The sequence below is a fragment of the Idiotropiscis lumnitzeri genome, chromosome 3 (assembly GCF_059441095.1).
Source record: "Idiotropiscis lumnitzeri isolate Australia: NSW breed Sydney's pygmy pipehorse chromosome 3, RoL_Ilum_1.0, whole genome shotgun sequence".
In the NCBI taxonomy this organism is placed as follows: domain Eukaryota; kingdom Metazoa; phylum Chordata; class Actinopteri; order Syngnathiformes; family Syngnathidae; genus Idiotropiscis; species Idiotropiscis lumnitzeri.
Genome location: NC_142393.1, coordinates 4,541,469 through 4,810,924, shown reverse-complemented (window position 1 = coordinate 4,810,924; position 269,456 = coordinate 4,541,469). Strand labels below are relative to the sequence as shown.

Genomic DNA, 269,456 nt, shown 5'->3' with positions numbered 1-269,456 from the left:
GCACCTTAATACGCCACACCTGCCTTGGCAAAGACAGAAGTACTCTCTCATTCAAAACACTAATTCCTAATAATTCTCACAGTGCACCAACATGTGTTCAGATGAAGTTTACTGTTTGTTGAGCATGCGGCAAATGTTTCTAAAATTCAGCTGCGAGTCGATCACGCCAAGATTTCTCTGAATTGAGTTGTGGCTGTCTCTCGCGTGAGCAAGGTGAGTGGAGGCGGGGCCAGCCTGCTCTAAGAGAGGCATGTTTGCGATAAGGAGGATAAGATTTGGCGCGTTATTGATGATGGCAAGCTGCAACTAGAGGCTGGTGCTGCCGGAAGCGCTCGGGGTGAGGAAGAGGTGATCAGGCCTCTGGCAGAGAAAAATGTGCATGGTCAAAAGAGAGGAGCACTTATCTTCCGGCGGGGACGCCGGAAGACGGAGAATAATAGCCTCCTGTACAGGGGTCACCGGGATGTCTCGCTCTGACTCATTCTTAAAAACAGATTTGAAAAGTAGCTAATGGCCAGCTTCAGGACGACTATCATAATATCATAATATAATATAATAAAAATAAATTTTTAAAAAAGCTGTATAAATATAGTAATTTCACACTTTAGCACAGATTTCTTCTGATTTTATTTTGTAGGAACGAGTACAAAATTTAAAGTTGAAAGAATAACAAAGGAAAGTGCGGATATGTCAAATTCCGCTGGTTTTGGAGATTAAAAAAATAATAATAAAAATCGACAGCAAGACGCACAACACTGCCTAAATAGTTGTCAGAGTGCTATGGACTTAAAGGCAACACACACACACTGGCACAGTTTGCAAGTGTTCCAAAACTTAACCAGGATTGCTAAAAGCAGCAGAAGAAAGAGGTGACGGTGACGCAAATAATTTTATAGACAGTGGACGATTGCAAAAGTTGCTGCGTGTTGTTGCACCTGCACAGAAAGTCATTAGCGTCCTCAGACTAATTGTTGTGCTGATGTGCTTTGTCTTGTGGCTGTTGGTGGCGTTAGCTGGAGCTAATTAGCCGCCAAACCAGGCCAAGCGTGGAGTGAAATAAATAAGGTTGTTTTAGTGATGCTCTCATTTTCAGTCGCAAAGCCAATCGCCATCGAATTGTTCATCGAGTTGTTTTTCTCAAACCAGGAATATCAAAAAAGTCCAATTCTTGAAACGAAAAAAGAAAACGGGAACTTGGATCATGTTGGTGTTTGACTCGATTGACGGGAGCGAAATATATCATTATCATTCTAGGTCAAAGGTGAACTGTCATGTCCGAGAGTCTCATTTGCTTGTCATGTGACATTCTGCGGAAGACGCTCACAAAGAACTGACAGGTATTATTCTTCGCTGCGCTCGGCTCCCCGCGCACGAGAAGAACTGGGTCTTTGTTTAATTCAAAGATGGCACATTGGAGTCCTTCTCCATAATCCCAGGCGCCCCCCTGGTGAGGGTGCCAGTGGGCTAATATGGATGTGAGCTAGGGAGCACCGTGACAGGCCCACAAGCGCCATTTAATTGATGCCATTTTAATTATCGCTCTCGTTCGCCAGCACGCCGGCGTCTCTTTATCACGCTGCATACGGGATGATGAGGTAATTACTTAATCTAGACAAACCTGTGTGTTAAGCAGCACTATTAAGGCCGCCGGTCATCAATCAGCCGCGCTGGAGGTGATTACGCCACGCCGCAATCACTCTTTCAACATATGCACTCTCCTAAGTAGCGAAATTACACACACACGCACACACACGGCAGTGGAAGCCCATCAGCTGTGTGTGCCTTTAGCCTAGTCACTTTTGTTTTGATGTTATGACCCATCCAGACTGTTCTGAGAGTTTGGAACAGAAAGGGACGCGCTTTACTTTATATACTAAACTGAGAAGTGGAGCTAGAGTGTGAGCTATGACGATGAAAAAAACAAAAACAAAAAAAAAAAAACACTATCAAGCGAAGATTAATAGATGTAGCATAAGCGGGCCGAGCGGCCGGGTGGGGAGGGGCTAGCGCGGGGGGTTTCCGCTGGGGGTGCATCAGGTGAGCCAGCGTGTCCAGCTCTCACGAGTGTTCACATTTTGTCCCTCCTGCGGCGGCACAACAATAGAAATGTCTCCATGATGGAAGGAGGAGACCCCGCCGGCTGCACTGCTGCCGCTTGGATGGGTGGTCCTCGGAGGAAACGCAAAGCTAAGGTCACGAGTGTTTACCATTCGTACTCAAATTCAACTACTCGCTCGACAGTTTAGTTGTATTTCCCTTTTAAAGTCAGCATTGGCTGGACTTCTTCAGCTTTCGTGACAGTCTAAGACGAACACTTCCAGTCTGTTCCACGCTACAAAAAGTACAGCGTGATCAGTCAACGCGGACGGCTCGTCTTACCATGTGCAGTTGGAGTAAAGGGGCTATTTGTGTGGCCGTTTGGGGAGCGGTCAGTCTGTCAACTTGTCACTGGTGCAGAGTGAGAGGAAATGCTGACTTGCGTAGCTGTGGGGCCCCCTGCGAGGCTCATAAGCCCCCTCGATGCGTAGACGAGAGCAGATAATGAGCCATGACCACCATGCTGCAAAAGGACCAGGTCATCCTGCTACCACTGACTAATATATATATATATATATATATATATATATATATATATATATATATATATATATATGGCTGTCAAAATTAAAGCGATAAATTCAGATTAATCATAAAAAAATGCAAGTAAATATTTTAACTCCGTTTTATTTACTGCAAAAGTAATTTGCATACTTTGCAAAGCCAAATTCAAATATTAGCTGCATATCTTTCGAACATCAATTCCAAACAAAACACAGTGCTCAAATTTCCACTGGGCCTTGCAAACCAACACTGCTGGAGTGTGGTGCTTGTGGACAGAACTAAACGTACTGTGGGAGTTTGGAGAATTGTCCGACTCTATTTAGATGATATTCATGGATCAAAGAACGCTATTAGACAGTTTTGGATTTTAATTAAATACACTTCATTTTTGGTGATTTTACATTAATTCCAAGATATTATTTGAGTAAATAATAACTCCACAAAAAATAGTAGTTGAAAAATGAGATTAATCGCAATTAATTCCGGAATTCTTTTGCGATTAATTAGTTAAAAAAAAATGTAATCGCTTGATAGCACTAATACTGTCCGAATACTATATACTATACGAGTGGTTTCCCCGCAGGTACTCAATACCATTTCGCTTTGGAGACTGGCAGTGGCCATATTGGACATTGGTTTTGGATCCTTATGTTGGAATATTAAAAAAAAAAAAAAAATGTTGGTCCCACTTTACTTATTCATTAATGAGCAGCAACCTTTTCATACTTTTCTTCTCTGCTTCTATGCAGTCGCCCCACACATCTACTCATCCTTCCATAAGCCCGTCGCCATGGACACACGGCATCATGAAGGATGCCCCTCGTACCATTACGAGCCGCACACCATCCACAGGTGAGTGAACGCTCGCTTCATACGCACACACCTGCGCATGTCGGCGTCTGAACTTGGCAGGATGGCTGAAGACTCAACAAATTCCTCGGCTCTGAATCGCCTGCGACCCGAGTGAGGATAAGCGGCGTTGAAATTGGATGGATGGAGTGTTCCTCCATTGAAACGCACACGCTTGCCGCCTGGCAACAGCCGAGCCATTTATCACACGGGTCTCGGTTTGTGTGGGGTGAGGGGGGGGATGCTTGGGGGGGTGCTTGTGGTTGGAGTTTTTTTTACGCCTGTCCTCAGACGCGGCCACCTTGATTAATGTGATTTGAACTTGACAGTGGACCCCTCATTCATCAAGACCTTGATCTCGCTGTCCCGCCCATTGCCAGGGCCAAATTCACCTAATTACAGCAACATTGAGCACTAAATGAATTGTTGTGTCATTTGTGGCCCGGCGTGGCACTTTGTTACGAGTTGTTGGCACTTTGTTACGGTGCCCGTGGCGCCGTCAGGGGTCTCCTGCTCCTTGATTGTCTGACATGACACCACAGTGCCGGCACACTCATCACGGGGAGTTGACGCAGACACAACAAGCAGACGACTCTCGTGCAGTACGGTAAATTAGAATCGAGGTCAGATATTCGCAGGCACCCGAACATCACTCATATGCTGTTCTGCAGGAACGTAATTCATCATTATCATCTCGCACATTCACGACTTCAAAGTGCTTGAAACACTCTTTGACTATCGAAAGGCTCTCATGCACTATTGAAACATTTCTAACACACACACACACACACACACCAACGAAATGCTCTCAGTTGCACTAAGGAAACACACACTACTGAAAAGCTTTTACATACAATTGAAACGCTCTCACACGTTACCGAAAAATTGTCACACACTTGATTGAAACATTCTCACATGCTCTACTGAAACACTTGTTCATGTACGCTATGCAAATGCTCGCACACAACTTACTGAAAAACTCTCTCACTACTGAAAACAAACACACATCAGATAATTTCATGAAGATTATTCGAACACACTCACAAACTCTCCTAGATGCTCTCACACTCACTATTGAAATGCTGTTCTTACACACAACTGAAACACTCTCACAAACTACTGAAGCGCTTACACACAGAATTTAAATTCTCTTGCTGCTAATAAAACACACACACACACACACACGACTGCAGCACTAACATGCACTCCTGAAAAACTAGTCAAATTTTTTTGCACACCACTGAAAAGCTCTCACACACTGCTGAATTGCTTTCACACACACACACTTCTGACTTGTCCGCACGAGCACTCGGCTCGACCAAGAGGCTCTTACACTTTTTACTGAAACACTACAATGCACGACTGAAATGCAGATTTTGTCATTCCTAGCGCAGCGCGCAAGTTGAGGGTGCCCCCCTGGAGCTGTGCTAAGCACACTTGGGATGAGTTTATCCAACGCTAATTTCCTATGACGCTGATCCAACGGTTTCCATCTCAGGCCCGTAGGACTGCCGGGCAGCCCCGTCATCTCCGATATCTCCCTGATCCGCCTCTCTCCCGCGTCCATGGCGACCGGCGACTCCCCCTTCTGCCCCCCTCACGTTTACGTCAACCCTCACATGGAGCACTACCTGCGTCCCGTGCACGGTGGCCCGACGCTCTCAATGATCTCAGCAGCCAGAGGCATGAGCCCCACTCACTGTAAGTCTGTCCAAAGTTGAACTTTTACTTGGCTAGAGCGTTTCAGCGCCATGTGTCCTGCGGAAGGTAAGAAAAGCTCCCAGCTGAAATGACGTCTACAAATAACCTGTGGCGATTCGATCAAAAAAAGGTGATTTGCAGGCAGCCCTGAATTAGAATACGAGATTGAAAGGCAGCAGTGGTCATAAATCTTCCTCGAAATTCTGTCATTGCTAATGTTGGAAAGATTCAAAGTGAAATAAAGCTTCCAAAACCACATGAAAGCATGGTAGTTGAGGGAAAACGAATATGAAGCCGCCTGTCAGAGAGGAATGAGGGTCAGCTTCGGACCGCAGTGCTGGCGCCGCCGCGCGAGCAATACTTGACTGTGCGACGAAATGCGGCGAATTAACGGCACGTACATTTATCTCCTCCTCAGTGGCTCACGACCATTTCAAAGATGGCGGCCTGTTTGGGCTCCCTTCGCCTTCTCCGACTGGAGTGAGTCTGACCAGGGAGTATTACCAGCTGATGGCAAGCCACCCCAGCTCCTATGGCGAGCTGCTCATGCAGGGGGCAGGGTTAGCCGCAGGGGCCCACCTATCTGACTACATGTCCCCCATTGATGGTGAGTCACAAACTTCATCATCATCATCATCACAACAAACCAACAATTTGATTGGTCATCAGTCTAAAAGTGCTACTGGTATCATGAAATCTGCCTGGCAACACAAGCTAGCTGAATTCTGATTGGATAAAAACTCTCACCTAAAAATTCAACACTAGGATATAATATGACATCAATTTGAAGAATATGATCGTGATTTCCTGATTATTTTAGGCCAGTTGAGTAGGCTTTGAAGGCCTTGACCGCCCGCCAATGGGTAAACGTGATGATGCGTTACATTACGTACGATTCTGAAGGTTATGAAGTATTTTTGTCACAGCAACACAACATGCAGGGAAACAGTAGTTAAGGTGTTTTTTCTTTTTTCACCCTTAAAATCAATCTCATCGCTCTCATTTCCTCCGAATTGGAATCAATTCTCAGTAAATTGGCCTCATTAAACATGGCGCTGCGAGCCTGTCCATGGCGAATCTTATCTAAGGTAATTATGTGGAATTATCAATTAGCGACGTCTGAATCCTAATGAGGATAATCTGGGACTTTTGTTGCAGCAGCAGCGCAAAGTTAGATGATGTAGCTTCTGAAGTCTTGCCACACAAACAAACTTCATAAATTTAGCATTTCACGTGCAGGTTCTACCTCAGCCACAATATGTCTGTGGCTGATGAAAACGTGCATGAGAAAGTCTCGAAAAAAACACGCAGACGGATTTTAAATTCTCCTGACCTGTGTCTCCACAGTGTCGCGACTGACGCCCAGGTTGAGCCGGAAGAGGACGCTGTCCATCTCGCCGCTGTCCGACGCCAGCGTGGACCTCCCGACGATGATCCGCGCTTCGCCGAGCTCGTTGATAGCATACATCAACAACTCCCGGTCCGGCTCAGTTGCCGGCAGCTCGTACGGTCACCTGTCGGTCGGAGGAATTAGGTAATGAAGGTCAACTGAAAGCAAAATTTGTGTTGTCAATTATTAGAGACGAATTGATGTCATGTGCTTGGTGCAACTTTAAACTTTGGTTGAACTGCGATACAGCGAAGGAACACTTTTTGCCACTTTGAGTTTGGATGACTCTGGTGTGTTTGCAACTGCAGCCCATCCTTGACCTTCCCTCATCCCATCAGCCCAGTAGCGTACCAGCAGCTGCTGGCTTTGGGCCACACTCCACCACTCATCCAGCCAGCGGCCGCCTACCCCGGCTGCCAGACGGGCCTCGGCCTCTCCTCGCTGTCCGCTCCCGCCCACGGCACAGACTTGGTGTCCCACGTAAACGCTTTTTGCTCAATTTGATTCTTACATGATTGAGCAACGCATTTCAAAAAAACGTTTGAATACAGACAAGATTGTTTGACAGCAGTATAAACAAACGCGTTGTTCACTTCAGAACCCCTGCGGAGAATCAGTCACCAGCTGCTCAGTTGACCCCGTCATCACCAAAAGGTCAAAGGTCAAGCCCGAATCTAAGGCACCAAGTGCACTGGTGAGTGGATATCCAACACCTATGGGTCCCGCCGATGACCTCCTTGTGAAACACATTTCCGATTTAGAAAAAGTCCACATGCGCTATAAGAGCTTTGCGTCGCCCCGCACCCTCATTACACCCCTCCAACAGCCCCGCTCTCCCGGGATGGTGTAAACTGTGCCAGTGCACTTCATTTTCATGAAATATTGGCCAGTGGCTTCGCCGTCGTGTGAGTATTTTTTTTTTTCTGGTCCCGTGACAAATTTCCGCCTGCTCGTGGACGGCGAGGCAAGTTTGTGCGTGATGCATGAGCGCGGTGCCGTGCGCAGGCGTCTTGGGGCCACCACAATTGATGAAGATCGGGCGCCCGGGCCAGACACAAACACGCTGCAGTCAGCATGTTCACACGTACCATTGCACTGCGGCCGCTCGTTTCAATGAAGAGCCGGACTGACCAAAATGTTCAGGAGATTTGACAAAACTTTAGATATTGGCGGAAAGAGCAACATTTTTTTCCCCATGTACTGTTATATATTATAAATGCAGAGTTTTGCAGTAATAATACATTAACAGTAAAATATATCAAGTAAAAAAGACTTTTATACATTTTATTTAAAAATGTATTTAAGTTAAATGAAGGCTACAAAGACTTTTAAATAATAAAAAAACAGTAACCTATTTATTTGAAGTGAATTCCAGAAAAGTCCGATTTTAAAAAAAAAAAATAAAAGCAATTATGTTAAGTCAATAAAAGGTTGGCGATAAAGTAGCAAAACATGCTGTCATGTTAAGCAGTGTTGTTGGTATCTGCTCATTATAACTATGAAAGTAACTTGTAATATAACAACTACTTTTATAATTATGTAATCAATAAAGTAACTAAGTTACCTTGTAAAGCAACAAATATATAGAGAATCAGAAATCCCTTTATTGTCATTGTACTGGGATTTCTGTAGTAACTAAGTTACATTTTCAGCGCAACTGTGGCAACACTGGTCACTTTGCCATAAGGAACTAAGTACAAACAATATTGGATTAAGAACGCGAAGTTTTGACTGGTTGGTTGACAAAAAAAATACATTTTCACTCATAGAAGTCTGAATGATGCAATTCATTAAACGCGGGACTCATGACACTAATTTCACATCATGTCAACATGTTTTAAAACAACACACGGCAATGTGACTAGAGAACAGTAATGGGGACATCGTCAATCGAACAGACGTGCCAAGGAAGCGACAAAAATCCACAACGAACACGGCGCCTCCGCAAAGGCTAACTTCAAAATAAAGCTTAACAAATTATATATTGAGTCATTGATGCTAGTGCAATAATGGCCTTAACACACCTTTACTTTGAAGTTAGCCCGCGTGGTGCGGTAACGGCTACCTTGACTTCCGTTTTTGATGTTTCGGCTTACTTTATGGAAGTTTTAATTGACAATACATAGTTGCTACCAACATCAAGACAACGCCATCCCGAAATCATATTCAATTGCCAATTTACGACGCAAAAAAACAAAAAAAAAAACGCTAGTTGATTATACTGTCATTGTATGACACGACACAAGTCTCCGGCGTTAGTGGCTACTACTGGCTAGCAGCTAGCTGTTAGCATTAGCAACAAGTGCCCAGCTGTTTGTTCAGCAGCTGGTTACTTTTTTTTTTTTTCCAATATCGTGGACCTTGATTATTACAAACTCCCCATGTCTAAAAGAAGGGAATGTGCCTTAAATTGTTATTTGACATCTTTTTCATTGTGAAAAATAAACAAGCTTAGGCTTAATTTTCACCTTTGCTCAATAAATAATTTTAAGAAAACGCTCAGCTCAAAATGTCTGGCAGGATAAAGTGTTAATTTCTACAATGTACCTCATAAAATAAGAATATATTCTGCCTTACAGTATGATAAATTGCGTTGTTAAATCCTAAAAGCCATATTAGATATTAAGATTTCTTTATGGGCAAAAGCGATTTATTAAATGAATGAAGGCAAATCTGAAAAACAATCCGATCCGAACCATGACTTATGTGATCTGTTGCACCACAACACAACCGATGAGTCACACACACACACACACAAGGACGCTGTCGCAAGTAACACAATCAGCCTACATGGCCTCATGCTCGCCGTCATTCAGTGTCAATTGTTGTTCTCTTGGTCCTTAGACGAACAAAATGAGCGTAGCATCACAGAAGCATCAAGGCGTCTCATTGGAGCTTAAGGTGGACGTGGACTGTGACGAGTGCAAAGCTGCGCCGGAAGCTATGTATGAGTCCAACTGCCACTGGGAGGGCTGCAGCATTGAGTACGAATCACAAGACCAGCTTGTGCACGTAAGCGCTCCAGTCATGGCATCTGGGGCTGAAACCCAGCTGGTTGTGCTAATGAATAGCCCAACCGTTAACTTTATAAATTGTCCTAATTGCAGAGGTCACAGTGTGTGGGTAAAAAGTACAGATAATAGTGCAAAAAAAAAGCTGAAAAAAGTAGAACCGAATCTGAATCAATAGTCTGTAAAAAAATGTGTACTTAAGTATAAAAGTTTTTAAGTTTGGGAGTAAAAGTACAAATTGGTCCGAGAAATAAGTGGTGAAGTAAAGTACAGACCTAAAAAAATAATTATCGTAATAATAATCGACCTACGTTCAGTAACAAAGTACTTCTTACCACTACCTAAATGATTGAATAAAATCTCACTTTCATCTCGCACTCATTATATAATATGTAAAAAGAGACTAGTTCTGGTTTGATCAAATATACACAAAACAGGATTTTAATTGCTGTGATTGATTGCAACCGGTCCAGTGACTAGTCAAAGTCTGCTGGGATTGGCGGCAAGCAGCAGCAGGTGACCATGAGGAAGAGTCACTAGATGGTTGATGATTTTAATCTTCAAATGGGATGATAAATCTAATTTCTAAGATGATAACGATGATCTTTGTCCGAGTAATAAAGTGTCAATTGTGTGTGTGTGTGTGTGTGTGTGTCCCACAGCACATCAATAACGACCACATCCACGGGGAGAAGAAAGAGTTTGTGTGCCGCTGGGACGAGTGTTCTCGGGACCAGAAGCCTTTCAAGGCTCAGTACATGTTGGTGGTTCACATGCGCCGGCACACAGGAGAAAAACCGCACAAATGCACGGTGGGTAACAGATGGAATGCCCCCCCCCCCCAAAGGGGAGGACGGACACACGAACGCGGCGTTAGTGAGTCGTCCTGACATGTTGTTTCCGTCTCATCTGTCGGCTGCAGTTTGAGGGCTGCTCCAAGGCCTACTCTCGTCTGGAAAATCTCAAAACCCATCTACGCTCTCACACCGGGGAGAAACCTTATGTGTGCGAGCACGAGGGATGCAACAAGGCTTTTTCGAACGCCTCGGACCGAGCCAAACACCAGAACCGCACGCACTCCAATGAGGTAAAAGAAGGGGCGGCCCGTGCATTTCAGTGAAATCATAATTAGTCCGATTTGAATAAGTGGCTCACACAATAACATCATTTATCACACCACGGCTGGAGAAATAATATACAGAAACGCACTCACGCACTATTGAGTGTTGGACCACCTCGGTTCACGAGCTAGCTTCTCCTGAAAGGTCCGTTTTGAAAATGGCCTTGCAAGTATATATGCAATCAAATGCACACTTTTCCCTCCTTCAGCCATTGCGGGTTAAAAAGCAAGAATATATTTTAGATTTTTGAACGGTCGCCTTGCGTGGATTTGTTGATTCAGCGTAGCGCTGACCTCTCACAAGTGAGTACCGAATCACAAAACACGATCGTGCCTTCAATGTTCGGCCTGCGAGAAGGCCTTACTGTCACCAACTCGTGATCTGATTGGCTATCACAACTGTCTATCAACTCTGAAAGCCCGTTCACTTGTACTGTGAAGTCTGCCTGGCAACACAAGCTAGACTTATTCTGATTGAAGCCCCCCCCCATAAAAAAAAATTAAATAAAAAAAAGCATCGATTTGGGAGACTCATGCTCAACGTCCTTCTTGCTCAGCAAAAGCGCTCTAGAAGCTGCCGGACCCTCACGTCTTGTGTTTGGGCAGAATCCTTTTCATTTTCTGTCTGATTTTACCCCTGATTTCAGGACTCCCTTTGATTAAAGCAGGTGTAAAACTGCCACACGACCTGTCTCGACAGAAACCGTACGTGTGCAAGATCCCGGGCTGCACCAAGCGCTACACGGACCCCAGCTCGCTGAGGAAGCACGTCAAAACGGTTCACGGCCCAGAGGCCCACATCACCAAGAGGCAGCAGCGCAGCGACCTGCTGCCCAGGCTAGCATCAAGAGACAACAGCGAGAACCAGACAATTCATGAGAAAATTGCAGACAGCAGCTCCCCCGCAGGCGTCGACGACTACGTGCATGTCAAATCCATCAAGACGGAAAATTCTGTGGTAAGACCCTCACGCATCCTTTCCCAGAGCATGACGGGCCGGAAAGAATATGTGGCCGGTTATAATTTCCCTGGCATGAACAATTTTTGGTGAGAGCCGTGCATGCTAATTTGTCCAATCTTTTCTTCGTTCTGCCATTTCTTGCTACGTTATTCTAACCTTCTCCACAAATCTCTCCTTCCTTACGACCAGACGTCGTTACGGTGAGCTCCGTTTTGGCGTTTTACCATTTCAAGCCACCATTTGCCATTTTTATACCATCTTGTTGACGACGCTGCTCTCATATTTTACCATCAAGTGAGATTCTAATATACAGCAGCACGGTTTGCTGGCCTGCTTTAAATCTGCGCTGAGGGGAGAAGAGCCTCTTTGTGGCTTGGCCGTAATTAATATTGAAGGAACATGTAATCATTAGCTGTGTGAGACTACTACACATCCGTGGCAGCCGGCATGTCAGGCTGCAGTTGAAACCTACAGTGGAGAGCTGTCACGCAGTCTGAACATGATAAAAGCCACTGCGGGATTAATATTCACACAGTGGGAATTGGTTTTGCTGCTCTCTGCAAACAGAGTCAACCATCAAGCTGTGATCAAGACAGCTTTTTAGCACTGAATACATTATCGCCCGAGAGGCAACTGCGGGTTCACAGGGATGCTGCGATTGGGCCTCTCGGAAAAAAAAAATAAAAAAGCCAACAACCCTGATGATGTTTCGTTCGCGAGAACAAACACATCACTTGTAAGGTGACGTATCAGAGGGCCTTTTTAAGTCCATAAAAGACGTTTTACATAACAAAGCAAAGCTTGGAGCGTTTTAACGTTCCTTAACGGTGAAGCGAAGCGGTGCGAAGATTGGGTCGAAGAAAACACGGTCGCCGCTTGTGATGATTGGTCCGTTGCTCTGGCTCGGGCTCAAGCCTCCTTTCATCCTGCCCATTTCCTATTCACAGACAGACTAAGATAGGCTGTAATCTGCGAAGCGCCCCCACCTCTTCAGCCCCTTCGTAAGAAAACACTCATTATTTACAATTAAGCTGGCCGAGGATAAAAGACGAGCTGCTCTCCGTGCCACGCGTTCGACGGGCTAATTGGCCTTCGCCGTCGTCATTGAGCATGACAATGACTCATCACCACCGCACGTCATGTGACCTCCTCCGTGTTTGCAACTTGGGCAAACGGCGATTATCTCGTCTCCGTGTAGATGCAGCAGTCCAGCCCTGGCGGTCACTCACTGTGCAGCAGCAAACCATCACCGCTTGGTGGGGCCACCAACCATGATAGTGGAGTAGAAATGGAAAGGTTGAGCAGTAGAAGCGTGGGGGACTTCCACACACTGTGGAGTCTTTGGGTAATGCTGAGGCCAATGGCGGAGAAGCAGCAGCAACAGCTAGTTCCAGCATCCGGCAGCGGCTCGGCTCTCATCCACATCTGGGGCTTATCAAGAAGAAGAAGGAGAGGGACTTCTGTTCAACGGACTGCCAACCCAACACACGCTGCCACCAGAACCAACCGGCGGTGAGTGGACAGAAGTCGATGAAAGCACGCGTCCAGGAATTCACGTCGGTGTCAGCTGATGTTTTGTCTCGTTCGCAGAGTACGCGGTGGTTCTGGGTCTGCCGGGAAGTCTCTCAGAGTGCCATGATACGTGCTGAACTCCGCCTCCGCTCGTCGGGCAACTCTCCTCCTTGCTGCTCCTGTCAGTGTCCCGGGCCGATCTATGGCGTCCGACTCCTCCGGGCTGACTTCGCTACAGCCACTATCGGTTTACAGCCTACATCTCTGCCACAATTCTACCAAGTCTCCATTATCGCGGCAAGGGCAACATATCCACCGTTTAATTACAAAAGGAGTGCGAGAGGCCGCACGCTGAGCCACAAAGCCGAAATGCAGCCGCCACCTGAGCATGCGCTAGTTCAACTTTCAGGATGGACCTGTACAATGTCCCCACTTGAGATTTTGCGGAAACCAAATCAGACGGTACCACCAAAAGAACCCAAAGCGGGCGTGGGCAAACTACGGCCCGGTGGCCACATGAGGCCCGTTAAAGGTTTTAATCTGGCCCGCCGAACTTGAAAAAAATTATGTGAATAAACCTTGTTAATGTTTTATTTTCTAAATCTGTTTTTTCAAAGACATATTGTTGTAATGCCTTTGTTCACTTTCATTTCAAATGTAATGTATTTTTTTTTCTCCGACGAGGTGAGGTTACCAAAACACTCCATCCATCTGCTCCTGTCGGGCCCCTCTGTCAAATTTTAGAACCCATTGTGGCCCGCCAATCAAAAAGTTTGCCCACCCCTGCTCTAAAGCATTAGGCGGCCACCTTTCAAGGCTGCCGGGTTATGCAGAGAATGAAGTCGCAACACCCCCAGTGACAATACTTTGTATGACATGGGCCACTTTCGATGAAGACTGCAGCACTGAGGAACAGATGAACTTGATTGACAGAATGCCGAATGACGACAAGCCCTCCAGTCTGGCCAGGTGTGCTCCAGAACTCGCTTATGTTGCCCTCCGTACCGGCAGCCGCCAGGGAGGGGCAACATGACTCTTTTCGGAGTCCGAGACATTCCTGAAAGTGATGTGTGACATCAAAGTGTTTCCGGTGGCCATTAAAGTGACGTGCAGAAGCCGATGTTTCTGTTGCTGCCGCTGCAATCTGCTGTCCTCTTGTACAATTTATTCCTTTTCACGAGCCATATTTGTAAGTAGCGTGTAAACAACAGACTTTTTTTCAACAGTCATGCAAGTGCCTGGCTTATACACAAGGTGATCACAAAATGAATACAATTTGGCTTCTACAGTAAAACGCACCATAAAATTAAACAGTGGTCCGACCTGCTTATATGCAAGTATCATAAAGAAAAAAAAAGAAAATGAAAAAACACGATGGTACTTAACTTTTCCAGTGTCATCCTTAATGGAGAAGTTTTGACAAAATACACAGCCAAAAGTATTGGGACACAATTTATAATCGACCTCTCTTGCCCTTGGTTTCCGCTGTATCCTAATTCTGGATTTAGAACAAGTATCAACGGGAACAGTTTGGTTCCTTTACGGCCTATGCAGCCCCCGGTGCATAAAGCCAAGTCTATGAAGTCAAGATTGGATGAGTCTGGTGTGGAACAACTCCAGAGCCAACGCTCCATGCAGAACAAATATTGTCAGCCGTCGTTGACCCCGCAAGTGTTCTACTGGTTTCATGGACTAAAATCCATGACACGCACACGCAACACGTTTTAGAAAGGCAGCAAAAAAAACACAGAGGGTGTTCCTTCAACACGTGGCCTAGAGCAGTGGTCGGCTACCTTGACTTTCGTTTTCCACCTTTCGGCTTGGTGTAGCGCAGTTTTAATTGCATAGTTGCCATCAACATGAACACATCCCAAAATCATATTCAATCGCTAATTTAGGACGCAAACAAACCGCTAGTTAATTACGCCGTCATTGCATGAGAACACAAGTCACCGGCGTCAGTGGTGAGTACTGGCTAGCAGCTAGCATTAGCAACATGTGCTAGCTCCCCTCGGTCCCCGCTCGTTGAAAGTTATGGACGTGAACCAGTCTGCGGCGGGAAAAAAAAAAAAAGGTTTGGGACCAAAAGCCGAGAGTACAAAGACACTTGCGAAGAACTATCCTTCACTTTGCGTGCCAGCTCTGAAAATGTGCTTTGCTGAATCCACCGTTTCCGTTTTGCAACGGATATGTGTTCAATTGCTGCTCTTAGGCTTGTTTCAAATAAAATGTTTCTTCACTGTGGCCAACGGGCTTATATCAACATTTTATATTTGACTTTGTTGATGTAAAATACAGATGGAGTTGCTGAGGACAGTTTACACATTAGCGGTACAGAAAGTATAAAAGCAGTTGCGCAGTTGTGGTTGCCAATCCAGCTTGCAAATTATTAACACTTTTGATGTTAATCAGTAAGAGTCACTCGTATTGCTTTTTATCCATTAAATAAAAACAGCAACATTTCATCCAAAAAACAAAAGAAATTCAAAGTTGATTTTCAATGTCTGCCGCAGTTCCTGCATTTCTGTCTCTCCGACAGAACTGGTTTTAACACATTCACATTTGTGAAGTCAGAGCATTTTCCCCATGAGCAAGTGGCGTGGAAAAGTTAATAGGCCTAAAAAAAAAGTAAAGTTGTAGCGAAACAGTTGGTACAGTGTCCTGAAAAAGGGGCTAAAACACTTCACCAGCTCCTTGGCAGGATCTGGAATGAGGAGGTTCTGCTGATTGTCCAGAAATGACGTTAGCCATCTTCATATTCCTCACAGTTTTTTTTTTTTTTTTGCGTGTGCACATGACCTTTTTCTAAGGCAGCTTTGAAACAGCTTCCTTTGACCTCATCCTACCTTCTCAACAAGAGGCGGACAACGTGTCAATTGTGGCTGGGAAAGGGATGTAAAAGGATGCTAACTAGGAGGGGGGGGGGGGTTGCCGGGGCTGTACTTGAATATGAGCTGTGACAGGGCGACCCAGAGGACGGCGCGCTCAAACGCGCACAACAAAGCGCCCGAGCACTTGCGGGGAGGCGGCGCTCAGCGCTCGCAGCAGGAACGAATGATTGGAGTCTGTCAGGGAACTCAGCCACGGACACGTTTGATCTCGACTTCCTTCTTCTCTTAGAGATGGGAAGTGGGAGGGAAAATAGCCGCAGGCTCAAGTCCAAGCTGAGGTGGCGGCGCACTAAGATCTCACTAACGGCGCGCACGCGTTTATGGATGACAGAACTCACTTGTTAAGAACAACTCATCACGGCCCTGATATAAAAGCTTCATCAACACTTTCCCGTCTCTCGGAACGTTCAGGAAATTCTAATTATTATTGTTGTAATATTCAACCTGCTCCTGAAGGCCCGCGCCACGACTCATCCGAGCCGAATAATTCATTAGCTGACAAAAGTGTGTTTTGACTTGATGAGCTGTATTAACAGAATTTCAATGAGAATCTTTGGCAAGCACAAACTCGTGGTGGGCAGAAAGCCAGCCTGCTTCAATTTTGGAGCGTCTCGCGGGTCTCCAATGGGCCTCTTCGTGAACAACACACACGCAGACTTACTATTTCTACAAGATTTGCTTGAGTTGAAATCTCTGAATCAAGGCAACGATGATCCGGATGGTTATGATGATGAGGGGGGCGCGTGTGACCCTGGGGCACATGCTTTTTTTCCTGCCGTGCAACAATAAAGTGTAATTGCACATCCACTCCAGTAGTTGGCAGTGGCGCTCTCATTGCTCTCATTATTTATAGTTGCGTTGGAGAGTGGGTGGTGGTTGGGCGAGAAATGTTCTCTTCTTGTTGGGGGGGGCATAACATAAAATAGAGAAGCACGGCCTTACAACATCTATCAACCTTCTTCCTCTCGGCCGATTGCCTAGCATCTCTGTCCTCATCATCCTTCAACCAATATACTCGCTAGCACGATTCTAAATGTGTCCAAACCATCCAAGTCGGCTCACGTCAATTTTGTCCCCAACACATCTAACCTTGGCTGTCCATCTGATGATCTAATTTCTTATCCTATCCAACCGGGTCACTCCGACTCTTCAGTGCGACTGGATCGAATCCATAGGTCAGGTGTGGGCAAACTACGGCCCGGGGGTGACATGCGGCCCGTTAAACGTTTTAATCCGGCCCGCCAAACCTGAAAAAAATTAAATGAATAAAACTTTTTAATGTTTTATTTTCTAAATACTGTGGTGTGTCAAAGACATATTTTGTTGTAATGCTTTTGTTCACTTTCATTTCAAATGAAATGGATTTTTTTTCCTCAGACGAGGTAAGATTACCAAAACACTCCATCCATCTGCTCCTCGTCCGGCCCCTCTGTCAAATTTTAGAACCCATTGTGGGCCGCCAATCAAAAAGTTTGCCCACCCCTTCCATTGATCATGGATTAGTAAGAGTAAAAATTGATTGCGCTTCTTTCGAGTTGACAACATCTATCGGTGGTCGTATCTTCAGGCATTTTGTCAGTCGCCCCCCCGAGGGTTCTCATCTTCCATTGGCCTCACATTGGCTTGAGTGGGGCAGTTTCAGCGAAACCAGTCGAGTCACTCCGACATGACGGAGATCCTCTGACCACCTCCGGATAACGCCATCACGCGTCACCCCGCTCGCAATCACGAACCACATTCCAAACGTGTCGGGCTAACAAGGCTGGATGGCGGCACGGCGCTCCAGCCACCCGTGTCAGCGCCGATGATGGATAGTTTTCGGCACACGCGGGCGCCTCATTCATTTCGATTAGCGCAATATGGAAATGACCTCACGGGTTCAGTTCACTTGCGCAGTTGATGAGCGCATCAGAAACGAGTGGAGCGAATTGTTGATCAGACACCAAGATGTGAGGCAGATGCTCGTCGGCAGGTCGCTGTCTGATAAAAATCCGAGCGAGTGGCTAAATGACGTCTGTCAGAGATTATCTAAATCACCTTGCACTCTTTGCATGGTGGCCCCTGAGGGACACATGCATTATTGAAGAGGCTCTCATTGCAAGAGGGCCACCTCCCCATGTCAGCGCCTACTCAATATTAACGAAGGACCTCAGAATAATGTTCATCCGCAAAAACTGGGGTCAGTGCAGAGAAGTCTTTAAGGACCCGCGGGCTCCGGTTTCGCGTAACTCGTTTCACTTCTACCGTCACAACACGACAACTGAGAGGTTTTTAACAAATAGCAGCACTTCTGAACTCGGAGCGCCGCGTGACGAGCGCCGGCGCCCGGGTGTCCTGAGCTAAGACCGCATGCATATTCAGAAGGCGTCGCGATGCTAACATCTGCTTGACAAAAGCGCGCCATATGTTTGGCCGATTCTGCCGTATTAGCGGCGCATCACGGAGAGAACAAGCAAGCGGCGAGGTTTCAACTCGTAACGACAAACACCCCAAAAAAAATATATAATAAATAAATAAAAGCAGGGACTTGAACAACCTGCCGGGTGTTTAATGTGAACACAAATTAAAATGCTAACAAGCATGCACGATGTCAAGCATGGCGGGGCAGACCAAATTGTGTCCGCACCCAACACGTGAAGACGGTCGGACGCCAAAATTGCGCCGGTCCACACTTTCAGCGCTCAGGTGCGGGTCAGACTTTGGAGCGGCGTGTTTTCAGGGGATAACTTGTCTGCATTTCAGGTTGCAGCTGAGGGAGGTCAGCGCCGCCACCTTCCCCGCTTAGCACCTTCAGGGCTCTCCTCTCGGGGGCTCGGAGGATGGAGGTCCTCATTAAAACCTTCCACGGCGGTGAACTCTCATCCTTATCAGCCAGTCCACCTTCTGGAGGTTTCAAACCTGCAAAGGTGTGCTGGGAATAACGGGCGGTGTATTCTGATGAGAGCGACTGCCAAACCACACTTTTGCACAATTTAAGATGTTTGACAACTGCTAGAATGAGCACACCTGTTTCGTTTCCTTTTTTTTTTCTTTTTAATCTTTTTCAGCTCACGACCCGAACTTAATAAAATACAATTATCGCTGTAACAAGAACATATGCATTATTGATAAAGAACATAATGGGCATGAATTGATTTCCAACAAACCCTTGGCCAGGATATTGTGCGCTTGCTTGACGATCAATAAAATAGCTTACAGCATTTTACTCAATTGGCAACCCAATCAAAACCGACCTGGGTCCTAAAACTAAGACTGGACATCCTGCATCACCAAAACCCTTCAGGCAGGTCATCATAAAATGATCTAGAAGCTTGTTGATTTTTTTTTTCTTGTTTAGCTTTTAGACAAGAACATCGAGATCACAGCAGCATCAAACATTCAGCACCTGATGCAAGGCTAATGCTTCTCAAACTTGGATTCTTATTCCTCCTCAGCACTTACGGAGAGTGTGCTCTCTGCGTGGGGCATAGTTTTTCCCCCCACAATTAGGAGTAGGTGGGAACGGGGGTTGCTTCAGACCCCTTCCAGGCTTCTTGCGCGCGGACTTAACAGTCAGTCAATGCCGCGTCCTCCTCTGATGTAAGACTTCAACCGACGTTTCTCTCGGCCGCTGCAACAAAGTGAGCAGAACCATGCGAGGCGGCCCGGCTGCCACATTGCGGAATATTTATGCTCGGCACAGCTCGGCCCTGTCAGCGGCTAATCATGACAAGGATGATGGATGGTGTTTATTTTCTGATGATGGAACGCAACCCTCGCCTGATGAAAATTGGAAGAAAAAAGGACAGATCACGCCGACTCGGTTATTAAATTATCAAACCATCATTTGCATCGATGGCAGCCGAGGAATGGCTTGAGGAGGGGGGGGGGTGACAGAGGCCAGTCCACCTTGGACATCTCCCGCTGTCCTTGGCCCCCCACAATCTTTTCGAAAGTGTGACTGATGTCGATAGAGGGAGAAACTGCAAGTACGGTTTTGTAGATGGGGAGGCGTTAGCGAGGAGAGGTTGCACGGACTAGTCAACTCATCGATATTTTGACGCCACGACGACGTTCAGAGCGTGCCGCTAATCACGATTTTTTTTTTTTTTTTTTTTTGTGGAGGCAGAGCCGCTTGAAGCATCAGGTGAGCACGGCAAATTAATTGATAGAAATATTCTATTTCTTAATGCACAATAAAAAAATAAATAGATTAAAAAATTAAAAATAAAAAGGCAATCGAGGAGGATTTCGCAAACAATTTCAGCCCACGCCTTGATGTACTTGTGTCGTTTTCTGCCGTGTTTTTTATTTTGAAGGCCCGACTTTACCGCAGAGCTGGGCACTTGACCCTTTTTTGCTGGTCAGTCCCCCCCCCCGCCCTCCGGCCCCGATCTCGATACCTTTCTGACCTCGACCCACCGGCCTTATTCGTAAAAATTGTTCCGAGACTGAAAATTAAAACAGTTTCTGTCAATAAATGTAACCTACACCATTTACGAACTTGAGCTCACCAGAGTCACAGTTGGGCGACCAGCAAAAATAGCCCCTCCCCCACGATAGCGAGCAGTAAGCAAGCTCGCAAGCTATGCAAACTCTCAGAAACGCAACAATTTACAGAACAGTCCGGTGTTGTTATTTAAATTCCCAAGTGAGGACCAGAGGGATATACAGAACAGAAAAAAAAATGCTTCCTATAAATTTTGGGTTGTTTAAGTGGAAAACACCAGTTTGTGTCATGAGCTTCAAAGGGAAACAACTCAGTCAAGTCAGACAACATCGATCAGATGGTGTGAAGATAGACGTCGATTTTGGAACAAGCATCGGCGCCACTGTGATGAATAATGAAGGCAGACGTCCTCCCAGGTGGACACAGTGTGTCAAGCGGACAGGTGTCAGTGCAGCTGAGGGATGACAGCCAATGAAGTTGTCTCCATATTAAGCAGACAGTTGAGGCCTCTTAAACGGGCACGGTGCGAGAACCTGCCGGGTCTGCATCTCATCAGCTGGGCCCGGGGCGAACGGCGGGGACGAGGGGGAGGAAGTTGTTTGGGCCTCTCCGCTTCACGTCTTCCCATCCGCAAACTGGAAGTGACCCTGCGCCTCTGCCAGCCTCGCCAACGCTTCTCCCATCATGCACCGGGGCCGCACGCAGCTCCCATGAGCCTCGCCTCGCTCTCTGCCATCTGCCGTGATTTATAGAAAAGGGCCGATGATTTATGGGCCAGTCATCTCACAATGAAGTTGTTCTCTTTCATTTGCGTGACCTGACGACCTAGCCGCCACTCGCTGCCAGGTTGGGGAGCGGCACGCTAATCATGCACTATGAGGGCTTTTAAACAAGCTGGGGAGGGAGTGGCCTGCAAATAGACCCCTTAATGAAAATTAATTTTCAACAGCGAGCACGTGCTGATCAAAAACAGACAGAGGATGTATCCAACACGCAAACGGGCCTCTCACCATCAACAAAATGCATCGGCCACGCAGACGCGTTTAAAGAGGATTCGGTGCAAATGTCAACGGGATCTGGATCACAAAATCCACCACGTCCTGTATGAGCAAATTATTAAATGCGCATAAAATATATTTGAACCTCATCCTTCCATATTCGACAGCACTTGTCCTAACTTGGGCCACAGATGAGCACAAGCCAGACAGAAGTGACAGAGATCAAGAAAAGGTACACTCCTGAACTGGTCACTAGCCAGTCCCAGGTCACATCAAGACAAACAACTTTTTACATCCGTGGACAATTTTGAGTCATCCAAGGAACCTAACGCAAATTTGGGGGAATTTGGGATAATTCTGTACCTTCAGAAAACCCACACAAGCATGGGTAGAAATTTTAAGAAAGGCCAAATCAAGATTTGAGCCGCAAAACTCAGAACTGTATCTCATTCATGACGCATGAGGAGCAGCAAGGAAAAATCCAGAATGGGAATTTAAATGTCACACATACAATACTGTTTATTGCCATCAGAAATTCTACAAAAAAAAAATAATAAACAAACATATAAAACATCCATTTACAATCTTTTAAATAGCTATTTTCGTGAAAATTGGTTAAGAGCGCTTCCCAGTCAACGTATTCCAGGACCTCAGTGGTTGCACCATTGACGGGCAAAACTTGGTGGTTTGATTTATTTATTTATTTATTTAAACAAATAAAACAGGCGAGGTTATTTATACAGTGTTATTGTTAGGGAATCAATGATAAATTAATTCTCTGACATGCTTACTTTGTAAAAAACTGCATGAAAATAAAGAGATTTTAAGAAACCGATTTGGGCAAAACTGAAAGAATAATAATGCAACAAATAAAAACCTTGAAATTGTAAATTGTAAATGCACGGTGGATCAGCCCACCCTGATGTTGACTAGTAGGCCTCTTTGTGCCATATTTTATCCACCTGTGGCCTACGTTAATAAGCCCACGTGATATAGTTTGTATTCCACTTTCAACAATTTCGATATCAAACAAATATATTGACAAACCTCCACCGACATGATATTGCATTGGCTATGTAATGCACGTATGATGAAATATTGTTGTCGACTTTAAAATAATTTTTATTCAGTAACTTACGTGGGCTGGACTTGATAGTTGGACTGAATTGGGTGTAACTGTGATCACCAGCGAGGTTGAGTTCGGATGATTTGAAACGAGGTAGTTGAGTTAAAAATGTTTGCCGCCAGCCACCACCACCACAGGGGAGCAACTACTGCAGTGCATGCTGGGATTTGTAGTTTCTGTGGGAGAGTGGCTTTGATTTCTTTTCTAACTTGACTTTTTAAACATTGATACAAATAATCAGCACCAAATACAAATAAAAAACATACTTTTGCTGCTTCCTGTCGTTAGAAAATGACTACGCACTGGTAGTTGCGTTGAGGACGTTGGTGTTTACGTTATACGAACTCACCCAGTCAACTTGAATTTTTCTACAATATACAGCATCAGGAATCCTAGAATGACAACAAAAAAAGAGGACGCTGCTGAAATAGTAAACGTTTTAACAACGTGAACTTCAGCGTCACCGCTCTGTTCTAATTTAAAATCCCCCCCCCCCAGAAAAAAAGACTGTTACCATTTGGAATTCGATATATTTTGTAACACTGTGCTCAGAGCGCCATCTGCTGACGAAACGTGTCAATAGTTGTGCCTTCAAAAATGAAAAAGAAAAAAACATGTACAACAAAGACAAGATGGATATTTTATTTAAGTCTCACTTGTTTGTGTAACATAAATATTTGCAGTCATAGTCTGCGAAACATAAATATAGTCTTGTGTGACGACAGGTAGAAGCATGCATGTAGGTGCATTATAAGGAATTTCTCAGAAACATACTATAACAACCGCTCTTGACTCGCAAGTCTTCTTGCTCGAAGACGGGCTCTAGTTGTACTGTAGGAAAAGAGGTGTCTAACTAAAGGCACGCGTATGCGATGACAGTGAAAATGTAACATTCAACATTAACAGCCCTGCTTTTGACAAGGCCATGGAAAATGTGGAGGCCCGTCTGTCTCTTCAAAGGATGGGATGGGAGGATGTGCATCTCAGAGGCATACAGGAGGCACAATTGTACAAAACCATTTGCCGTGGGTAATTTCCCTCGAAACGTCTACTCCAAAATGTCATTCTAAAATATCAGTTTCAGTCTGCAAGATGAGAGTTTCAATTTCACATTTTCTTTTCAGCCAAACACAGAGATACAATCTTTGAGAGGAAGTACAGGAGGTGATCCCACTTCGGGACCACGGTGACCTTCACAAGCTGGCTCGAGGTCATTGTCACAATCAGTAACCTTTTTGCATTGCAGCTGCTGATTGTTCTTTTTTTTTTCAGCTAAACTCAAATTTCCTTTCAGAACATATTTTAAAAGCATCTAAATGTCAGCTCTAGTGCCATTTGTAGCATTGAACTTATATTTAGTGGAATACAGAAAACATTTACAGTAGTCTTAATTTAGTGGTTCAACAGTAACTGGATTGTTCTGTTAAGGACCAAGATCAAGCAGGAGGTCCAAAAGCTCAGCTAATTTTCAGCCGTGAAATACAACAACTTCATTTACGATATACACAAACACATTTTTAGGTGTGCTGGCTAATTTTCTCTGACAGAAAAGCGTGATTAAATTCCCGTATAGATTTCTCACTGGAAAACCTAGCAGGCACTCAACTATCCCAGTTATTTGCAGAAGAACGGAATGTAGCTTCTTCATAAGATTGTGTTTCACTTCATTTAAACCAAGATGTACTGTTGGGCTCAAAAGTCCGTTAAGCTTCAAATCATTGGCCAGCCAAGGGATCCTCGGCTGCAACGTGGCAAAATCAGCTCGGAGAGGACACGCCTCGCTCTCATCGTCCGGGAAGACGGTGGATGCTTTCAACAGGTCGCAGCAGTTGCGCTTCAGGATTTTGTCTCGACACATGGCCTCTCATCTTCCACTTCCATCGTGCATCATGGAAAAAAGTTCACTGTTGATTTTTGCTTTGCGATAGCAGGTCGTATAAAATGGCAGAAAGAATATCAAAATGGTGGAGACAGGGTGAACTTGTTAGAAGTTAAAAGCAGGTTAGTAGGAAGAGATGTCGGAAGAGCTGCTGCTATTGCTGGTGGAGGTTTGGGCCCTCTTGATGTACAGGTTGAGCAACTTCATCTGTCAAAGGAAACATCAGCAGACGATTAAGAGCAGGTCACTCGCTGCCATCAGTCGCCTTCTTTCATATGAGCCAAGTTGTTATGCAGTTTGCAGTGTTCAAATTTGGCCCGCAGTGTAATTATATTTGGCCCGTGAGGCTATACCATTTTACATTCTATAAGATAATAGTGGCATTCAAAATGATAATAGTAATTTTAAAAAAACTAAGCATGGTATTGCATTAATAAAACCACTTTTAATTAAAAAAAAATTCAATACGAAAAAAAAAAGAAAGAAAAAAATCTGCATTTATATCGTTTTTAAAAAATTCAATGCTGGCCCGCGGCTTTGTTCAAGTTTCATTTGACTCCCCTGGTCTAAGGTCACATCCCAACATGAGATTCAGGGCCGGCCCATGCTTTTGAGCATCCGCACACCTTCTACAAACGCATTGAGGCAGTGTTACACTGCATTCATATTACGCCATTGTCAGCATGACACATCTTTTTACCCATGTATGGCTTTTAATCTTGAATTTAAAAGTAAATGTCGGTAAACGTTTCTTTTTTTTAATTTGATTTTGTTTACAAGCTATAATATTATAAAGTGCTTCAGAGTTACCGACATGGCCAAGGTACAAATTCAACTTGTATCTGAAGGCAGACTGCAGTGTGAAAGCCTGACAGTGATGATGAATGTCGGTACCTTGCTCCCAGTGAGCTGAGACAGATAGGGCTTGAGCTCCTCGCCAATCACAGCGTAGATGCCCACGAGGCAGAAGACGCTGGCCTTCCTCACGCCGCTTTCCGTGTCGTCGTAGCCCTGCTCCAGCGAAACGCATTCAGTTGACGGAACCAACATAGCCCGGAACCTTCAGCCCGATTACGAATTTCGGCTTCACCTGCAGTAAACCCGGAATGATGTCATGCAGTAGCTGATGCAGCGGCTCCTTTGTGATGCGTTCGATGGCCCTCGTCTGCATCTTGATGGCGGCCAAGTTGATCGGATAGTCGGCCGTCTGCACGATGGGACAAAGCACCTTGATGCATTGCTCCGGTTGGATCGAGCCCGCCAGCGTGGATGCAGCCTCCTCGGCGGCACGCGCCACCTTCAACGGATGGATGCGGTTGTGAGTCCGGCTGAAATATGGCGCCATTTCTGAGAATGCGCCTGCACGCGGCGCTCACCTCCTTGTGTGAATCTTTATGGGCTTCCAGTGTCTTCATTATGGTGAGTTCGGCATAGTTCTTGAAGCGGGCTGGTTGGTTTCTCAGGATCTCCTTCAGGACTCTCAAGGCCAGCGCCCGAATCATGTGCTAAGAAAGTCCGAAAACAAACTAACTAACACGAAGGTTCAGGTGGGCTTTCTTCTGCATTATGACTTGGGGTGGTAAAGGGATGCAAACTTTGCAGTAAATCTTGCCAGAAATTACACATGTTTCATCAAGTACTGTTAAATCACAATATAATATTGTGAGTGCAAAGTGTGGATATTTTTTCCAAGCAGCTACCTGGATCCCCCCACTGATGCTACGATTTGGCGAGCATTTTAGCGGAAGGAGACGACACGCTTCTCTCTACTTCATCCGCTTCCAAGCAAACATATATAATGATAAATTTCGTTTAAGCATTGTTCTAACTTACAGTGTCAATATACTAGGGAGTGTGTATTTTTTTTTTTTTTTTTTTTTTTAAACGTGGCTGCCGTGATTGCCCATACTTGCATGCATTTTGGCTCCTGAGACAACACGTTTTACTATTTCATCCACAGGTAAGCCTGAATATATAATTAATAATTTTGTTCGGTATTGCTTTAAATCAGGGCCAGGCCGACCATCACCAAAAAAAAAAAAAAAGCCTTAATGGCAGACCTTGAATTTTGCTTTGGAGCCAACAACAGATCCTACAGAAAATAATTGGTAACTCGAGGCACTACAACATCAAATCCAGTTGCTTTAGTCAGGATTACACTAAAACCTTTAACTACATTTAAATTCATTTTCAAGAGTTAACCTCGGATTTTTATATTGCTGGTCTCATTCTATAAATCCCCGTGAAAATGTTCATACTTTAAAAGTTGCAGGAAGTTTGCCATCCAATCAGGGACTACTTACATCTTTGTCTCCCAGCATCTCCAGGAGAAGCAGCAACATGGTCTTGAAGTGCTCATCCCAAACCACCTGCACGTCCTCTCGTGCCACCTTGAGCAGCTCCAGCAGGGTAGTACGCCGCTCCTCGGCGGGGCGGTCCTCACTGCCGCGATCGCCAGCTGGGCCTTGGGACAGCTCCTTCAGCAGCTCCCCCACCAGGTGTTCGGTCACTTCTACAAGAAAAGACGGCCTTCGGTGCAATTCTGTAGGTGACCCAGCAAAGGTTACCAATATGCATTTACCTGGGACATTTCTGGGGCTCTGGATCTTGTTTTCCACGCATTCATGCTGACGTCCTGCAGGTGACAACAGGAAATGAATGAATCAAACAGAAGCAGTGAATGTGAATCTCTTCTCACTACCACACTCATATGCGACGCACCGTTTAGCCGCAGCTCCATGCCGTCATAGTTGTGCGGGTTGTAGTCTCTGAAACGCTGCAGCGTGAACGAGCGTGGCGAAGGTGTATTCAGTAATGAAGTTTTGTTGTCCAGGGCTGTTCGCCCGGCCTCCACCGCATCACCGTAAAACCTGTGGTCCGAGTGTGAGGGAGAGCCGCTTTCAACCTGTGAAAAACAAGATTGATATTGCGGCGAGTCATCAGTGCAGTAGAACGACATCACTGGTCCGCTCCACTCACCAAGGTGTCCCGTATCGCATCTCGCTTATACGGCTCCATCGGCTCTTCTTGGCTGCGGAAGCTGAAGTTCTGGATTGCCTCAGTGACGCCACGCAGGGAGCTGTAGATCTCCTCAGAGTTCAAGTTCTCACTGTCACACTCGAGCATGCTGCCGAAGGAATATTTCAATGAATGAATGTTCGTTCATAAAAAGTGATTTGCGTGAGAGGCAATAAAATCCCGATAGTAATATATCTTTGGAAAGACATACCTGGGAGAAAGCCCCCCATGTGAGTAGGCGGTGGGAGACGTCAGTGGGCTGCTGCGGCTGCTAGACTGGCGCGGAGTTGTTCGACCCGCAGAGCTACTTGGTGACGCCTGCACAACACACACGCCTCAACAAAGTTGAAATGTGCATTTGTGTGTGGGTTTAGGTGTGCGCACGGATAAGTGTTACCATGCTGATGCCACTCGTGCTCCTCAAGTGGTTGTGCAGCAGCTTTGTGGTTCCATCTTGGAAGGTTTTGGGCAACGCGCCAAGTAGCATGGTGAACTCGGGGGTGTTGAGCTCAAACAGGGCGATGAGCACCACCTGGGCCGCCTGCATGACAGCATGGATGCACACACGTTTGTCAAGAAGACTCACAGCTCAACATCTTATCGGGTCTCGGTGTTGCATAATCACACAAAAGTCAAAAGTTGGTGCTAAAAAACAGATGATGAAACTGAGCAAGGAGCCGGGTTGCAAGAATTCTGAGAATTTTCGAAGTTGGAAACTTTCCATGGGAATTTACAGGAATTTGTGGGAAGAAACAGAAATTGACCAAGAATTTACAAAATTGAACTTTGGCTCCCAATAGATAACTTAAATATATTTGGGCAAACACATTTTTTAAAAAGTAGATTCTAATTCTAACAAAGCACGGCGCTCACTTTAGGGCTTTTGAGAACACACTTCCTACATACGCTGTGTGCTTCCTCCATCACATGCACAAATCATTTCTACAAGCGAGATTAGAAGTCACCAATGTAGCTCCCAAGCACCACATGAGCAGCTCGTGTGCCTGTTCTTGAAATAGATAACCAGTGAAGGGGCATTGCGACTGGGAATGTTGCAGAAGTGATCATTTGGAAATGTAAACACTGGAAGAGATTTATAGAAATAAAATGTTATTCAACATTTAAGGTTTAACTATTTAATTATGCTTTTTAATTGTATTGCTTTGGATGGACACCTGCTTAGGACAATCTGCACCTAGCATGCAATTACCCTCTTGCCCTGCCTTACACCCTGACATCTGAATTTAAAGCTGTTTAACCGCCACTTCTTCTCTCTTCCCCGCCTTCCACTTCTGCTGGGACAAAGGGACTAAGCGGCGACGATCAAAGTGAGGCTGTTGCTGTAAGCATTCTGCATGGACTGACTGGGCAAGATCTGAGGAGAACCCCTTCTCGAGATGCAACAACCTGCAGAGCTTCATTTCATTAAATGGGCGCTCATAATATTGGAACGCGTCTTATCGTGAGATTATTGTTGCCCACTTCTCATCCAGCCTGGTTGTGATTCCTTCTTAAGGATGGTTGCTTCTATTTTCTTCCCCTGAGTGGAATTTCTCAGATGTTGACCAGGAGATGTTTTTGGTTTTGCTGAACGGAGGGGCCTCCGAGATCCTTTTATGATTAAGAGTTCATATCAATACTAGAATATGATACCTTTCCAAAAATTCCTGGCTATATTTCCCATGGAAATTCATCAGAATTCATCCTTTGCAACCCGAACTAGGAGCAGAGCTACAGTTGTAAAACATGTCATGCTACTTTCTAGATGATTCTACCTGCTTGCACCTCTCCTCCAGGTTGCCCTCTCCAGGTAGAGAGGCCACAGTGCTGGCTCGACCTGACAAATCTTCCCAGTTATGAAGGGTCTGGGAGTTTGGTGAATGGAAAAAAAATGCACATTGCGGAAACAAATCAAGATGTGAAAACAAAAAGTAAAACGTGGAACCAAACCAGAACTAAATAAACATGGAGATTGTGGAACAGAAAAATGTGGCAAATGAGAAAGATGACATTGAAAAAGGCCTACCTTCCGGACGTCAGAGCTTTTGGGTTCAGTAGTCCACGTGATGATGCGTGAGACCGCCAGGCGTGTCTCGCTGGTGTTGACAAAATCAGCCGGGTCCATCCGCCGGGCGAGTGCCTCGATGTAGCGCAAAATGGCCACCTTCACCTTCAGGTTGGGCGTCTGCGTCTGATCCACGATGAAGCGCATCAGGATGTTAAACTGCTGCTCGTATGGAAACGATTCACTGGAGACAACAGAGGCATGTCATCCCCCTGCACCCATTTATGATCCGACATTCTAAACATTCAAACCAAAGCGTCTATCCACACCAGGTGATGTCCAGCGCCTTTTGAACTTTGGCCTGGACAGAGCCCAGGAGATCAGCACCCATTTTCTTCAGCAGCTGTGTGAGTAGGATGAAAAGCCAGTCGAGCAGGTCTTCCCGGTGCAGAACAATAAAGTCCGCCAGGGTCTCCAGGAACATGCTGAAGACCTGAGAGCAACACGTTACAGGACAAGATCAGCGTTACACATCTGGGGAGCAGTGACTGACAGTGACTATGACTGTGAGAGGTCAGAAAGCACAAAAACTTACTCTCTGGTGTGTGTTGGAGTCCACACAAGTGAGGAGCCACGCAACATAAAAATGACAGTTAGTCGTCCTTCAGTTAGTTGTTAAACATAATCAGGTGATGCTGCAGTTATCGGCATGAGGACTGTATTTAAAATGCGTTACCTTGCTGTGAGGATCCGCAAACATCCTGGTGAAGATCTCACAGAGTCTCTTGAGCTCCACGCGACTGAGACACAGACACACACGGGTTTGGGTTGCATCGTGTAAAATACTAATCACAAATTAAGCCGTGACTCACTAAAGGTTGGGAAACGCTGGCATAAAGTGGCGTGTGTTGGTTTGAGGATGTGCCCAGGAAATACATTGGGTTTCACGTTACTAACCTAACCATTCTGTGGCTCCGCAGTACGTTCTGCAGACCCAGCAGGCCCTCCTTCCTCTCTGACCAGTTGGCGCTGGCGCAGTGGTTGAGAATTTCAGCCACGTCTTCCGTATGACGCAGGCCGCCATTGCGTGAGCTGTACGAGCGTTCCGAACAGGCGCTCGAGGCATCGCTGTTTGCGTCATCATCAGAAAACATACCCGGCGACTCAAAGGGCCGGCGCACTGAGCGCTGCTGAAGGAAGAAAAAGTCACAGAGTTTGATACTGACGTCTGGTATGAGCTTCGACTTCCTGCTCTCATGTCAACATGCGGTGAAATGAGACATATTGGCAGCTGTCGTATTAGACCAGACTACACACACATAATCTTCATATGACGACTGTGTGTAAAGTCAGTCAAGCAAAGATATATGAAATGATAAATATTATGATCGATGACAATGTTTCATGCTCATGCTGACACAAAACACATCAGCATCAGTACCTTACTCCTCGAGTCTCCTAAGAGCTGAAATGTACAAAGTCCAGGAGGAAGGCAATAAATGTTAGGATGTGCAACATACGAGTTCCAAGAGACAGCACATTTTTGCAAACGCTTCTCACCAGAGCATCAGCAACAGCTGCCTCCACCTCAGTGCCTGTGTTAAGGATTCTCATGGCATTGACGGAGGCTGAGATCCGAGCCTGGTGAGACAGACGGTCTGAAACAGAGAGAAAAAAAAAAAGGCCTGTCGCCAATTGCAAAGGCAGGGCGTGCCGACACACAGTTGGTAGAAATTTTTTTTTATTAAAGCTTCTATTAGGTCTGTGCAGGTATTTCCCATTTGGTGGCGTTGGAGGCTCTGCCCCTTTGAAAAGCGGAGAGAGGAGGAAACACCCATCTCTCTCTCCTTCCAACCGGCCCCACTCAAGTGAAATGTTTGTCGTCCTATGCAGATTGAGCAGGGGTGAACTGTCATGTTTTGTTGCTACTTTTTCCTTATCTGTTGGTTAATAAGGGAGGTAAGACCTTGTCTTTTTATTTAAGCGCATGTTCAGGCAAGATTTTTTATTTTCCAGGTTATTAATGTTATGTTTTTTGTTTTGGCCTTAGTTCACCATGAAAAAAAATCAGGAACAGTAAATGTGTAAAAGTAAATAAATAAATCCCTTTCAGGGTTTTGGGGCTTGCCAAATGCGACCAAATGATATTGTGTTATATTTAAAATGTCGATGAGGAGCATGGGAGGCGATCACATGGAATACATCAAGTCGCAGGATGGCAGAGTTGACATGCGCTCTGCAGTCTCCTGAGGAGCAGTCGAAAGAAGACAAGGGGATTGGAGATTATCACCATAGGTGGACCCCAATTATCTTATTCTTTTCTTTTGATTTTCTTGAACCAATTTATTGTAGTTTCATTTTGCACACACTGAAGCAGGTGATGAGATCAGAACCAGAGCATGCAGGAAATCAATCACCCTCAGAAAAACAAGAGAATGTTGGGGAAGGAGACGCAAGGAACATTAATATTTGATTCATGGATGACGTCAGTCAACCCGACGACTTGGGTCACCAATTATGAGGGCGTTGGCCCCGTACTCACCCAGGGGGGAGAAACCCCTGGAGGGGCTGGTGTCACGGCTGCTCTCGCGACTGGTTTCGCGGCTGCAGCCCTGACTCATACTGGGTCGAGGAATTCGGCTCCGTGCTGGAGTGGCGAGACACAGACAGACAAGACGGACGGACGGACAGACAGCAGCGCAGGGCAAGAGTTTAGCTGCAAGCTTCAGCTCTTAGCACGTTCAGCTATGCAGAAGCATTAGTCATGCAAGACAAGAACGAGAGGGTTAAAAGGAGAGAAAAGAACAACGATACGGTTTTCAAGTCTCCGCATGTCTATTACCCTCAACGAGAGACAATCTAAAGTCTGATGATTTGTGTGTTGGAGTTACATGTAACTTAATTCTGGATTTTGACTGCGATAATAGACTCCATTTCCAGACATTCCTTTTGGTCAGCAGTTCTTACCGGCGCTTGATCTGGTGGGGCTGGTCTCTCGGCTACAACCCTGGCTGCGGTGACCCCGCGGGCGCCGACAGTTGTTGCTCAAACTGCTGCAGGCGGCAGTGCTAGCAGTGCCCACAGGCAACCTGACCATCCTGCCGTGGGGAGAGCCGAGCATTCGGCCTGGCGAACCGGACCTGCTGCCGGCTGAAGCACAAAAAGTTCAGATAAGTGGCAAGTGAGCCTCGTGCATGTCTTATTCAAGCTTCCTTACGTTGAGACTGTGAGACGACTTTCCCTTTGCTGCGGCCCCGACCGTCAGGCACTGACGGACGCTTTGCTGTGCTCGTCCTCTGCGTTCGAACGCGGCCTACAAAAGATAAGAGAAGAATATTATTTTCTTGTCACGACAATATGCCATTTTCTTCACATATCATCGCAATGCTGGAAGCCAAGCTGCTAAACTTGATGAAACATAATCTTAACATTTCCCTCGTGGAGGACAAACATCGAACAAATTGAAGGTCCGTCGTGGATTCTGCAGCACGTGTTAACCCCAGAATGAATGAGTGCATATTAATATTGATCGCGTGCTGGAACAATATTAAAAATCCCATCTTGAAGTGTGTTTATGCACCACACATGAGTGACCAGTGGCACCTTCACTGTACTGATGGGGGCGAAAGACACTTATCACCCTCGGAACACATATACTATGTGCTTTAACACACCAAAAGCCATTTAACCGGAAAAAGAGCTTAGGAGTAAGACAAGGGTTAAAGGTCAAGACGGGAAGAGCAGTTAGGACTTAATTTTATCACCAGATCAGATCATAAACATGCGCTGCCACTCACCAAGTGACGCATAAGATCCAGGAGGCAGAGCTGAGGCGGCACTAAAGGGCAAAGTCGGAGCTTGCACTGCAGAGGAAACAGTGGGCATCCGGGTGCGGGCGGTAGCTGCCGCGTTGACGTCCACGTCGCTGCAAGAACGCTGTAAGGTGCCAGGAGAGGAGGTGCCGGTGGGGGGTCGGGAGGCTTTGGATGCTTTGGCTAAAAAAAAAGGTTATAGGGAATGGAAAAATGTGAAAGTACATTATGTGGGTTGAAAATGATGAAAAACAGTATTATTAGAGAACGTTTGTTTGAAATCACTTTTCGGATTAGTATCAATAAAATATATATTCATTAATGCAGCGTTTTTCAAACACGATGTCGGGGTACTTTAGTGTAACGTGGCAGATTGATGTCATCCAGCCATGTTACTTCCACCCATCCATTATCTGAGTCACTACGATAATGGATGGATGGAAGTAACGAGCGGGCTGAAGCCTATCCCAGCTGTCTTGGTACACCCTGAACTAATTGCCAGACAATTGCAGAATGAGTTTGGGTTTCAAGGAGGATCGTGTAAACGAATCTTTGCAAAGTGACGGTGAGTTGAACCTATGCCACTACTACAAAAACAAACACAAAGCAAAGTTTGCGAATCACAGCCAACAAAAGTCGGTCATCAGCTATCTCGATGGTTAAATAAGAAACATTTCTTAAAGGGGAAGTCAACACCTAAAAATTTTTTAGGAAACGTTTTATCACAGTTGTTCATGGACCAGGTAAGGGCCAATCACGGCTCACCTGTTTTCGGAAACTGAGCCACGATTGATCATTACTTGTGCCCTGAACAACTGTGATGTCATTTTCCGTTGACAGAAGTGACAAAATGGCAAAATCAACAACCATCTCATGCAGGGGTAATTATGTAAGATTATAATGAGGAGAGGGTCCATTTACAATACATACTTAAAGAGTTACAGTCATTACGGAGAGGCCTGATATGAAAGGGCTGCCCCTTAAGCGCAAGCTGTGCAGCACTGAGATTTGGTTGGTCTACTGTACGAAGGGGAGGGAAAATTAAATTTCCGCTTGAGGGATCATAATCAGTATAATATGAATGAAAAGCTGCATTTTCATCCACAAGCAACTTGATGACTTTTGCATGGCACCATCTCCATAACACGCAAAATGAACAAGTCAAGTTACTAAAACAAAAAAGTACGCGTTCTTACATCTGGCCACGCTTCTTCCAGTGGTGCCTCTTGTCGGCAAATTTCGACTAGAAACAGAGGAAAATGGCCATTGTGAAAAGGGATAAAAGGAAAGAGCTGCATTCGAACGTAACTTTCGAGAATCTTACTTCAGGCTCTCCTGTGAGGAGGACGAGGAATGATCAGAAGGCGGAAGTGACATCAAAGTATCACCACTTCGCAGGTGAGCCTGCAGAGCTTTTTGATAGGAAGACTCCAAGCCCTGGAACAGCTGCTCCGCCTCCCGACTGAAGTGGCTATGGAAGTTCCAGTAGCACCTGCAAGGACACCACCAATGCTCATATTGCGACTCTCATTCAGTATTGTTGAAGACAACAAGCACATTTCGACACTTACTTTCTGGCCACAGACCGCACCTCGGCATCTGCATCGTGAATGCCTTTCTTTATAGTTTCCATTAAAACAGCTACATGCCTGCCAGGGAACAAAACACATTAAGACACAACTGTGCAACATCGCTCTTTCACTCACACACACAGAGACTTGACGACAACCCGAGAGCTCCCCCGGTGTCGAGGTTTAGCTCAGGTTACCCTCAAGCGGAAGTGATAGCAGCAGCCAAGCAGAAACACAATGTGTCTTTGACACTGGCAGCACTGCCCCCTCCCCCCTCCCCCACCATGTAGCCTCCCAAGTCAGCGTCATGTTACCTTGATCGAATAATCCCCAGCCAATGTCACCACTTTCACTCAGTAGAATTGTCAGTGCTACTGTTACCTTCACAGCTGATATGACTGTAGGACGGCAACTCATGATTATTTTGAACAATTGATTATTCTACAGATTATTTTTTGGGATTATTCAAACAAAGAAAATATCAATAAATAACTTTAGAAATGTAAACATTTCGAGTCCCTTTTCAAAAACAGGACATTATTTCAAATTAACACTGCAGAAAATAGACAAATAAATGTGATTATGATTCAGGTACTGTTGGGTCCATAACATAAAAAAAAAAATTGTTTTCCAAAGTAAAAGCAAACTTTTTGCAAAAGTCTGATATTGATTAAACAAAGATAATCAATCTGCTTTGACGTAGGATTACAGAAAGCGGAATATTTACTGTTGAGACGCTGACATTCTGATCATTTAGACACTCGGCTGCATGATTGAACACGGGTTCAAATGAAAGAGTCTAAACGACCAATCGATTGTTGTCGATTATTTTGATACCCGATTAGTTGTCCATTAATTGTTGCACTTGCATTACTTTACAGCCAATCAAGCTTCTTTCTCATCATCTGCGCTCTGTATTCATCATGCATTTGTCATGTTTCCTGACCTCTCCAGAGAATTTGTGTGCCACTCCTTCAGTTGCAGGTCCAAGAACTCGTAGCATCGCCTGTTGTCCACAGAACAACAAAAAATTTCAACTGTATTGTTTGTACAACTGATTCTATTCTATCATTTGAAAATAATATGTAGGAACTTCTGAACTGACACAGACATCCTTAATCACTTGAATAGTCTTTAGTTCTCACCTTCTGACAGCCACAGATTTAGAGATGCAGTTGCTGGTGATGATAGGGATCAGACGAGGGTAGTGTGTGTGCTGAAAAACACACAAAGTCCATAAGTGCCCTAATTCTGTGAAAAATCAAAATCGGCAAGAAGCGGTGACGTACTTTTAGGATGAGGCGGATGGCAGCCATACCGGAGGTGGCCATGATTTTGGCACAATTGGGGACCAGGTTCAAGAGACTCGGCATGATGGCCTCCGCGGCATGATCAAAGCGGGTGCCGAGCACGGATGACAGGTGTCTGCAGATGACACATCCCACCAAACAACTTTGACTGAACTGAACATGTGATGCAAAGACTTGAGAGGAGGACGGTCTTACCCCAGAGTGATACAGGCCTCCCGAACCACCTGAGAACGCAGGTCTTTTGCTGACAGTCTGAACGCGGATTCTAAGAGCCGCAGCTGCTGCAGGAAGCCGTCAAACTCTGCTGCTCCGGCCAACAGGAGCGAGCGCACCTTCTTCAGCTGAGAGGACACAATCAGCAAAAATAAAGCAATGAGGCACAGTGAGTGATACCAACTCCAGAGATGACATCTTACCGCTGCAACTCGGAGCTCCCAGTCGCGCTTGTCATCGGACAGCACATCTCGAATCTTGGCCATGGCCTCCTCCACCTCTCTGTTGGAGTAGATCTGATGGAGGAACAAGGACATGCAGTGAGCTGACCATCTGGCAGACAATCACGATGATTCCTGACCAAAATGAATGTACCTGCATAGTGGGAACATCCTCAAAGGCCTGCATAAAGTCACCCTCATCCACCGCTCCAGCAGTTGACCCATCTCTCCCTGCGGACAGCAAAATGACAGTTGACATGGTGACCTTGTAGATTTTTGCCTCAGAGGCTGGATTGATGAAAAAAAAAGAGGGCTCTGACCTGGTGACTTGGCGCGGGAGACGGGGCGTCGGCATGAACCCACGGCAGTCTTCCTTCCAACCAACAATTCTGCTTTGGATGAGGAAGAAGAGCAGCCACCATCCACTGAATCGCCATCCTCAGAGTTTTTATCTGGGGCAGGTGAGAAAGGGGAAAGGTCACATGGGGAAACAATAAGGGCTTAGTGAGCTGAGAGACACAACTGCGGTGTGGGCAGGCGCGCTGCCGTGTCTGCATTTCAAATTAAAAACTGCCACACGCCAAAGGACAAGCGCATTCTTGCAGCCTCAACACAACACGCCACTGTCACAAGAATCAGTCTACTGTCACTGCTGATGACTTAAACACATTTGGAAGACACAAGACAAGCATTTTATTTTTTTTTTGCTTCTGGACATCCCCATGTGATCTTCAGCAAAGGACTCCGCCCGGCATGCTACCAATGTCACGACATTGGTCAAAGTTCACACCCAAGCACACAACTGCTGTGATTTCATTTGTTCCTGTAATTTCAGTCATGGCACAAGGATGGGGGTTTCTCCTCCCGTGGAGTGTGAAACCGCACAATACAGTAGATAATCTAAGCTTTGTCTATGTGAGTCAGGCTGTGAGGCTTCATCGCATCCTCTGTGTTGACTCTTTACTATCTATCACCCCCTCCACTCTCTAATATTAATAATGTGCCTCTGTTCGTTCCCTCCCTGAATCAAGAGGAAGAGCTCACAGGAACAGATCCGCCGGCAGACCAGTTTCCTCAGCATGCTGACAGTCAGGTGGTCCAGCCGTCCTCCGCGGTCCTCTCATCTCCGGGAGAGAACTGGAGTCAACCCGCTAGCCTCCCGCCCTCTCATATCCAAGTCAAGTATTCCTATTGTTCCTGACAAACACATATAGACCACGCATCCTCCTCTTGCCGACTTCAGCAAACACGCGCACACAGCTCCGGCATCAGGATGGAGAGAACAGGAAGTGTGGGTGGAGACAATGGGAGGTGCATGAAGGCTAGAATCACTTGTGGGTGGGGCTGAACTGAGGGGCGGCCATTGTGTGCGCGTCTCAGGGAAGGAGGGGTGAGTAAGGTGAGAAAGAGAGTGAGCGCGAGTGCGAGAGAGACAGTGAGCGTAAGCGAAGCAAAGCATCAAGCGGCTATCATCATCATACACTGCAAAATTGCTATTGTGGTGATTCCAGTAGTGTGAGAAAGTATCTCTCTCCAGAAAGAGGATAAACGCCAACGCCCTACAATTCACACACACAGCCAGCAAGGGGCGCTGTCACAAAGCTAACACCCCAGTTAGCAAGTAGCAACAAGCCACTCTCTCTTTGAACCAATACCACTGAAGGAGCTGAAAGGAGCATCATTGCCAACACATGTGACAGAAGCTGACGTAGTTTGACCAAAGATCTTGACTAAAGCTCATTTATTTATTTGCAACCTCCGTGGTCCTCGATCATCATTTGTCTGTTTATTAAAGCGCCTCCCTGAGATTTTTTTGAGGAGTCATGAGAACATCAGAAGAGTAAGAAATGAGACGTCAATGTCGTCCTTTCATGGTGATGTCATTAAAAGATGTTATGTCAATTACGTGCGTCACAAAGTCAATCATCTCCATGATTGGATTATTACAATCACCGCACATTTTATTTTGGAACATTTTATGAAATTAAATTAAACTCAAATATCAACGACACTCTTACTATCTGTCCGTCGCTTGCACGGCATATTTGTAGTCATTTGTATGTAAACATAAACAAGCATTGATATGTTGATTATGTATTATACGGAATGCAAATAAAAAGTAGAACCATCAACACTTTATGTTCTTGATGTGGCCAAATGCATTTGACAAAAATCACATGGGAATATCTTTACACCGTTCATTGCATAATAACAGTGGAATTAAGTAATTTTAGAAACAAATACTGCCCAAAATGCAACAAGAGACTCAGCAAAATGTTAAAAAATTAAAATAAATCAAGGAACGACAACAGCAAAATTATTAACTATTTAATGAAGTTCTGCTTCAGTTCCGAGCCAACTGGTACGTGCCCAATTTTATACGTCACTGTCACAGAGTTAAAAGACCATTGCAATTGATTATTAATCCTCAGTGGAACCACCTCGGCGTGCATCTAAATCATCTGAACTGCACCTTCATATGGTGGTGTGATACCAACTACTCTATTGAGCAATAAAACCAGCATGTACAGGACTTGGTTATTTAATCCTACCTGACACAGGTGACAGGACCGTGTTCCCCGACCTTTGGACCTCATCAAATTTACTAAAGATGACATTCAACCTGAAAAAAAAAAAGTTGATTTGCATGTCAATGAGCCACTAGGCGACTCTACGGCGTGAATGGTTGGCGTTTGATGTGCGTAAACGCACCGTGACTGAGGTAGGCCCTTCTTTCCAAGATCAATGCGCACTCGCTCACCAACGTGGCGGTAGATCTCAACCAGACAGCTCATAGCTCCGTCACGCACCTACCAAATCATGTTACAAATTATTATTCACAAAATAATGAGGAAAGGGACGCTGCTTTTGCTAATTTGCAATAAACGTCCCCTGTTGCAGAGAAAACAGGTATAAAAAGACATACAGATATTATACAGCAGTCGTACAGCGCAGATTTATAAAAAAATAAAATAAATATAATCTGCAATAAAATAATTTTAGCAGAGGGAAAGGAAAGGAAAAGGCGTCTTGTACCTGACTTGTGGGATCTCCCAAGAGGTTACAAATGTGAGGGACGATTTTGCTGAGTGTCAAGCTCTGCGAGCCGAACCTGAAAACAATCATATACATTTTATTCATGTGACCAGAAAAGCATTGAACTCAATGTTGAGTTGTGTAGCCAAGTAATACAACAGTTACATAATGCAATAATAAAAACAGAAGCATGAACAATTTTGCTAGAATAAAAATAAATCAATAAATAATAAATCCATTGAATTTGGTACTGATAATTCAAACGGAGCCAACTTTGTTCACAAATGACTTCTTTCATTATGATGTGAACTTACACATTTAAGGTGGAGATGAGACAAAGGCAGAGGCCTTCTCGGGTCCGGTTGTTCTTATGTTTGAAGCCTCCAATCATGCGCTCCCAAACGTACTGATAAGGCATAAACAAATGAAATCATCTTGCGATAAAAATCACAGTTGACATTGTACTATGTGCATGTAAAGGTTTTTTTCTCACCTGTGGGTTGGCGGCCTGGTCCATGATCTTAAGAAGAAGTGCTTGGTCCTGGTCACGTACTTGATCCTTGGCATCTCCCAAACGGTCAATTAAGCTGGGAAGAACTGAACAAAGAAAAACATACCACCCCCCATGATTTGTGTTTTTACTTATAAAATGTTTCAAAAGCCTGACGCTTCAATGTAAAAAAATCTCACCTGTTCCAACCTGCGTCCTGAATTTTTCCTGCATTCTGCTGACTAGCGCAGACAGAAGCTCCATCCCCAACAACACCACCTAAAACACAAATGAGCACTAAAACCTCACTGCAATGGCAAAATCACGTATACAGTAAATAATTACAGTAGTGTGATATTCATTGAGGCCATTAGCACAAGAGTTGGTTGGTTCCTGAATCATCAAGGTAAGTGATTCAAATCACACATCCTTCGAGTCCTCTGGCTGACTGCCTCTAAGTACAGAAGGTCAGTTCGTCAGATGATTTGATTTTATTGACATCACTCTGATAATCTCCCAAAAAGCAAGGGGTTATACACTGCTGTTCATAATGTAGCTGATTGCTAAGATGATGATGATTATTATTGTAATTATTCATGCATCCATCTGTTTTGTGGGTACAGTACAGTAGGGCCTGACCGATTGACAATTTTTTTGATTAACAATTAATCTGATGATAAATTTAAAAAATATATAATCCAAAACATAATTCTCCTTAATGCATTTCATGTACAAATGTGCATTTTCTCCAATCGCGGGCCGACCTGGTCCCTATTCCCCGCGAATAGTGGGAGTCAACTGTAACTATATTGTTAAAAAAAGAAAAAAACAAAACAAAACAAAACATCAAATAAAAAATAATGATTGAAAAAAAATAATGCTTTTCAGTTCCCAGAATGCATTGTGTGGCATAATCCGATTACATCATATTATTGTAATTTATTATAATTTATTATTATTATTATCAACATTAATATTATTATTGTTATTATTATCATAGTAGTAGTAGTAGTCGTGGTGGTGGTGATACAAATGCAGCATTTTTTCAGTATAGGCAAAACAACAACACATTATAGTTATATCATTATAATGTAATTGTTAACCGGCAAACAAAACTGCTTGCATGCTACATTTGGCCTGTATAGATGACATATAGCACTTTTATCCTCTTTGGCTATATTTACATAAACAGGTACTTTAGGTTAAATTCACTATTGTATATTTTTTTATACAGCTATTTCAAAAAATGTCATTGCATCTGATTTTACCGTTTAGTCTAACGTGTGTTTTGCCTTGTGTTTATTTACAGTTAGCGGAGTAAACCCACCGCATAAAATGATTCCAATTTACTACCACTAGAGGGCACAAGAGAACAGGAGATGAAGCCTACGGAGGATTGTGGGTAATATTATCAAACATGTAGTTTTATAAAGGTGGAATTCACAAAAATCTCTCGTGTTTCTTAAAAGCGCAACATCATTGCCGTATCTTTATGTCTGCAAGCAAACAAATTCAAGGTAAAAAAAAAAAACGTTACGCGTGAGTCATGCAAAACCGTGAGTGAGTTCTCTGTCCACGTTGCATGAGTTTCGTGCAGCGCGTGCGCGCAAGTATCTATCCTCGTCATGGGGTGACTGGGACGCTCAATGAACGAATAGTGAGAGCATCCCTGCTGACACCATATCAACACATTCGCACCTCCCAGATCTTAGATTTGGGTGCTGGTGCAATTTTTGGAAACCAACTCCCATTGAACAAGAATGAAAAATAAAATCGATCGAAGTCAACTCGACACCACCTCTTACAGGAGAACAACGTTACTAACAAAGATTACAATATATGTGACATGAAAGTTCTGTGTCACCTCTGACCAATACAAGACTTCCACCTTTTGCTATGAAGCCGTTTGTCTTTTAACTCAGCCTTTCCGAGGCAAATGTAAACAATCTGAAGCAGTTCCGCGTTTCCAGGCTCCTCAATTGTGGAACAAAGTCCCTGAACAGCTGAGCTGTTGCTACATAAAAAAATCCGTTCCAGAAACGTTGCTGCCGTTCATCTTGCATTTATTTTGTAAATTGAAATTTGTTTTCACTCCTCATTTATCCCTCATTTATGTTTAGGTTTATTTTGATTTCCATTTTAAGATTTTATGTGATTTTTATTTATTTTTGCCTCTGTGAAGAACGTTGGATTTGGATTGTGAAAAAATAATGTAATAAAATAAACAAGCAACGTTTGAGTTGATTGTATGAACAGGAAAGAAAGGGTGTGTTAAAGTGCTCAGTCTTGCATGCCTGGTCACACTTCTCACACGGTGTATTTTCTACGAAGAGAGAACGTTAACAGCTATCAGAACTAGATACACGCACGCGGGGTATGTTACAATTTCACGAGTATGGAGCTGGAAAGGGGACATGGCTCTGGTGGCTGTGATCTTAATTTATCACCACCATTAGCCCGAATTCAGAGCCTCTGTGTGTTCCTTGTGGTTCATCATTCTTCTCGTAAAGATTATAGATCAGTGATTCCAAGCAAGTGTGCAGTAGAAGATGATTCTGTTTACAAGGCAAAAAAGACAACCATTGAATCCAATTTTTGATAAAATATTTGTGTGGGGGCGTATGCCATGAGATTTTGCACATGTCAAATAAAAGCCATGGGAAACAAAAAATAAGGAATCTAAATATGTGTGTTGGCCATGATTGTAGATTCAAATGACAAAAAGTGTGAAAAACCGACCTTGAAGTGACTGGAGTTGACCCAGGAGCTGGCCAGCGCCTCCACTATTCTGTCCAGGGTTCCCTGGTCCTGCTCAAGCTGTGGACATTTGTCCACTTTCAGAATAAGATGCACCATCTCCTGGCCCGCCTGCAGCCTCTTGCTCAGGTCCTTGAGCATCACCTGTTCCAGCAAATACTCCGTGGTCACCACCTCCCCCTCCTCGTCCTCGGCCGTTGGAGGGGAACCCATGACCACACGCCAACTTCCAGCAAGCTCCATTTCCCACGTTCAATCCAACAAAGGCCTGATAGCTGACCAGTCTCTCCGTGGTGTTTTAAGCCAGTTACGGTTTTAAGGAGGCAGCTGGCATTGCTGGCAGAGTCCCTGTGAGCGCCATAATCCCCCACTTGACGGTCCAATTCGTTCTGCTGCGTGGTTCTGCTTTAGCAAATAAAAAAAATGGTATCAACTAGGTGAAGTTAGCAAATGGAGGTTGATAGTTTAAGTAATCTGTGCTTTCAAACAACAATGTTCTTAAAAAAAAAAAAAAAAAACATCAGCACCCGAGATCTATTCAAACCGTCTGCACACTTAAAAAAAAAAAACATCAGCACCTGAGATGTGTTAAAACAGTCCGTACTTTTGAATTTGAACCATAAAACTTTACATTGCAATAGTTTTTCATGAATCAAATAAATTATTTTCAACATTTTGTTTACATGTGTGTTGATTGTAAATGTGTTTTGTGAGTTTCTCTTTCTTCTGCTTGTTTATTTTGATTTCACTTAATTATAATACTTAAAAGTAATCTTGTTTTTATTTTTCTTTGCCTCAGTAAAACACAATGGATTTATTGTGTGGACGAACACTGCAAACAATACACAAACCTGCTTCGTTTACATGTTTGACTGCTGCTGAAAATAATTTTCGGAGTTAATTTAGTCATAATTAAACTCTTTTGCGGCGCCGTTAGATGTCTCGCGTAGTTTGTTTAGCCGCTAGCATCCCCGCTAGCACGGCAGCTAAGCACCGTAAGCAGCCTGAGATCTTAAGATGCGCAAGCTAGCGTTAGCTTCGTCCCATTTTAGACGAGTTGGCGCCGTGAGCCATTACGTCGCATAAGTATGCGCTGTGGCGTGTACATGAATTTTAAATTCATACAGCGACACTTTAGAAATTCACTTACTCACCGGATGGAGCAAAGTCAGAAGTGGCGACGCTAGTTTGGGACACCGCTTCCGTTCATTCAAATGGCAGCTAGACACATTGTCCAAATGATATCCAAAGAATAATCGAACTCTTTGCATGTCTTCTAGAACCTTATTATTCAGTAATTACAGGCGGTTAAATACAGAAAAAAGGTAATTTACCAGAAGAAAAAAAGTTTGGCCCGCATCGTGTGCCGTAGGGACGTTAACTGGGAAGGCTGCAGAAGGGCGACACCTGTTGGTAACATTTGGCCAGCAACGTAGGCCGTCCAACCTTTTCGCGGTTTGTGGCTCGCGGTGATCTGAATGAGCGGATGCTCAATGAGCGGAAGTATCCCTCGGCAGCTTTTAGTTTTCAAAATAAAAGTGATCTCTTCATACCAAAATATAGTTTAAGAAAATTGTACAATAAAACGTACATGTGGTTTTAAATGACAGCGATGAATAACTTTAAGGAATGAATAAATTAGCTTGTGTTAACGTTTTCGTTCGGCCAAAGGGAGTCTGTTAAAACAACCTTGGCCTTTTAATTAAACTTTTATTGTAGGCTGTAATGTTAAATTGTTAGATTGTAAATATTTTTTTATTTTACTCAGGATAATTCAACTGGTCTGGCAAGGTTAATTGAACATAAAAGACAATATGAACCACATAAATGTCTGTGCGCCTGTTTTTTTCCAAGATGTGTTTGTGACCATTTTGACTGCCCTTAAATGGAAGCAATTTGCCCTAAAAATCCCCAAACCCACAAACTCTAGGTTGGGAAACAACCACTCTACCACTGAGCCATCATACTAATTCCATTATATGTTGGTGCTGAGAAATATAAATCAGCAACCACAAAATGAGCATCTGGGAGGGCTGGATGCATAGAAAAAAATAATGAGGAGATTCCTGTATGGGTACTGAAAAAGAAAGGAGAATTGATTGGTGAATTATTGGATGATGTGTGCAAGCATGCACCAATCAGTGAACCGATGGTTAGATGGAAACAAATGTGACTGGGTGGGTGTGTTTTCTGTCAGATGCAGGTGCTCCTACACAAATTGAGCTTTTACATGTCACTGTCACGAGATCTCATTTTCATTCCCGCAGCCTGACATGTCCCACCTGGCCCGCAAATGGCCACAAAAATAATTCATTTTATGGTTCATGGTAAAGTGGAGCGAGCAGAGTTTGGAGCAAACTGCACGGCTGAAGATATAAAAGGTAAGAGGAAGGACAGTCGTTACAATATATTCACACCATTTCACACGGCTGACTTATTTTCTTTAAAATGTTTAAAAGGAAAGTGTCAAGAAACAATAAAAAGTTATGTATGAATCTCAAGTCTGATAAAAATCAGTGACGTGTAGAAGGACTTGAACTCCATGTGGTGGCGACAGGTCCTCAGGATAAAGAGCTTCATTGTCATTGTCGCCGAAACAAATTGAGCACTAACCAGCCCCTCCAACTAATATTAATCAGCCAGCGAATGGGCAGATTTTATATTAAAACGAGACAATGTGTTCGACTGGACTTTGGATTACTGAATCTGCTCATATTCGCCGATCATCCGTAATGACCTTTATTATGTGACAGACCTGTTCCGAGCGGCAGCAGAGGCGTCACCTCATCACATCGTGAAGCTGTACAAAGCGAACGGCAGCGTGGTGAATATTTCGCCCATGTTGGAGCCCAACAGCCAGGACTCGTACTACCGGCTGGAGGTGGTGGCATCTGACCTCCAGAGTGAGTGGCCTCTCCTGCAGTGGGACCAACATTCGTTCTGTCTTTAGCAATCGTTCCTTGTCATCATCATTTGAGATGCGTTTTTTAATTATTATTTTTTTTAATGATCTCGACAATCTGACAAGCTAGCTTCATAATGATGACTCACAAAAAGTTAGCGATATCGGACTTAAAAACAGAATTCCAGGATAACCCAACCATGCACTACAACCTTCACAGGTCAACTGAATTTGACCTTTTCTAAACTTTTGGGTGAGCATGTCAGACCTTTAAAAAATGTCGGATCTACAATTTAGAAGAGAAGAGCAAATTATGCAAAAATTACTGAAACATTGAGCATTTGGACGTGTACTTTAAAGTTTACATTTGTTCAAATTAAGTTCACCTGTAATTGTTGTAATGAGGTGAAGTGTGGCCGGGCTCGAGTCAACTTGATCTTTATCGAGTCCAAGTCAAGGTCGAGTCATGAAGTCCGAGTCCACTTCAAATCTCAAGATAGAAAAAAAACAAAAACCCTCTCTTTTTGTGAGTAGTGTTTCTTATATGTAGCTGTGCTTCTAAGTGGACAGTAAATTGTGTTTTTCCAAATGCAGGCATCGCGATAACAGCTGATGTGGACAGCATGGAGCACAGGTGAGGCTGTCGCGGAAACAAGCACGAAAAACACAGACAGTCTCACTTCCCTTGGTGTGGGTGGGGGTGTGCGTGTGTGTGTGTGTGGGGGTGTGTGTGCGTGTGTGGCCTCAGGCTGTGTCACCTGGAGACCAAAGTCCAGGAAGAGGGTGGGAAAACTCCAGAAATCATCAGTGACCTTAAGAGTCAAGTGGAGTCTTTCAAGCGAAAGCTTGAGGTTTGTAAACCCGCTCAAAATCGGCGTCGGGTCGAGTCGGCCCACGTGCATCAGAGCTGAAATTTTTGTTCCATGTCAGAGCGTCAAGCACCTGAGCTGGATAGGTCTGTTCAGGGATGAGAGCGCCCAGCAGCTTTCCAAGTTCCCGCCGAAAGCTAAAGGGCCTCAGCTGAAGTTGGAAGAGGAGCACCGGGACGTTCGCAGGAAGTTCCTCAACATGAGGTGACCGATTCGGACTGCTTTCGTTGCGGTTTCTAAATCATATTGAACAAGGTCAAGCACATGTGGAGAAAATTGTTGGCATATTACTGTTGAATAAAAGATCGGAAATATTTTGAAACTGAAAAAAAAAATCTTAATTGACTGAAACTCAATTTATACTCTCGACACTACAGAAGAAACGAGACTAAATTTTGTCATGAAACTTTGAGACAGTTCAGTAACTGCACTTTTGGTTTGAAGAAAGCATGTTCATGATTTTCTGGAGATTCGGGCTCTTCAGAATTGTCTCATGTTTTTTGATCAAATATATTTTTGGGGTGTTTTGGGAATTTTTCCTGTTGGAGCCCCCATGATCTGCATTTGAGACTTTCGTTTTTGACAGTGGGAAGAAAGCACATTTGGCTCCAGAGAGCCTCCAAAGTCTTGCGTTGCCACTCGCCATTGTACCCGTGCAAAGACTTGCTGTGCCAGGTGTAGCAAAGCAATCCGAGAAATTAACCAAGTTGCCCCCCATGTTTCACGGTAGCTCCACTTTTTTTGTTGTTGTGCACGGGGCACAAGCAAAATTGAAGCTACCCTTCGGTAGGAAAAAGGGGAAACCCACAGTTGTCACTGAAATAACTTGGAAATAATTGATTAGACTAGAATTTTCCAAAATGCATTTTGACAAGACAATCAGAAAGCCTCTTGGAATAGCTGGTTCAGAAACTTTTCTTGTACAAAAAAAAAACTTATTGGCAGGTCACATCAGCTTTGTTTACAGACACAAAAAGTGAGGCATACCAAAAACTAATAAAAATAAAACAAAAGAAGCCTGTACTGGGTATGATTATTTTCTTGGGTTACTTCAGTGCTTCTCAAATAGTGGGGTGATGCCAAGGGGGGCCTGGTGACCCTGGGTAACATGCTTTTTTTTCCCGCCATACAAGAACAAAGTGTAATTGCACCTCCACTCCACTAGTTAGCAGTGGCGCTCTTCTTACCCATTGTGCGCAGCGGGGATTAACTCTACGGTGTGGGTTTGTTTTACAATAAAAATGCTTTTATTTATAGTTGCGGTGGAGAGTGGGTGGTGGGGTGGGGGCGCAAATTCTTTTCTTCTTGCTAGGGCGGCGGGGGAGCGTAACAGAAAATAATTATAAAGCACTGGGTTATTTTGTTTCCCCAAATGCAGGTCATGGGTCCTGGATCCGACAGGATCCAGGACCCAAACACAGCTAAAAACAATCGACATAAATTACAGAAATAGTTTTGATTGTAGCTCGCTGCAGGTGATCGAAGAAGTAAGAGAACATCTGAAAACTCCCACTTTTGACAATTGGTGAGTACTAACACACGCTCTCAACATGCACTAGCTCCGCCCCACAACCATTTAATGCGCTTTTGGCAGGCAGTGGGAGGAGCCAGAGATGCTGGTGCTCCTCCAGGTGATGTTCACCGACCTGGACTTCCTAACAGTGTTCCACGTGGAGGTGGACGTCCTACAGAACTTCCTGTTTGAGGTCTACTGCCACTACAACAACATTCCCTTCCATAACTTCCATCACTGCTTCTGCGTCACGCAGATGGTACGACCGTCAATTGTTATTTAGGATCGCATCAATTCACCACGTTGAGTTTTCTTCAGGGCACTTTACAGTCGCACTCGTTGAGCAGTTCAAGAACCGCTTCTCTTATATATAAGCACTTAAGAAAAGGGACTGTACCTCACATGAGTAAGAAATTGGTGATGGAGGCAAGGGGGAAAAACTCAAAGGAAGAAACCTCAGGCCATGTGGTGTGGCCGTCTGTCTCGACCGGCTGGGTTGAGCTGAAAGACAGAGAGTAGCCAGAGACAAAAATCAGGAGAACCAGGACATGAAAATTGGAGTCTTGAAACCGCACTGTGCCGTTGCTCAGATGTACGGGCTCATTTGGCTGACAGACCTGAGGAGCAAGTTGGATCCGATGGACCTCCTGATCATGTTGACCTCCGCTCTGTGCCACGACCTCGACCACCCCGGCTACAGCAACGTCTATCAGGTTGCCTTGCTCCTCTCAGCTTCGCTTTCCTCCTTCTGTGAGATTGTTTTCGACATTTGTGTCTGAATGTGACAGATCAACGCCCAGACCGACCTGGCTCTTCGTTACAATGACATCTCTCCGTTGGAGAACCACCACTGCGCAGTCGCCTTTGGCATCCTGGCCAAGGTTTGTGCATCCTTTTTCCAGCAGCTTGCTCGATTCTATTTTGTCACATCTGTGCAGGAGGAGTCCAACATCCTCAAACATGTGACCACAGAGCAGTACAAACACATTCGAGCAGGAATGATCAGGTCAGTGTCTACCCACGTTTTGGGTGACAGCTGTTTTTAAACTCGCTATTTGACGTTATGATACGTTTCCAGGTGCATTCTGGCCACCGACATGGCGAGACACAACGAAATCCTCAACAAGTTCAAGAGCATCCAGCCCGTGTTTGACTTTAGAAACAAGGATCACAAAGAAGTGGTAAAGAACTTCTTTCTCAAAGACCATTTCTACCGCTGGCATCTAAGTTTTGTCCATATTCTCATTTACGTTATGGCGCTCTATTTTTTTCTTCTTCCGTGTGTAGCTAATGAAGATCATGGTGAAGGTGAGCGACATCTCCAACGAGGCCAGGCCAATGGCGGTGGCAGAGCCCTGGCTGGACTGTCTCCTGCAGGAGTTCTTCAACCAGGTCTGACGCACAAACAGGAAATAGCGCGATGATGCAATCTAAAAAAAAAGTATTCACGTTATTTCACAGAGCCCTGTCGCGACTAAACTAAATCCGAGGACAGCAATTCAAGCTAGATAGCAGCAAAGCACTACTTTTGTCTAAATGGAGCTCCTTTAGCCACTTCAACATAGTTCCTAGGCAACAAAGCACTATTTCTGTCTAAATGAAGCTCCTTGACTCACTTCAGCATAGTTCATTGACATCAGGATGCCGCCTATGTTTTTGTCCAAAAAAAAAGCTCTTGGCGCACAAAAGCAGCAAATAGATGAGTTTTTCAGTACTTGGCGAGTATGTGACGGAACGCTGTACGATGTCTGGCATTGAAATTTGTGTGGTGGACATGTTTGCACTTGCAGGGCGACACGGAAAAACTCAAAGGGCTTCCGGTGACTCCATTTATGGACCGCGACAAAGTGTCCAAACCGTCCTCCCAGACCAGTTTCATTCGCTTTGTCCTGCTGCCGCTCTTCACAGAACTCACAAAGCTCTTTCCGTGTCTGGAGGTACAAATATTCTTTTATCACAAGTTTGCATGACAACCTGTAACCATATTAAGTGTTTTTTTTTTTTGTTTTTTTTTAATGCATTGCCCCATAGCAACACATTGTGGAGCCAGTGAGGCGAGCCCTGGAGTACTACTCGGATCTGGAGCGAGCCACCCAGCAGGAGGCAGCGGCCAGCAAACCCTGACGAGCAAGACGTTAGAAGTTATGTTTTAGCGACGGTGTGTCCAGTAGGTCATGATTACATAATCACACAACCCAAGTGTTTGGCATATTAAAGGTCAGCTAAACATTTTATTCTTGTATTGACTGCATTTACATTTTCTAACTAAAGTGCAAATGTCTGATAAACAGTTTAAATTAATTCAGGTGTCTCCAACTAAATACACAAAATCATATAAATACACATACATTAAATACATAACTTCTCATGGCATTTCAAGACAGGATGTTTAGATCAACATTTACAAATGAGGACTTCAGTGTGACAGAAGGGAGCTGCTGACTAACGGGACATTAAAAAGTGCCTTCTGTTAACTCCTGGTAAACATTTCAGTTCCCTTTGTTTGATTCACGGCACAAATGAAATCCTGCATCTACAGTCGGCAGGGGAGGAGAGTGGGAAGCGTGCACTTTTTGAGTGTCCAGTGTACTTGCAGTGATTAGATACACTAAAGTATTCAAATAATCCGTTAAAACAATTGCAATGATCAGTTAGAGAACCAACAATTCCTCGAGCCTTAAAAGGACACATGCACAGATAAAGTGGTACCTTGACTTACCAGTTCGATTTGTGACTACCCTCGTAACTCAATTGAATTGCACAATGGTGCCTGAAGATAAGAGTTTAGCAATTTTTCCGCGCCTCGTTTGGATGTGTGTGACATGGGCTACAGTCGATTACAGTCATGCAGACAAAAATGAGGAGTTTCACAACTACTCCGACTTAGTTAGCTGCAGAAATATTAGTTAGTCTCCAAGAATGACGGATATATGCCTGTATTATATTCTCTTTTTATGTGTTGCTGCACTTTTTGAGCTCAAATATTTCTTGCTTGAAGCATTACAACACTGCAACAGAGATGTTAGCCTGTCTATGGCGTTTCCCATTCTGTTAGCATTAAGCTATTATATTTTAAGGCAAAGTTATGTGCAATTCTTTTATTTTTCTGTTTAGCTTGTCACTAAACTAAGCTTGGAGTGGCATTAAAAAGCTTGAAGCCTTTCATTTTTCGTCTGCCAAACTGCTACTTTGCAGTTGAATTGAGTTCACAGTCCCCACTTGTATTTTTGCTCACAAGTCAAAGAAAAAAAACTCAGAAGTCAGGTCACTCGTATCTCAAGGCATTTGCTAAACAGTAAATTACGCAAAGCTGGGAAAATGTGGCATTTGCTGCCGCCATTTAGTGGTGGGATATCTGAAGATCGTGTGTACCGTTAACTTTAGCAAGAAAATCAAAGTTGATAAAAAAAATAAAATAACAAAAAAACGCCGCTTATCCTGTACAAACGGAAAAAAAACACAAGCAGGCGTGCTTGTAAGTCAAGGTACGACAGACACGAGCATTCACAGTACAAGCTTATTGTCCCAAAAATGACTCACGCCACGTGGACCATGTTGAGCGACGCGGGGTGGACAGTACACGGCACGCACGTGGATGAGCCCACAAGTTGAGGTTGGCCTGTCCACAAATGGGAGGGGCTTCTCACAGAAGGTCAAGAGGCTAATTGAACATAATGGACTCGGGATCCTGGTTCATCATTTGCGCCATGTGACGAAGAACGTCCTTCTTGGTGATGATGCCGAGCAGACGCCTGGCGAAATGACAATCGAATAAATAAGCAGCCAATTTAAAAAATAAAGAAATAGCGAACATTGTGACGGCGGTTGTGACGTCGCGTCTTACCCGCTACGTGTGACCAGACACTGGCGGAGGCCCAGCTTGCGGAATATGTCCACTACCGTCTCCATGGGGGTGTGGTCAGTGACAGTGAAGGGGCTCAGGTTGAGGATGCGACGCAACTTCAAGGGCTGCGGCGTGCTGGCCGGCAGCTGCGGCGCATCCTCTGTGAAGTACACCACCGAGCTGCTCACCACGCCATCTTGTTTTTGACGGGCATTTTCTGCGGCGAGACACACGACGGGGGATTTAACATTTGTGTCCATTTTGGTTTCTTCCCAGCTTCTTGTCTGATTTTGTCATTTTGGCTTTCTGATGGCCACTTATGGCAACCCTTGAAAATGTACTTTTGTTCATATTTTTTGACCAGTTTACGGGACCTATCAATTTTTTACATACAATATTCGTAAGTCAAGTAGATTCCGAAAGGGTGTTTAATGGCTGACTGCACTCCAACAGAGAAAATTGATGATTAATGTGTTGATGATGGAGAATAATTATTTGATTTAAAGAAGTAAAGGCTCCATCTGCTAACTGTAGAAAGACTAAACTAGTGGAAAGGTGGCACTGAGAAAATATTGACAAAAGTATATGTTTGAGGTTGTTTACAAGGTCTGGTGTAAACACGCGAAAAATTGAAGGGTTCTAAAAATATAAATAGTAGAGATTGCAAACTTCCAACAAGGCCTGAAGGTTATCAACAGTGGAACAACGTCCAGCGTTACCGTGTGCCGACTACCAAAGGACAACCGAGCGGACTCACTGATGGCGAGCGTGAGGTCTCTGCGCTGCACGAAGCCAATGAGCCTCTCCGAATCTCGGGACACAACCACCGGGAAGCCGTTGTAATCTGTGTCTTTGATCAGCATCTCCACGTCCTCCACGGTGGTGGCGTCCTGCGTGAGGACGGCCAGCGGCGGGTCGTTCCGACGGGGCCGCATCACGTCGGCGGCCAGGGTGCGGTGCGTGAACTCGTCTCTGACATCCAAGTACGGGTACCCGTTGAGCTGGATGTGCGATTCGTAGATGCCTTCTTTCCCGAAGGCGTCCGCCACCCACTTGCTGGTGACGGCGGCCGCCATTAGCGGAACGATGTACTCGAGGCCACCGGTCAGTTCGAACATGATGACCACCAAAGACACAGTCATCCTGGTCACGCCGCCTGAAATAACACAATGAATACAAAAGCGTCTCGCCACCTCCCACTATTTTTTTCTGAAACGACTTTAATGACACCAACATGTATGTTTTTGAAATGCTATAGGAAGTCGTAGGAATTGGCGTAAAATCAAACAATTACGGTTCCAATAGGCAAACTCCACACGGAAAACGAGATCCTCCCTTACCCAGACAGGCGGCGGCGCCCACCATGGCGTAGAGTCCCGGAGTGACGCAATCAGCTCCAGGCCGGCACCAGTTTTTGAAGATGATCCAGTCGTGATGGTGGTACGCCATCTGCTCCACTGCGATGCCCACAATTCGCCCGGCGATGGCGCCCACCGCCATGCTGGGAATGAAGAGGCCTGACGGGATCTGGTGACATCACACGTGTCATTAAGGCAGCGTTTTCACAAGAAAGACAGAAAGAATTTGGCAACGGAGGCAAGGCAACAAAATATGTCGCTGGGTTGAGTTCAACTGACCTTCATGCCAAATGTGAAGATGGTGATGACGATCTTGAAGACCAGCGCGAGCGCCAGCTGCCACAGAGCGTTGTAAACACCGGGGCCCGCCGGGCGGTCCGGAATATCGTCCACAGGTCGACTCATGTTGGGGTTGTTGATGTAGTCGCAGAGTTGCGACGACTCTAGCGCACCGCAATCGTTGAAGAGCTCAGAGATGAGCTCGCTGGTGCTGCGCCGGGTGTACGGGTTGGGAAACGCCAGCACGGCGGTGATGGCCGTCACCGCGATGACCTCCAGAACCGGATACTTCCCCAGCTGCGTCGTCTTCCTCCGTCGGCACCAGGCGATGTTGGCGCGGATGAAGAGGGTCCCCCAAAGGCCGCCGAAGACGCCTAACAGGATGAAGGGCACCAGCTCGGCCATGTACCACGGCGTATGGTACTCCACGTAGAACAGCACCAGGCGGCTGTTGCCAAACGGGTTGATGGAGCGTAGCGTGAAAGCAGCAACTAATGCGGCAAAGAAGGAACGCCACAAAGTCTTGAGGGGGAAGTAGTAGCTGACCTGCAGGAGACAGGGAGGAAGTGGATTGGTCTTGGTAAGGGTTCGCAAACTTTATCAGTCCAGGGAGCCCTTAACTCATTTACTGCCATTGACGGATAAAGACGTCAAAGATCCTTTTATTTTATTTTTACTTGTATTAGCCGCATGGTTCAAAATCTAGATAGAAACTTAGCGGCTTATCGTCCGGAAAATACGCTAAGCGTTTTTCACAGGACAGCGACAAAATGCTCCATGACAGAACCTACCTCTTCCAGGCTGAAGAGAACCCCTCCGATGGGTGCACCAAAAGCCACCGAGACGCCGGCGGCCGCTGCAGCTGATAGCACCTGCACGCCCAACAATTCATGTCGTGAGCCGGCGAGTCCCGTCACATCACGAGAGACAAACAACAAGCAAGTACCTCTCGCCGTTTGCCTTCGTTCTTGCTGTACTTGGAGAAGAGGCTGCAGAAGAGGTTCCCGCAGCAGCATGCAACATGGACCAGAGGACCCTCCTTCCCCAAGCTGAGGCCCGACGACACGGCCAGAACAAGCGTGACCGTCTTGATGAGCAGCGTCCATTTCCCCAGGTAACCACGGATGATGAAGCCACTGAGGATGGTCTTGATCTAAAAACGCGTCAGGTCAGTTTTACCTGCACTGATCGTGAAAGCCTGATTCCCCGTTGCAAGCTCACCTCCGGGATTCCTGATCCGCAAGCGTACGGCGCAAACACTCGCACCAGAGACACAGCCAGGAAGGAGAAGGAGAGTGCCCACAGGACGTAGAGCAAGTAGTTTAACACATATGCTCCCGCCCCCTAAAAAGGTCAAACATGACGAATGTAAGTGCCGTACTGATGAGGCGATACCAGCTGAGAGTCTAAATGAACAGCGTATCCATCTGTCTGTCCTATAATGCCCGCCGCCGCCCCCCAGTGGCCGATATGTGCATACAAGAATGAGCAGTGCAATTGAAGGAGGAGGTTTTTCCATTTAATTTTGTCATTACCTTATGTTTTCATAAACTTTAATAGGATAGAGCACTAGATTTTTTGTAACTAAAAACGCATATGTAGTATGTATAGAACGTGGTCCAGGAACGAAGTGAATTTGTATCTCAAAGTACCACAGTATTTATGACATCATAGATACATATGGTGTTCTTCTGACCTCAGAATGACCTGTCATCAACTCCGCCCACTTCTGCCACTGCGGACACTTGTCGCGGTCGTCAAAAGTCGTCTCGTTGGATGTCCAGCAGCACTGCTCGTGACTGTACCAGAAGGCGGACAGACACACACCTTCCTTCAGGTCCGTCATCCAGTCCACCGCCAGGTCGATGACTCCGGCCAACGTTCCTGGATGAGAGATAAGAGCAGACCTGAGGTGAGCCAAATTAATTTTGCGCACGACCCTGAAATGCAAAACATTTGGACGACTCAGGGATCGCAGGGCCGAAGAAGTTGCCTTGTCTTTATTCGCTTGCTGGCCTCCCCAAAATTACGAGGCCCTTACTATGCCCCAATGGTATCATGAATTAATCCAATGGACCAGGAACAGAAGACTTGCTGTGACAGAGTTCACAAGATGTTCCACGTGCTCCTGACAAACCTGAGAGGAGCCCAATGAGCAGCATCACCACCCATCCTGACCAAGCATCCAGCAGGCTCTTGGTCAGCTCCCATATGGACTCTTTACTCTTGCTGGTGATCTTAAAGGCAAAAAAAAACACCAAAAAAAACGTGTGTTTATACAGTTTCAACGGAAATGAAAGGCAGTGGCGCAACAACCAAACATCTCCAGCAACCTTGCGATGGCGGTCAGTATCTCTTGACTTCTCCCGCAGCCAGTCGATGGTGTGGAAGTCTTCATAAGTGGCCACGTCAGGGAAGGGCTCCTCCAGGAAGTCCATCAAGTTGCCAGCTCCGTTCATCTCATCGGTGGGTGTAGCGCTACTCACACCTGTAGATGGCAGCACAGCATGCGACTCTTAGTGGGACAGTCGGACGAGGAGTGCCATAAGAGGTTATAAAGTTAGTAGGATTCTAGAGGCTCGTGACACACATTGGGCCCTTAAAAATAGACATTTAAAACTTGCGTAACTTGTGTGTGTGTGTGTGTTTGTGTGGGTAGGTAGGTAGGTAGGTAGGTAGGTACGTAGATAGATAGATAGATTTTATTTTACTTTTCCATCCTCATCATAAACACAATTTCATCAAGAAAATACAGCAAACACACTGTCATCTTTTTATAAGGGTCCAAAGATTTGCACCCACATCTGTACAATAGGTTTTAAAACGTGTTCCCTTCATTTATATTGTTTTATTTAACTGAGCACATATGATTTTGGCATGTCCCACTCACTGCTTCGCTAATACAGAGTGCAATCAGTGGCTAAATTATACTTAATCTATTTTTGCATGGTTTTACTGTCCACAAGTCATTTGATAAATTGGTCATTTTGGTCATGTCTTTTCTATTTTCATAATCACGGGGCATAACAGTCTGTTTAACTGACAAGCTTGATCAATAGTCTCAGCATTTCTAACAGCTTAGCGATATGAATTTTAATGGAAAATTTTGGTATAAAGACACTTTATGGCGATATTGACATTTAATTCCTCTCAAGTCTCAATGTACGACAGAACTGCGTATCAACAGATGTTTTACATACGATGCAAATTCGAGTGTACTTTTCTAACCGTCACAGTCACCACTGTCAATAATATATTTCCTTTCAATTCTACGTAAACGCAAATTAATTATTTCGTTTACAAATTGTTGTGCATGCATATTTTTTCCCTGTAGAAACTGAGAGGTAGGATACAGCACGGTACCCTAACTCGAACCGTAATTGTACTTTGGACCAGTCTTGCCTGTTTGGGCAATTTATGATTCAACGGCTAAATTGGTTCCAAAAACTGTTAAAGCAAACGTGAGGTTCTAACAATAAATGCATTCGTATTTATAATCAAGCTACCTGCAAATGCATTTTGAAAATTAGTCACACTCGTCAGCTAGCTCTTTAGCATGCTCAATCGCATTACCTTCGGCGGCCTCCATTTTAGAGTCCGTCGGTGCACTCCGGACGAGAATATTACAATTCAGTTATATTTGATTGGATGGGAATCACCGCTGCCATTTGGGGTCCATATGGAGACATAAAAACCGTCAAACCAGTAAACGCTCCAGACTTCCTTGTCCTGGAGCCATCAGCTGCGCTACTATCGCGAGATTTGTATTCAAAGATCGTCTACGTCAACTCAAAAAAAGATGAATCACGCTGCCTAAAAAAGGCAGCTTTAATAATATAGCGCATTTCATACACATCGGAAAAGAAAACACTTAAAAACATTTACTAGCACGACTATCGACATTCAGAAGCAAATACGAGAAAGAAAATTTTCTTACCAAAATTACTAAGAGAATGTGTATTGACATGTAAAAGTAGAAATGAGCTGCAGCCGTTTGATGCTCTTTTGAGGGAGTCCAGTCAGAAGATTGTTACAAGAATCACGTCCACTGGCAAGAAAGACATGGTTAAGCCACTCAAGTAAAAGGGATGTTTCATTGATTGATTTGATGTGATAACTGAAAGTCAGGTCAAAGTCTATCAGCACACCATGATTTCTGACTTGGTCTTTGGTTTCAGAACACAGTGAATTGTTTTCTTCTTGCTAAGTGGGGGGGGGGGCGTAATAGAAAATAATTGAGAAGCACTGCTGTAGACAGTGACACAACACATTAATCGAACTTCTGTTATCTGGGGATATTGATTAATATAGCTGTGTGTCATCTGCACAGACATCAGTTTTCGGATCCAAAAGTAACATATACGGAGTGAACAAAAAGGGTCCAAGGACTAACCCTTGAGGAACTCCACATGTCCTTCCAATGGTCACTCCTTTCATACCAGTAGGACCTGAACCATTTTAGAACGGGTCCATTTCATCTCACCCGCCCCAAAAAACACACATGAAAATATCTATGTAATATAATATTAAAACAAAAAAAAACTTTAGAAATACAATCCTTCAATGTACATGACACAAAATATTTTTATTTGACTAAAAAAAAATACAATTATGCATTATCTTCTTAAAAAGGATAGCTCTAAATGCTAAAATGAAAGACAAAATGCAAGCTAATTTTTTCAATTTAATTCTCGTCAATATCGTTGTGATGAACAACTATGTCTGAAACATTTTCACAGCTTCTTCTCCTCAAATAGCTTCTCCCACGCAGGCATGATATGCTCGTAGATTCTCTCAATCTGCAACACATACACCAAAACCGTAACTTTATAACTTTGGCGCCATGTCATGTTGAGCACCCAGGATCTTCTTCACATGATAGCTAAAACATTTTGATTGACATGATTAAAGTATTGAGAGCTTTGACCTGCTCGGACTTTTTCACTCCATATCTAAAGAGCGTCGCCTGGTGCTCGCTGTTGTGGAACAAAATGTCAAAGGTCACTTCCTGTCCCATCATATCATCGATGGCCTGTTTCACGACACTGTGGAAATCTCTGGCCGGGAAGCAGTCGTCCAACATGTTGTTAACCTAAACAGCACGACAATGTTCTCATTTGTACGTAGAAGCCGTGCTCATAGACCAGGCGGCCAATCACCTTGTACTTCTTCCCCAGCAGCTCGACAGGATCTAATTTGACTTCCGAACGTAGGGCCCGGCCAAAGAGCGGAAGCTTGAAGTCAGAATCTGCAAAGGCACTTGATTCGTAAAATGTAACGAAGTTTAAAAACGAAATGACAAATGTATAGTGGGTGAAAGTGAACATGGAGTCATACATACCGCAGTTCAAATGGCAGGTTTTGTGGTAGAAAAAAATGAGACCAAGCTGAATAATTTGAATACTTTTTATCTACAGCCGGTAAATACCTGTTTTATAATTTGCGTAGCGAGTTAATTGTTTTTTTTTTAACATATATCTTTTAGATCATTCTCATCTGAAGAAAAGCACACTTCACTGCAGGTAGTGTTTTCTTTTGGTGATCAACGGCAGATCGAACTCTTGGAATTCTTGGAAATTTCAACCTTCATTTCATTTAGAGGTGCAAACAATTAATTGATTAAGCAAACAAATCTATTATAAACTTAATCAACTATTTTGAAGAGCAATTAATCAGTTTTTTAGACCTTGCTTGATGTGAAATTGTACATCTCCACTTAATTTCAGCCTCTAAACAGTAAATATTCAATTTCGGTAGTCTTCCGTGAAAACAGACTGCGATTATATTTGTGTGGAATCCAAATAAGACATTTGCAAACATCTGCTTTTACTTAGGAAAACAATTATCAAGATTTGTGAAACTTTTCTGACATTTATGGACCAAACTAGTTACTGAATCATAATCACTCAATCATGAATTCATGTTTTAATTACGAAAAAATTGTTAGTTGGCAGCACTCGTTTCATTTACCATAACATAGTTTCTCTCATGTGTTTGGGATATTTTATTATGGTCCACTAAAACCAGTGCTTCTCAATTCTTTTCTGTTAAGCCCCCCCCAGCAGAAAAAAAAAACAATTTGCGCCCCCCCACCACCACCACCCACTCCCGGCCGCAACTATAAATAATTGCATTTTCGTTGCAAAACAAACCTACACCGAAAGTTAATACTCGTTGCGCACAACGGGCAAGGAGAGCGCCACTGCCAACTGCTGGAGTGGAGGTGCAATTACACTTTATTGTAATACAGCGGGAAAAAGCATGTTCCCCAAGGTCACACGCGCCCCCCCTCAGCATTGCACCACGCCCCTTGTGTTTTTCGTTCAGTTGGACCCTTGCCAAAGTGAAGAAAATTATGAACAGTATTAAATACCGGTTTCCACTAGAAAGAAAAAAACGCAGCAAAGTTCACTCACTGTCTGCAGGGGTTGCTATTTATTTATTACGACTTTTACATCTCATTGTACATCTGCACTATTAAACGCAGCGCCCGCTCTTGAGAAAACCAGGCCAGCCGCTGACTGCATTTCAACCCAGCTTTGAATATGATTGCCATTGCGGCATTCGAACAGGGGTGTGTAGACTTTTTACGTGCATGGTACCTCGAGATGTCAGGTGAGCCACGTAGCGAACGCCATCCCTCTCCCCGTAGTAGATGGCAAAGTGGGAGAAGTACTTGTTCCTTGGATACTCCACGATGTCTCCGGGGAACAGCTTGACGGGGTGAGGTTTCGGCAAAGACTGCATGGACAAGAGACACAAAGGTGTTGTCTATACTGAAGAAAAAAAGCGAGCTTTATGGCTCACCTGGCCCATGACTTCAAGCTGCACGTGTTCTGCTCCAAGCTGAAGTTGCAATGTGACATATGTCACAGTCACAATACGGCAACTCCACCCTGGCCGTGGGACAGCATTTGTTTTTGGCGTCTTCGCGTTGATGTTTTGTGGGCGTTTGTGGGGGACATCCATGGCTGAGTCGTCTTCGCTGCATTAACCTGTGAAGCAGCTGTTTCCTGCTCGCACGGTGGAATGAGGAAGTCCCTTTGTTCAGTCAGTGAATGTGCTCACCAAAGCGCAACATAAAGTCCAACTTAGCATCTTTATTCATATTGTTTTAAATTAATTCTGCTCATAATAATAAACTTTATTTGGAAAAATACATCAGAATATAACAATGGTGAACAATGATTCTGACATCACTGCCCCAAAAGTCCAAACCAGAAACGTTCAATGACGACCACCCATCAAAAACACTTGCTAATTAACGAGGTACAAAATTTTTATTGAGTTTTGTCAATTTTGGGTGCAGAATCCAAAACTGAACACAGTTTTTCTTTACCGCGGTATGCTTTAGAGGTCTCGATCGTATTCTTAAAAAGGACAACATGCAAACACAAAAAAAAACAAAATAAAACTTACAACTGTATGCCCGTGGTTTAAAAGTTATGGGAATAAACAGCATTGATATAGAATTGGCCTATTGGGAGCTGCACACACCTCTCACCAGTCTTGATTTAGACTATACAAAAAAATTGCCACGCCGCAGCTATAAATGAGTCCATTTGTCATAAGCTGGTAAATTCTTACTACAGCTAATTAGTAATGACAACATATGATGAAATCTAAAACCATATTGTTCTCCAGTGTCAGACTAAAAGGTTATCAACTTTGCGGTCCTTGGTCTGTCAGTGTGAAGGCACCAGAGTTTAGCTGTTAACCTGAGACGGAGGGAAAGAAATACCCGAGATGGTGTGAACATTCACATCAGTCACCAGTCTTAACCTTCAACCTTTGTTTCCAAACGTGAGAACGGCTCAAACTCCTTTTTCTGTTGCAATTGGAAACACTACATTGAATTCTAAATCCAAAAAAAAAAGGATCACGTTTTACAAAAACTCAAAAGGAATATTGTGCTGTTTGAAAAATAGCAGTGTTCACCTATTTCTTTTACAATCTGAAATATTTACTGTACAAACTGAGATTGGGCGGCACGATGGCCTCACAGTGCAGAGGTCGTGGCATCTATTCTGGCTCCGGCCTTCCTGTGTGGCGTTTGCATGTTCTCCCCGTACGTGCGTGGGTTTTCTCCGGGTACTCCGGTTTCCTAACACATTCCAAAAACATGCATGGCAGGTTGATTGGACCCTCTAAATTGTCCTTAGGTATGAGTGTGAGCGCGGATGGTCGTTCGTCTTTGTGTGCCCTGCGAATTGGCTGGCAACCTGTTCATGGTGTCCCCCGCCTACTGCCCAAAGATAGCGGGAATAGGCTACAAAATAATCACTGTATTTTTTTCCAGTGCAAAGGGATGTCCTGCATAAAAAATAACATTCATGGATGGCACAAAACTGCTGAACAAGAAACCAACATTAAGTGCAATAGCACGTTTTGCACATTTTTCACCTTAAAAAAAAAAAAAAATCATGTCACTGAAAATGTTAATCTTAATGAGGTGCTTTGTTCGCGTTGCATATTTCAAATCTGCCCCAAAAATATTAGGCCTACTCATGTGGTAGTATAAGTAAGTGCAACTAAGCCATGTCTGCCATCTAGTGGTGATTGGCGATAACTACAAATTACAGACAACCTCTGGATATTTGCAGTTCGGCACCCCCAAAGATTTGCATATTTGTATTTTTTTTTTTAACCAATATTTTTCCCCAGGTTCCCATTTGTTGTTCACAACAATTACTGAATGTCTATCCGCCAATTGCATATCATCGTTGGCCTATTGTTTTCTAGAACTCATCTACACCTACGATTATCACTTCCCAGTCTATGGCGAGTCTCAACTGTTATTGTCAAGTCACAAAAAATTCCAATAGTCAAAGTCATCGTATCTGGAAAGCACGCACTGGCACAAGCATACTAACTGCGTCCTTGCTCCTCCTGACGCTGTTTGGCCCAACCGAGACCGTGTTGGGGCGTCGGCCGGTCTCAGTTGTCCACGCCATGTCCGTGTTTCCTCTGGTGCCGTTTGTAGTTGTCCAAGTGTCCCGTGGTGTAGTCGCAATCGCAGCATGCGTACGGCTTCTCGCCAGTGTGCCGCAGCATGTGCCTCTTCAAGTTCATGCTCTGGTTGCACGAGTAGCCGCAAATGTCGCAGTGGAACGGCTTGGCGCCCGAGTGGATGCGCTGGTGGCGGCGCAGGTTGGCCAGATTGCCGCAGGCGTAGCTACACGACGGGCACTGGTATGGCTTCTCGCCTGTGTGCACGCGTAGGTGCCGTTTGAGGTTGTCCAGGTGGGAGGACGTGTAGGAGCACTGTGGGCAGCGGTGAGGTTTCTCTGCAGAGTGGATGTGGGGGTGGCGGGCCAGATGGTGCGGGTAACGGGACAGAAATGGACACAGAGGGCAGCGGGATGGCTGATTGCTGTGCTGGTGTGACTCCAGAGGCCCAAACTGACTTCTTGAAGTCTCCACGTCATCTTTGAGCAGCGGGTCCAACGAGCAACAGCGGCACACCTGAAAAAAAAACACACGTACCATTTGTCGTATTTGGGGTATTTTAGTACTGCAAGCTTTTAAAGGCCAAATTAAAAATCAAAAACGAAAACACATTTCATAAATCAGCGTCGCCCACAATCAGTCTCAACTCGTCTCACTGCTCCATTTACACCGCCCCATATATGCTAATTTCTAGCTCACATGTTTATCTAGTTTCCGATTGCGTGTTAGCTTTCAGGTACCAGAGGCTTTGTCGTTGCTTAAAATTCACAATGCCTGTGAGACAAAAAATATGGACCAATCTTTTTACACTTACTTCTGTCAATATCTGTTGCTGGAGACATTACTTTTCCAAATTAATAAAAAATCCATTTTACGCAGGTGTGGGCAAACTATGGCCCGGGGGCCACATGCGGCCTGTTAAATGTTTTAATCTGGCCCGCCGAACTTGAAGAAAATTAAATTAATAAACCTTGTTAATGTTTTATTTTCTAAATACTGTGGTGTGTCAAACACAGATGTTTTGTTGTAATGCTTTTGTTCACTTTCATTTAATATTAAACACTCCATCCATCGGCTCCTGTTCCGGCCCCTCTGTCAAATTTTAGAACCCATTGTGGCCCGCCAATCAAAATGTTTGCCCACCCCTGATTTTACGTGAACACACCTGTTTAGCGCCATTGTCGCCATCCCCCATGTGGATGGCATCCAGGTTAGCCTCCTCCAGCGTGAGGCCGCACACCCGGCAGCACAGCGGGAAGAGCAGGACAGGCAACGGGCCGACGGGAGAGCTCAGATTGGCCTGCGCCTGCAGGTAAGCCGACTCCTGAGAAACTGGCAGGGTCAGGTTCGAGACAGCTAGAACAACAGTAGGGGAATAAAGATGAGGATCTCAACACTTTTTTGTACTGACGATAAAGCGTGAAGAGGAATTTCAGTTTTTCAGTTTACACTCTTGACCAGCAATGTCCAAAGTCTGACCGCGGGGCGGGAGACAGGTACGGCACTGCACATTTTTTTATTGGCCTGCCACATATCGTAAAAAAAAACAAAAAAAAAACCTGGCTAGCGTTCACACTTCAGGACAATTTTGAATCTTTAGTTAACCTTTTCGAATGTGGGAGGAAGCTGGAGTTTCTAAAGAAAAACCCTCACATGAGAGGAGCCCAGACACGATCCCCAAACTTCAGAACTTCCGATTCTGACAAACAATGACAGCGGGAATTTCAAGTGAGTCATGACGTTGATTCGCCAGTTTTTTTTTTTTACCTTTTTCACTTTTGCCGTTCACTTTTCGCCTCGTGGCTCTTCTACTGTCCTTGTCCCTCCTTGGCCGATGGTCCAGTGTGTGCATGCGCTGGTGCCGTCGCAGGTTGCCAAGGGAACTGCAGGCGTAACTGCACTGATGGCAGCGGTATGGCTTTTCTCCCGTGTGTGTGCGCGTGTGGCGCTGCAGGTTAACCAGCTGGGTGGAAGCATACGGGCATACGGGGCAACGATACGGTTTCTCCCCGTCGTGGATGTGCATGTGCCGTTTCAGGTGATTGGCGTAACGGGAAGTGAAGGCGCACAGTGAGCAGGAGTATATTTTATAAGGAAGGTTGCCAGTTGCACTCATTTTACTTTGGCGATTTTTCTTTCTGTCCGACGCACGACGGAGGGATCCCTCAGTATTTTTGGCATCTGCTCCCTGCGTGGACTCGATGGAGGCAGAACCCTGGACACCCCCTTCACAGGTGAGACAGTAAAGCTCGGACTCAGGATCTTGGTCTGCAGGGGGATGAATAATTGTGATGAAAATAGGACATATTCAGAACAGACTATTTGTTAACAATAGGCATAGGGACACAACATGTAAGCCAAACAGTTTACGGTAAAATCCAGTGAATTTTTTTTGTTTTTTTTGGGGGGGGGGAAATGATTCAAAATCCAGAGGGGCTTCATAAAAAGAACCGTAATTTTTTCACTTTGTTAAGAAGTTTACCAGTACCAAGGGGGAGTAAAAAATAAAAAATAAATTAAAAAATAGGATCACTGATTCATAGCGCATTTCTTACACAAGTACGGAGGAAAAAAATGGTTTAAGGGTGATTTTGGGCAATGGAAGAAGACAAGAATGCCTCCACATCAAAGTATGCGTGATGTCATAGTGAAATGTCCTCAATGGTTATAAAATGCAAAATGGAAGTTTACCAAGATCAAGTGGCGTGTCACAGAGAAGTTGACCACAACCTTTACATGAGAGGAATGGTGGGAATGCTGAGTCGGTTCGCCCTGAAGGGTCCTCCTCCACCCGGAGAGAAAGCACAGTCATATCTGATTGTCACAAAACAAAGGCTTTCATGTTGTGTCATCAACAATTTGTATTTTTGTGCACACGCATGTTACTAACCAGAATCTGCATCCAAACCGATGATTTCAGCCTTGCCAAAGTCCAACTCTCCACTCAGCAGAATGTCACCATCCAGAACCAGACAGTCCGTGTTGCATGCCACACTGCCATCATCTAACTCCGCTGGAAACAAAACGTGGGGCTTTGATGGTTTTCTTTCATGTATGATGAGTATGCTTCTTGACCTGATCAATGAGGCAAGTGTCTGGAGAGGAGTTCTGTTATGAATTGGTACTGCTGTAGAACATAAATTGACTTGACTTGAGAGTACACGGCACAGGAAGTATGAGAGAACCAATGTGAATATGTTAAGTGAAGACGAACCCAATGTGAATATGTTAAGGGAAGAGGAAGTCGTGTCAAGTTAGACTGTAAAAAGCTTCAATGCACTGCTGCTTTTCCATCTAAGGCAAAACATTCAGCCAATGCTTCTTTGCCAACCTGCTGAAACATTACATATAGCATGAAAGCAGAATGAGTTACAGTCAAATAGGAAGCGAAGCGATGAAGAAAAACAAAGAGGAGTTTAGGGGAGGGGGTCAGGTACGGAAGTGGAAACAGGAAGAAGTGTGAAGGACAGACAACGTTCGGGTCAGGATGCGATAAGACACAAAGAGGAGGAAGAGCAAGCAAAATCAACAAATAAAGTTGGACCAGTCGGACCAGTTCCTGTTATATAAACCACATATTTTATAAATGTAAAATAAAAAAAAAATACAAATAAAAAATTGAAAATACATAAGTACACCAATAGGTTATTTAATTTGTGACCCACTCGCACTCAAAGACAAAACAAGACAAGAACTCACATTTGACGGGCTGAGGGTTGGACTGTTTCCTCCGCGGCATTCTTGCCTGATCGCCGCGGGGATCCCGTGCGGCAAATCCGGCTTGTCACCTCCCACGAGAAACGGTGCCGGCTACGTCTGCTCGGATCGTTCGCCTGCCTGGCTGCCCGCTAACTGCGTGTCATCATCAATATCGTCATCGTTGTCGTCACCTCCTTCCTTTTCCTCCAAAGGAGCGACGAACAAGTCATTGTCTGCACGAACCCAACTGAGCGCAACACGAAACGCTACGGCGTCACTGAAGCTTGTGAATCTTCTTGTCACTGAACACAAAGTGGCAAATATCACTGAGCGCACTTTGGCGTGTTCTCTGATACTTTCTCCAAGATAGATGCAGCCATCTTGCAAAGCACACGCCAGAAGTTCCACTCAACATTGAATAGAAAATGACGTTTAGAACACACCTGAAATTTAGAGCCCCCCCACTATGTTGTTGCGCAGAAAGCGCCTCCTTGTTGTCAGAGCACTTTTGTAGCCCCCACGCGCCGCACAGTTGACAGATAGACCGCCAGTTGGGCTCACTTGGGATGACGTCAGCGAAGACTGGCGTGGTGGATTGTGGGTCTTGAAGTCCCTACGTCCGCTACTTGGTGAACCAACGGAGTGCTACCTTGATCCGAGTTTAAATCATTCCGTGACCCCGCTCGCAACTCACAACATTCATTTCTCTTAAGTACAAAGAATGCAAATGCCGTTAATCAGTTGCAGCCTCCCCCAAAATAAAATATGTTTAATATATAAAAAACAGCATTCCATAATATTGGAGAATTAAAGTAAAGAAAAATGGTCAATAATTCTTTTCGGAATGAATTTTATTTTCATTCGTTATAAAGTGCAACACGTTTCACCAAACTATGGGTTTGAGTCGGAGCAAATATTAAAGTAAACATTTAACGTGTAAGCACAATAACATTTACACCTGAAATGTATTTACCAATTTACAGTTGACCAGTTTTCACTACTTTTTGCACGACTTGCTCTTCTAGGAGCTGATGACAACATTTACAACAGGGGTCTGATGAAAATAAAAATGTAATTTAGCTAATTCTTGCTAACACGTTTGACTTGATAGTGCTTCTTCTGTTCTGGAGGCCTGACTCCGGCAGATTTTTGCTCAGCCTAATTGCCAAGTTTGGCAAAATTAAAAAGAAAATAAGAATTGCTGGAGGATTTTTGGAAACCTTCAATTGCACCCACGTTTTCCTCGCTGTCATTGTTGTGAAAAATTGTTAGTAAATGTGTTTACTTTTGTTTTCTCACACACTCTCATCACCCCCTTCCTGCCTCCACCTTTGCTCTCATTTCTATTTTACGTCAAATCTACGGTCCGACCTGATGGCCACGTGTACAGCCGCATGCTTCATATATTAGCGCACATTTTGTAATACTTTAATCTCTCAACCGTGATCTTGCCGCACTAATGGTAGCATTTAAGTCTCCAAGTGGAATGTGAGCTTACGTCTCACATGCATCAGCATTATGTCGCCACAGAAAGTTGTGGAAATAAATGTGATTGTTTACACAGAATGCCGAGAGAAAAATTCGAAAGGAACGTAATGCACAATGTCTTTGAATGAGGGACGTAATCCCAACTCGTTAGATTTTTGCTTCGGTGGTCCACTAGGTGGTGCTACATATAAACCTTCAGGTGCTGTAACACCACTGACCTGATCAAATAATATTACAGCTTCACACTTTTTGACACTCTCATTAAATTCAATGCACACAGCTTTCCTTATTCTGCCATGTACACTTTAGCCACACGGGGGCAGTATAAAGCTCAATTTATTCCCACTCCTTACACTTTTTTCCCACGATGCAGCAGCCAATCGTATTACGTCGTCGTACAGTCGTTCATCTTAACGGAGGATAAAGAATAATATTCAGTGGAAACTCGAGTTACTAACGAACCTTTTTACAAGCAGAGCTTTTTATGAGGGGACGGAACAGAGCTCCGCGTCTCACACTATTTAACATCATTCGCTATGTCCATAACTCATAGCGAGAGATGTGGTGTCTTTTTTTTACTCTTAATTGGACCTTAGAATGATTACAATTTTACGGTTGACCATAAACGCCACAAAATCCCACATAAAACTCGACAGCAAACAGAAAGCTGTCATGTGTCAGCTGCCTTAACGCCATTAATGTGGCAAAACATGAAAAAGATGTTTGAAGGAGACTCTTTCAATGGATGAGATGTTGTTTTACTTGCCATTGATGCCATGAGTGTCATACATGATCACTGCTCTGATAGTGTCTTATCAAGAGACCTTAGAAACACGTAATTTGCAATGAGGCAAAATAATTAATATGCTTCTAGGAATGCTGGGAAATCTACATCCACTTCTCAGTACTGATCTCGGTTACTCTAGTTATTAAAATTGTGATATGCAAGGTAGAATTATCGTGTACCACGCAGTTAGTCGGACCTTTTATTGGATTTTGTAGATACAAGGTGAAATTTTTAAATTTCGTGAAATTACCAACCGCCTGACTAGAGGGATTTAAACCAAGAAACAATTACTGCGAATTTAGACAAGCAGGGGTGTGTGTGTGTGTGTGTGTGTCCCAGCCCAGCCACCCTGTAAAATAGGTCATGCCGCTGGTTATAACACAGCAACATAGATGCTAATCAATGCCTGCACGAGACAACCATTTCCAATCACATTCATGGGTGAAGTTAATTTAAACTCTTCAATGAATAATTTTTATTGCATTTTGGACTACGGGAGGAAGCGAGTGTATGCTTGGCATATTCACAGAAAGGCCCACAATGCAATCCAAAATCTTTTTTTGCGAAGAAGTCACTCTTGCATGCGCTGTCTTGCAGAGAATTACATATTTGGAAATGATCCACATTGGGAATTTGATAAATTAAATACAATTAATTTATAAATAGGAAAGCAGCATTTTTTTTTAATAGAAATACACTGAATGTGCATTCAAAAGACAAAATGAGCATTTGTCTTGATTCATCCATGTCCATTCATCCGTTTTCTAGCCCACTTTTCCCCCAACGAATGATCGTTTCCTGCTCAATTTATCTAGGCTTGACTTTGCCTCTTAGCCTCCTGCTGCGCCCTCCAAGCAGCGAGCACCTCGTCATCGGGGTCTTCGGCGGCCGCTCGAGCTCTGACCCTCTGCCGAGTTTGGGCGATGAAGGCTTCAACGTCCTCTTCCTCATCGTCACCAGCCGCATCCCGGCACCCCCCTCCCGCGTCGTTGCTTTTGTATTGTGATTGATTTGGGAACCGTCTCCTGGAGGTGAGGTCACGAGGCTCATCATCCTCGCCGTATGACCTCCTGGCTTGACTGTGGTCATTGTTGATGCCAGAATAGTCTGCGCCGTTGTGCATTTGGGATAAGTATCTGGAGCGGCCGCCATATGTTTCTGTGTCGTCATCCTCACCAGCGCACGAGGCCCTGCGGCTGGAGAAGTCAAACTGGGAGGCGGAGCCGTCGAGGTCGTCGTAGGGATCCTCGGCTGCTGCGGCGGCAGATTTTCCGGGAGGAGGCCGGACACTTTTCAGCCAGTCGTCAACGCTGGTGTTTTTGTCGTTCTCCAGCGCCGGGTTTAGGTTCAAACATCCAGAGAGGCCAAATGTCTTCAAAGGTTTCTGCCTCTTTTTCCTTGCCTCCTCTAAAAATTCCTCCTCCTTCCTTTTCTCCTCCTCCTCTTCATCTTCCTCCGCCTTCGGTTTCTTTTTCTTGTACAAAGTGCTGCGTTTGTTGTCCTCCAGGATTTTCTTCTTCTCATAGGTTGCCATCTTGTCTCGCATTTCAGACTTGATCTCCTTGTCCATGGCGTCCAGTTTGCCGAGATTGACCTGGTCCTGGAAGAGACTGAACAGAGGGACGCTGGTGGTGGTGATTTTATTTTTCGGAGCATCCAGCAGCGCAGAACCTCGTGAGCTGACACCACTTAAGCCACCGGCCGAGAGGACAGACGCTGGCCGGCCTCGACCCTGCGACGTGCCGCTGTTGTAGGACCGCCCGCTCAACAGGGAGGCTTTGTCGTCCTCTCCACCACGGCCTGAAATCACGCTGGATGGAGCGCCAAAGCTCAACTCCGATCCCGCAAGCGACGGTGGAGGCAGGCTCATCTCGCTCTGCTTCTGTTTGATGGTTTCGGTGACCACATTAGCGATCCAGTTCTGGATGCTGGCCAGGTTTACCATCGGTTCTCCCGAGGGACCCTGAACGGTTGGAACCGGGAGGATGGGCGGAGGCTGGAGACTAGAATGCGTAGATCTTGCACTACAGGCCTGCGAGGCGGATGATCGGACAGACGATTGTCCGCTGATCATGGATATGTTGTCGTCGTTGATGACACTGGGCGGTCCGGTGACTCCAGCTCCGGCCCAGAAGGCGGAGAGCGGTATTGTAGCGCCACTTACGCAGCTCTCGTTTTCCCAGCCGCAGACGGACTGACTTTCTTCTAACGTCTTTTTGGAACGCTCCAGGATCTCCTCTCGCCTTTGCCGCCGCTTAATAGTGGCAGAATCCTCACCCCGACTCAACTCCAGAATCTCGTCCACGTTTTCCTCGCCAAGTCGCCTCTGCTGCCGCCGTTTCCAAGCCTGATAGGCCGTCAGGTTGACATCTTGGAAGGACGGCGTCGTTGCTTCGACACCGTCGCTTTTATCATCAGCAACAGAACTATTCTCGCCGTCTCCACGAGCTTTCTTGTTCCATCCGAACTGAATCCGCTTGACCCGCCAGCGCTCCAAGGCCGTCATGTTCTCCTTGTTCTTCTGGCAAAAGTTGTACATGGACGTCGTGTCTGACAGGATGCTCTCCACCTCCTCGTCAATCTTATTTTTTCTCTCTCGCTGCTGTGCTCCATCACTTTCATCGCCTTCGTCATTATCCTTTTTGCGATAACGAGCAGCGGCCTCTTCCTCGATCTCCCGCAGTCGCTGCTTCCAGAGGTCAGCGTAAGTGGTACAACTCGATGTAGACGCGGCATCTGACGGAGGTCGTCTGTTGCGGCGCTTCAAACGTTCCTTTAGGGCGCGCACGTCCTCGCTGGTGACGCTCTCCAAGTCGGCATCTGCGCACACGCCAGACGCCGCATCCTCCTCGTCGCTGTTCAGCTGCGCCTCCAACCAATCATCACTTTGGTACAGCTCATTTCTGCGCTGCCACTCCTGAATCATTCTATCCAGGCCTTCGTCATCTTCCTCCCCTTCTCTGCTTCCCACCTGCTCAGGCAGAACTGATTTCTCTTGAACACCACATGAAGGTTGCGTGTCGTGCCGTCTGACGGATCCGCTCCGCAGATCCTCAGCAGCTGCGGAGGAAGCCACGCTGCTCATCACACTGGTGCCGTCTTCCTCCTCCTCCATCATGATGGAGTGCGCTTTCACCTCCATCATGCTTTGCACTTCCTCCCTATCCGTCTCATCATCTTCACTGCCCTCGCCAAAGATACGAGCGCAAGTTCGCGCGTCGATAACGGAACACTGGCTGAGCGTGTCGTCATCGTCCCGCTCCTCTAGCAAGTCTTCGTTGAGCTGCCGCAGTTGTTTGAGGAAACCCTCGTTGGGGTTGATGGGCCGCTTTTTCCTCATGGCTGTCAGCGCCTCCATGATGGTCATGTGCTGGAAGATCATCAGGTAGGACGCCACCAGGACAGCTGGACGACTGACGCCCATCATGGAAATCACCGCAACTTTGCCTGTAAACAAAAGGAGTGAGACTGAATTCCACAAGGCCAATTATTTAACATCATTTCAATGCAGGCATTGATTGACTGGCGACCAATCAAGTGTGTATCATCTGCAGTGGCGGGCCGTGCATTTCACACCAGGGCCTTCAGTGAAGTCCTACTCAAATAAATCCCCCTTATATAACCATCATTTATGACACCACGGCTGGACAAGATGCCCGCATGATTGTATCTGAAGACCTCGGACGAATAGTGCCCGCTACCGGTATTGTGAAATCTGCCCGGCAACACGAGCTAGCGGAATTCTGATTGGGTAAAAACTCTCACCTAAAAATACAACACTAGGATATAATATGACATCAATGTGAAGAATTTGATCATGATTTCTTGATTATGTTCGGCCAGCGGAGAAGGCCTTGACCGCCCACCACTAATCATATGTGGCCTAAAGTCAACTGTGATAGGCTCCCACTCAGCTGCAAATCTATGGATAAACGGTGTAGAAAATGGATCAATAGACTGATATTTCAAGGAAATCGTACGTGCTGAGAAGCTGTTTGTTGTCAATCGGCTATGCGAATGAATTTATCATGACTGTGAAGATTACGTCACGAATTAACTATGTGACTGAAAAGGACCGCTTTCCAGGAAAATACAAAGTTCAATTCTTCTGCGAAGCGGGCGCTCACCTTTGTGGGTCAGCAAAGCTTCATCCAAGAACTCAGCGGTGGGCCGGAAGTGTGGCGAGATGTCAGCGTCAGGGAAGTCATCCACTTCAACGCCCATGTAGTGCACACCCATGCCGGAGTAGAACGACTCGCCCGTGTAGACGCCAGTGCCGTGTGCGGCGTTCAGGATGTGTGTGATGCCCATTCGCTTCAGCCGGGCCTTGTTGACGGCGACAGATCTGGGCGACACAAAACACTAAACATTCACATTTCTGGAGAGCTGAAACACGTGTGTAAAAATGCATGGAGATTTGAAATATTACAGGTTAAAACATTTGCGGCAGAATCATTTACAAGAACTTAATCAAGTTTTCCATATGTTCCGTTCTTTCATTTAAGACCAAAAACATAAAAGTTGAGTTAAATATTACTCATCCCTTTGACCATGTAGGAACAGCATCACTATTCAGTGCTATCTGCCTGTTTTAGTCCAGTTTGCTTGTTCTGAATTTTTTTACCCCTCAACTATACTTAAATTCCCTAAAGAAGTGGTCCCCAACCATCAGACAACGGGCCGCAAAACCCCCAAAAAAACCCAACTTGTAATACTTCCGGTTTATATATTATTTGAGGTTGATTTTTTAATTTAAAAAATGACCGGCTTCTCTCCATTATATCTGTCTCTTGACCCATTTCAAAATGCTAATTGTCTCGGTCGCATTACGCTAATATTAAACCCACAAGCTAGCTAAATGAGTACAAAACAGACCGCGTACGTCGTACGAAGACCACTCAGCACAATACACAGCGAGTACCAACTCCGGTCCGCAAAAGTTAAACACTTGTTGAAGCGGTCGGCGCTAGACAAAAAATTGGGCACCACTGCCGTAAAGGACATTTGACCTCGACGTCATACGTACTTCTGTGTGGCAAAAGCCCATTCGTATGGCAAATCTTCCATGTCATCTGACCAAGGAAAAAAAAAATCATCGCATAGTTGCTCGTTTTAATGGAAAGCAAAGTGAAATAGCACACTATTTGTTGTGTAATGGTCTGCTGTTATGCTTTTATTTTGAAGGCCGGAAGTAGGCGTGGAGGAAAAAGGGTGAAAACGTAAATAAAGAAGTAACTTGTTAGAAGAATGCGTATGACTTCGTGCTGTCAGTTGGACCCACATTTTAGTGCGATGCGACACTCATGAGCCGATGCTAGCTAGCGGGCTAGGCATGTTTGCTTTGCTAAATTACTCAAGCAATGCATTTTATACATCAGAAAACGCCTCACTCAAATGCCATTGTGGAGGTTTGGTCCCAATCTGTCCTTTTAGAAGTGGCTACTAAGCCACTGGGCAGAATGGCTTTAGTTAGACATGCACGTGATTCAGCTTAATCACTATCCGATCCCGCTGGGTTTTAATTTTCGATTTTTTTCAAGGAAATTGGAAAAAAAAACATGGACCCTTATCAGGAATATCTGCCGGCGCAACACCAAACACAAGTTTTTGTCATGGTTTCAATTCAGGCTATTATACAAACAACCTTTTTGTAAATTCACATTAATTCCCACTGAAAGTTAAAAAATTTTTGCTATCCTACTACCCAGCATTCTTTCATTGTCGATGATCATTTTCAGGTGACACACATGTTGATTGCAAAGACATGGGTGACACTGACTTTTCAGCGATGAAAATGTTTGGCCACACTTCATCCACAGGGCTGCTGGGGGCCTCCAGGCGATCTTGAACCATTGCTCTCTGGATGTCCAGCACACAGGGAGTGTTGTAAGGGCTGCGGTCATCAATCATATCCCGTACTCTGTTGTAGAGGTCCTCCACCATCAGCTGCTCTGCGGTTTCAAGCATGGACTCTGGGATGGACTCAGCGCGGACACCTCGAGGTGGCAATTCTGCGGATGACCGAAAAAAAATAAAATAAAAAATGAGTTCAATTTCGATTCGGCGGGTTTGTCTGAATTACATTTGAAATTCAATCGGATGCTTAAGTGACACAAGCTCATTTTCATTATTTTCTTTCCAACGATGAGTTTCCAGAAGACAAATTTAGGTTAGACCAGCTCATCCGCATGCAGGCTTTGACATTGAAATCATCTCACTCAAGTCTTCACCTCAGCCCATGAATACATGCAGGAATCCAGACAGTCATCTACTTAAACTTAATTGGCTCATTTAACACAAATCACATTCCTCTTCAGATTTACTGGGCTCGCGGCATCTTAATATGAAATCCATGTTTTATCTGCTGGCCTTTCAATTATCTTCCTGCTGCATGTGCTGCGCGCCGACGTCCCGCTGGGAGCAGATATGGTCACCGTAGGGGCTCCGGTTGCTAATAATCAATGCGGTTGAGAACACAGAACACTTGTAAAGCTTTCGAGATTCTTTCAACCCTAGAAGATCAGACGCACTCAAATCTTTTAATAGATCAGGTGGCGACATTTGCCTGACATGTCGGAGACCTCTGTACTGATCAAATGAGGAAAAAAAATCTGAGACTTGTCATCTTGACGCGTCTGTCAAACCGTGTCTCACCCTCATTGATGATCTTCTTGGCGGCGATGCCGGACGACAAGTGGATCGGCTCCATAAAGATACTGGCGGCATCCGAGCCAGAGACGGCAGAAAACCTGGATTCTGACGTCATGGAGAAGCTGCAAAGCGGACACACCAAAGTCATCCGGCTAGCTTGCATTCCGTTGGCTGAACGTGTTCACAGATGTCACCTGGGCGACGGGCATCGCAGGTAACGAGATTGGATCCCGTGGATGCGACTCCCCTCGTCGTCGCCGTTCGGCACCTCGTGCTCGCTGGCAGACGCCATGTTGAGCGCCTCCTGTTCAGTCAAACCTGCGTCCGCTTTGAGAACACGGAACAAAAGATGAAAAACAGTTTTAGTTTGTAGCAAAAAGTGAAGCGCAAATGAAAAGGTAAATGACATCACGGATTCAGTGATTCCTATCCAGCGTGCCGATAGAATGAAAAGATTGGGCAACTCCTCTTAAAAAGTGACGCTAATAAGGCAAAAATGGAGGTCATGACTAACTTCTATCATACGAGACAAAATATTTCACTGTGTGCTGTCCTGCAGATGCGTAAGCGTGCATATTTCAAGCGGATGATGATATGTACGTTCAAGAGTCGGAGTACTTCCAGGCCGGGCTGCAGATCTATTTTTAAGCGACAGCTGTGTCACGGGCCTGAGAGCAGTGCCGTGTACAGATCATGACAGCAAAACAACAAAGTGAAAAGTGAAACACAAATTAGCGTTAGAATCCGTCGTCTACTTGGCAGCGCGTAAACAACAAACGGAGAGTTTGTCTTACCTTGTGAGCCAGCCGCGGTGTCCATCGGAGGAGGTCTGCTTTGAGAAGCCGGCGGTGGTCACACAAAAGTGAAGAGTGTCCCTCCACCCCCTGTGAGACCCCAACCCGCCTGCCTGTCCAACCATTCAGGGGGGGGGCCTGGACACCCGACACCCACTCTGAGGTTGTCGTCATAACTGGTCTCACCTTCCTTCCTCGTTTCCTTTGCTCATCTTTTGCTTTCCTTTGGTTAATTCCTTCAGTCTTGCCTTACAGTTTGTCAGTATTTGAATTTCTGGTTGCCTCCATCCCGCCCTTTCTGACTAGCGTTGAATCATTTTTTTTCCCCTTTCCTTTTTAAACTAATGATTTTTTTTTCATTTGGGGAACTGGGCCTTTAAAGCTACACGGAAGCAAAGAAAAATGTATTTCCACAAGAACGTTAACGCAGAAGCTCAGCTCTGTTCTAATTCGGTCAGTTCTTATCTGACCTCTTGGAGCCGAATTCCTCTTCTCGCAAACGAACAACACGGCCTTTGTCGGTCATCTGACAACATTGTCTTCTATTAATAATCGAAACGCAGCGCCATGAAGTAACGATATAATAGTTAGCAATTACTTCCGCACGTATGGTTAACTGTGGCACATCTTTATTTGCCCTTCACAATAAACCCACTTAAAGCGGCGTCGTATCGAAACATTTAAATGTGGCGGAGTGGCTGAAAACCTGAGGAAGAAGGGAAACATCAACTTGACAACCACAGAGGAGAAAGTGGCAGAACTGTCAGAGAAATGCGACGGCAGGAGAAACATAAAAGATACGGTATACTTCAAATGCAAACTACAAGTTTTCCTCTTGGAAGTAATCCCGTCCTTGAGTACGGAACACTTCCCCGGCCTTCTCTGCCACATCTTCATGCACTCCTGGAAAAATTCTCTTCGCATCACAGCCAACTTGATGTTATCCACGTATTTAAAACGGGCCACGTTGGGTGAGTACGGACGAGGTAGGTTTCTCCAGCATGGCCATGTTCTTCTCAGCCAGGAACTGTCAGATGCTCAGAGATTTGTGAGCAGCCACCATTTATACAACCACAACTTTTATCTCGCTCTCCGAATGACACAATCGCTGCACGATCTCTTTGTGGAGGAGCTGGTTTATTGTCTGGCCCATGTTGAAGGGGAAAAAAAAAATCGTAGTTTGCGTTTGAAATTTTTCTGAGACACCTGCGCGACCTCACTTTTTTTTTTTTTTTTAAATGTCCAGAAAGGGGTGACATCTCACAAAAGGGAATTTTCGGAATGAGTTCCATGAGAGATGTAAACATCGTGATATCACCCTCCATTGTACAAATAATTCTCATATCAGATAGGAATTCTTGTCCACGCTCCTCTAAAACATAAAACACATTTTGGAAATAGAATATATTACATAACACATTGACACAGAAAACACTGTTGGTCATTCAGCATTAAAAACACCCAAAATAAGTTGATAGTTTACAATGAAACCCAACACTGCTGAAGAGGGGGCGTGGCACCAAAATCTGGGCTCATAGTGGGTCATGAAGGGCGTTTGTCGACGAGGGGAGGGCGGCGTGCTGGTCGATACTTTACTGATATAAATTATTTTTAAAAGAATGTGTTGAATGGGTTGGGGGCTTTGCAGGAGGCGAGGGGGTGGTGGGAGGGGAGGGGGGTTCATTCCCGATCGCCAGGCATTCCTGTGATGCTTCAGTTATTAGTTTCCTACTTCCGGAAGCCCCCTGATTCCAATCCAGATTCATGTGACAATGGACGTCATGACGGAGCCGGGCTTCCTGCATCACCGATTTGCAGGGTTCTACTACCCGATGATTTCACGATTTACGCTTAAAGTGAGTGATTCTTTTCAGAATCAGACAAAGTCAAGTGGTTGCTCACAAAAAAAACAAGACAAATTTCTTCTTTTCTCCACTGCTGTGGAGTTCTTGATGGCACAAGAATATAATGAAGTCAACGTGTTCCTTTAATCCACCGAATCAAATTGTGTTTGCGGCTCTGCGCATCTCACAAATCCGCTCAGCTCTCATTGGCTATAGTAGCATCTTTCTTTTTGGCCTGGTTGTCAGCCAGCTTCTCATTGTCTTCCTCCTTCGCGGCAGCATGCAAATTTGACTTGGGGTGTTGCGGGAGCTCGCAATACGCCGGTGGCAGGCACGGCACCAATTGCAGCCCATCGCTGTCGTGCATGAGCTGCACACAGCTGTAGAGATCCTGCGGGGGGCAGGTGGTGGAGAGCGGGGGTGGGGGTGCGCTTGGCTGTCCCATCACGCTGTAGCTGCCCTCCGGCATGCTAACAACCTCAGGCCAGGGGAATGGCGAGAAGGCTTGAGGAGGAGACATGCAGTACGGGCTTTGCGCGAATGACGTCGGAGGCTGGCTTACGAGTTGATGAAGAGTTGCGCTGGGCGTCAAGTCGTGCGGGACGGGGAAGGCATCCATAACCTGGCTGGATGACTCGGTGGGGATGGCGCAGTCTTTGGAGGTGGCGAGATAGATGTTGTCAGGGCTCACCTGCTCCCACACCTCCGTGTCCATGAAGCTGGGAGCTACGTAGCCGTGGAAATTAGTCAGGTGGCGGTTGATTTCATCCAAGTTTCCTTTCTGAGGACACAAGAGTGGGAAGCAAAAATCTTGAGTAGCAGCAGTAGGAAGTAACATTGATATTTTACTTAATTCGATTACTTTTACCCCCTTCGTTCGACTCTAGATATCTGTAATTTCTGTTCCTTGCATGACTTCATATTTTTTTAAGTTGACCCGAATTTGATGAAAGTGAAGTGAACATGATCAAGTTGCTCACGTATTTAAAAAAAAAAAAAAAATCACAGGACGATGAATTCTTCAGAACACACTCATCATTGTTACATACTTTCTAAAATTTATAATTAAAGGAGTTTGTGATTAAAAAAAAAATATTTTTTTTTTATTAAACCTGTCAATATAAGATGGGGCGACGTAACAAAAAAAATTAAAATATTCTAAAAAATTTGCCATCTCTGACCCCACCTTATATTTCTAATTAGACAAGCAGTGGAAAAGGAGGATTCATGATCAACACTGAATTAACAACATTTTTGCCCAGCAGGCACATTTATCACTTCTTTTTGTGTTTCAATTGAGAGTACATTCCAAAAAAGATATCTTCAAACTGATAACATTTAATGTTAGAGTAATTTTCCATCACGCTATCAACACAGCAGCCATGGCTAATGAGGCTAGCTAGCGCTGCTACTTTGAGGACACTGTGCTATCTGTGCCTATTAGTAAGCACACACGCCGATTAACAACAATCACGCTTGTGCACATTTGTAAGGGGTTCGAACGCTGCACACACATTAACAAAAAATACTTTTAATTTAAAATATATTGGATTTACTTAAATACAGAATGGGAGTGCAATCGCCACCTATGGTGAGCAGAAAATGGAGGACACAAAGGACAGAACACATATTACCTTCAAAAGCAGCGGGTCAATGCCGATGATGCGCGGTTTTGGAATAGGAGGCCAGAAGAAGTCTTTCACTCTGAAAGGTAAAACAGTAGGATGCCAGCTTTTATGGAACGCGACCGAGGAGCTATTCATTGCACACGAAGAAAAGAAATTCTCACCTCACGCATTGTGGAATGACACGCACGGCGATGACCAACAGCGCCACAATGCTGATGCTCGTCACCAGAATCAGCACCAGCAGTTTATCTGCGACAATGAAGGGAAAAGTGAACGAGAGCAGAAAGGCCCGGTGGTCGGGATCACTGCTTTACGGTTTTAGTTAGCATTGTTGGGCCAGAGCACCTGACCCTCGATGACATTTTCCAGTCCTTGAAAAGGTTGGTCAGCGCAACCCAAGCTCGACTAGCAACACACGTATGTAGGGATCTGTACACATGGGCCATTTTTTTCCGTGCCCAGCGCAAATTTAGCACAAAGTGAAGTTGAACTCTGAGCATGGATGGAGTTTTATTTTATTTCTGATATTTTTTAGATGGGTGCAGTTAGAAATGGGCGTTTGGGTCTGAACACAGCCAACTTGATTCCCGGCCAACCGGATTGGCTCTTCTCATTCCCTTTAAATTCAGCGCTGGTGAGGCACGTGGTCGCCATTGCAACATGTGGGACGCTTGGAAATGCGACTGTTACAAGCAGCGCGTGATTGAGCGTGTTTGTTAAGCAAAATGTACAACAAAAAGTGTCACAAAAGAGAGAAAAGATTATGGCGATAACAATAAACAATTCAGAAGAGCGATGACAAACTAACACATACATACATGCACACACAATACAATACAATTTTATTTAAATTAGCGGGAAATTAGAACACAAATTAAAACACAAACAAACAGCAGAACAGCATGCATGTGCACACACTACTAAATACTACTACTACTACTGCAACTAAATAGTTTGTCAAATGTAAAATTGTTACACTGGTGATTCATTTGACATCAAAAGGACATTTCACTGTTGTAGGAATTTTATAGAAAAGATGTTTGTCCATCCATTATCGGCGCCACTTTTCCTCACAAGGGTCACTGGCATGCTAGAGCCTATGCCAGCTGTCTTCTGGCTGTAGGCAAAGTACACGATGAGCTGGTTGCCAGTCAATCGCAGGGCATCCGCGCTCACAAACACATTGAGGGACAATTCAGAGTGTGCAATCAACCTGACATGGGTGTTTTTGGAATGTGGGAGGAAACTGGAGTACCCAGAGAAAACCCACGCAGGCATGGGAGAACATGCAAACTCCACAGAGGAAGGCCAGTGCCAGAATCGAACCGAGTACCTCTGAACTGTGAGGCGGACGTGCTAACCAGTCGTCCACCGTGCCGCCATCAAAGTCACTGTTGTGTATAAAATAAATATTAAAAAAAAAAAAATTGTGGGTCCAGAATAGGTGATTTGGATGAAACCAACCCATGTTTTACAGTTAATTCCTAAAGAAAAAATGGAATTAAAGTTTTTTGTGTGAAAGAAGAGTTTTTCATTTCGTAGTTTCTCTTCTATTCTTTCAGGTCGTGAAAGATCCGTCAGAATGTTCTAAATTGGCTGGCACGCAATATGTTCTCTTTTTTTTAAATGGCGGGAATTGAAAGGCCCAGGTATCAAAAGCAAGAATGTCCATCTCCTCCTACGTCAGCTGCATATGCAAACACGCTCAAATCGACGCGGACATTGTACCTGCTGGCGCCCGAGCAGGAATGCTCATCAGCAGTGGACGGCTCCAGTTGCTCCACAGGCCGTAGTTCTGCGAGCGGCACCGTACGCGAAACACGTAGTCGTTGATGGGAAGGCCGAGCAGCTTGACTTGAGGCTCTCGCAGCAATTGCTTGACCTGCAGGCCATGGGACAAATCTCAGCTAGAATCCCAGAGAGCAATTTACTGTCTCCATTATATTTCTGGTTTACCTTCCACTTGTCAGGATCGCTAACTTGTCTGTACTGCAACTCGTAAACCAGCGTGATCCAGCCGTACTTGAGGTCTGAGGACCTTGGGTACACCCAAGAGAGCAGCACGTCATGACCTATCTCGTCCCCGCCGGCACTCATCAGTTGGTAAGTTAGGTTGATTGGAGCTTCCGTCTGAACTGTAACCGAGGCAATAAAGCAAAACATTTGACGGCCGCAGGCTGGCTCAGTCCCTATCGCGCTGTAAATATGAAAAATCAATGTACAATTGATTATAAAAGCATACAAAATATATATAACCGTAAAAAAAAAAAATCTTGAATAATTGGGAATGAACCACCAACGAACCCAGTAATTTAAAAAAATATTGAAAAAAAAATAATTAGTGAATAGGTGAATCCGAAGGTGCCGAACCACCAGTATGCAGGGTCCACTGTAGATTACTGCTCCTCACTTACAGTAGTTGTGAAAGTCTTCTTTGATTGTGTCTACATTATAGCTCCCCCAGTGGCCAAGTTGCACATCAGAAGACGCAATAATTTAATCATGGTACGCACAAAATCAATAATTGTTTGGTCTATTTAATTATGTTGTTACAATGTTTATTGAATACAATAGTATCAGCTGTAATGTTATTTTCCTTATTAAAAAAAATAATTCCAAAATGTTTGTTTTTGGCAGACTAGGCTGAAGCAGATTAACGGCATTTGCATTCAATTCAACGGGAAAGATGATACGAGTGTTTTGTGTTGCAACAATGGTCTGGAAACAAATTAAACTTGTTTCTTTGATATGGCTGCTTGATTGTAAAAAAAAAATATTAATCACAATTATTTTAGTAATAATTGAAATTACGATTATTCAAACGATTATTTTCGGGGGGAACAAATAAAAAAAATGTCAATGCAAACAATATTAAGACAAATCAAATTCTTTAAAACACTATAATTATGTAAGTTCCTTTTAGATTGGAGTGTTTATAAAACTAGTGATTTTAAAGTAAAAAAGTTGCAAATGTACAAATTTGAGTAAGGGTATAAAAAAACAGTGCATTGGAGTTGACTTGCTTTACAATTTTGGACTCGTGAGTGTAATAATCGTAATCGTAATTGAATTTTGATTCGTTCCACAGCCCTAATTTTAGGGCACCGCTGTATAGGGACATGTTTTTTTAAATTTTGGTTAATTTCATACATACATATGGCCTTTTTGCAATCAAGCTGACTTGCACATTTGTCCTCACCAATGTCGGCCACATCAAAGCAGTGTTGTAGTGAAGTGAAGTTTTGGCGAGGCGTGACAGCCGTGACGTTCATGCAGTAGATGTTCCATATGAAAGTGTGGCTGCTGTCAAAATGGCAGCTGTTGGGACCGGCGCTCGTGTAGTCTGGACACTCCCGTTTGGGCTCATTGCTGAATGGAACAAAGAATAAATCCTCACAGCAATTACTTCCATCATGTCATTTCATTACAGCACCTCCACTTTAAGCATGAGTCATTAAGTGTTTGTGTCATTTTTCCATTTACAAAGATAATAAACGTGTTCGTACTCTTTGGAATACGTAAGCACGTAGGTCACGTCCTCGCCTTCCGTCAGGTTGCTGAGCGGATGCCACCAGCAGGTGAACACCTCCATGTTGGGGGAGCGGCATTTGTAGATGTGAGGCCTGGTTGTCACGGCAACCTCACCTGCATGAGGGGAATCCTTCGGTTAGATGAACGCACGCAGGCGTATTTTGGACATGTTAACATGCTTATTCATTCAGTCATGCAAGTTGGAGATACTTGAAGAGGGTTAAACATTTCAAAGTTAGTTTCGACAGCGCACGTGCGGAGTAACCCCGACGTTGTCACGCGTCGTCAAACACACAAGCGCCGACAGTCGGCCCACCGAGCAAAATTGATTGCCATCTGCAGGCGGTGAGAACACAGCGGCCGATTCGGCCGGTACCAAAAGCAAGAATGTCCATCTCTTGCTATGTCAGCTGCATATGCATAGACGCTCACATCGACGCGGACATTGTACCTGCTGGCGCCCGAGCAGGAATGGTCATCAGCAGTGGATGGCTCCAGTTGCTCCACAGGCTGTAGTTCTGCCAGCGGCACCGTACGCGAAACACGTAGTCGTTGATGGGAAGGCCGAGGAGCTTGACTTGAGGCTCTCGCAGAAATTGCTTGACCTGCAGGCCGTGGGACAAAACTCAGCTAGAATACCGAAGAGCACTTTACGGTCTCCATGAGATTTTTTGTATACCTTCCACTTGTCAGGATCGCTAACTTGTCTGTACTGCAACTCGTAAACCAGCGTGATCCAGCCGTACTTGAGGTCTGAGGACCTTGGGTACACCCAAGAGAGCAGCACGTCATGACCTATCTCGTCCCCGCCGGCACTCATCAGTTGGTAAGTTAGGTTGATTGGAGCTTCCGTCTGAACTGTAAACGAGGCAATAAAGCAAAACATTAATGGCCGCAGGCTGGGACCGATCCTTATCACGTTAGAAATATGAAAAATCAATGTACAATTGATTATGAATGCATTAAAAAAAAATCTTGAATAATTGGTAATAAAGCACCCAATGAAAAGAAAATATTGAAAAAAATATATTTAAAAAAAAAAATAAAAATCTGTGAATAGTTGAATCCGCAGGTTCCGAACCGCCAGTATGCAAGGTCCACTGTAGATTACTGCTCCTCACTTACAGTAGTTGTGAAAGTCTTATTTGATTGTGTCTGTATCATACTTCCCCGAGTGGCCAAGTTGCACACCAGAAGAGGCAATGATTTAATCATGATACGCACAAAATCAATAATTGTTTAGTCTATTTAATTATTTTGTTACAAGCGGCGCTGCGGCAAACGCGGTGGCCGACTGATGAAGCTAAAAAGGGAGCTAAAACACTCTTCGTCCCCGGCTCGATCCCGAACGCATGGATGTACTCCGTGGTGGCGCGTTCGAGAGCCCTGCTTGCTACCAATCATCGACTGTCCAGAGGAGCTTCGGCAGTGCCGCCATCCGCGAGTCCTCCGCGGCGGCGTCGATCAACAACTTCCGCGAGAACTTCCCAGAGCTCGCCGATTGGAGGAGCCCCGCACACCCGCGACTCCCTCAAGGATAGCGTTGTTAAACACCCGGTCGTTGGCAAACAAAACGTTTATCCGGAGGGAGCTATTTCTACACAATGACTTGGATTTCCTCTGCCTGACGGAGACTTGGACGAGCGCGGGTGATTGCAGTATGATGCGTTAATTATTACCGCCTGCGTGTTCTTACTTGGACGCTCCGAGAACGTCAGGTCGTGGTGGTGGAACAGCAACTATTTTTAAAAACAATTCTGAATGTAAATCGGCCTCCGGTGGGGTCATAATTAGTCCGACTTGAATAAATCCCCTTCATAATAGCATAATTTATGACACCACGGCTGTATAAATACACAAAAAGACACTTACGCAGTACTGAGTGAGTGTAAATTCCCTCCTTTGGCCATTGTGGTTTAAAAAAAGCAAAAATATATTTTAGATTTTCAACGGTCGCCAGTTACGACTTCCGGGTGTGTTGATTCCGCATAGCGCTGGCCCCTCACGAGTGAGTATCCAATCACAAAATGCGTTCATCACCTTCAGCGTAAGGCCAGCGAGAAGGCTTACTGCAACCAACTTGTCATCTGATTGGCTATTGCAACTGTCAATCAACGTTAAAGGCCCCCTTGAGAAACAGAAAAGACGCCCTCACGATTGTATCTGAAGGCCTAAAAATGACTTTTCATGGCGTAATATTTTGGATTCTGTGGCTCCATTAAAAAATATGTGGCCAAAATTAAGACCGGAGCCATGGTTTAATGAAAGAACTTGTGCAGTTAAACAAGAATGCCCGCAAAGCTGAGCGCAGGTGTAAAACAGACAGGCAGCAGGTCTCGTATCAAATCCTAAAAGACTGCTGGAACAGTTAAAGCAAGATGAAAGAGTCAAAGAGGGAGTAGTTGTCTAGTCTTATTCAGACAAATTGTAAAAATCCGCGAACTCCATTTAATACTATCGATTCTGCACTTAAACCCTGTCGGCTGAATTGTAGACTCGTCCCCGGAAATGTGCAATAGATTTTTGCAGTTATTTTTATGGACAAGGTTGCTACAACTCAGACTCTTGATTCCAACGCTACAGCAGACCCATCTGTACATGTTCCTTGATTGTCCTCACCACTGTCGGCCACATCAAAGCAGTGTTGTGGTGAAGTGAAGTTTTGGCGAGGCGTGACCGCCGTGACGTTCATGCAGTAGATGTTCCATGTGAAAGTGTGGCTGCTGTCAAAATGGCAGCTGTTGGGACCGGCGCTCGTGTAGTCTGGACACTCCCGTTTGGGCTCATTGCTGAATGGAACAAAGAATAAATCATCACAGCAATCACTTCCATCATGTCATTTCATTACAGCACCTCCACTTTAAGCATGCGGCCCTGCGGGGACTCATTAAGTGTTTGTGTCATTTTTCCATTTACAAAGATAATAAACGTGTTCGTACTCTTTGGAATACGTAAGCACGTAGGTCACGTCCTCGCCTTCCGTCAGGTTGCTGAGCGGATGCCACCAGCAGGTGAACACCTCCATGTTGGGGGAGCGGCATTTGTAGATGTGAGGCCTGGTTGTCACGGCAACCTCACCTGCATGAGGGGAATCCTTCGGTTAGATGAACGCAAGCAGGCGTATATTGAACATGTTAACATGCTTATTCATTCAGTCATGCAAGTTGGAGATACTTGAAGAGGGTTAAACATTTCAAAGTTAGTTTCGACAGGGCACGTGTGGAGTAACCCCGACGTTGTCACGAGTCATCAAACACACAAGCGCCGACAGTTGGCCCACCGAGCAAAATTGATTGCCATCTGCAGGCGGTGGGAACACGGCGGCCGATTCGAATTAATAAGCATCAGAGAGTCAAACAGGCAGAAGTGAGACATTGTTTGGTAAAATCAAATTCTTAAAGATTACGCAAAAAATACTACACCTATAATATTTATTAAACAATTGAATGAGTTTTTTTTTCTTTGATTAACCGATGGATTGGATTAAAAAAGATTTCTTTCCTTCTTAAGCAATATCAATAATTAACAATACTATTGTTACAAGAAGAACAGCATGCATGTGCACACACTACCAAATACTACTGCGACTAAAAAGTTTCTCAAATCTAAAATTGTTACACTGGTTATTCATTGTAAATACCGTACAAGACATTTTCACTGTTGTTGGTATTATATAGAAAAGATGTTTGATGATGTTTGTCCATCCATTATCTGCGCCGCTTTTCCCCACAAGGGTCACGGCTATGCTGAAGCCTATCTCAGCTGTTTTTTGTGTGATGAAAGAAGAGAGTTTTTCATTTCGTAGTTTCTCTTCTATTCTTTCAGGTCGTGAAAGATCCGTCAGAATGTTCTCAATTGGCTGGCACGCAATATGTTCTCTTTTTTTAAAATGGCGGGAATTGAAAGGCCCAGGTATCAAAAGCAAGAATGTCCATCTCCTCCCACGTCAGCTGCATATGTATAGACGCTCACATCGACGCGGACATTGTACCTGCTGGCGCCCGAGCAGGAATGCTCATCAGCAGTGGACGGCTCCAGTTGCTCCACAGGCCGTAGTTCTGCCAGCGGCACCGTACGCGAAACACGTAGTCGTCGATGGGAAGGCCGAGCAGCTTGACTTGAGGCTCTCGCAGCAATTGCTTGACCTGCAGGCCGTGGGACAAATCTCAGCTAGAATACCGAAGAGCACTTTACGGTCTCCATGAGATTTTTTGTATACCTTCCACTTGTCAGGCTCGCTAACTTGTCTGTACTGCAACTCGTAAACCAGCGTGATCCAGCCGTACTTGAGGTGAGAGGGCCTTGGGTAGACCCAAGAGAGCAGCACGTCATGACCTATCTCGTCCCCGCCGGCAGCCATCAGTTGGTAAGTTAGGTTGACCGGCGCTTCCATCTGAACTGTAAACGAGGCAATAAAGCAAAACATTTGACGGCCGCGGGGTGGCTCGGAGCCTATCCCGCTAGAAATATGAAAATCAATGTACAATTGAGTATAAATGCATTCAAAAAAATAAACATATAAATTAACCGTAAAAAAATATAAATATCTTGTATAATTGAGAATAAACCACCAATGAACCTTCTAATTTTGAGAAATAAATCGAAAAAAATATAGGAAAAAAAATCTGTGAATAGGTCAATCCGTAGGTGCCGAACCATCAGTATGCAGGGTCCACTTTCTTCTCCTCACTTACAGTAGTTGTGAAAGTCTTATTTGATTGTGTCTGTATCATACTTCCCGAGTGGCCAAGTTGCACACCAGAAGACGCAATCATTTAATCGTGATACGCACAAAATCATTAATTGTTTAGTCTATTTAATTATTTTGTTACAATGTTTATTGAATACAATAGTATCAACTGCAATCAGTGTTGATTTCGTCACCGATGACGAAAATATTTCGTTAACGCCCCTTTTTATCATGACGACAAGGAGAAGATGACGAGCTAAACGTGGCTCTTCCATGGCGAAAACATGACGTGACGTAAAATAATTTCCGTTGACAAGACGAGACTAGATGAAATTGTTAGCGTGTGTTCCGTCTGACGTTAAAATTTTATGACATCCCTTCCGATTGTACGCGCCATCCGTCGTTCAAAAATTGCGATACTGGTGCAACCTATCCTCGTTTGGGCACGCCCACCACCGGGACAACACGCAGGACGCATGCGCCGCACACGCACAGTCGCGCGCACACATCGGCACAACAATTCACGAACATGTCTGCCGTCATTCGTCTTGGCTCACACAAACTTCATTTGACGGACCACGGCGACACTCGGTAGGATATTTGGTTCTGATAAAAGCAAGCTGTTACAAATAAAGAAGACACATGTTTGATAGTTTGGACTTGTGCTACTGCATTAGAACAAGTCTACTACAAGTCTATGTTGTTAACATGTTTTTAATTTGTTTATTTATGTTGCTTTAAGTGAAATTATGCCAAATAAAATGATTTGGTGCTCGGCTTATTTTGGAGCAATGAGCATCGAGTCCGCCGTTACCACTTTTATTTATTTGTAATGCATAATCCTTAGTAGTCGATCAGAAAGTCTTTGCTATTGGGTGGAAACCTTGTTTTTAACTAAAACTAGACTAAAGCTATCACAAATGGCGAATAACATTTGTCCTCACCACTGTCGGCCACATCAAAGCAGTGTTGTGGTGAAGTGACGTTTTGGCGAGGCGTGACCGCCGTGACGTTCATGCAGTAGATGTTCCATATGAAAAAAGTGTGGCTGCTGTCAAAATGGCAGCTGTTGGGACCGGCGCTCGTGTAGTCTGGACACTCCCGTTTGGGCTCTTTGCTGAATGGAACAAAGAATAAATCCTCACAGCAATCACTTCCATCATGTCATTTCATTACAGCACCTCCACTTTAAGCATGAGTCATTAAGTGTTTGTGTCATTTTTCCATTTACAAAGATAATAAACGTGTTCGTACTCTTTGGAATACGTAAGCACGTAGGTCACGTCCTCGCCTTCCGTCAGGTTGCTGAGCGGATGCCACCAGCAGGTGAACACCTCCATGTTGGGGGAGCGGCATTTGTAGATGTGAGGCCTGGTTGTCACGGCAACCTCACCTGCATGAGGGGAGTCCTTCGGTTAGATGAACGCAGGAAAGCGTATTTTGGACATGTTAACATGCTTATTCATTCAGTCATGCAAGTTGGAGATACTTGAAGAGGGTTAAGCATTTCAAAGTTAGTTTCGACAGGGCACGTGTGGAGTAACCCCGACGTTGTCACCCGTCGTCAAACACACAAGCGCCGACAGTCGGCCCACCGAGCAAAATTGATTGCCATCCGCAGGCGGCGGGAACACGGCGGCCGATTTGAATTAATAAGACATCGTTTGATCACCTGGCCTCTGTTTCGTCTCGCAAAAACATCCGATTGTGAGCTTGTGAGTTCTTGCTTCAATTTAGTCTTTTTAGTAAAATCAAACTCATAAAGATTCCGCAAAAAATACTGCACCTATAATATATGCTCAACAATTGAATGATTTATTTTTGGATTAACCGATGAATTGGTTTAAGAGAAAATTCTATTCCTGAATTAAAACAGTGCAGAATTTGCCCAAACAAATTGATTCTGATTCAATTATTGTTTTGGTCTCTAACATTTCAGGAAAAAAAGGAGAAAAATGCTGTAATTTCTTTTTTTTTTTTTTTTTCAAAATAGCTTGAAAATGTTATTTTGGATTCAATATGAAGATAATCCAACTACTTCCACGAAGGACTTCAGAAATCAGAAAATATCTACTGTTGAGAGGTTGAAATCGCGAGAATTTGGACAAAGTCTGCGAAAAGTTAAAATTCGGTGACTAATTTGATCGTCAAAAAGTTATCCATTAATGGATGAATTGTTGCACCTTTAGAAAATACAAGAAAAAAAACTATTTCAACTTCTCTAAAACATCAAGTGAGCTGATATTTGTGTCTAATAGCGACATTAAGCATTTTTGAAGATAATTGCTGAAAATGGGCCAAAACTGAGAACTATGTGTTACTGAGATCTGATGTTTGTGTGTTTTTCAGCATTTGTCCCCCCCCTCTATTTACCGAAATCTTTGCGGCTCAAACATAAGCAGAAAAATGTTCGTTGGCACAGAAGCCAGCATTATGCAGCTTGGTGTGATTGATTTCGGGCATTCAGCAGAGACAAAAAGGTGAGACTTCTTTCAATTTTGAAGCCTCATTTTTATACACTTGGCATTTTTTTTTTTTTTTTAATAAATCATCCAAACCAGGGTGACAGAAGTTGTTTTACTTTTATTTTTTTTAATTCAGTTAGTTTTTAGAGCAGGTTTCTTCGTTTTTATTAGGTTGTTTCAGTTTTATTAGTTTTAGTATTAGTTTTACTATTTAAAAAAATTAATATATACGATATTTGTCAAGTGAAAAATGAAAAATAAACAAGGTCACTCAGTGGACTAGGGTAAACTACAATTCCGAATTCTGACCTTCCTACTTCAATACCAAAACAAATACATTTAAAATGAATTCCGAAAACTCACGTATAAGGTGAAAAAGACGAAAACCAGAAGATTTTTACGTTAATTATAATAGTTTGTGTAAACGTAAGATGTAGTTTCAGTTTTCATAAAAAAAAAAAAAACATTTGTTTTTACTTGATTTCTTGAGCCAAAATGCTCTTTCAATTTTAGTGATGCCGTTAATTGTTGTTAAACCAAATTTGCCAATTTTATACCCAACATATTTGTGGTGTGTAAAGCGTTCACTCAACAGTGACTTTGGCTTGCACGCGATGTGGTCGAATCAAGGGATGAGAGATTGAAAGCAGCCACCTCCCGCCTATCCGCTCCCCCCCCCCCCCCCATGAGCAAGGAAGTAGCCCGCTATCTCAACGGCGTGCTGGGACTCACCTGTTGCTCGTCTGTCCCCAGACTGGCTGTCCGGTCGCTGCATTGTGTTGCACCCCACTGAGGCGAGAAGCAGGCAGAGCAGCAGCCCCAGCATCCCCGCAATCGTGGCTCAATCTGTCAACACAAACAACACGGGTTGCTGGGAACTCTGTGGGAAAAGTTGGCAAACGGCAAAGGGAGCGTCCCCCAGTCATGAGACTTATCACAAGGATGAACATCTCCCCTGCTGACCCCTTCCTCCCTCCCTCCTTCGTTTTCGTGCAGCTAATATTAAATCGCTGTAACAAACCCAAGTAAAGAAACGTCGGAATCAACAAACAGAAGTGTTTTTTTTTCAAAATCACGCCCTATTATCCGTGCATGCTGACAATAGCTGGCATTTTTTCCCTCATATCTCAGGAAGATGGTCTTGTGTAACCTGTTTATCCTCTGATTTACTCAAACAGCAACTATGCCCTAAAACTGTAAAAAAATAAATAAATACATAAAACTTTGATTTTCGGGCCCCCAAAAGATAGTTTAGGTTGGAAACACTTTAAAGGATTAATTAAACAGTAAAAAAATACAACTTGGATGTGACTAATCTAAGTTGGAACAAGTTTGAAATATAAATTATTGGTATTTATGGACACAATATTAGTTAGCACAACAAAGCGAGCATTTGTGAACTTGGATATCTCCTCACTTAAAGTCGCTTCCACTTGATGGATCTCAAACACCATCTTGTCAACTGGATCATTGAAAGTGACCCAATTGGCCAGCATGCATCTTCTAAACCGCAACGGCATCACATTGTGTGTCATTTCAGGTCCATTTTCCAAGTCAATGTTTTTCCAATCAAAGCCGCCTGTGCGCTCGCAAGGTGTCAAACGATGTCATTCACTTTTAAGCGTGCGCAGCCATGAGTCAGACGTCTCTGAAGGCTCATCTAATAAAGCATGCAGCATCCTTTACCGATGTCTGCTATAGGGGGTTGGTTGGCGTGACACGGATGTGATCAACGTTGAAAGCCTGTCATCCACTTGCTTTATTGTCATTGAGATTTGTCAGGACAAGAAAAAAATCGCAAGTGGATGTAATGCTTTGCAATTTGTAGTCACAGACAATGAACGGTTTCACACATCAAATCCATCTATGCACAACATACACGTTCAAACACGAGATAAAAGGCACGCCTGCTGTGGCGTCCTGGTATTTCCATTTTTTGTATTTCTAAATAATCCCAGACATATTTCTGTGCTGTGGAATAATTCCCCGCTCATGCGTTCACTTTGAGAATTCAGGCCGAAAAGTTCCTGCTGGGGCCTGGCCTAACTCGCTGCTTGGGCTCTCCATCGAGAGACAATTGAGATCAATTAAGGTGACAGACTGATTTCACTCAGCCCGCTCATCCGTTGCTGTCTATCAACACGAAAAACACGTCATGCTGTAAACGTCATTGTGACGTGGACAACTGGGTCAGTCAACTGGACCGTCGAGAGCTTCTGGTGCTGGTGACGAATCATCCTCGCGCCCTCGTTCCTATTCTGGCAGGATTTATGATCATCTATTCTGTACATCCGAGCCTTGACGCACCTCATGCTACGCTAGCCACGAGTCACTGAAGCCAAAGGACCCGCACATGCACACGTTTGTCGACAGGCGCAACAACACGGGTGTCAAACTGGCATCCAACCTGCACGAAAGGAACACATCGTCGCTGTCCGGCGGAAACCTCCTTTGTCCAAATATGTTCAAATTATTTTTGTTTTTACAAAACGATACTAATCGCAATTTGTGTGTCATTTTTTTGCTCAATTTTAGCCTATTTAAAGCGGTGGGAATAGCTTGAACACAATTACGCGTGAAGTGTTGCGGAAGTGTGCAAAAAGTACTTCACCTTCTTCGTTCTGCGGAAGCTGTGTGGCGCAATTGTAGCCTCTATTTAATGTCTGGATTTTTTTTTTTTTTAGACAATAACAAGTAAAAATTGTGAAGTTTGCTGGTTTAATTTGACTTGTTTGTTTAATAACAATCCGAGTGATGCTTTGTTGCAGAAGGACCCTCGGTCGTGTGTCAACTCTCTGTTTCAAATTAATAACCACTCAATCGACCGGGTTAGTCGGCTCTTATTTTTTCATTGCATCGCTCATGGCTTTAGATTTTTAAAAAGGCGTTTGTGAATGTGTTTTAGGACAGATGTTTATTTTCTGACGTTTTTGAATGCTTTTTGAACAATGGCCGCTTCATGGAGCCTATCCCAGCCATCTTTGGGCTGCAGGCGGGGAACACCTTGAACTAGTTGCCAGCCAATCGCAGGGCACACAAAGACAACCGTCCGCGCTCACACTCACACCTAAGGACAATTTAGAGTGTCCAGTCAACCTGCCATGCATGTTTTTGGAATGTGGGCGGAAACCGGAATACCCGGAGAAAACCCACGCAGGCATTGAGAGAACATGCGAACGCCACACAGGAAGGCCGGAGCCGGAATCGAACCCGCGACCTCTGTGTGCTATAACAATAAAATGTATGATACAACTTGAACGAAGCGGTGCCTGGGCACTAGAACAAGCTGCCGTTGTTTATACTTCACTGGAACTATTTTTTTTGTGACTTCAGATTTTAAAGCAGGACTACAAAACGGGTTTGCCAGCCCTACTGTATTTCAGGTGTCTGGAAGTTCATCGTGCACTTTGACATATGCTTGTTACTAATTGACAACTCCTGCACGAGTGCTTGCGGCACTGTACGGCATCATAGGCCATAAACTGACCCGCAGGGGTCAAAGTATACCCATCCAGACGTTTGTTCAACATCCTCCTTATATAACAATTAGTCAATCAGTGCGCCTCTTAAAGTTACACATCCATCCGTGCGTCAAAGAGCCTTTGTGTTCATAATAATCAAAATGAGAATTTCCATGTTCAACTGGCTGGAACGCTAATGTTCCAGCAGTACATTTAGAAACGCCTTAAGTGTTGGTGATCTCTCGCCATTTCCAACGAGTCATGTCGCACGCTGTGTCACACTCAGGCAACGCTGGGAAAGTGATTAAGCTCAATTAGCAGCGGCGTCGATTGGAAAAGCCCAGCGGCAGCCCCAAATGGTAGAACTTCATGCCTATGACAGGAAGTTGCAAATCCCAAATAACATCAGATGATGGCCAAGCGACGGCTTGGGAGAAGATGCGAGTTGTCCAAACGAGGCGGTTGGCAAATAACGCCGGCATCGAGTCGCGGACAGGAAATCCCAGCGAAATACCCGCGGACGCTTTTTAATCTATAGCAAATGGACTCATGTCAAAGGATGCTAACGTTGTAGACAAAGGTCTTGTTGATTAACAAGCCTGAGGCTCGCTAATGGAACTTTAGTCACAAGATTGAATCAGGATCATGTACATACAAATAAACAGCACAAGCGACTCTGTGTGTGCGCGTGTGTGTGTGTGTGTGTGTGTGTGTGTGTGGTTTGATATGAAATCCAAATCTTGCGGATTATTTTCTTGTCAAAGGACTGCACCCCCGCTGGAGAGGGAGGGGGGCTATCTTTCTCACTACACTGAAAAAAAGTTGGAGTGAATTTACACAATTTTATTTTGTCGACTGGTGACACTAAATAAAAACATCGGATCCAGATGTTTTTTTTTTTTTTTTGAGTAGACTTGATATAAACTATCTGTCTCCAGAGGATTTCATTTTGTGCAACCACTTGATGAAATTAAATCAGAGTAAATTCAACCCAGATTTCTTTTTCAGTGAACCGGAAAGTGGTTTTATGAGGAATCAGGAGTTGTCGGCCTATGTAAGGACGAAAAGAAACTATTTCTTCAAGTGTACAAATAAATCATATTAAACGACTAAATTACTGTACACTGAAAAACAATGGGTTTAATTTACTTAATTTTATTTCATCAAGTGGTTGCACAAAATAAAACCGTCCGGAGCCAAATATATTAAGTAGATAGTTTACTTAATAAATAAATAAATAAAATCAACAATAACTTTTTTCAGCAGGTTTTGCTTTTCCGAACCAAAACATCTTATCTCTAAAAATACGACGGCCTTGCTGATCACATGGCAAAGGCTTGTCATTGTTACTGTCAGGCTCAACTGCCGTAGCAAAATATTTTAATGGATGCGTTGACATGACAATGACACTTTTGTCTGTAATGAGCAACTTTCACGAACCAAGTGTCCCAAATATGAGTCGAAATGATCCTTAGAATCACGATGTCTCACTTTGTGGGTGTTATAGATTGAAGCTTCATAGAGCCAATGCTGCAAAAACAATGTTCAGAACAGTAAATGATGTGGTATTTCTTGCCATCTTTTTTGTGTTGGCCCACCTTCGAGAAGCTCATTGCTCGGTAAAATTCAGAAAACGCACATTTCACCTTTGTGATTGGACACATGGGAATCACACACAAGACATTAAGAAGGCATCCTCATCAGAAAGCTTTCTGAGGAGGCTTCTAGCTTGTTCTAACAAGACTGGGGCGCGACAGGAGAATAAAAAAAAAAAAAAAGTCATTCTTAGACAACTCAGACGGAAAACCTCAGAGAAAACACCAACGGGAACTGGTGAGAAGACCCAAAGAAAAATTCTTTAAGAATCCACTTGGGAGTTTATGACCCATGTGGGGGAAAATGCACTGATTAGGTAATTGACAAGGATGGCTTCGAATTATCACTCATGGCAAAAAGCAACAAAACAACAACAACAAAAATCTCCAAGTTACATCACTTTCTAACAGTTATACCGAACCAATTGTTCTTAATGAGGCTATGGCTAGTCTTGTAAAACAAAATAACCCTTTTGGGTGACGTTTATGGTGAAAACCGGTAATGAATGTGAATGAAGCCAATCGAGTGGACCCACCTCGCCTGTAGAACTATTAGTGAAGCGGCTGCTGCCTCTGTGCCGGTACAAATTCCTCAAGTCCGTTCCCGTGTTGATGCAGCAGCGCGGCGGCTGTTTGGCTGAACTCAACTCCCGGAGGAGCGAAACGCGCGGGCGCGCGCGTCTGATTAGCTTCGCCTGTTGTGCGCGTGCACTTGTGGGCATGTTCAATGCCCCGGCTTTGGCTCCGAAACGGAACCGTGGAATCGTCGTGGAGTTTACATGTTTCCCACAGCAAATTGTTCAGAGGGTTGAATGAGAGTGGGAATAATTTATTTATTTATTTATTTATTTTTAATTAATCACTATTGTTCATCAGAGGCAAAGTTTGAATGTCACTAACATCATGTTTGAATTCTCAACACGGCCACATTTGCAGTTACAGAGGGTGTGCACACTTGTGCAACCACATTTCATTTGTTTTTACTTCCACTGTCTTTTTCATGGCAGACAAATCCGGCATTTGAACAAGTTTGTCATATCCAATCCGAACGACTGACCAGTTCCATGGTCAGCTGCCAGGTAGACTAAACGATGATATAGCACTTGAAAATTATCCATTTTATCCTGACTGGTTTTTCAGGGACCCTCCCATACTGTAAATCAGGTGCGCCCAAGCCCGATCCATGAGGGCCCCTATCCAACATTTAGATGTCTCCCTCCTCAAACACACCTGATTCAATCGACCAGGATCGTTATCAGGCTTCTGCAAAGCTTGCTGATGAGCTGATGATCATTTGAATCAGGTGTGTTGGGGGACTTGGGCACCGTTGCTGTAAATGTTTTTGGACTGGTGGGTGGAAGAACCCAAGCACAGAATGATCACAACAAAACAATACAATATATACTATAATAAAGCAACAATGTACAAAGTGTGAAGTTTCTCCTTTACTAGTAAGGGTCAATTATTCCTTTTTAATTAAATAAAATGAATGAATTGCAATTACTGGTAAATAAATGAATCCATTATTAATTAAAAAAATAAAAAACACATTCTCCTTCAAAGTGGCTTGCAGATGAGCCGAGCGCGACGATCATTAGAAATTCCGGAACCACTATGCAAGTTAATTTGACAATTTTACAACATTCCAAATTATTATGCAAATCAAGTTTTTTTTCTGACTTTTATAAGTAGTCATCATCATTGGCTGCTATGAGCACAAAAGAAGAGAAATTCATGATGCTTCCCCCATCCAACCTTTGAGGCGTCCTTAAGCAAAAGGTCAATGAGGGAATATAATATGAACTTAATACTACTAAACTAACTTACTAAAGCTTTTCATTTCAGCAAATACAACCTCGTAATTCAGCAAATGACTATTTTCAGTTTGCTAGAACTTATGAAATGTCTTGAAACACATTGTGGGTTTCCATCCACCTCCTTTTGTTTGATCTTTCAAGAACTCCATAAATAAACCTGAACGGAAACACAAGAAATTCGGGGAGAAAAAAAGCCCTTCAAAGTCGCAAAAAAAAAAAAAGTACGCTTGGAGTGGAGTTTTTCTGCATATTGATAAAAGGAAAATGGAAAAATAATTAATAAATAATTATCGAAAAATAGCGGCAGACGATAAAGTAAGATATGTGGGGGGGGGGCGAAGAAATTAAAATATTTCTGGAATTATTAAAAGCCACAAACTGTAACGCAGGGATGGAAAAGTAATTTCATCAAACAACAAAAATGCAAATAATACATTTCTGTTGATTAATTTACCTCACCGTTACTCTCCCTATGCTTGTGTGGGTTTTCTCCGGGTACTTCTACCCACGTTCCCCTAAAACATGCTAGGCTAACAGCCTGTTATCTGGCAAGTTAAGTGCTGGCGAGTGCGTGTCTTCTCTGTGGTGTGTCCAATTTAGAAGAGAGACGTCTTTTTTCCTTGTGGTGCATTTCAAAATGTCACCAGCGCATGTGCTTCTTTGACTTTTCCACCGAGCTAAAAGAAATTCACCGGTTTGATCTGCACATCAAATAAGAGTTGATGTTGCTCCAATATTGCCACGAGAGGACAAATTGTCACTTAACGCGGCCTCACGGTTTTGAGAGACGCGGAGTGACTCACGTATTAAGCCTTAACTACAACAAAGGAGATTAAAAGAGTTGTGAAATGCTCTGCGCTCATGTCACAGTAACCATGCAACAGATTTAATATAATCCCCTTCGCTCAGATTATGAGGGAAAATCGTAGGAAGCCTGATGTCTAAATTTGTTTTGCTTATTCCAGCATGGTGACCGACTGATTAGCACGATGGCCTCACAGTGCAGAGGTTGTGGGTTCGATTCCTGCTGCGGCCTTCCTGTGTGGAGTTTGCGTGTTCTCCCCATGCCTGCGTGGGTTTTCTGCGGGTACTCCGGTTTCCTCCCACATTCCAAAAACATGCATGGCAGTTTGTTTGGACTCTATAAATCAGGTGTGGGCAAACTATGGCCCGGGGGCTACATGCGGCCCGTTAAATGTTTTAATCCGGCCCGCTAAACTTGAACAAAATAAATAAATTCATAAACCTTGTTAATGTTTTATATTCTAAATACTCTGGTGTGTCAAACACAGATATTTTGTTGTAATGCTTTTGTTCATTTTCATTTAAAATGAAATATATTTTTTTTCTCCGATGAGGTGAGGTTACCAAAACACTTCATTCGGCTCTTCTCTGTCAAATTTTAGAGTTTGCCCACCCATGCTCTAAATTTTCCCTCCGTGCAATTGTGAGCGCAAATGGTTCTTTGTCTTTGAGTGCGATTGACTGGCAACCAGTTCAGGGTGTCCCCCGCCTACTGCCTGAAGACAGCTGGGATAGGCTACAGCACCCTCATGAGAAGCGGTTCAGATAATGAATGAATGAATGAATGAATGGATGGATGGATATATATATATATATATATATATATATAGATATAGATATATAGATAGATAGATAGATAGATACACACACCCCCACATGCACACGCACGTGCACACGCACGCACATACAATATAGTAGTGATTCTGCTAGAGGGCACTCTCACACCAGTGTGGTTGCTTCATGCTACAAGTTGAGTTGGGTGTGTGAGCGGGCTGCTGATGGCTTGGAGATTCGATATTTTGCCAAACAAAAATGTCACCCAAAAAAATGATTAAAACTGAAATATTAATAATCTTGTCTTAATTTTATCCCCATTGCACTTCTTCAATGCGAAGTCTGGTTTTCTTTTGGTATTCCGTTGCATGAATGGCAACTGGTGGATACACAGGTTACTGATGTCTCTTCTACCATCTAGCACAGGCGTGGGCAAACTACGGCCCAGGGGCCACAGGCGGCCCGTTAAACGTTTTAAACCGGCCCGCCAAACTTGAAAATAATTAAATGAATATACCTTGTTAATGTTTTATTTTCTAAATACTGTGTTTTTTCAAAGACATATATATTGTTGTAATGCTTTTGTTCACTTTCATTTGAAATTAAATGTATTTTTTTTTCTCCGATGAGGTGAGGTTACCAAAACACTCCATCCTTCTACTCCTGGTTTGGCCCCTCTGTCAAATTTTAGTACCCATTTTGGCTTGCCTATCAAAACGTTTGCCCACCCCTGATTTAGCGAAAGGGCATTTAATCGTTTTGCCGGTCAGAAATTGGTTCCAGTCAAAGATAGTTGAACAGAGACGCAAAGGAAAATATCATTGAGCGTCATTGCTCGTTGTGTGTTTGAAACAGGAAACTTAAAGCAACAGTATTTGCTGTAAATTTCGAAACGTGCCACTTCCTCCACATCTTTAACATCCGATGTCACCTTCCTCCTCAACGGTCACCGAAAAGACGAGCGCCCCAGTGGGCAGCCGAAAGTGAAGGTGTGGCGCCTAATTGGTGACCTTACACATCTGTCAATCTAACGGCAGGTGAAGTGACAGTCAACGGAAAAAGAAATTGATGTTCATCAGTAGATGATCGTTCGCGGTTTCATCGCCTTACTATAAACGAGTCGCCGGTGAAGAAATCCCTCGGCGCGCATGACATCATTTAACCGACGAGAATATTTCAGGAGTGCAGTCTTCAGATCCACTTCCCTATTTGCACCAAACAAAAAGTTTGAAGCATTGAGAGTGTGCGCATTCCCTCTTCTGCTTTGCACCAGCGCCCCTCTCGCAATCCGAGACTCAACATGGGGAACTTGGCGGCCAACGAGGGACTCTCCATCTTTGTCATTGTGAGAACGATTTGCTTGTTAAAATGTTCATGCGGTGACTTTGATTTATTTTACTATGCAAGGCCAAAGTTGCTATGAGTTGAGTTCATTAAATGAGTTAGAATTGAGTTAATTCTAAACACAACTGCATCCCATTTGGTGTTTATTTACCATATTTTCCGGACTTTTGACTGTTTTCCTAAATTTTGAACCTTGCGGTTAATACAACGGTGCGGCTTTTCTGTGGATTTTTTTTTCACCAGTAGGGGCGCTCTATACTTCAGGAAATAAGCTAAATAAATCTTTATTTTTTTTCTCTCTTGGGTCTGTTTTAATGAGCAAAGTTGTTGCCGTGTTAAAAGGCACTGTTTTAAGAATCTGTTTATGTACCTTTATGTGCATTCACAGTACAAAATCGTTCTGTACCAGCAGTAAACAACTAATTTTTTCAACATAGAAAACTGCGGCTTTTGTCTGGTGCGCCTTGTATATCGCGTCTTTTTTTTTTTTGGGGTTATTATTATTATTGTTATTATTATTTATTTATTTTTTTAAATATTTTTTTAATTTTTATTTAAGAGTTGCGGCATCTTATATGTGGGCGCGCCTTATAGTTTGGAAAATGCTGCAGTTAACGTTCTATATCAGGCTTTTTATACCCATTCTAAGAAATATGCATGTCGCATGTAACATCGAGCTTGTTGTTTATTCTCAGTCAAAACATTTTCCCTCTTAGACTAACAATTGTAGGTAGTCAGACAAAGGCTTGAACGCGGGCTAATTAATTAAAACTGTTGGAATGAAAGCAGTGTTGTCAGATGTACTCAGTGTGCTCGTTCCGGTCTGCTTCAGCTGGTTTGGCTTGCGATTAACGCCTTCCTCTTCGTCCACTTCTACATGGCCTTTCTGGTCGACAAATGGTTCTACACGCGTGTGCTGCTCGGGGTGAGTCCGGTGCTGCAGCTATCTTCACACGTCTTCATTTTAGTGTCACATTACAGCTCAAATTTATCATCAACATACTTTTATTCCACATTTAGTAGTATAGTGCTTCAATTCCGTTTCAAACGATACCAAAGAGTTGTTGAGATTCCCAAATGAAAGGCATCACTTCATTTTCCAGCACGCTTTGTCATGGGCTCGAGCTCCAGCCGCTTGCCTCAACTTCAACTGCATGCTCATCCTGCTACCCGTCTGCAGGAACCTACTCTCCTTCATGCGGGGCTCCATCCAGGTAGCAAACATTCCAACTAGGGCTGAACGATTTATTGTTTCGGGTCTGAAATTGCGTGATTCCGTGTTGACAAATAAACGGCCCCACCCACTAATGGCAGAGTGGTCTAAGGCGCCGCGTTCAGGACCCAGTCTCCCCAGGAGGTCTGGGTTCGAATCTCGAATTTCCCCATTGTGGGACTAATAAAGGGAATATTATTATTATTATTATTAATAGAGTTTTAACCGAGGAGGCGAACGAGAAGTCGCTAAGCGTGCTAATCGCTAAAATGATTAGCAGTGTCGGGAAAAACCCCAAATAAGTGCTTAAGTGTACAGTCGACTTAACAAAAATCTTTGAGGAGAGCCAGCAGCTATGAAATTGAAATGTATTTCAATCAATATGTATCGAGACATAAAATAAGACAACGGCTACATTCGCAATTTAGCAGACGCTCTCAGACCAGAAGACGGAAACGACCGACGTAATCATAACCAAGAGGTTCGATGTCAAACGTATATTAAATATTTACAATCTCATCAATATTTGCATTATTTTGAAGCAGAGAGAACTGAGTTTTGAGATCTACACAATAATAGTTCTCTAATTATATATTTTAATCAATTTAGCTTTGCTACGGAACAATGATTTTATTGACATAAGGGAATACAAAACATTTTGGGGTTTTAAAAACTTATTTTCATCTACACAATTACACTTAAATACAAAAATTATGCTTAAAAGTAGTTTTAAAAACTTGAGAAACCGCAAAACCTCTTTAGTGTAATCGCGTATAATAATTTGAATGGTGTCCAAGCATTTTCTGTCATGTTTGTAAATGTCACCGCACATTGTGAAAAGAAAATCGCAAATTAAATCGAAAACGTATTTCTGACTGAAAAATCGCAATACAATTCTTTTCCTAAAATCGTTCAGCCCTAATTCGAACTCTGTTCATCTTCTTTGGATTCCTCACTAACCAAAAACGAGTTTAGTTCTGCAGCCGCACGGCCGCTCGGCAGCTGGACCGAAACATCACGTTCCACAAGATGGTGGCGTACATGATCGCCTTTCACACAGGTATCGTCGTGACCAGCTGTTAACACGATGCGCCGCGTCACCTCTGTGACCGTGTCCCGTCCTCGTTTTTTTTTAGCCGTGCACATCGTTGCACACTTGTTCAACTTTGAGTATTTCATGGACGCTCAGCTGAACCGCAACAGCAGCCTGCTGCCCTTCGTGCTGTCTGAAATCGGCAATGGCGACAACGCGTCCTTCCTCAACCCCATTAGGTCCAATGAAACGGTAGGTAAAATGCTTTTCATAAAAAGGCGGCGACAAAAAGAATGGGAATTTGAATTTTTTTTTTTTCTTAAACAAGAATCCAACCATCGTCATGTTCACCACCCTCGCCGGTGTGACGGGCGTGGTCATCACGCTGGCCCTCATCCTCATCATCACTTCTTCCATGGAGGTCATCCGCCGGTCGTACTTCGAGGTGTTCTGGTACACCCACCACCTTTTTGTTCTCTTCTTCATCGGATTGGTATTCCACGGCTTTGGGTAGGAACACACGCAAATCAAACGTTCACTTTTCTTCAATTCTAATGTTTGTCGTTTTTTGAATCGTTAGGAGGATCGTGCGAGGACAGACATCAGCCAGCCTGAAATCCAACGACCCAGTGATCTGTGCCGACAAGTTTGAGGACTGGGGAAAAAATGAAACGAATTGCGCGGTTCCGGAGTTTGCCGGTAACCCACCAATGGTACACGACCAAGCCCGCTGACTTGAGTTAGAACAAGGCCTGCACGATATGCGGTTTGAATATTGCGATTGCGATGTGTGCATGCGCAATAGTCACATCGAAGGACGTGCGATGTTTGTTTCTTTTTTTAGAACACTGAAACTTTGTTTGTTTCATAAAAGCAGCACGCACCACTACGCTCTACCTGTCCAACCATTTGAATCGCTATTACGAGCCCCCGTACAACCAGTTCAGACTCATTAGTGGGACCCGATGTAAAACCATCTACTCAAAAAACAATGACAGATGCCGTTTTTATAACACCTTCTGATAAGAAGTCCAAACAGCATCGACAAAACACAAATGTTATAACTTTTCACGGGGCGAAAGCAAAAGCAACTCAACACCGTCGCGAAAGAGAGGTTTAAAAAAATTATCCGCACGCTCGACTAAAGGTATAAAATGCCGTGGCGCACGTATTTCTATTAAGTGGCCATCCCAGAGCTGTATAATAAACATCTCAAAGTCTTCCCCAACAGAGCTATTTGAGTCATCTGGTGTAAATTTTTCTAGTTTCAATATCGCAATGTACATCGCAGCCTCCCCCAAAAATCGCAATGTCAGTTTTTTCCAGTATTGTGCAGCCCTAGTTAGTGCCTGATTTTATCTGGCATTTTTCCAGACTTGGAAGTGGATCGTGGGACCCATGATTTTATACGTATGCGAGAGGCTTGTTCGAATTTATCGATCGCACCAAAAAGTGGTCATCACCAAGGTAAGTGGATATATCAAGTAAAAACGTCAAGTCGTGGTGTCACCAAAGTCCAATCTGACAACAACGGTTCACTCAGGTGGTGATGCATCCCTCCAAAACTCTGGAGCTTCAGATGAAGAGGAAAGGATTCCACATGGAGGTGGGCCAGTACGTCTTCATTCAGTGCCCGTCCGTCTCCAGACTCGAGTGGCACCCCTTCACCCTGACTTCAGCCCCAGAGGAGGACTACTTCAGCGCCCACATTCGTATTGTCGGGGACTGGACGCAGGCTTTGTATGAAGCCTGCGGGGGAGACAAAACGGAGCCTCAGGAGGCTTGGAAACTACCCAAGTATGAGCACACAACACACCGTCTGGTTTGTGGAAATTGTCCCCGATTATGTTTGATTGCAGCTACCCGCCGTTGTTGGAGAAGGCATCTAGGGCTCATCTTCTCTCTAGGTGTCCCATTGTGCCGCTGTAATTCTTCCCATTTAAAGAGAAGACGCAGACGCAAGGGATGTGCGTAACCATCAAAGGGAACAATCTGATCTGAGCAGCATCAAATTGATTTTGTGCTGAAAATAAAACATTTTCTGCTCCGACTAGAAAATATCAACCGTTTAGGCATGCATAAGAAAATGATTCTTTTTTTTTTTTTTTAAAAAAACCTTCCACCCAAAAATTAAAAAAACAAAGATTTCAGCATGTTTATATTTCAGCGACTTGGTTCCGCTTTAAAAGGAGTACTTGGGTTCTTACAGGGTGGCCATCGACGGGCCGTTCGGCACGGCTAGCGAGGACGTGTTTCGGTACGAGGTGGTCGTGCTGGTGGGGGCGGGAATTGGCGTCACGCCTTTTGCATCCATCCTCAAGTCTGTGTGGTACAAACGCCTCCAGAACCAAGACGTCTTCACCAAAAAGGTAAGACGTTGCCAAGGTTTACAAAATTCTTCACGAGCTCCATGAGAATTGACAACACGACAACCAGAATCGTCTCCGTCCTGTTCCTATCCAGATCTACTTCTACTGGCTTTGTCCTGAGACGCAAGCTTTCGAGTGGTTTGCGGATTTGCTGCAGTCGCTGGAGAGCCAGATGGCGGCGAAGAGTGTGACCGACTTCCTGAGCTACAACATCTACCTCACTCGCTGGAAGGAGGCAGAGGTGCCTGACATGCGGCAAAGTTTTTCTCGAGGCAGAAGTATTCTTTATTTTTCCCCTGATTTTTATAGGCGGCCCATTTCTGGGTCCACCATGAGGCGGAGAACGACCCAATCACAGGGCTGAAGCAGAAAACTCTTTATGGAAAGCCAAATTGGGACTCGGAGTTCACCAGCATTGCTTCCAAGCATCCTGGGTGAGATCACGTCAATGGCTTGAGGAAAGTTCAATGATCCAGATTCCCTAAACTCGTCTTTTGAAGAAGCATCTTGAATTTACGCTTCCGCAGAACTAAAGTTGGAGTGTTCCTGTGTGGGCCACCACAGCTGGGCCAGTCGCTGGAGAAACAATGTTTGTCACACTCAGAAGACGACGTCAAGTTCATCTTTAACAAAGAAAACTTTTAACCTCGAGACCTGGGCCCGTAGCCGTAAATATGTGTTCCACGCCTGAGAATATTTTTATTCATCCAGGTTGTTGTATTCTCAGGGCATTGAATCGATCCAACTGGATTGTTCTCATTATCTTAGAAGACGTCAGAGGAGTCAAATCCAGGTCTGGAAATTAAAAACCCTACTCAAGTTTACCTGTCCGATGAGTCGAAGCAGCAAACTGTGGCAGCATTTTTCCCTTCCGGGACCTGCATTTTTTTGTCACCTCTGTGATGTTTTGCTTCTCATTTGGGCAGCTGCAGCCTAGAGCTGCCTTAGCACTTTGAATTTATGAAACCGAGGAGAATCTAAATGTCGTGTCTTTAAAAACGACCACAAGCAGCCCAGTTCCGATTGATTCAATGCCTCAAGAATTTGCTCTAAGCATTATCTTGAATGATTCCGAACTCCTTCACACGGATAGTCAGCAAAATATATAAAATATATATAAAATAATATTAATATTTTCGTATACAGTAAAAGACACTTCATGCAGCCGTTTAACTTCTAAAAAGCCCTCATGTCATCTCAATTCCTCGCCCTCAGACCTTTTCCGGGTAGCAAATCTTCAAATTACAGATGTGCTCCATTGGAAAATTCCTCCAAGGCCTTTAAGAATTGCATCACTAGGAGCATCTCCTCATACAAGGATTCTTCAGAAATAATGGCCTAGATGGGTCCCGTCAAGCAAAACGACCTTTCTTGACAGAGATTTTGAGGAAGCTGTGACATCTCGCTCCCACCAGATGTTTTGCAAATGTGCCAATGTTGCACAAAAGCGGAGAGATGCACTCGGCGGTACTTTCCACGTTGACAGTTGTTCTGCTTTAGCAGTGCATCAATTGTTGGTTTCACAACCGCTTCTGTTTTCCTCATTCAAGAGCCTCTCGTGCACCATCACAGGTCATCTGTGTCTCATCTGCCATTGTAATGCAACGTTCATGTGCAAATAGGAAAGCTTTCACTTCTTCCTCCAGAGCCAGATGCACCATAGTTCAACAATTAAAATTTTTCTTTTGATACATAGTAATAACCACAAATTGCCTCCAGCAGCATCTTGGAGAGATGAGAGACACAGATGAATGACACCTGAGGCAAAATTTTGGGATTCAAATTGTCTCGCTGCTTCTGTAATAAACCACTTTTCAGAATAAAAAGAAAAATGACAAAAACATTTGGGGTATGGTTGTAAACTTGGCAAATTTGCTTGCCAATAAGTCTTTAATATATATATTTTTGGGGGGGTTTCCCGCAATGTGAGCATGCAAAAATATTCTTTACATTTGCTGAGCAGCGACAATTGAGTCACTGCCAAAATCCTTTGCCACGACTGCACATGGTTCCAAATTATCATGCATGTCGAATTTAAATTAAATTAACATTTGAGTCTTATCTTGACTGTGGAACAGTTTGCCATTTTTTTTCCTGCTGTCTGTTTCGAGAACTGACGTAGACGCCAGCAAGGTTTTAAACTAGACTACTAAATAAATTGAACTGCATCAGTAAAAATACAAATGAAAAAATACGCTAATTAAAAAAAAAAAAACAAATCCACCTGAGGGATGAAAACAAATCTTTAACAAATAAACCAGTGATGCTTGTTCTTTTAATTGGAAAACATGCTCATCAAGATGAATAGTCCTTTGGATATTTTACAGGCCTAAGACAACAGACTTAATTCATTTAATGTGTCCACCCACCTGTGCAAAGTGCGCATTTGGGGCTGCGGTATGTGGTCCAATTTTGTTTGCATCACTTTTCAATATTTTGTACAGTACAACCCCAAAACTTTTACTCATCCTGTGCATTCACGGCCCATGTAAGGAAGTGGCACTTGGAGATGTTCTCTTCATTCCCAGCAACATGTTGCTATCTTGGCTTCTACGCGGTGGCAACGGCAAACACGCTGACCACGCAGTACATGGTTCGGCTTTCCCACCGCACTGTGGAGCTGGCTGCCAAGACACGAGAGCATGAGACAACAGGCAAGTATCATTTAAATCCGCCGGACTGATCGTTCTCAAGTACCGTCCATGGCCGTGTCCCAGTAGCAGGAGTTTGCTGTGTGGAGCCCAGCACCGGTTTTCTGCATCAGGGCACACGTAACTACGGACAAACAATTTGAAAATTGATTAGTTGCAATAATCCCCTTTCATTTCAGTAATAAAAGTTCAAAAGTCAGTGGCTTAAATTGTTATGACACCACATGCTGAATGCTCTTTGTTAGTCTGCCTATGGCATTTCGCAGTGTGTTCGCATTTAGTGAGCAGATATTCAAATTGAGGACTTTGTTTATAAAAAAAATACAAATTAAAAAAAAAGGCCCAGATTTAATTTCTTTAGTTGGATGCAATACAATACATTTTATTTCTATAGCACTTTCACAATCGCTTCAGCAGTAACAAAGCGCTTTAAAGAACATTTAAAACAAAAAGATGAAGTCGCAACTTTTTGGACAAGAATTAGAATTACAAATCCCTTTATTGTCATTGTACTCAAGTGTGCAATGAGATTAGAGAATGAAGACAACTGCTAATCTATTCATGTTTAGTGTGACAGTAAACTTCAACTGAGAGTGGTAATAAACAGCTGGAAGCCCTTTTTTTTTTAAAAGAGTATTGCCACCATCTTTTTTGCTCTTAAGTCAGTGAAAAAAAATTGACGGGCGACGCCCTGCATCTCGAAACTGTGCATGTCACATCATTGGAAGGCCAATGTACCACCGTACAGATTTGATCAACCATTTCTGCTTCGGAATAGTGCATATTCTTACTAGCACTACACCTGAAGCGTACTCAGTAGCTATATTTTATCCTCATAACACAAAAATCTCATACGCGATAAGACAACGCTACGCAATATTTCCTTATCAAACAGACCGATGAACTTGTACTGTTTGCCCAGTTTGACCAGTTGTTTGAGGCATTGCTCCACTATGGCCGAGGTCCATTTGTTCACCAGATTCTGGTTGTAGTCATCGCCACCCACTACATTTTCGATGCACTGAGAGACAAGCACACGCAGAAGACCTGTCAGATGACAGCAAGGGATGCATGACTCAATGGAGCAGATCAAGGCTGCAAACAGAGCTTCTTTTAACACATGCCTTGGGCCTTCTTTCTTAGAAACTAAATGTGGACTCTGGTTAGTAATGGAATGGGAATATTAATGCACTAATGCGTCATCTTAACTGCTCGCCTCCCCCAAATAGTCACATGTTAATAAACTGTAGTATCACTCGATAATGTACAGTATATATTATCATAACTTTCAATGTGATAAAAAGAGGTTACCTCTTTAACAATGTTATCAGCTTCTTCGGTGTTGAATGAGCCCTGAAAACAGCAAGATATGATGAGAAGTGCAATATTGTTCAAAAATATTTTTTATGGCTCTTCTAATGTGAGCTTTACATGTATAGTAGTCGCACTAGTAGTGGTAAAAGTGCAAGAGTATTTCATGATTCAGGTTACATCGAATACATAGTAGTACCAGTACGTACTAGGAAGTTCACAGAGATTCACTGAAACAAACATTTAGCTATCCGCCGTGTTTTAAAAAACAAAAAACGACACGACTACGAACCTCGTTGTGATACTCGTCCATCTTGTCGTCTTTGACTCTTGGGATATTGACAAAAGTGAATAATGTTTGTTTAAAGCAGAAGAAAATAAAGAAGAAAAAAACAATCAGGGCGCTGCTAGCCGCCCCAGCCAGTCGACGACTTGCCGAGAAGAGAAATTTAAAGACGCTTGATTCACTTGCGACACCTGCTGGTGGGAAGACTAATTGTCGTTGTGTGGCAACTTAAAAAATATTTGCATACTTAGCTGCTCAACAAAAACAATGACTCGCCGCATCACTCCTGGCTTTAAATCTTTAAAAGACGTTGGTAAAAACGTTTGCTTTTGTGATGTTTTTAAAGGGATTTTTTTTTCACGGTTGGGGATTGCAACCCCCCGCCCTTCATTAGCTCAGCCAGAGCCCGTAACAAGTCAGTGACTACAAAATACTGTTTCACATCATGTAGAAAAATCGCTTGAAAAAATGTCATTAATCAATCAGGCTGCGTGACGCTGTTGGTATTTATTGCGATTTCGATCATTATGTGTTACTGATAATCCCCTCTACCTCCCTTCGACAAATGAAATGAAAAATGTCATGAAATCGGTCAGGTTGAGAGACATGTTGGTATTTATTCTGATTCATATAAAAAATTCTATACAGATAACTAATAGCATCACAAAATAAAATGACACATTTCAGTGAATAAAACTGCAGCACTAATGCACATGCAGCTCATATTGAAAGTGCAAATGTGCTACAAAATGTAAAGAAAAACAAAGTTATGACAAATAATAACCAGGCACACACACACACCCACACGCGCACACACAAATGCAAAGGTAGAACTCAGAGGAGGTTGCAGGCCCCAGAGGACTGTCTTTTTGCCGGGTTTCTTTGCGAGTCAGCACTGCCGACTGGAGCCTGCGTCAGGGCCTGCTGTGAACTTGAGCTTGACAGCCGCCTGAAGATTGACAGCTGAAACAGATCACACAAGTTGAGACCTTCCCAACAATTCAATATTTACAGTGAACAATCATGTTTCTTCATATTCTTAAAAACCCAACAATGTAAAACAGGTTGTCCCAAAAGTCACTGTACAATTGCATTTTGAGGCCATCAGAATTTGACAGGTTAAGCTTTGCAGTTTTTGAAGGCAATCATTCCCTTGCTGATGGCTCACCAAATGACTCCCGCTGGCTTTAAAAAAAAAAAAATCCATATATCGATTTGAATCGATTTTCGTCGCCCAATATGGATTCAAACCATAATAATGTCTTTATCTCCATAAATTTACATGACCTCACGCATGCTCTTGTCGGTTCGCGAAAAATCGTATCAAAACAAAATGGCGGACTTTCTCTGGCTTTGTGCGGACGCCTGCTCAAGGAGTTGTGCTGTTTTTCACCAGTGGGGGCGCTAGCAAGACTTCCACTCCTTGCTTGCGTAGAGAAACTTAAACTTCAGTCAGGGATAGAAAAAAAAATCATGCCAGGTAGCAATTTTGCATTTACTGTCTGATGTCAATTTGCATGCCATGGACAAGTGAATGAGAAGCTTACAAAAACTGTAAAAGTCCGTAGAGTACCTGCACCATCACAGCTGTCTAAATGATACTCAAAACCAAATCGAAAGAAGGAGGTGTATAATATAATCATTATACATGAAGTCTTCACCTTTTTTTTTGTCGAGCCCGATTGGCTCTTTGAGTCAATGTCTGCCGTCCCATTGGCAGGTCGGGTGTCACCAAGTGCCTTTTCGTCAGCAGGTGCGGCGTTCTCGTTGCAAAGCTCCGCCGCTTCCTCGTGCGGCTCGGCAACAGTGGCAAATTCTTCCGACAGCTTGTCAACATTCTGCAGCGTTTCCTCCGATCCTTGCTCAGGCACCCCTCCTGCATCGTCATCCTGATCAGATTCATCTTCTTCGTCTTCCTCGCCTTCGCTGTCAGTCTGATCAGATTCCTTGGCGAAATCCTGACAAAAGGTGTGCGAATTAAATATAAGAGGGCGGTTGAGGAGCATCGGCGCTTTCGGTTGCGCTCTCAAGACAAAGACAAGGGCGGAGTTAAAACACACAAGAGTAAGGAGATTTTAACACAAAAAAAAAAGGATTTGGGAACCTAAACTGAGCAGACAAGACAAGAACCGATCGAGTCGGGAATTGATGGGAAATGAGTAGAGGAAGGGGTTGGGATCACTAAGGAAGTTCTGATCGAAGCAAGAAAACAAGTCCCACCTGCTACTGAATGGGGTCAATCAATCGAAAGGTTCATCCTGCAGCAACAGCATGCGATTCCAGATCGACATTTTACTCTACTCAGTGACATTTACAAATAAAAATAAAAAAACACAACACAACCTAAACAAACATCAGAAAACATTTCATCCCCAGCGGTTGCGTGACCTGCCATTTACAAATTCGATAGCTTGCCATTCATTTATTTCAGCGTATTATCAACACTTTGGCTGGCGAGCTGCTCTTCACGCGAGTCACATTTGTGTGGCCAGATTTCGGTTTCTCAGTGTCGCCATGTCAATGTAATCCGCCCAGGGCCTTCAAGACCACAAGCGCTGGCCCATGTCACATAAACGATAAGCCATTGGCTGTTTTTTTTTTTGTTTTTTTAAATTAACCAATCAGATTTCAGATTCGCCAATCTCAGCCTGACATCTGCATTTTCCTGTCCTTTCTTGCAATACAATCGTATGGTAGCGAGGGGGGGGGGGTCCTCCCTCGATCAAGTGGGAATCATAATTACGTGCAGGTGACACATTTTTCTGAAAATATGAATGTGATGTATTGGAATTCATCCTCACATACGCAAAATGCCGCTGTCTATGACAATAAAGGTCCGTTTATTAAAAAAATGCAGGTTAAAATCAAACACAAAACAACACTTTCATTTGGTTTTGGCGTGCCGAGTCCCAATCAACGTAGAACATGAACATGACGTCACTTTACGTTATTTCAGGTTGAGGTACTGAGGAAGAACGTCGTCCCAAAACTCTTCAGACTCTCCAGCTGCATGACCTTTGACCCCTGATCTCGATCTTCTCTGAGCTTTAGCACGCTTCTTTTTGACCTCTTCCTCCTCTTCTTCATCATCTTCATCCTCACTTTCTTTCTCCTCCTCTTCACTCTCCTCCTCGTCTTCATCCTCTTCTCCTTCTTCATTCTGCTCTTCCTCCTCCTCGTCATCCTCTTCCTCTTCATCATCCTCTTTCTCACTCTCCTCCTCCTCTTCTCCACTTTCCTCCTCCTCCTCCTCCTCGTTCTCCTCTTCCTCCTCTTCTTCTTCTTCAGCCTCCTCCTCCTCACCTTCTTCGGTTTCATTTTCACTTTCTGCTTCCTCACTGCTTTCATCATCTTCCTCTTCACTTTCCTTTGAAGAAGCAGAATCTTCTTCCTCACCCTCCTCTTCTTCCTCACTTCTATCCTCCTTTTCTTCTTCCTCACCCTCCTCTTCTTCCTCACTTCTATCCTCCTTTTCTTCTTCCTCACCCTCCTCTTCTTCCTCACTTCTATCCTCCTCCTTTTCTTCTTCCTCACCCTCCTCTTCTTCCTCACTTCTATCCTCCTCCTTTTCTTCTTCCTCACCTTCCATCTCTTCCTCCCCGTCTACACTCTCTTCTTCAACATCCAACAATTTGCTCTCTTTCTCTTCGTCCTCTGTTTCCTTTCCTTTTTCCTGTTTCCTTGTTTTCTCCTCCTCCTCCTCCTCCTCCTCCTCTTCCTCCTCAGCATTTTCACCTTCTTCCTCCTCTTCAGGTCCTGACTCGTCTTCTGGCTTAAGCGTGTCACTGTCGTCTTTTTCTGTGACTTTCCCAGAAGTCTGACTTGCCTCCTCCTCCTGCTCCTCCTGCTCACTTGCACTTGTTACCTTCCTAACCCGCTCTTCCTCTTCCTCTCCCGTCTGTCCGTCCTGGTCTTCATCCTCCTCGTCCTGCCCGACTGAGTCCTCCTGGATGTTTGGTCTTCCCTTTTTGGTTGCGGGACTGCTGCAGATGCTCGTTGCAGATCCATTGCTGTCCGATAGGGTTGTCCTGTCGGAGGTGACACGGTGGCTGCTCTCAGACGGCGAAGGCAAACTGAAGGCCGCCACCGCCTGCAGCAATGAAGCCGCTCCAGCGAGCAGGTGCAAGGGCGGTGCATCTTCAGCGTTTTTGGACTTAGCCTCTTTTTTGTTCTTCTCATTTTTGGAGGTTTTAGGATCTTTGGGGGAGATTTTCTTGGACTTTGTTTTCCCCTCGGGGTGTTGTCGCGGGCTCATTTCACACGCATCACTTAAACTGAAGTCTGATGACAGCCTGGTGACTCGGGTTGGTTTTCCTTTTTGTTCTGGTTCCAGTTTCACTTGCTGACTCCTGGACGCCGCTTTCTTGACGTTTCCCGAACCCTCGCGAGGCTTCTCGGAAGCTGTGATGCGGTTCTCCTTGTTCTGCTTGGTCATCTTCTGATCGCGAGCACTTGAGCTCCTCGTGAGCTTGCTGGGCGCCGCTTTTCGAGCAGCCGCAACCTGACGGTTATGGCACTGGGACGTTGACGAGAAACCGGGCCGCTTCGAGAGCTCTCTCTCTTTTAATGGTTTCTCTTTCTGACTCGTTAAGGTCTTACCGTGTTTACCTTTCTTCTATCCCGGGAACCAGAGAGAAAGAGGATAGAAAAGAGGCATGCATTAGCGAGTGAGGAAATGCAGGACAGAAAAAAATCAAGTCGTGAAACCTGTGAATAAATGGCTACAAGCTGAGAGGGAGTCATCTGTTCTCTTGGAGCTGACACTAGGAATCACTACGAACGAGAAATCCTCAGTAGAATGTACAATTGGAAAAGTTGTATGGACGAAGATCCACGCTGGTCATCAAAACAAGTGTGACTCACCTTGTGAAGTGGAGAAAGTGCGAGTGTTTTATCGCCAGGATCCATTTTCATCACATGCGTCTGTTTGCAGGAAAACACCAGATGAGCCGTGAGCACAAAAAAAAAAAAAAAATCACAGTCGTCCACTTGGCTGAGGGGCTTTAGTTCTCTCACCATGTTGAGGAAATCTGTGGTTTCTCCTAAACCTTTCACACTGTCTGTGTCACTCAGGCTCTCCACAACGTCGTCAGCCTGGCCTGTGTGAGGAACACGCGTAACCTTTTAGTTACGATGCCACAACAAGCGACACGTGGACCAGTGCACAGAACGTACAATATTAAATTCTGCCATATCTTTTTTTTTTAATTATTATTTCATAAGTGTGTTTGCGAGTCAGTGAACCAGAATAGATGGAGTGAGGTAGATACCCTTGTTGCCATGTCGATGAGCGCTATGGAGCACCTTTCTGTGGGCCAGTTCTGATGAAGCCAGATTGGGCAGGGCGGAGTGGCCGGAGACAGGAGTTGGTGGCTGGAGGTAGCCTGACGTCACGGTGGGCGATCTTCCGGACACGGTGCCAAACTGTTCCGGTGACTGTTCCTTTGGTGGTGCGATTGAGAAGCTCACAACATGTCCAAAAATATAATCTGTAGAAGTATATCGCGCATGTGTCCAACCCACCCTCTCCCTGCGGCGAACACGGGCCGGGTTGGAGGTGTCGCCCAGGTCGCCCAGTAACTCCACATACGGCCTCTCCATGTAATCCTCCGTCACGTCGTTGTCTTCCAGCAAGACTGCGCCGCAGCTGGCGTCTCTGGGTCGCGCCACCACGACCATGTGACAACCGCCGCAAACTGCCTGTACGCGGAAACATCATTCAAGCTTTGTGATGGCAACACACTTGTGAGTCCATGTCAAGTAAATCACATACTTCCTGGACTTGGCACTTGATGAAGCGCGGACACAGAGTTGGTTTGAACTGGTTGGTGAAGTTTTCTTCTCCAAGACCCAGTTTGCCATGTCTGCCGTCACCAAAAGTGTAAAGCAGACCGCTTTCTGAAAATAGAAGCAAGCTTTATTTGCAGAGCACCTTTAAAAATAACTGAGACAAGGGGGTGATATGGGATGGTAAGATTTAATATATATATATATAAAATAAAAAAAATAAATTAAAAAAAAAGCTAACAAAAATATATTCATTAAATGAATTAAAAATAAAAAAATTCAAGTAGATGAATCCATCCATTTTCATCCATCTGAGGGCGCCACAGTTCTGCCCAATACCATTGACGGAAATTCACTGCTAAGCGATGATTCATTTAATTTAATTAATTCTTAATTTCACCTAATTAATTAATAGTTGTTTTTAATAATCAATAAATCATTTAGATAAGCCTTTTAATTTAAAATATTCCACGTCCTTAGGATTTCAGTAAATATTCTCCAATTTCAGTCGTCGGCCCGGAAGGCAGTCTGGTTATGTTTGTGTTGCCTCAAAATAAAACAACTGCTTTTACTAGAACACATTTGCCTTTTTGTGTTATGGACCAAACCAGCACCTGAATCATAATTAATGTATGTCAATTAGTCACTGCCAATTTACAATAACGTGCTGGAAATTAAACGACGGATTAATTGACAAAATAATCGACAGATTCATTGATTATTAAAATAATCATTCAGTTGCAGCCCTATAGTTTCAAATAAGACGTTTCATATTCTTAAGTTTGGTTCCCGTTTATGTGATGAGACAGGATGCTACAAGTGCAAAGCTGCCACACACCTGTGATGACCGCCGAGTGGTTCTCGCCGCAGGCCACCTGGCACACTCGACCTTTCTTGAAGTGCTCCAACAGGCGCGGCAGCCGCGATTCAAATATGAATGTCCCATGGCCCAACTGACCAAACTGACCCAGGCCAAAGGCGTAAACGCCATTCTCTGGAAGAAAGATGCTGCCAAAAAGTCGACGCGGCACAAGATTTTTTTTTTTCCTTTTCTTACCTGTAACGGCCACAGTGTGTCCGCCACCGCAAGCCACCCGAGTGACCGGTTCGGGCATGCTCTTCACAAGCTGAGGGACTCGATGACGAGCCAGCTGGTCTGTTCCCAGACCCAGCTTACCACTGTCACGTTCTCCGAATGTGTACAGAGCGCCATCCGCTAGCGGGCATAAAAATCAATTTCACAAGAACAGAGAAAAAAAATCCACCTGAGTTATACAAGCATCCAAAATACTGGCACTTAACTGCATGCTGACTCGCTAACGCTTTCGCCACTAAATGGAGCCGAAACCGCCCGTCGTCTCTTACGTTGCTAACGCATTCTCGCTTAGTACATCAGGCCCATGGTTTCTGCTTCAATTGCGAACGCTTCCCTTATAGTCCATCTCACCTGTCACATAAGCAGAGTGGTAGTATCCGCACGACACCCATGCGATGGGCTGTCCCGCGCTGACCACCTGTGGCGAGCATGCAAGGCTCTCCTTCCCCAAGCCGACTTGACCCTCGGAGTTGTCCCCCCACATGAACAGCTCACCGCGCTCTTGAGATGAGATGGAGAAAAGAACATCAATCACCATTCCGAATCATTTGCTTCCTATTTGCGCCTGTTGTTGTGCTCATTGTTCTGCTGTCACAACGCAGAGTCAGGCTTGCTTCCATAGAGGGACTTTATCCTTGTCCTCCATTTCCAAATGATTGCTCATGCGGGGTACAGTTGGGTTACTTGACCAGCTCAATGTGCACAATTATCATCTCCGTTGCAAAATGGCGCAGCTGAAATCTAACGGACATGACTGCCATTCGTCAGCTGTCATCAACAGCTGACATGCGTGACCTCAAGTGTCTCACCAGTGAGGGCAGCTGACGTGTTTGACCCAGCAGCAAGCATTTTGATTGGCCCGCAGGAGTCAAAGAACTTCAGCCTCTGGAAAGATGTCCGTTCATCGCAGTCGCCGAGGCCCAGTTGCCCCTCGCTGTTGCCGCCTGTGGCGTACACATGCCCCCGAGCTAGGGAGGAAAGGACGATATGGGAAGAGTGGCAAAAAGGCGTCAAGTGATCATGTGATGAATACCTGTACAGATGAGCGTATGGTTTCGTCCACAGGCCACGAGTTGGACGTTCTCTGACTTCATAGCTGAACACAAAGAAAACTCACATGAAGTATCAATTGGATTGGTATGCGCATCACAAATGATTGATTAAAGGCAAACCTCGGACACAAGTGGGCTTGTTGACGGTCACTTTGGATCCTAGACCGAGCTGTCCCCAATTGTTGCTGCCAAACATGAAAAGCTTCCCATTTTCTATGACGACAAACACAACAGCTTTTGGATTTTTTTTTTAACTACTAAACAAAACAGACGATATTGTTCAACAGATGCTGAAGCTACAGCTGTTACGAAGCACAGATGAGCAGGTAGGTACCTGTTATTAAGGCAGTGTGTTCATCCCCACAAGCTATTTTTCGAGGAACATCACTTTTAAGCCAAAATTTACTGGGCACGTTGTCGGCAAATTTACTCTTCCCAAATGTGAAAACAGCTCCGGATTCTGCAAGACGATGACAAAGGAAAATGTTTATTTGCTTGTTTGTTTGTTTTTTTACATTCATTCATCACTAATTAAATTGAACAGAAAAGCTTATATACACGATTCTGTTCAGTTAATATAAAAAAGACAGAAAGAAAGAAAACTATCTAATCAAAATTTAAATGAGCAAGAATTTTAGTTGTGAAACAGTGTATCTTATTGTATCAACTGTTATTTTATATTTTGGAGGAAAACGGAAATTTAAATATTTAAAAACATCTCGCTTCGACTTTGCCACAAACGGGAACTTATACTGTACTGTCTACCATTTGGCCGCTTTATGTATCGACGACAGCTGAGAGGAATTTCAATCAAACACGCGTTAAAAGGTGCAACAAGCTTTTATTTTACCAGGTATCTCATCCAACTCCTCCCCGGCCATCTCCGCGGGACTTTAATCCGCTTTGCTCGGTGTCCTGGGCGTGTTTGCGTTCCTCTTGGTTTCGATAACCCGGAAGTAAACATAACATTGCCTTGGCTACAAACACGTGATCCTTAAAGGGACATACACATTTTAACCCCGCTACGTCCCTGCAAGTTTCCGTGGGACGTTCCAAGTTTGGTCAGACACAAATAAAAGTTCATTTTGTGGTTCATGCAAAGAACCGGAACAGTTGTCGAGGGCCACACCAACATGTTTATGTTCCATATATATTTTGTAATTACTTATAGTTATGTATTAATATAAAGCAATCCACTGTATCGTTTTCAACTGACTGACACCGTATGCAGCTGCAAAGCTTGCTGATGAGCAAGATTATTTGAATCAGATGTTTTGGAGGAGGGGAAACATCTAAAACTGACAGGATAGGGAATCTCGAGGACCCGACTTTTGGTTAATTTTCCTTTTCCAGGTTTCATGTAATTCCATGTATTGCTGCTCTCGTGATACTGAGACCACCAGACACATTTAAAAATAATAATTTGATCGCGAAAAATCAAGACCGCAACATCATACATACTAGGTGTCAAACTCAAGGCTCAGTGTCGAGACCTGGCAGGCCATATCATTTTATGTGGCTTGCAAAGGCAAATTATGTGCATCGACTCCGTGTTTGTTGCTAAAATACCCAAACTGCAAATAGTTTTCACTTTTTAAAATGTTAAGAGATTGCCTGCATTTGCTGTCATCAATCCCCCCTTTAATATAAATGAGTAATAATATTTGAACAAATAGTTCTTCTTGGCCTGTTTAGGAAACTCTATGATGTGTTATGGTGGAGGAAAAAAGTTTGACACCTCTGGATAGTTTAAGAGAATTTATTGCCAAATATAAAATTGTTGTTGAATAAGGATAAGCACAACAATGAGCCAATTCATTTGACAAAGTTCTTGTGTGGTCTTAATTGCAGGTCACCCAGCAACAGACTTGTTGGTTCACCTGAGCTGTGCTTTGAGCTCGTATTATGCAACCACACAAGTGGAGGAAAACAGCACAAGCATGAGATCACATTTTTACAGCGGTTAAACAGTTACTATACATACAGTGAAACGTTTAAATAGAAAGAATCACTTCACATGTGACACAGAAGCCTGAGAATGTTAAATAGTGACACAGTGTTGCTTTTTCTGTTAGTACTCTTCCCCTTCTTCCTCTTCTTCATCCCCGATGGTGTCGGTGCCGACCTCCTCGTAGTCCTTCTCCAGGGCAGCCATGTCCTCCCTGGCCTCGGAGAACTCTCCTTCCTCCATCCCCTCGCCGACGTACCAGTGCACAAAGGCCCTCTTGGCGTACATCAGGTCAAACTTGTGGTCCAGTCGGGCCCAGGCCTCGGCGATGGCAGTGGTGTTGCTCAGCATGCACACGGCTCTCTGGACCTTGGCCAGGTCTCCCCCCGGAACTACAGTTGGGGGCTGGTAGTTGATACCCACCTTGAAGCCGGTGGGACACCAGTCCACAAACTGGATGGTGCGCTTGGTTTTGATGGTGGCGATGGCAGAGTTGACGTCTTTGGGCACCACGTCGCCACGGTAAAGCAGACAACACGCCATGTACTTGCCGTGGCGAGGGTCGCATTTCACCATCTGATTGGCTGGCTCGAAACAGGCGTTGGTGATCTCTGCGACGGACAGCTGCTCGTGGTACGCCTTCTCTGCCGAGATGACGGGGGCATAGGTCGCCAGAGGGAAGTGGATGCGGGGGTAGGGCACCAGGTTGGTCTGGAACTCTGTCAAGTCCACATTCAGAGCGCCGTCAAAGCGCAGCGAGGCGGTGATGGAAGAGACAATCTGACCAATCAGCCTGTTGAGGTTGGTGTAGGTAGGACGCTCAATGTCCAGATTCCTGCGGCAGATATCGTAGATGGCCTCGTTGTCCACCATGAAAGCACAGTCCGAGTGCTCCAGGGTGGTGTGTGTGGTCAGAATGGAGTTGTACGGCTCCACGACAGCAGTCGACACCTGAGGAGCTGGATAGATGGCAAACTCCAGTTTGGACTTCTTGCCGTAGTCCACTGAGAGACGCTCCATCAACAGAGACGTGAAGCCAGAACCAGTTCCTCCCCCAAAGGAGTGAAAGATCAGAAAACCTTGTAGTCCGGTGCATTGGTCAGCCTGCCATGGTGAAGACAATCATGAGTGGGAAAACAGAAATATTTGATCAGAATTTAACATTGCGATTTGACTTGTTGTATAATTTTATTTACGATCGCTGGGAATTTTATTTTATGGATTTATTTTTATTTATTTATTTTTAATTAATTTTATTTATTTATTCAATTTTTAATTTTATTTATTTTAAAATTGTATTTATTTATTTAATTAGATTTTTGTTTTTCTTTTTCTCTGTTCATGCTAGTTTGCATTTGTTACGGAACGGACTATTATGGTGATTGCATGTTGTTAATAAAAAAAAAAAAGTTGGTTAAAAAAAAAAATAAAAAAATCTCACCAGTTTTCGAACCCTGTCCAGAACCAGATCGATGATCTCCTTGCCAATCGTGTAGTGACCACGGGCGTAGTTGTTGGCTGCATCTTCCTTTCCTGTGATCAGCTGTTCCGGATGGAAGAGTTGACGGTAGGTTCCTGTGCGCACTTCATCTACAGTAGTAGGCAAACATTGACCGATGCATATTTTGGATACGGTAAATGATTAGATGATTGGCTGTTCTATCACAAAACTACTTGTGCCGGTCGTGTCTCATCTCACCGATGACTGTGGGCTCCAAGTCAACAAAGACCGCCCTGGGAACGTGTTTGCCAGCGCCGGTCTCGCTGAAGAAGGTGTTGAAGGAGTCATCTCCACCTCCGATGGTCTTGTCGCTGGGCATCTGGCCGTCCGGCTGGATGCCATGCTCCAGACAATACAGCTCCCAGCATGCATTGCCAATCTGGGCCCCAGCCTGGCCAACGTGGACGGAGATACATTCACGCTGCAGGAAGATATCGTTCAGAGGTCAAGAACGACGACTGCACTGGGCAGTCGTTCCCTTTTTCCTAGTAACGTACGTAACGTAATTAGGATTTATGTTTATGTTGACTTCTCACCATGATTCCTGAAGAGGTTTCTTGTTCACCTGAGATGAGCGCTTGGGGATGTTGTTGCATCCAAAAGCAGGACGCGGTTTTATAGGGCACGGTTGCCTGGCAACAACCCGGCGTGTTGTGGCAACCGACGAAGCTACGGAAGCAAACACTATTGGAGGAGGAGCACAGAAAAGCTCACACAAGTCTGACCCCTGACAATGGTTGCCGTTGGTAACCGTGCTGTGAAATGCGACACGCAGCTGCTGCATCTCCTTAGATTTCACATCTTACATACTTTCGCCGAGCCAAGCATTCACACTCTGTACTTAAGTACAAGTACTGTGGAAGAAACGATTTAGACATTAGATTAAAAAAAAAATGGAAGTAGCCCCCAAAATTGTTGTACTCTGTCAGATTACGCAGGGAATTTTTTTTTCACACAACAAATCATTGTTAGCGCAGACAAAAGTTAACATTCTTTTCAGTCCTGAACGGAGAATGCCTTGCTTCACTTGAATATTTGAATTGAAAACTGATTTACTGAATTGAAAAACGGAATTTGAATTACATAAATTTTATATTTATTGTTTAATTTGAATCTGAATTTTTCAGATTTTTTTTTTGTTGGGAACTGTGTCCCAATAAATTTGAAAATGAATTTAAGACTGTAAAATCCATTTTTAATTACTCCCAAAAAAGTGCACGGTGCATGGTCCATCCTTCACAAGTTAGTGGGAAACATTCACTATGGCGTTCCATTCCTCCAGGGGCGATGTAAATTTCGTTTGCAGTTAAGTCACACTAACTCAATAGGAGGTAAATATTTGTATGAAAAAAAAATAATAAATCATCCGTAACAAAAATAAACCAATTAAATTAAACAGTATGAGAGTGGTAAGTGAGTGAAACGAGGTCATTGTAAACCTCTTGTAACCTTTAAAGCATGGGTGGGCAAACTTTTTGATTGGCGGGCCACATTGTGTTCTAAAATTTGACAGAGGGGCTGAATACCCCCCCCCCCCCCCCACAGTATTTAGAAAATAAAAAATTAAAAAGGTTTATGTATTTAATTTTTTTTAAAGTTTGGCGGGCCGGATTAAAACGTTTAACGGGCCGCATGTGGCCCCCGGGCCGCAGTTTTCCCACGCCTGCTTTAAAGCATGTCCTTGTATAGCGGACCAGACCCCAAAGATGAACACCCCAACCTGAGGTCACTCCAAAATCACTATTTTGTAAAGGTCAGTCCAATAAGCATGAAAGGATTCACAATTGAGTGACTCTTACGCCAAAAGAACAACAAAGAGGGCATGCGATGACTCATCATCACAAATTGTGTGATAGTTTTTTTTTTTCCCCCCCATTGTCGGTGGTTAAATTCTCATGACAATTCAGAATCAAATGTAAGTTGCGTGTATTGCATTGGCAACACAACTCAACTACACTTTTGTCATTACTCATTAGCGCAAAGTCAGCCATTTTTTTTTTTACGTTTTTTTTTTTTTTAATTGCAACCATTAAAAGAGTAGTTAATTCATTTGAAAACATGCATGGAAAATCATTTTAAAAGTTATTTAAATAATTGCCTGTACACTTAATGGCGTGTATTTTATCTGTACTGCACTGTGTTACGTCACAACCTCAACTTTGTCAATTTGGCATCTAAAAGTTTAGACCCATTTGTAATAAACACACGACAGACACGGCAGGCGTCATCAATCTTTAATGATAATTAGACTGTATAATATGGCTATTAATGGAGGATTTCCCCCTGAGTGAACATTGCCAAAACTTGTTTGCGTCTCCTTCAAAAAAAAAAGAAAAAAATAATGCATGAAAGCAGAGATATTGCCATAACAGACACAATCATCAAACTAAAGATGAAATATTAAAAGTCGAGGTGAGACTATTTTTCCAATCGTTGAGCAATCTCAGGGCTCTGGTTGGTTCACTGTCACCTCAGTGCGAGCTGTATTTTTTTTTTTTATGCAATGTTCAGAGTCTGCCACTATCGCAATCCATGACTTTTTGTGTCATTTACTTGTCACCGATATTTGCGGGTGAACGCAACACAAATAATAATCAAACATGAATCGTAAGAACTTCAAAATACCTTCCGTGTTTCAAGACTTCCAAATGCATTCGGTTGACTTCTATCTCGAATGAGTTCTTCAGGTTTTAAATGACAACCTTCAGACTCACGAATGAATAATTTCATAATTCGCGTTTTATTCCAAATAACTCAGTGAGCACCTCGAGGAAGGGGGCGGGACCTCTTCAAAGCTTCTGCGTGAAATTCTCAGGGAAGACACCTTTGGATGAAATATCTTTGGTACGTATCCAGACGGATTCCTGCACGCCCATGAGCCAGCCGTCGTCCTACGAAAACACACACGCAAACAAATATTAGAGCAGCCACACATGCAACAGCGTGTGAAGCGATTCCGGAGGGACAACACTGACTTGCTCGTCTGGGTTGTCGAAGGCCAAAACGAGCACGACGTCTCCAACAGTCAGCTCCAGCTCGTCCCCGTCAGTGGCCGCATATTCGTGGACGGCTTTGACCTGAAGCACAACGTTTGAGTCGGTACAAAAAGTCACATGACTCGTCGCCAGTGAGACGACTCACCTTGTAGACGAAGCCAGGAGGGAGTTTGTAGTCTGCGCTGTTGGATTCAGAACCCTGCTGGGCAAAAAAAAAAAAAAAAGTTGTGTGCATTATTCGAGAAGAATATAAAAAGGGATTTTAAAGGGGAAGTCAACCCAAACATTTTCTTTACAATAATTGTATAAATAAAATTTATTCTAGGCAGCCCCACTAGTCTAAACTTAATATTCTGAGTTTAAGAAAACAGTTGAGTTGTGATTGGTTGTTACCTAAGCCCCGAGACTTCCCATTTGAGCACCCCCCGCAAAAAAAAAAAAATCTGACAGATAAAAAAATTTTTTTTTAAAAATGACATTTAGCAAAAGTCTACACGAATTTGACTCTGAGCCTTAAAAGTTAACTGCAAAGTCGTGATTTGGCATTCTTCAAATGATCATATTTGGGTATTTTTTGGGGGGGGAATCAATTTTTTTTTTCAAATGCTCACAAGAAGGCGTCACAGAACTACTTTAGTCTAAATGAAACTTCTGAACTCACTTGATAGTAGGTTCTTGGCATAAAAAAATGCCACAAGATGGTGGCAAAGCACTACTTTTGTCTAAATGAAGCTCACCAACTCACTTTCCGAACACCAGGATGCTGCAAACAATCCTTTTATCACTTTGGCCTCGTCACAAAAACAACGAAAAGATGAATGCCGAACAGTATATATGTGGGGGAATACTGTATGGGACTTCGGATCCTTGAATTCCAGGCGGAATTTATTTTAGGAGCCCACTTAGAGGTGACCCCTGTTTCAAGAGGTCCTACCTGCACTTGTTCATCATGGGCGCTGCCCTCCTGACCCACATCACAGGACCAAGCGGGCTCAGTGTACAACTCATCACGATTCGCCCCCCAGTGGGGCTGTGTGTCACACTGGGAACCTCCATCATTATAGTCCCACCCGGCTTCAACCTGCTCTTGGGGCTGCTCCTTGTTCTGAGCAACAGCCTGGTCATGCTACAGGGTCAAAGGTCGCGGGTTCGGAAGCAATAGACGCGAGGTGTTTAGTGGGTGAGTGGGCGGAGTTGCGATGGGTGTCAACATGCAGAAGAGGAGAAAGCAAAATGTGAGTAAAAAGCTTGCGTCGCTTTAAAATCCAAAAGAAGGGAGGCCGTTCTTACCCACGGGTCCCAAGATGGCGCCTTCATGCAGCAGTAAAGACAAATACAGTAGTTTAATGAGATTAAAAAGCTGCAACATACAAGTCATATTTATAGGTAATAGAACTGTCACAATTGGCCACCTGCTGTACCACCACCGGCCTGTTGGTGGCGCAAGTTGTGGTCAGTCAGACTCCTCAGCGGAAACAACGAAGAAGCGCACACGTCAATATTAGCAATTGGCATAAATGAGTTAAATTCCCTCTTGTTTCATAATCTAACATGTTATGTAAAGTTATTAGAAGATGCTAGATTAACACGTGATTGAATTCTCCACCGACCAGTATGAGGGCAGGTGAATTTTAAAATTATATAATCATTTTTTTTTTGGACAACTATTTGTGTGAGAGTACTTTTGCCACCACTGCAGCTTGCTTTTCATTTCACCAGCGCACACCACACCCACCTGGAGCTCACCCTAACCTTAACCCACCTGGGGGAGTGGACATGTGACGGGCTGGAAAACATCGAAATCCAGCAGGTTGACCCATGCCGAGGGCTCACACGGCTTTATGCACACACGCACACACGCACGAGGGGTTATGGTGGGACACTAAACAACTGGCGCACCACGAGGGTACGGTCCAACCAGCAGCTGACCTGTGCCGTTCCGGACTCTGTGTTAATGTCAGAGGCGTCGACATCAAGCGTTTCATCGTGCTGCGGAGGCCGGCTGGGCAGCGGGCTGGGCCTCTTCCAAACACGTGCACATGCAGAAGCACAAACGTCAGAGTACAGTAGGACCTTGACTGAATTTGTTCCGTGACCAAGCTTGTCACTCATTTGACTGCTACATCAAATTAATGTTCTGCTATTAAACTCAATTGAGATGCCTGTAATCCATTACAGACCCATTTTTTGGGTTGCGAGTTTTTCATTAAAAAATAAACACTGTATTGTATAAAAATATGCAGTGAATGTTTTGTGAAGTGATATTCCTGCATGGGACAAGCTAGAAGTCAAAATAACAATTACCGTGCGCTTGTTATGCTATTCATGCTTATTGAAGCTGTCTCTTTTTGTTTTCATATATTCCTGATAATTTACGAACTACGTTCCACTCTAACACATTTTTCATCCATATTAAAGCATTAAAGTCGAGAACTTGTGCCTCCTTGGAACGCTACTAGTGATTTTTTTTATGAAATCATCGCTAGCTCCCAAGCTGCTAACAAATCCCCTACGAAAACAAACATTCAGACTTGACTGACACCAAAGAACCAAACTCATGGCGGACTCTTGCTCGACATCTATTCAAATGCGGCGGATTCCGAGAGTACTACGAAACTAACAATCCTATCTCAAATTTTGGCTTGCGACAATCTCCCTGCCCAGATCTTCCCCGTGACTGCTCATAATTATTGATTTATTTATTTTTTTTTTTTTTAAATAACCTCGACGTTGGAGCACTCGTTAGACAAGGTAACACTATACATGCATAACTTCTAAACTAGGTGTTAAGAGAAAAATGATGAGATGCGGCATCATGAGGTCAAAGTACAATGAAAGATTTTGTTTTTTGTTGTTACCGTGGGTGGCGAGCTGGCCGCCTGGCTGTGGTTGGCTTCCTCACTGCAAGACGCCAAGACAGATCGAGAGAAGCGACAGAAAAGCGACAAAAATGTCATTACATGTCACAAATGACCATGTTGCGGTTGACAAAGAAAACAGTCACAACTCATCCGGTAGCTGCAGTAAGAATCATTTATGGTGAGGATAAAGGATATACGCATGGTTGAGTATTGCGCAATTATTCGTGTACTTATGTTGTTGCCCGAGCGACATCAATAATATTCTTTAGCCCGTCTACAGCATTTTAGCATTAGGTGTTAGCATTAACGCATTCAATCCATAAGACGTATATATACATTTTCAAAATTGTAGTCCCCGCCTCCCAAAGACGTATTTATACGTCTTTGCCTTTTGCGTGTTTTTAAATCTCTAGAACACAATATTCCTAGGCCTTGCAAAATCAGTCAAAAGCCCAAAAAAAGAGCGCTGTGATTGAGGCGTTTCCTCTTGCGAAAACGGCTTGGATTAAATGAGTTAAGCAAGCAGACTTTTGTTTCAGGCATGCAGTTATTTTAAATACACATGTAATTCTATTTGTTTTGTTTTTAGTTAGACATTAAACTTCAACCGAGACACCCATGGTTGCCACGCCCAAACTTGGGAAAGAAAATGGAGTGAGAATTTTCAGGAAAAGCATGCAGCAGCCATGCAGCAGGTTACCTCTTGGCCGTGTCTCCTGGCTTGGCTGCTGCGCCATCTTTTCTACAGTCGGGTGTGAGGGACATTACTCTCGGGCTCGACATGTTACCGTGATCACCTCACCAAAAAAATAAATAAAAATAAATAAATAAAAAAAATCAGATGGACTTACTTCAGATGCCTCTGCTCTTCAAGTTTGGTCATGATGTCATTCAGGTTTTGACTCAGCTGAGGATGAGGAAGGAGAAGGATGAAGAAGCGCCGAACAACTCATTGGACGGGGAAGTTAGAAAAGTTCACAGAGAGACTCACCTTGCTCATCTCTTTGTGGAACTTCTCTTGATGACCCGCCAGACTCTGGAATGTGTTCACATAGACGCCAACACGGCTAACACACACAAACAACGCAAATCAGTGAGGTTGAAAGGCGCACATTGACCGACAATTGACGCAATTTATGAAATATTCCAAGTACAAGCCAACAATTAGTTGATATTTTTGTTTTTACTTTCAGCTTGTCTCAATGAATCGGAATAACACTTTATAAAACCAATTTATCCATTTGACATTCCTTTACTATTGTGCAATCCGCTGCTATTTTTTGGTATATTTTTGGGGGGCTGGAATGGATTAACGGCATTTCAGTTCATTTAAATCGTAAACATTGAGTTGCAAAACAAGTAAAGAAAACCCACACATATTCAAGTTTCTGCTTTGACAATTTCCTCTATTCAGTTTTTTTTAACTCTCCTCCATTACTTGCTCAAAAACCTACTTGCTGTATTTATTAATTTGGCGCCATCTGGTGCCATGTTAGTATCAGGGAGGGTATGTTGAAGTGAGTTGAAAAGTTCCAGTAAGACAAAGTATTTTTTATCGCAACTGGTTTCTTTTCATACTACCCATCAAAAGCCGAGATTCAACTTGAAGTGAGTTACAAATTATAAACTCACCTGTCCCACAGCACTGGCAGCTGGTCTTGTAATTCCACGTTCAGCTCTTCGAAAATCTTTTGAGAGCGACCCAGCTCTTCCTCGGCCTGCATGAATACGCACACACAAACACACGCGCAGACAATGAACCACCACTCAAACTCAATATGATCTTGTGATGCATAAATCTCCATGCATATAATAAAAAAAATAAAAAAATGCATGCAAAAATGTCCCTTCCGAAACTTGCACATCAACTCTCAGATTTGATGATATAGCACATTTCACAATAAGAGCACATCTGGTGAAATATCTTCAACACGTTTGGATTCAGGGTCGCTCATCACCTGGTTGTAGGAGAGGTTAGTCTGAGCCACCTGGTGGGCTGAGAGCAAACCCTGAGCCCAGCTCGGCGCCGCCATCTCCAACAGGGCCGCAGGCTGGCCGCGCACACCATGCAGACAAAGCGGAGGAGGGGGGGGGGGGGTAGTTGGGGGGTGACGAGCAGGAGGAAGCAGAAGTGAAGAAGGAACAAGACAAAAAGCCAACAAAAAGTAAATCGTTTCCAAACAAAAGCAATCGTGTTAGTGCGGTAAACAAGTAACAAGGCAACATTTAATGCAAGGGTGCCCAACATGCGGCCCGGGGGCCTAAACGGGCCAGCGAAGGAGTTCAAGCTGGCCCGAGGATGAATTTGGAAGTGAAACGGTACTATTTTAGATTAAGCCTCATAATTAATCATTTAGGACTGCCTGTGAGGCCGTAAATGTGAAAAGACTCAGTACTGGCTTATGATTGGATGAAAACACAAAGGGGTGGGACAAGGTATGGAAGCGGAGCGTTTAGCAGACACTATGACTGAATGATGATTGACAATAGAAAGATCAGATGGTCTGTAACGATTTACAAAAGGATAATATATTCAATATAAATATAGATTGTTTTTGGTGCAAGAGGCAGGGTGCGTTCTGCGTTGGTCACCAGCCAATCGCAGGACACATCTAGACAAATATGTTTCTAGTACAAACACGACATGCTACCACAGTTACCTTGGCGATCTTGGCCTCATCCTTTTTCTTGCCCTTCTGTAAGGAGGCAAAGTGATGCCTGGCGCTGTCAAAGTCCACCATCTTACGGTCTCGCTTTGCAATGCGAGCCTGTAGGGGGCGCAGGAGAGTGGAGTGAGCAGGTCCTCGTTATCCAGTGGACTCGCTATGCCCGACAATATTGTTGTATGTCAGCTTTCTTGCTGCATTTTAACTCGGGCGGGACCGTTAATCAAATTAAAATTAATGCAATTTTTAAATGACAGAGAATGCAATTTGGGAAAAATGAAAAACCTCAGAATTGGACATTTCTTTGATAGAATTATGTAGAGTTGTTGCCATGTACAGTTAAAAGACTACAAGTCAAAGTGTTTAAGAAGTTAATAATTCTATTTGAAGTACATAAACTGTTTTTCATATTAATTCTGGGCTCATTTGCCTTTATTTTATAATAAGTAGAACCTAAAAGACCAACATTTTTACATTATGGCAATTAACCTAACATTGTTTGTTGTAATACTGTTTAATCTATTGCTTGTGTTTGTTAAAGAAACTATGGGATCGGAAAAAAAAAATCACATTATATCTCTGAAGAGGAAAAAAAATAAAAAAAATTATATAATAAAATTATTTTATTTTTCAAAATTATTCAGCCCAAATTTTATGCATGTGGCTCCAATACTGAACAATATTCATGTCAACTTAAAAATTAGTAAAATACATTAAAAATGATCGCAGTGCTGTTGGGTGTGGACCGATGAAGAACAAATCAACAATATAGCGGCGGTTGACTGTGAACCAATATTGTCACCTTGAGATCAGGGAACTGAACCAGGTATGAATCAATGGAGAGCATTGCGTTGTCTGTGATGTTCTGATGGAAGTCCAACCACAGAGTGTCTGTGTCCTACAACACACACACGCACAAGCACGTCGATTTATTGTAATGCAAATTACACAATAATCTGTCTGCTCATTTAAACTTCGACAAACAAATACCTGTCGTAGTTTCCTAGTGATTCATCTGGACCTAAAATTCTACTTCCTACATTCTTAACCGAGCTACATTTTACCTCCAAGTTATTGTCCATCTCCTTCTCTATCATCTCCTTCAGCAGGAAGGACACACGCATGCAGTTCAGAGCAAAGAAAGTGACAACAGAGCCAAATAAAAGTGAGGAGAAAAAGGCCGAGAGTTTCAGTTCAGGAGAAGAAAGGTGGCCGGGATCAAAGGTCAGGATCTCACCTCCACCATGGCGTCCATCTCCTCTTTGCCGAACCACTCGGGCTCGTACATGTCGGCCAGGCAGTCCTGCAGCCTCCGTGACGCCTCGTGCAAAGCTAAAATGTTAGAGAATTAAAAAATAAATGAATTAATAAACTTTACGTACATAATGCTAAAATGACAGAAATGTTGGCAAATACCTGAAGAAAGATTGAAGTAATTGATATTAAGCCAGTGAAGTCAAAATACAACGGCTAACATGAAGGCCAAGCTAACATGCTAGCTAACTTCGCTATTAGCTAACATTAGCTGCATTTCTTTAGTTACTTAACACGAAAATAAACTTAATTTTTCAAAAAGTAAAGTTATAATCAATAAACACTCATTTTAAAAAATACTTTGGTACAAATAAGAAAATAGCATTTGAAACTTAAGTACATACAGCAAACGTCAAACAATCGTGTTTAAGGTGACGATTTCTTACTCTTCACTGCAGTCATGTACGCTTTCAGATCCTTCTGCAACTTGGTGCCTTCTCCCTGAGGTCACAAAGGTCAAAGTATGACACGCTCCCATTAGAAACATTAAGAGGACATGGAAGTGCTAATGAAAAATTGCTGTATGACGTCAGTGAAGACGCGCGTGAAAATGACCATCTGCTTGTTGAAATTGGCCACCATCTCCTCAAAGACGACATCTCTCGTTTCGTCCGCTTTGCCAAGTTTCTGCAAAACCTAAAAAGCACGAGGACATGTTTCACAATGTCCGGGAAGTGACCAATGAGCTTTGAAATTGCTTTGCTTGTGTGCACAATCTCATAGCGGTCAAAGCAAAATGACAAAACGAAATTTCTTAATTCTTCACAATTGTAAATGTAGCGCTTTACTTCGGTATGTTCCCTTCTTGGATTATGAAAGTGTTAGGCACGGCTTTTTATTTCATGAAATGGTGGATTGTATGATAAACAATGACTTTTCTGCCATATTGTTTTTTTTGAAAGAACTGTGAGGGAGACATCCTAACCCATATTTGTTTCAACTTCAACAACTTAAATACAGATCATTCTGTATTTTTGCCACTTGTTGTTGTAAGTGTCATGTGCTCCAAACCTGCCTGATGCCTTTTCATCACCTTTGACCTTAAGATAAACCCAGATGTAGTTGGTGTGAGTGTCACCAGGTGACTAATGTAGTCAGATGACCAGTCCCGGCAAGCCACAATTGGCATGCCGAAAGGGACTTCCCCCACAGCCTGCAACACACTCTCATATTTCGTCCTCTTCCGCCACCGCGGGGTTGACCTTGGTAATGCAAGGGAGCACATCAGGCAACATCCATCCATTTTCTCTCGTGCTTCTTCTCGCTTAGGTCACGGGTCAGCGAGAGTCAATAGGTGGGGTGCACCCTGGATTGGTCGCCAGTCGGCCTCAAGGCTCCCAAAAAGTTTATGATTTGGGGAAATTTCCAAAAATGCTTTATAATCTTCACAGGTGGACATAATTTCGCCTTTTGTAAAGTTTGGAATGCACATTCGCGAACAAGGAGCTGAATGCCAAAATTCAAAGCAGGTGTTTGATGATGACGATGATGATGAACGGATGGACCAAGAAATGTCCGGGTGCAATTAAAATTGGTATTTCAACAGTTGTTTTCAGAATTTGACACCGCGAGACCAAAGCGCCACTTAATTGATCAACATTACGAGGCTTCAAACAGGGAGTGGCCAATGACTGTCATCAGCAGGTTACAACAGAGATGCAGAGAGAGACTGGGCGAGAAACGGAAAGGCGTCCTTGGAAATTCTAAAAAATAAAAATAAAAAAATAACACCTGTTGTGATTTTTTTCTTCCTTATTAGTGAAAACTACTGAAACAAAAGTTTACGGGTCATATTAAGTTTATTTTTTAGTCCACTAGCTCAAACATTTTATGAGAAGCATCCACACTCACAATAACACATACTGCACAAACAATTTAGAGTCTAAATTCAAGCCAACGTGCATCTTTTTTTTTTTTTTTTATATATATGAGTGAAAGCCAGAGTCTCCACAGAAAAGCTACACAAGCAAAGAGAGAACATACAAACTCCACAAAGGAAGGTCAAGATTGAGAGTCGAACCCCTGTGCTGCCCCAATCTCATATCAAAACTATTCAAAATGTGCAAGTTCAATGCCTCACGCATGATCGCAATGTGCCGGTGTTCAATTTCGGAAGCCAAAAATACACGCAGATACTTTGTGGCTATGAGCGAAATGGGGAAGCAGGGGTTGGGGGGGGCTATTCATAGACATGCAGACCTCCTCAACCCCCTCTGGCACCGAAGCAAACTGGGAGTCCTGCGAGGAAAGAGGGACAGGTGGGCACACCAAGCAGGGTGTTAGATTCACGTCTCATCCCAGAGAGGCCGGACGCTAACAGACCAAAGACTTCATGCTTTTCTTTTGCTGCTTCACTTGCGAACATGCAGGCAGAGCGATGAGCAATGAGGGCTTTTGTGACTGCAAGGCGACCCCAGTCAACAGACAGCTGCAGCTCACACCCAACGCCCCCAAACATGACAGCTGCCCCCCCCCCACACGGAGGATGAAACTTTGACCTTCATCATTAGTACCAAAAAGCTAATTTTTCTCATCTCAATAAACATGAATCACTTACTTAGCATTCAGAAATGTCTTAAAGTTGAACCTACACACTTGTCATTTATACACTTAACTAAATCCAATTGGAATGTGTTCCTGGGGTCCCTGCCTGTTTGTGACACAGCACAAATTGGAAATACTGACCGACCTGATAATGGTCATCCCTTTCCTGACCCAGTGTGTGTGCACGTGCAAGGTGATTAGAAGTTAAAAGATCAACAGGTGTTAAGTTTACACTAAGCAATTAGGACGGAAAAGTAGCTTTACACTGAGTATGTGGAATATGTTTTTGTGCATTTCTTTTGTGGATAAATTGAGTTTTTATCTAGTAGCTCTCTATCTATTAGCTGGCTAGCTAGCTAGCTTTAGCTACATCTCGCAAGTTAGCTAGCATTTACCGATCTGCTTTGATTTCTACATTTTAAGGCTTCTTCTGCTGAGCAAAAAGTTGTTTGTATGATTTATAGATAGGGTTTATTGTAGTCTAATTTGCGCTCTATGAACACTACAAACTTAACTTTTTTACTTTGAAATTTCCCAAAATGTATAGTAAATATAGATAATTATATTGTGACTGCATCACAAACGCAATTAAATTTGTCTAAAAAAATTGTAAATCAAAATTTAAATAACTCATCAACAGTCAATCACGACGTTTTACTTCGTTCGCATCCTGGTAGTTGAGTAGTCTCGCTGTCGCCCTCAACTGGTGAGCAGCGACCTTGCAGTCACTGAGTTTTTTTTTTTTTTTTTGCATTAGGCACCCAATAAATTAAAGTGTATATCATGAATGCGTTTTTGCTACAGCCTATGAGTAGAATTATTTGAGACGTGATTAAACAGACGAATCCATTTCAAATGGAATAGTTAAAGTAAAGTGTGGTCTAAAATGACTTTCCAATGAGCAATACATTTAAATGAGGTGCGGAGGATAAATGCTTATTATTATTTTTTTACCCTACCTTTTCCTGCGCTCTACTCAGCCTCTTCTGGACCGTGATGGCCAGTTTCCCGGCGGTGACCCCCTTCCCACTGTTCCCAGTCTCGGCCATGACTCGCTGCTTTCTGGGCTGAGGCGGTACCGACTCAGGAGCGAGTGACAAGTGTCTCCAGTGGATACGAATTGTGCGTAAAAGTCACCGGACGCCGAGTTGGCTCGCTGCTCGTAACTTTAATCCCGTCGGAGCTTCTTAAAGGAGCAGCGCGTAACTTAATCCGGATTTTGTGCGAGTCCACTAGAACAAGCGAGATAAAGTGGACGTGGAACCGAACAGAGACCTTCTACTCTGCTAATTCATGAAGACTTGCACTCTAAATGTGGACCTATTGGGTTTCCTCGTCATCTTGTTCTTAAAGGCGTAGCGCTGCTGGTATTATTAGGCGACACCTGGTGTTTGCGCCCCGTGCTTGATGTTTATTTGTGCACGCGCTTTTTTCCACTCAGTCAATTGGGGTGCACATACACGCACCACCACTAGAGGGCAGTAATCAAACAATGCCTTCTTTTTCACAGATTTATTTCCCCCCAAAATAAATATTTTCTCCCACCACAACTTCTTGTTGACAAGAAAATCTTAAATACATAGAAAATTCTCCTAAAATATATACTTACACGTTGGACGGCATATCACAGGAAACACAGCCATTAAAAGTATGCTTAGAACAAATTTAAATGCAGTACTTGTCTCTCAAATACAGATAACAAATCGGTCAATATTTGCCTTATAGTGAGCACTTCTCCTTTGCCAAAACAATGTGTGCACCTCACAGGTGTGGTGTATCTAAAAGCTGATTAGACAACATGATTATTGCACAGGTGTGCCTTAGGCTGCCCACAATAAAACGTTAATCGAAAACAAGAAGTACCAACGAGGTTCCCGTGGGCAAGGACCGAAGGACCACATGCGGGCTTGTTCTAAAAATAGCTCACTTGTGATGGGACATTGTGATTTTCATGGAATGGTGTCGAAGCGATTTAAAAATGTGTGCACTGGCAAAGGTTTATACAAATGTTAATATTTACCTGTTTCCCAATTATTGTAAGAAAACATTAATACCATCTGTGTTGCAACATTTCAGTAAGAGTTCACGAGCCTACAGTCCATCTTTCTAATTTATTAAAATGTCTTCTTTCGCATTTCCCATGAGGCCTAGCAGCGACCCAAAGATCCATCACATGGTTCTGTTGGCTCATCTTTTTCCCAGTTTTTGTCCTCACCCGTAGGCTGCGCTCACGCCCAATGGGTGGAGGTGCCCCGAGTCCAGCAGCATCCCCCCCAGCCAGTGTAAAATCTCAGCGTACCAGTGGACCCCATCACCACGGTAACCACTGCTGCCAGTCCAGCTGTGCATCAGCCTGAGTGGCGAGAAGGCCCAGTGAGCCAAAGAATGCCCTTCCACCACCGCATAGCAGGATGCCACCACCCCATCCACCACGAGGGTCCCCTGCGCCGTCAGAGGAGCGAACGCCCCCCTCCTCTCCATCACCGTGACCCTCGTGATGCGAGAAAGAGTTCCCGATGTGCCAGCGGCCACCAGCACGCATTGGCCCGGCCGGGCATTGCAAGCGTACGCCGTCCTCAGGGAGCCGGTGGTGGGCGGCGCCCCCTCTGAGCAGTTGCCCTGAGACACAAACAGCAAGTGGGCGGCGGTCAGAGAGAAGCGCGCCCCGTTTTTGGTCTCCAGGGTGTAGAAGAGCTTGCGTGTCGCCGGGTCACGGTCCAGGAAGGTCAAGACTTGGCTATACAGCAGTTTGGTGCCGGACAAGGTCAGGACGGGCTCGCCGGGGCGCAGGTCACGGATGAACTTCTGGAGGCCGTTTTCCACAGTGACCAAGGCGTCGCCCGGAAAACAACCTCCAGACTTGGCTGCCATTGAGTGGTCTGAAAGGCAACAAGGGACAAATATTGCAATTAAGTCAAGTTAGTGTTTAGATGTATTGACATTTTTCTCAGCACAATTCACACTGCAGAATTGGATCAGCACAGATTGTGTAAACGAGGCAAATAACTGGAAATTTTTAATTTAACCCTCCGGATCTATCCTGGCTATTTGTGTCCACCTCAATTACTCTTGGGGGACGTTTCTTTGATTTTCACATTGCCAATTTCAGTTCTTTGTATACATCAATAACATAAAATTTACAAAGTTGGCTTTATCGTGGCCAATGTATGACCCGTCGGTCACATATCACCCGCTCTGTTTTTCAGACCGGCCCAACCAACCATTTACAGTTTGGAATATTTGTTGTTTTTATTTTCGATTGATTGAATTTTGATTTTAAAAAGTGATACACATCCCTGACTCTGGAGAAGAAATGCATTTTAATTGAAGAAGCGGAAACGCCCTCTGCTGGCCGCACACGATACATATAATAATGTGAATTTAAAAAAATTTATATAAATACATAAGAATGGCGGTCATCCGGGGTGCATTTGAAGAGTTAAAACAAAAAAAATGTATGGATATTTTATTTCAATGAAAGCTTCTAATATTCGTTATAAAATTCTAGTAAAGTCGAAAGACAAAAAATATATATTTTACATGTAAGTGACTGGTAAAATCCCGCAAGGCTTGAACTTAAACAAAATACAAAATTCTCCTTTTGTTTGATTTGAAAAGATTCCCTCGCCAAACAAAGATTTAAAGCAGGACTTTAAACTAAATGTGGTGCCACAATTAGCACAATGAAAGAAGCCAGACAACATCACGGATGACACTCGGTCTGGTCCTCTTACAACAAATTTTCTGCATTGTTCCGTCACATGATTTCTTTGTGGGTCTCAAGTTGAGGAAAAAAAAAAAATACCAACTTGATTGGTTGCCCTTGTAATCAGGTCAAGGAGTGCACTCTCGCAACCCGATCTGGGAAGGAAGGAGAGAAAAATGGAGGAAAATAGGGAAAGAAAAGAAGAATCTCAGTTACTACTCAGCGTATCAAGACTGTCTGTCGTGTACTTGGCATTTAAGGGGCGTGTCTGCGTTTCTTTTTTAGACTTTCAGCATGCTTGCACCACACGCACACGCACACGCACACACGCCAGCTAGGTTAGCATAGCAGCAGCAGGGTCGTCATGAAGAGGCTAGCACGATGACGAAAGGGAGAGAGGCAAGAGATGAACGTGTAGAGTCATTAGTGAGACGAGTCGATGAAACAGGGACAGGACAGGACAGGACAGGATAGGACAGAGGAAGCAGCGGTCCAGCTCGTCTTGTGTTGTCTGACTTTCAAGGTTGCACATGTTTTAGTCACTGGGCTTGAAGCGACATAACATTCGTCGTGTTCGGAAAGGAACGAGCTTGATAGCTACGCCGAGGTATCTGCAACTTGCTTCACTGTTCTGATTTTTAGCAGCTGAGGATTTCATTCCTAACCTGCGTTACCGGGTGTTCATGGTTCAGCACCAAGCAGCATCAAAAATATTTTGCACAACCATGATGACCACCAAAATTCACTAATATATAAACAAACAAACAAACAATCAGATAAATAAAGAGAGAAACAAAGAACAAAAAAAGAAAAGAAAAGGAAAGAAAAAAAAGCAAAGAAAGAAAAAAATAAAGGCAAAAGGAAAAAGAAATTTTAAAAAATTAAAAACAAAGAAAGAATGAGAGAAAAAGTATGAAAAAAAGAAATAAAGAAAAAAGATAGAAAAAAGAAACAAAGAAAGTAAAGAAGAAAAAAAAAAAAAAAAGAAAGAAAGAAAAATGGAAAGGAAAAAAAAAAGAAAGAAAGAGTGGAGAGAGAGTCCAAGTCACGTGACTCGAGCCCCCACCTCTGGTAAATTCTCCAGATAATTATTAATGTAGTTCAGTTAACAAAGCCATCAAGTGATTTGGACCACAGAAAGCAAATTTTCTTTTAATTGTGAAAGCACCCTAAGCTCACAATGTGCATCCACAAAGCTACAAGTGGCGACCCAAAACTCACCTGACTTGACACTGCAGTGGATGTGAGCCTTGGACTCGTAGTAGACCCAATCGAAGCCCGCCTCCACCGCCAGCCGAGCCAGCATGGCGTACTTGTTCCTATCTCGGTCCGAGGTGGTGATGTCCACCGCCCGCCCCTCGTAGTGGAGCGACTCCTCCGAGTGGTGGCCGTCCTCGTCCCAGCCCTCGGTGACCCGCAGCCTCACCCCGGGCCAAAGGTTCATCACCGAGATGGCCAGAGAGTTCAGCTTGTCCTTGCAGCGCTGCGCGCACGCACACACACACACACACACACACTTATGTTATCACATACGCACATCAAATTAATGGAAAGCCACTTTTGAAATCAGCTGCCACTAAGTAATTTTTTGCTCAAAAATTCTTCAATTTGATTTAAAAGGGGAGGATTGGTCACAAATAAATTGTAATATCTCATATCTCAATGTTGTTAAAAGTGAAGAAAATGTGCTGGAAATAGGAAGTTGACGCACATGATATGCCATTCGCAGGCCACATAAAATGAGACTCCGGGCCAGATCTGGCCCCCGGGCCTTGAGTTTGACACCTGTGATCTATGTGGGTGATTTGAATATACACCATATAAAACTGTATTAGTTAGATTTTTAGTTTGGCAGCAAACTTCCACTGGAAGGGAAATTGAATATCTTGAAGCTTCTTTTTTTTAAAGCATTGTTCACTACCTGTCAAAATGTTGCGTGATGTGAAATGAGTTGAGTTCACTGCCAACATGTAGAGCTTGTCAACTTTTTGCAAAGCAAACAAATGTCCGACCATGAAAAATTCACGTCATTGATATGATTTTGAGAAATAATTCCGACTGATTGTTAAAATGACGTAAAAAGTGCTTTCAAGATTTTTGTCTTACTACAGATGACTTCACTTTTGGTTCTGAATATGAAGATGTAATTCTGCTGCTCAGTGCAGTGGCGGATATTTTCAAATGGGACCCAGGGCCATGGACCACCCCGCCAATCCTAAATATCCGAAACAACTGTATTTCCTTTTCATCTTTAACAGAAAGCTATAAGAAAACCTATTTTCAAAATAAAAGTAATCCATGAGTTTTTCTTTTTGATCAATTCAAAATGAAGAATGTCAAAGTGGCCTTTTGTTTCTCTCTGTATGGCCCTCTGGGAAATTATTTTGGCCACCCTTGACATACGTGCTGCGTGTCGGATTGGACGGTTCTTGGCTCACCAGTCCAGAGTTACATACATTAGCTCTGAAAAAAAAAAAAGTTGACTGTTGGGCTTGATTGGTGCCCAATAAAGTCAGGACGTTGCCGAGTGACGCTTTATGATTGACGTTTTTGTGGCTGGGGTGCGAACTTGGGCTGTCTGGTTAAACAAACACAAGGTGAGAGGGCCCATTGACTTGCCCCCACCAACCCCTCCCACCACTTCTTTCCCCTCTCGTAACACCGCTAATAAAGTTGTCGTCTGAACTGTTCGTCTGGCCCGGCCGGTGCCTGCGGACACCTTGACCCGATTGTTCATGCCAAGAGCAACAAGGTCCATTTCCTCGAAGGTGAGACGCCATTGGTTTACAGACAGGAAGTCAATTAACTGTTTAAGCAGGAAAAACTCAAATTTAGCTTGTTTAACTCAGGCTGACCTTAAAACACAAATGACTTTGACAGGGGTGTCCAAACTACAGCCCAGGGGCTATTTGCAGTCCGCTGTCCATTTTTTAGCAGCCCGTGGCATCTGCTAAAATTAATGGTCTGTGTCACTTGCCTGAATTGTACAACTCACTTTTTTCAGTGCAAAGGGATGTTGTACAAATTCAAGGACAGCACAAAATTGCCGAACAGCAAACCAACATAAAGTGCAATAATAGTTTTATGCATTTTTTTCAGGAACTTGACAACGCCCCCAAAAGGTTAATATAGTACTGCAATTTCTTTCAAGTGCCACTAGATGGCACAAACAACTACTTTTTTCCGATGCAGCTGTTGTAAAAGTAGTTTAGAACTAAACCGTTTTTTCGGTGAATATTGGAGGAAATCTGCAAATGTGCAAATTATTAAATGTTGAATCGCAAATATATTACCAAATAATCTAAATGCAGCTACAGAATATAAATGCAATATATAATTACTCATAGCTTTATTTTAAAGTTAAAGTGAAGAATGTCAATGGGGGGAGGGGATATATTTTTTTTCTGCACTTGGAAAAAAAAGATTAGCCGTTGAGCCATCCCTGGATTAAGATGATCAATAGGTTTTCTTGCAACCTGGACAAATACATTTTGATTACAGTGCACACTGCGTTTCATTTAGAACAGATATTGCCTGTCTGCATGTTGACAGAAAAAAAAAACCCTTCGGATGGGGGTTACGGTTAGGTTAGCGGCACCTCAAGACTGTGAAGAGTGAAAAGTGGGATAAAAACCAATAGTACACGGCGGTTGTGATAAGAATAGCACGCGCCGGTGGCCACAGTCGCCTTTTCACAGGTCCTGTGCATTCGAACATTGGTGTTTTCTCTGCGCGGTTAGACTTCATAAATTAGACGCTCAATTTAGCACACATGCACAGCGGTTAGTGCCCCAAACCGCTGGCTGCACAAACATCGCACGCGCAGGTTGACAATCTTTGCGCACCTTCTGCGGATGATCAATGCGTCAACGATGACTCGCGCTCAAAGTCAAATGTGTTGACACTTTCTTCTCGGCGATAACATGAATGTGACCGCAGTAAAGTTACACGTTTGTGTCGCCACTTCGCGCCACAAAAGTGATTAAGTGTGCTTCTGGAACAGGAGCTTCTGTATGCGCAGCAGCGCGCAGGAAAAGCGAATAAAAAAAAAAAAAGTCAAGAGGTGAAAAATTCACTTTCATTACGGCTTCAAAGAGCGCACGTGCGCTCGCTATTTCGGCCCGCGCGCGCTGAAAAAACAAGCTGAAAGTAACACGGAATAGGCAAAGACAAACAGTCAGACTGTGTGCTGCGCATTGGAGCTCATAAATTACGCGAACGCGCTTTAAAATAATGTACAGCCTTAAAATCATTTTGTGGAATTGAAAGCATAATTGCACTGTTTTTAGATTATATATATATATATATATATATATATATTCAACAAAGCAGGGCGAAATGCAGGTAATATTGCTTATATATTTCTTGCAGTTTGCACGGTCCACATGTTTATCGGAGAGTGGAAAAGGCGTTAATATAAATACTACATTTATAGTAAATTGGGAGCGACGGAAGTAAACTATGAGCTGGCCTGTGTTTCTTACGCGGCAGAAAAAGAGGTTTTGTGAACATGTGATGAATCGCACACAGCTGAAACGAACATTAAAAAAAAATACAATTACTGCAAACAGTTTGGGGGGAGAAACTCCGTCGACCGTGCACTGCTTATGGCAGCAAAGACACAACAAACGCGAGATCCCAGCCTTGAGTCAACAAGGAATGCCGAGAAGGAAAAAAAAAGATAAGCGCATCCACGCGTCTCAAGACCGGTCAAAGTGCACCACGAAAGTTCCTTGCAGCTTGGACGCTGCCATACTTAAGTCAGCATGCGTGTCTCTCACTCACCTGCGTCATCATGCGGTCTGCACCTGTGTTCTCCTCATCCTTGAAGATGATGTCGGGGTTGTAGTTGGGGGTGAGCTCCCTGAAGCGCTCCGAGTTGCGGGTTATTTTGCCTTCGTATCTCCCGCTGGCTCCTAACGTCTTCTCGGCCACGTTGGGGCTGAACTGCTTGTAGGCGAGCGGTGCCAACTTCCGCGGCGAGCGCCTCTTGCCGTAGCCTCGCCCCGGCCCGCAGCCCACGCAACCCGGCGTCAGCAGCAAGGCGCACCCGGCGAGACACGCGAGCAGCCTGGGGAGAAGCATTCCAGCCCGGGCCGATGTCCTCCGCCCTCCACCACCCCCGGGCAGGTGGTCAGAGGGTCAAATGCTGCAGCCGCTCACTCCAACTGGGACCTTCAAAGCGGTGGTACGAGATCAAGACGCCCCCCCGAGTCTTCCTTAGTCGCCATTCCACGCGCGTAAAAAAAGGTGCGCGCCAGAGACGAGGTGCAAAGAAGGAACCTGCCAGCGCGCTGCCGACAATCGAATGCCTCGAAGGCACTTGGAGGCAGGGGCATAAATAGGCGAGGTGAGTTTGTCTTGGCAGACGCCTTCAAAGCTGTCTCGCATGCAGTGAGTCACGGAGGCGCGCGGCGGTCAAAGGATGTCCCCGCAGCTCAATGTTGCCCTGTGGGTGTGCGTGGAAGTCCGCAACAAGGTGCCCACCCCCCACCTCTTCCCATGTCGGGGTCACCGGCGTGCACATCAGAGCGTTTGTCAGGGGGCTGCAGGTGAGGAACGTCCTCACTCCTCACACTAAGGACGTAACAAGAGAGAGAATCTGAGAGACCCCCCCACTTCCCACACACTCATTCACACACTTCTTTTCTTGTGAAATTGTCCACCTGACACCTCTGAGCTATGCCTCTGCATATTTCTGAAACATGGAACTGACATTTGCCTTCATGCCTTAAGACTCCACCCCACAGCCAGCATCTCTTCCAGAGGGCAAATACGCAAGAAGGGGGCAAATTCCCCATACAAACGCCAATGATTAACATGCCATTACAAACCATTTCACGTAACATTTTTTTTTAACTGTTCACACATAACGAGCATACCAGAAAACCCCGTGCCCAAAAGTTGCAGGAAACGTCTGTAGACATACTTAAAAAATTATATCATATTCCATCACTTATCAACGTTTGGACAAGGGAGCAATTTGATTTAGTGACAGCAAAGAGCAAATAAATGAGCAACTTTGACTTTAAGAAAATGCTCTGTGCTGATCATGGCCAAAAAAAAAACATTTGAATTAAAGAAGTGGAAGCAAAGTAACTGGAATTTGACAGGTCAAACAAATGGAAACGGATATTTTTCATCATATTGGGAAGTATAAAGGCAAAATAAATAAATAAATAAAAAATATAACTTTCAAATTCTTAAAAAAAATTCAGACTGAGTAGGGTCTTCAGGTAAATTTCCTCCCAAACCATTTTTCTGCATCTAATTCAGCAAATAAAAGATTTATCTCACATCTTATATGATTCAATAAAAATGTAATTTATTATAAATATGAATTCCCAGATTAAAAAGCCTACTGCTCACGATAAAATCATTAAAATAATTGATTACCACCAAGTCTAAAAGATTAAAATGGATTTAAAAGTAACTCATTGAAAATGCGTTTTGCGACTGCTGACGCTCATCGGAACAAGCCCACCACTTTCTTCTTCTTTGCTTTTGAAGACGCTCGCTCAGCACGGCCGCAGGTGACGAGCTGCGGAACAGCAAAATCAAAATTCAACACAAACTTACTTTGTTGAGCACATTCAAAGAATGGAACAAACTCTCAACGAAGCAGGCAAACGTCCAGCATGTGCACACGTCCAAGAGCAGAAACATTAGAACGTAAAAACAGACATTTAACGCACACACATTGACGATGATGTAAAACAGGTAGGGGGCAAGCCTTTGCACTCAAGGGCAAGTTTTGATTTTTAAAACCAGCAGATGGACACGGGCAGAAATAAATTGGGGGGAACAAAATAAAAAGTAAGTTATATATATAAATATTATTAAGAGGAAAATATATTTTTCCAAACGCTTAATTTGCACAAAATCAACTGTGCATTTATTTAATAATAAACATGAAATTAAAAATTAAATATATTGGCTAAAATAAGGCAACAAATATTGGATGACTCTTGATAAAATTGCTCCACAGCAGATTTGAATCAGAATGCCTCAACACGTTTGACCTATTAAAGCTTCCGCAACACCGACTCAATCAAGCATTGGAATTTACAGCTCTGACGTTTCGGGGGAAAAAAATATTTATATATATAAAAAATAAATATTTATATATTCTATCATATCATATCAGATTATAGTTATCATTATGAAAAACTAATGTGGTAGAGGGAAAAACAAATGAAGGTGGATTTTAAATCGTCAAAAAAAGTTAATCTAGAAAAGTTAACTTGCATCTCTGATTTAAAAAAAAAAAAAAAAAAGTAAAAATGTGTTGTCCAGTGTCATGAAATGCTTGTTAGGCAAAAAATATTTTAGCCACCCTTGTTCGAAAGCAGGGGTGTCAAACTCCAGTCCCTGACGACCCCTCCCGAGCAGGTTTTAGACGCACCCCCTCCGGCAAACACACCTGATTCAAATGATTAGCTCTTCAGCAATCTCTGAAGAAGGCAGATCAAGATCCGGATATTTTGAATCAGGTGTGTTGTGAGGAGCGAGACGTCTAAAACATGCTGGACAGGGGCCCTCGAGGACTGGAGGTTGACACCCCAGTTCTGAAGTCTGGCTTGAAGTTTCACAGAACGAGGGAGTGGAGGGAATCATGTCAACATAAGGCCAATTGCTGAAGTTGAGAGAAGGTTCAAACTATGTGAAAAATCATTTCATGTGAAACGTGTTCACGTGGACACGGTCTTCGAGAGACAATCGTGACTCGGACAACCTCAGTGGCATACCTGCTGTGGCGTGGCCGCACGGACGACGTGGTCTCCTGCTTCCGCCACTGGACTGGTCTGGTTCGGCGCGCTGTCGGCTTCTCCTCCCTCGACACCTGCTTCAGCACCTGGATGAAGCGGAGGCGCAAACACGCAAAAGTTGCTGGATTTTACAAACCTTTCATCTTGCACAGACACTTTCCCACTTGAAGACGTTTTTCAAAAGCATCTAAAGTTTTTTATCCAACATCAACACGTGATGCAAAACAAAAATAATTTTTCTTATACATTCTCAGAAACAATTTTTTTTTCCCGTTTATTCATATCTGTCTTTTTACAGCCAGTCGAGAAAGATTCCACTTCTTCAATTAAAATGCAATTCTTTCCTGCTCTAAGACCGCCTCTTAAAAATAAAAATGGTGTCATTAGTTTGCTCCATTGGAATGCAGTATGAAATTAAACGCTGTAACAAGCTTCTGAGAACGCAAATCAAGAAATTTGAGCTCAAACCTGAGGAAGTCGTAGGGTCCGGACCTGCGGCAACCAACTTGTCCTGCTCCGACGCTTTGCGCTTGCGCATGTTTCCGTGTGCAACGACGGCAGTGTAAAGCTCCTGGAGGTCGCCTCCGAAGTTCTTCACGTCGTGACGGCCAGAGCAAACCACGGCAAGAGTCTGTTGACGAGAGATCACGGGTGCTTTATTATGTTTCGTTCTACCAACGTCATGATTCCGAGGCAGTTTTCCATGAGAGATGAGGGGAAATTGTCTTGTTTTACTGATTTAGTGTGAAAATGATTAATTTACTCCAAATAACATCTATGCTCATCTATGCCAGCGACATATAGCGACAGGTAGAACAATTAAATGCTCGTCCACTAGATGGCAGAAGCTCCAATGACAATATGCATCCATCGAACAAAATAAAAGCTTGGTGCTCAACTTAACACCCTGAACATGTAAATTGACGCAAGCTTAGCATTATTTCTGTTTATTTACGGGTGCTGAGAGACGTAATATAAAATATGAGGGGAAATCCCGCGTTACTGCATGACGATCATACTCATCAAGGCTCCGAGCAGAAGTTGCACCTCATTATAACACACAAAGAAAAAGTCTAAAGTCTCTAAGTCCTTCTCTCCCCCGATGGATAGCACACACTCTCCAAATTAGCTCCTCAAATATTGACCATAAGAAATTGGTGGTCTTCGGCTCGCTTTCGGGTGCCGAGGGGCTCCTCAGCACACTGTGGTCAGGGTTCGAGGTTTTGCATTGATTTATTTTTGTTATTTGTTTGTTGAAATACATGGAGCCGGGGGTCTTAGTTCTGCTTTGGGCACAGAGGAAGCAATGTGCTGAAAGGGAGGCGGTGAGGGGTTTGAGGACCAAGCAGAAAGCCAACCCTATACTGTATTTTTATTCACAGTGCCCCACTCCCCTCGCTAGCCAACCTGTCTTCCAGCACCTCTTGGATGATCTGAGACGCTGAGCGCCATTTGTTCTGAACATATAACCACAGAACCAACGTGGACTATACGATGCTTTTTTGACTCAGTAGCGCTCCGGTAATAATCAGGTCAAGGGAAGAAACGACAATGAGGAAGAAAAGGTCAATAACGATTCCACGTTTCGCTAGGAGTAGAGGGAGTGCTCACCTGGTAGCCACACCCCTAAATGCTGCCTCCTGCGGTGGGGAAGGTGAGGTAAGGAAGGCTCGGGAATGTTGACGTTCGGCTATTATTAGCAAGTTAGCAGCTCTGATTTTAGAAGCTGTTGTTTTCTTAAGGGGGGGTCCGGGGGGGCAGCGGTGGGTTTGCTGGTGCCAGCGAGTCTCACACTCACTCACTTTGTCTCGTCTCTGTTGACGACCTCGTGTTTGCTTTTTCCATACTATGCGACCTCAACTTCCTGCCCCCGAATCAAAAAGTCATCTGTGGCGAGCTGCTTCATCCCTGAATTAATGATCAAATTTGACAAAGACAAAAATCAACAGACATCTTGTCAACATCGTGGAGACTGGGCACAAAGTTTGTACTAGCTGGAGGCCGATTAATGACGCACAGGAAGTTGAAAGTCTTACCATGAAAAAGAAAAAAATGTTGTTTTTTTTTAGACCTTTTCACCATGATGTCACATGTACGGCAAATATACATTCGTACAAACATCATGAAAACGTTACAAGCACGTTGCAATTTCATGGGTTTAAGGCAGGACAGCTTGGTTGCGCCACACTATCCGTCCCGTACCGCTAAGGCAGGACGCAAGGTGGCTACATGTTAGCGCTACAAACGTCCCCAACCATTTGGCCGCGGACTGATATCGGTTTTCGGCCAGATGAAGACGAGGAAACAACTGCTGGAAATTGCACACAACAGCAGCCTTTTACGACCTAAAAAGCATTAATATAATCAAAGGTTTACTGTCCAAACCAGACTTTGAGAGACTGACCCATGCATTTTTTTCCTCTAACAAGTCAGACTAATTTAACAGCCTTCTCACAGAAGTCCCTGGAAGACAGGTGCAGTAGAGTAAATCCTGAACGCTGCTGCTCGGGTCCTGACTACGACCAGTTTAAGCATATCAGTCCTGTGCTCGGGTATCTGAATTGTCTTCCTGTCACTCAGAGAATCAACTTTAATACAGCTCTACTTTTGAATAATCAAATGAACACTGACAACCTCCTTTGTGTGAACTGTATGATACCAAAAAAAAAAAAAATTCACGGTCACCTGGCCCTTTCCTTGAACAGAAATATTTTAAGTTCCATTAAGTTTAATAAATCTGCTAACATCAATTAAGAAGTGCAAATGAGGGAAAACCCCAAAACTTTGCGCCGCCATATTCAAATCATTTTCAGCACTGTGCTTTGGCGTGCAAAGAATTTTGGCATATGGGAAGCCACCAGGAATAGCACAAGCACTTCATCTGAAAACAGGAAAAAGAATCCCCACAAAGAATTTTGTGGGCTGCATTTGGAGGAGATGTCAAATCGGGAAAGCCATTCTGAGGATGTCATCATCCTTCAAAATGATGCCGCTTCTGGTTTTGGGAAGAGCTGAAGGTATTCAAAATAAACCCCTCGACTTGGCTGGATTCAGGAAGTTTGAGTGCATGTTTAGGAAGCTATTAACCTCTGTGGAATGTGAATGTAAAGATGCGTTTTCCTGTCCGGATTTGCGCCCATTTAACAAATTAGGTGACTTCAAATCACGATTGCTCGCGTGTAGGCCTTCAAGAAAGCTGATGTGGGCAAGTAGGGAGTGCGGGCTAATTCAAACCAAGTCAATGTTGACCTGAGTAGGGTGGAAGAAGAAGACCGCAAGTCGTTCCACCATGCTTCCGAGTCCCTTCATTGTCACCACGGAGATGGAAATGTGGCACAGAAGACATTTGTATGCCGTCAGTTAAACACAGCCGGAATCATTTCAACCTCCACCTCGTGACAAGCCAAGTTACGATCAGGCAAAGGTGAGTCAAGAGCGATTCACTAATGATCACAGACTTGCAGCGTGATGACCGCTACTCTGGTCACTGCGAGCCGGACACACAAATAGCACCGACACGGAAGGCAAGAAACAAAAACGGTCAAGAGTGCTCTTACAAAGTTGCCTTTATAAATATTGTACACAAATACGAAACGCCTTCAACCCCATACCTGCGTCCACTCACGCACGGAGCTAAATCTGGTGTGCGGTTCTCTCCCTAATGCAACATTTTCTAACAACCTTACGATTTCGGTTGGCTCTGAAGGCCGCCTTGTCACTGACCGGTGGAATTTGCCACCAGAGTCCAAAGACCAAGTCTTTGTCTGTGCCGCCTTCTGTGGTGTTTACCCACCGAGGGTTGTGACTAGCCAAGAAGGAAAAAATAGCAACCATCGCACCACATGCATTTGTCTACCACTGTGGAACCAGATGTAACTTTCCATTATTGCACTTGTGTGGCTCATTTTCTATTTCTCCAAACACAAACAATGTTTTCATCTCTAACAAAAGACACTTGTAGCAACTGATCGCATTTTTTTTTTTTTTTTGTAAATATGTGTTATCACCGACTATAAGACAGTCTGTGGCCTGAAATAAACTTGTGATAAAAAGATGTCAAAAAGTCGGGCTGGCACACCGTGGACATTCCTCAAGTCGATATGAAATGTCAAATCACGCACTCGCTCGCTTGAGGAGTCAGGGGTCAACAAAGGCAGGGACAAGAAATTCCACACCTCGATACAGTAAACACACAGCCGCTATAGATTTGAGGCAAGGAGAGGTCCCCTCCTCAGCCTTGTGACGACTGTGAGGAAAAAGATCAAACATGGCAGAACTGTGATGCGTGTTGGCCTCTCACCTTTGCCAGGAAGCTGCCTTTGAACATCTGTCGCTCAAAAAGGGCCGTCTGCAGGCGCGCTGCACACATGACAAGAAACGTTCAGAGAGAAAATTGTTCCGACATTTTACCACCGCGTTACGTATACTGTACTTCCAGGTGGTAAAAGTCAACGTGTTCTCCCATGTTACCACTAGTAACGTATGAGTTTAGCTTGTCCCGCCATCTTGTCGCGTATTAGCTTAGCGTTAGCGCAGACGTCTGCCGCACAAACAGTAAGTAAGGAATTTATACACAGTTGTGAGAATGAAATGCCTTCCACAAATCTGCTAAAAGAAGTCTGGTCTCAGGAAAAATAAAAAGTATTGAATTTTCAAAATAAATAAAAATGAAATCTGCGACTGAATTGCTGAATTGCAAATATGCGACACTCAACTGTAGTTTTAAGTTTTTAATATCACCAATCACCACTAGATGGCAGACATGTCTCTTGCGCCTTCTTAGCAAATTGAAACTAAATGCAGCACAAAAGTAGTACCTCAATGATATAAAAAAATTGAGTGAGTTGATTGTGTAAAAAAATATATATTCACTGAGTTATTACCGGATTAGTTTCTTGTTCAGCAGTTTTGTGCTTTCCTTGAATGGTTATTTTGTAAGCGAAAGTCCTTTGCATCGTCAAGAAAAATTAAATTAGGTGGTTATTTTGTTGTTGTTTGCTTCAAACTCTTCTTGTTGGGTTAGGAAAGTGACTTTTATCCAAGCATTAAAAAATGTATAAAAAAATCAAATATATTAAGAAGACATAATTTGCACCTCCGCGCATATTTTGTAAATAATGAAAATAATTGCCCGTGTACCTCTGGTGAGTGTGGCTCCATTCTCCTTGTAGTCCTGGATCTCGGCATCCTTCCTGACCAGCAGGCCTTCCAGTTGCTCCACCTGCTGCTGCAGCACGTGGCTCATGGACAACAAGGGCTGCACCAGATGAAGACAAACCTAGCAGACAAAGATTTACTCTTAAAGACAAACACCAAGACTTTCCAAGTCTTCCCAAAACACAAATTAAATTAAACGCCAAATACCACAGTGATTGGAGCGGGGGAGCAGCGAAACTCCCAGTAGAAAGGCAGCCCTGCTAGCTTGCTCTTCAGCCTCAAACTCAAGACGCCTCCGTCCAGCTGCATCAAAGAGATGCCGGCTTCGCCTTCGGGTGGTCGACTGCTGTCTGACAGACAGGGCCCAGCCACTTCGCACAGGTGCGAGAAGAAGGCTTTGACGGGAGCTTGCAGACGCTTGTTCAGCTCCTGACACAACAGTATGGCAAACAACCACATGTTTATCAGATGGCAAAAATATTTTCTAATGACTAGATCGAGGTTCACCTTTTGCGCCTTGCTGCTATATTGCAAATTTTTAACTGGTCAGTTACAGTATTCAAGTAAGTTCAAAAAATGCTGGACAACACTGAGTTTTACTAGAAGACATTCAGAGTAATGGAAGCGGCAGAGAAGGTCCCCAATTAAACCGCAGTAACAGCCGTTTTTAACCACAGAGTATAGCGAAGATATGCATGAGTATTGCAGTATCCGGCTTGATTTTTTTTGCTGCGTTGTGTGTTTGGAAGTTTATAGTTTTCACCCTTTAGCTTGGTTATGATGTTCAACATTATAGCTTAGTATTAATCAGAATCACAATAGCCTTTCTGTCATTGTACCACAAGGTGCAATAAAATGAAACAGAAACAACCTGCCCAAAAGACAGAAAAACAATGACCAATAGGGGATGCAAAATGGGAGTCTGCCAGGTCGGCAGATGAAAAGAAAAAACAAAAGAAACAGGGAGGGGAAAAAAAAACAACAACAACACATTGCTCTGTGAGGATAAACAAATTGTTCTGGTTCCGTGCACCTGAGCGCGGCTTTGGATGGCTGCCGAGTGCATGGTCTCCTCCCACACGCAGTGCAGGTCTGTTAGCAGGATGTGATACCCCGTCTCCCCAAAGTAGCTCTTGGCGAGCAGGTGGCAACCATCAATGGCGACGGGAAGCCACGGTTGCTGCAGGAGAACATCTTTCGACGCGCCTGTGGTCTCCATCCCGATTGACTGGCGTCCTCACAGGCTGCAGGTTACAGATGACAGGATTTATTATTTCAAATGTCTAGAAACGATAGCAGAATGACTTAATGTTTCATCAAGTTAAGTCAATGTTATTTATAATCAATGACAATATAAACAACCTCTCATGAAGACTATTACTAATATGATATAATGTGAACCCGTGATACAATTCACAAAATAACACTCATTTTAGTCAAGGCATCGTCGATGTACTTCACTTAATTAATTAATTAGGTACAATATTCAAAACCTAAAAAATTTAAAAGAAAAACAAGGAAATAAAAGTAGCTTGCTAAAATTACTAACACAGTGCCAAAACATGATTTTGGATGCGTTTCTGTGATTGGGAGCTTATTTTATTTCCCTGCAGCATTACAGTTAAATGCTACTTCACCATGTTTGCTTTGTACTCAGGGCTCCACTAACTGACCCGAGTCTGCCGACCTCAGAGCCCTATACTCGGTTTATATCATTACCATTTCACTGGATGCCATTGTTAAATATTTAAAACTAAATTAATATCGTCTAATCTCGTCGTACTGGTCAGAAGCAGTTCTGTGACTCAGCTTGTCTTTACCCACACTCAACGTCACATTGGGATCGACTATTTAATCGAATACTGTTTTATACTTACCAATCTTGCGTACAACTCGTGCCTGATTTTATTTGTGGTTGCGCTGGGGCAGCTTCTGCAAACAAGCCATCTCATGTCATTTGTCACAACAACACACAAAACACGTTGGCCTGGTTCGAGTTAGAGATGAGAATAGGCGTACTCACACTTCCGGACAGAGGCAGACACATTTAACGTCATTTCACAAGAAAGAGACGACCAGCGTTATTTCCATTTAATAAATTAAAAAAAAAAAAACAACTTTCAAATTACATAATTTAGTCCGATGAGGTTAGCTGTTACTATTTATTTTTCTACCGCTGCGGCACTTCTGTACCGCATTTATAAAAGTGGCTCGGTCAGAATTGGCTACAATACAGTTTTCAAAAAAGCGAGAGATTAAAAAAAAATCAAAATAACAAAAAGGCGTTTAAACCAATAAACATTAGCTCCCTCCAGCCGCAGCTGCGTCTCAAACCGGCGTGTTAGCTTGCGTTAAAAACACCGACGTGAAACAAGACAGTCGTTTGAAGTTCCGCTTTCATTTGAACGCTCACAAACTTATTTGTTTTGTTCTATTTTTTTAAACATTTTATAATTGTAGTCTTACTTAAAACATTAACATAAATTAGTACCTGTATGAAAACAGTTGACAGTCAATTTTAATTTTAAAACAGCCTTCGAAATAAAAAGAAGGAACAAAAAGTTATTGTGAATCCACGACACTCAAGGGAGTGACTTTGTCTAGTAATTATATTTTTAGGTTTTATGAACTTTTATGTCCCCCTCTAAAATTTCCACACTGTTTTGCTAAATTATGATGAAAATAAACTAAATAGAAGAAAAAATTGGGTCAACAGAATTATTCTTTTCAGGCGTTTGAGCTCGACCAACACAATATCGCGTAAACGTGATATTTAATAAGTTGGACCGCTGCAAAGTTATCACTGGCAAACTCACCACTGGCAAAGAATTGTGCATGCACAATGTCTTTTTGCATTTCTAAAGCACAGACAAAGACAAGCAAACTGATTGCAGCACTTAAACACGAAAATATTTATTTATAATTTCACAGTTATAAAATATTTTCTCATTGAATAGCATCTTTCTTTTTTTTTTCATTTTCTAAATTGCGTGAGGTTTACGACAATACAACCAGTTCAATGGCACACAGAAAATGACAAGTTTTCTGCAGGTGTCATGGGTGGGAAGTTTACTTCCAGCAGGATATCAACAATCACAGACCATTATCAACTATCGTATCTTATACTTTACCGTAGCAATAAATCCAACAACTGGGATGCATTTTCCCCAAGCTTCTCTGACTCCAACACAAACTTCCTGAGACATAAACATGATGTATGAAAGAGCACAATTCACAACAGACCACCACATGAGCACAAGCTGAAATGAATCTGCTTGAGGCTCCCACAAGAAAGCCATCACGGCATCTTCAGGCTGGATTTGTGCAGGTACAGATGAAACCTGAATTTTAACTTATGGCATAATTACATATTTCCAAAAGGTTGAGGGGGAAAAAAGTTCTGAGTAATTAGCAGGAAAGGGACATGGCAAGCTTACTCATGCAGATTTGTTATAATATGTGGCAAATGTGCCACGCGTTTTAATGCTAACGGGAGTTATGGCTGTGCGCCTGTACAAATCCTTCCTAAACTGCTTTATTTTTCATGGTGTGACATCACTGTTAACTTTCAAGGCAAAAGGCAATCAAAAGAGAAAAGGAGCTTAGAGGTCGTCAGACGGAGGTTTGGCTTCCGCTTTACTGAGGCAGAGCTTTAAGGATGGCGTTCACCTCCTCAGCCACAGCAGTCAGGGCAAATTCAAACTGGTCCTAAAAACAAAGAAATCAGAGCTTGCTGATCACTTTGAATTATTTCAGCTACTTTGCGCTAATTGTAAAAATATTACAGCAACACAACAACGGGCAGCATCTTCATATTCTGTCCTCTATTTACGCACACACTATTTGCAAAATGTTTCTTGCGGGCAAATGTTCACCTTGGTGCGGACCATCCCAGGCCTTTGGTCACGAATGTGCTCCAGCGTCGCAGCGATATCGATTTCCTTCACACCTGCAGAAGAGCACCAGAAAAAAAAAAAGACTTTAGATGAGGACAAGCCTTTTAAAATTCAAAACTCACCTTTAGCCATACGATTTAGAACCATGTCGATCAGGATGTATGTACCAGTCCGACCTGTTCCGTTACTATGGAGACAATGACAAAACATGAAAAACATCATTTCACTACATTTATTGTCTTTCACCGTCACCTTGATGCACATGCACATCCTCAATGTGAATGAAAAGTAACTCCTATTTTGGAATGCAGAACTTATTTAGTTTGTTCAAAATGATGAGTCTGTCCAAGCTCCACTAAAATCCTGAATGCAGAGGGCAAGTCGACGGAACCAGAAGTTTTAAATTTCACAAGAAAAATCAGTTGACGCCGCCACAAAAGTTTGGTACACATGCACCCTCTAGTCTAGTGGTATGTGAAAGAATCACTGCTCAAGTGCAGTTCAGTTGTACCAAACCAATCCTTTAGGTACACGACGTTTGCATTTGTAGTTTACACACTCTTTTAAAAACTTTTATTTAGGTCAATTTTTATTTGACTCCAAAACATTTAAATTTTAAATATTATATTAGCATGTCAGCGACCCTTCGTGAGGATAAGCGGTTCAGATAATGAATGGATGGAGGGATATAAGTAATTTTTTAAAAAAACATTTCCTATATTTAATCACAATTAATATGAAATATACTGTGTAGAAGTAAAAGCACAGTTTTATTTTTGATGAACACTTACACAAACTATATTAATGTAGAACAATTAAATTCTCATTCCTAAGTGACATTGGGTACAAGTAACCTGCATATTTCACAATGAATAAGTCAATTTGTGAGTTTTGTTGGTGCTGTGTTGGGAGATTTTTCGGATGTAAAATACAGTCGGTGTCTTAGATTAGATTAGCACTGGGAGGGAGAGCTTGACACATATAAGTATGTTCGAATAGTAACTGGTTACTTTTCCATTACTATGTAGTTTGGAATGAACATCATATCAAACCTGCAGTGGATGATGATAGGGCACGAGCGTCCTCTGTAGCATTTATTCACCTTCCTGGTGAGAGACAAGAAGGAAAATGTTGTGCAATGTGAAAATATGCAAGGTCAAATTCTCCCAAGGTTTCCATTTTTGAGTGACGGGCCTCTTGCTGCAGCCACATCAGTCCATGATCATTTTTGTGACTATGCAACTGGACTCGGACTACTAGCTGCAAATCACAAGAATGACACGGACAGAAATGTTCAACAATAAACTACTGGCATGAAGGATGGAATATGGGGCAAATGTATGTTTTCTTCATCACATTGTCGTTTTTTTTTAGTAGGTAGTCATCTTTTCCTTGCTGGCTTAATGTCATTTTTTTGTGTCTATCTGGGGTTGTACCTGCGGAAGTCCAGTAGGGGGCGTGTGGTGGTGGGGATTCCGTGAGCAGGCCAGCTGAGGAAGTGGAATTGAGTCAGGGTTCGGGTCTCCTGCGTCTGAACATTCTTCAGGTAGAAGCTTCGCACCAGGAAGTCGTTGCACCAGATGTGCTCGGACACCAGGTTCACCTGTAACCAAGTAGAAATTAAGAATTTAAGAATATGTTTTGGGTCTCTGTAGTATCTACTTTTACTCAGTGAGTCAGACTTTTTTTTTTTTTTTTTTTTAGTATCTTTACTTCTACTGATGGAGACAGAGACAATGATGTAATAATCGCGGCATATATGGTGAATCGCGGCATATATGGTGCGTGACATTGAGGATGTACGCGCAGAGCACACCTCGTAGATATGGTAGAGCGAGGAGCCTTCATCTGGCCAGTAGCGGTCACATTGTTTCTCTCCCTCCTCCACCAGAGCAGTCATCATGACGATCACCGAGCAGCCGGTCTCCCACACCATCTGCACACCAACGTGTCACATGCACACACTTTGCTACTGTGCTGTTGACTTTTTTAGATATATGTATTTATTTTTTTTAAAACCCTACAGTTGAAAACAGTCTTTTCTATTTATTTGCCAAAATTGGCTTGTTCGATTTTAGCTTGGCGCAAAATTCAACCATATTTTCAGCCATCACTGACCTGCCAGAAGTCCGAGATGGTATGGGACAAGGGGCCCTGGGTGGCGATGTAGGCCGGCATCCGAGGGTCATGTTCAATCTAAAGACAGGAAGGGAGAGGATGAGATGACAGACAAGTTTCCATGGAGAACAGCTACAAGGATGATATTCACCACTCACGAAAAGTTTATTTGGCTTTCGGGAGAATTTCCAGGATGTATATAAACTTTAGAGCTAACCGTCTGCAAATGTTTAAATGCACATGTCCGATTGTTCAACATTTCCATACTTTCTGCACAACTTGCTCTTCTCAAGCAAGCAGCTGAACTTCAAAAACCGCCGCAAAAATTTTGCAAAGTAGCTGCTCACTATGGTGCTGGCGTTGATGTAGTCGGACCGAGAAGGGTTGATCTCTGGTTTAAGCTTCACCCTGGTATGATCGTCTAGAAGAACCAGCATATGAAGCATTTATGATACGTTGCATGTAGCGGCGTGACAACTGAAAGCTGTTGCGAGGACTCACACGGCAGCGAGTGGTGAAAGCGGTTCTTTTTGGTGTTGGGCTCACTCTGAGCCACAGAAACGCTGCTGGGCTCCGCCTGGTAGGAACACAAAGCCTCCCACTCCTTCAATAGACGGTCTTTGTTCCTCAGGTGGTCCTCCATGTATGCCTTTTGAAAAAGGACATCACAACAATTCTTGGGATCGGGGTTACATTTCAGGAATTTAAAATGCTCTATCACCCTTACGGGAGAACTTCCGTTGACCTTCTCGAAACAAACTTTTCAATGTGTCGGTACTTTTTGCACAACTCCTAAACAGGTGTTGGATCCATGAATGGATCAATAAATGTTCTGTTTCAATTAGAATTGACTTTTAAACAGTCCTCCCCATCTGCAGTGACCACGTGTCATCAGCAACTTGCCACAGGGAGGCGCCATTTTAACGCGTACCAGAATCATGTGGCCGGTGGAGATGTCCATGTTGGCCTGTGCGGGCTCCTCGCACCAAGACGGCGTGCTGCTGTGCGAGCTGGGACTGGGCTGGGCGCCGTCGCTGAACTGGGACGACACGCTGCTCACTCTTGAGTCGGCGCCCCCGACTGCTCCCGCCGCCCCTCTCCCGGCACCAGCTGCTCCGCCTCCACCCGGCCCCCCCACGGCACCCAAGGCGGCGGCTTCCAGGCGTCCGAAGGCACCTTTGGAGGCCATATGCTGGCGACACAGGTCCTGGTGAGCCAGTTATGCATGTCTTATGTTGTTCACGTGGTTTTCCTTTTAGTCAGCCGAGGTCATACTCATTAACTATTTTGAAATCACAGCAATTCATATTGTGCCACTAATGTTCGAAAAAGACTTACACTCAGAGTCTTCCTCACCTGGTACTCCTGGTGGCTGAAACTTCCACCCTCAGGCCCGAGGCCCAGCTTCTTGGCTGCCAGTCGTTGGGCGTGGCGGCGCAGGCAGGTGACGCTTAGGGCCGCCACCAGGATGCCACCGATGCACGCCAAAGCCACCAGGGTAGAGGAAACCCAGCGGGAGCCAGGCTGGACTCGGATAGCCTGGGGCAACACTTTGCCATCAGTTTTCACTTGCTAGGGAAGAGAAGAGAGAACAATTAAAAAAAAAAAAAAGAGCATTCTATAATGCTCAGATGACTTCAAGCGAGAGTCGCATGGTGCAACCTGGACTATTATGTAAGATTCTATGTCACCTGGTTGTCACTGTTCTGCAGAACCTTTCGGCTTGTCTCAGGTTCCAGGATGTTCTTACCTGCAACTGACCACAAACAACAACTGTGACTTAGTTGTTATAAATATAGCAAACATCCAAAAGTGATGCAATATTAACCTTCTTTCTCCGACGGGTTCTTTGTGTTTGGATTGGTTTCGTAGGTCATCACTGGACCTAAAACACTAGCATCAGGACACAGCAAAGAATTTGTTCGGAAAATCATTCTCAAGTGTTTGTGTTTAGAAAACATTTGGCTGATGATAATGTATTCATACTCTTCAGGTTTGTTCTTTCCCAGTTTGCCCACCGCTGTGAAATCAGTATCCTTGTGGACTTCCGCTGGTTTGGAGGACTTCATGATTGGCAGACCATCCGGGGCGGCCATTTTGTGCTCCATGAAGCCCTCTCTGATCTGATGGATAAATTATTTTGCCGTCACTTTTAAATTATAATTAAATATGCAACATGGAAACATTTGTTTCATTAAAGTTTTAAAGTTGCCAAATTTGATTGAATAATACTTTTAAAAAAATGGCTAGTATTTTCAAAATGAGGCTTTAAAATAATGAAAACCAAACTATTGCCTCCATTATCAGATGTTGTAACTTTGGCAAGCGTCTTTCTTATTCCTACACATAACGACACGTCTGAGGTGTATATCATTTTAAAGCTTTCAGTGACACCACCTGGTCGACAACGACGAGGCTATCTAAAGTAGCCAAGCCGGTCCAAAGCGCAATTCTGCATGCTAGCTGTTAAACCGGAGTTTTAAAAAATAAAATAAAATAAATCCCCGCTCCGAGTGCTTATGCCTTTCTCACCGTGACACGCATGCACTTACAGCCAACAACAAGGCACTCTGAAGCGGCCAAGCCAGTGCTACGCCCAAGTGCACATGCGAGCTATCAAGTCGGACGAATGATCCAATTTTCATTTTAAAAAGTGAGAAATTCCATTTTAATCTAAGAATTGGAAGCTCACCTATTTTTGTAGCACTTTTAGAAAAATTAAATGTTTAAGGCTGTTGCGCAATTTCTGGATTTTGCCAAAAAACGGAATTTAAACAGTAAAAAAAAATAATGTTTTTTTTTTTAATTTGAAAACTTCATGCAGTCAGAAAAAAAAGAAAATATAATTATTAAAAAAAAAACAAAAAAAAACAGTAGAATTAGACCTTGTCTGTATGTGGACAAACTAATAAAATACAACAATGTGAAAGATGGCAAGAAAAAAGTACACTGTGCATGTGTACTATTGTGTTAATAATATGCATCAGCCTCACCTTCTTTCCTGAGCTGACATTTTTTCCATAGTTTTCTGTAAGGCGCACAAATCGCAAGATTAGCCATCATTTCTTTTCACTGTATGTGCGTTCAATCTGAAAGTTAACACTTAGCAAATGCGAAAGTGCATCATTATGACCATCGATTGAGTCCCCTCGCGGACATTGCATTGAAATGTGAGAAGCGGGATGCTGAGACCTTTCGTTGCTTTGCGGCTGAAGGAGCTCTCCAACTGCAGCTGCTTGAGCAAAGCCGGCAGTTTGTCTCTCTGCTCAGGGGACAAATCTTGGACATCCAGGCCGTAGTGGTCCAGCAACTGAGTCAGACGCTGCACGGAGCGTGCTGTAAAACAGGTCAAACGTTACATCAAATATCGCTCTTAGAACTTTATACTATTCTAGGATGTACAATTCTAACTCCAGAGGTGCGACGTACATTTTTCAGGGATCTGAAAAATTCTAGTTAAATATTCATTTTCTAATGCCGTTTTACTTTCAAGTCCGTAATTTGTCAAAATTGGCTCATTTTGTTAAACCTCTGCGAATGATGGGATGAAAAAAACGGTGGAAAAAGAGCGCTTGACATTTTAAGGCTTACTCCTTTATTGTATAATAATATAATAAAAGACGGCAAAGTATCTTGTCTGCAGACATGTAATTTTCGATGGGTTACCAAAACTGCCATTGTAAATAAATGATAAAAATAAAAATATTTTTTTACTATTTAATTTCGTATTTAAGATTATTTTGGAGTCTGTACTTGTCTACTGGAGCCGCTTTGCATTATTTGGACAAAAGGACCGTCCAACCAAATGGACTTTTCTCACCGTCTAATCCTGCCAGAGCGTCGTACTTGGGCAACACATTGCTCTGTGGCTGCTGGTTAAGACGCTCAATTTGGGAAACGTAGTCTTGGTCATGGTCCCGCGGGTATTCAAGCTCCGGGAAGGAGGAGGCTAATGCTAAAGATTCGGCATGTGCCCCCCTGTGACGGGAAGCAGCCGGGACAACGGAGGAGGCAGGCGAGGTGAAGTAATAGGACAATAAGTTCTGGAGAAGTTGCTTGTCTCTATCCAGAGCCTTTCCTCTCGATCTGGAGCGGGGAGGTGAGTAGCGGAGGAACGGAGGGGTTGGATTATCTTCCAGGGAGTTGAGGGATCGTTCAGCCTCATCCTGAAAATTATAATAATCAAGTTTATTTATGTAGCACATTAAAAAACAGTGTTGACAAAGTGTTTTGACAGGACAGAAAAAAAATCCCTCTCCCTCTCCCTCTCCCTGGATCTTTAACGTCTTTAGCCGTCAATGGTAGTAAATGAGTTGTTCAAAAACACACAAAAACTTTTCTTCAACATGGCATAAGTTTTAGTTTTAGAGTAACAACTTGTCATTACGGTCATTGTAACATCACATCACACGGTCACTTCGATTTCCCTACCTGGTGGTAAATGTACGGCTCCAGCAGGGGCATCTGTCCGCGTATGGAGGATGAAGACGGCTCGAGTGCCATGTAGTCTACGTACTGTTGTATCATTCGGGGGTCACCTGCCTCCTCACGTCGCGGAATCCTCCGCTGACTGAGCAGCCTAGAAACACGACAGCGAAGACTTAGATTTCAAAAGTCTCCTTTAGCTTCTCCGTCGCTAGGTTGCGTTGGCGTGACACTTCTTACTGTTTGCGCTGGTGAAGCTGAGAGGAGCTAATTGAGGGAATGTGACTCAACTCTCGCCCGATCGTTGCCTGGGTGACCTCATCCCTCCAGGTCATGCCTGCTCGGCCAGCGCAGGTTTTAAGGGAGATTTTTGGCATTTTCTGCAAATCAAAGTTGTTGTTGAGACTCACCTTGTGCCATCAGGTCTTTAAGAACCTCCTGTAGCTTATGCAGAGCGGGTACAGACACCAGATACTGGACCGGATCATGGTGAGGAGCCCAACACTGTCCAAAAAGTCCATCTGTTGGGGCAACACAGGAGATTATATCTCGGAAGAATCCTTTAGAGAAGCCTGGGAAAAATGTGTTCAACTCCAGGGGGGGGTTACTTGGAAGGAGAAAAATGCATGATATATTTTTTGGGACACGATTGCCCGCTTGTAATTAGATGGGGCCCTGCAATTGTTTCTCTTCAACGACCAAACCCAGAAAGGAGGTGAGCCTCACATTCGCAAGGTGAGCCCTGAGGTACTTTGACGTTAATTTTACTCGACAGCAGGTGGCAGTGTTGCATAAAATGTTCGCCACATTAGATGGCTAGAAATAGTCAGGGGAAGTAGTCTTCTTAATTTTTATTCCATAAAGAACAGAACACCGTGTTTAGACGAGTGGGAGCACATGGTTGTTTTAAATACATAAGAAGGTCTTTTTGTTTTTGGTTGCGTTTGACAAGAATCTGCACCTGAGGAGTGGCAATAAAGAGCTTGAAGCCTCTTTTTTTTGTTTTTTTTTTAAGAATTGCTCGCTACGTGCCAAACGGCCGCTTATTATGATGAGAGTTGAATTTACAGCCAACGTACATCAATCATAAATCGGATTTATTTATTTTAACTAAGCAAAAAAACGGAATAAAATAAAAAATAAAAAGATCATCCGAATGAAGCATCTCAAAAAGGTCAAGTCACTCATACCTCAATGTACTACTACATAAGGAAAAAAAAAATCGGTACTGAGAATAGATGCCAATTGCATTACTGAGCTTGTTTTACAACCTGTGCATTGTGCAAGCAAACTGTAATTTGAAGGGTTAAAAAAAAAAAAAGAAGAAAATTATTTTATACTAACGACAGAAAACGATGTCACTTAAAAATGTGCCCAAATTGTCCACAAACTGAAAAAGTCTCAAAAGGTAGTCGTAAGGAAGTCATTCACAATAAATAGTAGAAGTAAAGAAATCCTTCGGGGCGTGACTGTGACTGGCCGTTCCGCTGCGACTTTCACACGACTTGACGTCTACGTCGCATCAACATTCACTGCAGAGGTGAGATTGCTCTGCGCGTATGTGTGCACCGATGACTCATCGCATCTGAGCACCCTCTATCTCTGATCAAAACAAACGCGCACACACAAGGGAGGCACACAGTTGTCAGGCAGGTGATGTCACTGTCACCATAGCAACCGCTTGCCCAGCCTGCAATTGGCGGACAGCCGCTGACGGCAAAGACGCGCTTGACCTTGCATTTCCACCCACTTTCATTCTTTGGCTCTCCAGCTTTGCGTATGCTGGAGTGAATCTCTTCGACAAAACAATCTGTTTTACAGGCATACGCTTGTTCCCGCGCTCCAAACGCAGACACACAAGGTTTTAGACTGCTTACGGAGGATCATTTCTGTAAAACCTGGTCTACATTTATGCTCGTCATATCTAGTGGGAGCAGAAAGCTTCAACGATGCGGCCATGACAACCACAGGTTCACTCTGAGTTTTAACGACATGTCATTATCATTATGTTTGAAAAAACAAAAAAGCCGTCGGCTCGTTATGGTTTCAGGGATATTGGACACGATAAACGACTTGAAAGAAAGCAGCAGGTTGTTAAAGCAGCACTCAGGATGGAGGATGTACAAACTCACCGTCATTGCACAGCTGATCGCTGGGACAAAGCTTCTTCTCGAATAAGCAACCTGCAAATAAGGAAGAGACTCTGAATTCAGTCAAGACAAAATAAAAATGCCATGGTGCATAAATACAAAATCTAATAAGACAGAACGAGGCTGGGTATTTTATCTGTACTGGATATGAACCTTAGTAAACATTTGCAAGTGTTCCACTTGACCTTTCCCGAATCTTGCGAGGAGGTAAACAACAGCAGATGTGAGGCCACTCGCTCTCTTCTCATTATTCACACCTGTTTGACTTCATTTATGACCCTGCGTGTAACGAGCGATGACTTCCCAGAGAATTGGCAAAATAGCATTTCCCTTCCATGAGTTGATCACACTGACATAACGACATGAGCTGCAACAATCGCCGCGATATGGCAACATAGATGATAAACGAACGGGGAGCGCGTCTGCTTTGGATCACTGTCACTGCACCATCGTAAGAGAAGCGTAAGTGTCCCAAAGACATGGGTGAGTATGATTGTTCCTCCATGACAGTGCTTCTCAAATAGTGGGGCGGGCCCTCCATGATGCGATGCTGAGGGAGGTGCGTTTGACCCTGGGGAACATGCTTTTTTTCACCGCCGTACTACAATAAAGTGTAATTGCACCTCCACTCCAGTAGTTGGCAGTGGCGCTCTCCCTAGCGAGTATTAACTCAACGGTGTAGGTTTGTTTTGCAACGAAAATGCTCTCATTTATAATTACGGCAGAAAGTGCGTGGGGCGCAAATTGTTTTCTTCTTGCTTTCTCATTTTAGGGCCGCAGGTGTGCTAGGGCCTATGCCTGCTCACTTCAGGCGAGAGGCGGTGTACACACTGGACTGGAGTCCACAATTAACTGACGTGCTTATGGGAAGAAGCCAAAGCACTCAGAGAAAGCCACTCAAGCACGGGGAGACCATGCAAACCTTACACAGGAATGTCAGAGCCCCCATCCTCATAATTGTGAGTCTAATACCAATCATCCGATACGTCTCAGACTCAGCGGATTACAATATTACATTTTGGGAATAAAATCCCTGTTTTGGTTTTTGATGAAAACTACGGCCTGCAATGCAACTGTATTCTAATATTGGCCATGTAAAAAAGAGAGAAAAAAAAGTAAATAAGTTTGAAAACCACTCACTGTACTAGAGAACAGACAGTATTATGTTCTCTTTCATCCTAGTTCAGATCTTCAAAAACTGCATTTTAACTTGCCTATCATGTCTGCCTGCGTGCTGCTTCACGGTGCATAACAAAATCATCCAGCCAGACAGACAAGCTACCATTTGCATCAGATGGACAGTGGACACTTTACAGCTGATCATAGAAAAAAAATGATAATTTACATTAGCAACAAGGCTAAAAGAAAAGATGTTCACTTCAGTAAGTGCATCATATGACGTTGGGAGTAAATATTGCTGTTGAATGAGCCAGTTACGTGGTTTTAAGGAGTGCGCGAAGGAGCTCCGAGCTCCTTTTACCGTGTCGGGCGGCCGAGCTGAAGCGACAGCAGGCGTTGAGGAGGACGAGGAGGCACACGGCCACCCACGGCCGATAACACTTCATGGTCCGGCCGAGATGCACCCGGGCGAGGAAGGGGAGTCAGCCGCTGCCGCTGTTGCCGTCTAACAGCTGTCCATTGTCGAGAAGAGGCTACAGGCTGCAGCTCGTCAGCTCTCCTGTTCTCTTCTGCTGCTGGGATGGAGGTAAGGGGGAGCGACTTATGCGGGGTATCACCGAAAGGGGGCGCTCCAAAACACATATATTGGTCGTCGTGTCTTTCCTGATTGGTGGTGCTAACGAGCTAACGTAGCTTTAACAATGCTTATTAGTTATTAAAAAGTAAACATTTACAAGTAATTATTAAAAATCCATTTTGTGTTTTCATTTCAGACTAAAACGGAATCCTGAAAAATCTGCCATTTTTGCATTACGTTGTAAAAAAAAAAAAGTTTTATCACGATTATCACCACTGATGCTATCTTTGAAACCATGATGGTGAATGTTATGTTTTTTCATTCGACGGTCAACTTCAAGAAGACGTCACATTTGAATGTACAATTATTTTATAATAGTAAGAATATACATTTTCTTTTGCACTTAATCATTATGATTTTCTCTGGAATTATACCAAGTGTAAGATGACATTTGTTGCTTTTTAATTACATTTCCAAAAATTTTTTTTCAACTTAGTTATTTCATAAATTTGTTAACTATAACTTGCACCTAACGGCAGATTATTTAAAATGTGATTTTAGTGCATTTATTAGGCACATCTTCATCGGTGTGAATTTGAGTGTGCATGCTAGTCTACATGCACCCCATGATTTACTGGAGACCAGTCCATGGTGTACCCCACAAAAAAATACCCTACCCAAGATTCCACGCACATTCTAAATCAAACCTCGCAGCTGAGACGAAGCAGTGCAACCACACGAGCCTCAGTAGTGTTGAAATATTAGTTTAACTTTTGTTTATTTCAATAGAACCATTGTGCATTTCGCTATAGTTAAACCAAATTCTCAAGTGTGGTCAAAGATGGTGTCCAAAAAGATAGAAACAGCTTCTAAACAAGGGTTTAGGTAAAACAATTCAGTCTTTCAATGCCCTTTATTGCAAGTCTAATTACACGTGTGCAGGAAGAGATGACTCTTAAGTATCAACAAGTTTGTTCTGAATTAACTCCACTTCATGTTGAGTTCTAATCGACCATCACCGTGCTCCTCACACGGGGAAACAACTCAAAGAAAGCCTGTAAAAAGACGGATACAGATCAGCGGGCATCGTCACAGTCATTTCTTGGTGTAGCAGTGAAATAAAAAACTGAAAAAAAAATGTGACAAGCCAGAACAAAAGTATTCTACAATAATTTCTAAACAAGAAAATTAGTATTTTCTAAAGCATAATGTTAACTGGTATTCTGATGCTCAGTGGTTTGCTGTGTTTCACAAAATGGGGGTTTACCTTGAAGAGGGTGATGGTTTGCAATATGCTGGAGGTACAGCACATCTCCCGGATTGAGTGCATGGCGAGCTGGGGAGCGCCAATATCCACCACGGGCACACCGAGCTGAGCGGCCAAGATGGGACCAATGGTGGAGCCGCACGTGCTGTCGTTACGGACAAGCACATCCTGCAAGAGGAGGGGCCGGAGTTCACACCGATCACTGAAATTTGGGTGGGCAGTGTATAGTACAGATGAATAATGAAGGACCGCATGTGTAGCACATCTCTTTACTGTCTTTTTATGGAGATTCAGAGCTGCTACAATTTTGTTACAACACCGATGGTACCTGAAGAGGAACGCCGGCCTGGCTGGCGACCTCTCGTACAATAGCGGCAGTCACGGCGGTGGTGGCGTAGCGCTGGTTGCTGTTGAATTTGACCACTGGACCCTGAAACAGCAAAAGCACAACGACAGGTGTAAAAAAACAGAAAGCAGGTCAATTGCCTTGAAAATTATTCATTGTAAATGTCTCCATTGTGGGACAAATAAAAGGTTACCTTATGTTGAAGGGGGGCCTTGACTTATAAGTGGCGAACAATGAATCGACAAGGGCGGAAAGAAACACTGAGCAATCCGGGACGGAATTTCTGAAGCGCGTTCCGAAGCGTAATTCATGATAGGGAAATGATGTCATCAATGACGTATGAAGCCTGGCTTTCTTGAGAAGTGCTTCGCGTGTCTGGGCGATTAATAAAGAGACAAGGAAAATCTGCCAAAACTTTGTGTCAGTTGTCCTGCGGGAACTTGGGCAGTTTCCTGTGACAAATGCATGTATTCATGAAGTAAAAAAAAAAATGTGTTCCATGTATGACAACGAATTGAGTAAATGTGTCCAAAAAGCTTCATCATAAATATAAATACACAAAACGCGACCAGACAACGAGAAACAGTGGTTGGAGGGAGCTCATTGGCTTAAATAAGGAACAGGGATAATGAGAACAGGTGGAAACAAAACTTAACAAGCATTTTAATATTCATATTTTACAATCCAGTGTTATTTTTCTGTATTAATAACAACAAAAAAAATTGTGATGCTTTTTGGGGACAATGCTAAAAAATAAATTAATTAATTAATGGCATTTCCAATAATTTTCAATTCATGTCAAAATCAAGGTACAACTGTAATTCTAATCGATACATTTGAATCATAAATACAATTTGGCTCGCGACGCCTCACCTTGTGAAAAGCAGGCCGATGGTTTTCCTCATGCTTCTCCCTGAGAAGATAAGACGTTCAATTCATTCAACCCGTTTTTAATCAGCGTATTAGTTCCGGCTTTTGTGATACTGACTGGTAGTTTGGGTGCACAGCATGCGCCATGTCAGCGCTAATCATGAAGGAGAGTGGCACCGCCTGCTGGAAGGCGGTGGGGTTGGACGAGGAGGCGGCGAGGCGGCTGAGGATGAGCTCCGTGAGGTTGGACTGCGCCCCCTGAGCGCTCCCTGAGCCCACCTACGCAACACGCAGAATAATTATTATCCATTGAGAGTCACGCAATTGTGGCATTTTGAATTGAAGGTTTGCTCTTATTAGAGTGGAAGGAAATGCATTTGAGCATCTTGCTGACTTCTATAAGTTTCATTCAAGTGAATGCAAGCGCAGAGTGATGGGATGACTAAGTCAATCTGGGAACATCTAAATATGATAATGACAAGAAGAGTCCAGGGTGGAAGAAGATGAGTCAGAGCATCACTTACCTCTTCGTTGTCGAAGAGCGTCACCATGCGGATGTTGGGCTCTTGGCTCAGCGAATCTCCTAAGCAGGACTCGATCAGCCCCTGACACAAGTTACAAACAAATTATGATGCCTCCATCCACTTGACAGACATTAATAATAATAAAGGATTTTTTTTGGGGGGGGGGGTTAAAAATAAACTCTGAAAATACATTTGCAGTATGTTACATTTTTAAACCACGTTAAATGAGTTTATTATCCATAATGCAAATTAGTAGCCATGATGTCCACTAGCCAAAGTCTGAGCTGCACTGTCTTTGTTTACAACAAGTGGTAGGTGCAACTCCAGTTCTCTAGGGGTTGCTTTCCCGCATGTTTTAAGGCCTCAACACACTAAACCGACGCCGGAAAGTCGGTACATGACGTTTTTTGGGTGTTGCGCGCAACGCCGTAAAATCAGAGCTGTCATCGGATTGGTGTGGCGAGGCCTTTTGATATCTCCCTCCTCCAACACACCTGATTCATTTCATCAGGATAATGATCAGGCTATATATATATAATTTTTTTTAATTAATAAAGGGCCCACTCAGAGTGGGGTCATCCCACAGGCCACCTCTTGCCTATCCCTGATCCAGAGACTGGCGGTAATTAGTCGTGAGCGAATCAGACCTGGAGGGCGCAGTAGCAGCTGTGGAGGTTGTCCAGGCGAGGAGAGTAAATGAACTCTTCGTACACGCCTCCCAACGCCTGCACACAGAGGACAATTGAAGTGTTACATAATACCTCACAAGTTTACAGCCAATTACTGTGGAGTTGGCCGAAAGACAGGCTCACCCCGGGCTGAGTGTCAGCGAGGCAAAGCTCAAAGTCGAGCAGCGCTTCCGGCTCAACTTGCAGCTCTGAACACAAAACCTTCACCAGTGCTGGGTGATGCTTGTCGGCCTGAAGGGGAAAAAAAAAAAAAATCACACACAATCATGTCCAACATGATACAGTTATTAGCTTCTGATGTCCTCAGCACGGAATAAGTGTGCTCAATATGACATTTTAGCGCCATTTTCACCGTGCTGGCAGCGCTGATGGCGTCCCCGGATGAGGCACTGCCGGTCTCCAGCTCTTCCTGGATGGCGGTGGCCAGAATGGGCACACTGAGAGGAGAAAAAGATTGTGTGTCGGCAAAACTTAAAACTCAAACAAAAAAAAAAAATCCCAAGTTACTGACAGGTGGTTCTCCTTGTTGGGGCCGAAGGAGTCGTTGATGTCTCTCTGCAGGTGAATGGCCAGGTGAGGGATCCTGAGCAGAGGCCGTGGCACGTGCACCAGCCGGTGGACGAGTCTGCCATCTCCCTGCATGACGACACACGTGCATGGAGCAACGTCTCGGATGTGAGAATTTACAAGGTTTGCAAAATTCTGGGATTTTCAAAGCTGAGGCTTTTCATGAGAGTTAACAGGATATGACATCTTCTAGTTACAAGCAGTCCGTCCTCTTTTTGGTTTTTGTTTTGTGGGGTTACAAAGGAGCTTTAGATGCAGCGCTGCAGTAGGATAATAAAAAAAGAGGGAGCAATTAATATATTCAGCATTAGACTCTGTCCTTGTTTTAGTGTTTTATTGATTTGTGTTTTATTTGTTTTATGTTCAACTTTTATGAACAGCGTTTTGTTTCAGCTGTGGCTGTTTTATTTTATTTTTTTTGACAGTGAAAAACTATTATGTCCTCGCATCTAGTATCTATTTTTTCATGTTTGTCTGCTTATGACCTCCAAAATGTTTATACTTGTGCTTGATAGCTTTTATCCTCACTTCTCATGGAAAGTTTCCGGTTTGGAATATTTCCAAAATTCTCAGGCTCAACGTCATAATCTGCCAGAAACATTCTGGAAATTTATTTTAAAAGTCCCAGCTTTTTGCAAGCCTTAGATTCTATTATCATTACCTTAACCATAACTCGGCCCGCAATGGTCAGGTCACGGTCAAACCAGGTGTTCCAGATGCCTCCGCCGTAGCACTCCACGCCCACCTGAAGGCAGCCTTGCTTTGTCCTCTTGGACTTGGGCTTCACCTAAAAAAATTAAAAAAATATATATGTTGGCATCACTAGAGTTGGCCTTAAACATCCCACATGTGTCAACTTCTCACTCGGAGACAGGGGCTGTCCGTGTGGGCTCCAATCATGGAGAAGCCATTTCCAGGCGAGTAACGCCCCCCGACAGCAAAGGCTATGACGCTGGAGAAGTTCCGTGTCACAAAGTACTGCAAAATACACAGAATGTTCACTTTTAGAGACAACTACGACCACAACAGCACATGCTCAGTACAACTTACTTTGTTGGACGGCTGGATGTCCCACTTGTCCACCTCCTTCAGTTCGACAAATCCCGCCTCCAGCAGACGCTTCCGGCATTCTTCCACCACTGGAGATGACACACTTGCTTGATTGTGTTTGTGTATCTTTCGTAAACACTGAGCTGTCAGTTCGGAGTGTGAGCATGTTATCGCCGCTGGTAGCCAAAGTGCAAAGGTGAGAGATGATCACTCTAATCTTAACTCAACCAATAATCAAAAAAAGATGTAGTTTGACCTGCGCGCAAGTCATTTGATAGCGGTCATCCACAAAAGATTCAAGTTAGTTATGAGCACTTCAAAGCCCTCTATAATTTAACAACAAAATCAATAAAAAGACAAATACATTACTAATTCAGCCGACCACATGTTCTATGTGCGCTATTTAATTTCAGTTTGTAGGGCAAGTGAACCCATTTGAAACTCCACGATCATTTTTGATGCGTCCTCTTGGAGGAACCCTAAGGTTTTTTTAAACAATTTTTGTTTTGTTTTAAACACAAATAGGACAACACACACATGCGCACAAAACTCAATTTCTGCAGAACTCATCATGCATTTTTCAAAAACTGCGGATTGACTTTTGTGACATTTAGGTAGTAAAAGTAGGGAACGCTGTTTTAGAGGACATACAATACGTAAGGATGAATCTCAATTTGGACAGCAATATGACGGTAATAACCAGAACTATTGTGAATGCAATTGAAAGACAGTTCATCAGACTTTACCATGATATGGAGACACGCCTCTGTTGACAAACTGTAGAAACTCTTTTGCTGCTGACTGCACGGCTTCCTTTGAGCTCTTCATGATTACGGACTGTGAGAGAAAAATGAGCAACAAAATATGTTAAACATGAAGGATGGTTAACAGCTCAGCAATTGTTTGCTAACCTTAGCTAGCAAACCTGCAACGTCACAACAACCAATTCTTGTTCGCTTTCTTGTTGTTTCACCTAAAGTCGAGGCTGCAGTCTCTGTCAAAGCACCACTGTCTTATCCCACAATAAAATGAGTCGTAAGGGATCTTACCTGCATTAGTTGGACTTTGAGACCAGTATGAGAACTGGTCAAGCAGTGACAAGTGTCAACAGCGGAAGCAAGGATTCTTTGGCTGATGACAAAAGAGGAGCAGAGAGGAGGCGCAAGCCTACAGCGACATCTAGCGGTCAGGGGGCGTAACGTAAACGAAGAAAATGAAACACAAGTGTTAGATTTTTTTGGGGGGGCGGGGGGGGGGGTGTTTGGACTAACTTTTGTTACACTACAAACTCGATGAAATTTTTTTTTACACACAAAAATTGGGGGAGGCGATAAATGAAGCTCTCTTCGTATTCTCCACATTTTTAAGCAGTAATGTTAGACGTGACTATAAGCCACTAAGCTTCTTATGCTCAGCCGGTTGTTTGCATATTTTTTTCGCCCAAAATAAATTTTTTTCTAGGGGTGGGGCTGGGGGGGATCCTTGCGAAAAAAAAAAATGAGGGGGGGGGTCAATGCTCACGTGCAGTGCTTGCCATAATTGAAGCTTTGGGGTCATTTATTTTTTTAATTTGAAAAAAAAAATCAATACTAAATTAGCTAATGATAACAAGAGGAAAATATTTATTAATTCATTTTTAGTTGATGGAATTTTTGGGGGGAAAAACAGAAGCTGTTGGTTTTTAGACTGACACGAATCATATTATTGGCAACATCAAAACTGTTGTTGTCGTTGTTAATACACTCCGTTTCACTTTCGTATTTTTTTTCTTTTCTATATTTCAAATCAACATCTCAACCGCAATTGACTTTTCCTCTGTCAGAAGCAGTGCCATTGATTTTGACATTGATCTGGCCCAATGTCTGCCGAGAGTTGTCGGACTGAGAGGCATTTACAGAGATGGGTCCTCATCAAGACCATCTAGCCACCACCACCGAGACAAGCTGAAGCATGAAGAACAAGACTCATGTCGAAACAGGTCATAGTTCCGGGGATATTTTTACAAGCATCTTCACAAGTAGCGTGCTAAAACATCATGTTCTTGTATTCACTTATAATAACAACTCAACTCCACTCCAAAAAATCCCTAATTTCTCATTGGCATCAAACATGCTCAACAAATGAATGCTTTAAAAAAAATTAAAAAAAAAACATCTGTCTCACCCAAATGTGTTTTCTGATGTGCACGAATCCAACAAGATGTGAGAAAGTTCACAAGAGAAACAATGAAGCACAAACACCACTAAACAGTCAGGAGATGTGATCCACATCACCAGAAATTTATTATCAATGTGTTTGTGCATGTAGCAATGATTTTTATCTACATATTTCTACATATACAGACAGGTTAGAGAACATGTTATCAAGAGTAGCCAGATGGAGGAGATAAACGTGTTTGTGTGTGGGCAGGGGGGGGGAAGCAGGCGATGGACAGTGTGAGCAACACATACGTGTTGAGATGTTCAACCTGCGATAATATATAAAAAAAAAAAAAATACTTCAAGCGTTATGTGCCAAGGAACAACTCGCACACAATAACAGCACGTTCGCCAACAGGAAGGCATGCGTTCACGTTGGAATATACTGTGACTACATCCCAATAGATTCCAAGCAAAGGGAGGGATTAAATAAAACAGAAGAAGACAAAATGTTGGAAAAAGTGGACTTGGGTGCACTTGGATGACATCGCGGGGGTTTTGGCGTCGAACGGAAGCCACTATTAAGGGTGAGGGCTGGGGTTGAGCTCATGCAATATCTCATACATTCATTCCTCGCTTTTACAAAAGTTAAGACTCTCCTTTGTCTTTTTTTTTGACATCACAGCCTCTCATCTGCCTTTCAGACACTGACCGACGTCAACAGGCTGCTTTGTGGCACATCAACGCAAAGTAGAATGGATCTGACTCAAGAAGCAATGGCATAAACCTGACGTCTCAAAGCATACAAAATTTGTTATTAAGTGCTTGCAGCTATAATGTGGTGATTCACAACTAAATTTGTATTCCTGAAAGACCATCAGGTGGCGGGAAATGATCCAATTTCTCAAAATTGGTCCAAAAATTCATTGATTAACTTTGTTCATCAATCTATGCCAGCAAAATATAGTGACAGGCTTAACTATTAAACGCTCGTCTCCTGAACTTAAACAGTGTAGCCACCTGCCGCTATTCACAAAAGAGAATAATAATTAACTAAACAGGCCCACATTTCACGTTGAGTCAATTGTGATCAGATCATCGTGACTTTTATATATGTAACGTAATTCCCACTCCATCGCGGGGTTTACGTTCCACAGTAAGTGAAATCCGCGACATAGAAATATCCTATTCAAATACTCTCGAGGCATATTTTTATAGCATTTATGGCACTTAATTTTTTTTAAAGTTATTTAAACACTTAAACAAATACAAACACATAATGTATGGAGAGAGATCAAGAGCAACGGAAAACATAAAAATATCGTAAAGTGAGCCAATCCCTTAATGTGTTTACTGTAAACAAATCCAGGATTTTCCAAGCAAACTCTTAAAAAAAAAAAAAAGCAACTGACAATAAACATCAATAATCATGCCCAAAGATGTACATTATGAAATTAACCTGTTGCCATCGCTTTCTGTAGGCGCAAAAAGCAGGATTACAGCAGTACAACATTCGATAACACTGGTCAAGAGCAAATTTGAATCAGAGATGAGTCCCGAAAGGTATTTTTGACACTGATGTAAAAAAACATCTTTAGTTTTTTTTCCTCGCTCATCAGATTTTTGAAAGATTTTCATTTTTAAGTTTAACCTATAAAGCTTGCCCAATATGGATTTTACCATGCATTCTAATTTATAGCAATGAAGAAAAAAAATTCACCTGTTTCAAATTTGATGTTTTTGGGAAAAATTCTGAATCAGTGCAACAAAAAAAACAATCTAGAAAAGTATACTTGTATATCTGATTAAAAAATGTAAACATTTGTTGACCAGTGTAATTTTCAACAAAAACTGGACTGCGATGAAATACAGTATTTCCTGTTCCATTCTTCTTCTTTCAAATTTACACGGTTTCACCCTAAAAAAAAATTTCCAGCACTCTTGTGGTCATCTTCCGAGAGTTAAACCAACATATTGTATATTGTTATTAACTGTACAAAAAACATCCATGAAATAGTGGGACCTTGGAGGGGGATTTACTGTACAGTACTTTTGGTGACATTTCTGTTTGGTGGTGTGCTGTGAGGATTTTTTTTTTCCTGATGTAAAATAAGTGCCTTGGCACATTAAAGGTAGGGAAACACTCAGCTAGAGCACGGTGGAGGTCGAAATGATCTTTGGGGGTTCTGATGGGAATGTGACAAGGTGGCACTGAAAGCAAGCTGCACCAACACCTCCGACGCTTCCAGCACGTGAGTTGGGAGAGTTGTGGCAGGTTGCCACGATCCATATGGCTTTCTTTCTCGGACTGTCGTCGGCCGAACGTGCACGCTCGTCACAGGTCCGGGCATGGTGAAGACAACAAGCCAAGCCCTGAATAAAATGTGACCCTGTATGAGCACCCAAAAAGTGGCGGAACACCCCCCCATAGTCGCAGGAGGAGCAAGGCACCCGTTACAGCAAAATCCACTTGAAGACAAAATGGTCCAGCACCAAGGGTGGGGGGGGGGGCAAAAGTCCATTTAAAAGGTGGCGATTGGAATCCAGATGGCCAAGAGCCCTGCAGACTGACGATCATCTGTTGTGAGGATGCCTGTGCCTGAGGTGGGTCTGCATTGTGATCCCTGATCTGGCCGGAGGCGCTGAAACAAATGTCGACCCATCAAATAGTAGTTGCTGTGTGTGTGAGAGTGAAATCGTGCGGTGATGCATGGATACAACTAGTACAAGTAGCAAGTGTGTGTCTTGACTGAGTCCAGGTGACGCGTTAGGCTCGTAGCAAAGGTCCTGTGGCCCCAGTGAGGGGCGCCGTCGAGCCAGAGTCGTAGCCCAGGTCCACTGCGGCGTGCGGCCCACCAAGCAGCTGTCCTGGGAAAGGCTGAGCCTGCACCTGCCGGTCCCGGAAATTCTGGATGTAGCTCTGTATCACAAGATAATTACAAGGGAATTAAACCTCTTGTATGAAATGGAACTCAAAGTTTGGTTATACCCAGTCATTTTTCCACGGGTGTCCAAACTAAGACCTGGAGGCCATTTGTGGCACGCCGACCTTTCTTCAGCGACATACAAGTGACCTGCCTTAAGACTTTTCCTAAGAGGGTTCAAGCTTTTTAAAGGCACTGTAAGTTGCAGTTCACTCTCCAAACGAAATACACCGAAGAGAAGTACAGCCTGTGAATTCAAAACAATCATGTAGCTTAGACCTTCACTCCACTAGCCTAGAGCTAACGCTAATAGCAGCTACGATGCAGTGCTTTAACCCTTAAAGCAACAGACTGAACACAAACTGCAGCAATACACAGAGACAGAAAACGCAACGGTGTTCACAGTCATATATTCCTTATCTTTTGCGGAGAACAATCAATATTAGTGCCGTATTGATGAGCTGAGCAAGAAGTTGAGACGTCAAAATAGAGCCTTACTATAAATCCCTCTTGAGTTCTTGACACGACACGATCCGCAATATTATTGGCTGTTTTATCCGGGCAGGATATTGGGATGAATAATAAAACTACACTGATCAGTATATCGGTTCTTGTGTCTCGTTTTGCTGCCCCCAGGTGGCCAAGGTAGGCACACCAGGAAGAAGCACAATGGCCATTCGATTCATGTCTGTCTGACAAAAACAAATCATGTTTTAATCAAATTTAATTTAGTCTTTTTGGCAATTCCATTTATTACAAGACACCATGGTACTAAAATTAACAACTGACCTGCATTTTAAAAGTTACTTTTTTAAATTGGATGGCAAAGCAGAAAAAGAGATGATCTGAGATGTTCTCATCTATCACTTCCTTGTTTAACACGGAAAACAGCGACTGTTAGCGCCACTTTCCACTTTCTGCTGCCGCCACTTCCTTCCGTCAAGGTCAGTTTGGAACAGACTTCTCTTGTTTTGGTTCTGAATGTAAAAATCTGCTCAGTACTGGGGGCCGATCTATTCTAGTGAGATTCAGGATCACTGACCAGCCAAGATGTAAGAAAATTCCTTGACTTGTTAATTTATCGCACCTCAGGACTACTTTGAATCTTCAACAATTCAAAACTCCAATTTAAAAACTGTGTGCCAACCACACATCCACGGTTTCATCCAATTCTTGTGACTTTTTACGATTCACAGTGGTTGACTTAGTACTTTAAAACTGCTTGAAAATCCCAAACAAACATCGCACACAGATTGAGTCACTGGATCCCACAGTTTTCCACTCACTGGTGAGAGGACGTCGGTGTCGTAGCGTCGAATCGGATTGGGCTTGCGGCGATAGGCGGGTTCCTGGTGGAGTAGCTTGGCTTGATTTTGGTTGGAGGCGGAGCCAAGATGCTTCTTCTTCTTCTTCTTGTGGCGGTAGCGATCGTCCCGTTGGCGAATGCGCATCACCTGCATCCTCCTCTGCTGACGACTGATGATGACTGGGGAGGAGGAACGGGGCTCAGTTAGGTGCTTGAAATGAAAATGAAAAGAAGCGAGCAGCAGAAGCACAAAAACTGGATCTGTGACCTAATTGAGGGGCTGTGCACTTTAGAGGGCCTTTTTGGTGACCTTTCAAATTTCTACGGCCTTCCGACAATGCTACGTCGTCGTCGCCTCTGCAAGAATCAACCCCTGAATTAGGGAACAGCTAATGCCACGCCTCCTCACCTTTGGTATGCGAGTAGCCCTCCGCAGTCACCTTCCATTGGACCACCACGCCCAACAGGGTGAGCGCTGGCCACACCCCCAGCACCACCCACGTGAGCCAGCAAACCGGCTTCCCGGGGACGGCTTTCATCCGCTCGTACATGTAGAGAACGAGCGCAAAGAGCTCCACGAAGTAGTCCAGCGCTACGGTGATGACGGCCGCCCCGAAAACGGCGGTGGACAGCGTGGTGAAGATGCGCTGCCACTGGAGGGTGAGCACGGCAAAGAGCATGCCCAGGCCAAGCAGCACGCCTAGAGGCACCCAGACAGAGCGTGGCGGGCTGTGGGAAAGCTCCTCCATTCCCACCAAGGTGGCCACGGCCACCAGCAGGCCGAGCAGCAGACCCACCATGAAGAGGCCCACGCTACGAACCAGCATGGTGACCAGGCCGCACAGCGTGCCGATGCCCAGGCCGATGCCCACCGAGGCCTCCACACTCAGCTGGGTGTCCAGAACGCGCTCCTTGTAGCAGAGCATGAAGATGACGACGGAGCCGAACATCAAGCCTGTCAGGAACATCACCGCCTTGAAGCAGCGGTAGCCTGCAGGAGTTCAACCACAAATGGCTTACTGTACAGACAACTATTCCAGACTGTTCATGGATGAAAATTGATTTATACTGCGTGATTGAGTGGCACAAGTCATATATTTGCTCTCCAATAGCACAATTCTAAGATGGATATAAGCAGTCAACATAAAATTTATGTACCATATTTCCCGGACTATAAGACGCACCTGCATATAAGCCGCAGCAACTCTTTTGGGAAAAAAAGACCAATTATATATACAAGCCGCACCAGGCTATAAGCCGCAGTTTTCTATGTTGAAAAAAAAATTCACTGTTTCCTGCATGTACAGCACAATTTTGTACTGAATTCTTAAAACAGTGCCTTTTAACACGGCAACAACTTTGCTAATTAAAACAGAACAGACCCAAGAGAAAAAAAAAAATCAAGATTTATTTTGCGTATTTTCTTAACTATGGAGCGCCCCCTACAAGTGAAAGAAAAATCCACAGAAAATATGCGCCGTTGTATTAGCCACATGGTTCCAAATTGAGGAAAAAAGTAGCGGCTTGTAGTCCGGAAAATGCGGTAATTAAAATCCAGTAATCCCCCACCTACTCACTAAATTCACCAATTGTACTTGGGCAATACTGTTATTCGCTGAAAAGAAATCTTATCAATTTGTTTGTGCTATTTGTGTTACACCCCAAAACAGTGGTATCCAACCACTGGGTCATGGCCCAGTACCGGTCCACAGGCCACATTGGACTGGGCCGCGATGGGCCACACTGATGAAAAAAAAAACGTGCAGTTCTTCTGGTTTCTTTCTTCGTTGAGGTTATAAAAATATTTTATTGTGAAAAGTGACCGGCCTTACTACGTTACATCGGACTCTTGACACACATCAAAATGCTAATTGTCGCTAATAGCCAACCCACAAGCTAGCAAAATGAGCCCAACCACAGAGGAATCCCGCTCTGCACAATATGTGGCAACCACCGCTAACATTCCCCATCCATCCCATTTGTATTTCTAAAAAATGAGTCTTTTCTAGAATATCACTATATATTTTTTTTTATATCTACTGCAGTGTAAATCCAGCCAAAGTGTGTTGAAAGTGAACGCAGCCAAAAGTTGAACTCACCAAAGAAGCAGTAAATGACACCAAAGAGGCAGCACATGGAGCAGACTACGGAGGGAACCACCTTGTAGCGGCCGGCCGAGTCTTCGCATCCGGTCAGCAGCCGGAGGCTCAGCTCCAGGTCGGGGCGAGCCTCCGGTGTTTCCAAGGTGGTCGTCATGATGAGCGGGAAGAAGAATGAAGAACCCAGGAAATGGAAGATGAGAGGCGATCAGATGAGAGGCCAGCGAATGGGGAGACTACGGAGCACCGGCCGGCGGCGTGCCTTCACCTGTGGATCAGAAAGGACTGAAGTCAACCTGGAAAATGTTTCCATTGGAATTCATAAGAAGTAACTTCGTGGGAATACAATTTTTAAAGAAACCCTCCAAAGCCTGCAAACTCCTCGTTTAACAATGATTTAACAGGTCTGACAGTGTCTCAAATGGCGCCTCTCAAACTTCAACATGCATGGCAGGTTGATTGGACACTTTAAATCAGGTGTGGGCAAACTACGGTCCGGGGACCACAAGCGGCCCGTGAAACGCTTTAATCCGGCCCACCGAACTTGAAAAAAATGAAAGGAATAAACCTTGTTAATGTTTTAATTTCTAAATACTGTGGTGTGTCAAAGACAGATATTTTGTTGTAATGCGTTTGTTCATTTTCATTTAAAATCAAATGTATTTTTTTTCTCCATTGAGGTGAGGTTACCAAAAGACTCCATCCATCTGCTCCTGGGCCGGCTCCTCTGTCAAATTTTAGTACCCATTGTGGCCCACCAATCAAAAAGTTTGCCCATTCCTGCTCTAAATTGCTCCTCGGAATGAGTCTGAGCGTGGACGGTTGTTTGTCTATGTGTGCCCTGCGATTGGCTGGCAACCCGTTCAGGGTGTCCCCGCCTGCTGCCCGAAGATTTCTGGGATAGGCGACCCTCGTGAGGAGCAGCGGTACACATAATGGATGAATGACCATACCATTCATGTCCTCTTGCTTCTGAAACAAAAAGAATTCCAAAATGTTCCTCGACTTGTGCACTGTAGTCACGACAATATCAGCGCGGACACAAATATGTCATTAATAACCATATTTGGCGAAGGATTATCAGCAAAGCACAGCACCAGACTGTCTGTCTGTCTGTCTGTTTGCCCATGTCTATGTGTGTGTGTGTGTGTGTGTCCTAGCATTAAGCCACTTCGTCCCGCAGATGTCAATGTGCATCATCCTCTTAGACAAAAAAAAAAAAAATCTCAGTTTTGATCCTGATTTACAACTTCAACACTGTCGCCCCCCTGCCCTCTTCCAGTCTGTTGCTATGACAACGGCGGAACGCTGACAGACAGTTGTGAGCCGCGATCTGTCGCCTCCAAATGACAGACCAGCGACTGCCATAGCAACAGCATGAGAGCCAATCACAAGCTTGGCACGCGGTCATGCACGGACACGTACGTGTGATGATGCTCGTTAGCGCTCTGTTATGTGCACATGCTGATCAGTTATTGGATAAAAACAAACGTCTGTCCATCTGTTTTCTGACGACCCAACGACAACACATATACAAATATAGATTGCACACTAACGTCAAGCACGTGGGACAGACTCTCAAACAAAATACAAATCCAGCAGACCGAATCAATGCATTTGGAAGTGAATTAAAAAAAGTAAAGAAATTCTTCTCAGTAACGAGCCACATGCAATCTACTCACTTCGAGAGCCACGCATCTTATCCTTAAATGACTCAACGCACGCAGCGCCCTGTCTTTGTGCTGTTCAGTCGCCATCTGAAGTCACAGTCAAATAAATGCTGAGTGGATCGGCCAAGATTCCCGCCGATCACTTTTACTGTCCGGAGATCAGCTGATGTGAATCGATATGAGGCCTGTGTGGAAACTGTGACGGTGAGCTATCACGTGTAACGACAGGCCCGAGCGTGACACAGAGGACATGGTGGCATAACTTGGGGGACAAGATTCAAGGGCGGATGAAGAAGGAATTTAGTTGAAGTTCAAAGGGAACTTAAAGATACGGCAATCCCACCCCCCTTCTTTTGCGGCTTTTAAGTTAGCGGTCCTGCTATTTGACGGTGTAGCAGCACAACAGGAAGTATTTCCAGCTCTGCCTTGTTGTTGCTGAAGATTACACTGGTCAACAAATGTTTTACTACTTTCTTTTTAATCAGAGATGCAAGAAAATTTTTCTAAATGATTTCCTTGCACTGATTCATCATCATCATCATGTAACATAATTATGCAATATAATAATGAGAATTAAGAGAATCAGCAACAGGTGGATATTTTTTCTGAAAACTATAACGCGTAAAAACTGCATTGTATAAACTTTCCTAGGTCAGACTTAGAAACAAAAATAGAAAATTATTATGTTATTGAAAAACAATCTCTTTCGATCCTGCTTTTTACGCCTACAGAAAGTGATGGATGTGGCTTAAATTCATAATGTACATATTTGGGCAATATTATTCACGTATGAGAAGTCAAGTTTCCTTGTTTGGGAAAAAATGGGATTTATTTACTGTCAATACAGGGATTTGATCACTTGTTACACTATCATTTACACAATTGTTTATGTGTTATGTATGCTCTTGAGTGCACTCAAAATATTCTGTTTAATTTATTTGTATTATTTTTTTTTTAAATTATGTGCCGTAAATGCCATGAAACCATTTATTTTCTATGAATTACCATGTAACGTTTCCAATCTGAATTATTTCCAAAATTTCCATCTTAATTTCCCAAAGAAATTCACCGGAAACATTCTGTAAATTTCCCAAAAAATATTCCACGGTTGCAACCTTAGGTGCAAGTGGAAAAGGGAAAATTTGGACTTTGCACAGCTGCAGGTGGCTCTCAACCACCCACCTCCGTACGCAGCCACTCATCACACTCTAAGCGCCAACCTCCTCCGACAAGGCCTCCTCTTTTTCCATCGCCTCGCAGCCGGAGCAAAAAGAACCAAGACGCCTCCGTGCAGCGTAAGCCGAGGAATGTCAATGATGCTTGTTGCCACGGACGACAGCTACAGCTCTTCAAGGGAACTAAACAAACAAAAGCCGCTTGGAGGTGTTGCAAGGAAGGGGAAGATGATCGCACATGACCGGATCGAAAGTGACAAGATGTGCATTTCTTTCCTCACAAACTCTCAATGAGCCGCAGGGTTCAATGACTGTGGTGATATTCTGGCCACTTGCACACAAGCCTTCGCCTGTCACATTGGAAAAGGGAGGGCAACGGGCGAGCCACAAGCAGCCCCCGCCCTTAGTCTGAGTGGCGCCGTGGTCAATTTTCAAAACAACTAAATTATTTGTTTTTTTTATATTTTTTGGAAGAGGGGGATTATATATATTTTTCCTTTAATACAGTGGACCTCTGCATACTTGTGGTTCAGCACACTACTTGCGATTTTTCTTTAATTGTTTGGGTTTTTTGGGGGAGGGAGAGGGCGGCAACTCCTGTTTTTCATGAAAAATGCATAGAGGACGTTCAGCAGAATTTTTTTTGAAAAATATTTTGGGGAATTTGCAAAAAAAAAAAAAAAAAGGTTATATCCGGAGTTGCAGACAAAAAAGGAAAATATCTCAAAAACCCAATGAGGAAGGGAAAAAAATTATAGTTCGTAATTCAGAGTAAAAAAAAAATTGGCATCTACAATTACAATTTGCTGTTGTCGAGTGTCATTTTTTGCTAATTTGAAATGACAGACAGGACAAACAAAGTTAAAAAAAAAAAGAATTCTTGCACTTATTTTGGTTTACTGTACGGCAGTTTTGTGCAGTTCTTGACTTTTTTTTTATGCACACGAGCCCCTTTGCACTGGGGGTGGGGGGATAACAGTATGTGGTTCTAACATGAGCATTGAGCATAAAATAGATTATGATACCTGTGTACGCTGGTTTTATAAAAAAATCAGACGCACGTCTTTTTTTCCATATTTAAACTAGCATTTTTGTCTTGGATCTGATTAGGAAGTGGATTGTCCCATATCCCCCGGTTTCGCTGGTGAAAAATCGCAGCCCCCTCCATCATTGAAGTTGCCCAACCCTCGATTAGTGTTCTGCACTTGACTTTGAAGTCAACCAGTCCTCCCACAAATGTTTCCAGTTAACCGCAAATGCTGCTGCTCACCTCTTAACTGGAACATGTAAGAGGAAGCATTAAACGCCTATTCTGGCCTTCCTCCACTTACTGGCTGTGCACTTTGGAAATGTCACACTGTAGTGGAAAGAAACCCTATGAAGACAGTCATTCTACTAGTGCCCTGAATTGTCCAGGTACTAATATGCACTTAGTCCTCCCGAGTAGGGCAATCAAGAGCACAAGTAGAATTCCACTGAAGTGATGTTTTTTTCCACTACTGTCTTCCACTAATTTGTGACATTAATGTGGACTAGTAGTACATGCAACCATTCGTGAGGCAAACCTGTGCAATAGCTGACAACCACATGCTCTCGCATGCAACATCAAATTTTATACTATATCTAGTGCACTATTAGTGCAGTTTGGCCTCACAGGTAGTTGTTAAATAAAAAGTCAGGTCTAGTCATGTCACAAATGTCATGTAGCAGGGTAAAAATGTTACTAAGGTGCCCGAATGGTGTTACTAGTATTAGTGGTGAGAACAAAGATTGTAAATTTGTACATTAAATGGATTTCAAATAAAAACTCAAATGGCTACTGGCAGGCCTAGTAGCGTTATTAGTAGAAAAAAAATACCAATCTTGTACTAGGTGTCCTTGGTGTTTCTACTAGTGCCCTCAGATGTCGACTTGCGAGGTGAGCATACAGAAGTAGTACATGGAAATTAGGCGGATATCAAATTTGCTTTCTAAGTGCCTAGGCACTTAGCTAGTGCAGCATAGTTTACTAGTAGTAAGGCTTCTTTAAGTACTAGTTGTCCAAAAATAGTAATAGTGCCCAGAGAAATGCCTCTAATCTTTCTACGACAGTCGGAACTAAATGCAATAGATACGTCTGGGGACATTGCTATAGCATCATGAAATGTGTATGATGTATTTTTTGTCTGTTTTTTTTTTTTTTTTTTTAAGAAAGGATGGATAGACCATTAATATTTTAGTGTATCTGTGTATCGTATTTGTTTTTGTCTGGTCCTCGAGTTTGAAATGAATATGATTAAAATTTAATTAAAATGGAAATGCTCAAACGGCCTTCAGCAGAAGCGAGAAACGGTCCGTGGTGCTTTCATGGACCACTGGGAGACGTCAGTGCTTGAAAAGCCCCCATGTTTGTGCATCACGTTGCACTGCCATCCATCCGTTGAGCCTGTCGACGAACTCATCGACCGCGATGCGGCCATCCGAGAAACCTGGATCGACCTCCATCATAGAATGACCTCAATTCAAACCCGAACATTCCGACTCTTTCTCACGAATGTCCTCGAAGCATCCGTCATTTGACAGCAGGTGGTGCGAAAAGACGACGGACGGGGGACTCACCATTATCAGCTCCGACAGGGCGACGCGCCACCCCCGCGGCGTCATCATAACTGCAAAGGGGGCCACCGCAGCCCAAGACCCGACCATGCCATGACACCCAGGCCACCAATGGGTGCGTTTCGTCCGTCCGTCCTTCCGTCGGCGTGGGGCGAGACGACGCGCCTCTCCCGTGTCGGAGGATCCGTCTGAGAGTTAGTCCTCCATGACGGGAGCTTCTTCAAATAGGACAACGAGGGGGAGCACCGCGGGGAGGTCCGGAGCCGAAAGTGGAGCGGGCCCCGAGCCCGGACGGACTGACGGACGGACGGACACGGGATGTCGTGCTTCCCATGAAGGTGGCAGGCAGCCGTTCGTGAACGCGCATCGCCTGTTACACTGTACAGTGTGTAGGTCATATGCGCCACCTACAGGTTGACAGTCGAAAAACACCCATTTTATAAAAAAAACGACGTACAAAAAAAGCCAGGACCAACAAAAACACTCCACGAACAAAAACACCCATCTACTTAAAAGGTTGTACACAAAAGGATGCGCAAAAAGGACGCAAAAAAAAAACCCTCTATCAGAAAAGATGCAAAGAAACACCATTCTCGTCCAAAAGGGACACTCAAACAACCTGGATGCATATGGAAGACCCCTGCTCATAAAAAATAGCAATCAGTCGTTTATAGATATAGAAAGATGATGAAAAACACTCCTCTCCTATAAGGATGCAAAAAAAACACCCCTGTTTTTATAGAGACCATACAAATCCAACCTACTCTCAAAAAGGACCCCAAAGAAACACCACTCTCCTAAAACTAAGATGCAAAAAACACAAATACAGTTTTTCTAAAAAGAAAGGATGTAAAAAAAACACCACTCTCCCAAAACAGCCCCCTAAAAAAACAACCCAAATATAATTTCCTAAAAATGGGAAACACAAGCACAAAAAAAACATTTGCCCCCCCCCAAAAAAAAGAGGGGAAACACTCCTCACATAGAAAATGACTCACAAAACACCCTACTCATTACAAAAAAAAAAATCAAGTTTCGGGTGAGCGGTGAGGATAGAATACAATCAAACACAACAGAAAAGACTTGCATTCATTACCGTTAAATTAAATTAATTTTAAAGTGCCGATTCATTAGTACAAAAAAACATACAAAGAACAATAAACAATAACTATCAACAACAACATCTAACTATAAAATCTGATATGAAATCGTCAAATTGAAATTAGTTACGTCATTGGCTTTTTTGTGCCCGACTTGCATAGTCAATGAAAGCCAAAGGAGGAAAATGTTCACTACAATACCGGAAACGTCCAGCTGAGGGCGACAGATACGACTCATTTTGCATTATCGGTTTCCGCCATGTTCAGCAGGTTGAACGGTGGTGGGAAGGTAAGTCAAGTAATAAAGATAAATAAATAAAAAGAATAAAATAAAATAAATTAATTAATGAATACATAAATACTTGGTTACTGTCACAAAGTAAATTTTTATTCTTTTTTTTTCTTCGTATCTTACACAATGGAAGTTAATAAAAAAGGGGGAACTAATTTGTGCGCAGCATTGTATTTTTTATTTTCATTGGGTGATGAGATAATAGCTACTGTGTAATTGACAGTAAAGTATGTTTTGGATGACCAAAAAAGTAAAAAGAATCAACTTCCTGAATACCAGAAGACGCACAAATTAAGGATTCAACAAGCATAGTGTAGCGCCTATGTGCCAAAATCTAACAATTTTAACAGCCTTGTTTTGTGTTTTGTTGTCAGGAATAGACTGTATGTGATGTGGATCATGTATCATTTTTATACATTTGTTTAGGTCCTCAATAATTGAACTACTGATTATATCCGTTTAATTGTGTGACAAACTTGAGTTGAACAGAATAAACTGTAGCTAGAAAACTACTTGACTCAAATCATTTTGAAGTTGTCTTTGTCTTAAGCACCACCTTCTCGTTGTGCTGTGTGTAGAGTTTTCTGTTTTGCCGCCTCAGGCTCGGCGCAGGAAACGAAGGTCGATGGGCTTTGCAGGAATGAGCAGCGTCCGCGTTTTGGCCTGGACGGTGGCGCAATCGTCGCCCCCCGGTCGGACCTCGTAGTGCTGCATCAGCTGCCAACCACAAGTTGGTATTCCTGACTAATTTCTTAGCAAGAAAAATTCTGGTCATGGGACGCTCACCCTGCACAGAGCAAAGTACATCTCCATCTCAGCCACTCGCTTCCCCACGCAGGCTCTCACGCCCACGCCAAAGGGGATGAAGCTGTACGGGTGGTGCTGGAAGAAGCCTGCCGTCATCCTCCCGGCGCGGAGCCATCGCTCTGGCATGAACGCGTCGGCACGGGAGAATTGCGTCTCGTCGCGGCTGACGACGTAGTGGCATAGGTGGAACTGAGTCTGGAAGCAACATGGCACAAGTTTGTCTTGCAGGTCTCACAGAGGCATGTGAAAGCATTTCAATTCATCCAATTTACCTTGAAAAAGTAACTTTGTTACTTTAATGATGCCTTGCTGTACAAATAACACGATTACTTTCCTGATTACTTCATTTTAAATGTAACTAAGTTAGATTACAAGTGACTAGCGTTTTATAATATACATTGTTTATAAAGATGGTGATTAAGATTGACTCCTGCAGTTGCACAACCTGATGAGACTCTGTAATCATTCATGTTTTTTTTTTTGTTTTTTTTTATTGGACACATAGCATGCAACAAAGCTTAATATTTTTGTTTTGGCCTGACACAAACTCCAAAGTCAGAATCTTTGGCTGAAAATGTGACAATGCGTTTGTGATGACACTCCCTCATAAGGGAAAGTGAACTTGAAGACTCCCAATGTTCAAGCTGAAATGACCTCTAATTCCCTTTCTTACCTGTTCCATAATGTACAGTAATTTGTTGAACGCATTGCATGACTACTAAGGTGTTAGGAATTAATTGTCCTCCTGTATCGTACCATTCATTAACTCTAAGTTTCGTAGCATGCACAATGCATGCGAGGGGAAGTGACCAGGCCTGAGAAGTGTGTTCTGTTTATTTAAGTCATGTCAATCCTTTCTCACTGCTGCAACCTAGAGGTGGTCAACTGCAACTGCATGCGATGGTGAAACGTACCACCCTTTGAAATGCTGATTTCACCTTCAAGTTGAAAAAAAATATAAAAGTAAATGTAATCCGATTTCTTGATGTGAAAAAGCTTACTTGAAAATAACCACAAATGCCCACGATGCACTTTACATATGTAGTAGGTCTCAATGTTACACTCCTCACACGTGATAAGACCAACTGAACCCCCGCATGAGCAAGCACCAGGCAACAGAGGCAAGGAATCCCTCCTTCTAAGGAAGAAACCTCCAGCAGACGCCTTACTCAGTGTGTGTGTACCTTCTTTGGGAACCAGTAGTTGTCCAGCACCACTTCATTTTCGGTAACAAAGCGTCCGTTGCCAGGAACAACAGGATACAAGCTGGAAGGAAAGAACAGAGTGGAGAGTCAACTCACACGCGAGACCAGGATAATAAACACTTGGTGTGCATAGAACCCTGGCCTGGGCGGGTCCAAATATTGCGTGCGAGTGGAGCGCATGAATCCGCTCACCGTAACGTCTCCTTGATGACAGCCTTCAAGTACGGCATTTCTTTAAGGTCGTCCATGCTGGGCTTGCGTTTGTCGGCACACGCGGCATTCACCTCGCTATGGAGTCGATCCTGAGCTCGCGGGTCCCTCGCCAAGTGATACAAGGCCCAAGAAAGCGTGTTGGAGGTCTGACATCAAGAGATTCATTTTGGAGCACACTTGGAGACAATTTTAGCATTGGACATGACCCAAGATAAGCGACGGTTGAGAGCGGGTGTTCCGGAACGACAAACAAGTCTCAGCCTGACGCGCTAAGTCATCAAGATTGACACAGCTGCTTGCAGGCACAGCAAGTTTGAATCCAGCGAGGGAATCCATCCGCAGCCAAGTGAAACGCTTTGAGTTGGCTGCAGATTGAGTCCTGCATCGGAAAACGAGCCATCTTCCTTGACCCGATTGTTCACTAGCACCAAAAAACAGGAAATATCGCACAGGCAAATTTCTTTATGCTGCAGTTTGAGAAGATTTTGTTTGAGATTTGGGATATAGCTCAAGTGAAATGTTTTCATTGTTGAAACAAAACTTAGTGCCATTGTTCGGATTTGCGCTTCGTGTCTCAGATGAAGCAAGTCGCTTCAAAAACTTGAAGTGAAACATCTGAATTTGATTGTTTAAATTGGAAGATTATGGAAAAGAGAAACTAACTCCTCTTGTGGGCCAAATTCGGTCTAATAGCACTCCGGAATTACAATGACATGTTTGAAAAAAAAAAAAAAAAAAAAAAAGACCAAACGTATCTGGCCGGACCAAAAAAAAGCGTCACAGAAAAAATGAAATTGTGTTTTGTATGTTTATGAATGTCTCTCATGGCTGACGCAAGCGGCCTTTAAATGCAGCACACATTCCGGAAACACGCCAAACAGTGAAGAAGAAAGAGATTCACCGTCAGAGCAAAGTGTGGGCAGATTTGGATGAAAAACGGAATGTTTTGATTGGATGACAGTCAACAAGTTTGTTTGGATCAAAGCAGGTCAACATTGTGAAGTTAAATTATCCAGTGGAATGCGAATTGTTAAAATTTGAGGAAATACAGTTCTGGCAAAATTAATAAATAAAATTGGCTGATTTATTTTTTCAGATTTCTCCTTCAGTTGTAAGCGTTAACAAATACGATAAGAAAAAATATTGTCAAACAATCCAATATATTTCTTTATTGTTGGAAATGTTCGGTGAGCATTATTTTATTTTTTATTTATTTATTTTACATATTTTGAAAATCAATCAGCCAATAAATCAGTAATGGGATTCCCCCCCCCCCCAAAAAAAAAAAATCCATATCAGTCAGGCCCTAAAATGCGGCAAAGCGCTGTTTGTGGCCGAGCCTGTCCTGTAAACGTGTACGAAAAACTGTTCTCACTGTGTCGACTCCGCCCAGCAGCAGCTCGGTCACGCTGATGTAGATCTCAGATCGGGTTATCTTGTCGCAGGACAGCAGGTAGGTGAGATACAAGCCTTCCGTCAGCTCACCTCGCTCCGTCTGGGTTTGAATGTCAGCCAATCTGCTGTCGATGAGCCTCTGCGCTACAAGCGTTAAAATTCATCGTCAGATTGGTCATCTCAAAACCGAAAGAATCTTCAAGCCCGGGGATTTTTTTGCTTAATAAAAACGTAACCAAAAAAATTAAAACAACTGTTCAAGCCTACCAGTGTCATAGAGGTCATCCCAGGCTTGAACAAAGCGTTTCCAAAAAGGCAGGATGCGGCGGGTCCAGCGTGGAAAGATGACAACAATCTCAGATAGCGTCAGCATGTCGTTGACGGCGCCGATGAAGCGCGCCGTGTCTTTGGGAATCTCCTCCTGGAGGCAGCCCAGCCTGGTCTCAAACAAAATGGACGAGATACCTGCATGACGGCGTTCAAGAAAGCTTCTACAGCACCTCACCGCCGATGCCTTCAGCATCAGCGCAGCGCCGTCTTCACCTTCAAAGCCAAACTTGTAAAGCTCGGCCGTCACGTCGGAAACAGAAACTCCGCCCGGGCTGCGAGTGCGCAGCAACTCGATGCGTTGCAGGAGATCTTCGACCACCTGGTGGATGATGGGAGCGTAGGCTGATACTTCTTGAAGCTTCAGCATCTTTGGGTTCAGAGCACTGCGGATCCTGTACCACTCCTGACCTTTGCTAAAAGGTCATCAAAAGGTCAGCATTTAGGAAGCTTCATATGTTTTGATTTTCCTATATTCAAGTGCACTTATAATGTTCAAACAGTGTGTAATGGTACAGTGCAATAAACTTTTTTTTTCCCCATTACAGTACATTTTATTAGTTCAGTTCAGTTCAGTTGTATTTAACTTTTAAATCCAATATTTGAATTTAATCTTCATTAACTGTTTGTTTAGGTCAGTGGTTCTCAAATCGTGGGGCGGCGTGACCCTGAGGACATGCTTATTTTCCACCGTACGACAATAAAGTTGTAATTACACATCCGTCCCAGTAGTTGGCAGTGGCGCTCGCATTGCCTATTGTGCGCAGCGAGTATTAACACTACGGTGTAGGTTTGTTTTGCAACGACTATTATTATTGGTTGCGGCAGAGAGTGGGAGCTAGTGGGTGGGGTGCGAATTGTTTTCTTCTTTCAAGGGGGGGTTTAACAGAAAATAAGTGAGAAGCATTGGTTTGGGGCATTTTTTCTTTTATTTTTATGTGCAATACATTTGAATTGAATGATCATTTAAAGACATTTTTTTTCCTATATTTAAGCGCAGAGATCAAGTACGAACTTTGCATTTTGATATCATAGCTTAGGAGATGTGCATGAACTCACTCAACATGCAGGCCGTACGCTTGTCCCCTCAGGTCCCTGTATTCCTTCCAGTGTGGCAGCTCTGCCCGCACAGGGTACCGACCTTCCTGATGGATCACCTGAGCAATGAGCTCAGGACTGGCCACATTGACTAAGTCAAATTGGCCAAACTTGGAGCGCCAAATGGGCCCGTACAGATTCTTCTGTACACCCTGGAGAAAAGGGTCAGGTGAGGAATTCATATTGGAATACAATTGAAAAAATTTGCGTTTATAATAAATAGTCACAGAAAACTGTCCAGCTTCAATAAAATAGCAGAGCTAGAAATACTAAGCTCGCGCTACTATTATAAATTAGCCAACGTTGGCTACAGCAGCTGAATTCCTACTAAAATATAGAAAATAAAAATTAGCTAATGCTAACATCTTGAAATATGCACCTTACCATTTTTAAAAACCTGAAGCTGGTGTTTTTTTAGGCAGGCACAAAACACAACCCATTTACCACAAATATTTTTTTAGCGCTAGTGACAACATTGAATAAAAATTGGAAGGCCAATGTGGAATATATTGCTTTTCAACTCAGAATCCTTCAAATATAAATCAATCAAATCTAATCAGTTTTATTTATTTTCATTGTGTCAAAGAAGCAGTCTCTTTTCTAAAAAATATAAGAATTAGTTTTTAAACATAAGGAGTAAAACTAAATGTTCAAAGAAAGAAAACACATACTTGAAAACTACTTAAGTACGGTAAAGTAACGATAGCGTTCCGACTTCCGCGGTTACGTCGCCGTCGTAAAACGAGCACGGCCTGCAATGAGTTCCACGAATTAGAAATCAAGGAACACAAATCACAAACCAAGTGATAATTGAGCCGTTCTGGACAAGATTTGTTTGGAATTAAATCCACATTCGATCATTTGGAAAATCGGCAAGTACGCACACACCATGCACAATGACTTTCAATTATAATTAGACACGAAGCAGCTTTTAAATAAATTCGTCGAATCACACTATCTCGAACCGAATTTGCTTGCTGAAGGTTTGGGCGGTGGTTGTGCTTACCTGCAGTAAGTGGCTCTTGTCCGCATAGCCTTTGACAAATAACCAGAAAAGTGTTTTAGACAAAGTGGGTCCGGGCAAGTCCTCGATTGTCTTCAGTTTGGCCACTTGTGCTTCAGCCCTTGCTTGGATGAGTGTTCTGGTCCAGAGGCCGACGCCGACCGAACCTCCGCGTCGGCGGAGTGCAAAGAGGTGAGATGTAGAGCGGGACATTTTCTTCTTGTTGTAGGCTCCCGATTTGTTTTTGTGTACGGTGTGCTGTTTGTTTGAGTTTGGGCGTCAATCTGTGTTCTGTTGTCACTCACGCTGTTGGATTTAACGTCACCCAGTGGACAATATGTGCAACTGCATCACAGGACCTATTTTTGTGTGTGTTTTTTTTTCCCTTATTGTTTTTGTTTTTTACTAAATCTAAATTACATGAAAGTAGCGAGAATGTGAGGGCCCGTCAGGGAAATAATTCGGGATTACATCTCATAAACCTCTCACACAAATTATCATGAAACTTTTATTCACGGGTGATATGTTTTGCACACACAGCACTGAATAACTCGATCGCATACACTATGGTGTCAAACTCCGGCCCGCGGGACAAATTTGGCCCACAGTGTAAATATATTGGGCCCGCGAGGCTAGACAAAATGACTACGATACCATTTTAAATTCAGTATGAAAATAGTTACATTTAAAATGATAATAGTAAGTTTGACTTTTTCCCCACTGTGGATTGGAGTTTGAAACCTCTGACAAACACTAAAATTATATAATAAGTTGAAATACACGTTTTTTGTATGGCAGCTCATACAGCATGGTAGTTGTTTTCGGTACGGCATGTAAGAGTGGTTTCAGTAGTATATGTGAGCAAAATTAATTGCAGTTATGTGCGAACAATAAAAATCTGTAGCTTATGTGAAGCAAGCTAAGGCAAAGCGGCTTGTGCGAGAGATAAAGAAAGCGAGCAAAGTAACTCAATGTGCTTCAAAGCAACATTTAAAGTCAAATGAATTTAACACATAAAAGGCAATTCAATTATTATTCTTGGGATAAACTAAGGGTAAGTAAATGGTTCTCACCTTCACTATAAAATGAAATGCCCAGTTCACTTAAAAGTACCGTAATTACTGCCAGGTTTTTCAGAATGTCTTTTACATTTATTCACAGTCTGAAAGAAAATGGGTTACAAAAAATATATATAAGCAATAAAAAAATGACTGATTGGATGAATAACAGTTTATTTATGGCGTGTGGCTTCGGCCAAGCCAGCCTCAGAGACTGGAATGTTAATACAGGAGTTCAGTTAATACATTGGGTTACATCGTCATCTGTGAGGTAGAAAAGAGGTTGCAATCACTTCTGAGTAAAACAATGACATACATTTACTGTTTGAAGAAAACTATACATATACATGAGTTGAAAACAAAAATAGGACATGCTCGATGTCGTACAAAAAGTTAACCCGAGAATACTCAAAAAGAAGAAAAAAAAAAAGAAGATTTCTTCCAAAGGGTGTTCATAGTAATATGCTAAAGCCACAACATTTAAATAAACTTTTTTCATACAGCATTTCTTAAAATGCAAATGAGCCACTTCTTCATGCACAACGATGCACTATAAAATGATGGTTTATGGAGCAGACAGCATAAACGTTATAAAATTGCTTAAAAACAACATGCACTCATTTTAATGAAATTACATGTACAAAGGTAAGTTCCCACAAACAGGCTCAATGAGTTTTAAACCCAAGCATTGCCATTCATATGTATTCAAACTTATTTTGATTCCCATTCTTTTTCATGGATACGTTTTCTGACCCATCAGACGAGCAGGAAGCGGCTGCATAAAGTCTTCAAGACAATGCACTTGAGACTGGCTTCCAAGTATATATTTTTTTGTCTTTTGTCTATTTCTTCTTAAAATTAGGGAATCCTGCCCAAAATGACTTAAGTACACTTAGTATGCAACGAGCAAAATTGTTCAGAACAAGTTGTAGTTTTCAGAAAACATACAAAACGCAACGAGTTCAGTCAGGATGGATGCGGAAAAACGCCACAAAAGCTGACCGATGTGCACTGAGCAAACACAAGCACAAAAAAACGGTAGCGTAGCTACACGTAAGCGACAAGGTATGTAAAAAAATAAATGCTTTCGATAAATAAATATACAAAAATGGAGACAAACAAACGGGAGACTCTGACGGGACAAGAAATAACAAAATCATGATTGTCGTAAAGGGAAAAGTGATGTAGTGATTGCACGGGATACATGAGCCACAAATTCAAGGCCGGCAACAAGTGTGCAGAACAAAAGCACTCACAACCTCCAGCAAGAAAAATGAAAACATGATCAAATTGAATTATTTGGCCAATTGTTTGAAAGAAAGCGACGCAACTAAAAGCTGGAATAATAACGCAACGGATCACATCAATCAATGAACTACGAAAGCACTTTGCTTACAGATTAAAAATTGAGGTCTGTTGTGCTGCTGTGACATGAGTACGCGTGTGAACCTGATAGATGCTCTCCTTCCAGTTGTTTGTTACATGTATTCATAGTGAAATGAAAAAAAAATTAAATCATAGAACGGGAGATTAGTAGAGCCATTGCAATGCATATTTCTTTTCCATAACATTTGGAATTGCTTTCGGCTAAAAGCGCATGACCAGGTATTAGATACCAGTTTGTACCGCAAGGCAACTCATACGTATTAAAACATACATTTGAAATGCAGGCAAAGGGGAAATTTAAATGTCATATGTTCGTTTACATACAGTATTTAGTCTGATTCCTTCTTATTCTATCTTTTCATCAAATGCAATTTGGAGCGATTGTGTGGTCATTCTTGCGATGGGCACACTGAGACTTCTTTAGCATGTATGCCTCCAAAGCCTTTAAAAGTTGCACACCGTGAGGCCACTGCGGGATGCTCGCCAGTTTCAACACGAACCCCGGAACAAACCTCGAGGGGACGAAGAGTACCTGAAGCGTCGATGGGCATACGTTTTTCCACGTCACTCGGCGGGGGCGGGGTCGACGTCCTGGCTGTTATACTCGGCCGTCTCCATCTTGAGGATGTAGGGAATGATGCTGTCAATCGAGACGTTGCCTATCAAGCCGGTGAAGAAGAGCTCCTCTGTGATGTTGGAGTTCATGAGGCGCAGCGCCGGGAGACGAGTCAGGATGCGAGTCAACCTGGGGGCACGCACGCACGCGCACACACAATGAGATGGTTTTGATATTTTGGAACGCGTCAATTGAATTCAAGACTTTATTGAGTGCAGGCTCAATTACACAGCTCCTCGGAAAGCCGTGGTACGATCTGTTTTTGGATGAGGATAAAGAATATATGTGAGTCTGGTGGTTTTAGTTGCGACAGAGGCATGCCTGTAGATCTGTGATTCGCAAAGTGGCATACGAGTACAAATAGTGGTACATGGGCTACCTCTAGTGGTGAGTGAAATAAACACCAGATTAAATAAAAAATAAAATTATATTTAAAACACGAAATTCAACTAAACACAACTAAGGATGCTTGGAGCTATGTTTGCAGCTTGTTTATTTTTTTTTTTTAAATCAGTACAGTACATTTTTTTTTAAATACAGTTCAGTTGTATTTAACTTAATATTTAGATTTAGTCTATTTATGAATTTGAAAACTGTATTTGCTTTGCACCCATTTACTGTCAAACTAAACACAAAACAAATAATTTGTATATAATTCAATAAACCATTAAACATTTGCGTGCAATACATTTTTAATCGAAATTATTTAGGTGATATATTTTCCATTATTTAAAAGCACAGTGTTAATATTCCGAACCTTACAATAAATAAATATACTTTGTAGGAATAAAACCTCTTTCTCGTACTGCTTGAGAATCGCTCATTGTGGTGATACTTTTGACGGTTCAGTCATTTTGGAATGACTGGAATGACGTCAACCAGCCGGGCCGGGACTGCTCCAGGTAGACTTGACATTTGCGGTGGAAGAAGGACAGTTGCTATCCCTTTCGTACCTGTAGGTGTCATCTGGATATGTTTTCTGCACATAATCCTGTAGCTCCATCAAGGCTTTCTCTTGAAACTTCTCCACTTGTCCGCCGCAGTCCACACCGGGGTGATCTGATGACATTAGACAAATACATTTCTGTTTGTATTCCTCACATCCACAGGATTGGACAAATCACAACAGAAATGAGATTTAATGACTCACCGGGACTGAACAAGACGATGGCCTTCAGGTAGGCGTACTCGTAGTTGTCCGTTTCCAACCTGGTCATGCTGTTGCAGAACTCCTGGAACTTCCAGATGTGCTCCATCACCTGCTTTGCCCTCTCCCCGGACAGCTTGTCTGCAGGACAACAAGGTCTGCGTCAACCATGCTGGATGTGTCACCATGAATAGTACGGGTTGAGAAGGTGGAGTCCTGAGAAACATGTGACCCGATACCAGCTTCATTCGTCTGATGTTTTCTTTTTTTTTTTTTTTGCTGATTCACAAGCAAAAAAATTAGATATGATCGCTGAATGGTGGAATTGAACTCAAAGACACATCAAGAGGTTTGTTGCCACTTCCAGTTGAAGATTCATTTTTTTTTAAACCACATAAGTCAGGAAACAATGTCATTCTGTTTTGTTTTTTTGTTGTTTTTTTTTTTAATTAAGCTGGTGAATTAGTTTGACAGAACAAGCCAGCAAAGAATGTGGGTGAAGATCTTCTGACTGCAAGTTCGGAGGCAAAGCGCAAGACCAAAAAGAAGATTTATGGAAGTGATGATGCAAGACTTGCAAATAGCTGGAGTTAGCGCTGAAGACGAAGAAGACAGGGAGAAATGCAAGAGTAGATGTCAACCTGCAGAATGACCGCTCGTATCTATTTGCTGGAGTGAGCCCTCAATTAAGCGTTAAGGCCCAAGGGAAAGAAGCACATGACTTAAATATTCGGTGATCCTCGCTTTTCAATTTTCCATATTTTCAGACAACAAAAATGCTGCCGTTTTGTCCTACGGTGAGATGAAGATGCCGGTGGTCCATACCATCCTGGATGCTGCTCTGCAGGTGGTTGACGATGGCAGCCAGGATGGTGGACAGGTTCATCACATGCGCACATTGAGCGAGACCCAGAGTGAACAGCTCGTTCCAGCAGGCTCGCACCAAGCCGGTGTTTTCTTCCTGCCTGGTAATGAAACATGACAATGAAATAGACAACGTGCTTCATGTCACGTGCACGTCACCTGTGTATGACCGCTTTCTAGAAATGTGCCCCTTAGTTCATGAAACTTTAGGCCAGACTTGACGCCACACACGGAGTACATGCATATTTCATTTGTCCGTAGAAGAGCAGTGTGCGTGTCCTTACCCAAGAGCTAAGAAGGCAGGGATAGAACGTGCCCAGTGCATCGAGAGGAAGAGAAGCCTGGAGGCTGACTCGCAGATGTAGTGTACATTCAGGTACTCAGGCATTGGGCTGGGCATGGTCAGCTAGAAAGAAGACGTGAACACAACAGATGTCCAGGTCATTTCTAGGAGACGTATTCATATCAATCACCTAGGTGGCCTTTCGGTTCCTTTTTTTTCTGCCAATACTGAATGCGGTCATTGTTAAAGAGTTGCGTTGTTGAGACGCCCGATCTCACCCACCTTAAATTTAACATGGCCGTCGGTGAGCAGCGGCCCTTCCACCTCGATGATTGGGGTCTCCTGGTCTTGGCCAATCAGCTGAAAGGTCGTTTCGCTAACGCACTTGTCAGTTATGACGCCCGCTTCGGGTGGATTGAGGACTTTGGCCAGCGTGTCAAAGGCACTGTGAACAACACATAAACACACACAGGCGCGCGCATACGCACGGACATTTGAAGCATCACTAATAATAATAATAAAAATAATAAACAAAAATAAAAAATAAACAAAATAAAATAATTACCAAAAATAAAATAGAATAGAGTAGAATATAAAATTTAAATTAAATAATGTACTTCTACTAAAGTACAAAGTGTGAGCACTCGTTTCCACCTCTGCCCACTTATGGAGTCATGTTTGTGACAAACTAAATCATGAAATTTGCAATGCTTTGCAAACTGACCGTGTTATCTCTGTTGTGTTTTTTTCCATATATTGGCAGTCTGATGAATCGCCGTTTTTCAAGTTCTGCTTTAAAGAGTCACTCAGGCTGGCCAGTGATGTCACCACATTTGCCAGCGTCCCACGGTCACCATGGCCAGACTCCATCTAGAGACAAATACAACAGGAAAGGCTTCAAATTTGGTCCATGTTCTGGTCCACACCAGTAAAAAGCCTGTGGAAATATTTTATGTATATTTTTTGGGGGGACAAGTCAGCACTCTGAGAAACAAAAACAGATGAGACCATAATATCATAAACAGAGGTATAAAAGAGAAATGTGCAGTTGAAGCAAACACGCACTGGCTGCTCTCATTCACACAGTAACACAAAAAAAGGAGTTGTACCTTTGAGTCGGTCGTCAGCACCAGCGTTCCATCACTCTGCATGACAGGCTGCTGGATGTTAACCAGCATCCCCTGGTCCAGCAGGCTCGATCTGCACACGACATACAACCCGACATTGCACATGTTGCAAGTCAACATGCCAAGACTGTGAGGTTCTATTGCCACTCACCTGGAGCCATCCGTCTCTGAGTCCGAGATGAAGGTTGGCGTGGCGATGAGCGGACTGCTCATGTCCTTGCGGATGTAGATTTTTTGGGTGGAGGGTGCGCAGTTGACATGTTTCTCCCTCGGCACCACATCGGCAGGCTTCCTCTCGCTCTGAACGGCTGAGGACAACGAGCAAAATATGTTTGGTATTCCACTCGTAGTTAAATCATCCATTCTCCAAACACCACTTAGCCTGTTGAGGGTCATGGGTGAGATGGAACATGCTGACTTTTGGGGGACCGGCAGACACTGAATTGGCTGCGAGTCAATCATAAGACTACTGTAATTTGATCAATAGAACGCACTACAAGCTGCAAATACAGTGGCACCTCGAGTGTATAAATTCCAAATCATCGTTGTCATTCATAAATTGCAGCCCTACCCAGGATTGTGCACTCTACAATATTACACTTCATAAAAACAGAGTAGCACCATCATGAAGCAGATTACAAAGAATGAAACAATTTATGCATCCAAATTGAATGCTGCAATCCAATTCATTGTGCTGCTCCTTCTGTTGTGCCCACCAGGCCAAATGTATGCATAATACAATCATGCAGACACAAACAAAGAGGAACAGGTCTTCTTTTTCTACGACTCTAAGTGACTCAGTAAAATTATGTAAGGAGGATAAAGAATATATCCCTGTGAGTATGATTATATAATCAGCCTGTGTTTCTCCACTGTTTGTGTTCAAATATTGATAATTGCAAACGTCGCTAACACTGCAACTATTGAGGCTAATCATTAGCATGTCAAGGCCGTTTTCCTTTATACGTTAACATTAAGCTAACTGCCCAATCTTAACGTAATGTTTGGTTGGTATAAGTACAGCACATACTTGAACAAAAAATAAACCTGATGTGTAATTAGAACTGTGTTTTCGGTGCCGTTCGATTGCAGTGAGTTGTTGACTCACAGTCCGTCTTCATCCCCATGTTAAGGCATTTCTTCAACCGACAGAACTGGCAGCGGTTGCGGTGGTGCTTGTTGATGACGCAGTCCTGCTTACTGCGGCAGCTGTAGGTCAGGCTTTTCCTCACACTCCGCTTGAAGAAGCCTTTGCATCCCTCACAACTCATGGCTCCGTAGTGACGGCCTGAAAACAGATGACATGACAGAGAGACTCACTCTGTGTGCGTGCGTGCGAGAGTACATGGCCATGATCTTGGACTGTGGATCTGAATGTCAGACAGACACAAAAAATCCTTGACATAACTGTCAAGTGAAGCACCTGAAGCCTTGTCTCCACACACCACACAGTACTCCACCGTCTGCGGCCGACTCAGATCGCCTGATTGTCCGAGTAGCTGCTCCATGGAGAGAGGATCTGTGACGATCTGGGAAGAAAGTTGGTATCGTCAAGATCAGGGGTGGGCAAACTTTTTGATTGGTGGGCTATAATGGGTTCTAAACTTTGACAGAGGGGCCAAACCAGGAGTAGAAGGATGGAGTGTTTGGGTAACCTCACCTCACCGGAGAAAAAAATATATATAATAATTTTAAATGAAAATGAATAAAAGCATTACGACAAAATATCTGTGTTTGAGATACCAGATTATTTAGAAAATCAAACATTGACAAGGTTTATTCATTTAATTTTTTTTCCAAGTTTGGCGATTAAAACATTTAACTGGCCGCATATAGCCCCCGGGCCGTAGTTTGACCACACCTGGTCAAGATGAATATTAGGACAGATATTTGACCATATTTCCTCTATCTGAGCGTAGAAATCTAAACAGTTTCTGAATCATCTTGGGACAGGAGGGGGGGAATGAGTGCTTATGCCTTTGAAGATGTAAGCTCTTGAGTTACTCACAGGATTATTATTAATTGAACATCCTTGCTATTTCCAAATTACCATTTTTTTTTTTTAAGTGGAACCCATCCCTCACACAAAAAAAAAATCCCTGAAGTGCGGATTTTTTTGTACTCTTGTGTAATGCTCTAAAATGCCACAAGATGGCACCAAAGCCCCGCCAAAAGGGAAGTAGTAACTGTTCTAAATTATTTGTAAATTGGGAAGGAACTACGTTTTGCCCAGGATGCGAGAGCAAGTTATGGAGACTCATTGCCGCATGTCCTTTGCTCAACAAATATTTTGTTACTGTACTTAACTATATTTTTCATGTATCTGCACATTACTTGAGTATTTAATTTTTCTGAAGACGTTTTACTGTTATTCCCTTGAACACAGATGCTTTCTACTTTGTGAACGTAGGCTTGCAACATTTTCAACATTGATTGAGATTTTAGCAAAACAGTATATGCTACAGTACAAAGAAATTAATAAATAATGTCTATGCTTTGTAAATATCGAAATATCAAAGTTCTGCCGGTCACATCAACAGGGAGAATAAGATGATATTTTATGAATTGTATTGCCGTCACCTGTATCCTTCCGGGCATCAGGCTATCTGCAGACGTAAAGATGAGCTGCTTTGTGTTGTGGTTGTCCGGAGAGGTCAGAATAACTTTTCCTGCTCCAGATCCGTCCGATGTGGTCAGAATGAATTGCTGCTTGGGAGCACTGGAAGGGTTCATGGCAGTCACGATCTGAATCTTAGGACCCTTCTGCCGGTCAGTTACAAGCTGAGGAAGCAGAGCGACTGTGTGGCAGACATACCGACACTGGCACAAACAAATGCAGGAAAAGAGTTGAAGGGACTGTACTTGTATCTGCTGTGATGTTGCTGGAGCCGCACTAGACACAACTTGAAAGCGCTGAGGTGACTGACTCATCGCAGAGTCTGTTGGGGACAATGATGCCTACAATTTGAAAGACGTTTCATGGATGTTCATCAAGAAGCCAAAACAAACGCATTGCCGTGCATGCTCTTGTTCACAGAGGGGTCTGTAGTAAGACTATTTTGTCAGAACAGAACCAACATTTCAAATAATAAAACAAATACATTTCACAAAAATACAATTAAAATAAAACAGCATGAAGAAGACCACACTCACCTCTGTCTCGTACTCAAAGTCCGCTTTCTGCTGAGAGAGCAAATTCAGCTTGGCCGTCATATTGATGATGTATTTGTAAGGTCATTAGTGAGGACTGTTTGATACAATGCAAGGTGCATAATTAATCATCGTGAATAATAACAAAAGAACCAATATAATATTTATGATGGTATAAGTTTTGTGGGGGTTTTTTTGTACGAATGCAGCGTTTCCCGACTTTGCCAAGACGCATCTTACATTAGAAATATCTGACGGAACATAAAATGTCAGTCTGTCTGAATTTCTACCATGTCTATTTTTGAGTCAACTTGTCGAAATGTAAATTCATATTTAGATTATGTTTATATATTTTATTTATAGATATAATTATATAGCATCTGAGGCTAAAACCACCATTCAAGACATTATAACTTAATTTATGATCGTGAGATTTGCTCTTTCGGATCTCCGTAGGAGAAAGATGGCGGCAAAACATGTCAGCATCCTGTGTGGAGAGATTCCACCCAAGTGAAATAATTAGCAATTACTCAACCGACAATAGAACATGTTTCCTTGCATATTACTGAAATTTATAGTATTTTTTTTTTTTTAATAAATTAACTTGGGAGACAATCTTAACATTCTACACATTGTTCCTTTCAATAACCCAGTATAAACATGCAAAATATGAAATTATAATAGAAACTTAACGTATCATATAATGAATATAAAGGGTCAGTGCTGGTTTTGGCAGGACCACCAATACATGTGGGACTCTGCATTGACTTTACGCTGCACTGTTAATATTTTGCAGACTGATCAGCACACACTGCAACTAGCACATCTATTTTGATTTAGCTTGTTGTAAAAAAACAAAGACTTCTTGTACATTAAGGACGCTGTTCATATGTTTTATTTGTTCGTAATTCCGTATGGCTGCTTGCCTAGAGCTGTTTTCATTTGATAAATAAAGTATTTGTCTGTCTTTCTTTCTTTCTTTGTTTGTTTACGATGAGAACGCTCGAGCTTTTCCACCCGGAAGTATGGGTGACGTCACGGTACGTGCAGCTCCACAGCGCTTTGGTGATTGGTCCGTCACTATTCCATCAAAACTTGCTTTCCCTACCACATTACGAATCACAACACAACAAAATGGAGAATTTGGCGAGCAGCCAATAACTCTGGGGGCGAAATTTCACAACGAATACATGTCAGCACATTATTGCTCACCCGCACAACATTACAACAGAGGATGTGCTGGAAGCAAATACATATTTGGCGATCCGGCAAGGGAATGGAAGGAGGAGGGAGGGGGAAATCCCACGACATTTCCGCCCCATTTATGTCGCCGGGAAGGCAAAGGTAAAAAGGTCGCGTTGTCTACAGTTAGCTTTCCAAGCTAGCATAACACGACCACTGCCGCAGCGTGTTCGTCATCCCCTGCTGCAGTGACACATTAACAGCTCACGCTTGTCACACTGTACGTCATACATACGTATATGTAAAACCAATTCAGAAGAGCCACTGTGCGCCACGGCCCTCCTCTGCCGTGTCTCGAGTCGCGTATGGGTTCGAGCTAGCATGCAAACTGGGAGATTAGCGCCGCTCTTTTATCATGCGTAATGTCTCAAGGCTTTTCGGTGCTTTTCAAGCTGAGGCCGAGCCTTACCTCAATAGCGTGGACGAGCGAAGATTTCGGAGCTATATAATATTTTATAAAATTAATTATTTGCTTTTTCTGCTGTTAAAGGTCATAGTTCGTGACCCGTTGATGGTTGGAGGTTTTTCTTTTTTTTTTCTCCCCCCCTTCTTCCTCTGTCGCGTCCCCGCGCTCCTCCTCCGGGCGCGTGCGAGCCAGACAGAGGTGACGTCATCTTGTCTACCAATAAAGAGGCACGTGTGCCTCCGTGTTATATTATTCTTTTCCACTATGTTCATGATTGTTTTCTTGTCCAATTGTTCGATTTACTATAATGACTTTTACATTTGTATAATTGTTGTATTTTCTGCAGTTTGCAATAAAGAAAAAATGAAAAAAAAATAAAATTTAAAAAAACAAAAAACGTGTGCCTCCGTGTGAATCCGGGTATCGTTCGTTCTTTCACTCGTGGATTTGGCAATTGAAAATAAACATTTTTTAAAAGTGCCTCATTAGCTTATGGTTGTTTTTGACACTCCTGTCATGCTCAACCCCTCCCCTTATTTTTGTGTTTCCTCAAGTTTGTCTGGTCTGTATCAACTACTTAGGAGTTTATAATTGAAAAAAAAATAATATTTATATATATATATATATATTATAGATAGATAGATATGCTGAATATGTTTTACAACATATTTCCCAAAATGAAAAATTGGATCAAAACATTTATTAAGGGGAAATGGGGATATAGTATAATAGGGGAAATTACAGCACTTGCACGCAAGCACCCTCATCCTGTGGTCACTGTCATTCATTTTGAAATGTGCCACCTTGCAGAGCTCACATAAAAAATTCTATTACAAATTATGAACACAACAATAAACTAGATTTTTTTTTTGACAGCGTCAATCAAAACTGACCTTTATTATCTTTCTAGCAATTCATGTACTGTTGAACTTGAGGATGATTTTGCTGCCTGTTGCTAAGGCTTACATCCCAAAGTTAATCAACCAATAAGATACTCACACATGCTTCGACTTTTTATCTATCTGCAGGCCAAGGTACAGAAAAGTACGGAATTCCGGGCTCTTTGTCCTCAAGTCAAATGCAAAAACCTCTACTTGCTGTTCAAGGAGAGGAAAAAGGGCAGCTCTTTTTTCAAGCTTTAGTTTTTTTTGTATTTTTTTTGTACATTACTCATGATGTCATTAATTTTCCAAGTAAACAAAGGTCCGGTCTTATCTTGAGCCACATTCAGTCTTGTCAAAGTCCTGATGACGTTAATGTTTCGAAGAAGTACGAGTGTTCTTGATGTGTAGACAAGAGATAAGGCGATGTTGTGGTGACTCCCTTGTTTTTCACATCTCAAAAAAAAAAGAAAAGTAAGTAAAAACAGCTGAAGAAAAGAACAAAGAGTTTAGAAAAGTAGTGCTCTACAGTTATGTTACACAATGAGTTAGCCACGTTGCAAGAAGTTTGACAAAGATCATTTCATATTAGCAGAATTATAAATTTGCTGTGAAATCAGGGAGGCCATTGAGATCCGCAAGCGAGGCACGAAAACCATGAACAGGGACGAGGGAGCCTTCATCCTCTCTACCACCTGGAGCAGCATCTTGGAGGAGTGAACGGACAGCGGGGGGGCATGCATGACCTGCCTGTCATTTCTTTGACAGGTAAGTCACGCCCTCATTGAACATCAGCTGATAAAGACAGGTCACAAGAAGACACCATCATGTGACACTCTGAAGAAGGCGAAAGACTCGCCGAAACATGTCAGGTAAAAAAATTAACCTAAAACGAAATTGTCTGCTATAAATGAATCAGTCAAATATAAATAACAAGAAGAAGACAAAATGAACTTAATACAAATACATCCTGGTGATAATACACAGTTGCAAATTAGCCTCATATAAAATCCGCTACAGAATGTTTTTCTTTCTATTTTTAATCTCTGCGACATGTTAGTGGGAGTGGTCCAATGTAGTAAGGGGCCTGTGCCCTCACAGAGCGTCATGCCTTGCTACGCCCTTGGCGTTATGATGCATGCTATTTGCCGCGTGCACGTTTCTCGCGTAAATTAGAGCAGGTTGGTTTTGACATTTGCTCGTGCTACTTAACAACAAACCTTCTAGTGTGAGGGCGGAGGAGTGGAATGCGTACTTTGGCACATTTTCATTAAATGTGTCGCAATCGACAGTTTATTCGATCGTGTCGTGTGCGCAGCCGCGTAACCCACTTGGGTGCTGCCGGTGGGCGGCCGCAGCATCCGCAGGACCCTCGCAGCGACCGACGAGGAGCGGAGACCGCTTGATAAACAATGGTCGTCCGGGGGCTGTGGATATGCATGCCCCGGTTGGGAAAACGAGGGGTCCGCTCCGGACTTTTGTCGTGCCTCTGCGCGGCGACCGTTATCGGTGCCGTTTTCGCGTTGCTCTTTGTGGATGTCATCGAGTATTGGATTACGTCCGTCCAGATGAACGCCGTGCCGGCGCCGCACGCAGGCATCTTCCCCCCGCAGAACGTCCCTCCGACCAGACCCGAGGAGTTCCTGCTCATGCCGAGTCCGCTGGTGTGCCAGCGTGCCAAGCCGTACCTCATCACCATGGTTACCTCGGCCCCTGCTCATCAAAGGGCTCGCCAGGCCATCAGGGACACGTGGGGCGGGGAGAGCAAAGTGATGGGCCAGAGGGTCATGACTCTCTTCATGCTGGGTGTGCCATCTGACCCGGGACTGGCCAAGATGCTCATCGAGGAAGCCAGGGAGCAAGGGGACCTGGTTCAAGGTCGTTTCCTGGACTCGTACTCCAACCTGACCCTGAAGACTTTAGCATTGCAGAGCTGGGTGCGCCGCTTTTGCCCCCAGGCTCACTTTGTGGCCAAAGTGGATGACGACGTCCTGTTCAATCCCAGCGCACTCCTGCACCTGCTGAACAAAAGCCGCAGCCCGTATGAACATGCTGACTTGTATCTTGGCAGGGTGCATCTCCGCGTGGCCCCCGACCGGGACCCTGACAGCAAGCACTACGTCCCGAAGAAGGCCTACCTGTCATCTGTTTTTCCAGACTATTGCAGCGGTACGGCTTATGTTCTATCCCGTTCTGCATTGCTGAAAATATCCCTGGCCGCCTTAGTGTCACCCCTGTCCACGGCTCAACCCCCGGAAGACATATTTGTGGGTGTATGCGCCCAGGCGGCCGGCATACTGCCCACGCACTCCCCCCTGTTCTCCGGTGGCCCACCTATGCCATATGGGCGCTGCTGCTATCAAGCAATGGTGTCAGTGCACCACATCCCACCGAAGGATATGCTGCACTTCTGGGCTGACATCCACTCATCGGGACCGTGCCTCTGGTTGAGGACCCGAGCATCGCTGTGTATGTGCAAAGTCGGGGCCCTGCTGGGCTCAGCGCTCGGTCTGGGGAAGGAGGTGTGAGTGGGACTCAATTCTGTACTTATAGTAGCAACTTGGCAAATTATTCCAAAAACGACCGCCTGTCAAACGTTCTGGTTGGAAAGGCCACTTCAACCAGAGTGCAATGCAGCAAAATCTGATGATGGCTTCTGGAGAAATTGAGTTTTGCGTGTGGCCATTTTGGGAAATGTTTTCGAGTGATATCACAGACGGAAAATTTGATGAAAAAACTCCTTCAAATTTCAGGAAGACACTATAACTTGATTACTTCTCAACAACTTTTTGTTTGCAGGGGTGTCAAACTAATTTTATGTAGCTATGGCTTCCCTAAGAGGGACGTGAATAATTTTAGTTTTTTAATTATTAAATTGAATCATTTTATTATAGTGGTAGATATACATCACAAATTGTTGGCTTTTTTTTTAATCAAAAGTCAAGCTTTGTGTGACTATTGCTCAAGTATCAAAAATGTATCAGTAAAATGATTGCAAAATCTCAACATTGTGACGATTTCTAAATTTTCGTACAGAATGTAGCATGCAAGTTGACACATAATTTGCCTTTGGGGGCCGCCTAAAATGATGGAGCGGGCCACATCTAGCCCCTGGGCCTTGAGTTTGACACCACTGGGAAACCCTTTCTACAAATTTGCTGACAAGCTCAAGTGAAACCACTTCCAACAATAAGCTTATACAGGCTGAAATTCAGAAGTGGTTCTTGTTCAAAATCGCTATGACCTTTCAAATGTTGCCAGTTGCTCTAAAACGTTTCATTGTTAAAGAAAATCCCCCAAAGATGACGGACGCTTGTCACGTTGCTACTTAAAGCACACACGCTTGTACAGGTGGTGTAAATAAATCCACATTTTTTAAGTGTGAATACAATAGGGACGAAGAGGCACTTTTGCAAGAAAGGGACACTCCGGGAAGCGGTCTGCGTATTCACTCACTGATACAAAAATATTGTCCGACACGTTTCCCAACCTTTATGAGTCAATGCACATATTTTAGATTAGATCAAATATCTCGGCCTGTTTAACCAAATGCAATTTGTTGCGCGAATGTAAACTGGAGAACACACGTGATTATTTTACCTTCTACCATCTCGTAGAAGATTTAATTGTTTGGCTTGTCGCTATGTGTCAGTCATCGATTGATGAACAAATTCAAAACAATTTTATTTATACCGCACATTTCACAAGGTGCATTGGTTTTAGTAAATCATTTCATGGAATCACGTACTCTATGTAGGCCGACTTATAATGCATGGCACCAGCCGGCAGTGACTAACGTACACTGCTGAGCAAATAACTTTGGCGCTTAAGGCGAGCCCACAGGAAAGCAAGTCAGCTAATTTATGCCAGAAGACTGAGAGGCAATATTCGCGACCATCGTCACGGCAGAGCTGCTCAGAAAAATCACACTATAGTTCTATTTACACAACTGTTGGCTGCATGCATACCTTCACATTTGTATCATATGTATGTTCTGACCTCATTTTACTGTATTTTCATTTATTTTTTTTACTGGCAGTCAAATAAGAATGATCGAACCATAATGTTTTTTTTTGGGGCAAATGATATATTTTACGGGTACAAATGTGATGCGTCAATACGGGTTGTTGTGTGAGCTTTTCATTAAATGGAAAGTTCAGCGATTGTAGTATCAGCAAGTAAAAAAAAAATGAGGACATTGCAACTTATTGTATGTTTAACACATTATACATGATGCAGTGAGTCTGCGATTTACGGCGAGAGTAAACATTGACTTTGAGGGTTGTGCCCAGGAGGCGATATTGAAAAATCTACAGTTCCTCTGCTTGGCCAGCTACACTCCTCAATCCAATAATAATAAAAAAAAAGAACAAATGTGTTTTGACATTCTGGAAAATGACTATGAAAAAAAATGTGAACTTTCAATAAAGGAGTCAAAATCTTTCCGCAATTCCCGATTTTATTTCAACCCGCCTTGTTTCAGAACAGTTTGTCTCGAGTCAAAGTACGCTGCTTCCATCAGCACTGTGTGTAATATTTAACCAGCACCAGGAAACAAACGTCAGGAAGGAGGGAAGAAGATAAAGTTGTGACTGTCCCTTGACTTCCTCCTTTGTGCCATTGCTGGCTTTTCATTTCAATTAGGAACATACATTTTTCTTTGGAGGTGGGGTGTGTGTTGTATTTTGCTTCGACTGGTGAAGAAACATTTCAACTGCAAGAATACATACATACAAAACACTCCATAAAAAAATGTGATCTGAGATAAGATGCGAGTTCCTTTTTTTTAATTCGTTAGCTGTACTTTGTACTTCTGGCCTACAAACATTCCAAAGCACGATCGCCTGTTACATTTTATCCATTTGCAAATATACACGTCATGGTGGAGGTGGTTACGCCAAGACATAAACCACACCGACACTCCTTTTCCAGTTTATAGTTTTCACGCCATACTGTATTGACTCAAGTGCTGCGGCACTTTTTAATTGGATCAATGGTTGCACAATGAAAGCGCATGAGTAAGATCAGACGCATTTCCGGGTTTTTGTATTTCCTGTAAGCACAGGACATGCTTAAGGCATGAAAAAGCCGCCCTGCCTCGTTGCTTGGCTGCAAATGAACGCCACTCATCAGAAGTCATTTCCTCTTTCCGAGTTTTTGCGGTATGTCGCTTGTTTTGCCCACACACACACCACACGGGGGCGGGGGCTTCACTCTTAACAAGGAGGTCACATTGTTTGAGGAGCACAACGAGCCCCTCTTCTATTTGTGAAATCTGCTCAGGGCTGATTTCTGGCTGGCGATGGCTGCCTTCTTCTTTTCCTTTGCTTCTCTTTCTTGCGCCAGCTTCATTTTGTCCTCCATACTTTTCACGATAAGATCCTGAATGGTGAAAGCAATTATTTGTTGAGCCCACAGCAGATGCAACCACAAAGATCGCTGCTTATAAGGTCATCATACTTACCCTCTGGTCGATATTAGCGACTTGCCTCTTCCGCCTTTCTACATTTCCCGTTGAGCTGCGACCTTTTTTCTTATACCTGGGGACAAATTTTTCCTTGGCGAGAGGATCAAAGCCCTAGGAAGACAAAAGAGTTTTCATTTCGATTCCGCAGGCTGTCATCAAAACTGAGCCTTGATGACACGCATTTTAAAACTGACCAGGGCTTGCACTCTGTCTTGGTGTCTTTGTTCGAAGGTGCCCAGGTCAACTTTCCCAAGTTGAGTGGGGTCCAAACTGATAAGCTCCGGCTGGATCTTTTCCAGCAGCGCCTTAATCTCCCATTCTTGCCTCTGTTTCGCACTGCGGTATGGATTAGAATCCAGGCCGTCAAAATTTGGCTCACCCGCTCCTGGAAATGAAAACGAGGACCGGTGTGTTCTTTGAACCGTTCGAACACCTTTTAAGTACAACGCTGCCTTGAGATATGAGTGACCCAACTTAAGTTACAAGCACAGTCACTGAACAAACCAGACTATTTAAAGGCACCCTTGTGAAAGTGGTCAGACCTGGTACGAGCACGCTCGTGAAGCCTTGTCCGTGGCCGATCCCGAGCACATCTTCAAAGGGGCAAAAGCGTAGCTCACATGCCGCAGCCTGGGCTCGATAGGCCATGTAGGGTTTTTTCACCGGAGAACTCCACACATCCCGGTACATCTGTCAGAAAAAAAAACACAAATGGATTTACAGTACTGATTTTCCACATTCAATGCACTTCGGGTCTGATTCAATAACAAAATACATGATTACGCTAACAGATTGCACACGCCGTTGGTAGGCGTGTTGCGTGGGACTTACAAAGATTGCAATCTTCTAATAAGATCCCAAGTAGTGGGCGCTAAATTTCCTACGCGGTTGATAAGTGGAAAAAGTGGTGGAAACTAAAATTTAAAAGATGATTTTGTCATTTAGAAAGCTCTGATGTTTCACGCTGCAACATTTGGAAGCGCATGGCAAGCGCACAACTGGGAAAAGAAAAATGTGAGAGGCTAACACCAAATGCAGAGTTCAAATGAGTTTTAAGAATGATTTAGCGTGACACTTTGTGAATGGCTCCAAGTCAGACCTTTACGGTGAGAAAGGTCACAACATTTGCAAACTCCGCAACACAACACTGAATATCGGCATGACTGCAAAAGCCACAACGGAAGAGACTGAAACTCTCACGAGACGTAAAGAAAATTGTTGTAGCTTGTGTCACTGTAGCAATGTCAGAAATGATTTGTGCTGTCTTTTACAAATTATTTATTTGTGATATTGCCGTGGTTTGTCCGCGTGTACGACAGGTTCAACTTGTACGAGAGGAAAGCTGTCACTTGCCAGCCACGTATTAGACGTTGCTTACGAAAAATCAGCCAGCATAATTTGTCTCAGGTGTGATATAGCCTCTGTTGTTGTGCACTAATCATTGTTTGTGTGGGCAAACCATAAGTAAATCAGACACTGAGTGATTATAAGAAAACAAATCCTTGTTCATCCAAGACGACATGACTGACCTGGACGACATCCCCCGTGGCTGCAGAGAGCAGCCCTCGCTGGCTCAGTGACAAACAAGATGCTCCAGCAGGGAGGAAGTAAGAAGAGAGGGGCTGGAAAGTTCTGACGTCAAACACCTTCAGCTGTTTGTCCATGCCAGACGTCACCATATATCTGCCAAAACAGGTAACATGACAACAGTGACCTCTGGTGGACATTGCGGAAATTTAGCTCAGAAGGCGGAAGAAGTCAAGAGAGTCATCAGCCCATTCAGACGGACATTTAAAAAAAAAAACATAAAGCCGACGGTACTCATTATTTTTAAGGACAATTTAAGATGCCATCTTGTGGCATTGATAATAGTTAATAAACAGTTGTGTCGTGATTTTTTACTTTTCATGGAAGCGCTTGCACTTTACTATACGCTACGTACAGAATAATCATTCCCACAGAAAGAACATTCCACATTGTCTTAACTTTGGACTCACGTTCCCGTTTTGTCCACAGCGACAGAGCGCACTCCTCCTCGGTGACAGAGCATCTTGACGAGGGGCTCTTTCTGACTGGGCGACCAGAGGCTGACTGTGCCATTAGAGTGTCCGAGATGGATGACAGCGTTATACGGGTTCTGGCACATGACGTCGAGGCGGCCCTTCTTGGTGTTGATGGCGGCAACCTCTTTTCCCACAGATACATCAAGATATTGCAGAAAACCTGTCATGCTCTGAAACAGGAGAAATTAACCACACAACACAAGTACGGGAATGTAAACGGAAGTTATTTGTATTGATATTTCTGACACAAACATGTAACAAATGATCAACTTACAGCGGTGGCCAACAAAAAGTGGTAGGGCAGAAACTGCATGCGGAGGACATCGTTGAACTTGCGGATGCAGTGAAGCTCAATTCCGTTTGAGTCGTACATGTACAGCCACTTCTTCTGGGCTACTGCAAACATGTTCTCGGTGTGAAGCCACCTGAAATGTGGATCAACAGAAAATTTTGAAACATTTAAAAGTAAGGAAAGTGGGTTTCTAAATTATCTAAAAGAAAAAAATATTTAAAATTGTTAAGAAGACAATCAAAAGGTATGAGGAAAAAAAAACGTTTTTAATAAAGATTTAAAATCATTTACACTCGGGCTGACTTCACTTTTGTTGGCAGCTTATTCTATTTGTGCGCAGCATCACGGCGGAATGCAGCTTCGCCATGTTTGCTTTGAACTATGGGCTCCACTAATTAATCAGATTCTTACACCCCGACTTGGTTTATATTCAATCAACACTTCTTTAATGTATTCAGGCCCCCAAAACATTCGGAGATTTAAAGACCAGAAGCAGAAATTTTAAAACAAAAGCAGCACATACACACTGAAATAGGATTATTCCACGCGTAAAACAAATATCAAATTTATGACATGTTCAATAAAAGCTTAAATATTTCATTCTGTGTGTATAAAAAAAATGATATCACTTGCGAGTAAAATATACGCCATGCTCTATAAATGGTGGTCTTTAGGAACAATAGCGGATAAAAAGCTACTTACCGAACATCACGGATGGCCTCCATCACGTTTATCTCACACATGAGCTGTTTGGACTGCCAGTCCACACAAGCGACATGGCCTCTCCTCCCACCCAAGAGCAGGTGACTAAATCAAAACATTGACGCAAACATATAAGCACCAGACACAAATATTCACATACCACCTTGCGAATTATTATTGCACCTCTGTACTGCAGTTGAAACTAAAAATATTTATTTTTTTACTACTTGAATCTTCTGAATGAAAATGTCACAGGACAAGAAAACAAATTGTGGGAGAGACACTGATTACATGGATGATATTGATGTTAATGGACTATTCGGAATAGAGTGTTTTGATAATTAACCCACACTCTTAACAATACCAATACGATTAAAGCCGGGGACTCAAGAGTGGGCCACTGACCGTCCAGTCTTGCTGTAATCCAGGTGGTATGGTCCAAATTGAGACAGATTCAGGTCAAAATACTGAGAACAAAACAGATGTGAAGAAAAATGTCAACAATAATAACAAAAAAAAACAAAACAAAAAAAAACACATTTGTGTGCCCATTTAAACTTAAATAGGAATCATTGCCATGGTAATTAACGAACGGTACTCACAAATGTTATATGTTAAACTGAATTTCCACAATTCTAATTAGGCATGTGCCGATATTAGATTCTAACGGTAAAATAATCCATTTTATATTTACACAATATATGGACTATTTTTTTAATTATAATACACATTAATCAAAGGGCATCCGTGTTGCTGGAGTAACCCAGTACTTCTTTTGACACCCTCTAACTACTCACCCCTCCCATTTCTGCTCACCAAGAAGGAAAGAAAAAAACAAAACAAAAAAAAAACAACAAAAAACAAAACAAAACTTCATTCATTTAGATAGTTCTGCAAGCAGCATCATATTTTCCCTACTTCGGAGTTCCCTCAAAAAAAGATTAGCAGTAATTGAAACCATGACCTTTTAAAACAAGGGTGAACCGTTCATCGACGCATGCCTAATTACAACAGTCCACTACTGGCCAACACGAATACACAAAATTGCGCACCTTGGTCCCAGACGTTATATCCACAGCATCTACGATATCGTGCTGTGAGATCGTGCATGTGTCCTCATCTTCGTCTCCCTCTAGAAACCTGAAGAGGTCATTAAATAAGGTAAGAACAACGTGGCATTTTCAGCCAAACTCTCCAGGAATCGAATAGTTTACCCTGCTTCCTCTGTTAGTAGAAGGTCACACCGGGCAGCTTGTTTTTGGGCCATTTCTGAGGCTTCATCTGAATGAGCAATGATTTCTCGCAGCTTGAAGTGGCGCTTGCGAACCTGGAGCGGAAAAAGTGTGCTACAACCAGCAGCTCAATGGAAATACTAAAAAGACATACTAAAATTGCTGACCCGCTCTTCCGTTTTTCCTTTCCTTGTGAACTTCTGCAGTCTAGCTTTGGGAATCGAAGCAGATCCTGGGAAAGCATCCGGTTTCTGAAGGTGTGCCAATTATTCCGTCAGACATATGTCAAGCACAAATTCAAGGAGGTTACACAGTGCATAAATGCATAGGTTGGATACTTTTTTGACCATAGAAGCATAATTGTTTTTATTATTTGTATTATTTTCCTAACCAATCATGTATTTGCTTTTCACAAACATTGCAATATTGATAAAAATATCAATATTGGGAAAAAACGTAAAAAATCACATATGTGAGGATATTCCTGACACTGTCAAAGGAATATGCTAGATCTATAATCATGTAAATGCTATTCTACATTTATGTTTTGCATGCAATTCATTTTAATGAGTATGACTGAGGTAGTGTTTTTTTAATTATTTCTTTTTATAAATCATGTTTTTCCACTGTACTGTGGAGTCATTTCAGTGAGGGTGGTGGCACTTGGAGTGCTATGGATATAAAACAAAACAAAATAAAAACATTTCGCACACCAAAATTAATGAAGTACTTGAAACAACTTTAATTGCTTAATATTTTAAATTGGCCTCACCCCAGATATAAACGGTTTGTTTTGATCATCGTCGTTTTGTTTCTTTCTCTTCCTTGCTGGTGTACTCATACGCTTCTGCTGCTGTGAATCCGCATGCTTTCCGTCGTTGCTTTCATCTTTCTTCCCGTCCCAGTAACGAGCTGGAGGCTGCTAGAAAGAAGCCATCGGTACCGGTAAGTTTAACAGCAGACATTCTTAAGCGTTACTGGGATCAACTCTGTTAGCACAAATTGATAAAGTAGCTCGATATCACACGACGCCTCTTCTTTCTAAGTCATCGCGTTTCCCATATTGTGGTCTCCGACATTGTCAGACAACCCACACAAGTGCAGTTGTGTACAATCATCTTTAAAATCGTTTACCTTTTTCCTTTTCCCCACGTGTGAAGTTTTAGCTGCCTTCTCAGTGGCCGCCGCCATCTTCGTTGTGTACTCTTGTGACGTCACTTCCGGGATGAAAAGCGTCGTTTAATATACATTATTTCATATTAATTCGTAACATAACATGTCACATATTTTTTTTTAATGAAAACACATTTAAAATTTAAAAAAATAATATATTATTTAAAATAAAAAAGATGGCATGGTGAGCCACTGGTTCGCAAGTCTGCCTCACAGTTGTGTGCCCTGTGATAGGCTGGCAACCAATTCAGGGTTCAGAACCACTTGGCTTAGCCCAGAAAGAACCGTTTGCCAAGAACCACAATTGACAAATGACCATACCACCATAATAAACCCATAATAACGTAAGCGGATTTGGTTTAGCATTTAATGATTTTTTTTTCGGGATTGCGGTATATTTCCCCCTCTTGCGTGGTATGCCCCAGTTTCAGGCGAGAGGCGGAGGTTACGTGATGTCAGGATAAAGAAATAATTTTTTGAGATGATGATTTTTTTGGCTGCCTAGCGAACACATCACACACTCAGGTGGGCTGTGTTTGAGCAACGGATGTTTGAGGTCAAATTACGTATGAAGCAACACATATAGACCGATAATATAACAATGTCCACAGGCATAAAATTCTTTATCCTCTGTGAAAAATTATGATATAATATTACAGCAATGTACTGAGCCAAGGTGGACACACCAGAAGAAGCAGCACAATTAATTGAATTGCATTAACGGTTTCATTCTGTAGATTCTATTTTCCTGTATGACTCCCTTTTAAAAAATGACAGTATCATAAAAATATTACTTCTTAAAAACAAAAACATAAAATGTGTCCAAAAAAGCCCAGAGGTAAGGTGCGGTTGTAAAACCCCACTGAAGTGCCGAGGCCTCCCCTACGGTTGTAAGGATCTGTGAAGATCAAACGGTATAGAAACAAGGACCAAGCATCATTTGACAAGAACCATCCAGTCAATCTTTTTTTTTTTTAACAGCACAATTCAGCAGTTTGCACAGTAAAAAAAAAAAACGACGATTTGGCATGAACTAGTTTGTACGACGTGCTTCCTCATAACGTGACGTGACATCTGAAGCCGAACGTCCAGATTCTTGCATGATCACCACTTCTATTCCACATTACCACCCCGGAGGATCTACTATCAGTGTGAGTGGCTCTACTCTTCTTTATCGTGGCTTTTGAATTGCTTGTTTTGTGCTTTGTTTCTATATTACAAGTTGGTTTGACTTTTAGTGACGGTTTACTGGTAAATCGGCATACTTTCATTTAAGTTTCGTATACGTGACTTGATGGATCCTGGTCCGTTTGGGAGTCGATAGTTATGTACTGTACCGGTAATATAAGGTCACCTAAAAAAATTAATGTAATGATACAATGGTAATAAAAAAGTATGTTTAAAAACAAGGAGGATTAGCGAAGAATAAGTGTGGTAGCATAAATCAAAAAAAGTTGGATTCACACCACTGATTTACAAATATTTGCCAAGTGTATCGCACAGTTAAAGAAACAAAAACAAAATGGAATAAAAAAAATAAATCAAGCAATATACAGCCCAAAATTCCACCTCTCAACTTGTTGTAGCGACGGAACTGCTTCCTCAATCATTACTGAGCCAAGCCACTAAAGTATTTGCCAGACAAATGTCACGGAACTTGATAAACAAAAATACCAAAAAAAACAAAAAACAACAACAACAAAAACTAAAAAAAAAACAAAAAAAAAACATATTCGGGATACTGAAATCTCGCCTCAGATTATTCACACTTTTACTGACTGAGTGAAATCTTGGCCTCTTTCTTGAAACAAAGCTATAATTCTTTTGTGTGAAGAGCAACAAATAGACAAACAGGTTAATAATGAACAATTTTATTGTTCTGCCTGCCAATAAATACATATACTCTGTTATTATAGATGATGAAAGACAGATATTTTTTATACTCAATAAATATGAATTTTAATGAACAAAATGGAGGGAGTGTAATTTGATCGATTCATCTGATGATCGCTCTGATGAATTGTTGCTGTAGCCTTTTCTTACAAGAATTACGTAGGGGAAACAGAAGAAGAGATGGAGGAACCACCTCGACCAGAACTCTTTGACTTCCATGGGGTCTCCATGACAAAATTCTTCACTGACAACTGGGAAAACGTGGAGAACTTCAAGGCCAAACCAGATGATATCGTCATAGCAACTTATCCTAAATCAGGTCAGGCTACGAGGATGGAAATACAATTCTCGTAAATTTATTGATCAATCAAACCAGTTTCCTTGCTTTGCAAACGCTCTTATTGTGTATTTTTATTCTGATCTCAGGAACTACATGGGTCTGCTACCTCCTGGATCGCCTCTTCTTTGGAAAGACGCATCCAGAAAACGATATATCCCTACCTCTGTACATGAGAGTACCATTTTTGGAGCTCTGCATCCCTGGTCATCCCAAAGGTTAAAAAAATAAAAAGCTAGCTTTGCGCATTATTTTAAAACTTCAATGTTTTACTCCTAAAATAAAAACTTCACACGTAGGCCTTCAGTGAAGTCCAACTTGAATAAATCCCCATCATATTGCCATCATTTATGACACCACGGCTGGAAAAATAATATACAGAAACACACTTATGCCGTACTGATTGAGTGTTGGACGACCGAGCTTCCCTTGAAAGGACCGTCTTGAAAATGCCCTCGCAAATGTATCTGCAATTAAATCCACACTTTTCCCTCCTTCGGTCATTGTGGTTTAAAAAAAGCAAGAATATATTTTAGATTTTTAAACGGTCGCCAGTTACGACTTTCTGTTGTGTTGATTCCGCAAAGTGCTGCCCCCTCACGAGTGAGTATCCAATCACAAGACACGTTCGTCACTTTCAGCGTAAGGCCAGCGAGAAGGCCTCCCTGTAACGAACTAGTGATCTGATTGGCTATCGCAACTGTCTATCAACGGAAAAAGCTCCCTTTAGACACAAAACAGACGCCCGCACGATTGTATCTGAAGGCCTCGGACGTATAGTGCATGCTTCTAGTATCATGAAATCTGCCTGGCAACACGAGCTAGCTGAATTCTGATTGGATAAAACTCTCACCTAAAATACAACAGTAGAATATAATGTGACATCAATGTGAAGAATATGATATTTTTTTTTTCTTGATTATGTTAGGCCAGCAGAGAAGGCCTTGAAGGCCTTGACGGCCCACCACTGCGTTTTACACAAAACTATGCATTCTATTGATATTTCTGACTGGTCCCATACTTGTGAAAACAATATGAGTCACTTGATAGCGTAAGCACTGAAAATAAAAATGAAATTCACGTTCATTTCTTTTTTGACTTGATTCTTTCGTAAACCACACATCACTGTCGCTTTTGTCCTCTTCCCCCTTAAGGAAAAGACTTGGCAGACCAGCTCGATATCACTCCTCGTCTCATCAAAACTCATTTGCCAATTCAGTTAGTGCCAAAGACGTTTTGGAAGCACAACTGTAAGGTAAAAAGTGCAACATGTCTGCATATAACTGTGGCAGGTGAATAATTTAATGCAGAGATACGTTGACGCAGTTGAGGCTTCTTCTTTTTTGTTTTGTGCAGACAGTCTACGTGGCTCGTAACCCAAAGGATGTTGCAGTGTCCCACTTCCACTTTAGCCGCATGAACAGCATCCACCCTGCACCAGGAGACTGGGATGGCTTTCTGCAGAGATTCATGGAGGGGAAAAGTGAGGTCAAAGTGTAACCTGTGGATTTTCTTTTTTTTTTGTCAACCCTTTTCACCATCATGAATGTGCTCTTCTGTGCCTTCAGTGGCGTATGGAGCTTGGCATGAGCATGTGGTCGGCTGGTGGGAGAAGAAGAAAATGTATCCAAATCTACATTATATTTTCTATGAAGATCTAACTGAGGTGAAATGTTAGCAGGTTGTTTTCTTACAAAAAAATAAAAAATAAAAAAAATCTAAATCTAAAAAAAATCTAAATCTCTTCAAAATGGTGAAAAATCAAGGGACCAAGCCTGCAGACTATCCAAAGGAAATATGAGTTATATGTACTTCTCTGTGTTTGCACGCAATTTCAGCAATTATCTTCTAACATGTTCAACGCAAGGCTTGAAATAACCCATTTCGCATCGCAGTTTGTGAATCAAAATTTGCATTTTGTGCCTCATCACACACATTGCTTTAAGTCCGCTATGGCTCAAACTGAAAAAAAAAATAAACTTGGCAAAAGAGACCCACACCAAAAAATGAAAGTAATTTACAATTTTAGAAAGAAATGTTTGGAAAAAATATTTATGCAAAAGAATTAATACAGGCATTTTATTCCAAATATTTGGACATATCAACGGATTACACCATCGTAGTGTACGTAATCAGGTAAATTTTTGTTGTTTCAATTTGTTTTGTAATTTCCTGCTAATTTATATTACACCACATGGAAAGCGCTTTGTTTCAGCTCCAGCTGTTGTGAAATGCGCTCGATGAATAAAGTTCCATTGGATTGTATTATTGGAATACATTTTGCTTGACGTAAACCAAGTGTGCTGCATTGAAACAAATAGCACTGCTATAAAATGTTAGAAAGCGTTTTCTTTAAGTTTCTTATTTACCTGACATGTTTCTTCAGAAGACTGCCCCCGAAATGTCATGTAAATAACAACCCAAAAAACATGTCTGAGACAAAACATCAATGAGTTTAATGAATAAAATTTATTTTGTTGTTAGAAAACCTGTTTTCTCTTCATCTTAACAATTTTCACCCCTAAAAAAAATATATAAAAATTTGACTTTTAAGAAACATCACTCATCTCACTAAAGCAGAGTATTAAATTCAATATATAATTTATCTGCGTACATTGTTTGAATTCTTTCTGTGCAAGCGGAACGCACGGATCCCGAGGACATTTTGTCAAAAAGCCAATTTCTGCTCCAGTTGACATGTACAATAATTCATCCTACAAGGCTGATTATTATCATACATAAGCATTGCGGTGACAAGCCAAGCCTAAACATGAAGTGCTTAATCATTTCTAAGTGTGTTGTGAATGGAACGGAAAATCTTTTGATAATATCTGAGCGAGACCTCCGTGTGTGCAGAACTTGGGCCGTGAGCTTGACAAGCTGTGTAGCTTCCTCGGTGTGTCTCCCTCAGCCGAGGAGAAGGAAAGGATCAAGACTGCTGTGAAATTTGAAAATATGAAAGACAACAAGCTGACCAACTTTACCAATGCCCCCTTAATGAATCTGAAGGTGTCTCCTTTCATGAGAAAAGGTACGGAGCAAGTGTTTAAGCTTCTCAGCTGGAATGTCACCTGAATTGATCTCTTTGCCTCTTGAAGGGAAAGTTGGTGATTGGAAGAATCAGTTCACTGTGGCGCAGAGTGAACACTGCGATGAGCACTACAAGCAGAAAATTAATTCCTCGGGACTGCTGTTCCGCACTGAAGTTTAATGCTCAAACTGATAAAAGCAACCGGTTATATCTCAACTGATGATGTCTAGTTAGACTGCTCGAGCAAGCCGGTCTAGATTCTTCCACTTGTCATGATTGTCTTCCTGTAGACATTCATTTGTTTTAATTAGGAAAAGAAAATCATCTAGACAGAACCAACAATATGATGCAATTAAAGAACATAAAATCGAACCTGTGGAAGATAACTCACGGGGTTCCCCAAGGGTCTATGCTTGGTCCCAAATTGTTTATACTGGATATCAACAATATCCGATGTTGCTCTAAAGCACTTAAAAAAATCCCATTTCCTGATGATGCAACATAATATTTTTCCGGATAAAATCTCGAGCAGCTGCTGACTACTGTGGAAAATGAATTAAATTTGTTAAAAAAGTGGTTCGATGCAAATAAATTGTCAAATTTTTTTGCACTGTTGTACATAAAATCCCTTTTCTAGATTCCTACTCAATACGACATATTTATATCTGTATATTTAAGGAAACTGTGCGGGTCAGATGTATCGACATTTCGTTCTGTATACATGTGTACAAGAATGACAATAAAGTATATCTGAATCTGAATCTGAAATAATGTACGAAACATACAATTACCAACTCTGCCACAGTATTCAGAAACTGTCATGATCCGCGTCGGGCATGACAGGGGTTTTTGTCATTGTTTTCGTCTGCATGTGCTTTTGTTATTGTTTTTGTCACTTTCCTACCATGTGCACTTTTGTTTATGTTTGTCAGCTGAGTAGGGCGTTTCCCCCCAGCACTCTGTCTCACCAGCCACGCACCTGTTCCCCGTTATCATCAACACACCTGATTCCCATCTGCTCCCCTATTGACTGGACTATTTAAACACCTCACTCCGACAACCCATTGTCGGAACATTACTCCTGCTGCTTCATTTGGACTGTCACGACCGCTCCCTGATCTCGTTCACGCTCATGTTCTCGCTTCGCTCCCGCTCTTGCTCCCGCTCTTGCTCCCGCTCTTGCTCCCGCTCTTGCTCCCGCTCTTGCTCCCGCTCTTGCTCCCGCTCTTGCTCCCGCTCTTGCTCCCGCTCTTGCTCCCGCTCTTGCTCCCGCTCTTGCTCCCGCTCTTGCTCCCGCTCTTGTCCCTAGTTTTTGTCACTGTCTTCGTTCCTCGGTTTTTGTTCTGTTTAGTCACGTTTAGTTCGACTTTGTTATTTTGCACCCTGCCACGTTTGTTTGTCCTAGTACCTTGTTTGCCTTTTGGTTTTGTTTTGTAAATAAATTCCCTTTAAGTTACCCTTATCCCTGCTTCCTCGCATTTTGGGTCCACCCCCCTCCTCGCCGACCGGCGAACCTGACAGAAACGGTTCGAAATTAAAGAGGGTCACTATTATAACCTAAGGGGAACGAGTGACTTTAAAAAATTTAAAGATAAGAACAAACATAAAGAAAATGAGTGTCTCTGTTAAAGGTGTTAATCTACGGAATAATTATGAGTATGAATTGAGGGGGTGTGAATCACTTGTGGTGTTCAAAATGACGTTTAAAAATATAGTGTTACAAAATTATATAAATCACGTAGAAATATGGCGGCACGGTGGATGACTGGTTAGCACGATCTTGTAATGTGTTTATATCATCAATGAATCAATCATGCAATGCAGTGCTTCTCAATTATTTTATGTGACTCCCCCCAGCAAGAAGAAAACAATACACGCCCCCCCCCCACCACCCACTCTCCGCCGCAACTATAAATTTTTGTTGCAAAAAACCCCAAAACAAAACAACTTGCTGCACACAATGGGCAATGAGAGTGCCACTGCCATCTACTGGAGTGGATGTGCAATTACACTTTATTGTAGTACAGCGGAAAATAGCATGTTCCACAGGATGACACGCCCCTCTCCCCTCCATGGGGGCCCACCCCACTATTTGAGAAGCGCTAATGTAATGTAACTAGCAAACACAGTAAACATGAATTGCGATCATTTTTTTTATTTGAATCCACACATGAAATTCTGTGAAATGAAAAAACAAATGTTAAATGACCCAAATAAACAGCTCAAATACTGAATCTCTAAACTCGGACTACACAATTAGGGCGGGCACATGGATTCATTTTGGATGGCACGAAATGCTTCATAGAGGGGGGCAACAGTGAACAACGCTTTTTGGTACTTTCATTCTGGTGTGGAGAGAAGAAAAGAAGAGGGAACAGCAAGACAGCAACATCTTACAAATCCATTGGAATGTCGAGCACAACACAAGGCCATTGGACGAAAATCACTAAACAACTTAAGCGTCACTCTGACAACTGGACGTCATCCTGTCGTGGTCTGATGCATGAAAAAAGCTATTGGTCACTTGTGGAAAAATCATCCCTGTCGTCCAAGAAAGCAAACAATTCTCGTATTTTCCGGACTATAAGCCGCAAATCTTTTCCTAGATTTGGAACCGTGCGGCTAATACAGCGGTGCGGCTTTTCTGTGGATTTTTCTTTCGCCACTAGGAGCGCTCTATAGTTCAGAAAATACGCTAAATAATCTTGATTTTTTTTCTCTTGGGTCTGTTCTGTTTTAATTAGCAAAGTTGTTGCCGTTTTAAAAGGCACTGTTTATGTACCTTTCACAGTACAAAATCGTTCTGTATATGCAGTAAACAAGTCTTTTTTTTTCGACATAGAAAACCACGGCTTATACTCTGGTGCGGCATGTATATCGTTTTCTTTGCCCCCAAAAAGTTGCTGCAGCTTTTATACATGTGCGCCTTATAGTCCGGAAAATTCTGCGGCGATTTTAATGTGTCTTGCCCTGCAATCTACCAATTGCACATAATTAATAAAGCCACTTTGCATATTTTTCATGAAAAATACTTGTTTTCTACTATTCCTTTGAAAAGGAATCAAAAAATGTTTGCAATCCCTTTCGCATCGATATTTCAATCCCTAGCGTGGCTGAGAAACTCCTGATAGCAAAACAACAATACGGCACAGTCCGCAAAAAGCACTTCCGATTGTCTTTCACAGTGACAAACGTGACTACGTTTCAAATATATCTTTATTTAACATAAAAATAAAAGTATTTACATTGTTGCGTCTATATAATATATTTGAAAGATACTTTTATCTAGAGTAATAAAATACTTCAATCTAGTGCTTTGATGAAAAGTTAAGTGCTGCGTTTGTGAGTTCATGCCAAGCCAGACGTGATTTCTCGGCGCAGTGCTGGACACTTGTGGCAGGTTGAAGTTGAATATTTCTCGTTTTGATTTCCTGTCTAATGAAAGTGCTCATCGCCTAAAGCGAAGCACGTATTTCATGTTGTAGCCAGTGCAACTGGTTTTTGTGTACTACCTCAATAAGTCATCAGTTCCAAAGCAGCCCGGAGAAGCGGTAGCATATTAAGAGCTTCAAAATACGGTTTTACAGAACCATTATGAGCACAGAACAAAGGAAAATCATGCATGGCACATTTTTACATGACACAGGAAAATTGAAATGAAAATTCACACAACCATATGGACAACGGAAATAAATCACGATACGTGTACATAAACAAAAGCTATGAAAAACACTAGAGCACAGTTTGTCTTTTCACCGGTACCAATTATGACGTGAGCAATGTTCTCAAGACAATTTAATGATTTAATTATATTTTAGGTGGTAGCTGAACGAGGCCGATTGCAAATCAACAGCGACTGTGCGATCGGAATGTGCGTTTGTTTCACGCATGTCATGTCTGAGGTGTCCTCGGAAACTTGACATCATTTCGTAGGCCAGTAAATTTAGCTAAAATTTATACAGATTGGACAGAAACATTTCAGATTATTGAGACCGTTCTGACTTCATAGCAAAATTCAGGTTCAGCGTTCGTTATCAACGCTTTCAATCCTGCCAAAATGGTGTCGTTCACATTGCATTGTGGGACGTGTGACGTTGTTTAGGTTTTCTTTTTCGCTGGCGATGAATCTGGTGGGATAGAGTCCAGCTCACCTGATACTCTTGTGAGAACAAGCGCGACAGAAATTGGATGCATGGATGGATGCGTTTTAGGAAAATTTCAAATTCATCTTTTTGTCTCTGAATCTTTAACTCATTGACTGCCATTGACGGCTAAAGACGTCAAATATCCATTTTTTTTTAACACGACTGGTAGTGAATGACTTAATGGCGTGTTTGATATGTGCCCCTAGTTGTCATGTCTAAGATTTTATTTCACAAGTCAATAATTTCGCTGCTCACACTGGCAGAGTCGTCATGTCGGCTGACTTCCAGGTAACTTCGTGACCCGACAGGCCTTGTTGCCCTCCCCCGCCCCCGCTCCGAGTCTGGTGTGATGAAGGGTCGTGTGTCATCCACTCCATCTTCCCCCAGATGTCCCGTTGATGTTCTGGTGGGGTGAAGTGACACGGGACAAGACACCGACGAGGGGACGTTTGCCGCCTCGTTCCCAGCCCACCTGTGACCCTGGTGGGATGGCGTGGGGGGGGCAGTCACCTGCCGGCTAGGCACACTGCTGAGAACGCTGCCCCCCAGAGGCATGGAGGACTCTGTCGGAGCCTCGCTGCTCTCAGAGAACTGAGGGTCACTGTTTCTGCGCAGCCAGAGCCCCGGACTGACTCCAGATCCAGGGGAAGGAGATTGCAACGTTTGGTTAAAAGGATGAAATAAACTACCCCCTTCGAGCAGGTGTTCTCGATGCAGTGCCTCATCAATGCTGCGGGTGAGGTTAATGGGAGACGGGGGCCGAAGATCAAACTCGCACATAGAGAGGGAGGTGTCCCTATCCGGCTCCAGACTTCCACTGACGGAGCGCTGTGGAGTCAGTCCAAGTGGTTGCAGTCTCAGCAGGGAGCCGGCGGAGCCATCAGATATGCCGCGTTCTGCAGAACGCCCCCTGTGGTTGCGTACTCGGTTGCTATCTTTGACGCACTGTGGTTGGGCAGCTGTGTGATCGTGATTATGGTTCCTGATGAGACTCTTTGTGATGTCGACTCCAGAACGTTCTTGGCCGGCCCAGTTGTTGGGCACCTCTGCTTGACCTCCTGCTCCAACACCGTTACTATCGGACTTTCTGCAAGGTTTCCCCGTCAAACTCTGGACTATCTTGGACCAGCATGTGTGTCTGTGGGAGGAGCCTCCAGAATGTCCAGGGGAGGGCATGTCTCCTGTTGTTCTTCCATCTCCTGCTCCCGCCTCGTTTCTTCCTGTGCAACACTGAGGCTTCCAGAACACCCACGAGGCCAAGAGAAGGAGACATAATCCCCAGGCTAGCTCAAGGAGTCTGGCCCAGAAATGAACCAGCCACCAGCCCCAATTGAAGCTCATCCAGTCGCCAAGAAGTCCATAGAGCCAAAGAGTGGCATGAACGTGTAGCCCACAGCACAGCGCTCCAAAAACCGCACAAACCGCCAGCACCTTTCCAAGAATCATCCCTTCTCTCCTGCTCCCTGTCCAAGCCTTTCTCCTGGCCTCTTCGGCAACTCCAGGGTGAGAAATGGGAGGGCAACGTATTCGTGGAAAGACATAGAAGAGGAATCCCAGACAGAGACCTAGACCCCAGCACAGGGAGAGAACTTGCAGTGTGACAGGCACCACAGGTGACAGAGCTGGCGAAAGCAGATCTGCCGCCAGCAGCAGAGTGCACTGCAGCACAGCCAACACGGCCACCAGGGGAGGACGCTCCAACGTCGAAGGTAAAACTGTCACTCCGGCCACCCTCAAGGCCAGCAGGGCCACGGCAGCCTGCGTCCACACCAGCATGTGCAGCGGCAAGTTATAAATGGCCGCGACGGCCGAACGAGGGAGGATTTTCTGCGTCCCGTAGGGATCAATCAGAAAGAGAGACGACCGAAGTCCTCCGACCAGAAACAACAGGGCGTTGGCCAGAGCGAGGGCACCCCGATGAGGACAGTTTGAACCTGGCGACAAGATGAGCCCGAGAGCAGACCCGGCAAACAAAAGCAGGAAAAGGCTTGCTGAGCCGTAGACATGCAGCTCCCACGCTAGAGTCAGATTCCTGCTCAGGTCACCCCAGTAGATCAAGCTTTCATTTGGGGACGGCTCAGCGCTGGCAGAAGGCGACGACTTAGAAGCAAGATGAGGATCCGCTAACAAGATGGAGCGATTCTTCGGCTCAGTGAAGCTTGTGTGGGTGACTGGTGCAACACTAGTAGTCCGGAACGACGGGTTGTCTGAAAATAGAAAGAAAAAAAAAGATTAAATACATCATTTCAAAATTGTAATATTTAAAAATTTGTAGCCAATATAATTAGATATATAACACATATCCATTAAAAACTACTCAAGCGCAACCATTTGAAATGTGGCGCTAAAGCCACTAGAGGGAGCAGCTCACCATCCTTGTAACAAGCTCGGACCAGCTGGTCCAATCCAATCTCATTATATTGCTAATTTGTTATGGAGCTAAATCACTCGAGGTCTAAATATGATTTGGACAAAGGAAGGAAGTCATCTAATGAAATCTCTAAACTACGATTGTGAGCATGGTGATGTAAGCAGCAGCACTGCAAATACCTCCTACACGAGAACCGACAATGTCAGTTCACAGGGTCGACAGAACAAATTTGAGCCACTGGAGGGACGACCGGGATATTACAAATCAAGTCATTCTAATTGAACACGAAAGGCAAAACATTAGAGATACAATTTCAATGTAGCTGCCATCAAAACCACCTCTCATTTATTTCCTTCTTTTATTTCATGCTTTCAAAGTGGTTAAAAAGCACGATAAAAAAAGCATTATTTCATGTCAAAATGTAAAGTAAGTTATAATTTTCAGGTAATTAATTTTGGTTATTTTTTTTGTTCCACATATATACATAATGGCCACAAGAGGCGCTGTACCTAGAAAAGAAGAAAGGAGTCGTCTGTTTTGTTTGTGAAGATTTGTGTCAACTTTTATTCCTTTTGAGACGTGGCCAACGAGGTAACTATTGTGCTATTTGCTTTCTTTATTTTTTTGTGTGACCCATCCACATTTTGTGTGCTAATTGAGTTTCTTCATTGCTATTTTCTTAGTTCTGACAGCATTGTGGCGGAGTTTTTTTAAACACGTAAAAACACGTAGACAACATTAAAAGTCTGTTAAAACTAAAGACCGACGTTTCACCTTGATTGAACTCAAAAGGAGAAATAATATAATAATGCAGAGCAAGACATATTTGTAAGAGTCGCAATTACATGTTTTAATTATGTAATTAATAGGAAGGGCTCCTTGTTACATAACGCCACAGAGCATTTCAGTGTACCTGAGAACACAACCACATTTTACAGGATTATGTCATATGACAGCCTAATCTGTCATTGTCACGTTTGAACGCTTCATTTCTTTGTTCCTGCACCGTGACTACTTAAGAGACAACACATGTGCGATGTCACAGGCTAATTCATGGAGATGTAAGGCTCTGCGAGCACGAAGAGGTCAAACAGTAATTTCATATTTTGGCCACTTGGAGCACGTGACACAGCCGAGTGAGTCATTATTCACTTGCAAGTGATTAAGAACACTTCTTGGTTTGTGTCAAGCTGCTTGACTTCCTTCCTTCCAACTATTTCTTACAAGGGGTGTGATCTGGACACATTCCACAATGCACAGCTGGGTATGCTTAACTCACCTCGAGTCTGGAGTCTGCCCCAAACCGCATGCACCGGAGTATTGAATGCACACATGTGGCAAGGGACTAATACAAAAGATGTCTACGCGGAGCCATGACCATGTTGTTCCCTCACAATCGGCCCATGTGTCACACTTTCCCTTTTTCCATGTGCTTTTCCGCAAACCCCGGATTCCGTTTTCTATACATCTGCTTTTCATTACCAACTTCATTCTCTGAGTTTCTATAGCTTTTTTTTCTTTACCACACATTCAGCCAACCCTTTGCTTCTGTATCAACCTTTTTTTTTTCGGAACCATTTTTCCTCTTGTATGATTGTTTGCCAAGGATCCCGGTTATTTCCCTGCTTGCATCCCACCCTGACGCCTCCTGCTCAGACTTTCTACCATCTGGGTCGACCTGAAAATGCTTTTCTCTCACCTTTGGAGTATTTGTCTATTTGTCATGAAACTGATTTGTTTATCGTCGTGGATAAAAATGGTCGGACTAGTTAGGCAAGCTGGCTTGCAGAGGTGGGCACTTGACCCTTTTTTTGCCGGTCAGTCCCACGCTATCTTGGAACGGTTCCGGCCTTGACCCTTCGGCAGAGATACTAACGGCAGAGGTTTATTTAAACATTATTAGCTGGCTAATTTACTATACAAATCTGCTTATCTTATTACGGTCTTATTTGTCTCCTTATTATTCATCTCCTTCTTCTTTCTTTTTCTGCCTGAACGTGCCCAATGCAAGTAAGTACGGACAGTTGGTGTTATAGGGATTGCCCATTTTGCGAGTGGTTTCATCACACACACACACACCCCCACACCCACACACACGAGCCGATTCGTGGACCAGACTAAACTTAACCTCCGGCCTTTGTTAATTGAACACTTTTTAAAAATGTGTTACCCCCCCCGCCCTAAAAATGGGCATCCGTCTGGGACGGAGGGCTGGACCGTTCCGCCCGTTCCGGACTGCCCAACTCTACCGGTTTGCTTCATGTAAATTCCTCAAGTACCTGTTGGTGTTGGTTGCACAGTCGTCCTTGTTCTGTATCGGTCCACATGTGTAGTTTTCTTGGGTTTATTGGTTGTTTTGGTTGGTGTTTTCTGATCCGACGGAGTAATTTGAAGCATATTCGCTGCAGTTGTTACAGCTACTTTCTCCGTCATGCTCTTTGAAAGTGAAATCATCTCGCTTCGATTGGTGACTGGCTGCGCGGGAGTCTGTGGTTGTTTTCCAGTAGAGCCGAGTGTGGTGGCAGTAGAGGATCTGTTTAAAGTCACCGCAGCCCCGGCCTCATTTTTTCTGCCAATGGGAAGTGGCAAATCACCTGAGAAATGACAGAACTGTGAAGTGCAAGTGTTGATTTTAAAACAAATGCTCAAACAGAATCAAGTTCCTCACCTGTTACAACAGCAGGAGGTGTGGCCTGTGTTACTACGGGAGACGGCGAAGCTCGTGATACGGTTTGTGTCGTCAGTGCCAACACTCGAGGCGCCATAGGCTGAGTACCGACTGATGAATTGTGCACATCAGCTATTTTAGTCTGTGCTTGAGGTTGATACTGAGCCAATTCATCAGCAGTCGTGGGCACAGGAGCGAGCAATTCCTCCTTTTCAAGCATCAGTGTTGCACCACCTGATCCGAGGCCCTGCAAATCACTCGCCTCTTTAAGTAGACCGCTCGCTGTCACCGGTTTGTCACTGCTGGGTAAACCGAGCGAAAATGTCGTCAAGACTTTTTGCTTCTCCGATGTCTCATTTGGTGGCGTGCCACTTGAGTCCATCTTAGGCCCGGTAACGTTTGGCCGACTGGCGTTTGTCCCACGGCTACGCGTCTGAGAAGAAAGGCTCGACACGGTCGAGGCAGCCGAGCGTATTCTCGCCTCTTGCTGCGGTGCATTTGTTGTTGTCAGCCGATCCCGCGCTGTAACCTTAGCTGGCACGACAGCGCGCCCGCCGGAAGGCAAAGAGGACCAGGATCCATCTGTCTGCTTGGTGGGTTGAGAGTCTTTAGGAACATCCACGGGAGAGAAGGAGGGCGATGTGCCAATGATGACCTGGGCATCAGATGGATGAAGGGAGGAGATGAGGAAGCTTACTAAAAGGAGTGGCATGGAAGCCATGGCCTGAGGAGGGAGCGGTGCCACGTGCTGCTACACCATCCTCACACTGGACTTCTGTGGATGCAGAAAAAAAAAAAGACAAGCATTTACTACATTTTCTGTTGCAAAAAGATGTCATAGCCCACCGGAAACAGATTTAGAATTGCCTATTGTTTGGCAGTACAGTACATATTTTGTTTTTAATGGTCGCTTATGTGATGTTGATTTTGACTCGTCACTGATGATCTTGCTGATATTTTTTAAGCGACATAGAAAGGCAGGTCAGCGCGGTGGATGACTGGTTAGCATGATGACATCACAGTGCAGAGGTCGTGGGTTCGATTCCAGCTCTGGCCTTCCTGTGTGGCGTTTGCTTTTTCTCCCCAGTGCCTGCGTGGGTTTTCTCCGGGTATTCCCGTTTCCTCCCACATTCCGAAAACGTGCATAGCAGGTTGATTGGTCACTCGAAATTACCCCTAGTTAAGAATGTGAGCACATGCCAACCTCAATTTTGTCTAAATTATCTTTAATGGATTTGGAAAAAAGCATATTGTCTTGTTTCAATGAATTCCTAAGCGTGTGGATATGATATGTATTGTCCTTAGGATTTTAGTTAAATCTTCACACTTGAAATGTTGTACCATTAATTTTGTTTACGAACGGCCAACTCATATTTGGTCCTTAGTTTCTGAGTTTAGTACGCAAGTGGGAAGTCACCGCAGTCTATCTATAAACGACTCAAGCTGGATATTGAATACATAATTAAAGCAAATATTTGTATGGGGGAAAAAAACTAAGCAACTTGTCTCTATATTTTCTTTGATGATTCTGTGGACTTTCTACGCTGACTCAGAGGTCATGTCATGGTCAGGTCAGAGAAACTCCTGTCGGGGGTTTTGCAGTCTGACACGTCAGCTACAGTCCTGCAGGGATGCGTCAAGTGCTTGCTTTCACAATACACAGCACAGTAGCTTTCATTTTTCCCAAAAGCATCAAATCAAAATTTTACAAAATTCATAATTGATTATCAAAAGCGCCACATATTTTCATAGCTCGGCTGTTTCGTTATCTCGATGATGTCAATGACTTAGCAGTCTTGAGTCGTCGGTTTGACATCTTTCATCAAGTATTTTGAGCCCACAAAAAAACACCTTAAGCGTTAAAGATGACACAATCCACACACACTCCATTCCCGGCCGCCCTTCCCTCTTCCCCAAAACTAATTTCTGCCTGTTTTAGCACATAGCTTACGTAAACCTTTCTTGTTCACGCCGGCCTCTATCTGTGACTCACAATGGCAGAAACCCCCCAAGCGGGAGAGTCAAGACCACGCTGAAACTTCAGCGTTAAACATTAGGAGCCGAAATCATCCTGTGTGTGCGTGTGTGTGTGCGTGTGTGCATACGCCTGCGGGAGGACTCATTCTATTGCCAATGACTCACCGAGGTTTCACTCACAGTCGTGACGACTCGCTTGCACCTTTGACGCTCATGACCTCATTTAAGGTGATTTATTTATTTATTTTTTTGCTGGGTGAGTACTCCAAATTTGGAAAAAGAAAAACAAATGACAGCTCCCACAGTCACCAAGTGAGAAGTCACAGACAGCGGTTAGAAAATCAGAATCGTACAATACAATTTCCCATGCAGAGAAACAAGAGAATTGAGCATGAGTGCAGAAATATAAGTGTGCCGCATAACAGTAGCCTCAGTGTTTATTTTTTTTTCCCGTCTCAGTCACTTCGTCTACTTTCAGGCGCATTGGCCGGTGTCCAGTTCAACTCCCTTCCTTTCCTCTTTTCCGTTTTTCCTCCATTCAACGTGAATAATTCCAGCCTAGTGATACAGCAAGCGTTGAGCTCATTGTTGAATTGGGCCAGTGCCGGTACAGAGGCAGGCAATTTTAACAAAGCGGAGTTATTTTCAGGACAAGGCTGGATCGGCGGGTGAAGCACCAATGTGAAGAAGGCCGAGTGATGAGATGAAGCTGACAGCGGAGGGAACCGCGGGCGGATGGAAGAACAAAATCCTAATGAGAAGAACAAGTGAAGGTTTAAATTTAGAGCAGAAAGGACAAGCTGGTTAAAATAAAATGACAACTATATATAAAACAAAGAAATCGTCATTAGGAAATTGCAATATATGGACAAAATACGGTATGCAGGTATCTTTTTTTAAACAATGTATTATTTTCCAGATTATCTCAGGAAAAAATTATTTTGCTCTACTAAACATCAAAATGTGAATTTTTAATGTGTAGCTATTGTCGTCCCCTTCCGATCACAATCCTCATCTCTTTGACTTTGAGTGTGTGTGACTTTAAAAAATGGGAGGGAGAGTATGTGCGGTTTAAAAGGTGGGGCCTGGTCTGGTGAGTGACGTGGGAGTCAGCGAACGAGAGTGTCGACTGGCTGTTAGCAGGCGAACTGTGAGCCAGTCTGTGTGTCAAGCAGCTTATTATTATATTATCGTTACCGTTCGTTGAATGAAGAGATTGAAAGTTCACCGGCGGTTGGGTTTGTCATTAGTGTATTACAATACGGCTAACTAGCGGTGGTAGGCTATGTAGAGCTAGCTAACAGTGACAGCTTGACTCTGCAGTAACACGAGTTTGTGTTAAAAAAATGATTTGAACCATTTTGCCTCAACTTTTTTTTGGGTAATCGAGATATTTGATTGACAGCGGTCCAATATTCCCACGGGAAGTGAAAATGAAGGAAATATACAGAAAAGGTGGAAAATTCCAGTATTATTCGTTTGCGGGAATTTGTTTGATGGGGTTGAGGTCAGGGCTCTTCTGTGCATTCACACAAAATTCAATCATTCAATCCAAACAGCTTTCTTAGGGTGCGGTCATGCTGAAAAAGGACCAATTGGGTCTGCCTCATGGTTGTCAAACTTAAAGGCTGTGGGCCAAATCCAGCCCGCCACATCATTTAATGTGGCCCATGACCCTTGCTAAAATCTGCACCAAAATGTAAAATTGTCAACAAAAACAATGAAAAAACTGCACAAACTTCAACAATAATTGAACTTGATCATCTAATTTTAAACTAATAATCCATCAAACCGTTCTATAAATGTAATAATACGCTGAGACGATTAAACATGTCTTTTGTTGAGTTTGACACTCCTACAACCCTCAACTCCTGATCAATTTATATATAAAAAAAAAGTGTGTCCCAAGACTTCTTTCTCCACAGCATGTGCCGTTGCAAGACTATGATGTTCCATTTCCACTTTCCACTTTGGTGAGGTTTCCATTCAGGTAGGCTGGCAGCCAAACATAAACATAACATCACCCTTGAGAAATGGCTTTTAATAAACACATCACTGTCTTGTTCCAAAGCACTCCAGCATGCACTAGCCTGCGCAGGAGTTTGATGAATGAGACTTGAAAGAACTGAGCTTCAGAGAAAGACACACCGGTGCACCTCTTGAATGTTTTTATCTGGATCAACGCGTTGAAATGAAACAACTGTGTACAACTACAAAAAGACAGAACCAATCTTAATCCCCAAAGAAAGGGAAATCTCACGTCGGTTCCCTTTGTGGCAGTCCATAGGGGGGAGAAGGCAGATGGGTGCAGCCAGTCTGAGTATTTCCTTCATATTAGCCTTCCAAAGGACACATCATTCGGCTCATTCACTCAGAGAGGAGTGTGCATGTTGTGCAGATGGCGTCACACTCTCTTACACAATATGTTCTTTCTCCAGAACAGGAAATTCTTATTGACAATATGGAATCGCACAGGAGCGAAACACGATCAAGATTATACCATCGCTTGCTTGGTCACATGACTAAGTAGCATAACAGGTGCTAATCTCTTAATCGACGCTAATATATAAACAGGAGTAGTCAGCGTTGGTTCGTTCATATGCATCTGGGCAGACAGCGAGGCGGGGTGTGCATGGAGGATTTGGGAGAATTTTTTTTTTCCTTCTGTGCCAGCGTCCAGACAGCCTGGCAGAAAAATGTTTGCTTTCACTCCTGAGAACGTTTCTTGGGACACACATCAATTTGTTGGCCATCAGAAAAAAAAAAATTACCCCCCCCCAAAAAAAATTAATAATCTCGGTCGTGCTTGTAAACTCTACTTTTTATGTTATTTCTGTATTTCCTAAAAGTTCTGAGAAAAAAATGTTTACCACAAAACATGTCTGTTCAATTAGAAGGATAAAAACAAACGTTGGTGGCAAACTTGAATTGAAATTTGAACGGTAGCGGCATATAACCTAATTTTGGTTCCAGAGTGAAGAGAAGCCAAACACAGTTAAAAGAAATGCCAGAACATATGCTGATTGAGCCACACAGAAGCAGATGATTGGCTGTATTTCATCCCATGAGCAACATTGCTTCATGCACTACTGAACAAATTTCCGAGTAAGCCCCCTCCTCCAACACTGAACCCAAAAGTCAGCATATGATGTTCCTTTCTGTATGGCAGACAGCAAGAAATAACTCAACATTCAAAGAGCAAAAAGACGCGACTGAGAACATTTTTACTCAAAAGAATCTTACAAAAAAGCCTTTGGGTGCTTTTATTTGGTATAATTCTCTGCGTGAATCTGTTTCGACACATCCAGTACAGTTTGTGTGTGCACAGTTTCGCAATTCTTTATTTTAGCACAGAGTGCAGATAAACTAATCTGGCTCCACACACTTTCTGTTATCAAGGTGGCAGCGGGGTTAAAAAGCTCAGTCCGAGAGGAAGCCAGCTGAGAGGAAAAGCTGCTTCATGGGGGATAGAAAGGGACTTTAGCGGGTCCTTGAACATACGACACCAAACTTTTGACGTGAACATTTATTTATTGTTATAACGCAGTGCTTCTCAAATTGTGGGGCGAGGGGCGGTGCGATGCTGAGGGTGGCGCGTGTGACCTTGGGGAGCATGCTTTTTTTTTTCTGCCGTACTACAATAAAGTGTAATTTCACATCCACTCCAGAAGTTGGCAGTGGCGCTCTCATTGCCCATTGTGCGCAGCGAGTATTAACTCTACGGTGTAGGTTTGTTTTAAAACAAAATCACCAGACTCTAAGCCGCAGTTTTCTGTTGAAAAAAAATTGTCGTTTACTGCATGTACAGAACGATTTTGTACTGTGAATGCACATAAAGGTACATCAACAGATTAAACCAATGCCTTTCAACATGGCAACAGGTTTGCTAGCGTATTTTCTGAACTATAGAGCGCCCCTAGTGGTGAAAGAAAAATCCACCGAAAAGCTCCACCATGGTATTAGCCGCCTGGTTCAAAATCGAGGAAAAAAGTAGCGGCTTATAGTCTGGTAGATACGGTATTTATATTTGTGGTGGGGTGGGGGCGCAAATTGTTTTCTTCTTGCTAGGGGGGGGGGGCGTAACATAAAATAATTGAGAAGCACTGTCATAACATTACAATAGAAAATAAAAGCAACAAAACTGTATGAAAGCGGCTGTGTCAAACTGTTTCAATATTCCCGCTGGCCCGTCCACACACCACAGCGACGTACTGTATGACATGTTTGCATTGACTCATGTACTGTAGGCGCACACATGAGTCTGTGAAGCGGCGCAAGCCCAGCGAGAAGCGGGGAAATGGGAGGGAGAGTATGTGCGGTTATCTTGGTATGTGGGGTGGTGGGGGGAGGCCACGGGTATGACCGTTAAAAATTCCACACCTTGGCATAACATGTGGATTGCCTCTATAATATTCTCTGGCTTCTCCTATTTATTTTACAGATTTGCTCCTCCAAACACAGCTAATAATTCCGTTTATGTTGGGCTGTTTAAAATCCAGCAAAATAAACGTGAGTATAATTGATTTGACTGCAGTGCTGATAGCCAACTTGCCTCAAAGCTGCCTGCTGAGCTTTTAAGATAGTCCAAAGGCGGTTAACGATGTCTCTCTTGCGCCTGGGGGAGGTGTCAAATCTGCTACCTCCCAGCCGGCAAGGTCGCACCGTAAGAAGAGAGGAGACTCCATACAGAACCAATTGCGGTTGCTTTTGATCCCCAATCCGAAACGGATGTCCATCTTAAAAGTGCTGAGCCCTACCGCATCTTTGACTGATGTTGCGCCGTCAGATCAAAGGCTGAAGGTCGTGGAGGGTGTTTCGAGGATCCGCCGATTCACCCCCCAACGCACACTCGTACAAACACAAACACACACTAGGCGGCCTGTAAATATTGACTCACGATGGTGGCCATAGAAGGATTTTCCAGGAAACTTCATTGTCTACCATGCGTGGGGCTATTGTGGGGAGGGGGCTAAAAGGGAGGTGGAGGGGGTTTGGAGTTCACACAATGGTTATCTGCTCACATTCAAGTGCTGCGCTCCATAGCGGCCAAAGCGCTGGCTGATTTATAAAAAGTACAAGTTGTGCCTTGAGACACGGGTTGAATTGATTCCATGAGCACGCTGATGACTCAAAACAATCGTACAGTGGAAGCTTGGTTTACAAAACTTAATTGGTTTCCGTTATACCATTCGCAACTTAAAGCTTTCGTAAACCGAGGTAATGTTTCCAATTGAAATGAATAGAAATGCAAATAATCTGTTCCAGCTTCAAATCTAAAATACACTAACATTTTTGATAAGTGTGTGATTAAATATACAGACTAAATCCTGGTTGCAAATCTATTTTGTTCCATTCTCAGACTGACATGTTCATCAATAGGGGTAATGTTTCCTATCGAAAGGAATGGAAATGCAATTAATCCGTTCCAGCCAAGGAAGAAAATGATTTTTACCTTATTTTTGAATATTTGAGTGGTTAAAAATGATAGGTTAAAACCAATTTAGAATGATGAAATCAAAGTTGATTTGTGCAGTGCGCAATGTTTACGGTTACCGAGGTGACTGCAAGACCTAAATGGCCACCCTTGGTGCCTATGGTTTTCATCCGGAAACGAGAAAAAGCAAAAAGTCGTGAGCCTTCCATGACCATGCTAACAGTTTATAAGCCAGAAATACTGTTTAACTCGAGGGAATTTGACTTTAAAAAGTTATTCGTAAACCGAATTGTTCGCAAATCGGGTCGCTTGCAAACTGAGGTTCTACTGCATGCCAAGTATTGTCATACAGTCTATCTAAATGCGCTGCCGCACCATTTGTTTAAATATCCTTTGCATCAAGTGTTATAACATTAACACATAAATGCTATTTCCGTGCAAGGCATTATGTGTTAGCATTAAGCTTGCGGACTTATATGGTTGTTTTAACAATGTGAAATTATTTTTATTTTATCTTTAATTCAAGGAATTTTACTGCCATGGCGACATACATTTCCGAATATGACACAAAATACCAGATTTGACAATAAAATTTGAGCTAACATGAGTTCACTGCCACCGTACAGTGCTCGGATCTCAAATATTTGCTCTTTAGTCAAAGCAACACCAAAAAAAACCCCTCCTCTATGAACGCAAAACGAAGCATCCTTATGTTTTCAGCAAAGCGACATTCATCGACATCCGCTCACTGAGAAATTCGGAACATTTTTGCCTTTTCTGTTACGCTTCACATCAAACACCAACCCAATCATTCCCAAAGCCACACATTCCACATATGCAGTAAGAATGAGTATGTTCAGGTGGCCAAATAGTGGCCCCACGTTCTCAGTGACGCACCACAAGTGACCGCGCGAGACAGCTGCTAAATCGTGTGCAACCACCAAACACTGCCGGGCCAAAGACACTACCCACATCACAAGTCCACAAGTGTTAGACTGCAACACAAAGTAACGCAAAGGTTTCACGCCGTTGCAGCTGGATGCAATAAAAGGTGTTAAGTGAAGTGTTGTGTGGTAAACATTTGCCGGTGTAACATTTGTGATGACTATTTGATGCGTTCGGGACAAAGCTTTTAAAAGCCGGCAATGTTGTTAAATGCTAAGTGGGCTTTGTGCTTCATTGGAATTGTGTTTTATTTCTCAGTTGTGACATTTTAAGAATTGGAACTTCTGGCCAGACAGACTGCTGGAATTTCAGAGAAGGTATTGTACTTTAAAAGCCTCCAAGGTAAGCCATTATTGCAGTAAAAAGACAACTCAATACAAAGGCACGGCTTCATGGCTTAGCTTCTGTCCTCTTCCAGCCTTTACGCAAATGCCAACTTGTCCATGAGCGGGCCGCAGAAACAAGCTGTAAATCTTTAGTTGAGCCACGTTGGAGGAGAGATGAAGCCTTCTTGTCCTGCCAGTGGATCAGGGTGTGTTGTTTTTCTTCGGAATTGAGTTCATCTGGCGGGTTCCGCTTGACATCCAGAAGCACATTGGCCCACTTTCCTCTCCCGGAGTGATGTGTTCAAATATTCCTGACGAGGATGCTTGTGAATCCTACGCCATGTTGACACCATGCAGACAAACCCGTGTGTTGCAACTGCACACAAACACAACGTGCTGTGCACCTGCGAGTGTGGAACAAATGTAGAGGCGTCGCTCCACTTGCTGCTAGTTTAACGGTGACGGGTGTAATGCTATTTCAATTTGCTGGACTAATTTGGTTCCTGGCTCAGTTTAATGAAACCCAAGAAGCTCATAGTTAAAATGGAGAATTGGGAGACATGTGATCAAGCAAACAAACCATTATATCTCAACTAATGCAGTCTTTGTAATCCTTCACAACTTTACAACATCCACCCAAGGTCCATTTCCCATTTTATTGGGATCTCAGAATAAACTCAGAAAATGTCCCTTTGCTGCATGTGGGCTGTGCTGTTTCACTTCCCAATATTCTGTCCATTTGACCTGGGATTGGTAGCCAAGCACATTTCAACAAGCCCCGGCCAGCATGACTAAGTTGTAAACCAACACTCTCCTCAAACTGATACAGTAAAATAGAACAGCTTGAGCAAAAACTTACTGCAGGGGTTATTGGAATCATGGCGCATCACAAACATAAAATTGCCAGTACGCCAAGTCCATATTAGCCAATGCGCAATAAACTGCACATCATTTCAGAAATATATATTTAATATGAGATAGCAGATATCATTATTAGGAGGTTTTCTCTTTTAAGAGGGAATTATTAGATTCTTTGAACGTGCCAACCAAAAGGTTCACATCCCGTTGAACAGAAATGGAAAATTGTGCAGTGATGTCACATTTATGTGATACGTCACAATTACAACAGGCCCAAAGCTAAGGTCACTGAAGGGGAAGTCATTGGTACGTTTGTTCTATTGATGTGTCGGACCCTATATTTAGGAAAGAACTTTGTTTTCACAATGATATAATATAATTCAGTGCAAATTATTTTATAGACATCCTCCAAGTTATGGTTTGAGAAACAATTATTTAGTGGATTAATTGACTGTCATTTGTGTTGAGCTAAGTGCATGAACTGCACTAATGACCTCCACCAAGCAGAAGTGGTATCTATCTATCTATCTTAATTCATTAATTAATTTTAAAGGCGACAAAAAAAATTACAAAAAATATTTTGGTGGACTGGAACAAGGTATCACTACTGCATTAAATAAATAAATATATATATATATATATATATATAAATTAAAACAATTTTGGCAATCAAGGAACTTCGGTACATTCCAAATACATTTCTAAATAAAAAAAATGATTTCATTTGTTCCACAAAAATTTTATTTTTTACAATTCATGGGGGGGCCCCCACCACTTCATAAACAAACACACACCGCAATGTGTTTAGACCACCCACCCCCTAACAATATTCAAAATATGAAATCACTCAGAGGAGGAGCAAGTGGTAAAATTTTACAATGAGTACAGTGGCGAGAAATAGACATGACCTACAGTAGCCTACAATTCTGTCCACAACGCTTCGTCACGTCACATCGTTTCACTGCGCAAAAGTGACGCCGCACCGCAGAGTCGCCACGAAAAAGATTGCACGTACCTGCTGGTTGTGCGGCTCCTCTGCGCCACGACGCCGGTTACGACGTGCTCGCTGCGGCACAGGCGGTCATAGTCCACCGATGATTCCTGGAGGAAGACGAAGAGGAGTGTGAGAATTGACGCTCAGCTCTGCGCTGCTGCAACCAACCGGCTCGACCATGAGCTCATGAGCAGGACTGGAGAGAGAGGGAGACGCCCCCCAGTATCGCCTCCCCGCTCGCCCCTTCCCACCGACAGACCGTTGCATCTCGCTCCGTATGTCCAACTGTCCATTGCCCACCCCCTCTCGTGGAAGCACGCCCCCCCCCCCACACACAAACAAACAAATCAGCAGGAGAACGCGAACGCTCGCCACGGAACCCGTAGCCTACGAAGAGAGTCTTTTGGAGGGAAACCATACCAACTTCGCACGCACGCTGTTAGCTTGAAAAGTGTAACGTGACGATACACATCCAGCAGTACTTGATTTACAAATTGAATTCGTTCTTTGACAAATGTTGCAACACATTTATCAAATCAATGTTCCCCATAGAAATGAATTTAAATGATTTCAATCGGTTCAAGCCGCAACATTTTTTGTTACATTTAATGATTAAAAATCGCATTGTATTGTATGACCACTTAGTGGTTCCTGACCTTTACTTTGTGCTTTCCAGTTGGTTAAGATTAAAATAAAAAAAATCCTGCTAAGGCTACTTTGAAGTCTCTGCTACATGCTGCTCTCCAGGCTAGCATCACGACACCTGCATAAACAACCATCCAGGTTGAGTGATACCAAACAATTAAAACTCCTACTGGACAAGCGCTATACATCTGTTCAACGAGACGCCACGTATAAGTAGCCACTGACACCAAATTGCTAGCTACACCACTACCGCAAATAGTGCTCGGTCACTAAATTCAACGTTGTGTGCGAAGATAGTCGCATCACTGCCCACGGCAACTAAACTTTCCTCCACTTCATTTGAGCAGCGTTGACTCTGAAGCTTGCTTGAAACACAAAGCAAAAAAATAAAAAATGAAGTGATGACTCATAATGTGAAAATATATCTCTTGGGGCATTCAGACATTAAGGTGGCACATTGTGCTAAACTGACATCAGTTTATGGCAGTAGAATATATTAACTCGGTTAATTTGTTTGTTTTATATGGCTACAAGGAGCCATAACGGCATCTCAAAATGCTGTTAGCGGGGGAAGAGTTAGCTGATACCGTACGTGTGCATCAGCAGAGGACACGGTGGAATATGAGCTGGCCTCCATCTTACTGCATCATCATGCTGCACATTGGCCCCGGTGCCAGCTTGCTTTTCAGCCCCCACCTGCTCGGCTTCTGGTCTGGGGTGCAATAACAGTCCTGTTGGGACGTGCTGCTGCTGCTGTGGGAACAAATGCACACATAATGACAAAGCCACGTTATTATATTGTGCAAAAGGGGACTACTTGCACAATATAATGACGTACACGAGCTGCACAGCATATGTATCACATTTTCTGCCTTTGTTTTTCTTTCATTTATAGATTTGGCAAAAGTGCTCACAACAGGCACGTGCACACATAGGCACTGGGTGGTGCTCAAACACCCCCCCCCCCTTTTTTTTTTTGCTTCATTAATCAATATAAAAAAAAAAACATTAAAATAAAAGTAAACTTAATTCTTCTCTGTAAAATATATACATTTGTATTGTTGTTATTATTTTGTGGATTAAATAAAAACTGTGGAGAAATTGTTTTAAAATTATTTATCTCTGTATAATTTTTTTAATCTCATAAAAAGTTGCAATTTGAACAGGGGTGTGGAGACTTTTTATATTATATAATTAATAGAATTCAATAATTGTATGTTAGAATTATATATCCGTAGTTAAATGTGGTATAATTGTAGAGATTGGTTGCGGCTGGAGTACAAGTGTCCTCTTTCTTGGTGGCACACGCATGAAGCAGGAAGCCACCGTCGTCGTTGTTGTTTGCGTCCATGTAGTGTGTGGCGTAATCCTAAAAATAAACCCGTGGACGACACAGGATTGCCATAATGCCATTACATTGTAACTGAGCCAGCAGGAAACGCCAAGCGGGGTTTAAACATGGCAAGCGACAGCTCATCTGTTTTGGAAATAAATTAATTAATCACATGCCACCTCTCGTTAATTCCCACTTTGTATTTTTCTATTATTCTTATCTTTATTAAAACATTTTAAGCATCGGCTTTAACATCAGAATTTCCTCTGTGGGATTCACTAAGAGAACTCTTCATATGTTTCGTTACATTCCTGTTGTGATGTAAGATGTTTACATGATGAGTCCGCTACTTATTGCACATGTTAAGCGCTTCCTTTGCCACAAGCACCTTCTAGTACAGGGAAAGGCAACTTAAATGTTTTTTTTTTTAATCAATGCTATTTGGGGTGGAGGGGCAATTTAGGACCACATACTTTCTAACTGTATGTAAGACAAAAATGCTATTTTAAATATGGACCAAATATGTGCTCTAAATATATTTCATTTTTAATTCATTAATTTTTTAATGTATGAATAAAACATCTTCTATCATAACCAAACAGCAAAGGGTTAACAAACAACATAACCACACTCTTCTATTTTGTTTAATCAAGTCCAAAGGGCTCTTTTGCATAAAGGTACCATTCAAGGATGGCACAAAACCGCTGAGCACGACACCAACAAGAGGTTTTTTACAAAAATTATTGAGGTACTGTTTGTGCTGCATATCATTCCAAATCCACCCCCCCCCCAAAAAAAAAAAAAGCCATCTAGTGGTGATTGGTGATATTACAACTTAAAACTAAAGTCCACCCTGCATATTCGCAATTTGGCAACAGCAGATTTGCATATTTGCAGACTTATTTCCCTTCAATATTTTGTCACATTTTGGATAATTATCGTTTATTTGTCACCCATTTGCCTCTATTCCATATTGAATTTTTATCAGCATTTTCAAAAAATGCAATTGGGTATGTAAAAAAAAATCAATCAATTTCTTTTCAAAATAATTTTTCAAAGTGTGTGCTGCATCATTGTTCCTAGTAAGAACTATCCACAGTCCCCCAAATGCAAAAACAACACAAATGCGTAATCTTAAATTATTTGGTACGCCGGCATAATCTGATAAAATCCAATACAAGGATTGTATTTAAAAAATGCAATCATTCTTTTCCAGCAATACAGTGCAATTTTCAGCAACGTTGTCAATCAAATATGAGTCACGTCATTATTTTCAGAAAGGTTGCAGGTATATCTAATAATGCATGCCGCTAGTGTGCAGTTAATCATATTCGACTGACAGCTATTCCTAAATATAGAAAATCATTTCCAAACTCAAACCAACAAGTAATGAAACAGAGCATTTAAAGCGTGCAAAATGCAGGACCTCATAAAAAGGGGGGTGACACCACAGCCACACATGGTACTCACGCTACCTCGTGCCCACATTCATCTTCGTCCAAGGATGTGGTGAACACGTTCCACTTCGTCATTTGAGGGGTATCACTTCAACACTGGAACAGACAGAACTGGCGCTTCCTAGATTGTACAAGGCACTACAGCCTTCATCACTTGCCAGGCAAAGCCATTGTCCGATCAGTTGCAAGAAAGTTTACATCTCTGGGAAAGAAAATGAGGCCTCGTGTTACCAATACCAGCCAAGATATTCATACGCCAATGTCAATTCATCAACTCTCTCTTTCGGTCTGTGGTTGTCTAGACTGCAAAGATTAATCGGTGTGCCCCGCCCCCCCCCCCCAAAACACACTTCCATATGAGGAGTGGCTCCAGCTGCACTGGGTTGCATTACTTTGACCACATCTAAAGTGAATCAACACGTCTCCTCGTTTTATCCATCTTAGGCAATGTATCACACACACTGTAATACATCTGTTACTATTCAGCAGTAATAACATTCATCGTTTTCGAAACTAGAAGGGTGGATGTGCTTCGAAGACGTTGGGAAAACACGGTTGAGTAAAATCCCAGCGTAGCCGTCATCTCTGATGGCAAATGAATTGGAATTTCATTGCTTACATTAACTTTTAACATATGAGCAGGGTCGGGAGTAGCAAATTACCGGTACATGTAACAAGATAACGTAAACTTACCTTGCATTACCGAGAGAAAATGAGTATGCTAATTAAAATGGAGTTGCTTTTGGAATGTTGATTACAATTTGAGTTAAATTTGAAAAACCGCCGCAAAAATTCCACTGATCAATTTATTTTCTTCTGCCTTTGCCCCTTCTAAAGCTTCTGATTGGCTGTTTCTGCTCATGTGCTATTAATTTGCAATTATGTCGCAGGCGCACAAGACTTTTCCTGAGTTGGAAATACAATTAATTAGTTATATTACTTAACAAAAGTAACTCAAATAGTAATTCTATTAGATTTAAACAGATAAACATGTTGCTGTATCACCAATTAAATTTCCTGAGTAATCAACATAGCAAATCGCTGGCGTCGCATAGTATTTATTGATCCAGACAGACTTTCACTTTTATCCCGAATGACAAATTGTTACGCCCCCTAGTGTTAAAAGTAAGTCATCACAGTAAAACAAAGCAGATGAGCACAACCAAGGACGTAACACAAGCTGAGACCCATCACTTATATAATACAGTGTTGCGTGTTAAATTGTAGCACGTGGCCTTTCCTTTTAAAGTCATGTGCCCACTCCTGGTGCACATTCGCCCAACCCTCCCAACCGCTTTTTGTTTCATTTTTGCTGCTCTCTTGACTCCATTCTCACTGCGCCGTTCCTCTCTTGCCTGCATGGCTCTGCCCGAAAGCAGGGCCCCAGCCCGTGTTCAGCTTAAATGGAGTGGGCATGAACGCTGACTCACATATTCATTAAACACACATGGCTGCACGCACCAACATAGAAACAGCACCTGCGGTAAAACGACACATACATAAACATAACATATGCAACTGTATTCAAGATGACCCAAATTCCCTGCGTCGAGGGGGAAATGGAACCTTAAATTGTAAGCCATGAATATGCACATACTGCATTTTGTTCATGTGGCAAAGAGGCCAGTATTTCTCACACAAAGACCAAAGCATTGAGAGAGAAAGAAACAATCGCTGCTGTTAAAAAGGCCAGCTGACACAGTCAAACCCGTGCAGATAAACACGAGGCCACTGATGCACTTTACAAGCACAAAAATAAAATAAATAAACCCAATAAAAATGCCCATAAATGACCTTGACCTCTTTTCGATATGAACACAAAAGCCATGAGGTATTAATAGCAAGGATCCTGACAGAATGCATTCACTCAGGGAAGACATGCTACTTAGTCTTCATGTTTAAAATAGACAAGCGAATGACCCATATGTGACATTAATGTGTAATGTTATATCTTCCGGTGCATACTGCCATCTAGAGGCCACTTTTGTGTGTCCTGGAGTTTGCTGATGTGCTTTCTTAGCAAGACGTTACTGAGGATGGAAAATGTGCGATTTTTGTATTTATTAAAAGAAAAGACTCAGCACAGTGCTAAATTTGTAAGTTGACAGAACAAAGGTTACAAAAATCATACCCCAAAATGACTTATTTAACAAAGTTGCGGTATCAAATTGTGTATTGTAGAAAAGTACAGTACGTTATACTATCTTCTCCTCCTTAACAGACACCTTTCCCTTCTTTTGACATGCTGACTTCAGTTTCCTGTTTTTCACAGGACCATTTTTGACAGTCTCTTTATTTGATTTCTTGCATGTTTCCATGCTTTCACTGTCCGACTCTTCTTTCGCCCGCTTCAGCTGCGGCGTTTCTTTCAGTTTTTGGAATTTCTTGAGATCGGCACAGAACAATACCTAAACAATGGAAATACACTGAGTGGTTACAATGGACAAAATGCAAGGAGGCGGTCAACACTTACTGATTGTGCCCAACCGGCGTAAGGACCCCACAGGTTCCTGAAATAATCACCTGTGTACAAGCGGAAGCATTCATTAGCCGTGTGGATACTCCCGAAATATGATCGATGAGACGCATGAACACAAACCGATGTCTTTGTGAAGCCTTTCTGTGATGCTTTTGGGTTCGTTGGCAGCGGCATATTTATAGTCACGCTTGGCAATTTGCCACACGTGCGTGTCGATTGGCACAGCGTCTGCCTTATCCAGAGACATCAGACATACGCAATCTGCCACCTGAAGGAGCACACATTGGCCAAGTTGCATTTCAGAAGCTCACTAAGGACCACCTCGTCATTGCATCTGCTGTACCTTCATGCCCACCCCAGGGAGGGAACGTAAAGCATCACGGGCCTCCGAATATGGGACACTGCGCAGACCTTCAAGCCACTTGTGACCATGGTTGTCCAAAATCTGCTTTGCACTCTGTTGCAAGAACCGAGCTCTGTATCCAAATCCCAGTTCTCTAAGGCAGGCTTCCACACTGCTGTCTACAAAGTACAAAATGCAGGTTCGTTTAAATATTGAACATTCAGTATAGTACCGGCACATTGTTAGAAATGACACCACATAGGGTAGATAGAAAAAGTCTACACACCCTTGTTCAAATTCCAAGGTTTTGTGATATAACAAAACATAAATCATTTCAAAGCTTCCTTCTATGAATGTCCGAAACCACGCTTTTTAAGACCGATACCAGGATGAGTATTCACCCTTTTAGTACTCACTGACACAGAGTCCGGCTATCTCTAGTATGTTTGATATACAAAATTTCATGTAACTCAATGACAAAAAAAGTGAACAACCACCTTTCTATTTGACAAGATAATGACTCTCCAATTTGTCAAATTACTGCATTATAGCACCAACTACTGCTGAGGAGGACTTACTCAATGTCAGATTTTTTTTTCCCTCTTTGAGAGCTGCAGCAAGCTAGCTCAGAGCTAACAGCAACGGTCTTTAATACATTTTAATATATTTTAAGGCCTTATTTGTCACAAAATCCATTTGATGCTTTTTATTGACCCGTAGAAAGCCTAAAAAACACACAATTGGTTTTAGTAGGTCAGAAAAAATATACTTTGGCGGCACAGATCTTTCGCCTCCCTGGACCTTGCATTTCAGAATCAGAATCATTTGACACCAGTACACAAGCAAAACACAATCTTAGTGCGTTACAACCAGTCACACTGTACCTGCTAATGCGCCCAGTGAAGGAAAGTCGTAGTACGAGGTTTGATCCAGCTGGCAAAGCAGGTTACCCCTGGCCTCACACAACCTCTCCACCATGCCTTCGATACGAGAGATATGGTTGTTGGAGGTGCAAATGAAAGAAAAGAGGCATTCAGTGGGGTCCTGGCGCAGCATTCGCACACCTGTGGAAAGAAAATGGCAAATTGTTTGCAAGGGAATCATTAGTCGAAAAACGATAGCATGCAAATAAACACTGACCGGTGAATATGTCTGCAATCTTTTGGAAGTGGGGGTCCGCTGCTACCCATTTTCTGTAAAGAACCCTCAAATTCACATTCAGCTGAAAGTAATCTCTCAAGATGGCCTCGTGCTCGTTATGCTGGCGGGTGATAGCCACTAATTCCTCTTTCTCTTCCTTCGTTAAATCTGCTTTACATTTCACTTGCGACTCCTTTTTCTCATTGAGGAAAACACCACCCTCCCTTGCCGTGACTTTTCTGTGCACTTGTCTGTCATTGTGTTTGTAAACGTGGTACCACAAAGTGTCTTCAGTTTGAGTAAGAGTCCACACTCGTCCTCCCATCACTCCAGTCCAGTGGCCATCTGAAGTCTCCCTCCAGCTGTGGGAAAACATGTGCGTTATCTTTGGTTTGAATTTGAGAGTGAATGGTTGCAGGTCTTGGATGGATAAAAAATAATGTTTCTCAGAAATGTACGCTGACTAAGCTATGCATCGACAATATTTGAAGACATTTTGTTAGGTGTTTGCAGTGGCACGTTTCCAATGTAAACTGCAGAAATATCTCGACTCACGATACGAGTCTGAACTGACATACCGGAACGATTGTCCACAAGCAAGCGTAAGATCCAGTCGCAGCTCTGACTTCTCACAGGCCAGAGCGCTCCACGCGTTTACTCCTGATGACAGAACTGCATGGGTTGCCATAACCTTTCGCATTTGACGGCATGAGTGGATGCATCTAATATATTATCACAGTGAAAACAATCTCGAGTTGCTTATGTCTCCCTTGTTTACCACCGGTCTGCCGGCGGAACTTTGATGACGTCATAGCGGAAATGGTAACGCTGTAGTAGTTACGCTTGCTGTAAGAGTCGTAAACTGGTTGTAAGACGTGCCCGAGCCAATCTTCCCCCCAACCTGGCTCGTCCCCTCTCAATGACGTCACCCACCACTCAACTGACACCGCCCACAAATACACCAAACAATGAACATATATTTCACTATGTTTACAATGCATACAGTGAACCAAACTGTCGACTAACTTCCATTTTTCAAAGGGATGATGTTAGGGTGACGTTTATGGAATTACTTCGTGGACAAAAAATACCCAAATTAGCACCATATATAAATCGTATTAATTCTGGTGTTATAGTAGCCATGGTTTTATAATTAAAAAAAAATCGAATAGTGACTAGTAGGGACGAAGCTTGGATAATGGATGGACAGCGAATAGTAATCATGTTTTAAAAAATAAGACTCTCACTGGGACATTAGATATTGCATATAAAGTCGCTTTCTATTGATAAAATCCCAAACTACAAAACGTTGAGTTGTATTTCACGCACAACCCCAAAAATGTTGTCACACACGCACGCATTACAGAGATTTTGAACACGTTATAGAATGACAAAATGTGTCGTGTGTTCCGTTTCATATTCAACCTGAATCTAAAATTGGTACAACGAGTTTGCGGTCCTAATAAATTCATGAGAGTAGAAAGGTGTAGAAAAAAAGTCTGGAATGAATTTCTGACGCAATATTTCTTACGCAGTAGTTCGTTACACTTATGTTCCACGATGGTTGTGATTGGCGATATTCCTTAAAGTAGGCGGTGCTTCTATGAAACCATTACGTGATTGGTTGACCTTGCCCTAACGCTTGACTTCCAATTGGCTCATATGTTTATTTGCCCGTCCCCCTTTAATTCGAACAGGAAGTAGTTTCTCTTTCTCAAAGTAGCGAGCTTGTTGGGCACTGGTGTGTTGGTGTCCACGTGAACCTGCCGGAGAAAAGTGGGAAAATGGACGATATATCGAAACTTTTCATCTCCATTGGGCTTAGTGAACAGAAAGTGAAAGAAACGCTGAAAAATGCAGCGTTGAGTACCAGCTTGAAGAGCGCTATCGATCAGGTTTGACACCCCCCAATCTATTCGTGGAACTCAGTCGAGAGGGCACAGCTGTGACAGCCACATGCTGATCACTTCTTGTGTTACAGCAAAAAAATAAAGTAAACTATATATATAATTGTTCAATTCGTACGGACATATTTCTGTTTACTTGAGTGTCTTGCAGCTGCTTAGTGTGCAGTGAGGGTCACTGTGTTTTCATTTTCACTTTAACATCCTTGTGTGAGTGTCAACATATTTATTGGAGATGCATGTGTCTGGGCTTTTTTCCCCTGTTTTTAATGAAGGTCACAATTTGTATTGTTCTTATTTTTTTCCTTGTTTGCGTTCAATTATTTCCCTAGGCACGCAGTGTCAGTGGAGCCACAGAAGTGGACAAAGCAACTGGAACATTGTTATACAGCCTGGCCTCTCGCCTCAAAGACACAAAACGTCTGGCATTCCTCGCAGAAAACATAGCGCTGCGTAAAGTTACCACAGAGCAACAACTTGCTGGTAATTTTTGACATGCTGGAACACCTCACCCAGGAACGTATATAGGCATTTACGTACTGGCTCAAGGCAAATGCAATTATTGGGGCTTCCCCATTCTTATACAGTACTGTACAAAAATGTTTTCTTCACATTAAACCATGGTATTCATCGATCCTTAAAATCCCATTCTTGAGGATTATCATCTTATCTAACGAGAGAATCATATCGATAAGATTACTGTAATTGATAAGAACATTCATCAACATTATATATGGTTTACTCTCTGAGTCTTCCTTCACAAAGCCGTGTTATTGAAAAGCGTCACTCGTGAGTTGTGTTGGAAATGTTGAGCCCCCCCCCTCAGACAATTTCCTATGTTTATCTTATGGTAAATCTGCTCCTGCCCTCAGAAATGCGTCACACACCCTTGTAAATTATGCCGGTTTATTTAGATAAATCATTACCTAACCTATGCTGATAATTTGCTTTCAAAATCAGGACGTATTAATATTTGACAAAGAAGTTACTCCCCATGACCTGCTTGCAATAATTTGGCATTGTGCCGTTTATATACTGAAACATTTCTGAATCTGCAGCTGCTTTGGAATTTGTTAAGAGTCACCCTCAAGACCCCCTCAGTCAGAATGAGTTTAACGAAGCCTGTGGAGTGGGTGTGGTCATAACACCAGAACAGATTGAAGATGCTGTAAGTACATGAACACATGTACAACTTTCAAGCTTTAATGTGCATTGCTCAGTGACGGGACATTTTTGTGCAGGTGGAGTCTGTGATCAAGAAGCACAAAGAACAGCTTGGAAAGGAGAGGTACCACTTCAACATGGGCCTGCTAATGGGTAGGATCACTCACCTAGCTGGCCAGATATTTCACAAGCTAGTGACGTTGCGCAATCAGAAAGCCAAAATGTTGGTGTTTGTTGCAGGAGAGGTGCGCTCCGCTCTTAAATGGGCTGATGGGAAAGTTCTCAAAAATGAGATGGACGTGCAGGTAGGTCTGAATAAGGATGCATTGGGAGTACAGCATATTTTGTTTTGAATGTTAGATCAAGCCAATTACATTTTATTCTGATTATCTAAAGTAAATTACGGTTGGTTCTACAGGTCCTGCACCTCCTAGGTCCCAAGACAGAGGCTGACCTTGAGAAGAAATCTAAGGTAACTAGGAAATGGGTAACTTCCTGAATTGTTTTCCGCAACAAGCAAGTTATCTGTGAGCGTGAATCAAACATTCATGACCAATGTTACTTTCAGAGCAAAGTTAGGCTAGCTCCTTTTCACACTTTCCAGGATTCAAGTTAAACAAACAACTCCTTCCTGTTGTCTCGCTGAAATTAAGCAAATGAATAACACTGTTTCTCTGAATACATTGCAGGCCCAGAAAAGTAAAATTGAGAACGAGGTGAAAACGAAAAAAGAGGAGGTGGCCCTTAATGGTAAGATGCAATATTGGATAAAAGTTAGGATGTAACAATTCACCCAAGCGCCGATTTGATTTGATTTTCAGTTACGGATTTGGATTTGATTCAACTTAAAAAAAACAAAAAAACAAATTCCGCCATAATCCACAATCGACCCTGGGATATGTTAGCATACTACAACAGGACATCGCGTGCTGTGTTCCATCAGACGCACACGGTAGCCTTTGTGTGCTAACTGCAGCTAGCTTCCAAACACGACTGTCCCTTTGTCTGAAATTAAATCGGAAATCAGCTGCAAAGTGCTTCCTTTTTAGATACTCGTTCATCACTGACATGCTGCTATGAAAGGGAGATCTAAATCGTATTAAGTAATTTTGTGAAATGTGCCCGGACTTTTGGACTCTATTGCTGATGCAAACACGGGTTAGCCGTGCAACTCAAATGCCCACAATCCTTCTGTTTTACATCATTGATGACCCAGGTTACCACTTCTGCGCATGTGCGCTGCAGACAGGCAAACAGCCAACGGCGGATGAGGCATTTTTCAGAAGAAAACAGTGCCAAATTATTAAATACGATAATAAACGTCATGTCATTCGTCAAAATGAATTGTCGCCAATTTTGATCGAATACGTCGTCGTGATTAGCCCATTAATCGTGGCAGCCCTAGTGTCAAATCAAATAAGATACATTATGTGTGTATGCATTTTGTTTACAGTGGCGACATGAGAGAGCGGCTACGGTTAGTTATTAACAGTTAATAACAGTTTACGATGACTTTCGATGAATCTTTACATCCTTACACAAAAGTGGTCATCTGACAGCAGTTAAGTTAGTTGTTTGTCTATTTTTTTTTTTTATCATGACGTGTGTTATTTAGGTGAGATCACAGCTGTGGAAGGAAAGTCGCTAATGGAGCAGCTCAGGGGAGAAGCATTGAAGTTCCACAAACCAGGTGACAAAGGAAACAACCACAAAATGAGATAGTGAATTCCCTCCATACTAAGCATCATTACCGTATCGCTCTTGACGGTTTTGCAGGTGAGAACTATACAACTGAGGGCTATGTGGTTACACCGAATACTATGAACTTGCTCAACAAGCACATGGAGCTCTTTGGTGGACAGGTGAGATCAAATGTTAAAAAAAAAAACCAAAACAATCCAACCAAATTTGACTCTTGTCTCAACGGTTGTAGATACGCACCCGTTTCCCTCCTGAGCCCAACGGTATCCTTCACATTGGACACGCCAAAGCCATTAACTTCAATTTTGGTTATGCCAAGGTATGTCCTTTCTTCCATTTCAACCTCGTCGCGAACAATGCAGCTGCCTTATACATGTTTGTTCCTTCCCAGGCAAACAATGGAATTTGTTTCTTGAGATATGATGACACAAATCCAGAGAAGGAGGAAGAAAAATACTTCACTGCCATCAAGGACATGGTAGAGTGGCTCGGTGAGTTGGCGAAGAGGATTTTTCTTCTTACAGAATAGTGATAGACTGATTATTGGCCGGGCAAATATTTGGCATTTTGCAGATTATTGGCATCGGCCTTTTTTTAAAACTTTCAATGCAGATAAATTAAACGCTGGTTTATTCTTAGCTCGCTGCCACACACATCGCTCTCTCTCTCTCGCTCTCGCTCTCGCTCTCGCTCTCGCTCTCGCTCTCGCTCTCTCTCTCTCGCTCTCGCTGGCTCTCTTTCTCACTCGCTCTCTCTCTTGCTCTCTTCTCTCTCTCTCACTCTCTTCTCTCTCTCTCTCTCTCTCTCTCTCTCTCTCTCTCTCTCTCTCTCTCTCTCTCTCTCTCTCATGTGCTTGTGGCCCTGCCTGCAGAAGCAGATTATCCGCCCACAGAACTATCTGATTGGTTCTTTGTAGCAGCCAATCAGCACTAAGCTGCCTGTTCACCTGGGGAAAAAAAGCATATTGGTCTATCAATAATGAAGACAATCGGTATCTTAATAATGTTGCGGTCTTGCACAGGCTACACGCCGTATGAAGTCACACATGCATCGGACAACTTCCAGAAACTCTACGATCTTGCACTGGACCTCATTCGCAGGTGAGCGCAACACGTGTGTGCGTGTGTTTGTGAAAGCACCGTTCGGTTTGAAGGTGTTTCATTTTCGTCCTTGTCTTCCCTCAGGGGTCACGCGTACGTGTGCCACCAGAAGGCGGAGGAACTGAAGGGCCACAATACCCCTCCATCACCATGGAGGGACCGTCCCGTCGAAGAATCTTTGGTTTTGTTTGAGAGGATGAAAAAGGGGATGTTTGCTGAAGGAGAAATTACACTCCGGATGAAGACTGTTATGGAGGATGGGAAAATGGACCCCGTGGCATATCGAATCAAGTACACGCCGCATCATCGAACAGGAGATGAATGGTAGGCTAGTTTTCGCAATAGTAATTACATTTGGAATAAAAGCTGTTCTTGATGAATGTTTTTTTCTTCTTCTTCAGGTGCATCTATCCTACTTATGACTACACCCACTGTCTGTGTGACTCCATCGAAAATATCACACATTCACTCTGTACAAAAGAGTTCCAAGCCAGGTAGACATTGATTTTTTTACCATCATTATCCATCCTAAATTCATTTGGCGTGGAAATTCCCCCCGCTGATTGTTTTTATTTTGGCCAGGCGGTCATCATATTACTGGCTATGTAATGCTCTGGACGTGTACTGTCCTGTTCAGTGGGAATATGGCCGCCTGAACCTCACCTACACTGTGGTGTCAAAGAGGAAGATCATCAAATTGGTGGAGACGGGAGTGGTCAGGTAAAATTGCAAATGGCAAAATCTGTTCCGCCGTTCGTCTGTTCTGCCCTTACTTAAATAAATTCTTTTAACCTTGAGATTGAATAAATACACGCCTACTAATGTCAGATCTGTAGCGGTTGGCTAAATCCCAAAACCCAAATCGTTATTATTGATAAAAAAAGAACAGATAAATGGAGAAGCAGACATACAAGCAAACATGTATGTTACTATATTGACTATTTTAGCCTCAAGTATTTATGATACAACTGTGTCAAATATTCCTTAAAAAAGAATTGATATATTCTGTCTAATCGCAGAGACTGGGACGACCCTCGCCTCTTTACTTTAACCGCACTTAGGAGGCGAGGCTTTCCACCGGAGGCCATCAACAACTTCTGCGCTCGGGTAAAGCCGGATGAATGGAGGAATGGCCGAAGAGTCACATGTCGCGCTTAAGTTTGTGACACGTTTCTAGGTGGGAGTCACGGTTTCCCAGACGACCACCGAGCCGCATCTTCTGGAAGCGTGTGTCAGGGACGTGCTCAACGAAACGGCCCCGCGAGCCATGGCCGTGTTGGAACCTCTCAAAGTCACCATTATAAACTTTCCTGAGGACTCAAAGGTATGTTTCATAGGTTTACGATGGTCGAAGGTGTCCGACTCAAATCTTGTAATCAATCAGATCAGGGGCCATAATTTACACCGTATTAAACTCCTTCTACCAAGTCATTTTTGGACAAACACAATTTTTCTGGGATAGTGTGAAGAATGACCTCTTCTGTTGCGGCATGGCTGTGCAACAATGCTAAAAGCAAGTAAATGTTCTTCTGGGGATACACTTTTCCATAATTGAAAAACTGTAAGGGTGTGTGTGGGCGGGTTAATACCGTTTTTTTTTGTTTCGCTTTCATGATTGAAGGTGGCAGTTGACCCAATCGTTTTGATCTCTTTACCGTTTTATGGCTTCTTTCTTGATGATGTAATGATCTCCCATCGCCTCCTCTCAGTCAGAAGTACGCGTGCCAGACTTCCCTGCTAATGAGGCCAAGGGCAGCCACACTGTGCCATTTAAAAGCACCATCTTCATTGAACAAAGTGACTTCAAAGAGGTTTGACATGCACAATAACAACCATTTCTGATTAATTCTGTTTATACAGTAGAAGTTGATGCTACTTTTTTTTTTTTTCAGGTGACGGAAAAAAGCTACAAGCGTCTGACCGCAGACCAGCCCGTAGGCTTAAGGCATGCGGGGTATGTCATCTCTGTGAAGAAGGTCATCAAGGTACAACTCAGCAAATTGAGCATTTTTTTTTTTTTTTTTGGGTAGCCTCTGTTCCTATCCTCCATGCTTGCTCTGTTGCAGGACGCTCAAGGTAAAGTGGTGGAACTTCAGGTGAGCTGCTGCAGCTCTGATACCGCAGAGAAACCAAAGGCCTTCATCCACTGGGTCAGCCAGCCACTTGAGTGCGAAGTGCGCATCTACGAAAGGCTGTAAGTTTCCATTGATGACAGCATCTTTTTTTATATATTATATTATTATTTATATTAAACTGACCATGTTTATAGATTCCTACACAAACATCCTGAGGATCCAGCTGAGGTTCCCAATGGCTTCCTGAGTGACGCCAACCCAGTGAGTGACCCTCTCACGCCTGCACGCTGTTTTCTTGAGTTCTCATCATTGGATTGTAGTAGTTTGATTAAAAAATAAAAATCTTTTCCCGTCGCCCCAAATGCAGAATTCTATGCAAGTAATCAAGAGTGCCTTCGTTGATACGTCTGTCAAGGGCGCAAAAGTCCTTGACAAATTCCAGTTTGAAAGAGTTGGCTACTTCTCTCTGGACCCTGACAGCACGGCAGACAAGGTACATTGGAACAGCTGCTGGTTGTTAAATATTAGAAAACAAAATACATTAAATGCTTTAATAGAAACTAAATTGTAGTTTATTTTTTTCCACTAAACATGTGTCAAGTGCTTTTTTATTTGTATTCCCTGTCCCCTTTGTCTTTACAGCTGGTCTTCAACAGGACAGTTACTCTCAAAGAGGATCCAGGGAAGATTTAAATGTCTGATTGTGATCAAGCTACGTGTCCCGCTTCCCATGAGCCCACAGATACATGCCAAACTCAATTGCATCACGTCATGCAGAAAGCCAGCATCTTTGTTGGTTAAGATTGAAATAAATTGGGAACTACATTCTTCCACCACATCCATCTAAATTGGAATGGGTTTTTTTTATAATTCAAATCATAGTTTGAAGTCTACGGTGTTTACCATTTTACTGGTAACTTGAAGTACTTTTTTACCATTTTACTGGTAACTTGAAGTACTTTATTATCTTTAGCATCAAACTTTGCAACATCAGCGTGAAATTATGAGCATTTGTAATTGCTCATTGTTACCTCTTTTGATTGTTTGTGCAATGCATACCATAATACCTGAATTTCATTACGATATTATTGTCTCTCGTCTTGTATGACGCAGAAGTGATGCTGTCAAATCCACGACGCTATTGCAAAGCATTTCTTTTTTGTCACAGAGGGTGCTCTCGTGTATCAGGGAAAATTAAAATTTATTACATAAATCTGCATTTTGTCTGCTTTTCAATCAGTAACAAATGCACTCACAAGCCACACCTCATGACATCCCATCTGAGTAATTGTAGTCATTATAACCCATGAAGGGGAAATTCATCTCACTACTGCATACTAAGTATGTACTAATTAGCACCTATTACACATGCAGGGAGAAGTGAGGAAGTGAAAGGCGTGTGCAATCCTTTGGCATTTGAGCGAGGGCTGCGAGTGTATTCGGTGACATTTGATGTTTGTTTGTAGTGGGAAGTGGGACTCGAACCATTACCTCCGCCTCAAAAATCCTTCCAGACCTGTTTCAAACATTGGCAATAGACATTTTTCTGTTTTGATGAATTACAATTAATTTTAAAAAAATGAGCTCATTTTGAATTGTATTTGTTGCAAATTGCAGGAGGATATAACTTTAAACAGCCATGCAACTTAAAATGTTGGTCCTCTTAGTTACTGTAATTGAATGGCTGCCTTTGATATCTAAAAGGTACAGAGGTGCATTCCCGTGCTTATGTAAAACGGTTTATTTTATGAATCAAATAATTCAAGCTATTTGTTTATAAGTGCTTAAGTAAAATAAAACTATTTGAAATGTACATTTGATATTTCTCATCTTCAGGACACCACTCATCAAAGGGTTAAATATATTGGTAGAAAAAAAATGTAAATAAAGTTAAGTTAAGTTAAATTTATTTAACACATTTTATACAAACGGCAACTCCAAATGTTTCACATTACAAAAAGCACAACACCTAAAAGCAAAAGTGGATAGCCATCAATTGAAGAAATATTAACAAAAAGTGGGAAATAAATTGACAATATTTGTCATAAACCAGTTGGACCTGGAGCTAAAATTTCTGCTACCCAGGGACTTTATTCTTTTTGGAACAATTTGATTTCGTTTTGTGTCATGTTGTTTTCTGTTTCATTCTGACAACGCTATCCCAAAAAAGTGACAACATTTTTTTGGAACTGGGAATTAACCCTCCATTGCCCAGAGTTTAATAAGAACCACTGGAAATGTCCAAACATGTCAATAAGACGACCTTAAAACCTTGAGATGCCAGTCAACCACTAGGAACGAGTGTCTGGAATATCAAGCTTTTAAGGTCGACCGCTATCTCACCGCTCCTTTGTGTCGCCCAGTCGGCGTGTGGCGTCTTTAACAAACAAACGCACGGGGCCAGTTCCCGCGAGAACATGCCACCGAAGTCCCGCGAGATCAGGGCAGGTTGACAAATCGCGTGCCCATTGGTCTGGAGGCACTGTTGTAAAATGGCGCCCAGCGAAATATAAGTAGTCAAGAAAAAGGGGAAAAAACAGACTGCAGCGTTAAAAACATTTTTTTAAGAAGACGAAGACTAACCGCCACAGAGAAACAACAGCAAACATTTTCTTCATTGACGAAAAAGAAGCGCCGTTTTGCAGCTAGGGAAGTGGGCGGCCCGAGACTCGGCACCGTTGGGGAAGAGAGGTAGCTAGCCTAATGCTATTGAGTTTGCTAGCGCGGCAGCTAACAGAAAACACACTGCAGGTGTAGCGTCGCCAACAATGGCACTTTTCTCCAAACTTGCTGCTAGTTTCAAACAGACTGCGACTATTAATAGTCGCGCTCGCGCCATAAGTCGCTGTTTGCAGCTAGCTGAAGCAATAATGCGGCTAGTTCGCCGTATAGACGACGAAGCTGGCATGTTGTGTAGATCGTCTGCAAGAATATCACGTAGAACTTGAATATGTCCTAATAAGCGGTCCGAAGTTATTGTTCCGCGAAACGGTTGCATCAAACGTTAATTTCCGTGGCTGCTGTGCGGGATTTGGAAAGTGAGCGCGCTTTTGTGCCCAGCTCGACTGCACGCAGCCAGAATTAACCCCTTCATGTTCTCCCACTGTCATGTTTTGAGACGCCGTAGGACTGCGAGCTGCAAATTTGACAGCAGCTGCAGAGAAGCTGATGATCGCAGTGTCGCTTTTGTCCCGCTTGAGGGTCTTGATTCCAAGATAGTTTGATTTTTTTTTTCTTAATGTTTTGTTGGCCTTGCGAAATATTCAATCATGTATCGCTTTAGGACTGTCGCCATTAAAATTGATGTTTTATCAGTTATTCCATTGACTAACTGTTTTGAATTAAAGTTGATTGCGAAATCGTTTTCCAAACTACTGTTTATTACTCTGTTCTTATATGACAAAACAGACTAAAGTTACTGAAAAGGTGTCACAAGTAATGTTGGTGCTGGGTCTATTTTTTCCTTTTAAAGTAAGCCATTGGAGTGCAATGCGCTTTGCCTACCAGCTTCGCCACTCCTTCAATTAGTCCTAAATAGGATTCTTCTGTAATCATTGGCAGTTCTGTCATGAAGAACGTCTGATTTTTTTTTTTTTTCCTGCGTCTTCAAAGCTGCTCACCTCGAGCGAGCGCGGGAAGGACAAAAAAAAGTAGGAACGTCAAATTATTTTCAGCCAGGAGCTGTAGGATGCTCAAGGCTAAGAAACCAGGAGTCGTCCTATCACAACTCTTGCCTTGTGTACTGAACGAAGCAAAGATCGCAGGATCTTTCTGTTGTTGTGATTAGATGGCCCACATTAGAGGGGAAATCTTGTAGTTTGGCTTAGAAATAAATCTTTGTCGACACCAGTCCTGGAAGATTTCTGACACCCGTTGTGTATGTCCTAAATGTTTATGTTGTTATATTGTCTATTTTACGTGAGTAACTCCAACCAATGGAGTCTAATTCCTTTTGTGTTTTCATATAATTAGCCTCTCAAAGTGATTCTGATCATGTGGGCGTTTATGTTATTAACATTATGCCATTTCCTATTTGGGTTGTAAGCCAGCTCATCTATTTAATTGGAAGAGTGTGTTAAACCCCACATAGCGGGGGGTCGCGCAAATAATTTTCGCCTCTTGTTAACTTTTAAATACTAATGGAGATATAAACCAGAGGCTATGTGATGAAAAAGATCAATAACATACTTGTCCAATGAAGATGATCTTTATTCTTATTCTTTCCACAGCTTCTCTTTTGTAGAAGTGTTGGCAACAATGAATAATTCCCTGGATGGCACAGGCTCCTATGAGGAGCTCGTGCGGCAGAAAGCTCGGAGTATCCCCCAGCATCGTATGAAGGAGTTCCTCGAGTCCTTGGCCAGTAAAGGTCCAGATGCACTGCAGGAGTTCAGCCAGCAAAGTGAAGATGTTACAACCACCACCGCGACCATGGTGTACCAGCAAGATGCAAATTGCATTTACACGGACAGCACTGAAGTGGCTGGCTCGCTTCTGGAACTCGCTTGTCCAGTAAGACTCACGGCCACACATTGAGTTGAACCGCACGTGGCGGCAATAGCCGACTTAGATCTCTTGTTTGCGGTGCAGGTTCAAGTTCAAGTTCAGCCGCAGCAGCAGATCCAAGAGTCGACAGCGCAGCATCAGAATGACGAGCAGCAGATTATCCAGGTTTGTTTTTTGTCTTTTATCTTTTCTTGTGTCGCTTTCAGTTTTGTTGTATCGTCGCTGTGATTACGCCATCCCCGAATCAGGTGCAGATCGGCCAGCATTCTGGTCAGATGCTGGGTCAGGTCCTCCAAGTGCCTTCAGGCTCCCATCAGCAGCTTCAAGGCGTGACGACAGCACAGCTCATTCAGCCGGGCGATCTCACTGAGGAGCAGCACCAACAAGTACTAATGTTTACTACTTAGACACACACCTCTCATGCCATTGCCAATAACTTATAACTTGGCACTAAACTAATGAAATGCGTTTCTTTGTGTTAGCTCCAAGCCCAGTTGGTGGCGGCTGTTGCCGGGGGACAACAGATCCAAATTCAAACAGTGGGGGCCCTCTCTCCCACTCAGCAACAGGACAGCGTTGAGAGGAGAGCTCTTGGAAACGCATCGCAAGGCGCAGGTGTCCTCCAACCTGCCAAGAAACGAAAGGTGGACATGCCCATCACAGTGTCTTATGCCCTACCTGGACAACAGGTGGCGACGGTTTTAGCAATCCCACAAGGACAGGGTCAACAGCAGAGTTACGTCTCCTTACGGCCAGACCTCCTAACAGTGGACAGCTCCCACCTTTACAGTGCCACGGGCACCATCACCAGTCCCACAGGGGAGACCTGGACCATTCCTGTCTATTCTGCTCCTGCGGGGGCCGGAGGTCGGGAGCAGGTCACACACATCGCCATCCCCCAGGAAGCCTACGGAACTGTGCAGGTGGCCGGGGCCAATGCTGCAACCATGACCGCCATGCCCGCACAAGTCACAGTCGAGAGCGACAACTTGAAAAACGCTTCCAGTCAAAGTCAGACAGCTCAGGCGGTTTCCAGCATAACAAGCACGGCAGGAATGGGCGGGCAAGAGGAAGTGGTGCACACGCTGGCTGCGAACACACTCTTCCCTGCGCAGCTGATGAACGGAAATATCCACATCCCAGTCGCAGTGCAGGCCTACTCCAACTCCACGCAGTCGCTCATCTGGGATCCACAGCAGCAGGTGTTGCACACACAGGGACTAACTGGGCAGGATGGACAGCAGCTACAGGTACAACTTCCACCGATACGATGAAATGAAAAGTCTGCACACCACTGTTCAATTGCAATGTTTTGGGCTGCCCAAAAAAAAAAAAAAAATGAGACCAGGATTAATCACTTCAAAACCTTTTCCACCGTTTTGGCTTATAACCTGCACAACTCAGTTCCAGATGGTCTAGTAGGCCTTTCTTGACTCGAGTCTTCATTTTTTTGCTTTCTAACAAAAGCCTGAAGGTTTTGTGCTCAAACTGGCTACCGCATGGAACTATTCGTAATCCCCCACCAGCCTAATCTAAGTTCCCAGTTACAGCGAACGAGAAGCAGCCGCAAAACATGATACTGTCACCTCCATGCTTCATTTTAAGTATGGTGTTCATTTGGTAATGGGCAGTATTGTTTGTGACATCAAACTATACAGCAAAAATGTCATCAAATCAAAATAATATCTCAAACACACATGGCAAAATGTGTTTTGAACAGTTTGAAATATCAGTCAGCGTTCGCACAAAACCTTCAAGCATCTGCTAAGAAGAATAAGGGTCAGGAAAAGCCTACTTGAACATCTCAAATGTGTTTTGGATTCATCAAAATCTCTTTAAATGTTGCCGGGTGTGTTGATGATGCTGATGTCTATATTAATCGTATATTTTAACTTCCCCTCTCAAAAAGCTTAAACAAAAATTGAGTTGCACAGGACATAAGTGGGGAAAGTTTTGAACATTTGATCAGGTGTGGCTAGACTTTTTAAATGTTTTTTTTTTTTTTTAAATTTCTACCACCTCAATATAAGCGTTTCATTTCTTGGCCGAAACTGCGCAACTGGTGGTTCTCATACATTTAGGCTCAGGCAGTTGTTGCAGAAGTAGACGGGCAAGGCCAGCAGCAAGTGCAAGTTCAGGAGCTTCTGCTCCCCGCCACTCTCAAACCAGACGAGGGCCTCGACGTGTGGTGTGCTTGGGCTCAGCGGAAAAATGCCGAGATGGACAAATCTGATCAACATAAATTGGCCCCAATTGGCCGTAAGTACACATTCTTGTCCACATTAATGCTATTTTTTTAAGTTGTGCCTTTGCCTTAGCTGAGTGAGATGCTCGTCTGTTTTAGGACGGCAGGCATTGCGTTACCAGGAAGACTTGGTGTCGTGTGCAGTCGCTGAGCTCTGCATGGGACTTTCTCTAATGACCACAGAGGCGCGCAGCCTGGAAGGCGAGCCCTACGAAGCGGACGTCCTTTACTATGCATTTCTGTGCATACAAAAAGTAGGCTTCCTTCAAATTCTTTTGGATCTTTGTATGGACGGCGGTTAAATCCATGCTCTTATCCTGCAGTATCTGTTCGATAATGGTCGCGTGGATGACATCTTTTCGGACCAGTACTACACTCGCTTTGCTCAAAGTTTGCACCAGATTCTCCAACCCTGGACGCCGTCTATTCATCCGCTCGGTAAGGGCACATAAAAAAAAAAATGTGGGCCACTTTTATATTTTTGTGATTTACCTAAGACTGAATGTACTTTTTTTCCCGTTTGGCTGCAGTGTGAAATCATCAATGTTCAAACACCCGGATTTTTTTTTCTGTTCACACCGCAGACACATACCCATTTAAGCACTGTGCTCTTTTTTTCTTTTTTTTTTTTAATCTCTGTCCAGGCTATATACTCCCCAGTCATGTGACAGAGGAGATGCTTTGGGAATGTAAACAACTTGGGGCTCATTCACCATCAACGTTGCTGACAACGCTGATGTTCTTCAACACAAAGTGAGTTGTCATGGATCCATTTGTTGCCACATGCACTCGCTTACACAACTCGAGTCATTCTTTGTGTGAGACTGTCCCAAAGTATAATTTTATTTTTTTCAAACAGGTATTTTCATTTGAAGACAATTGAGCAGCATCTAAAGGTTGCCTTTTCAAAAGTGCTTCGACACACGAAGAAGAGTCCAAATAATCCCAAAGACAAGAGCACCAGCATCCGATACCTGAAAACAACAGAAAGGTTCATTGGACAGAAAAGTAAGACATTACAGATCATCAAGCCTCGCGTTTAAAGGTTAACCACATTGTTGCTTTGTTTGTCCAGTCACAGACGACATGTACGCAGAGCAGCTGGAGGACCCGGAAAATCCTCTGCGATGCCCCATCAAGCTGTATGATTTCTACCTCTTCAAATGGTACGTACTACGTTGAGTGCGGTGGCCCGCACTGTTGAAAGAATAATAAATTAATAATAATAATCTGAGGCTGAAAAATATTTTATTTTGAAAAGTCCGTATTCTATCGGTTACACCCGCAAAATTAGTAAAAAATGGAACGTTTCTTTGCAATGGAGGTAAGGCCCAGTAAGGATTCAATTTAAGAGCTGATGCCCAAGAAGAAAAAGAATATGGTGCATTTCACAGAGAACACCTATTGAAATATGGATTTCTCTGTACAATATGCGGCTCTTGTTTTAGCATTATGGTGAGTTCACTGACAAATCGAAAGAAGGACCTTGCATTTTTAGTCCTGTGTGGTAACATTTTGTCACCATCGTTGAATGTGCTCAATAAATGTCAACAATTTGGTCACTTTTTTTTTTTTTTTAGCAGTAAGGGTCTTCTATCCTCCAGCAATGTGTTAGCCTGAATAAATCTGTGGAAAATCGGGATTGGTCGAGCGACATCAAGGAATATAGCACGAGCGTGTTCTTCAGACGCATTTGTCATTGACAGACGTCTTGTGTGATCGTCACCACAAATTTCTCTTCAGTCCGCAGAGCGCCAAAGGCCGCAACGACACCTTCTACCTGACTCCCGAGCCCGTTGTGGCGCCAAACAGCCCCATCTGGTACTCCACTCAGCCTATCCCCAAAGAGGAGTTAGAGCAGATGCTGACCCGCATCCTCGTTGTCCGTGAAATCCAAGAAACCATCAACTTGTCGGAGAGCGTGCACTAATTGGACCGAAGGGGAAAAGCCACATGAACAAGACTGCTTCCTTTTCTTCGCCCGGCCTTTGATTGCTCATTTAGTAGTAGTTTTCAATTTCCGCACGTTCTCTCGCGCCCATGTATATGTTCATATTATTGCCTACACACTATCTTGTACATGTGAAATGTACATACGATCAATACAGGCAATTATTTGTCTTAATTCACGGAATTCCTCAACTACTCTGCGATTTTCTTGCTATTTGTCTGGCCAAAGGATGATTGGACCTCTCTCCGCTTTCATTTGTATATTATTTTAACTGTGGGACTTCTTTTTTTTTTTTTTATCATTACTCTCTGTCAGTTGTTTATATGCTTTCCAGAAACCAAACCGTAATATATTTCTTTGCCACTTCCTCCTTCCGTCTGTCTGCAAACAGCACCTTGGTGATATTAAGGCTGAGTGCGGCGTGACGTCTTTGTTGTTTTTTTTTTCACCATTGTGTCTCTCCGCACAAGGACTTGGAAACTTCGGGGAAGCTGGTTACACTACAACAGTGCATCTCCTTGACTGTTGAAGACATCCCCCACACCCCCCAGGGCCCCTCATTGGAATATAAACGTTTCTGAGCACTCGCCACACGGTGGACATGTAGCAGCAGGAACAATTCCAGAGTTGCCCGTTCTTCAGTGCATCGCCAAGCCCAAAATGATTCTGAAGAGGCGTTTATAAATTTGTTTTTAATTCATGTTTATCATATGAGTTGGAAGACTCAATCAAGCGACACAAGCCCTTAATGTTCTATAGTGTATATTACGCGACTCCATGTATCGAGACTGGCTGTGCCTGAGGGTTTTCTGATTTTTCTTTTTTTTTTTTTTTTATTGTACAGTTGCTATGCCATGTTTTTGCCTTTCTAGTAAAGTCCAGTGTCAGTTCTGCACCTGCATCCTTAAGTACTGCTAGCCAGCATTGTAATAAAACACTGCACAATAATTTTTCAAAACAAATTTTAATTGGAGGGGAAAAAAAGTCACAGTAAAAAGTTGACGGCATACAAAAACAACGGGTTGCCAACTTTTTAAAAATTGTTTTTACATTGACGGATCAGCACTTTTAGCAGCAGAGATGTGTGTGCGGTTGCCGCTGCATTGTTCGCTTGAGCAACAGGTTTGTCCTGCCAGGCAGGTTTATCTTATCTCTTGCCTGGTGACAGTGTTCTTTGGTTTTCCTGTGATAGAGCAGGAGTGTGTGCTGTTACATTTTCCTGTTTTGCCTGTGAGCAGGGGGCACCATCAGGGATTTAGGGCCCTCAAACGTCAGCGGCAAAAATGAGATGCCTTTTTTTTTTTTTTGGGCCCCTTTCAGTCGTGGCCCCTAGCTTAGCACCTGTGAGGTTACGAGTCATGGGGCCCTGGGTTTAGCTGTGATGACGAGGGTAGCACCCTCCGCAGCAGCTTCCCGGGTTGTAAAATTTGCTGCAATGTGCTTTGTGCTTGGCCCGACGGTTGTTTCCGTCTATGATGGTGATTTCTCCTCCTCATCTCTCGGTTCGTGTGCTCAAAGTGGGTTAAGCTGTTCAAAAAAAAAAAAAATCAGAATGAGGTCGACGGTCGTGAGATGAAAACTCATCATTCCAGGGGAGAAATATAATTTTAATAAGTGTGCTAGTCTGCTTGTTTGCTCACCAAGATGACTTGCCACCACTCAGCCAGTGTAGCAGACATCGGTGGACAAATATGTACTGCTCCTAATATATATATAAAAAAAAAAAAACAATTATGATTTAATCAACAATATATATGTATATATATATATTTTTTTAATGTTTTGTCATGTTATTAATATTAATTTCAAACTGCTCCAGTTACGTGACGTTATTTAGCATTTTTTTGTATTGTGTCCTGTTATCGTTTTCAGTAATTGTGACGTACTAGAGTTGGTTTTAAAAAGTGAATTAGGTCATGTAAATCACTACCGAAGAACCAGTTACCAACATAATGGCCTGCCCTGGTGCTGGTCAATACAAACAAAGAAATTGCATTTTCAATGCCACACACTTTGATCTTTTCTTCATCAAATCTAACTTCTTATCAGATCATCGTTTGTTTGTTTTTTTGTGGGTTTACCAGCATCTGAACCATCCCCATTCGATGCAGTCGTAAGTCAGCCACAACAGCTCGTATATTGGGCCGGACGCCCCTCACGCACAGCTGCATCAGCCACAGCAGCGCAACAAAGGTCCCCGATCGGCCGACACCTGCACTGATATACGCAGCACGGAGGAATTGTAAACTCAAAACGATGCATGAGTGAGTGCAAGCCTCTCATGTCGCCAATATTGGCAGAGGTCAGACCTGCAGTGCACGACAGCCGGGCCCAAACGTGGAATGGCGGCCAAATGCTGCCGCACGTGATCTGTAAAGGCACAGAGCGAGGACGGATCTTTTGGGACGCTTCGATCCGGCCAGGATGGATAGTGGAAGTGTGTTAGGATCCGATCTGTTGGAAAATCTCTCTAAAAACCAAAAAAAGGAAAAGAAAAAAAAGCACCCTGCATTAATGAACATAGACGGTTTGAGTTGTAACCGGCAAGCACACACTTCAGTCAACATTGGTGATTTAAAAGTGGCAAGAGGAAAGACAACTTTTTCTAACCTGTCTGAGGTTAATGGCGGACATAAAATAGTCTGGGCCTTGTTTCCGAGCCATTGTTGTCACTTGGAAAGGTCCGTGATAAACTGTTCCTGGTTCCAGAGACCAATACTCATCACATAGTACCTGCCCATAAAAAACATTTGACTTTATGATAATAAATTAAATGAATAGTTCTACACGTTAACCTTGCCAGACTGATGGATGATGTACACAGTCCGAAGAAAAAGTCAACATGTGGCTTTAAATAAATAATCAGGGAAAGGCATTTTGTTGGATGACAACTGCAGTGATTACCATCCCAGTATTTCAGCAGACAACAAGTTATTGACGACTACAGCGGGCTTTCTTGGTCTCTAATTGGTTCAACAACCACCATGACAGACAATATATACTGTGAAGGCCAAGGAGCCATGTTTGGTGGGTTAAAGTGTTGTGGGAAGCTTCACTTGAGTGGCCTGAAGATGATTATTTACCACAAATATTGTATCTTTGTTCATTTATCTATAGCAGGAACATAGAGAGAACAATTAAAAGCTTTTTACACTAGATGGCAAAATGTGAAATTAACCCGTGTATTCAGTTGTTACCATTCATACAGCAGCAGGATAGCTTTGTATATCTGTGCATGCAAAAAAATTACGCAAAAATAAATATATAAAAAATCAATCCTGCATAGCACACTTTGGCCTCTAAGGGGCAGCGTGGTGCCGTTTATCCATAGAGTACAAACCGGCGTTGAAAAAAGAAGAAAGTTGCCGTTGAGCTCTGTTTATGAAACTCGTATTTTCACAGAATGGGAAGAATATCTGCCTTTGATAGTGTGTCACATATCTGTTTCCCGTTTGTCTGTGTTCGTTAAGCGTTTATGTGTGACTATTCATTATTTGAAGGAATATCACTCCCCAAGTCGATGCTAATTTTCCGTTAGCATATCACTTGGATGGACAGAACACTGACTTTAACATTAGTACCAACAATGTTTTTAAAAGTTAGCTGGTCTTGTATTTAAATATGCAATGTGTGTAATTTTTTTGTTGTCTGTTTAGAGTTCGAGTAAACTCCCACTGGAATGTCATTTTAACAGTTTAAAGCACACAAAGTGAGAGCAGAAGAAAATAACGTCCCCCGCTTGCTATGGAAGGTACATGGCGCATTCACGATACTTTCATAACATCGGAAACCGCGCACACACGTCGATTGGCACGTTTATTGTTTTACTTTGATTATGTTTTTAAGATGGAGAGAAGCCAAAAATCGAGAAGATCTTTCTCTTTCTCTTACTCGTTCTCTCTCTAGTACACGCAACAGCTTTACGAGATTTCATTCCGCTCCGAGCGCAAATATTTAAATTGTGTACCCCGTGGTCCTTTACCCGGTTAGGGACATTACAGAGACGGACGAAAACCCACTTCCGTCCTTGCTTAGTCCATCCTTTTTAAAAACTGTCCTTAAAATTGGCGTCCTTCCGGAACAGACGGCCCGCCCATCTCTGTGTTTAGGGGATGTATTTATTGTAAATACACACGTCAACACGGAGGCAATATGTCTCACCAAGTCTCTGTCTCTCAGTGCTGTCACCATGACAATTATCCTGACATTCTGCTCCCACACCATCCTCCAGAAATCCTCCATGGTGTGGCGCATAGGAGCCTGTGTGCAGATGAAGTCTCTCTCAGATCCTCCACCCTGCATGCAGATGTGGAGACACGTGCGTCTGTGTGAACCACGGCGGCAATATTCATTGAAGCGAGTGAATCAACTCTTACAGGTACAAAATTGGCATTGATGTAGTCAGTGTTGGGGAAGTTTTGAATGGAGAGCCTTACACGGCAGTGGTCATCTGTAGACAGATGTGGTTGAGAAAAAGTTTGAAACACTGCTGAACATACTTAAAAATTTTTTTTATTTTAAACACTTACATGGCTGGATGTATGGGTACCGGTTCTTTTCTCTGTTGGCCTCCAAGTCCGCCGTCTTGGTTGGAAGATCTTTACCGACATCTTTCAGCTCCTTCACAAAGACATCATTGAGATGTTTGTTCAGTATGAGTCAAGCAATGGAAGTGTTTAATATTCATACTTTTCATGCTTTGACTTCATTTATCAAATAATGACAACAGTTCAAATGTGTGACTTATAAAGCATCCATAAAAGAAGCAAACGCATTGACTGTGACTGACTGACTGAAATTAAATAGAATGTGACCTTGGACATGAAACGAATCTTTTTACCTCAAATTCCTGCTTAAAGCCTCTGTTGTCAAAAGCAGAGAGAGCCTGACATGTAGACTCAAACTCACGCAGCATCTGTGCCCTTGACGCCGTCTGCACTCTGGAAAACAAACCCGTCGTTCAAATCATTTAGCATTTACAGTGGATATTAAAAGTCTACACACCCTTGCTTAATGTATTTTTTTTTAAGATTAAAAAAAGATAAATAATTTCAAAAGATTTTTTAATTAAATTATATTTTGTGTTTTTTTTCTTTTTGGGAGGTGAGGTAAAAAATACGGTTGCACAAGTCTGCACACCCCTTTTTTTTTTACAGGACATGTGACTGTTTTAAGAATCAACCAATCACATCCTAACTCACGTGAAATGGGAGTCAGCACCAAGGTTTTTATAGTTCACGAAAAACAATGAAAAAAACTAAAACTGAAAAAAAATAATACTGAAATAACAGAATTGCTTTAAATAAAAACGTAAACTAACTGCAGCTACATCTTTACGTTTCTAAACCTAACTGAGACTAATGATAATTACAGCGAAATGTTTTCATCTTTTTCACTTTATATCATTCATGAGTTTTTCTGGTTCACGTTAAATGCAATTATTTGGGTATTGCGATACGGCGGTAGAGAATAAGGAAAGTCAAACAGTCGTTTGTGAATTGTGATTTACGTTACCATACATTAGTATGCATTAGTGACGTTTTTAAAATCTTGCACTCCACAAATATTGAATAAAAAAAATCTAATACTAACGCTTATAAAAACTAAAATGAACCTTTTTGTATGTAAGAAAAAAATAATAAAACTGACAAACACACTCTAAAAATGAATAAAAATCACCTGAATTTAAAAAACAAAACTCTTCCCTGGTCAGCGCACACTTACACCGTTTAAAGTGCCTCGCATCAACTTCAAATGTTGTTCTAGTCGTCTTTCCCTGACCTGCATTTGCTTTCTAGCAGCCCCCCGGTAACTTTCATGCAAATGCTGACTGATATTTGGAATTGCCCTTCCAAGCTGGACTAAAGTTCCAGTTCCACTTTAGGGAAAGCAGCCATGAATCATGAACCTGTCGCCATCAAGCTACAGCAACTATGTCGTCGTCGTGGGTATGTTGTTGACCAGCAGGGTTGTGTTTGGACCAAACATAACTTTTAGAATTAGTGCCAAAAATATGTAATCACAAGATGGCGGCGCGCATAGACGCAGCGGCTAACGGCTCTCCCTCCCAGTGCTCCTCTAATCTCGTTGCACACTTGAGTACAATGACAATAAAGGGATTTCTCATTCTGATTCTGATTCTACACGTTTTGGGAGAGTTCAAGTATGCCTGAGCGAAGCTATATACACCTTATGTGTCGAGCTGTCGATACAGTATGCGTGTGTGTCTGTGTGTCTTAGTTCTTCCTCGGTTTTGCTGACAATTGGGAAAACGGATCCTTTGAGCATATTCTGAGAACATTAATGTGGATTTTCACATTCCTGACCTCATGTCTCTTCTTGAAGTGGAGCGCTAACTCAAGCAGGATATTGAAGACTGATTATTATCAGGCTCTGTCTTGACGCTAGAAAAAAAAAAAGAAAAGACATCTCAGAAAGTACACTAAACTTCTGTGAGATGAAATAAGAAATGGAAGCGGTTACTGTACATTGGCGTCTAGTCCCTGGTCCCCCCAGTCTTTCTCCTCTGTTTGTTTCTCCTCAGGCTTGTCCTGATCGAAAAGAGAACATGTGAAGTCCAGCTCCTCATGTCATGTCTCTTAGCCGTGTGTTGCGCCCAACTACATTCTTACAGCAGAAGCAACAAGAAGAAAAACCTGCTCCAACAAGTTTCTAACCCCAAACACTCAAACACAGTCGCAGTTTCATGGACAACAGGTCTCAGGTGTTTTAGGATAGGATATAGAATTACCTTGGAGAACAATGTGTTCCTGAAGCTTTCTAGTGTGCTGCCGATCGAAGACAAACCACTATTACTGCTTCAAATCTGTTTTTAATCATTTTACTTTACTGGCCTGGATCCCAAGGCGGGAAGGGAAGTGGCGAGGAGGGTGGAGCCACAGGGTGGAGACTGGAGATGTGAGGAAATAAAGAGGCGCTCTGTACTGTATTGTACTGAACTCTACATCATGTGGCTCCATTCTTCGTCATTATTTGTTTTTGAGAAAAAAAAAAAAAGGGCATCCCTTCTGGGAAATTTTTCATGTTCTCAAAGCTTATTTCCCCCATGTTTTTGGCAATTATGCACGTTTGTTCCAGAAACAGTTGTTTATTGTACAGTCTAGTCACAGCAAACATAAATTATCATCTGATG

The 269,456-nt window shown here is 43.2% G+C and overlaps 29 protein-coding genes and 1 non-coding gene across 61 annotated transcripts; 8 read left to right on the top strand and 22 right to left on the bottom strand.

The window, feature by feature from the left end:
* The first annotated feature begins 2,044 nt into the window (after positions 1-2,044).
* LOC148339527 (transcription activator GLI2-like) lies at positions 2,045-14,288 on the top strand. Its single transcript, XM_088290875.1, has 13 exons — positions 2,045-2,192; positions 3,351-3,453; positions 4,949-5,151; positions 5,570-5,758; positions 6,499-6,685; positions 6,850-7,021; positions 7,140-7,235; positions 9,386-9,553; positions 10,215-10,364; positions 10,475-10,639; positions 11,373-11,630; positions 12,832-13,145; positions 13,224-14,288. Exons 2-13 carry the CDS (start codon positions 3,392-3,394, stop codon positions 13,270-13,272), a joined length of 2,013 nt encoding a protein of 670 aa, XP_088147001.1. The 5' UTR covers positions 2,045-2,192; positions 3,351-3,391; the 3' UTR covers positions 13,273-14,288.
* Positions 14,289-23,217: 8,929 nt separating this feature from the next.
* LOC148339525 (CLIP-associating protein 1-B-like) lies at positions 23,218-44,346 on the bottom strand. Its single transcript, XM_088290844.1, has 39 exons — positions 44,056-44,346; positions 42,884-43,303; positions 40,345-40,423; positions 40,148-40,251; positions 39,969-40,060; positions 39,655-39,730; positions 39,331-39,428; positions 39,171-39,241; positions 36,939-37,070; positions 36,773-36,849; positions 36,601-36,693; positions 36,380-36,525; positions 36,164-36,299; positions 36,020-36,090; positions 35,821-35,880; positions 34,875-34,952; positions 34,628-34,795; positions 34,500-34,546; positions 33,289-33,486; positions 32,709-32,804; positions 32,459-32,641; positions 32,034-32,138; positions 31,052-31,149; positions 30,933-30,956; positions 30,449-30,681; positions 30,228-30,291; positions 29,821-29,984; positions 29,513-29,735; positions 29,262-29,351; positions 27,884-28,027; positions 27,698-27,804; positions 27,448-27,595; positions 27,190-27,373; positions 27,050-27,103; positions 26,772-26,980; positions 25,845-25,973; positions 25,559-25,765; positions 25,363-25,479; positions 23,218-24,675 (listed from the first exon to the last, which is right to left on the bottom strand). The coding sequence occupies exons 2-39, from the start codon at positions 43,142-43,144 to the stop codon at positions 24,592-24,594; spliced, it is 4,650 nt and encodes a 1,549-aa protein (XP_088146970.1). The 5' UTR covers positions 43,145-43,303; positions 44,056-44,346; the 3' UTR covers positions 23,218-24,591.
* Positions 41,758-41,885, top strand: LOC148339526 (U4atac minor spliceosomal RNA). The gene has a single exon (XR_015842719.1). It is a non-coding gene; the product is annotated as a U4atac minor spliceosomal RNA (small nuclear RNA).
* A 773-nt stretch (positions 44,347-45,119) lies between the features above and the next one.
* Positions 45,120-50,417, top strand: LOC148339524 (high affinity cGMP-specific 3',5'-cyclic phosphodiesterase 9A-like). Its single transcript, XM_088290421.1, has 14 exons — positions 45,120-45,282; positions 45,655-45,804; positions 46,398-46,437; positions 46,552-46,654; positions 46,734-46,876; positions 48,138-48,197; positions 48,267-48,444; positions 48,776-48,898; positions 48,974-49,066; positions 49,124-49,191; positions 49,264-49,366; positions 49,473-49,577; positions 49,976-50,122; positions 50,217-50,417. The coding sequence occupies exons 1-14, from the start codon at positions 45,195-45,197 to the stop codon at positions 50,307-50,309; spliced, it is 1,494 nt and encodes a 497-aa protein (XP_088146547.1). The 5' UTR covers positions 45,120-45,194; the 3' UTR covers positions 50,310-50,417.
* Positions 50,388-57,441, bottom strand: LOC148339523 (H(+)/Cl(-) exchange transporter 4). The gene is made up of 12 exons (XM_088290420.1): positions 57,240-57,441; positions 56,000-56,154; positions 55,804-55,903; positions 55,363-55,550; positions 54,888-55,010; positions 54,613-54,819; positions 54,458-54,538; positions 53,667-54,212; positions 53,370-53,556; positions 52,787-53,185; positions 52,030-52,246; positions 50,388-51,937 (listed from the first exon to the last, which is right to left on the bottom strand). Exons 1-12 carry the CDS (start codon positions 57,253-57,255, stop codon positions 51,847-51,849), a joined length of 2,310 nt encoding a protein of 769 aa, XP_088146546.1. The 5' UTR covers positions 57,256-57,441; the 3' UTR covers positions 50,388-51,846.
* Positions 57,442-58,225: 784 nt separating this feature from the next.
* Positions 58,226-60,677, bottom strand: plaat1l (phospholipase A and acyltransferase 1-like). Its single transcript, XM_088291308.1, has 5 exons — positions 60,474-60,677; positions 60,269-60,407; positions 58,826-58,914; positions 58,594-58,758; positions 58,226-58,465 (listed from the first exon to the last, which is right to left on the bottom strand). The coding sequence occupies exons 1-5, from the start codon at positions 60,633-60,635 to the stop codon at positions 58,400-58,402; spliced, it is 621 nt and encodes a 206-aa protein (XP_088147434.1). The 5' UTR covers positions 60,636-60,677; the 3' UTR covers positions 58,226-58,399.
* A 69-nt stretch (positions 60,678-60,746) lies between these two features.
* LOC148339521 (zinc finger protein 513-like) lies at positions 60,747-66,846 on the bottom strand. The gene is made up of 6 exons (XM_088289129.1): positions 66,315-66,846; positions 65,506-65,628; positions 65,307-65,429; positions 64,383-64,883; positions 63,781-63,971; positions 60,747-63,131 (listed from the first exon to the last, which is right to left on the bottom strand). The coding sequence occupies exons 1-6, from the start codon at positions 66,352-66,354 to the stop codon at positions 62,604-62,606; spliced, it is 1,506 nt and encodes a 501-aa protein (XP_088145255.1). The 5' UTR covers positions 66,355-66,846; the 3' UTR covers positions 60,747-62,603.
* Positions 66,847-68,907: 2,061 nt separating this feature from the next.
* styxl2 (serine/threonine/tyrosine interacting like 2) lies at positions 68,908-76,156 on the bottom strand. Of its 2 annotated transcripts, XM_088291339.1 has the most exons (6): positions 76,035-76,156; positions 75,435-75,567; positions 75,244-75,362; positions 74,369-74,600; positions 72,717-72,934; positions 68,908-72,036 (listed from the first exon to the last, which is right to left on the bottom strand). In XM_088291339.1, the coding sequence occupies exons 1-6, from the start codon at positions 76,057-76,059 to the stop codon at positions 69,401-69,403; spliced, it is 3,363 nt and encodes a 1,120-aa protein (XP_088147465.1). In that variant the 5' UTR covers positions 76,060-76,156; the 3' UTR covers positions 68,908-69,400. The 2 variants fall into 2 exon arrangements, with proteins under 2 accessions (XP_088147465.1, XP_088147466.1); XM_088291340.1 differs by lacking the exons at positions 74,369-74,600; positions 75,244-75,362; positions 75,435-75,567; positions 76,035-76,156 and adding an exon at positions 73,465-73,547.
* A 994-nt stretch (positions 76,157-77,150) lies between these two features.
* Positions 77,151-95,992, bottom strand: crfa4 (cytokine receptor family, class I receptor 4). 2 transcript variants are annotated; one of them, XM_088291342.1, is made up of 17 exons: positions 95,785-95,992; positions 90,925-91,038; positions 88,982-89,120; positions 88,672-88,844; positions 87,257-87,435; positions 87,029-87,182; positions 85,977-86,115; positions 85,657-85,826; positions 83,717-83,895; positions 83,489-83,642; positions 83,013-83,151; positions 82,706-82,875; positions 81,463-81,641; positions 81,235-81,388; positions 79,668-79,755; positions 79,513-79,582; positions 77,151-78,659 (listed from the first exon to the last, which is right to left on the bottom strand). In XM_088291342.1, the coding sequence occupies exons 2-17, from the start codon at positions 91,016-91,018 to the stop codon at positions 78,075-78,077; spliced, it is 2,766 nt and encodes a 921-aa protein (XP_088147468.1). In that variant the 5' UTR covers positions 91,019-91,038; positions 95,785-95,992; the 3' UTR covers positions 77,151-78,074. The 2 variants fall into 2 exon arrangements, with proteins under 2 accessions (XP_088147468.1, XP_088147467.1); XM_088291341.1 differs by having other exon boundaries at positions 79,668-79,759; positions 81,236-81,388.
* Positions 95,993-99,853: 3,861 nt separating this feature from the next.
* cybb (cytochrome b-245, beta polypeptide (chronic granulomatous disease)) lies at positions 99,854-106,445 on the top strand. 2 transcript variants are annotated; one of them, XM_088290032.1, is made up of 13 exons: positions 99,854-99,988; positions 100,820-100,912; positions 101,091-101,201; positions 102,176-102,260; positions 102,337-102,485; positions 102,562-102,743; positions 102,814-102,946; positions 103,608-103,700; positions 103,777-104,030; positions 104,443-104,602; positions 104,697-104,843; positions 104,912-105,036; positions 105,130-106,445. In XM_088290032.1, the coding sequence occupies exons 1-13, from the start codon at positions 99,944-99,946 to the stop codon at positions 105,245-105,247; spliced, it is 1,695 nt and encodes a 564-aa protein (XP_088146158.1). In that variant the 5' UTR covers positions 99,854-99,943; the 3' UTR covers positions 105,248-106,445. The 2 variants fall into 2 exon arrangements, 1 of the variants encoding a protein (XP_088146158.1); XR_015842497.1 differs by lacking the exon at positions 105,130-106,445 and having other exon boundaries at positions 103,777-104,200.
* A 7-nt stretch (positions 106,446-106,452) lies between these two features.
* LOC148339517 (dynein light chain Tctex-type 3-like) lies at positions 106,453-109,039 on the bottom strand. The gene is made up of 5 exons (XM_088290033.1): positions 108,857-109,039; positions 108,565-108,606; positions 108,151-108,274; positions 107,300-107,377; positions 106,453-107,226 (listed from the first exon to the last, which is right to left on the bottom strand). Exons 1-5 carry the CDS (start codon positions 108,875-108,877, stop codon positions 107,153-107,155), a joined length of 339 nt encoding a protein of 112 aa, XP_088146159.1. The 5' UTR covers positions 108,878-109,039; the 3' UTR covers positions 106,453-107,152.
* A 403-nt stretch (positions 109,040-109,442) lies between these two features.
* LOC148339516 (uncharacterized) lies at positions 109,443-111,060 on the bottom strand. Its single transcript, XM_088292080.1, has 2 exons — positions 110,512-111,060; positions 109,443-109,813 (listed from the first exon to the last, which is right to left on the bottom strand). The coding sequence occupies exons 1-2, from the start codon at positions 110,854-110,856 to the stop codon at positions 109,685-109,687; spliced, it is 474 nt and encodes a 157-aa protein (XP_088148206.1). The 5' UTR covers positions 110,857-111,060; the 3' UTR covers positions 109,443-109,684.
* Positions 110,668-117,736, bottom strand: rpgrb (retinitis pigmentosa GTPase regulator b). 3 transcript variants are annotated; one of them, XM_088292079.1, is made up of 15 exons: positions 117,636-117,736; positions 117,120-117,245; positions 116,906-116,998; positions 116,767-116,829; positions 116,543-116,701; positions 116,085-116,234; positions 115,695-115,853; positions 115,476-115,631; positions 114,624-114,748; positions 114,374-114,550; positions 114,121-114,292; positions 113,867-113,949; positions 113,714-113,773; positions 111,071-113,465; positions 110,668-110,808 (listed from the first exon to the last, which is right to left on the bottom strand). In XM_088292079.1, the coding sequence occupies exons 1-14, from the start codon at positions 117,664-117,666 to the stop codon at positions 111,798-111,800; spliced, it is 3,222 nt and encodes a 1,073-aa protein (XP_088148205.1). In that variant the 5' UTR covers positions 117,667-117,736; the 3' UTR covers positions 110,668-110,808; positions 111,071-111,797. The 3 variants fall into 3 exon arrangements, with proteins under 3 accessions (XP_088148205.1, XP_088148203.1, XP_088148204.1); XM_088292077.1 differs by having other exon boundaries at positions 115,476-115,853; XM_088292078.1 differs by having other exon boundaries at positions 111,071-113,462; positions 115,476-115,853.
* Positions 117,737-118,528: 792 nt separating this feature from the next.
* LOC148339514 (tubulin alpha-1A chain-like) lies at positions 118,529-120,832 on the bottom strand. The gene is made up of 4 exons (XM_088290201.1): positions 120,771-120,832; positions 120,433-120,655; positions 120,175-120,323; positions 118,529-119,837 (listed from the first exon to the last, which is right to left on the bottom strand). The coding sequence occupies exons 1-4, from the start codon at positions 120,828-120,830 to the stop codon at positions 118,857-118,859; spliced, it is 1,413 nt and encodes a 470-aa protein (XP_088146327.1). The 5' UTR covers positions 120,831-120,832; the 3' UTR covers positions 118,529-118,856.
* Positions 120,833-122,453: 1,621 nt separating this feature from the next.
* bin1b (bridging integrator 1b) lies at positions 122,454-133,991 on the bottom strand. 17 transcript variants are annotated; one of them, XM_088291497.1, is made up of 20 exons: positions 133,575-133,991; positions 130,627-130,707; positions 130,458-130,512; positions 129,995-130,089; positions 129,822-129,857; positions 129,560-129,655; positions 128,752-128,859; positions 128,050-128,142; positions 127,724-127,809; positions 127,083-127,158; positions 126,943-126,998; positions 126,792-126,833; positions 126,089-126,131; positions 125,160-125,252; positions 124,993-125,067; positions 124,521-124,541; positions 124,165-124,356; positions 123,376-123,432; positions 123,210-123,311; positions 122,454-123,125 (listed from the first exon to the last, which is right to left on the bottom strand). In XM_088291497.1, exons 1-20 carry the CDS (start codon positions 133,662-133,664, stop codon positions 123,024-123,026), a joined length of 1,599 nt encoding a protein of 532 aa, XP_088147623.1. In that variant the 5' UTR covers positions 133,665-133,991; the 3' UTR covers positions 122,454-123,023. The 17 variants fall into 17 exon arrangements, with proteins under 17 accessions (XP_088147623.1, XP_088147625.1, XP_088147628.1 ...); XM_088291499.1 differs by having other exon boundaries at positions 123,376-123,429; XM_088291502.1 differs by lacking the exon at positions 124,993-125,067.
* Positions 133,992-134,150: 159 nt separating this feature from the next.
* On the bottom strand, positions 134,151-141,787 carry LOC148339512 (indian hedgehog B protein-like). Its single transcript, XM_088291247.1, has 3 exons — positions 141,107-141,787; positions 137,543-137,804; positions 134,151-135,494 (listed from the first exon to the last, which is right to left on the bottom strand). The coding sequence occupies exons 1-3, from the start codon at positions 141,404-141,406 to the stop codon at positions 134,827-134,829; spliced, it is 1,230 nt and encodes a 409-aa protein (XP_088147373.1). The 5' UTR covers positions 141,407-141,787; the 3' UTR covers positions 134,151-134,826.
* An 834-nt stretch (positions 141,788-142,621) lies between these two features.
* Positions 142,622-151,620, bottom strand: nhej1 (nonhomologous end-joining factor 1). The gene is made up of 9 exons (XM_088291248.1): positions 151,271-151,620; positions 151,125-151,179; positions 150,281-150,491; positions 149,455-149,676; positions 149,230-149,368; positions 148,391-148,449; positions 144,559-144,721; positions 144,070-144,176; positions 142,622-142,862 (listed from the first exon to the last, which is right to left on the bottom strand). Exons 3-9 carry the CDS (start codon positions 150,464-150,466, stop codon positions 142,788-142,790), a joined length of 951 nt encoding a protein of 316 aa, XP_088147374.1. The 5' UTR covers positions 150,467-150,491; positions 151,125-151,179; positions 151,271-151,620; the 3' UTR covers positions 142,622-142,787.
* Positions 151,621-152,135: 515 nt separating this feature from the next.
* Positions 152,136-163,407, bottom strand: ptprnb (protein tyrosine phosphatase receptor type Nb). 2 transcript variants are annotated; one of them, XM_088291741.1, is made up of 22 exons: positions 163,317-163,407; positions 161,819-161,869; positions 160,097-160,207; positions 159,927-160,023; positions 159,693-159,840; positions 159,082-159,427; positions 158,454-158,597; positions 158,255-158,289; positions 157,248-157,384; positions 157,090-157,154; positions 156,953-157,017; positions 156,618-156,833; positions 156,193-156,468; positions 155,763-155,910; positions 155,609-155,682; positions 155,262-155,339; positions 154,960-155,079; positions 154,580-154,746; positions 154,196-154,249; positions 153,266-153,330; positions 153,123-153,196; positions 152,136-152,955 (listed from the first exon to the last, which is right to left on the bottom strand). In XM_088291741.1, exons 1-22 carry the CDS (start codon positions 163,399-163,401, stop codon positions 152,884-152,886), a joined length of 2,628 nt encoding a protein of 875 aa, XP_088147867.1. In that variant the 5' UTR covers positions 163,402-163,407; the 3' UTR covers positions 152,136-152,883. The 2 variants fall into 2 exon arrangements, with proteins under 2 accessions (XP_088147867.1, XP_088147868.1); XM_088291742.1 differs by having other exon boundaries at positions 156,193-156,453.
* Positions 163,408-164,412: 1,005 nt separating this feature from the next.
* Positions 164,413-169,972, bottom strand: dnpep (aspartyl aminopeptidase). 2 transcript variants are annotated; one of them, XM_088290835.1, is made up of 15 exons: positions 169,895-169,972; positions 169,592-169,682; positions 168,846-168,934; positions 168,660-168,773; positions 168,457-168,582; positions 167,740-167,864; positions 167,581-167,665; positions 167,352-167,459; positions 167,187-167,264; positions 166,540-166,620; positions 166,134-166,294; positions 166,019-166,058; positions 165,128-165,229; positions 164,800-164,967; positions 164,413-164,587 (listed from the first exon to the last, which is right to left on the bottom strand). In XM_088290835.1, the coding sequence occupies exons 1-15, from the start codon at positions 169,898-169,900 to the stop codon at positions 164,537-164,539; spliced, it is 1,425 nt and encodes a 474-aa protein (XP_088146961.1). In that variant the 5' UTR covers positions 169,901-169,972; the 3' UTR covers positions 164,413-164,536. The 2 variants fall into 2 exon arrangements, with proteins under 2 accessions (XP_088146961.1, XP_088146960.1); XM_088290834.1 differs by having other exon boundaries at positions 169,757-169,898.
* A 1,116-nt stretch (positions 169,973-171,088) lies between these two features.
* tmem198ab (transmembrane protein 198ab) lies at positions 171,089-182,987 on the bottom strand. Of its 2 annotated transcripts, none has more exons than XM_088291383.1 (5): positions 182,756-182,987; positions 177,313-177,580; positions 175,623-176,204; positions 175,194-175,393; positions 171,089-173,903 (listed from the first exon to the last, which is right to left on the bottom strand). In XM_088291383.1, exons 2-5 carry the CDS (start codon positions 177,467-177,469, stop codon positions 173,751-173,753), a joined length of 1,092 nt encoding a protein of 363 aa, XP_088147509.1. In that variant the 5' UTR covers positions 177,470-177,580; positions 182,756-182,987; the 3' UTR covers positions 171,089-173,750. The 2 variants fall into 2 exon arrangements, with proteins under 2 accessions (XP_088147509.1, XP_088147510.1); XM_088291384.1 differs by lacking the exon at positions 182,756-182,987 and adding an exon at positions 178,995-179,558.
* Positions 182,988-184,218: 1,231 nt separating this feature from the next.
* Positions 184,219-190,506, bottom strand: cyp27a2 (cytochrome P450 family 27 subfamily A member 2). The gene is made up of 9 exons (XM_088291635.1): positions 190,196-190,506; positions 189,151-189,341; positions 188,308-188,507; positions 188,032-188,229; positions 187,745-187,908; positions 186,349-186,515; positions 186,136-186,217; positions 184,931-185,146; positions 184,219-184,861 (listed from the first exon to the last, which is right to left on the bottom strand). The coding sequence occupies exons 1-9, from the start codon at positions 190,403-190,405 to the stop codon at positions 184,742-184,744; spliced, it is 1,548 nt and encodes a 515-aa protein (XP_088147761.1). The 5' UTR covers positions 190,406-190,506; the 3' UTR covers positions 184,219-184,741.
* A 901-nt stretch (positions 190,507-191,407) lies between these two features.
* On the bottom strand, positions 191,408-201,677 carry nr2c2 (nuclear receptor subfamily 2, group C, member 2). 4 transcript variants are annotated; one of them, XM_088291450.1, is made up of 15 exons: positions 201,475-201,677; positions 199,827-199,920; positions 199,536-199,631; positions 199,254-199,454; positions 198,097-198,202; positions 197,782-197,961; positions 196,825-196,981; positions 196,656-196,746; positions 196,271-196,416; positions 195,829-195,991; positions 195,548-195,669; positions 195,225-195,364; positions 194,403-194,540; positions 194,206-194,311; positions 191,408-193,381 (listed from the first exon to the last, which is right to left on the bottom strand). In XM_088291450.1, exons 2-15 carry the CDS (start codon positions 199,884-199,886, stop codon positions 193,201-193,203), a joined length of 1,887 nt encoding a protein of 628 aa, XP_088147576.1. In that variant the 5' UTR covers positions 199,887-199,920; positions 201,475-201,677; the 3' UTR covers positions 191,408-193,200. The 4 variants fall into 4 exon arrangements, with proteins under 4 accessions (XP_088147576.1, XP_088147578.1, XP_088147577.1 ...); XM_088291452.1 differs by having other exon boundaries at positions 199,536-199,612; XM_088291451.1 differs by lacking the exon at positions 201,475-201,677 and adding an exon at positions 201,301-201,456.
* Positions 201,678-203,443: 1,766 nt separating this feature from the next.
* Positions 203,444-206,794, top strand: b3galt4 (beta-1,3-galactosyltransferase 4). Its single transcript, XM_088290313.1, has one exon. It carries the CDS (start codon positions 203,765-203,767, stop codon positions 204,878-204,880), a length of 1,116 nt encoding a protein of 371 aa, XP_088146439.1. The 5' UTR covers positions 203,444-203,764; the 3' UTR covers positions 204,881-206,794.
* Positions 206,794-213,326, bottom strand: wdr46 (WD repeat domain 46). Of its 2 annotated transcripts, none has more exons than XM_088290310.1 (14): positions 213,243-213,326; positions 212,881-213,030; positions 212,276-212,359; positions 212,091-212,203; positions 211,929-212,016; positions 211,282-211,343; positions 210,877-210,981; positions 210,157-210,307; positions 209,817-210,052; positions 209,349-209,502; positions 208,362-208,509; positions 208,014-208,204; positions 207,817-207,930; positions 206,794-207,734 (listed from the first exon to the last, which is right to left on the bottom strand). In XM_088290310.1, the coding sequence occupies exons 1-14, from the start codon at positions 213,297-213,299 to the stop codon at positions 207,615-207,617; spliced, it is 1,773 nt and encodes a 590-aa protein (XP_088146436.1). In that variant the 5' UTR covers positions 213,300-213,326; the 3' UTR covers positions 206,794-207,614. The 2 variants fall into 2 exon arrangements, with proteins under 2 accessions (XP_088146436.1, XP_088146437.1); XM_088290311.1 differs by having other exon boundaries at positions 212,881-213,027; positions 213,243-213,316.
* Positions 212,925-218,864, top strand: LOC148339503 (cytosolic sulfotransferase 3-like). Of its 2 annotated transcripts, XM_088290314.1 has the most exons (9): positions 212,925-213,053; positions 214,263-214,432; positions 215,314-215,493; positions 215,601-215,729; positions 216,666-216,766; positions 216,868-216,994; positions 217,080-217,177; positions 218,368-218,542; positions 218,610-218,864. In XM_088290314.1, the coding sequence occupies exons 3-9, from the start codon at positions 215,355-215,357 to the stop codon at positions 218,720-218,722; spliced, it is 882 nt and encodes a 293-aa protein (XP_088146440.1). In that variant the 5' UTR covers positions 212,925-213,053; positions 214,263-214,432; positions 215,314-215,354; the 3' UTR covers positions 218,723-218,864. The 2 variants fall into 2 exon arrangements, with proteins under 2 accessions (XP_088146440.1, XP_088146441.1); XM_088290315.1 differs by lacking the exon at positions 214,263-214,432 and having other exon boundaries at positions 212,929-213,053.
* Positions 218,865-220,681: 1,817 nt separating this feature from the next.
* On the bottom strand, positions 220,682-238,458 carry LOC148339502 (uncharacterized). The gene is made up of 4 exons (XM_088291466.1): positions 238,282-238,458; positions 227,727-228,501; positions 227,338-227,652; positions 220,682-224,894 (listed from the first exon to the last, which is right to left on the bottom strand). Exons 2-4 carry the CDS (start codon positions 228,445-228,447, stop codon positions 222,916-222,918), a joined length of 3,015 nt encoding a protein of 1,004 aa, XP_088147592.1. The 5' UTR covers positions 228,448-228,501; positions 238,282-238,458; the 3' UTR covers positions 220,682-222,915.
* A 5,281-nt stretch (positions 238,459-243,739) lies between these two features.
* Positions 243,740-246,544, bottom strand: ogg1 (8-oxoguanine DNA glycosylase). Its single transcript, XM_088291065.1, has 7 exons — positions 246,236-246,544; positions 245,658-246,019; positions 245,402-245,581; positions 244,518-244,696; positions 244,295-244,442; positions 244,169-244,218; positions 243,740-244,103 (listed from the first exon to the last, which is right to left on the bottom strand). Exons 1-7 carry the CDS (start codon positions 246,355-246,357, stop codon positions 243,891-243,893), a joined length of 1,254 nt encoding a protein of 417 aa, XP_088147191.1. The 5' UTR covers positions 246,358-246,544; the 3' UTR covers positions 243,740-243,890.
* An 821-nt stretch (positions 246,545-247,365) lies between these two features.
* qars1 (glutaminyl-tRNA synthetase 1) lies at positions 247,366-254,818 on the top strand. The gene is made up of 23 exons (XM_088292131.1): positions 247,366-247,552; positions 247,894-248,044; positions 248,620-248,729; positions 248,803-248,878; positions 248,966-249,030; positions 249,144-249,197; positions 249,415-249,475; positions 250,341-250,415; positions 250,502-250,587; positions 250,659-250,745; positions 250,818-250,917; positions 251,448-251,526; positions 251,611-251,850; positions 251,928-252,020; positions 252,109-252,246; positions 252,546-252,633; positions 252,704-252,850; positions 253,236-253,337; positions 253,419-253,511; positions 253,593-253,720; positions 253,796-253,862; positions 253,969-254,094; positions 254,244-254,818. The coding sequence occupies exons 1-23, from the start codon at positions 247,442-247,444 to the stop codon at positions 254,292-254,294; spliced, it is 2,328 nt and encodes a 775-aa protein (XP_088148257.1). The 5' UTR covers positions 247,366-247,441; the 3' UTR covers positions 254,295-254,818.
* A 1,226-nt stretch (positions 254,819-256,044) lies between these two features.
* Positions 256,045-263,251, top strand: LOC148339499 (transcriptional regulator QRICH1-like). The gene is made up of 12 exons (XM_088291215.1): positions 256,045-256,292; positions 257,831-258,113; positions 258,192-258,272; positions 258,356-258,493; positions 258,590-259,357; positions 260,189-260,366; positions 260,452-260,606; positions 260,676-260,790; positions 260,997-261,105; positions 261,212-261,360; positions 261,428-261,518; positions 262,096-263,251. The coding sequence occupies exons 2-12, from the start codon at positions 257,859-257,861 to the stop codon at positions 262,280-262,282; spliced, it is 2,226 nt and encodes a 741-aa protein (XP_088147341.1). The 5' UTR covers positions 256,045-256,292; positions 257,831-257,858; the 3' UTR covers positions 262,283-263,251.
* Positions 263,249-269,201, bottom strand: LOC148339498 (receptor-type tyrosine-protein phosphatase V-like). 3 transcript variants are annotated; one of them, XM_088291216.1, is made up of 12 exons: positions 269,055-269,201; positions 268,792-268,854; positions 268,630-268,707; positions 267,144-267,243; positions 266,833-266,923; positions 266,680-266,753; positions 266,465-266,599; positions 264,914-265,036; positions 264,613-264,773; positions 264,385-264,520; positions 263,944-264,005; positions 263,249-263,830 (listed from the first exon to the last, which is right to left on the bottom strand). In XM_088291216.1, exons 3-12 carry the CDS (start codon positions 268,632-268,634, stop codon positions 263,653-263,655), a joined length of 1,065 nt encoding a protein of 354 aa, XP_088147342.1. In that variant the 5' UTR covers positions 268,635-268,707; positions 268,792-268,854; positions 269,055-269,201; the 3' UTR covers positions 263,249-263,652. The 3 variants fall into 3 exon arrangements, with proteins under 3 accessions (XP_088147342.1, XP_088147343.1, XP_088147344.1); XM_088291217.1 differs by having other exon boundaries at positions 268,792-268,930; positions 269,055-269,180; XM_088291218.1 differs by lacking the exon at positions 266,680-266,753.
* Positions 269,202-269,456: the final 255 nt, after the last annotated feature.

Excerpts from the sequence above, each read along its gene's own strand:
- LOC148339527 (XM_088290875.1), top strand. The coding sequence starts at position 3,392 with ATGGACACACGGCATCATGAAGGATGCCCCTCGTACCATTACGAGCCG. Across the intron at positions 6,686-6,849 it reads CTGTCGGTCGGAGGAATTAG|CCCATCCTTGACCTTCCCTC; the intron begins GTAATGAAGGTC and ends TTGCAACTGCAG. Across the intron at positions 9,554-10,214 it reads CACAAGACCAGCTTGTGCAC|CACATCAATAACGACCACAT; the intron begins GTAAGCGCTCCA and ends TGTGTCCCACAG.
- LOC148339525 (XM_088290844.1), bottom strand. The coding sequence starts at position 43,144 with ATGGAGCTTGCTGGAAGTTGGCGTGTGGTCATGGGTTCCCCTCCAACG. Across the intron at positions 36,850-36,938 it reads CTCCCGCGCCAAGTCACCAG|GGAGAGATGGGTCAACTGCT; the intron begins GTCAGAGCCCTC and ends TGCTGTCCGCAG. Across the intron at positions 36,694-36,772 it reads AGGATGTTCCCACTATGCAG|ATCTACTCCAACAGAGAGGT; the intron begins GTACATTCATTT and ends TTCCTCCATCAG.
- LOC148339524 (XM_088290421.1), top strand. The coding sequence starts at position 45,195 with ATGGCCACAAAAATAATTCATTTTATGGTTCATGGTAAAGTGGAGCGA. Across the intron at positions 45,805-46,397 it reads GGTGGCATCTGACCTCCAGA|GCATCGCGATAACAGCTGAT; the intron begins GTGAGTGGCCTC and ends TTCCAAATGCAG. Across the intron at positions 50,123-50,216 it reads AGCTCTTTCCGTGTCTGGAG|CAACACATTGTGGAGCCAGT; the intron begins GTACAAATATTC and ends ATTGCCCCATAG.
- LOC148339523 (XM_088290420.1), bottom strand. Across the intron at positions 55,551-55,803 it reads GCTCATTGGGCTCCTCTCAG|GAACGTTGGCCGGAGTCATC; the intron begins GTTTGTCAGGAG and ends TCTCTCATCCAG. Across the intron at positions 55,011-55,362 it reads TGATGACAGGTCATTCTGAG|GGGGCGGGAGCATATGTGTT; the intron begins GTCAGAAGAACA and ends TGACCTTTTTAG.
- plaat1l (XM_088291308.1), bottom strand. The coding sequence starts at position 60,635 with ATGGATGTCCCCCACAAACGCCCACAAAACATCAACGCGAAGACGCCA. Across the intron at positions 58,915-60,268 it reads GGCTCACCTGACATCTCGAG|ATTCTGACTTCAAGCTTCCG; the intron begins GTACCATGCACG and ends GTGCCTTTGCAG. Across the intron at positions 58,466-58,593 it reads GAGTGAAAAAGTCCGAGCAG|ATTGAGAGAATCTACGAGCA; the intron begins GTCAAAGCTCTC and ends TATGTGTTGCAG.
- LOC148339521 (XM_088289129.1), bottom strand. The coding sequence starts at position 66,354 with ATGCCGCGGAGGAAACAGTCCAACCCTCAGCCCGTCAAAT. Across the intron at positions 64,884-65,306 it reads TGACACGCCACTTGATCTTG|ACCAAGATCCTGAGTCCGAG; the intron begins GTAAACTTCCAT and ends ATCCCCCTGCAG. Across the intron at positions 63,132-63,780 it reads GCGACAATGGCGCTAAACAG|GTGTGCCGCTGTTGCTCGTT; the intron begins GTGTGTTCACGT and ends TTTTTTTTTCAG.
- styxl2 (XM_088291339.1), bottom strand. The coding sequence starts at position 76,059 with ATGGACACCGCGGCTGGCTCACAAG. Across the intron at positions 72,935-74,368 it reads AACATTTTCATCGCTGAAAA|ATCTGTCGCCGTCAACAAGG; the intron begins GTCAGTGTCACC and ends TGTGTCGCCCAG. Across the intron at positions 72,037-72,716 it reads AGCTTTGCTGACCCACAAAG|GCAAAGTTGCGGTGATTTCC; the intron begins GTGAGCGCCCGC and ends TTTTGTTTACAG.
- crfa4 (XM_088291341.1), bottom strand. The coding sequence starts at position 91,018 with ATGCTGGGGCTGCTGCTCTGCCTGCTTCTCGCCTCAGTGGGGTGCAAC. Across the intron at positions 81,642-82,705 it reads CTTTGATGTGGCCGACATTG|TTCAGACGGAAGCTCCAATC; the intron begins GTGAGGACAAAT and ends CCTCGGTTACAG. Across the intron at positions 81,389-81,462 it reads GCGATCCTGACAAGTGGAAG|GTCAAGCAATTGCTGCGAGA; the intron begins GTAAACCAGAAA and ends CATGGCCTGCAG.
- cybb (XM_088290032.1), top strand. The coding sequence starts at position 99,944 with ATGGGGAACTTGGCGGCCAACGAGGGACTCTCCATCTTTGTCATT. Across the intron at positions 103,701-103,776 it reads AAAAAGTGGTCATCACCAAG|GTGGTGATGCATCCCTCCAA; the intron begins GTAAGTGGATAT and ends CGGTTCACTCAG. Across the intron at positions 104,031-104,442 it reads GAGGCTTGGAAACTACCCAA|GGTGGCCATCGACGGGCCGT; the intron begins GTATGAGCACAC and ends GGGTTCTTACAG.
- LOC148339517 (XM_088290033.1), bottom strand. The coding sequence starts at position 108,877 with ATGGACGAGTATCACAACGAG. Across the intron at positions 107,378-108,150 it reads CAAACAGTACAAGTTCATCG|TTACGTGTGCCCTGATGCAG; the intron begins GTCTGTTTGATA and ends GTTTGTCCGTAG. Across the intron at positions 107,227-107,299 it reads CTGGGACACGGCCATGGACG|CCAGCTCCACAGTGCGGTGG; the intron begins GTACTTGAGAAC and ends GTGTCTTGGCAG.
- LOC148339516 (XM_088292080.1), bottom strand. The coding sequence starts at position 110,856 with ATGCTCCTCAACCGCCCTCTTATATTTAATTCGCACACCTTTTGTCAG. Across the intron at positions 109,814-110,511 it reads CGGGCTCGACAAAAAAAAAG|CTGTCAATCTTCAGGCGGCT; the intron begins GTGAAGACTTCA and ends GATCTGTTTCAG.
- rpgrb (XM_088292077.1), bottom strand. The coding sequence starts at position 117,666 with ATGGCCGGGGAGGAGTTGGATGAGATACCTG. Across the intron at positions 117,246-117,635 it reads GGAGTTGGATGAGATACCTG|AATCCGGAGCTGTTTTCACA; the intron begins GTAAAATAAAAG and ends ATCGTCTTGCAG. Across the intron at positions 114,551-114,623 it reads TCAAGTGCCAAGTCCAGGAA|GCAGTTTGCGGCGGTTGTCA; the intron begins GTATGTGATTTA and ends TTCCGCGTACAG.
- LOC148339514 (XM_088290201.1), bottom strand. The coding sequence starts at position 120,830 with ATGCAACAACATCCCCAAGCGCTCATCTCAGGTGAACAAGAAACCTCT. Across the intron at positions 120,656-120,770 it reads AAACCTCTTCAGGAATCATG|CGTGAATGTATCTCCGTCCA; the intron begins GTGAGAAGTCAA and ends ATCTTCCTGCAG. Across the intron at positions 120,324-120,432 it reads CTTGGAGCCCACAGTCATCG|ATGAAGTGCGCACAGGAACC; the intron begins GTGAGATGAGAC and ends CTACTACTGTAG.
- bin1b (XM_088291497.1), bottom strand. The coding sequence starts at position 133,664 with ATGGCCGAGACTGGGAACAGTGGGAAGGGGGTCACCGCCGGGAAACTG. Across the intron at positions 125,068-125,159 it reads CAGAGTCCGGAACGGCACAG|CCGTGTGAGCCCTCGGCATG; the intron begins GTCAGCTGCTGG and ends GTGTGCATAAAG. Across the intron at positions 123,312-123,375 it reads CTCCTGGCTTCGTCTACAAG|GTCAAAGCCGTCCACGAATA; the intron begins GTGAGTCGTCTC and ends GTTGTGCTTCAG.
- LOC148339512 (XM_088291247.1), bottom strand. The coding sequence starts at position 141,406 with ATGCTTCTCCCCAGGCTGCTCGCGTGTCTCGCCGGGTGCGCCTTGCTG. Across the intron at positions 137,805-141,106 it reads CAGACCGCATGATGACGCAG|CGCTGCAAGGACAAGCTGAA; the intron begins GTGAGTGAGAGA and ends GCGTGCGCGCAG. Across the intron at positions 135,495-137,542 it reads CCACTGCAGTGTCAAGTCAG|ACCACTCAATGGCAGCCAAG; the intron begins GTGAGTTTTGGG and ends GTTGCCTTTCAG.
- nhej1 (XM_088291248.1), bottom strand. The coding sequence starts at position 150,466 with ATGGAGACCACAGGCGCGTCGAAAGATGTTCTCCTGCAGCAACCGTGG. Across the intron at positions 144,177-144,558 it reads GGACCCTACGACTTCCTCAG|GTGCTGAAGCAGGTGTCGAG; the intron begins GTTTGAGCTCAA and ends CGCTTCATCCAG. Across the intron at positions 142,863-144,069 it reads GTGCGGCCACGCCACAGCAG|CTCGTCACCTGCGGCCGTGC; the intron begins GTATGCCACTGA and ends GCTGTTCCGCAG.
- ptprnb (XM_088291741.1), bottom strand. The coding sequence starts at position 163,401 with ATGAAGTGTTATCGGCCGTGGGTGGCCGTGTGCCTCCTCGTCCTCCTC. Across the intron at positions 161,870-163,316 it reads CAGCTCGGCCGCCCGACACG|GTTGCTTATTCGAGAAGAAG; the intron begins GTAAAAGGAGCT and ends CCTTATTTGCAG. Across the intron at positions 155,080-155,261 it reads CCATCTCGGACTTCTGGCAG|ATGGTGTGGGAGACCGGCTG; the intron begins GTCAGTGATGGC and ends GTTGGTGTGCAG.
- dnpep (XM_088290835.1), bottom strand. Across the intron at positions 167,865-168,456 it reads CGGGCCGAGTTATGGTTAAG|GGAGATGGCAGACTCGTCCA; the intron begins GTAATGATAATA and ends GTCGTCATGCAG. Across the intron at positions 166,295-166,539 it reads CGCTCTTCGACAACGAAGAG|GTGGGCTCAGGGAGCGCTCA; the intron begins GTAAGTGATGCT and ends CGTGTTGCGTAG.
- tmem198ab (XM_088291383.1), bottom strand. The coding sequence starts at position 177,469 with ATGACGACCACCTTGGAAACACCGGAGGCTCGCCCCGACCTGGAGCTG. Across the intron at positions 176,205-177,312 it reads TGTCATTTACTGCTTCTTTG|GCTACCGCTGCTTCAAGGCG; the intron begins GTGAGTTCAACT and ends GAACTCCTGCAG. Across the intron at positions 175,394-175,622 it reads GGGCTACTCGCATACCAAAG|TCATCATCAGTCGTCAGCAG; the intron begins GTGAGGAGGCGT and ends CCTCCTCCCCAG.
- cyp27a2 (XM_088291635.1), bottom strand. The coding sequence starts at position 190,405 with ATGTCCCGCTCTACATCTCACCTCTTTGCACTCCGCCGACGCGGAGGT. Across the intron at positions 188,508-189,150 it reads GCGTACGGCCTGCATGTTGA|CAAAGGTCAGGAGTGGTACA; the intron begins GTGAGTTCATGC and ends ATGACCTTTTAG. Across the intron at positions 186,516-187,744 it reads TGCTGGGCGGAGTCGACACA|ACCTCCAACACGCTTTCTTG; the intron begins GTGAGAACAGTT and ends TCTTGATGTCAG.
- nr2c2 (XM_088291450.1), bottom strand. The coding sequence starts at position 199,886 with ATGACGGCCAAGCTGAATTTGCTCTCTCAGCAGAAAGCGGACTTTGAG. Across the intron at positions 197,962-198,096 it reads GTGTGGAGACAAGGCTTCAG|GCCGTCACTACGGAGCCATG; the intron begins GTGCTTCACTTG and ends ATCTGTTTTCAG. Across the intron at positions 196,417-196,655 it reads TGCTGACGACCGACTCAAAG|ATGGAGTCTGGCCATGGTGA; the intron begins GTACAACTCCTT and ends ATTTGTCTCTAG.
- b3galt4 (XM_088290313.1), top strand. The coding sequence starts at position 203,765 with ATGGTCGTCCGGGGGCTGTGGATATGCATGCCCCGGTTGGGAAAACGA.
- wdr46 (XM_088290310.1), bottom strand. The coding sequence starts at position 213,299 with ATGGCGGCGGCCACTGAGAAGGCAGCTAAAACTTCACACGTGGGGAAA. Across the intron at positions 210,982-211,281 it reads GATTACAGCAAGACTGGACG|TCACCTGCTCTTGGGTGGGA; the intron begins GTCAGTGGCCCA and ends GTTTTGATTTAG. Across the intron at positions 207,735-207,816 it reads TCGCTAATATCGACCAGAGG|GATCTTATCGTGAAAAGTAT; the intron begins GTAAGTATGATG and ends TTCACCATTCAG.
- LOC148339503 (XM_088290314.1), top strand. The coding sequence starts at position 215,355 with ATGGAGGAACCACCTCGACCAGAACTCTTTGACTTCCATGGGGTCTCC. Across the intron at positions 215,730-216,665 it reads CATCCCTGGTCATCCCAAAG|GAAAAGACTTGGCAGACCAG; the intron begins GTTAAAAAAATA and ends TTCCCCCTTAAG. Across the intron at positions 217,178-218,367 it reads TCTATGAAGATCTAACTGAG|AACTTGGGCCGTGAGCTTGA; the intron begins GTGAAATGTTAG and ends CCGTGTGTGCAG.
- LOC148339502 (XM_088291466.1), bottom strand. The coding sequence starts at position 228,447 with ATGGCTTCCATGCCACTCCTTTTAGTAAGCTTCCTCATCTCCTCCCTT. Across the intron at positions 227,653-227,726 it reads ACCTCCTGCTGTTGTAACAG|GTGATTTGCCACTTCCCATT; the intron begins GTGAGGAACTTG and ends GTCATTTCTCAG. Across the intron at positions 224,895-227,337 it reads TGTGCAACCAACACCAACAG|ACAACCCGTCGTTCCGGACT; the intron begins GTACTTGAGGAA and ends TTCTATTTTCAG.
- ogg1 (XM_088291065.1), bottom strand. The coding sequence starts at position 246,357 with ATGCGAAAGGTTATGGCAACCCATGCAGTTCTGTCATCAGGAGTAAAC. Across the intron at positions 246,020-246,235 it reads GCTTGTGGACAATCGTTCCG|CTGGAGGGAGACTTCAGATG; the intron begins GTATGTCAGTTC and ends GTTTTCCCACAG. Across the intron at positions 244,219-244,294 it reads AAGGCTTCACAAAGACATCG|GTGATTATTTCAGGAACCTG; the intron begins GTTTGTGTTCAT and ends GCTTGTACACAG.
- qars1 (XM_088292131.1), top strand. The coding sequence starts at position 247,442 with ATGGACGATATATCGAAACTTTTCATCTCCATTGGGCTTAGTGAACAG. Across the intron at positions 252,634-252,703 it reads TCAACAACTTCTGCGCTCGG|GTGGGAGTCACGGTTTCCCA; the intron begins GTAAAGCCGGAT and ends ACACGTTTCTAG. Across the intron at positions 253,721-253,795 it reads GTGCGCATCTACGAAAGGCT|ATTCCTACACAAACATCCTG; the intron begins GTAAGTTTCCAT and ends CCATGTTTATAG.
- LOC148339499 (XM_088291215.1), top strand. The coding sequence starts at position 257,859 with ATGAATAATTCCCTGGATGGCACAGGCTCCTATGAGGAGCTCGTGCGG. Across the intron at positions 260,791-260,996 it reads GCCGTCTATTCATCCGCTCG|GCTATATACTCCCCAGTCAT; the intron begins GTAAGGGCACAT and ends ATCTCTGTCCAG. Across the intron at positions 261,106-261,211 it reads CTGATGTTCTTCAACACAAA|GTATTTTCATTTGAAGACAA; the intron begins GTGAGTTGTCAT and ends TTTTTCAAACAG.
- LOC148339498 (XM_088291216.1), bottom strand. Across the intron at positions 266,924-267,143 it reads GCTTTAAGCAGGAATTTGAG|GAGCTGAAAGATGTCGGTAA; the intron begins GTAAAAAGATTC and ends GTCTTTGTGAAG. Across the intron at positions 264,521-264,612 it reads CCGGCTGTCGTGCACTGCAG|TGCAGGTGTCGGCCGATCGG; the intron begins GTCTGACCTCTG and ends TGCGTATATCAG.